The following is a 213,904-nucleotide window of genomic DNA, read 5'->3' as shown; positions in this document are numbered from 1 at the left end:
TGGTTCCTCAAACGGCAGTTTTCATATTTCAGTTTATTGCATGAATTAAGCTGTGAACGCTACGGCAAACAGAATTACTTGTGAATTTACGCTGGTATATAGAACTATCTATTTATGCTTTAACTCCTCATATAACAAGTATACGCAGAATAATTTCAGCAGATCAACAGCTGATAGCGACACTGCCATTCCCGGAAAGTGGTAGTCACAAAAATTTAGATTTTTCAACAACAATGCCCATACAAATATTAAGCGGAATTATAATTGACTTATGCGAAGCTATATAAACAGCCTTGAAGAAAAATTTCAGTAAGACAAGTGAAGTATCTCAGTTATGTAATATATGCTGGCTTCATCAATAACGCTGCTGCAACAGAACACAGTCATAAATATGGCATCCATAACACATTCCCACAAAATTGTGAAGATATGTAATTCCTGTCTTCAGATGCAAAGAGATAAAATAAAGCGCTATAGCAACTGCAATAGCAAAACTAAATTACCGTATTCAAAATCGGAAGAATATTACAGTCTCTCGAATTTTGTGATAAAAAAACTGTGGATATAATAATACATCCACTACGTTATCTTATTATGTGAATGTTCGTCACTTGCTGTTTGCCTTTATCCTTACAAATGACAGTCGTTACTCTTCTGCACAACAAAGTAACCAGTCTTGTCTTAATAATTGCAACAAAATCTCTCTTGTACCCATTCTTTCGAAAGTAGTGGAATATCGCAAACGGCTAGAAATCAGTGAACATCTGCATGTGAATAATATTCCTGTCTAGTCTGTCAATAGCAATATAAGTCGAAAATGTAGTTCCATTTATATTACCGTCGTCTAAATCGAGATTATCTGTTATTGCTATCCTTGTGGATCTCAGCAAGCCTATTGACTCTGTCAGCTATAGAATTCAGCCAGAAAAACTTTGCTGCTACGGTTTTAGAGGTTCAGAACTATCCCTAACCTGATCCTACCTGAGTGAGAGAAAACGTATTAGACACTTCAACAACACGTCACCAAATCTCTTCGATATTTATTTTTTATTTATTTATTTATCCACCTGTAGACAATAAATATTATATGGAGTACATGTAAATTTATGGGAAACTATCTGTGCAAAAGGATCATACGAAATTTTACATTAAGTAGTACAAAGAATAATATGTACAAAGTTGTACAAAAAATGTACTAAGAATAATACTTGATCATACAACACCCAGTAATACAACTTTTTATACATGTATACTAACAGTATTATAACTGCATAGAATGTTTGCCCTTATATTCACTACAATAATTCAGTAAAGATTTTACCACACTCAACAGCTGACCATCAGATTTTAAAAAATTAACAGAAACTTTAGGGGATGTAAGACAGTGTTTTCAGTTTTGCCTTAATATAAACATTACCAGAATTATTTATTGGCGTTAATACTCATCTACTGAGTAAAAACACTGTTCAAGTAGAAATTCTTTAAATTCCACTTTAAATCTGTTTTCATCTTCTAACTTTCTGATGTTGGCTGGCAGTATGTTGTACAGTTTTGTACCCATATGACTCACATGCCTTTGTGTGTGTGTTCTCTTTGTTCACTGAGTATGGAGTGCTGTGCTATTTCGAGTATTGTAGTTATGCAAATCGGCATTTGTCTGAAAATCTGCGAGGTGCATCCTAATATATACAACACATTTGTATATTTTGTATATGTATACTGTAACAGAAAGGTTCGTTTTAGATGGCAAGTGGTGGAACCCCAAAATGTTATTCCGTATGTTGCAAGAGACTGAAAATATCCTAAATATGCCCTCTGGCACTCTCTGAAGAACAATCATTTGCAATAATTCTAAGAGCAAAACAAGCTGAGTTAAGTTTCTGCCCAAGTTTCATTACATGATAATCAAAATTAAGACTTTCATCTATGTGAATCCCCAGCAATTTTGTTGATGCCACTCTGTCTATGGGCTTTTCAGAACAGATCAAGATTTACATTTTGACATATTTTCCCAAACTGCATATAATTTGTTTTATTTGCCTTTAATGTCAACTGGCTTGCGTTAAACCAAGTGTGGGCATTCTTTACTACTTGATCAGTAGGTGTTTGCAGCATTTGCTTTGGTTCACCTATTATCAAACTAGTGTTCTCTGTGAATAGTATAGCCTTTGCTGCTCCATCTGAGGTGTGAAAGTCATTTATGTAGACAAGGAACAATAAGGGACCTAGATTACTGCTGTGTGGCACTACTACTTCCACTTTTTTTGCATCTTATACTAAATTTATTTTGTGGCTGGAGTAATCTGGCATCAGTCCTACAATCTATGTTCTGTTTTGTAGTTATGACTCAAACCACTTTTTCCCTGTCACATGAATACCGACTGCTTCCAGTTTTTCTAAAAGAATGCCTTGATTGACAGTGTCAAATGCTTTGGAGAAATCTAAATATATTCCTACTACACTGTTGTCTTTTCCTAGCTTTTTGATTATTTGCTCAGTGTATCGCATTAGTGCTTTTTCTGTATTTTTGCCTGCATGGAAATCATGCTGATTTCTATTTAGTAACTTACGCTCATTTTGATATTTGTTGCTTCATTAATTTTTCTATTATTTTGAAAAATGGGGATATTGGCCGATAGTTTTCTACCTTATGCTTGTTGCTGTTTTTCAATAATGGCTTCACTTTTGACATTTTCATCCTTTCTGGAAACACTCCTTCACTAAATTATAAGTTGACTGTGTGTGCCAAGGGCCTTGCGATTTGCGCAGCCGTCATTGTTATGATATAAACAGTCACCTCATCTACTCTTGCTAACATTTTAGGTTTCAAGCTTTTTATTATTTTGAACACTTCATGTTCATCTGTTGGATCTATCCTCATGCCACAAGCAGCTTTTGGAAATTCAGGTTTCTCTTGCTATGTGAATTTTGAGCTTAATAAAGTTGTTGCATTTATGAAATAGTTGTTGATATAATTTGACAAATCTTGTTTTTTAATATTGACATTTTCAGTGTTTTTGAGAATGATGTCCTAGTCTTCACATCTCTTTCCTGTTTCAGTCTTAACAGTACCCCATACGGCTTTTGATTTGTTATCAGACTGTCTTACTAAGTTGTCATTACTCATAAATTTTGCCTTGGCAATTCCTTTTCGATATATCCTCTTGTAATTCTTAACATATTCCGTGAACTGTGGATTTGTAGATGTCTTCAATTTTGAATTTAGTCTCTTTAGAGTTCCACAAGAAGTTTTGATGCCAACTGTGATAATAGAACTTGTGATGTGATGTGATTCTTGACAGCTTCTTTGGAAAGCAAATTTCAAAATATCCCATGAAAATTGAAGAAAAAGTGTTATATGTATCATTCGTATTTGTTAGGGACAGCACTACTGTCCAGGACTCACTAGTTAGGATATTTGTAAATTCTACACAGTGTTCAGTGGAAAGTTTTCTTTTATACATTAAGTACACTTTTTTCTCTTGTAGTGGCATTGAAGGAATTTTGAGGACAAGAGCTTTATGGTCTGATAATCCCAAATCAGTATTTGTTACTCCTCCTTCTGTGGACTCTACATTTGAAAATATATAATTTATAAGACGGTTTGTATTATATGTTATTCTTGTGGGTTCATGTATTTGTGGAAACAGATTGAAAGTACATAATAGATTTAGGAATTGATTTTTTAGCCTACTTTCTTTCATAAGACAACTACAGTGGCTCTTTCAGTAAACTACAGATCACATAGGTTGTATCACAGTGTTCTGTGTTGGGACCTTTACTCTTTATAATACATGTAAATAAATTTCTTAGCATTATGTTGCGTAAGTTGTGTAAGTCCACCACAATGTAAATGATACCAGGTTTATTACAGCTGGGAAAAACTTAGGAGCATTAAAGCATGAATGTGGGGATCATATAGAGCAGTCAGTAAATGGTTCCAAGTCAATGAGTTGCATATTAATCATGATGCTGCATATTTGGTAGGTAAACTAATGTCATGTGCTATAACAAGCCATTAACCAAGGCATGCTATGTCTTTTTCCACATTAACTTGACATATGGCACTGCATTAAGGGGAATTCCTCTGGAGTCAAATAGGTCTTATCTGGTAAAAGAAGGCAATGTGGTTGATGTGTGGAGCCAAAAATAATGATTCTTGTAGACCATATATCAAATAATTAAAAGTACCAAGACTCATGTTTGTCTTTATATCAAGTTGTCTAATACACACAAATGAAATTCGACACAATCATAAACCATGACAATCTTTCCATCAACATAACATATACCTCAGAAATAGCAGATAGTTGTCGCAGTTACCAGACTTCAGAAAACGCAAGATAGCTACAGCTACATATACATAAAACTATTAATACATTGCCAATACAGGTAAACAACATCCAAATAAGTGTGTTTAAAAACGCCACACAGTACTGGCTTAGAGAAAAAGGATTTCATACAATAGAGGAGTTTTGCCATAAAGTTAGTTTCGTTCAGATTATACTTACATATGCGAATATATTGAATATATCATGTTAGTTTCGTTTAGATTGTACTTACATATGCGAATATATTTAATATATCACATGCACCATATTGAACGATTTTATATCTTGAGAGACAATAATGATCTAAAATAACTTCTACGCCATGTATATCATTTATGTGTATATGTAAGTGTGTATGTACACAAAAGACATCATTGCCTGGAATTTTAGTGCTTACAGATGGGTAGCAAATAAATGAATAATTAAATAAATAAACTGTGACAAGTTACAGGTATTCATTTATATTTCTAGACTTCCATCTGCATCTATAGGACTATTCTGCAATTCACACTTGGGTGTTTAGCGGAGAGTTCATCCAAATACGTTCAAACCATGTCCCTACTGCTCCACCATGGCTGCTTGTATTAGAAACTGGAACTTTAAAATGTGGAAAAATTACATTAAGACCTACTGTGTGGATGTGGCTGTGTGATAGTGAATTGAATTGTTTGTTTGTACTTTGGATCTTCTGTTGAACTCACTTTACAGTGTAACTGTGGGATACTGGACTCTGCTAAAATTATAACATATAGTCAAGACTACAGTCTAAGATAAAACATAAATGAAAATATGTTTTACATGTATATTTGTAGCTATACCATCTGAACGACTTTTGGCAGCAGAACTAAAACAAGACGATATACAGAGCCTGATAATAATGTTTTTATTCATAAATTTAGTATCTGAATTCTTTCTGAAGCGATTATGTGCTAATATTATGAATAATTTCGTACACTTTCCTCAGTTCATAGAAATCATTTTGTGATGCTCAAGTAGTACAGAGTCTACCTAAATTAGCATTTGTTCTTCGTACACAAAATGTTAGTAGTTTCTTACGTAAGATATTAACAATTAATGCAATATTCTATTTGTAGATGCTCAAAAAATATTGTGTTCCTGATTGGAAGGGCAATTACAAATCTAACAAGGAAAAGATTCCCTACTGAATAGGAAAACAGAAAGACCTAGATAAAAGCATTCCTAGAAATGACAGATCCATCCAACAAAAGTATTGTTTATATTGAACATGAGAAACATCTTTATCAAGAGTGGAAGTTACAAGACTCTGATTTGAAGAGTTCCCTCATCAGATGCCACTGCTTTTACTAGTTGTCATGAGACAATTATTTCTTGGTTACCGTCATATTTAAGCAAGGTACAGCATCCAACGAAGTGTGAGCCAGTAATTATAAAAAAACGTGCATGCAACAAAGACGAGGATACGAATTGTGTCTGGTTAAAGGAGGATATTATTCCAAATTTCCAATATTGTTGTCCTACTACCGGGAAAGAGTTAACAGTGTAAGAAAGTGGAGTGCTGAAGTCAAGGACAATAAAATGTTATTTTATATTGTAGATTTTTCTAAAGACATAGCTCAGGTCAAAGTGAGTGTAGATGACAAAATCTATTTAAAATGTATTGTTAACAATACATGTTTACTTCGTTACTGATATGTTACTGCAATAGTGATTAAAATTCTTCTGGGTATTATGCCACGTCATTGCTAAAAACTAACAAACATAATAAACTAAAACCGACGTTTCGGCCGAATTGCAACGGCTTTCCTCATTGCACGACTGGTTTTGCATGGGGATATGTGCTTCTGTTTATTACAGACTATCGATGTCTGATGTCACTGTTGTAAATCTTTTAATTGGCCCTGTAATACGACTGGCTAGTCATGACGTAAGGGAAGATGGAAGGAAAGAAGCTATTTGTAGATGTTCATGTCGTCAACGATTGGTACCTGTCCGCCAATCAGCGTTCGGTTTCTGATCGGAAAGTTTTCCTCCTGGTGTGCGCGGAAGTGGACTGACAGTTGCTCTACAGCTGTTTGTGCCGATATGATTGTGTCCCGTGTAGCTTCTGCCCCGCGACCACTCGCGGCCCGTTGGACTGGGATGGCCGGCAGCCAGGACGCTAGGAGTTTGTAGCCATCTTCTCTGTTGATGTTGTCAGGCTGCTTAATAATTTCGATCGCCTCTCGTATTTTGCGTTCTCGCATCCACGATTCTGTCGCTACAAGCTCCCAGCGTCCTGGCTGCCGGCCATCTCACTCCAACGGGCGGCGAGCGGTCTTGGGGCAGAAGCTACACGGGACACAGACGTATCTGCACAAACAGCTGTAGAGCAACTGTCAGTCCACTTCCGCGTACACCAGCAGAAAACTTGTCGACCAGAAGCCGAACGCTGATTGGCGAACAGCTACCAATCATTGACGACATGGATATCCACAAATAGCCTCTTTCGCTCCATCTTCCCTTACATCATGACTAGTCAATCATATTAGAGGGCCAATTAAAAGTTTTACTACAGTGACATGAGACATCGATAGTCTGTAATAAATAGAAGCACCTATCCCCATGCAAAACCATTCGTGCCCTGAGGAAGGCCGTTGCAATTTGGCCGAAACGTCAGTTATACTTTATTATTGTTGTTAGTTTTTAGCAATGATGCGGCATAATACCCAGAAGAATTTTAATCACTATGACGCCGGCCGCGGAAGCCTACGTACTTATATACATTACTGCAAATTTGAACTCGTGTTTTTCCTTCCGTATGTCACGAATCCCTCTTTTTAACTTTGTTCATCGTCATGAGTTAAGAAAATAATGTTGACACAATTATTATTGCTGAATATATCCAGCAGATATATACTAGTGCAGCATCCAGTCTTGCAATCAAATATCGAACTTATTCCACTGAGACTAGTATGCTCACAACACACAATAGCTGGTATACATTTACAGTGTACTGTTTGAACTTTCATATGCTCATGCTGAACACATAAAACATTGTGAAGTTCGTTTTTGGTCTATTACTGCTCCAAAATGTAGGCCTACACAACTTCTTTAAGCAAGAAGGACACCTTATCCAGTTGATAAATCGCTTTCATTGCATCAGTATTTCACATTATGTAATAGAGGTCAAAAGAGGTTAGTTCAACAGTATTCAATAGGCTAAACTTTGGTGTGCTTGCAGGATGTTCTATATTTGAAACTGTATTATAGACTAAAATTAATTGTTTCATATAGTGATACAGGCTAAAGATCCTATTTCTGTCATCTTTGGGTGACCCTGGGTTGTTGCAGAGCACAGGCAGGCTGCCTTTTTCTATCCATGACCTAAACTTTTCCTGTTGTGTTAAATAAGTGTAAGAGGTGACCATCATGAAATAATCTATAAAATATGGATAAAAGAACGAGTCGAAAACTAGTTAGTCGCCAGGTCTAGATGGAATCCCAATTCGGTTTTGCAAAGACTACTCTACATTATCACCCTCTTAATTAGTTTGTCTTTGCCGTGAATCTCTGGACCATAGCACAGTGCCAAGTGACTGGAAAAAGGTGCAGGTGACTCCTGTGTATAAGAAGTGTAAAAGAACGGATCTGCAAAATTACAGACCAATATCCTTACCATCACTTTGCTGCAAGATTCTAGAGCACATTCACGAATCACCACGGCTTTGGAAAGCATCACTTGTGCAAAACCCAGCTTACTCTTTTCTCACATGATATAGGCCTACTGTGAAGTATGGATGAAGAGCAACAGGCAGATTCCATGCTAGGATGTTAGGTTGGATGTTACTAAACCCAACGAAAAAGATTTTCAAATTAAATAGTTCGTTCGAAACACGTTGCACATCAATGTGAGGCTTCAGAGAGTTTGGAGCTGTTTTGTTTAATAAGTGAGTTGTTAAATTTTGGGTGATGTCCTCCATATTTTGTGTGTATTACAGACATATAATGCCTGTGACTTGTTTTAGAAACTGTTATATTTAATCCTGACATCTCCTGTGGCGAGTGTTAGCATATCAAATTTCATTTTAAAAATATATACTCGATTAACAAAATGCCCTAAACCTGACATGATTCATTTTTTAAGAATATTAGATTCAGTAAAGCAAGCGTTCTTTCGAATTCTCTGTTTCCAGTCTGTATTGCATTCTCAGTTAAACTTGTAGATTGAGCACCCAGCATATGTGATTTTTCCTTGCTCATTCCATAATTTGTCTACTCGACTGTCACTGTAACGGTTAATGAAATCATCAACAGCATCGTCTTCATCCTCTTCTTTAGGCTTGGAGACTTGTTCGAGAGATTATATGACAGGCCTAAATGTGTCTCTAAATGACTGGTCTCTTTCCAAGTACCCTAATTTCCGCAATCGAAGTTTCTCTCGAAAAGCCTTATACGTTTCAACTACTTTATCTTTAGTCGGCCTGCTGTTATATAGTAAACAGATTTTAGAGTGGTATAAAGCTTATATACACTCCGATTTGCTTTCTTTTCAATTACGTCAAGTTCTGCAATTAACTCGCTTGTGTTCTTTTCCGCGATACCAACCCTTGCAGTTAATTCATTGTTTAATGTCAGAATGGTTTGAGAATAGATTTTTAATTCCTTGATACTTTTGTTGAGTGTTTCAAGTCTAGCAGTCTGATGTTTAGTACTGTCTTTGAGCATTTGAATTTCGTATCAATGCACAGACGAATGCTCTGCTGCCTCATCTCAGAGTAATTATGGGTAGGTGACCCTCGTGAATTTGTCCATAAATCTGTAAATTCATCAGATGTCATATTAATTCCTATGTGTGCCTAGTAAATGTATTTTAAATTCATATTGTGCTGTTGCAAGACAATTATAAGTTGCTTTGGGATCACTGAATATGTTTGGCTTAAGTAAAAACTATCAAGACCCCTGTGGCGATCAGAACAGAAGTATTTGTGTATTTGACCCTGATTTTCCACTATGACATCATCAAATGCGAACTCAGTATTAGGTTTCACTTTTTCAGGTGATGGGACCTCGTCACTTTGGGTGGCAATCTTATACATAATACCATCAATACCTGAGAGTGTTTCCTCAAGTAGATTGTACTTGATCTGAAACAGTATTCTTGAAAATCTATACACACCCTCAAAGTGAACACCATCTGCTTGCATTGGCAGGAACATTAGCACATATGTTTCCCTTGAAGGTCAATGGATCAACGATAATAATCGATCTAATGCTACTTGGCAGTAGTGTCACATACTTGTTATTCTATGTTTCCTAAATATTCTCAGACCTTTCAGTTACAGCAAAGCCATTGTGTAGAGGATGCTTTGTCCATACTATATAACTAGACTAGCATACAGGGTGGAGGGTCTTATAGGAAAACAGAAGAAACAGACATCATACAAATGCTTCATTGATTTCTACATATAGCTAGGTACGAATAAATACTCAAATAAGATTGCAGTTCCATGCCTACATCAAGTGTTGTAAACGCACACATAGTTCTGTGTATTGACAGGCAACATGCATCGAAATATTGAACTACATATTTTTTTCCACATGATTAAGAGTTTGCTATAAAACTTTCTGTAACTTGGTCCATAATGTTTTGTAGAAGCTGTAAATCTAACCCTGTCAGATCAGTCTCTAGTCAAGTGTGTTCTCTGTGAAAAACTACTGCACATTAAATTCTTGAATGTTCCTGCATGTGAATCGATTCTGTACAGTTAAAAATTTGTTGTTTGTGGGAAGTCACCGGTAGTGATCTTGTGATCAACTAGTGTCACTAAAGGTGTTTGAATATTTCGAGTAAAATATCTGCAATGACCATTCGGTTGTCACACAGCCCACACCATTCTCTTGGGGTTAATATTACTTTCATATCATAATAACGAGGGAGTTCAGATATCACTGCTTGGTTGAATTCAAGATAAAAGAGCTTCCCAACGCTAAAACGTTTACACCAACTTGAATTTAAGGTAAAATATATAGTAAAATGGATAGGTAACCCTATGAGGAAGTTTTTGTTATGGAATACTCCACAACACCATCTGGATATAGGAAAATAAAGCGAGTTGAGCCATAGCCTCAGAGTACACTACATCTATGCATAAATGCAAGAACATTGATGATGTTTAGTATTTAGGAGGAGCCTGACGTTTCATGATGCCAATGTTACCTTGCCATTCACACACTGCTAATCGAAATCATTACTTATACTGTAGATGGTATATATATTTATTTTGCAACACAGTATTGGTAAATAGTGTGTGGTCAATGTATTGCTGCTGTGTGTGAGGGCAGGGACTTAATGTTAGTGCTAAGACAGAAGATTGTGTGTGTGTGTGTGTGTGTGTGTGTGTGTGTGTGTGTGTGTATGTGTGTGGAAGGGGGGGACTGTTTGAAAGCTCATGTTAACATAACTGTATGTGTAATCCATGATTAAACCAGCTGTGCACCAGCAATCACATGAGTTCCATCACTTTTTATGTGGGTGGTGATCTGACAGAAACGCTACTAATGTGCGATTATAGTCTTCAGGCTTATTTACTTGCAAGCTGAGTTCTGCAAGCTTCGAATCAATGTTTGTTTGTTTTTTAATATGTGGTGTCTGCTTTTTTGGACATGAGCAAAAAAAAAACAAATCCTGCAGCATTATGAATCGAAACACAAATTGATGAACGACATGTAGCAGCTGGAGGGCATTGATTTACATCAATGGGGAAGATGACATTTTTTGCTGGACCACATCCACGTCTCCTGCTTTCCAGGCAGATCTTCTGACGACAAGTCAGATCCAAATTCTCAACTTATCCACGCATTACTGACATAATTCCTCATTACTTGCCGTGTTTCGCCGATTACCATAAGAGTTCATGTGTGGTGTGCATGTGCACTGAAGGGATCATTGGGAAAACTTGCCTTAATTGTGCATGTGGTGTCTGTTCTTTTGGGCATCTCCAAAACAAAAGACACCACGCGGTTGTATCAGTGTTGGAGCAGAGAGCCTGTCCTCTTCCGTAAGTTGTGTATGTTTCGATAAAAATGCAAGTGGAGAGCTCTTAACTTGTAAAGGGTGTACATGAAGCCCTGGAACACTTTCAATTATTTATTACACAAGAACCAAACATTGTACCGATATCATGTATATGTATTTTGAAGAGAAAATCTGAAAGTTTTTTTTCATGTATGCCAGCACAGCAGAGTCTGGTAATTTGTCAATCGTCAACGCTAGTCGCAAACATGTCCAGTTCAGGTGCGGAGCGAGCTTTCTAGTGTTGGAGCTTGACAAAAACAAGTGTGCTACAGCTGTTCAACAGATGTTTAGAACCGAGTACGGTAAGAAGCCACGAACAAGGGAGGCCACTTACCACTGGCACAACAATTTCGTTACGACGGGTTATTTGTGCCCGGCAAAGAGAAGTGGACGTCCCAGAGTGAGTGAGGGAATGTGGAACGCGTATGAGTGATATTCATAAGGAGTCGAAAGAAATCGGTGCATCGTGCATCCCGTGAACCCGAAATGGCTCCAATGACAGTGTGGAAAGTCCTGCAACACAAGCTGTCTACGAAACCATTCGAATTGGAGCTGCCACAGTCGACGATGTCATGCTGGGACGGGTATGGCAAGAATTTGATCACCGTATTTACGTCTGCCCGGTCACTCATGGTTCGCATATTGAATGTTTGTAAAAAAAAAAAAAAAAAAAAAAAAACTTTCAGAATTTCTCTTCAAAATGCAATATGTATGACACCTGTACAATGTTTAGTCTTGTGCAATAAATAATTAAAAGTGTTTCCCTGTAACATGCAGTGACTATACACATACATATTATACAGTGAATAGTAGCTTGGAGGGAAAAACATATCAAGTAGGCCAGCAGACAGCCTGGACCTACATAAACATCTTTTCCCTCTGACATCGTAGAGCCTGGGCCAGTATTCAGGAACTTGGTTTATAGAAGTTGTCCCACCAAATAATGCATTTTTTTTAAATTTCCTTCCAAACTTTGAATTTCCCACCATTTTATACGTATGGCAATTGGTTTTTGTCAGAGGGGAGAGGGGTCAGGAAATCGCATGACTGATGTATGATATCACTGATGACATCAGTTGTGACATCATCAGTGACACATTCTGCACCAGGACTGGCACTACATATCTACTGTCGTGGTTCTGACCTCAGTCGCAAAAGCGTCAAAAAAAAAAAAAAAGAGGGTGAAATTTCGGTAAGATGGTGTGACCACCTCCCCATTGTGTGACACGTCAACGGGGGTGTTGGGCAGAATTGTGGTGAAATTTGGTGCTAAAGTGACAATATTAACCAACATTACACCTCACAAGAACTTGTAAGACTTGTTCTTTTTTTTGTTATATGGCGACATATTTGCTGTTTGAAGCGTCACTGAGTCCCGTGTGACGTCGCATCGCGCCACGCTTTTGCACCATTACATTGTAGGCACCTTTGAGCCAAATTTCAAACTTCTGCTTCACACTGGGGGACAGTTACGGAGTTTCGAAAAGTGATTCTTTAATCATGTTGGGCAGTGTATATTGTCATTCAAGTTGACATGGATGCACCTCTGTTACGTGTTCGTATTAAAGAGTGTTACTAAAGTGAACTAATATTCTTTGCATGTAGCTTCTAGACCTCCCCCAAAAGTAAATTACGAACTGTCATGAAGGCTTGCTACAACATATATAAAATGGTGACAATGATGTTCTCACATGTGTTCAAGCATGAAAAGACCTTCGTCCTCGCCTGCCTACGTGGATGTTCTTGGTGTTCCGCCAGTCACAGAGTCGAAAATAATACTTTTGTGTATTGTATCTAACGTAAAGTGTTTAACCATGCCTATGCCCCCAGGCGAACTATCACTAAATTAACCTGTTTATTCTTACTCACAGCAGATCGAACAACTGCTGCTCAGTATTCAAGAGATAACGAACTTACTGTCACAACAAGCAGCAGTACAGCCAGTTGCTGTACTCAAGTTTCGCTGGTTGAATTAAAAGGAAGACGATTGATCAGAATATCATACTCATGTAGAAGCACACTCCGCCACATACAGTATTAAAGATATGTCATGCCCTGCATTCTTTGTGCACGCTGTCAGAGCTGACATCTATTGTCTGTGCCTCAAGTCGTTCTCGATTCTCATAAGAAGGCTTAGACAAGCAGTGGCTGCTGCCCCCAACCTGCTTGTATGAGTAGACACTGGCTTTGTTGGATGTTCTCTCTCTCAGCGACCATTATGTAACTCTTCATTATTACAGCCAACTCATGCAGAGCTACTGGGTGTCTTGTCAGGGCACCACCTACAATGTCAACGAGAGTACCCTGGTCACCTGCTAGGCATTCTGCTAGCAATTGGGATCACACAGACAACATCTGCAGTTCATATGGTCAGGATGTTTCTATGCTGTAATTGCACGCTGTGAGTCCAGTCCCGTTGCTGTGGCAGCCAAGACTGCAAGACATGCTGGTAGTAGCACATACAGGCATTGTGTGAGCTTCAGCTACTTGCCTAGCTACTGGCCATTTTAAAGAAGACAACTCTGTATCCATAAGTTATAAGTGTGTATTCTTTTAACAATATCTTACTAGCTCCTTCAGGTGTAGGCAAATCCTTGTCCCTCCACTCCACACCACAATATCCTGACAATTCATTCTAGAGGCCACAATAACATGAATTCTCAAAATGTGAATTTTTTTTTATAAATTCGCAAAATAAAGTTTTCGCCACAATTAAATTACTACTCATCGTATTATCATATATGTAAGTGGTCACAAATATGGTTGTAGTTACTGTAATGGTCGCTCCTAGGGTCAGGAGGTCAGTGCACATTGAGGTTGGACGGGTGAGGTGGTGTCATTACTGTGTTGCTGAGGCCAAACTCCAAGGATTTGTGATTGTTTTCGTCTTACACCCACAGGCTCCAGAAAAATAGCGATTTCTAAAGTAATATGTTATTAACGTGTTTCGAACAGTGAATATTCCTTTCCCAATGCCCAGGAAAATGGCTGAGCTGCTCGCCCAGGCATCGGCGGGAAATGTTGAACACAGCATCCAAACAGTTTGCATTCTGTGGAGCAGGTCACGCACCCTGCCTGACAATGAAGCAGTGGGGGGCAAGGGGTGGAGGGGCAGCAGCAGAACTCCATATGGTGGGCCACAAACGCCCTGTAGTGAACTCATAGACCTCAATGGACACAAAAAGGGATGTATGCTCAGGCTGTACCCACAGCATATTTCGAATGGTGATTGCCATGAAGGTGGAAGCACAGGACTCCCTCAGGATGCACAACACACAGACAGGAAGAGTACATGCACTGCCTGCGAGGCAGCACTTAGGTGGCCATGCAGCAGGTAGAAGAAGGTAGCTTGCAGTCGCTAGACTAGGACCATCACCAGAGGATGCCCCATAGCTCTGTTTCTTCTATCAGTCATGACTGTGGCATATCATGAGTGATGGCATTGAGATGTAAAGCCCATCCATAGCTGGTAGGCTGTAGTCTCATAGTTGAAGTTTTCCGACAGGTGGCAAGCAGCATATAATGATTTGCCGGCAGCGTCGACCTGTAACTAGTAAAAGTGTCATTCCGTCGGAATCGGTGATGCAGGAGGGATGAACGGACACACTGAGGATGAGCTGTCCGAAACAGTGGTAGTTAAAGCCAGATATCATGTAATTGTAGCAGGTTAGGCGGCCATTTGCTCTCGCTTGAACAGAGGTCCAATACACCGTGGTGCCTCGAGTTCAGACGGCTTTCCTGGCCTCTGCATTTATCATCAGCACCAGCATGCCTTGGAGCAGTGAATCTCACTTGTTGCATTTTATTACTCCATATTGTAGAGTTTTCAGAGCGAAGGTCTGGGTGCCATCGTGCTGCACCATTTGCACTCATTGCTATAGCTCTGCTTGCTGTGCAGAAATGCGGTATAGGCATTGCACGGGTTTTGCAGGACTGACCCTTTTTGTGTGCTCTAGATTATGTTTGTGACACGTGGTCTTGGACTTGGTTCTTTTACCATCTATGTCGAGCAATATCTTCGAAAATTTAGTAGTGAACCCAGAAGCAGGGTTGCTGTGTAATAGTACTAAGAACCAGTGCAATAGTACTAAGAACCAGAAACCTCTCTTTATGTCGATATGTGAGAACATAAAGTGAATACCATTTGATTCTGAGGACACTTGTATCATGAATAATAATCTAGTGTGTTATTCTCTGCCTATGGATCTTATTGTTATTTGAGAGTAGAAAACTGTACTTAAGTATCTTATACAGAGCATTTTTTGTTGCTAATCCATCCCAAAAATTTTCGAGAAAGTACGTACCGTGTTGATCATAGTACTATTTCTGAAACTGAAATTAGGCAGAATAAGTGGTGTTGGGAAATTGGTTAAGCTCATACCTGCAGGACAGAAATAAAAAGCGGTGTATGTGATGACTCCACTCAATCTGAATAGAGTTCCATTAGTTACAAAGTGGCAAGAAACGCAGACGAATTGCTTTGTAACACCTTCCCCTGAATTAACAAACCAAAAAGGTCAAAGCTATCCATGCCAAAAATGTTAGTAGACTCTTGAGGACACAACACATGAAATAACACTGTTTGAGTAGTGCTATGGAACGTGGCTGGTAAACTGCACACTCCAAGCACTGGAAAAGGTTGTCCATTGTATGCTGACAACGAGTTACATGGTACACACGTGAACATGCGCAACTGCACATACAATTTCTTGGATTACAGACTGATTAGTCAAGAGTTTATGTCCTGGCAATCTGACGAAACAACAACATGATCGGTTAACCATTGTGCAGCAGACACAACATATACCTCATTAGAATCACTTTGTGGTATGGAACCTGAAAGCTGCCTAACACCATCTATTCTTGACCCTTCCAAACTTAAATTTCTTCTGGAAGAAGGAAACTTTTTCTCTGTGGAGATTTTTTAATGATTTGAGAAGCAAGATTGATACAAAAATATTTACCCATTTTCGAAACATAGTTTGTATACTTAGCTTCATTTTACTGACTAAAATAACTAATTATGAAATATTCTCTATTGTAAGAAGTAGTAAAATGATCATTCAATAATTACCATGCTGAATAACAACAATATTCAATTATACAGTGGAATATATCAAACCAACCACATGCGTGTATTCTGGTGGGCATGAGCTGCTACGCACTGCTACAATGACTCGCTGATATTTTCATAGTGATGCCCAAAAGTTGGCGGCACTTGCACATGATGAAATTGTTGAACATTCGCAAATGCATACCTCAGGTTTCCATTTGGAAAATGCTTTTGTTGCAGCTAAGACACAGCAAAAGTTAACATACACAGTTGCAACCAGATGGTCTGAAAAGGTTAAACATACCGACTACATGTGGCCTTGTTTTGGTACGGTCGCAGGTTCGAATACTGCCTCAGGCATGGATGTGTGTGGTTTCCTTAGGTTAGTTAGGTTTAAGCAGTTCTAAATTCTAGGGCACTGATGACCTCAAATGTTAAGTCCCATAGTGCTCAGAGCCATTTTTTAACTGGGCATTATAACCACCCCAGTCTTCGCTTTGCACCAGAAACACTCTACATTTAGACACTTGAACCGTTTGTTGAATTGTTCCAACTGAATAGGCTGTGATTCCAGTCATGGTGCAGCCACAATCCCTTGCGGGGCTTTTTGATAATGTTCTTCTGTTCCTGCAGGTTATTGCTTGCATTAAAGACACATCTACAAGAGACATTGTGAACATTCAATACAACGATAAATACAAACAGAAAAATAGCACTGTTGCAAGGAAGTGTTAGTTACACACTATGTCACAGTGGGCTGATCACAAGCTGCATCCTCGGCGTCGCTTGTTGTGTCTGACTTCTTGGACACACAGGTAGTTAGTAATATTATAGTTAATTGAAACACACTGAATAAGTAATACTTCATTAATTACAACAGAACTTATATTTGCTCGTCAGGCTGTAGGTATGAAACTGCACATGTGGACATGCGATTTAGAATGCCCTAAATGAGCCACAATTACTGAGTGGCGAATTGATACAGGATCAGAACTGCCATACTGTGGCTTCACTTCTAGAAAAAACATGTTTGTAGACACTTTTTGACATTGTTCAGATAGTGCTGACGCATAGGAACCGTTCACAGAAGTCCATGCAATGGCATTGTACACAAACGCAGAGATGGCAGATGCACATTTGATGTATGGATTAGGTGATGGCAATCGCACTCGTGCTCAACATTTGTCCCAGGAGAGATTTCCAGGATGAAGGTGTCTTTACAGGAATACGTTTGAAGCCCTTGATTGTCGATACAGGGAACACAGGGCATATAAGTCTGATACTCACGACTGGGGGAGGCCTACAAGAGTGAGGACACTGAAATGTGAGGCGACAATTCTTAATGTTAGTACAGGATATGTAGCTGCAACACGGAATGTTGCCCACATGACTCTCTGGACAGTGTTACACAAGGACCAGCTGTATCCATACCATTTACAGCGTTTGCAGACACTATAGGCAGCTGATTTTCCTGCATGAGTACTCTTCTGTAAACAGTTTATTCAGCAATGTGTCAATCCTAATTTTAGTGCAACAGTGCTGTTCACAGATGAGTCGCCGTTTCAACGAGATCCGACTGTACATTTTCAGAATCGGCATGTATGAGCAGAGGCCAATCCACACCCAACTGTTGAAGCAAGTCGTCAAAGATGATTTTCTGTCAATAACTGGGCCAGCATTGTTTGTGACTGTTTGGTAGGGCCTCACTTTCTTCCATCCAGGCTCAATTGATAAAGTTATCATAGTTTCGTAGAGGATGTTCTACCTGATCTGTTAGCAGATGTGGCTTTAGCTGTGCAACAAAACATGCACTTCATTCTCAACGGAGCACCTCCTCATTTTAGTGTTAATGTCCATCGTTTTCTATGTAATAGATTCGGTGACAGAGGGATAGATAGAGATGGATCAGTTGCCTGGCCTCCATGCTCTCTGGACCTGAACCCAGAGGACTTTTATTTGTGGGGGCCTTTGAAAGATCTTGTGTATGGAACCACATATGTTCAGTATCTCCTTGCATGTATTTGGAAGGCTGCAAAACCATACACAATACTCCAGGAATACATCAGCACATCTGAGTTTCATTACGATGGTGGGCTGATGCATGTATCAATGCCAATGGAGGGCATATTGAACACCTCCAGTGCGAAAGAGTTGTATGTGGTCTGCTCGTGTGTGTTTCCCATGAGTAATGAGTCTGAGAATACGAACTGTAATATGGAAACAAAAAGCTTCCAGACCAATGTATGTATACTGAAGAGCCAAAGAAACTGGTACACCTGCCTAATATCATATAGGGCCCCAGCAAGCACGCAGAAGTGCCACAACATGAAGTCGCATATAACTTGGCTAATGTGTGAAGTAGTGCTGGAGGAAATTGACACCATGAATCCTGCAGGGCTGCCCATAAATCCGTAAGAGTAGGAGGGAGTGAAGTGTCTTCCGAACTGCATGTTGTAAGGTATCCCCGATATGCTCAATAATGTTCATGTCTGGGAAATTTGGTGGAAAAGGAAGTGTTTAAACTCAGAAGTGTGCTCCTGCAGCCACGCTGTAGCAACTCTGGACATGTGAGGTGTCGCATTGACCTGCTGGAATTGTCCAAGGCCGTCAGAACTCACAATGGACATGAATGGATGCCCATGATAAGACAGAGTCTTATCTGGACATATTAAGAGTTCCATATCACTGCAGCAGCACATGCCCCACAGCATTACAAAGCCTCCACCAGCTTGAACAGTCCCCTGCTGACATACAGGGTCGATACATTCATGAGGTAGTCACCATACGTGTACAATTCCATCAATTCGATACTATTTGACACGAGACTCGCCTGATTAGGCAACACGTTTCCAGTCGTCAACAGTCCAATGTCGGTGTTGCCGGGCCCAGGCAAAGCATAAAGCTTTGTGTCATTTAGTCATCAAGGGTACACGAGTGGGTCTTAAGCTCTGAAAGCCCATATAGATAATGTTTCGTTCAACGGTTCACACTCTGACGCTTGTTGATGGCCCAGCATTGAAATCTGCAGCAATTTGCGGAAGGGTTGCACTTCTCTCGGGTTGTACCATTCTCTTCAGTCGTCATTGTCCCATTCTCTCTGTATCTTTTTCCAGTCGCAGAGATGTCTGAGATTTGATGTTGATGTTTTACCGGATTCCTGATATTCACAGTACACTCATGATATGGTCATATGGGGAAATCTCCACTTCATTGCTACATTGGAGATGCTTTGTCCCATCATTCATGTGTCGACTATAACCCCAAATTCCAGCTCCCTTAAATCTTGATAATCTGCCATTGTAGCAGCAGTGACTAATCTAACAACTGAGCCAGACACTTGTTGTCTTATATATGTGTTGTCGATTGCACACCATATTCTGACTGTTTATATATCCCTGTATTTGAATATGCATGCCTATATCAGTTTCTTTGGCACTTTAGTGTATAACATAATTTCTTTATACATGTCTACATCTACATCTATATATGTACTCCACTAGCCAACAAGCAGTGTGTGTGGCGGAGGGCACAATTCGCGCCAAAGACATATCCTCCCCCACCCCCCGCCCTGCCTGTTCCACTCGCTGTTAGCACGAGGGAAAAACGACTGTCTGAACGCCTCATTACGAGCTCTAATTTCCCTTTCTTTGAATGGTGGTCATTGTGCGATTTGAAAGTTGGTGGCAATAATATATGCTCTGCATCATTGGCGAAGGTCGGATTTTGGAATTTAGTGAGCACCCCTTTCCGTTTAGCGCATCGTCTATCTGCAAGTGTGTCCCACTTTAAACTTTCTATGAGATTTGTAATGCTCTCGCGATGGCTAAATGTACCAGTGACGAAACTTGCCACTTTCCTTTGGACCTTCTCAATCTCTTGAATCAGACTCAGCTGGTAAGGGTTCCATACAGACGAACAATACTCTAAGACTGGACGAACTAACGTATTTTAAGCAATTTTTTGTTGTTGAACGACCTCATCGCTTTAGGATTCTACCAATAAATCGCAAACTAGAGTTCGCCTTGCCCGTTACTTGTGTAATCTGACAATTCCATTTGAGATCATTTCGAATAGTCACACCCAGGTACTTGACGGATGTCACCGCTTCCAAAGACTGGGCAATTATTTTGTACTCGTACATTAATGGGAATTTTCGCCTTGTTATACGCAGAAGGTTACACTTACTAATGTAGAGACATAACTGTCCGTCATTACACCATACATTTATTTTCTGCAAATCCTCATTGATTTGTTCACAACTTTCGTGTAATACTACTTTCCTGTAGACTACAGCATCATCAGCAAACAGTCTAATGCCTCTGTCAATACCATCAACCAGATCTTTTATGTAAATCATAAAAAGCAGCGGACCTATTACGCTGCCCTTGGGCACACCTGAAGTTACGCTTGTTTCTGTTGGAGTCACCCCATTCAGGACGACATACTGCTCTCTGTTAGAAAACTTCCTATCCAACATCATACGTCATCAGATAGACTGTAAGTGCGCACTTAATGTATGTGAGGAATGTGTCATGCAATTTGTGCCGTACATTTTTGTTACACCCTGTGTAGGCTTAAAAATCCAACACCTAGCATACCCAGCACAAACACACTGTCAACTAGTGGGGATACCACAAACTTGAGGAGGAGACCGCTGCTGTGTGTGTCAGCTTTGGCACCCTTTCACTAGATACGAACCGTTCCCCTGAGGGCAATGCTGATCAGTCCTTATATGGACATTCCACCATTCTGAAACACAAAGAAAATTAATGTTATTAGGGCAATAATGGTCATTTTTCAGAGTGTCCACAATTCCCCCTGTGTTTCCTCTAGTCCCTCTTTGAACAGCCACCATTCCCATTGGGTGGCCTTCATCCCCCTGTTAGACATTATGCATTATTCATTATACATTAGGTGTACAGAAGAACTTATACAAATCATAAAGGTATCACTGAGCAATCCTGCTTTCAGTTAAGAGTTCATTCTAGTTACAAAGTCTGTGGGAAGCCCATTTCATACATACTAAGAAATGGCCTCACGAACCACACTGAAGACAGAATTTTTGCAGAAATAATAGAAACAAAGAAATCTACAATAATATACTAGTACAGATATGTAGATGATATCATGTCTCTCATAGATGGACCACAAGAATATATATTCAGTTTACACAGACAAATAAATAACATACACCAAAACATTAAATTCACGATGGAAACAGAAAGAGAAGAGGCAATATAACACCTCGACCTCAAAATCACAAAATGTAACAACAGAAACAGCTTCAATATTTTCAGAAAGGAAACAGCAACAGACATGCTTATTTGTCAGGAATCAGAACATTCACATACTCAAAAGATTGCTGTTATGAGACATTTGGTGTATGTAAGCAAAAAGAACTACCTAGCAGAACTAGACATTTTCATTAACATAGCACGAAACAATGGCTATAGCAGCAACACAGTATAGAAACTACATGACACCATGAAACAGAAAATACAGACAGCAGTCCAAATACACCAACAAATCACAATAACACACCATAACCAGTTCACACTCAAAATTAGTAAGTCTTCAAAAAAAAAAATAAAAGTAATATATCCTTCAAGACAAATAACATAATACAAATGTAATTTAAAACTGTGACAGAAGAGAAAGATAAATACAATAATTCAGATACATATGAATTCCCATATTACAGCTGCAACTGCAAATATATTTGAGTCACTGCAAGAAATTTTAACATCAGGTACAAAGAACACATAAGGGTAATGAGGAGTGAGTGTACCCACTGCACATGCAAACTAGCCTATGGTGACGGCAGTTCTGCGTATGCCAAACGACTTAAAAGTTGTAACCACCTCCCCCAAGAGGTGCCACATCATCAATAGCCAAGGAAATCTGACTTCCATAAACAGTGGCCCCTGTGTGGATCACCTAATAAGTTGACTAACTTCACATAATATTAATCTAATGCCTTCAAATCCGAACAAAATAAATGACATTGTAGGGATTAGAATGGGTGTCATTGAAAAATTAATAACAAGGACCTACAGTATCACAAAGAGATTTTTAACTAATATCAAGGTCAAGAGAGAACAAACATTTAAACAGAAATTTCAATAGTATAACATTTCATCAACATGAACTTAGGTTGGTTGGTAATAGACTTGGGGAACCTAACCGGATTTTCGAGTAGATGAGACAGACTATTGTGAAGTGAAGAATGCCAGTCTAGGCAAGCACAATATGCTGTATCGTTCCATTGATTGGTCTCTCACATCAAAATATAATGAACGATGCAATTGACACTGGGAGTGACACTACGAGTATGAGTATAAGAAAGATTGCAATGAAAACGATTGATAAGGTTCTGAACTTGCCAAGGCTGAGGAATATTACCGATATAACCTGTGAAAGACGAGATGCTGTCGTCTGCGTGCGGTCGCTGCCGAAGCTGCTAGGTTTGGTGGCGCATCGTAGTGTGGAAAAATATACAGTTTTGCCCGGGTGTCCAGACGTCTTTACAACTAAATGCTCTCTCAATAGAAACAGAAGAGCTCTAGTGATTGTATTCGGCGGCGGTCGAGAAGCAAGTATCCGCCTCTCCTGTTGCTCAAAACATTCCGAAAAAACCTCCCCCCCCCCCCATACCCTCCGATGTTCTTAAATAAACCTATCACGCTTCAGCACTGGTTACCATGACAATCATGTTTTCTAGCAAACGAGATCCAATCTTCCTCAACCAATCACTGTTGTGAGGTACACATTCTGTTCTCCAAAAAAACAGCGCACAGTGCCTCGAGGTCCTGCAGCCAAGCTCCAGCGCATTTCACAAGATGAGGGAAGGTTCTTAGTGAAAACAAGCTCCGTCTCGTCCACAAAACGATTTAGTGGGCGCCGGTTTGGCGAAGCGTGGCGGCATCTAAGAAATGCGACATCTGGAGAAATTCGTCGTCCTGTCTCACAAGGTACGCTGTTCTTGTAATAAACACATTAGCTCGGAGCCAGCCCGATGCCGCCTTACCTGGAACCGCACATGGGATAAGGAGAACAGACTCGCACACCATGCCCACTCGCTTATAAAGTAGTTAGGCCGTCGCCAGGATGCCCGGCGCCGCCAGTTTCTAAGGAATTGTCGTTTCGCATTCAGCCACGGCGTTCCCACCTTCTTGCTTCTGCCCCTAGCGGAATAAGCCCGACCGCCAGAATAGAGGCCCATAAACCACTCTCCTGCAGAGCCTACAGCCGGTTTCGGTGACAGGGAAACTAGCAATGATAAGGTTCCACGAACTCACTTACTGCTCGAGGAGGGAGACTAGTAATGAGAAGTTTCCACGAACTCACTTACTGGTCGAGGAAACTTCTAAAGGTGCCCCTAATGCAATGGTCACCGCCATTGTCCAAAACTCTGTCTCTATAGTCTGTAAACTGAAGAGCGAGCAACGCTTTTCCTGGAGAAAGTGGCCTTTCCCGGAAGAACGCTGCCACCGGCCTACAGGGGCACCCGAAATCTGTTGCCCGTTACCTGTCTAGCGGTGTAGATCGACGTGCGGTGATATACGTTGTTTCTGTTCGTGGGATCTTAGTTGCCAGTGTCAGTCAGTTAGCTTTGTATACTTACTGATACGACTCGATATCTGGAGGTGATGGATAATCGTCTAGCATTGCAAGAAAATGTGTAGAATACGAAGAAGAGGAGGTATTTTCGGAGTAACGAGCGTTCAATCGTCTCTAATGTTATTACAGCGTGTATTAAAGAGGAGACCCAAAAAGAAGTATAACTATAATAATATTACTAGTCCCAATGAAAGGGCGGCAATTTATGCTAACGTCAGCCTCGCTCAACAGGGCGCATAAGGAAAGAACGTGAAAATAAGCCGCATGGTTTACTGGAATCGCCACGAAGGAAAACTAATAATTTTGGGAGAAAACCCATCGTTATAGACAGTTTAAAAACCATGTAAAACCTTTGATGCTTATGGAACACTAAATCTCTATCTCGGTTACTATTCACCTGATTCTAAGACAAATTGCTTAAAACGTGTACCCAATAGCTATTCCAGACACTGCTGAAATTTTCTTCGAAACATGTACACCGATTCTGGACTTCTAAGCAAAAAGCTTGACCTACGAGGTGCGTTTATATAATAACGTTTATTTTTGGTAAGAACTTTATCTGTTAATCTACAGCAATGTTATCCTCTTCAAAATATTCCTCATTACATACTGTACACTTACGCCAGTGCTTTTTCCAATTTCCGAAACACTTTATGAACTGTTTCTTCGGGATAGTTTATAAGTCTCATAACTGCGCATTTTTATTCTCATCCGTGCTTGTAAAACCGCTGTCCTTTAAGGCGTGCTTTGAAATGTTTGTAACACTTGTATGCCCTTGGTTTACTCATAACATGTTCACCAATAGCAATATTTAACATTTCTAAAAAATTCATATACACTCCTGGAAATTGAAATAAGAACACCGTGAATTCATTGTCCCAGGAAGGGGAAACTTTATAGACACATTCCTGGGGTCAGATACATTACATGATCACACTGACAGAACCACAGGCACATAGACATAGGCAACAGAGCATGCACAATGTCGGCACTAGTACAGTGTATATTCACCTTTCGCAGCAATGCAGGCTGCTATTCTCCCATGGAGACGATCGTAGAGATGCTGGATGTAGTCCTGTGGAACGGCTTGCCATGTCATTTCCACCTGGCGCCTCAATTGGACCAGCGTTCGTGCTGGACGTGCAGACCGCATGAGACGACGGTTCATCCAGTCCCAAACATGCTCAATGGGGTACATATCCGGAGATCTTGCTGGCCAGGGTAGTTGACTTACACCTTCTAGAGCACGTTGGGTGGCACGGGATACATGCGGACGTGCATTGTCCTGTTGGAACAGCAAGTTCCTTTGCCGGTCTGGGAATGGTAGGTCGCTGGGTTCGATGACGGTTTGGATGTACCGTGCACTATTCAGTGTCCTCTCGACGGTCACCAGAGGTGTACGGCCAGTGTAGGAGATCGCTCCCCACACCATGATGCCTGGTGTTGGCCCTGTGTGCCTCGGTCGTATGCAGTCCTGATTGTGGCGCTCACCTGCACGGCGCCAAACACGCATACGACCATCATTGGCACCAAGGCAGAAGCGACTCTCATCGCTGAAGACGACACGTCTCCATTCGTCCCTCCATTCACGCCTGACGCGACACCACTGGAGGCGGGCTGCACGATGTTGGGGCGTGTGCGGAAGACGGCCTAACGGTGTGCGGGACCGTAGCCCAGCTTCATGCAGACGGTTGCGAATGGTCCTCGCCGATACCCCAGGAGCAACAGTGTCCCTAATTTGCTGGGAAGTGGCGGTGCGGTCCCCTACGGCACTGCGTAGGATCCTACGATCTTGGCGTGCCTCCGTGGGTCGCTGCGGTCCGGTCCCTAGTCGACGGGGGACGTGCTCCTTCCGCTGACCACTGGCGTCAACATCGATGTACTGTGGAGACCTCACGCCCCACGTGTTGAGCAATTCGGTGGTACGTCCACCCGGCCTCTCGCATGCCCACTATACGCCCTCGCTCAAAGTCCGTCAACTGCACATACGGTTCACGTCCACGCTGTCGCGGCATGCTACCAGTGTTAAAGACAGCGATGGAGCTCTGTATGCCACGGCAAACTGGCTGACACTGACGGCGGCGGTGCTCAAATGCTGCGCAGCTAGCGCCATTCGACGGCCAACACCGCGGTTCCTGGTGTGTCCGCTGTGCCGTGCGTGTGATCATTGCTTGTACAGCCCTCTCGCAGTGTCCGGAGCAAGTATGGTGGGTCTGACACACCGGTGTCAATGTGTTCTTTTTTCCATTTCCAGGATTGTACTTTATTCCATTCTTATAACAAAATTCACTGCAAATACTCTAATCTATTTTTATGAAATACAAATATTCGTTGCCCACTCGATTGGCCGTGCGGTCTAACACACGGCTTTCCGGGCGGGAAGGAGGGCCTAGTCCCTGGCACGAATCCTCCCAGCGGATTTGTGTCGAGGTCCGGTGAACCAGCCAGTCTGTGGATGGTTTTTAGGCGGTTTTCCATCTGCCTCAGAGAATACGGTCTGGTTCCCCTTATTCCGCCTCAGTTACACTACGTCAGCGATTGCTGCACAAACAAGTTCTCCACGTACACGTACACCACCATTACTCTACCACACAAACATAGGGGTTACACTCGTCTGGTGTGAGACGTTTCCTGGGGGGTCCTCGGGGGCCGAACCACACAATAACCCTGAGTTCGGTGTGGGGCGGCGGAGGGGTGAAGTGGACTGCAGTATTCGTCGTGGGGCTATGGACCACTGCGGCTGTGGTGGGGACGGAGCCTCTCCATCGTTTCTAGGTCCCGGGCTGACATACAATACAATATTCGTTGATGCTACCACAACACATGTAGCCTTTTTGACAGCTGAAAACAGAGTAAATACTCAATATGCATAACATTGTACTCATACTTTTGAGACATGTTTACAACGACAGTGATAAAGAAGTAGTGCAAATCGGACTAATACAACACACAAAATTATAAATTTCTGCATACTTTTTAAACACTCTTCGTGTTGCAAGAATTGTTAAGTTTCAATGCAATTGGGTTTTTTGGGGGAGGAGACCAGACAGCAAGGTCATCGGTCTCATCGGATTAGGGAAGGACGGGGAAGGAAGTCAGCCGTGCCTTTTCACAGGAACCATCTCGGCATTTCCCTGGAGCAATTTAGAGAAATCACGGAAAACCTAAATCAGGATGGCCGGACGCAGGATTGAACCATCGTCCTCCAGAATGTGAGTCCACTGTGCTCGCCACTGCGCCACCTCGCTCCGTTTTAATGCAGTCCTCCAAAGAAAACTTCTACCTTTTAGTAGAAACGCAAAGTAGGAACAAGCCATAAATTCAATTTTTTTTCCTTTTTTGTATTTCGATTCCCCCAGAAGGGGGAGGGCTGGCAGCAGCTTAGTACGCTGTTCTGCAGCCTACAGACTTTTAAAAACGTAAGAAGAAGTTAAGAAACAATAAAAGCAGGCGATAAAACGGGGACTTAAATCGTAAAATGGTGGAAAATTGTGGAAAGTTAAAACATAAAGCAAAGGGTTGGCAAAGCTAATAAAATACACATGATGCAGACAGGTAACAGTAGACACACAATTAAAAACATGGCGACAGTCTGGTTTCTGTTCACAAGAGATATAAAAGCACACCCAGCGACAGTACGATGGCTGTTCGCAACACTTCAGAAAACGCACACAACACTGAACACTCACTGCAAAAACTGCACTAAAATGTCGGCACAAAGAGGACACACCATAGCCTAGGGCAAGTGGGGGGGGGGGGGGTGGAGCTGGACAGATGAGGGGGAAAACAAGGAGGGAGAAGAGTAAAAACGAAAGGGGGGGGGGGAACCAAAGGAGGGAGTGGACTCATAAGGGGAGGGAGGGGGGGCAACGCGAGAGGGAATGGGGAAAGGCAGAGGAGGGAAATGCAAAAGGACTCGGGGGAGAGAAGGGGGGCAGAGGGAGGGTAGGTGTGGAAAAAAGAGAGGATGGAGGGGGGAGCATAAATTCTACATATTGATTGCATCATATGGGGTTCGTTTTACGAATAGCAATAGAGGAATATACATTCACACAAACAGCAATTCGGTCCTATGTTTGTAGTAGAATCCTGACTTCTGTTCTTATGTTAATAATATTTACTCTATAATGTTGTGTTTCGAAAGAAGCTATCGTTTTTTGTATTCCTTATAGTCTTAATGCATTTGTCTAAAAATATACGCAGCCGCGACGTATCTGTACACGGCGTCGCCACAGATTTAAAGCGCGCCGCGCGGCAGGACCAGCACTACGCTGTGGAACAGCCTGTAGAAGCGCCTTGTGACGTAGCTGGGTTGACAGAGTGGGGACTCGCTCGCTAGCTCTTCAGTTTACCGACAGAATATACTGCCGAATTTAATTCTGCTGGCGGTGCTCAAGGCATGCAAGTACTGTGAGATCAGTCAGTGGTTTACCCTAACCCTAACAGACCATCAGATTAATATCAATCAGGCAAAGTTTAGGTTCATAAAAAGCGAATGAAATCGTATGATAATTACCAAAACCAAAAATGAAAGGGGAAGTGCCTGACAGGTATTACCATAGCAGTGGGATTCAGAAGTCACCGCCATCTTTCACACATATGCTGAAAATCTAATAAAAGAAAATCTCCAGTACATGATACAGTAACACACGAGGCAATCATGCCATAACAACAAAACAAAGGGAATGCTCACTCTGCAGGAAGAATATTTCGAATATTTCATACAGGCAGCCACAAATAAAAATGCAAATATTCACAATTACCAAAAGAGCAGCAACATAAGACCAATATTCAAACTACTTCACAGCATAGCGTGAAAATATATTTCAAATAATTAAGAATGAAACAAATAAATAAATACGTTTACACACACACACACACAGAGAGAGAGAGAGAGGGAGAGAGAGAGAGAGAGAGAGAGAGAGAGAGACAGTTTTCCACCACCCAACCTGCCCCCATCCCCACCCCAACGTCCCACTCCACTCTCCCAGGATCTCTCAGTCAATTCCCGTGATCCCTTAGCAGTCAGCTCTTGTTGCTTGTTGGCGTTAGTCAGCCAGTCAGGCAGTAGTAGCCGACCGAGACAGGTGTAGCAACAGGGAAGTAACCACTTTTGTGGCATTTACGAGTTCCTAAACAAGAATGAATTTTATTATATCATCTGTGTGCTTTAATAGTTTAGTTTCTTGAGTTTCTGGGTGTAAATTTAATATCTAATAGCCACAGTTCTCGCGTTTTCGTTTGCATCCGAAAGTAAACCGATTTTGTGACATATTACAAGTTCCTAATCGGGGAAAATTATTTAATTTCACCCGAGTGCTTCGGTAGTTAGATTTTTGTATATCTGCACTTTACTAGACACAGTTCACGCGTTATCGTCGGGGTCTACAGTATATTTACCCAGCATGTGCCGATAGTCCATTTATCTGCATAGTTTAGTTTTCCACGGTCTTTAGTATAGACAGGAACTGCAATTGTTGCGTGCGGTTGCGAGCTGAGTTGGTGACACTCTCAGCTTCAGGCTGTGATGGCTTTGGTTACACAGCTTGAGGCTGTAGTGGATGGGCACCACTGTTGTGGGCTGGCCATGGTGATGCAACGGACGTCCAGCACATCAGAGTCCTCCAATCGGTCCTCACCAGTGGCCAACCCAGGTACTGCTAGCACTGAGGCTGACCCCTACCCTGTGGTCGAGTGGGAGATCGCCCCAGGGCGAAGCAGGCGGCGAAACACTTCCCAGGAGGTCGCACGTAAGGCCTCCCCAATTTGTCTAACAAGCAAGTTCCAGGTGCTGTCTGTGGCTGACACTGTCGCTGAGCCAGATGCTGTCACCTGTCCTGTTTCAGAGGAAACCACTCAGCCAGCAAGTTCCGGGCAATCACAGAGGATGGGATTATTGGTAGTTGGGAGCTCCAACGTTAGATGCATTATGGGGCCCCTTAGGGACTTGGCTGACTAGAAAGGTAAGAAAACCAATGTGCACTCCGTGTGCATACCGGGTGGAATCATTCCAGAAGTGGAGAGGGTCCGCCCAGATGCCATGAAGAGCACAGGGTGCAGCCAACTGCAGGTGGTTGCTCACGTCGGTAACAATGATGTGTGTCACTTTGGATCGGAAGAGATTCTCTCTGGTTTCGAGCGGCTAACAGAAGTGGTAAAGGCTGCCAGATTTGCTTGCAAGATGAAAGCAGAGCTGACCATTTTCAGCAGAGTCGACAGGACTGATTGTGGACCTCAGGTCCAGAGGGTCTGAATCAGATGCTCAGACGGTTCATCAACCCTGTAGGGGTTCCTCGACAAAGGGTGGTAGGGCTTCAGGTTCCGCTGCATACGTCAGGTGTCCACTATACGCAGGAGGCGGCTACATGGGTAGCAGAGGCTATGTGCCGTGGACTGCGCTGTTTTTTAAGTTAGAGGGTCTCGGGAAAACACAAGAAGGGCTTCAGTCACAAAAAGTTCAGGCTGAACACAGGAAGAACATAGATACAGGAACCATTGGTATAACAGTTGTAAATTGTCGTAACTGTGTTGGGAAAATACCAGAGCTTCAAGCGCTAATAGAAAGCACTGATGCTCAAATCGTTATAGGCACTGAAAGCTGGCGAAAGCCGGATATAAGCTCAGGCGAAATTTTTGCGAAGAACCTAACAATGATCAGATCATTATTGGCAGCCGGAATAATATAATAATTGGATCCTTTTACCGACCTCCCAATTCAGATGATAAAGTTGCTGAAAGGTTCAAACTAAACTTGAGTTTGATTTCATACAATAATAGTTGGTGGTGACTTTAATTTACCCTCCATATGTTGGCGAAAATACATGTTTAATTCCGGACGTACGCATAAAATATCATCCGAAATTGTGCTAAACGCATTCTCTGAAAATTATTTCGAGCTGTTAGTTCATGAGCCCACACGAATAGTAAACGGTTGTGAAAACAGAGTTAACCACTTAGCAAAAATAATCCTGAGTTAATAACGAGCATCAAAACCGATTCAGGGATTAGTGAACACAAGGTTGTCGTAGCGAGACTGAATACTGTAATCCCATTCAGGGATTAGTGAACACAAGGATCTCGTAGAGAGATTGAATACTGTAATCCCCAAATCCTCGAAAAATAAGCCAAAAATGTACCTATTCAAAAAAGAAGATAAAAATTAACTTGACGCCTTCCTGAGAGACAATCTCCACTCATTCCAAATTAATAATATAAGTGTAGACCAGATGTGGCTTAAATTCAAAGAAATAGTATCGGCAGCAATTGAGAGATTTATACCAAATAAACTAACAGACGAAGGAGCTGATCTTCGTTGCTACACAAAACGGGTCAGAACACTGTTGCAGCAACAACGAAACAAATATGCCAAATTTAAACAAAATCCTCAAGATTGGCGATTCTTTACAGAAACTCGAAATTTAGAGCAGACTTCGATACGAGTTGCCTATAACAGTTTCCAGAACGAAACTTTGTCTCGAAACCTGGCAGAAAATCCAAAGAGATTCTGGTCGTATGTGAAGTATGTTAGCGGCAAGAAACAATCTATGCCTTCTCTGCACGATAGCAATGGAGATACTATCAAAGACAGTGCTGCCAAAGCAGAGTAACTAAACACAGCCTAAACACAGCTGTCAACATGAGTAACGTATAAGTAAATATCCTCGGAGTAGTAAAGCAACTTAAATTACTCTATAATAGCAAGTCTTCTGGTCCAGACTATATACCAATAGGATGGACATTTTAAATAACATAGGGCAACAGTTTAGCCATAGTCACTGTCCAGAATGTCATTAGCAACATCTGTTAAATCTTCCCTGCCTGTTGTTACTTCCCTTGGCCGATCAACACATTCTTCTTCATCATGACGACGTTCTGACTTTCCATGTCGTCCTGCCTGTTCTCGTTGTCCTTGACATCCTGAGCTGCGTTTATTTCTAGACTGTTCCTCATACTTCAGATTATTAAAGAAACCGTGGTGAATAGGAGGAATGAAGCATTTCAGCTATTGCAGGTTCTCCCACTTTGCAAATGTTATGGGTAACTGAGTACTGTACAGTGTAGTTCTCGCTGCACTTCTTTTGCTTCATCACTATTAGGGTCACAGCTGAGTAAAAAATTGTTATACTAGTCACATTTATTGCATGTATCAGTACTAGGACGGTGAAAACCCAAATTAAAACAGGTACTGAAAACATGCCTATATGTCTATTCCTTCACAAGGTCCTAATTTCTTTCGACACACATATCTCAAAAGTTGGTACATTCCAGAAGTATTGAGGCTTCCAGGAAGGTATTTTTTGTTAGGGTTGGTCCTTCGCTGGTACTCCGCTGATGGATTTATTAGACATGACTCTAATCAAGCGAACATCTGATATATCAAATGTCTTTAGAAGAAACTCTTAACAAACGTATACACCTCTAAGTTTTATAACAATACTAAGTTTCCTTTTTGTTTCATTTCGCATCCTTCACTTTGGTTCTTTCAGTTCAACACAGAGCCTCCAAGAAAAGCAGTTTGTAAATTCCATGATCCAAGTGCCCAATATGCAGTAAATAGCTCTTCACGTTTTCGCTCTAAAAATTGCTGTTACATTGATATCGACACTTGTGATTGAATGGTCTTACACATTTCGTTTGATGTTCTATTCTTCTGTGTCCAACATAGGATTTCCCATCATTTCGCAGCCGTTTTGCGACTTCACGGCTATGGTTAGCTGGATTTTGTAAGCGTTCCGCTGACAAAATACTTCTATAATGCACAATATCTTAAGACTGAGATGATGCTGAGTTTTATTAGTGATTCATCATCATTATCACTACGATCACAATCCGATGGCCTGAAGTCGCTGCCACAAGCAGATAGATGCAAAGAATCGAACTCGATACAATAAAGCAAACACCACTGTGTTGCTTTCATCTGGTATTTAATTACACAATAACTCATGTAATATGACAATTTAGCGTACATCACAAGCTGATAAAACTATCACTACTTGCTAGGAAAAGTACGCTTATTCCATATAACTGCACACTATTTTAGGAGAAGTATGCGTTTCCTGCGTTGGAAACGAAGATGTATGCAGCACATCACAAAACAATGTTCAAAATCTAATCGTAACCTCAGGCCTAAGAACACAAAACAAACTTGCATCATTGTACCGATTTTCTTCCACACAATCTATTTACCAAATAAGTTCACTCTATAAGACACTAACTTTGTATAATTAAATCAGCAATAACTCAACTTGGTTCATTATGGCAAATAAATGCACGAACAGGAACAAGGAGCAACACAACAAACGTAAACAATGCACTTGTATTACTTTTCCTTGGAGCCATAACCTCAGAACTCTAGTAGTACACGTATTGGGACACCAGAGTGCAGCTCTGAATGGAGCATGACGTATATTACTTTTCCTCAGAACAGAATTAGTGTTCTAGAACATATGTGTGAACTTATCTCACTTTCTTAATAAATGTCACTTATATCGCTTTGCTTTTGACCCCCTCATATCTCACATGATCAAGGAAACATAAAATAACATTAACAAAATGAATGAAATCTGTAGCTGGAAAACAGTGGTGTGTAGCCCCTAATATTCTCTTGATTATGTACAGGGGTGTCATCCACTTAGTCGTCGATTATAAATGCTTCTTATATCACAAAATGCTACTAAATATGTGCTCATGGATCAGACAGGGTATAAAGATTCTTCGGTTTCTCACAGTGTATTTATTGATAAAACAGTCTATTGGTATCCTGCTGGTTCTTAGCGTGTAAGAGGCACAACATTTCGGCATTCAGCCATGTCACATCATCAGGCGTTCTGATGAATAGACCTCCTAGGGGAAATAGACGATATATCCCCTTTCTCTGCGTGCTGTACGCTATGAGATCTGTACCTGTGCATGAGTGTTGACAACACAGGAAGAGACTGTGTCCGCGACTGTGACCAGCAACGCCAAACTGGGAACCCCAGCTGTGGTAGTGTGGATATAGAATGTTGTGTTTGCTGAGTTCTTAATTAGACCCATTGCTGATTCTCAAGCCTTGCTGAGTTTAAAGCTGCAGTAGCGGTTGATGAGACTGTCCCTGGTACATACTTCAGTGGCATCTCTAACTACACTGTCCCAGCATTTATAAGTTTGAGATAAAATCCTGGTATGTTCATATTCCATCACATGAGTCTCAGACAAACAGTGCTCAGGGACCCAGAATTGTTGAGATACATCAGGCAGGTGTGTCGCTGGTTTTCTTGGAATCAATCTTTGATGATGCACACTGTTAGTCTTATGAGGTACCGGGCGAGTCGTGGCGCCCTGAAAATATAAAAGTTCACAGTTAGCTTGGCCGAGCCGGGGCCTCTCACCAGACCGTGGCCCGGCAGCAGCCATGTGGTGGCGAACGTTGGCTTAGCAAGTGCGTGATGCTGCACAACGGCTGGACCACGTAGCTGGGAATTCCATGATGATGCTGTGTCGATGAAGGAGACACGCTGGGAGTGCCGGAGATGGTGGGTTATGTGAAACCTTAATGGCAGACATTTCACAGTTCATATAGAAATTAATAGTAGCTGGATGAATCATAATAATACCAAAAAAATGTACATCACCATTATTTGCACGACGATTCTGATGGTGTAAATTATACAAGTAACACCCAGCAACGAATTTCCAAAATATAAACGCTTCATCCGATTTTGTCGATCTCCATGTCTTTAGAAAGCTATTAGTTTAAACCTAAATTGGTATGAATTACAGGCATGTAACTTGGATAGTACATGAGTTATTGGAGGTCAAAGTGGCCGATTACTATCGATCACGTCAGGCCGTAAGTACTCCACAGTTACACGAAAAAACGGTTGCAGCATGCTTATAAATATATTTATTGATCTATGTCTTTGTTAATATACAATATATGCTATTCATGAAGAAATTGGTCAAATATTTACTGTGTTTTAGAAAACACAGAGACATTAGGCCACTGGCCTACTTTTGCTTGCTTGATATATGTTTATTTAATTTGTTTATGTATTTAACAATGTATGTTAGAGCGTGTTTATGGTCCAGCTGTAGGAATATTTCAAGTTACTTAAACGTAAATCAGTATTTCGAAAGTGTTTTATGTTTGTGAGTGTGCATTGGCTTGAAGACATGGCGGGTGCGCTCTAGGCCAATTACAGCGCTCGTGAATTGGGAGACTTGATGGAAGTGGGAGAAGAGTACGGGACTGGACACTAGGTAGTTCGGGCAGTGTCGGAATTCTCTGTGCAGGGTGATGGCAGCTTTCTGTGTGCAAGTACTAGTCAGTGTGCATTTTTCTGATATTGTGACACAGAGTGCCATCATCTCATCTCTTGACCATGATGTCAAGAAATGGTAGTCATCCTTCTGCCTCAGTGTCCATAGTGAAATTCATGTTTGGATGAATGAGTTCAGATCTGCAAGAAATTTATGGAGTCTGATCCTTCCATGAAGTCAGGTGACGAATGTGTCATGAACGTAATGGATAAAGCAAGTGGATTTCCATTTGAGTGGCTTCAGAGCTTTTTTCTCGAAGTGCTCCATATACGAATTTGCAACCACGAGCAAGAGAGGACTGGCCATTGAGAATCACTCTGTTTGTTCGTAGTATTCTCCGTTAAGGTCCACAAGGTTGATACCCACAAGGTTGATACGTCAGCGCTCCTACGTGTTTACTGGCAAAATACCTGAAAGACATACTAACCCCTATGTGGGTAAATGCCAGCATCACCTCTGCAATTCTCTGAATTTTGTGTAACGCCTCAAAAAGTTCAGGCTGAAGGACTCAGATATTCTGATAAGCTTTGAAATCGTTTCTCTCTTCACTAGGGTGCCATTAGGAGAGTCACTTGAATTCACTGGTCAGAAATTTGACAGGAAGACCATCGATCTTTCCAGGCATGTCCAGACCCTAATGTATTTTTTGATTAACGCAAAACACTATGAACAAACAGAGAGATTAGCAATGGGCATCCCACCCTAGTCTGTCGTTGCATATTTATACATGGAGCACTTCGAGTGAAAAACTCTGAAGTCATCAAAAAGGAAACCCATTTGCTTTTCTGTTAAGTGGATGACACATTAGTCAACTGCCCCCATGGAAGGGACAGATTCCAAGACTTCCTCACACAGTTGAGCTCCATTCATTCCAACACCAATTCACTATGGAGACTGAGGCAAAAGAAAGATTATGCCATCGTAAAGAAAAGAGCTAATGGCGTTGTGGGCCACGATGTATATCAGAAGAAAACGAACACTGACCTATACTAGGCTGCAGACAGCTTCCACCACCCTCTGCAGAGCAGTGGTGTACTAAAACAAAGGATGTGCACCATCTGAGATGCAGAGACCCTTCCCCAGGAAATGGAACCCCTCAGAATTGCGTTCTGTAGAAGTTGTTACTCGGAATGACAGATGAGGAGCAGTCAGCACCCCTCCACTACTGTAAAACCTATGTTGACAGATGAGGTCATGGGGAGAGAGGCAGCCACTCTCTTTTTATGGTACACTCATTGCGACTGTTCCAGAGTAATTCAGAGGAAGCCTATGGCCAGTTTTGCATAAATACCCAGATCACGCAATACTTGTTGGTGGTGGCTTTGACCTACCGATTATAGACTGAGATGTGTATGGATTCATTGGAGGAAGTAAAGACAAACAGTCTTGCGAAATAATTTTGAACACTTTATCCGCAAACTGTCTTGAGCAGCTAGTTCGACACCCCTCATGCAATGGAAGTATCTTGGACCTTGTTGCTACAAGCAGGCCGGACCTTATCGATAGTGTTAGTGTAGAGATGAGGATTAGATAATCATGATGTCAACATAGAGACTACGGTTACGAAAGTTAATTAATTAGTCCAGAGGGCTAGGAGAGTGTTTCTGCTAGAAAAAGCAGATAAGTAGTTGATAGCATCTCACTTAGACAATGAACTGCAGTCATTTAGTTCCAGAATGAAGGACGTAGAGGAGTTATGGGCAAATTTGAAACAGACTGTAGATCGTGCTCTGGACAAGTGTGTTCCTATCATGCGGATTAAGGACGGAAAGGACCTACCGTTGTATAATTACGAAAATTCGGAAATTGCAGAGGAAGCAAAGGCTGTTGCACTCTCGGTTCAAGAGAGGACGAGCAAATAACGACAGACAAAGATTAGTAGAGATTCGCGCGTCTGTGATAAGATATATGCCGGAGACATACAACAGCTACCACCGACATACCTTGGCTAAAAATTAGGTGGGGAACCCGAAAAAATTCTGGTCCTATGTAAAATCGCTAAGCGAGTCTAAGGCTTCCATTAAGTCACTCGTTGACTAGTCTGGTTTGGCAACAGAAGACAGTAAAAGCAAGCCGTAGTTTTAAATTCCACTATTTAAAAATCGTTCATGCAGGAGAATCGTACAAACGTACTTGGTTCAAAGGCTCTGAGCACTATGGGACTGAACTGCTGTGGTCATCAGTACCCTAGAACTTAGAACTACTTAAACCTAACTAACACAAGGACATCACACACATCATTGCCTGAGGCAGGATTCGAACCTGAGACCGTAGTGGTCGCGCGGTTCCAGACTGTAGCGCCTAGAACCGCTCGGTCAAAGCGCCGGCACAAACGTACTTTCATTTGACTATCGCACAGAGTCCCGTATGGATGACACAGTAAAAAAACTTCCCTGGCGTAGAGAAACAACTGGAAGGGTCACAAGGTCCTGATGGAATCCGATTTCGGTTTACAAGGAGAACTGCACATCATTACCCCCTTACTTAGCTTAAATTTATCGCGAATATCTCTAGCAGCACAAAATCAAAAATGTTCAAATGTGTGTGAAATGCTATGGGACTTAACTGCTAAGGTCATCAGTCTCTAAGCTTACACACTACGTAACCTAAATTATCCTAAGGACAAACACACACACCCATGCCCGAGGGAGGACTCGAACCTCCGCTGGGACCAGCCGTACAGTGCATGACTGCAGCGCCCAAGACAGCTCGGCTAATCCCGCGCGGCGGCACAAAGTCCAAAGTGACTGGAAAAAAGCTCAGGTGACTGTTACATATAAGAAGGGTGAAAGAACAGACCAGCAAAATTACAGACCAATACAGTAATCTTAACCTCGGTTTGCTCTAGAAATCTAGAGCATATTCTGAGTTCAAATAAAATAAATTTGCTAGAGACTGGAAAGCTCATGTCCGCGAATTAGCACAGCTTTAGGAGGTATTGCTCGTGAAAAACCCAGATTACTCTATTCTCTCATGATATACTGCGAACTATGGATGAAGGGCTACATTTCCAAGCATTCGGTACAGTAACCAACTGCAGACTGTTGACGAAAGTACATGCATGCAGAATAGGCTTCCAGATATGTGGGTTAGAAGACTTCTTAAATAACAGAACCCAGTATATTATCCTCGACGGAGAGTGTTCGTCGGAGACAGGGGTAACACAGGAGTGTCTCAGGGAACTATGATAGAACGGTTGCTATTTTGTATACACGGCGATTTTTTCCACCGTGTTCAAACTCTAGTGATTGATCGATGAGACGATGCGGAACAAAAAAGCTCTAATGAACTTACTTCCGGAAATGCATATTTTTCATGCTAGAGATTATTTATTCAATCATACTTTGTTACAGAGCCTGAGGTCTAATACACACTGTATCATACAGCCTGTTACGGTATGCATGGTTTCCTCCTAGAGGATGGTACTGTTCCTCATACATCATGACCTAGCGCCCTCTTCCGCCATATTAATTGGTAATGTGGTGTCTGATTCACTTCTCTTGCTGACTCACCTTGTAGTGGATGTTATACAGCTCTGTACACAGTGGTTCCATATTCGAATCGAGAACTTGACTAGATGTTGTTTACTGACAGAAAGGGAGATGGCAACGTGCAGCGGGCAGCAAGGTTATATCAGGAGACCTGCCGCCAAGAACCACGGCATTCAATGTCCGCAACAGTGTTTCGCTGTTTGTCTAGGACAGGGTCGCTTCAGGAAGCAGGAAATCATGAACGACGTACCCGAAATACTCGGACACCAGGCTTGGAGGAAACTGTGATAAATACTGTGGAAGGCGACTGCTGTGTCAGTACCAGGCAGTTGGTCTGCCAGTACAGGGTAAACCAGACAACCATGTGGAACATTCTCCATTATAATTGTTACTACCTTCATCACTCACAGCGTGTGCAGGGCTTACTAGCGACAGACTTTGCACATAAGGGGCATTTTTGACACTGGTTTTTTCACCAGGCAACCATGATCCTGGTATCTGTGTCATCCATCCTATTCACAGTTGAGGCCACTTTTACATAGAGTGGTATCTTCAACTTTCATAACAGTCGTCTGTGGAATAGTATGTAGAACCCCCATGGATGATGACAGTGAAGCATCAGCATCCTTGCAGCCAGAATGTGTGGGCTGGGATAATTGGCGACCGTATTTTGGAACCACTCTTCGTGCCGCATCGCCTAACAGGCCGGAACTATCAGTGTTTCTTGTGGGTGACATTGCCTCTCCTGCTGGAAGAAATGTCATTGATAATTCGAAGGATTATGTGACTACTACATGATGGTGCTCCAGCCTACTATCGGCGTTAATGTACAGATGCATCTCAATCATGTCTTTCCTGGTCGATGTATTGTATGAGGGGGTCCAGATGCATGGTCTGTTCGTTTATTGATCTTAACTCGTGTGATTTCTGTTTATGGGGCCACCTCAAAAGTATCATGTAAGCAGAGCCCATTCCAGATGTGGAGACACTGGAGCAACGTATTCATGCTGCCTTTGACACTGTTCGGATGCAGCCTGGCTGATGTGAATGTGTGAGACAGAACACACATGCATTGAGACACATGGAAACCATTTCCAACAAATACTACACTCCTGGAAATTGAAATAAGAACACCGTGAATTCATTGTCCCAGGAAGGGGAAACTTTATTGACACATTCCTGGGGTCAGATACATCACATGATCACACTGACAGAACCACAGGCACATAGACACAGGCAACAGAGCATGCACAATGTCGGCACTAGTACAGTGTATATCCACCTTTCGCAGCAATGCAGGCTGCTATTCTCCCATGGAGACGATCGTAGAGATGCTGGATGTAGTCCTGTGGAACGGCTTGCCATGCCATTTCCACCTGGCGCCTCAGTTGGACCAGCGTTCGTGCTGGACATGCAGACGGCGTGAGACAACGCTTCATCCAGTCCCAAACATGCTCAATGGGTACATATCCGGAGATCTTGCTGGCCAGGGTAGTTGACTTACACCTTCTAGAGCACGTTGGGTGGCACGGGATACATGCGGACGTGCATTGTCCTATTGGAACAGCAAGTCCCCTTGCCGGTCTAGGAATGGTAGAACGATGGGTTCGATGACGGTTTGGATGTACCGTGCACTGTTCAGTGTCCCCTCGACGATCACCAGAGGTGTACGGCCAGTGTAGGAGATCGCTCCCCACACCATGATGCCGGGTGTTGGCCCTGTGTGCCTCGGTCGTATGCAGTCCTGACTGTGGCGCTCACCTGCACGGCGCCAAACACGCATACGACCATCATTGGCACCAAGGCAGAAGCGACTCTCATCGCTGAAGACGACACGTCTCCATTCGTCCCTCCATTCACGCCTGTCGCGACACCACTGGAGGCGGGCTGCACGATGTTGCGGCGTGAGCGGAAGACGGCCTAACGGTGTGCGGGACCGTAGCCCAGCTTCATGGAGACGGTTGCGAATGGTCCTCGCCGATACCCCAGGAGCAACAGTGTCCCTAATTTGCTGGGAAGTGGCGGTGCGGTCCCCTACGGCACTGCGTAGGATCCTACGGTCTTGGCGTGAATCCGTGCGTCGCTGCGGTCCGGTCCTAGGTCGACGGGCACGTGCACCTTCCGCCGACCACTGGCGACAACATCGATGTACTGTGGAGACCTCACGCCCCACGTGTTGAGCAATTCGGCGGTACGTCCACCCGGCCTCCCGCATGCCCACTATACGCCCTCGCTCAAAGTCCGTCAACTGCACATACGGTTCACGTCCACGCTGTCGCGGCATGCTACAAGTGTTAAAGACAGCGATGGAGCTCCGTATGCCACGGCAAACTGGCTGACACTGACGGCGGCGGTGCACAAATGCTGCGCAGCTAGCGCCATTCGACGGCCAACACGGCGGTTCCTGGTGTGTCCGCTGTGCTGTGCGTGTGATCATTGCTTGTACAGCCCTCTCGCAGTGTCTGGAGCAAGTGTGGTGGGTCTGACACACCGGTGTCAATGTGTTCTTTTTTTCCATTTCCAGGAGTGTATAACTGCGGCTGCATGGTACAGCGTGTATTAGACCGGACTCTCTGTAACAGTGCATGACTGAGTAAATGGCCTCTAGCTTAGAAACCATGTATTTCCAATTATAAGTTTATTAGACCTTTTTGTTCTGTAATTTTTTTGCGTTTGGTCTGCGCGGACGTCACAATACTTCTACTCACGTTGATCGTTCATTCCTTTACTCAGTTTTTTATTATAGAGGGTAAGTAGCGCTCTGACCGAACACGCTGAGCTACCGTGACAGTTTCACATTTTGTTCTATATTTGTCGTTGGATTTGTTCAGGTCGGACGTCCGCTGGCACCTGTTTAAGTTCTTTGTTGGTCCATTCACTCAGGTTTTTTGTTACAGAGGGTAGCCAGCCCTCTGACCAAACACGCTGAGCTACTATGCCGGCAGTTTTTTTTTGTTCATTATGGTTCATTATATTTCGTCGTAGCGGACGTCACATAACATCTGTCAAAGCTCATAGTTGATCTTTTAACTCAGTCCTTTTATTACAGAAAGCAGCCAGCTCTCTGATCGAACACACTGAACTACCATGCCGGCATCCATCTGAGTCACCGAGGATACAGATGAATTGCGCGACTGTAGGGATTTATCCCTTGCACGCCTCCTGTGAGACCCACATTCCCAGCTGTCTACAATCTAGATAAGTAATGTTTCTAATTGATATTTACTCATTCACTCATTACTGGTGCCCACTAAGGTAACGATTCCCGTAAGAGTATGCACAATGTCGGCACGTAGGTCAATGGCCGGGTAGCCTTTAACTACATATGAAGATAGTAACTGTTCTCGAAAGAACAGATACCATTGATGACCGTGGAGCTTCTCTAGAATAAATTATAATTAATTGAAACCCTCGGCTGCTGACAGGTTTTGTTGATATACCTTTTAAACTGAATTTTAGCAGTGGTTAAAATTTTAATTTATATTGGCAAGCTATGGGAAATGTGTTTTTGTGAATAATGGATACTTATAAGGACCAAAATAAGTAACATTAAATATCTGTAAAGATTATACTTATTTCTAGTATTGAATCAAAAAACTGAATTGTTGGTTTGAAAAAGAGATTTATTTTTAATGACCAACTTCATTAAGGAATATATATATTGAGAAGAACTAGTTAGTATACTCAGTTCCCAAAACAGGTCTATGCAGGATTTTTGCAGCTCGTAGTATGGTTCATTAAACCAAATGGGGAAAAAAAAATAGTTTCTTTTCATCGACATGCTGTGACAAAATGTTTTTGTCATGCAGGTTAGAATTAATTCTAACCTTCAGCCTCTCTTGTGGAAGAAAATTCAATATAAACGATTTCCCGCTCATCATTGGATATTTTCGATGTGGCAAAAAAACATACCAAAATAATAAAATAAAGACTAGGAACATGCATAATCCCAATATCCACTGCAATGACAAGTATGGGCATGGCGGAAATAGGGAAACTTTAATATGACAGTACCATTCCTCCAACACGACCCTCTCAGTGCCAAAACTTTCTTCATGAGGTACCTTGACCTTAATGTCCTGTTCCATTCCATTGAGATCCTGTGTAAATGCTGCCATTTGAAATGCACTGTGCAATGTTTTGATTTTAATCTAGGGATCATCTCACAAGAATATAGGATTTATCATAGAAACACAATGAAAATAAATAGATCAAAATATACCTACATTGCTCCATTCCATTAGGTATGAATCTACACAATAAGAAAACCTTCATTTCTCTGGAGTCTTGCCCTATCAACTATTTTTCAATTCACTTTCTTGTAATTCTTAAAATATTCTTTCGGTTCATGGTGTATGTAGACTTGGGTGTTAAAAATGTGGATCTATGGATGATTTCAAATCTTAGGTCTTTTAGAATCATACAAGAATTTTTAATACCAGTTTTATAACTGTGAGGTCTGATTCTTGATAGCTTCTCTGGAAAGCAAATGTGTGGTCAGCATGTAAATGGCATGTAATAAACTTATGGCAAATGTAGCGGCACCCCAGTTTAAGATATTCCGGAGCGCACAAGTTACAGCCAGGTGCGGGCCGGATTGCAGCAAATTATGCTGACCAGCAGTTGCGAAGTGGAATGGAGGCCACAGGGACCATCGAACCACTGAAAAGTGTAAGCGCAGCGGTTTGCATGTCGCAAGTTACAGGAAGAAGGGGCCCACTGGCACAAACGGGTTGCGGGTCGTATGTGACAAGGAGCGATGCGTTAGCAAAACAGAGGCGCATAGCCAAGTATAAATAGGTGTTGTTTTCTAACGAGATTCATTCAAGTGTGCCAGCTCTCCTGGACCGCAGGGCGTGTCACCCCGCCGGACTACACGCAGCAACAGATGGGGCGACAGCATCCCAGTCCATGGCGGGTCGTTGGTTCGACCCTCTGAGGCCGACGTGAGGTCCGCAGCTAGCCATGGTGGTCCACTCTTCGGCTATTGCGGCAGTCGTCTCGGCTCCCAACACACGGCGGAAACTTCCGAGGCGAGGGGCCCCAGGTTCGGACGCCGGATCGGGGGTGGTCGTTGCCGCCGCATTTCCACCTACGCTAGCCAAGGAGGAAGCAGCAGCGGGGCCAGCCTATGGCTCCTGGTGGAGCAGCGTGGAGTCAACGGCGACAGTGGCCGTCTCCTGGACGGCGGAGCATGTCACCCTGCCGGACTACACGCAGCAACAGATGGGGCGACAGCATCCCAGACTACGGCGGGTAGTTGGTTCGACACTCTGAGGCCGCCGCCAGGTCCGCAGCCAGCCAGGGTGGGCCACTCTTCGGCTGGATACCACGGGCAGTCGTCTCAGCTCCCAACACACGCCGGACACTTCCTGACGTAGTCGGAAATCAGCATTGCGGGGCCTGTGACACGGACCGAGCTGAACGAAGCACTGTAGCGGAAACGAATAAATAATTTGGAAAGTTTTTAGCGAGTTTTAATACAGCACCTCCTGGCACCCAACCACTACATTTGGTGTCAATATGCCGCATTTGTCGTCTGATACCATAACACTGATGAACAGACTTCTGAAAGAAAAGAGAGAGTTTTAGTATTGCAACCAATTTCTAAACTTCTAAGTGTCATACAACCCCTCCCCTCCTCTCCTCAAAATTAAAGTTGCGATTTTTGAAAACTTGTGGCAAAACTTTCAATTAGAAATCAGATTTTACAAAAACTGTTCTGATAGTCACGCTTTTAAAATATAAAATAGAGACTATCTTTTGCCCACATTGCACAGTCACTTTACTACCTAGCTTGCTCAATAAATATCAGCACAAGTCATCATAACTATTACTTTGGGAAAACTTATGATTAATTAAGGCGTGAGAACTTTATAATCAAGCTGCACCAAAGCACCACCACCAAAAAAATGCTGCATATAACTACTTCAAAAATGGTTCAAATGGCTCTAAGCACTATGGGACTTAACATCAGTCACTACACTTAGAACTACTTAAACTTAACTAACCTAAGGACATAGCACACATCCATGCCTGAGGCAGGATTCGAACCTGCGGCCATAGCAGCAGCATGGTTTCGGACTGAAGCGCCTAGAACCGCTCTGCCACAACGGCCGGCTGTAGAACTGCTTGATAACCTCCTTCAAGATAGGAAATTGTGCGTGTGCATCACCAATTCTGCCAGAAACCAGCCCATGCCGGTATCCCACCTGGATCTGTAATCTCACCAGCACTTTGCAGTGTCTACATCAACGACGTACCTACAGATACACATGTGTCAATTAGCCCTTATGCTGATGATACAGCGTTTTTAACAAGAAACAGAAAATTAGACAAAGGAATTGTGAGATAGCAGTGACAACTGAATCTGATGAAGCGATGGGTACAACTACACAAAAAAGTCAGGTTAGCTTATTTCATCAAAATATTAGAGGATTGAGTAATTAGGAAGAAGAGCTTCTTGTCTGTTTTGAAAATTTAAAGAGCTCTGGAAAGACAGACATCCTGTGCCTGGCTGGGCACCATATCACCACAGGGTTAGATAACTTACATATAAAAGATTATACTATTGCAGCTTACTCATTCAGAAATAACATAGGAAAAGAAGGAGTTGTTAAGTACAATAACTCAGAACACCAGTTCAAGAACAATGAGACAGATAGATTTTATATTGATCAGCAGATAGAATTGTGTGCTTGTGAATTAATGCTGCAAAATAGTTCTCTTTTAATTATAACTGTATATACATCCTCACTGGGAAATTTTGAACTATTTATGAAGAATCTGGATTCCTTACTGTGCTATCCATCAGACAGCAGCAAGCAGTTAATAGTCTGCAGTGACTTCAGTGTTGCTTTCCTAAGGGATTCTAACAGGAAAAGTGATCTGGAAATCTTATTTGGATCCTACAATTTGACCCCAGTAATTAACTCTCTACCATGGTGGATAAAGGGGGCCCTAATTGATAATGTTTTCTTTGATGAAGCTCAAAGGAAGAAAATGACCCACTAACATATGCCCTCTGATCATGATGCACAGTTAGTTAGGATAAATACATGCTGCCATACAGTACGGATATGCCTCAGTGGAAATCGATTAGAATAAATAACGACTCCAGGACAAAAGTTTTTAAGAATAGTATACAGGAGATGACATGGGACGTAATTTATAATGAGCCAAATGCTATCATAAAATTTAATCTGTTACATGATAAATTCATATCATCATTTGAAAACAGTTTTCCGTATAAGCTAATCAGGAAGGTAAGTAAAAAACCATGGATCACTAGCGCTTTATCTCAAAAAGCCAAGCTAAGTTGAGTTTCATTCCGAAACAGTGATCAGCACATGTCGCCTATTGTTTACGACTGCCAGCACCCTCAGCAATGTAGCCTGGCGACGATTCGTGTGTGTCAATAAAAAATAAACAACGCTCACCGAGCAGCCACAACGTATCTGTCCGAACTTTCTTGCTGGCAAAATATGTTCTCAGCGTTTTCGTTTTCGGGAAGAGAGTATAGATGAAACATCAGTTTCTTCATCCTGTATTAAGAAAATGCTGGTTTACGAAAGTTACCTTTTCCAGATCTCATACTTAGCTTCTTGATGAATCGAAAATACAACAAAAGGAAAGTTACGTTAACGAGGCCAAATCCCCAGTCAAATATGCGTTTAAGACCACAAAAAAGACTGAGAGTGCCTTTCTGCCACTGTATTATTCACGTAAGCACTGTAATATTTCTATTTAAAACAAATGCTGCGTGGGCCCGACCGAAATTTAGAATAAGAAGCAACTGTAAACAACAGACTGCTAATGGTTAAGGCTCACTAACATGGCGATGCTGGCTTGCAAGTAATATACAGCATAAGTCTGTAGCGCCACCTCTCCATATTATGGCTGCACTTACGGCTTAATTTCGACCGAGGGCAACGTGATATACACTCCTGGAAATGGAAAAAAGAACACATTGACATCGGTGTGTCAGACCCACCATACTTGCTCCGGACACTGCGGGTGGGCTGTACAAGCAATGATCACACGCACGTCACAGCGGACACACCAGGAACCACGGTGTTGGCCGTCGAATGGCGCTAGCTGCGCAGCATTTGTGCACCTCCACCGTCAGTGTCAGCCAGTTTGCCGTGGCATACGGAGTTCCATCGCAGTCTTTAACACTGGTAGCATGCCGCGACAGCGTGGACGTGAACCGTATGTGCAGTTGACGGACTTTGAGCGAGGACGTATAGTGGGCATGCAGAAGGCCGGGTGGACGTACCGCCGAATTGCTCAACACGTGGGGCGTGAGGTCTCCACAGTACATCGATGTTGTCGCCAGTGGTCGGCGGAAGGTGCACGTGCCCGTCGACCTGGGACCGGACCGCAGCGACGCACGGATTCACGCCAAGACCGTAGGATCCTACGCAGTGCCGTAGGGGACCGCACCGCCACTTCCCAGCAAATTAGGGACACTGTTGCTCCTGGGGTATCGGCGAGGACCATTCGCAACCGTCTCCATGAAGCTGGGCTACGGTCCCGCACACCGTTAGGCCGTCTTCCGCTCACGCCGCAACATCGTGCAGCCCGCCTCCAGTGGTGTCGCGACAGGCGTGAATGGAGGGACGAATCGAGACGTGTCGTCTTCAGCGATGAGAGTCGCTTCTGCCTTGGTGCCAATGATGGTCGTATGCGTGTTTGGCGCCGGGCAGGTGAGCGCCACAGTCAGGACTGCATACGACCGAGGCACACAGGGCCAACACCCGGCATCATGGTGTGGGGAGCGATCTCCTACACTGGCCGTACACCTCTGGTAATCGTCGAGGGGACACTGAATAGTGCACGGTACATCCAAACCGTCATCGAACCCATCGTTCTACCATTCCTTGACCGGCAAGGGAACTTGCTGTTCCAACAGGACAATGCACGTCCGCATGTATCCCGTGTCACTCAACGTGCTCTAGAAGGTGTAAGTCAACTACCCTGGCCAGCAAGATCTCCGGATATGTACCCATTGAGCATGTTTGGGACTGGATGAAGCGTTGTCTCACGCCGTCTGCATGTCCAGCACGAACGCTGGTCCAACTGAGGCGCCAGGTGGAAATGGCATGGCAAGCCGTTCCACAGGACTACATCCAGCATCTCTACGATCGTCTCCATGGGAGAATAGCAGCCTGCATTGCTGCGAAAGGTGGATATACACTGTACTAGTGCCGACATTGTGCATGCTCTGTTGCCTGTGTCTATGTGCCTGTGGTTCTGTCAGTGTGATCATGTGATGTATCTGACCCCAGGAATGTGTCAATAAAGTTTCCCCTTCCTGGGACAATGAATTCACGGTGTTCTTATTTCAATTTCCAGGAGTGTATATATCGGTCGAAATTAAGCCTTGGTTATCAACAGCACCTCTTCCATCTTACCCAGTGTTGCTTCTGACCCTCCTTCCCCGCCAAAGACCAACTCCTTAACCTCGCCAACCTTCTTTCCCTCCAACTTAACTCCTATCACTCCTCCACTTTCGTTTCCCTCGATCCCCAAAATGCCAAAGACCGCGTTTGGCGTCCTGGTCTCCTCTTTAAACTCCAAACCTACGCCCTGCCTATCAAATTTGTCTATTTGGTCGGTTCCTTCCTCTCATATCGTCTTTCCTATGTCACACTCTACGACACCAACTCCCGTCTCTTTTATCCCATTGCTGGCGTCCCACTGGGCTCCGTCCTCTCCCTCTCCTCTATCTCCTGTACACCACAGATATGCCCAAGCCACCCCCACCGCCCACCTCCTCCAATATGCTGATGACACCGCCTTTCTGTCTCTCTATCCTACCCTTCAATGGTCCCAGCACACCCTCCAAACCCACTTTGACCAGTTCATCACTTGGTGTAACCAGTGGATCCTTAGTATCAACCCCTCCAAAACCCAGGCAATCATCATAGGCCGCACCAACTGCTCCTTCCATCTCCATGATTTCTACCTCACCATTTATGGTCATCCCATCCAGCTCACCCCCACCCTGAGATACCTTGGCCTCACCCTTGACTGTCACCTCACCTGGACCCTTCATCTCCTGACCATCCAGCAGAAAGCCCATTCTTGCCTCCACCTCCTGAAACTGCTGTCTGGCCGGATATGGGGATTGTATTCTTCCACCATCATCCACACCTACATATCCCTCATCCGCCCTATCTTCTGTTATGCCAGATTTACATGGATCTCCAAATCCTCGAACACCACATGCTCCACCTTGCCTTTCGTATCTGCCTGCGAAGCGCAGCGAAGCCTATGGCGCTTCTTACGGAACTGTCGTCTCGTCACGGTGACCACATTTGCGCAGACTACTGCTGGTGTTTCTACAGCACGAGAGCTCTCTCCAAGTGACTGGCCTAAAATACGACGGACAAAAGGTTGCAACAGAGACCTAAGCGAGCAGTTATGTCTGTTCCAGCTCCCAGATCTTACAAAAATAAACCATTTACTCGCAGGCCATACAAGTGGGGTTATTCTGATATGTTATACCAATTTAAGGGTCCACAGAACTCAATACAAAACAATCCATACCCTCCTCTGGCAACATCTTATAGTGGTGGAGAAACTACTGTTAACAGCCGGCCTGTGTGGCCGAGCGGTTCTAGGCGCTTCACTCTGGAACCGCGTGACCGCTACGGTCGCAGGTTTGAATCCTGCTTTGGGCATGGATGTGTGTGATGTCCTTAGGTTAGTTAGGTTTAAGTAGTTCTAAGTTCTAGGGGACTGATGACCACAGATGTTAAGTCCCATAGTGCTCAGGGCCATTTGAACTATTTTTACTGTTAACAGCCTTTCTGCTTTAATAATGCAGATCTTTCTTTCTCTTAAAAATGAAACAGACATGGTAACCACACGGGCTCTTATATGTAATGCTGTTGAAGACTTCTGCAAATCTAGCAATGGCTTTTAAAGCACTCTAATAGAATGAAGGGTGAGCAATCTCGAACTCAGTCTTCATCAGGAGCTTAGCAGCAACCACGTACCGGTAGCTTGTATTTGCGAAACTTGGTTTCAGCCAACCCAACGAATACAATTCAAAGTATACGCTGTTCTCAGAAACGACAGAGACGATGGAAAAGGAGGAGGAGTAGCCATGTTGATTAGAGAGACGATTAAGGTTAACAAGTTGGACATCACTATTATAACAACAGAATGCCAATTAGTTTCTGCTGTAATTTACACTCCTGACGGCGCATTCACCATCGTCACCATTTGTAAAATACAAGATCTTTCACAAGAATCAGATTGTAGCCCAGCTTCAAACGCCATTTCTCCTTTGTGCAGACTTCAAAGCACGCCACTCACTATATGGTTGCGTAATAGATGACACGGATGGCAGAGAGTTAGTTACACTTTTTGAAAAGTTCACTTTGATTCTTCTAAATGATGGTTCTCCTACTATGATGCATAATCCAAATAGATGACCGTGGGCCATCGATTTGACATTGTGCTCTGTTCACTTCAACTGTGTAACGGAGTGGACGGTCATACGAGACCCTCTTGGCTCAGATCATTTCCCTCTGGAAATCACAATAGACTTACCCATAAATACAGTAGAAATTATCGACCCAATCTGCAGGTGGATAATAAAGGATACTGACTGGCCAAAGTATAATGCAACAGTCAAGGTGAAGTTTCAATCTTTTAAAAATTTGCTAGCTCCGAAAGAGGGCTACCAACAGCTAATTTCAACTATTGAAGACGATGCAACAGTTTCCATACCAAGGAAAAAGGGAGGTATGCTCTAGAGGAACAGCACAGCGCAAACTTGCGTACAGTTAACTTTAAATAATACAGAATCTTTAAATAACAATGTTAGTATCGCTGAGGTTGGAAGCAATTAAGATTTTTCAAAAACAAAAACTTCACTATGCGTCACCCATTCTACATCTACATCTACATTTATACTCCGCAAGCCAACCAACGGTGTGTGGCGGAGGGCACTTTACGTGCCACTGTCATTACCTCCCTTTTCTGTTCCAGTCGCGTATGGTTCGCGGGAAGAACGACTGTCTGAAAGCCTCCATGCACGCTCGAATCTCTCTAATTTTACATTCATTATCTCCTCGGGAGGTATAAGTAGGGGGAAGAAATACATTCGGTACCTCATCCACAAACGCACCCTCTCGAAACCTGGCGAGCAAGCTACACCGCGAAGCACAGCGCCTCTCTTGCAGAGTCTGCCACTTAAGTTTGCTAAACATCTCCGTTACGCTATCACGGTTACCAAATAACTCTGTGACGAAACGCGCCGCTCTTCTTTGGAACTTCTCTATCTCCTCCGTCAACCCGATCTGGTACGGATCCCACACTGATGAGCAATACTCAAGCATAGGTCAAACGAGTGTTTTGTAAGCCACCTCCTTTATTGATGGACTACATTTTCTAAGGACTCTCCCAATGAATCTCAACCTGGTACCCGCATTACCAACAATTAATTTTATATGATCATTCCACTTCAACTCGTTCCGCACGCATACTCCCAGATATGTTACAGAAGTAACTGCTACCAGTGTTTGTTCCGTTATCATATAATCATACAATAAAGGATACTTCTTTCTATGTATTCGTAATACATTAAATTTGTCTATGTTAAGGGTCAGTTGCCACTCCCTGCACCAAGTGCCTATCCGCTGCAGATCTTCCTGCATTTCGCTACAATTTTCAAAAGCTGCAACTTCTCTGTATACTACAGCATCATCCGCGAAAAGCCGCATGGAAGTCCCGACACTATCTACTAGGTCATTTATATATATTGTGAAAAGCAATGGTCCCATAACACTCCCCTGTGGCACGACAGAGGTTACTTTAACGTCTGTAGACGTCTCTCCATTGATAACAACATGCTGTGTTCTGTTTGCTAAAAGCTCTTCACTCCAGCCACACAGCTGGTCTGATATTCCGTAGGCTCTTACTTTGTTTATCAGGCGACAGTGCGGAACTGTATCGAACGCCTTCCGGAAGTCAAGGGAAATAGCATCTACCTGGGAGCCTGTATCTAATATTTTCTGGGTCTCATGAACAAATAAAGCGAGTTGGGTCACACACGATCGCTGTTCCCGGAATCCATGTTGATTCCTACATAGTAGATTCTGGGTTTCCAAAAACGACATGATACGCGAGCAAAAAACATATTCTAAAATTCTACAACAGATCGACGTCAGAGATATAGGTCTATAGTTTTGCGCATCTGCTCGACGACCCTTATTGAAGACTGGGACTACCTGTGCTCTTTTCTAATCATTTGGAACCTTCCGTTCCTCTAGAGACTTGCGGTACACGTCTGTTAGAAGGGGGCCAAGTTCTTTCGCGTACTCTGTGTAGAATCGAATTGGTATCCCGTCAGGACCAGTGGACTTTCCTCTTTTGAATGATTCCAGTTGCTTTTCTGTTCCGTGGACACCTGTTTCGATGTCAGCCATTTTTTCGTCTGTTCGAGGATTTAGAGAAGGAACTGTAGTGCGCTCTTCCTCTGTGAAACAGCTTTGGAAAAAGGTGTTTAGTATTTCAGCTTTACGCGTGTCATCCTCTGTTTCAATGCCATCATCATCCCGGAGTGTCTGGATATGCTGTTTCGAGCCACTTACTCATTTAACGTAAGACCAGAACTTCCGAGGATTTTCTGTCAAATCAGCACATAGAATTTCACTTTCGAATTCGCTGAACGCTTCACGCATAGCCCTCCTTACGCTAACTTTGACGTCGTTTAGCTTCTGCTTGTCTGAGAGGTTTTGACTGCGTTTGAACTTGGAGTGAAGCTCTCTTTGCTTTCGCAGTAGTTTCCTAACTTTATTGTTGAACCACGGTGGGTTTTTCCCGTCCTTCACGGTTTTACTCGGCACGTACCTGTCTAAAAAGCAATTTTACGATTGCCTTGAACTTTTTCCATAAACACTCAACATTGTCAGTGTCGGAACAGAAATTTTCGTTTTGATCTGTTAGGTAGTCTGAAATCTGCCTTCTATTACTCTTGCTAAACAGATAAACCTTCCTCTCTTTTTTTATATTTCTATTAACTTTCATATTCAGGGATGCTGCAACGGCCTTATGATCACTGATTCCCTGTTCTGCACTTACAGAGTCGAAAAGTTCGGGTCTGTTTGTTATCAGTAGGTCCAAGATGTTATCTCCACAAGTCGGTTCTCTTTTTAATTGCTCGAGGTAATTTTCGGATGGTGCACTCAGTATAATGTCACTTGTTGCCCTGTCCCTACCAGCCGTCCTAAACAACCTAGCTCGGTTGTTGAGTGTAACCTCCACCCATAATAATTCACAGGAACTATCCACTTCTACTTCACTACAGGATAAACTACTACTAACAGCGACAAACACACCCCCACCGGTTGCATGCAATCTATCCTTTCTAAACACCGTCTGTGCCTTTGTAAAAATTTCGGCAGAATTTATCTCTGGCTTCAGCCAACTATCTGTACCTATAACGATTTCAGCTTCTGCGCTTTCTATCAGCGCTTGAAGTTCCGCTACTTTACCAATGCAGCTTCGACAGTTTACAATTACAATACCGATTGCTGCTTGGTCCCCGCCAAGTCCTGACTTTGCCCCGCACCCTTTGAGGCTGTTGCCCTTTCTGTACTTGCCCGAGGCCATCTAATCTAAAAAACTGCCCAGTCCACGCCACACAAACCCTGCTACCCGTGTAGCCGTTTGCTGCGTGTAGTGGACTCCTGACCTATCCAGGGGATCCCCAAAACCACACCACCCTATGGCGCAAGTCGAGGAATCTGCAGCCCACACGGTCGCAGAACCGTCTCAGCCTCTGATTCAGACCCTCCACTCGGCTCTGTACCAAAGGTCTGCAGTCAGTCCTGTCGACGATGCTGCAGATGGTGAGCTCTGCTTTCATCCCACTAGCAGTCTTCACCAAATCAGATAGCCGCCGGAAGCCAGAGAGGATTCCCTCCGATCCATAGCGACACACATCATTGGTGCCGACATGAGCGACCACCTGCAGATGGGTGCGCCCTGTACCCTTCATGGCATCTGGAAGGACCCTTTCCACACCTGGAATGACTCATCCCGGTATGCACACGGAGTGCACATTGTTTTTCTTCCCATCTCTTGCTGCCATATCCCTAAAGGGCCCCTTTACGCGCCTGCCATTGGAGCTCCCAACTACCAGTAAGCCCACCCTCTGCGACCGCCCGGATCTTGCACACTGAGGGTAACCTCTGGAACAGGACAAGCAGCCATGTCCGGCCAAAGATCAGTATCAGCCTGAGGCAGAGCCTGAAACCGGTTTGTCAGACAAACTGGAGAGGCCTTCCGTTCAGCCCTCCAGAATGTCTCTCGCCCCCTGCCACACTTCGAGACGACCTCCCACTCTACCACAGGTGAGGGATCAGCCACAATGTGGGCAGTATCCCGGGCAGACACAGTCGATCGGGGGATGTGTGGGACGAGCTGGCCATCCCCGACAAACCCCCATCCGGACCCCCACAGTGTTGCCCATTGGCAACAGCCTTAAGCTGTGTGAACGAAGCCAACACTGACTGAAGCTGGGAGCGAAGGGCTGCCAACTCAGCCTGCATCCGAACACAGCAGTTGCAGTCCCTATCCATGCTAAAAACTGTTGTGCAAAGAACGTCTGAACTAATCTACAGAGAGCACAAACAAATCGACACAAAATTTAAACGGTTATTAAAATACAAGATTGCCTAGTAAATGCAGCAGTGCTGCTACTTGCGCATTGATAACACACTGCTCGGTGGCGGAAGGAGACTACGCGATTTTACACTATTCAGGTACTAAAACGCGATGCTACAACTCTCAAATACTATAATACGCCCGAAATTTATGAATTAAACATTGCAAGTACCAAATACACGCAAAGAAATTAAGAATTAAACTATGTAACAAATAAATGAGCTAGGAGTATACGACTTTCTGCTGGCGGCTGCTTATCCAACGGCGGCAGGGAGCACACTGGCTGTGACCAACCGACACTGGCCGTTCAAAACAAAAACAGAAGACAGACAACTACGCAAATTTACACTATTCAGGTACTAATACACGATGCTACAACTCTCAAATACCATAATACACCCGAAATTTATGAATTAAACAACGCAAGTACCAAAAACACACATAGAAATTAAGAATTAAACTATGTAACAAATAAGTGAGTTTGGAGTATACGACTTTCTGCGCGGCAGGCATGACTTGTAGACCTTGTGAATTTAATCCCACCAGCTTCTGCAACCAAGCAGCCATCTTGCACCCCAGAGCAACTGGATTACAATCACTCGCTCGTGGTACCGTTTTCGTATGAAGAACTGATGAATGGCATTAAAAAGAGCGTAGCTTCCACACCCAGTAAGGACGATATACACTATCAGATAATAAAAAATCTTCCAGATATAGCACTCAGAAAACTGTTACAGATGTTTAACCAAATATGGATGAATGACACGCTAATAGAAGATTGGACAACACAAGTAGTGGTACCCATACTGAAACCACATAAGGATGAAGAGCAGGCCAAATAATATAGACCTATTTCTCTTTCTTCCTGTACTGGTAAAACTTTAGAACGCCTGGTAAAAAATCGTTTGGAACGGTGGTTGGAATCAAATCAGGCCCTGTCATCGAGTCTGTACGGCTTTAGAAAAGGCAAGGAAGCAATAGCTAATTTAAATATCTTAACCTCAGAGATTTATGACGCATCAACAAGAAAAGAGGATGTAACAGCTATTTTCCTGGATATAGTAGGAGCATATTATAATGTTCTTATACCTGTGTTGCTACAGAAGTTGGAAACCATTTGAATCCCGCCACAACTTATTTATGGAATCAGCTCTTTCCTCACTGAAAGACAAATATGGGTTGAGTTCCAAAATAAATTAATTGAATCACGACATCTTACGACAAGTCTTCCACAAGGAGCTATTCTCAGCCCCCTACTCTTTGCACTATATACTAACGAGCTGGTGAGGATTATCCCTTTTCCTGTTCAAATCCTCCAGTATGCAGATGATATTTGTTTGTATGTGTCGACCAAAGGAATGTATCAGGCTGTGTGAGCTATCAGTGGCGATGGGCACACTGGATCAAATATTACGTAGCTTTGGGTTACAGATTTCGGCTGAAAAATTGGTACTTGCTCCTTTCACAAACTAAACTATGGCAGGCTGCTTGAATTGTGCAAGACTTTCTGGTCATAAAATACCACTAAAATCCCAGGCGAGGTTTCTTGGTGTTCTCTTCGATTCCAGAATGAGTTGGATACCTCATATTCAAACCGTCGTCGGTACGTGTGAATCAGCATTGAACCTTATTGGATCAGTGACAAGAGTATGGTGGGGGGTTCACCCCAACACTCTGCTCACCCTCTACCGCACGTTGATACGTTCCTGTATAGACTATGGTTCCACGGTCTATCACACTGCTGCCAACAAGTACCTAGCACTACTGGATAAACTGCAGAACAGACGCTTATGCATCTGCCTCTGAGCTATGCATTCTCCTCCCACTAACGCCCTTCTCCTGGAAGCATCAGAAATGCCTCTACATATTCGCAGAGCAATGATGTGTGATCGTTATATCTTACAGTGGATGGCAGATACTAAACATTCACTGACAAAAAAGTGCGAAACTCTGTCTCAAATCTGGATTAACATAAATGTTAGGAAACAACAGTTTTATATGTATTGGAAATATCTCCAAAAGAAAGTATATCGAAGTGAGGTTCTTCCACCTTTCAAGATGGCGGCTAGAGTAAAAGTTAAGCAAGTGTCCTTCCAGAAAAACACAAATTTTGCCGTGAAAAAGAAATCGTGTGAAAATTGGAAGGACGAAATTACGAAACTGTCTGAACGCATAACGAGCTTACAGTTCATAATCGGCAGTTTGGAAACGGATATTTCGAAAATACGACAAGAAAATACTGCGGTGAACACGCTAAAACATGCGCGAGATAGTTCGTCCGTTACGGAAAAGTGGTCAAATGTAAAGTGCAGTAATAGCAAGACCAAAATTGCAAATTCGGAAAACCTGTGAAAGTTACGCAAGCTTTGTACACGAACACATTTCAAGTACTTTCAACAGCCGATAGTGGAAATGCAACATACGGTTCGCATGAACGATGGGAAAAGCAAAAAGGCAGTGTAAATAAGGTAAGAGAGAAAAATTATTGACGCAAACAAGCGTGAATGAGGCCAATGTAAATGTTCCTATCAAAAATTGTGCCGAAGTGTTTCGTAAAACAATACATTGTGAACTCCAATAACAGCAGACTGTTTGTGTTTTCAGACAGCCATGGTCATGGACTTGCGAGTAAGCTAAAAAAAAAAAAAAACAGCTAAAAGATATTCGTATGGTATAGTGAAACTGGGAGCCCCGCTTAGCGCAATTTAAAAAAATGACTGCATCCGCAAAGGCAGAAATTCTGCACGATAAAGACTTTGTTGTAGTTCTGGGAGGCGCATATACAAAAATGAAAAAGCGAATCCAACGCGCGATCTTAAACAGTGTCTGAGGAACCTCACTCACGCTAACGTAATAATGGTCAATATTTAGCATTGTTATGATCTTGTAAGATGGTCATTCGTTAATATTGAAATGAAAGTGCCAATGTGAAATGCATTGATCTAAGCAATATTGGATGTAGATTCCATACGCAACACGGACTACACCTGAATGGCTTGGGGAAAGATTATCTGGCAAACCTGACAACCAAGGTAATAAAAAACTACCAAAATAAATTCAAAACAAAATGATAATTGCATCTTCATCGCCTGACTTCATAACGGAAACACTTAAAAAAATATAGAACCATCATCAGCACCCTCAAAGCATGTAAACAAAGACGAAATGTCAACAGAAAGAACAGTGGACAATGATTTCAACAACAAAAGAACTACATTTCCTGGTCATCCAAATATTATTTTAGGCGAAAACAAAAAAAAACGAGAAGACGCCAAGTTCACAAGAAAACACAGCAGTAGTGGTGAACCAACATTTGAAGTGTCAGAAAAAGCGTCACCATCATCTACAACAAATAGAAGTTTGTTATGCAGAAGAAATGGTGAGTCTCCTACTCATCTCAACGATTTTTATATGTTACCACTTTAGGGAGAGTAAAGATAAATATGGAGTAGCAATTTATGTTAAGGATAGTGTAGCATACAAAGCTATAGATATTAAGAAATATTGTGTGGAACAACAATTTGAGGCATGTGCAACAGAAATAATAATTAAATTCTACACAATAATAGTGTTGGCTGTCTACAGGGCTCCTTCAGGTGACATAAAAACTTTTCTACATATAATGGAACTCCTGCTGTCAGGGTTACTTTCAATAGGGATGGATGTTGTAGTTTTAGGTTATTTCAGTATAAAGTTTATGACAGAAAATAAGAATAAAATTGACTTTGAGATTGTGATGACCTTACATAATCTGAAATCAGTAATAAAGAACCCAACAAAAATTACATCTGAGTCTCAAACTATGATAGACAACTCTTTTTAGATGTAATTAGACATGAGAATTATACTGTGAGGCAGGTTATAAGTGCGCTTTCAGATCATGATGGACAAATTCTCACTCTTTATGCTGTTACTCTGTTCAAAAAACAATTTCCTCAATAGAAATTCATAAGAGTAATGAATGAAGAGAAAAAAAGACACTTTCAATCATCGGTTGCAACAAATGGGCTGCTCTTTAGTATATAGCCATGATAATGTTGTTGCTAAATTTAACTGTTTTATAAATGAATTTTGTGCTCTTTTTGAAGAAATATTTCTAAAGAAATGGGTCAGAAGCAGTGCTTCCAGTTCTGTAGGTAAGCACTGGATTTCAAAAGGTATAAAACAGTCATGTAAAACCGAAAGGGAAACTTATGCTACAATAAGATTGTGTAAAGATGTACAAAAAACGAAACACTTTAGATTATACCGTAAAATTTTAAAGAAACTAATACAGAAATCAAAAGCCCTTTATTACGAGAAGAAAATAGATAATTCTAATAATAAAATAAAAGCAATTTGGAGCATTGTAAAAAAAAGAAACAATAAGAGACATAACAAGCAAAGAAGATGTAAATAAAATCAGATATGAAGGTACCCTAGTAGATAACCCCAAAAGTGTGGCTGAGATTCTTAATAAACACTTCCTATCAGTAACTCAACAGATTGGTTGCAGGCCCAATGTTTATGAAGCTGTAACTCTTTGTCAAGCAGTATATTCAAATACAATTTCAATAATGCACCTTAATCCTGTTACTGTAGAAGAAATTCAAAAAATCATAGCGCCTCTAAAAGGTAAGAACTCTGCAGGGTTTGATAATATATCTAGTAATTTAATGAAATATTCTTGTGTGTGGATAAGTGACATTCTATGTCATATTTGCAATGCTTCCCTTCAGAAAGGTGTTGTTCCCAGTAGACTTAAGTATGCCATTGTGAAGCCCCTGTACAAAAAGAGCGATAAAGCTGAACTACCTAATTATGGAGCTATCTCTTTGCTGACAGCTTTCTCCAAAATTCTAGAAAAGCTAATGCATGTAAGAATTGCTGATGATCTCATGAAGAATTGAGTTCTCATCAAGAGCCAAGGGACGTTCCACAGAAGACCCAGTCTATGCACTTGCAAATGAAGTCCTAGAAAACGTTAATGAAAAAATGCTAGCACTTGATGTCTTCTGTGATTTATCCAAAGCGTTTGACTGTGTTGATCACCAGATTCTCTTGCAAAAAGCAGAATTAGTAGGAATAAGTGGTGTTGCAGGCAACTGGCTACATTCATATCTCCAAGACAGAAAACAAAAAGTTGTCTTGAATAGCTCAGGTGGCGTATGTGACGTTTCCTCACATTCTGAATGGAGTTCCATTACATGTGGAGTGCCTAGGGGCCTCAATTCCTGGGCCACTATTATTCCTGATTTTAATAAATGATCTACCACCATGTACAAGCCTGCTGTGTAAATTTACACAATTTGCTGATGATACAACAATTTTTATGAGCAGTAGAACAGATAGTAATCTTGGTAACTCATTAATCACATACTCTCAGATGTGGTTAATTGATTCAAGGTGAATAGTCTCTCATTAAATTCCAGTAAGACCAGCTTTATTCAGTTATGTCCAACAACAAAAAGAGAGAGAGAGATAAGTGTGACATGTGGTAATCAGCCAATAGAAAGAATGGAAACAACAAAATTACTTGGAGTACACATTGATTGATTAGACAATGAACTGGTCTTTACATATTATAGATCTCTGTAAGAGGCTTAACTCTGCTACATATGCTTTATGGGTTGTCACTACATGTGTTGAACCTAACACTGCAAAAGTGGCATACCATGGCTATTTTTACCCACTCGTTGAATACGGCATTATTTGGGGGGGGGGGGGGGCGGAGGGGGCAACCAGCCATTAGCAAGGAAAGTGTTCATTGCACAGAAGTGAGCTTTAAGAGTTATATGTGGATTGGGCCCAAGAGACTAGTGTAGAAATAACTTTCGAAAAGTTGAAATATACACAAGTACATGCCAATATATTTTTTCTCTCGTGTGTTTTGTTTGTAAAAATATAGAGATATTTCAGCCAAACAGTAATTGTTATGAGCATAACACACAGAGGAAGAATGACATACACAGCGAGCATAGAAATTTGAGCTTGGCGCAAAAGGATGTCCACTACACTGGAACAAAACTCTTCTTTGTAGGGAGCACATTGTGCCCATGTGGGAGCAGTCTAGATGATTGTAAAACAATAAACTGGTAGCCAAGATCGCAGGAATTCTTTTTATTCCATGATTACCGGTTTCGGCGAAACTAAAGCCGCCATCAACGGATCTTAGGACATATACGGTTGATGTTGTAACCTGCATGTTCCTAAGATCCGATGATGGCGGCTTTAGTTTCGCCGAAACCGGTAATCATGGAATAAACAGAATTCCTGCGATCTTGGCTACCAGTTTATTGTTTTACAAAACTTTTCAGTGCTCTTCTTCCTGAAATAAAGACAGAGAGTCATAACAAGAGTAAGTTTAGGAAAGCACTAAAAAGATATCTGCTAGAAAAAGTTTTTTACAGTCTAGTTGAGTTTTAGTTAAATAAATTGTAAAATTTTAATATTATATAATACAAGTTGACATAACGCCGCTAAGATTGTTATTGAACTTGAGCTCTGTATCTGTGTGTTATCTGTATCTGTTTTCCGTAGAGCTTTAATGATTCTAAGAAAATATGTATTTTCTTAGATCTGTATTGCTGAACAAAGAATTTACTGTATAAATTTTTATATAATTATGTACTCAAATGTCTGTATATGCTATAAGTTTATCATATTGTACTTGTAAAATACTGACTCGTTCCACGTCCTCGTGAACCCAACACACTAGGATCCCTGGAACACGAAATAAAATCAATTCAAATCAATCCAATGTTCCTATATGACTGTCACAGCTCTTATCACGATATTCCTGTAACACACGTCGACTATTCCAGCAAAGGAAAAGGATATGGGGAGTTTTCACCTACATCGCACCTGGCAGAAAAGTGGGCGGGATATCTTAAACTATGTACAGATGGCTCAAAAATGGGGACGGAAAATCATACTGGGTGTGCTTTCTTCTCTCCAGAATCTGAAGAAGAAAGAAAGATTCAACTACCAAGTGTTTCTTCCACAGTTCTTGCTGAAACTTTCGCAATTATAGAGGCAATCAAATATGCGACATCTGTCACACTCCCCAAGGCAGTAATAATCACTGACTCTCAAAGCGTTCTGATATCCATTAGTTACAGGAATTGGTACAAAAGAACTAGTAAATACACCATCTATATACTGGATCAATACCAGAAAGCTAAAAAGACTGGCCAAATTATAGAATTTGTATGGACCAAATGACATTCCGACATTCTATACAATGACAAAGCAGATCAACTAGCGAGAGATGCGATTAACAGCGGAAGACCTATGGACATTAAACTCCCATGCACAGAATACCTCCTAAAAGTAAAACAAAAAGCGATTCTCTCATGGCAGAAAGAATGGAATGAAAGCCAACAAACAAGAGGTAAAAGCTATACACGTATACAGACATTCATACCAAGACAGACATGGTTTGCGAACTTCAAACATTCAAGGAAAATTATAACGTCCATTGTGAGAATGCGTCTCAATCATGGATCTTTCCCTGCCTGCTTGCATAGAATCGGAGTCACCCTACTGTCAATGTGAACAGGAAACAATTGGTGACGTAAATCGCATCTTATTTCAGTGCAGACGCATTGAAAAAGACGGAATCGACTTTTTGAAGGAGCTCTTAAGACTTGGCCACTGCCAGCCGCTTTATACGATCCTAATTCACGGAGACTCAACCAGGAATACATATGATGCCATATCCCAGTTTCTAGCGAAAGCAGACTTAAAAATCTAAAATGAATTGAACTTAAGAACTTAATTACAAATGAATTTTTAGCAGCCAACTGTGTTTTGTAATCTGATTACAATAATTTTGATCTGAAAACATAAGGATTTATGCCCTAAGCAGTATGTATAACGAAGAAAAAAATTTATACCTTGTTATGTGTCACTACATTTATTTGTGATGGCGAAAAGTTTGTATGGTAGAAGCTAATAAAAAAATGTAGAGATTATCTTTGTGTTTGTTTGGGTGTTGACATGTGACGTAGTGTGTTTACATCACGTTACTGATAAATGTGTAATTATTTTACAATATGTGTAATTTTTACAAATAATTTAAATGTTTTATGAATGTGTGGTAAAAATGGGTTGTGCCTGTTCAAGAACGAAAATTGCCGTCGGTGGAAAGACGTACACTGTCCAAGAACATTTGGCAGACGGGTATGTTGCCGTAATAGGGTTATTTGTACAGTTGTCTGGTGCAGTAAATGAGAAAATGTAGATTTTATATGAGCATACAGACAACGACATGCCGCAGATAATCAACATGCGAGCACCTATGTAAACTTAGCAATGATATAGTTATTGCAGTTTCTTCTAGCGTACAAGTGTATAAAATCGCTTCCTCTAACGCACAACCAGTTATGTCCATTGTAAATTGGAAAATACCAGCAGTCTTTCTGTGTATTGCATTTTTCCAATGCCCATATTTTAAATCATGATTATACATCTATAATCGAAATGTACAAACTGTTGTAAAATACAGAAACATTAAAAAATTATACTGTTCGAAAGCACTAGTATTTAAAAAGATAAAAAAAATAATAAGCAACTCAAAACATACTCTGTTCTTCTCACAGATACGTTTATAACACAATGGATTGCTGCCATTTCTTTTCAATGTAGTATACTCTCCACATCAAGGTATTGTTATCAAAAAGTAATTGAAAAAGACCAAACCATAAATAATTTGCAGAAATATTGTCACATAAATTCAGCACAAATCATAAGTACCTTCCTCTGTGTTATGAATTCACAGTTTGAACAACCCAAGAGTTTGTTCTACAATTGTCGTCATTTCTTTATTTGTCTCCCACATTTGACTCATTGCTTGAAGCATATCTTCTTCCTTCTCAGCAACTGACGGGGAAGACTTAAGTGTCAAATCATAATATTATACCTCAACAACTGCCCAGGCTCCTCTGTGTTTTAGCTGAGTGTATGCTCGTAATTGCATGGAAAATTGCCGCTAAAGACTGCTTACTAGATTTGCCACAGTTATGCAAAGATCAGCTGACACAATTAATAATTTTGAAAGAATTTATTCATCCTCATGTGTGAGGAATCAATTTTGAATTCCTCTTCATTGCTTTGCAATCTTACACCGTGTTGGTGACTTGTCTCTTAATTGGTTCCATTCACTTTCAGAATTTGCAATCAAAGGTGCTGATGTACAAGTTACTTTCAGAACTGACAACTAACTATTCAGCCACAATCTTTTCACCATTACAAAAAAAGTTCCATGTCCTTTTTCAGCAGTTGTCTGAAAATCACTTCATATTTGCTGGTGTTCTGTTGAAATATGGCATGGGTAGTTGCCTCAAGGGAGTGCGATAGTGCCACGGGTTCTAAAACTACTTTGATGCAGCTGTTGCTGTTTAGTTTGCATACATTACACATAAGTTGATATCATATTTTATCACCCATTCTTTCATCAGACTGGACATTTGTTTGCTGTGCCACTCAGAAAAATGCAGGCTACAAGTTTATTCACCAGATCAGCACATAACATAAATTCTCTGCATCAAATATTAATTTCCCTCTTTGAACATGCACGCAGGTCACTTTGGATCACTGTAGATGGTGTAGATCTGGTAGCAGGCACTAATAAGGAACAACACTGCTGATAAATGTCATGGCAGTGAATTCGTGTGTATGTCGCAGCTGCCTCATTTGCTGGTGTACCAATGCAGACTATGGAACTTGCTACAATGATGCACCACTTGGAGCCATGTAAAATGGCTTGAGAACAGTGGTCATAAAATATGTTAACCGAAAAGTGGCAGGGACATGTTCGTGAACTAACAATGCCAGTTGATTTCCAGCTTGACAGGATTGCAGGTCCATCTCAACCAGTTTTTGGGCAAGCGTAGTGACCTGATGAAACACTTGGAGATAGGTACCTCGCAAATAGCCACTGTTCGCAGCTGGTGCATGAAGCCAAACAACACAGAAACTGTGCAGTAGCTCACAGGAGGCATATAGTGGGATCCAATGACTCGTAATTTTGCCTATTTTCTGATGATGCAAGGCACTGAGTTCATTGGCAGCCCTGTGTGGCATTTAACCCACAGTGTGTTGGCGGTATAGTTCAAGCTGGATGTGGTTCTGTGATGTTTTAGGGGTGTTTCTCATACCGTATTTTGTGTCCACTCAGTCAAGTTACTATGAATGTGAACCAAAATGTTTATTTCAGCATTCTTGATGCCTGGGTGTTTCCCTTACTACTACATCTCCATGATAAGTATGGGGTGGACACTGGCCATCTTCCAAGATGACAGCAGCTGTATTAAAAGGACTGCATGTGTACATTTCTGGTCTGATGAACATTTGAGAATCGCATCATGGATCTACTGACCTGTCCCGTAGAAAATTCCTGGGCCTCTGTAATAGTGGTAAAATACAGCCATCATTATATGCTAACTTTGGTAGCTCTGTGGGTTCTATTCATGTGTGAGCAGCTTCAGCTGGATAAAGCATGGCTCTACCTGAAGAAAATTTTGGACTGTATTTCTAGCCGAATGGAGGGCATTATGAGGCCTAAAAATGGTATTAGCATTTTCCCTGGGGACAACTACATTTTTTTTGTTTAAGTGATATGCAAATGCATGTTCTGCAAGTTGTAGGTGAAATGGTTCTTATGAATGTAGAATAAGTAAAGAAAACTGAAACATAGCCCATTTACTTATATTTATCACATTGTTGCCTGAAAATGCACGGAAGTCAAATTTCACGTAACACATAATTTGGTATTGTTAACAGTATTTACATAAACTCGTTCAGTTTAGGAATTCGTCAGTGGAGTAGAAAGAGTTGGTCATCTATAAGCCCCATAAGCTCCTTTGAAACTGATCTTTATTTATAGACTAATTTTTTATTACTCCTCGCAAGTGATTGAAAATGTGTACTCAAGAATAATGGAAAGCGTCCTGACCCAAAGTAAATTACCTAAAATCTTTAAGCAATATTCGTAGTATTGGTTCCATGAAGTGAGCTGTTGGCTTGATTAAGAAGTATATTATTTATGCCACATTTCATTAAGCAATAGGTATACTGGTAAGTTATAGTTAGTGTCCTCAATTGCGTGAACATGCCTCTGCGGGACATCACTGATTTCACACTGCAAATAGTTTGTACTGCATGCTTTTTGACTTGGAAAACTTTAGCTTGCATTTGTGAGTTACTCCAGAAAATGATCCCATAGTACATTATAAGCAGAACATGCTAGCATTTATTGTATCACCTATGACCCCCCCCCCCCCCCCTCCCCCAATGAATCATGGACCTCATCATTGGTGGGGAGGCTTGCATGCTTCAGTGATTCAGATAGCTGTACTGTAGGTGCAATCACAACAGAGGGATGTATGGTTCCTGAAAAGGGGCAGCAGTCTTTTCAAACGGTCTTGCTGTGCTGGTACTGCTAATGGCTGAGAGCAAGGGGAAACTACAGCAGTAATTTTTCCTGAGAGCATGCAGCTCTGCTATATGGTGAAATGATGATTTCATCCTCTTGGGTAAAATATTCTAATAAAATAGTCCCCCATTTGGAACTCCGGTTGAGGCTACTTAGGAGGATATCGTTATTAAAAAAACAAAATGGTATTTTACAGATCGAAGTGTGGAATGTCAGATCCCTTAATCGGGCAGGTAGGTTAGAAAATTTAAAAAGGGAAATTGATAGGTTAAAGTTATATATAGTGGGAATTAGTGAAGTTCATTGGCAGGAGGAACAAGACTTTTGGTCATATGAATACAGTGTTAAAATCACCGAATCAAATAGGGGTAGCTGAATGCCGGAATAGGTCTAATAATGAATAAGAAAATGGAATGCAGGTAAGCAATTATGAACAGTGTACTGAACACACAATCATACTCAAGATAGACACTAAGCCCGCACCCACCACAGTAGTACAAGTTTATATGCCAACTAGCTCCGCACATGATGAAGAGGTTGAAGAAATGTATCATGTGATAAACGAAATTATTCAGATAGTTAAGGGAGATGAAAATTTAAATGTCATGGGGTGACTGGAATTTGATAGTAGGAAAACGAAGAGAAGGAAAAGTAGCTGGTGAATGTGGGGGGGGGGGGGGGGGGGGGGTAAGGAATGAAAGAGGAAGCTGCCTGGTATAATGTTGCACAGAGAACAAGTTAATCATAGCTAACATGAAAGATGGTTGTACATGTGGAAGAGGCCTGGAGACACTTTAAGGTTTCAAATAGATTGTATGATGGCAAGACAGAGATTTAGGAACCAGATTTTAAATTGTAAGACATTTGCAATGGCAGATGTGGACTCTGACCATAATTTATTGGTTATGAACTGCAGATTAAAACTGAAGAAACTGCAAAAAGGTAGGCATTTAAGAAGGTGGGACCGGCGTAAACAGAAAGAACCCGAGGTTGTAAAGAGTTTCAGAGAGAGCACTAGGGAACGATAGACAAGAACAGGGGAAAGAAATACAATAGAAGAAGACTGGGTAACTGAGAGATGAGATAGTAAAGGCAGCAGAGGATCAAGTAGGTTAAAAGACAAGGGCTAGTAGAAATCTGTGGGCAACAGAAGAGATATTGAGTTTAATTGATGAAAGGAGAAAATATAAAAATGCTGTAAATGAAGCAGGTGAAAAGGAATACAAATGTCTCAAAAATGAGATTGACAGGAAATGCAAAATGGCTTAGCAGGGATGGCTAGAGGACAAATGTAAGCACGTAGAAGCATATATCACTAGGGGTAAGTTAGATACTGCGTACAGGAAAATTAAAGATAACTTTGGAGAAAAGAAAACAACCTGTATGAATATCAAGAGCAGATATGGAAAACCAGTTCTAATCAAAGAATGGAAAGCTTAAAGGTGGGAGTATTTCGAGTGCCTATACAAGGGTGATGTACTTGAGGGCATTATGGAAATGGAAGAGGTCGTAGAGGAAGATGAAATAGGTGATATGATACTGCGTGAAGTATTTGACAGAGCACTGAGAGACTTAAGTCACAACAAGGCCCCAGGTGTAGACAACATTTCATTAGAACTACTGATATCCTTGGAGAGCCAGTCATGACAAAACACTTCCATTTGGTGAGCAAAGTGTCTGAAACAGGCAAAATACTCTCCGACTTCAAGAAGAATATAATAAATGCAATCACAAAGAAGGCATGTGTTGACAGGTATGAAAATTAACAAACTATCAGTTTAATTAGTCGTGGTTGCAAAACACTAATATGAATTCTTTACAGAGTAATGGAAAAACTGGCAGAAGCCAATATCGCTGAAGATCAGTTTGGATTTCGTAGAAATGTAGGAATACTGACTCAATGACGTATCTTAGAAGATAGGTTAAGGAAAGGCAAACCTACATTTCTAGCATTTGTAGACTTAGAGAAAGCTTTTGGCAATGTTGATTGTAATACTCTCTTTCAAATTCTGAAGGTGGCAGGGGTAAAATACAGGGACCGAAAGGCTATTTACAATTTGTACAGAAACCAAATGGCAGTCGAGGGGCACAAAAGGAAAGCAGTAATTGAGAGGGGAGTGGAAGTGTATGTTGAGCAAGCAGTAAAGGAAAGAAAATAAAAATTTGGAGTAGCTATTAAAATACATGGAGAAGAAATAAAAACTTTGGGGTTTGCTAACAACTTGTAATTATATCAGACAGCAAAGGACCTGGAAGGCCAGTTGAATGGAGTGGACATTGTCTTGAAAGGAGGATGTAATATCAACAAAAGCAAAACAAGGATAATGGAATGTAGTCGAATGAGATCAGGTGATGCTGAGGGAATTAGATTAGGAAATGAGAAATTTACAGTAGTAGATGAGTTTTGCTATCTGGGAAACAAAATAGCTGATGTTGGTCAAAGTAGGGAAGATATAAAATGTTGACTGGCTGTGGCAAGGAAAACATTTCTGAAGAAGAGAAATTTGTTAACATCGAGTATAGATTTAAGTGTTAGGAATTTCGTTTTGAAAGCATTTGTATGGACTGTAGCTATGTATCGAAGTGCAATGTGGATGATAAATAGTTTAGACAAGAACAAAATAGAAGCTTTTGAAACATGGTGCTACAGAAGAATGTTGAAGATTAGACAGCTAGATCACGTAACTAATGAGGAGGTACTGAATAGATTGGGGAGAAGAGGAACTTGCGGCCCAACTTGACTAGAAGAAAGGATTGCTTGGTGAGACACATTCTGAGGCATCTAGGGATCACCAATTTACTATTAGTGAGAAGCATGGAGGGTAAAAATCATAGAGGGAGACCAAGAGGTGAAAACACTAATCAGATTCAGAAGGATGTAGGTTGCAAGAGCTGCATCAAACCAGTCTGTGGACAACAACAACAGCAACAACAACAACAACAATATGACTGCAAATAATGATTTATTTAGGCAGTTCAGCAGTTCTTTGATATGCTCCTCCCCATTGAATTTATTATCAAGTTGCAATCCAAAGAATTTAACACTGTCAACCTCTTATATCTGTTTCCAGTCATATCATAGACAGATATTGTGAACAAACCTCATACAAGCTAGTTTGCTCAAAGTTTAGTGACAAAGAATTGGCAACAAACGGTTTGTTAATGTAAAAGTAACTAACACCACTCATGCATTAGGCCTTAGGCCTTTTCCAGCTGGCCAATGCTGCCCACAAGGCAGTACAAGGAGTGATCAATGACCATGGGAAATATGATGAGCATGTCAATTGTCTCTCCAGCTGCTATTGCCAGTATATGAAGCCTGATGATACTGCTGCATCTTTATTTAAGCAGCTCCTTGTTTGGCCTCGAAGAGGCTGAATAGACTTAGTACCAGGCCCCCGTATCTTGGAAAAAGTTTGAGGAGCTACCAGGAATTGAACCTGGGTCCTTCTACACCAAAGGCAGTGACATTAACTTTTTTCTGAATTAATTTTCTTCTCATTGTAAGGAAATAAGAGAACAAAATTGTATTTTCCTTCTTGTCTCAGAAGTCTCTGTTTGGTCTTCTAGCTAAATTGAATCTCTAGTGCCTTTTAAATTTAAGGTTGTTCCTTCCATGTATGTTATAACAATCAAGGGTCTTCTTGATATGAAAATACAGATTTATGGAAAATGTAAATATATAAAAAACAAACACCACCCGAACAGGCTGTGAAGGCCCAATGGTACTGACTGACCACTGTGTCATCCTCAGCCCTCAGACATCACCAGATGCAGATACAGAGAGGCATGTGGTCAGCACACCACTCTCCCAGCTGTATTCAGTTTTCGTGACTGGTGTCACTACTTCTCAATCAAGTAGCTCCTCAATTGACCTCACAAGGGCTGAGTGCACTCCGCTTGCCAATAAAACTTGGCAGACCAGGACGATGACCCATTCAAGTGCTAGCCAAGCCCAACTTCAATGTTGATGGTTTATTGTGTCAAATGCTTTTGAAAAATCAAGTGAAACGAAAGCACACTTGATTTTTATGCCACTGTAGTAGTGATTTTCCATCTCTGTATTAACGTAAGAAGTGAAAGATCTTCCTGTCAATGTCTACACTTAACTGGTACTAACCAATTATTGCATTCATTAGCATTTTAAGTCTGTGGGAAATGATACATGCCATGATTTTATGGTCACTGTTCAGTAACATAATTGGTCTAAAATCAATTAATCTGCTTCCTTGATGTTTAGGGATGAATACAGTGATTCCTTCCATGAGCTCTTTAGGAAGATTAAAATTTAGTTCCAGTAATTCATTACACATACATAGTAGCTTAACTTCATTTGTTGAGATACATTGTAAAATTCCACACTCCGTCTGTTGGGTCCTGGAGATTTATTTTTTGGACTTCATGCACAGCATATTTCATTTCCTATTCATTGATTTCCTTCATAAGTGTTTCTGTTTCAGCTGTGTTTGATTTTCCTTGCAGGTTATGTATTACTTCTTGCTTTATTCCTTCATCGGCATGGTTCATTGTCAATAGCTCCTCCAGGTGTTCATAGACATTATATTTTATTTTGTTTTGCTGCTGGCCTGTGATGCCATAATGTAGCTTTAGATATGTTCTTATTTTCCTTTTTCATTCCTTTATTTTCATAGATGTCATGTAACATGGATTGTTCCTCTTCCTGTATTATGCTCTGTGACCTGGTCCTTATTTTATAGCCTTCTGACTGCTGTAGCTTAAGTTTTGTAAGTTTTGCTTTCATTTTTTTATGTGCACATAATTGTCTGTGGCAGGGTCTAATTTGTATAAGGCTCTGAAACAAGTAAAATAAAATTCAGTTGCTTTCTTTTGCTATGAATTCTTGTCTCTTGCACAAATTTTAAACATTTTCATTATTTTTAGATTGACATGTTTTAGCCACCATTCTGTTATCAAGTTATTGTATTCTAAATTCCTTTCACATTCCTTCTGTGTTGTGTTAAAGGTAAGCTGACATTTTTCATCTTGGCGATGAGCATTTCTGAGTTCCTTTGGGTTGAAATGTTTCTTGCTTACTCATGTTTACAGAACATATACATGCAGCATGGTCAAAGAAAATTGTTGTCCAAACTTTGGAGTGTAGGTCTTGGTCATTAAATATTCTGAAACATAAATTATGTGAAGCTGGCTTTCAGAGTGGCTCGTGATGTGTGTGAAACTAGGTGTTGTCCTTGCGTATTTTCCCAAGTCCCATGTATGAGTTAAACACATTTCATGAATGAAATGTTCTAGTTCTGCAGATTTGTTTAAGTTAGGCATCTGATCTCTTGGGCATAGCGTGCAATTGAAATCACTTGCTAATATTATGTGGTCTTGGTTCTTTCCAAAATCAGGGACTATTTCACTAATTAAAAAAAAAAAATCTGCCCTGCATTGCCTAATGCTACTTCCTGATGGAGCTTGCACATTGATTATCAGTGTACGGTTAACTGTACACTGCTGTCTAGTAGTTTTGTCACATCTTTTGTCATAATCCCTTCTTTCGTCAAAAAGGCTGTATGTAAATCTTCTCCACTTCCCAGATTAGTGATAGCATTGTATTCAGTTATTTGTATTCAGTTATATCCTGAGCTAACATAATATCTGAATGTGTATAATTGCAGATAAGGTCAGATCTTATTTATATTCAAAGCAGCAGTTTTACAGACTTAAGGCTGGTTCATGTTCTGAGGTGCATGTTGGGAGTTAATGGTCCTTGCTTGCAAGGCAGTCCAACACAAGCCAATGTTCAAAAATCAGTTCTTTGGGAGTATTCTGTTTTGTAGATGATTGATTCTCTTTTTGAGCTGACAGTGAATATTCAACAAATTCTGGGATTGCAGCCATGTCATTATTCATGACTGTTTCTTCCACTTCTACTGCTACCAGTTCCCTGTTTGTGTGGTCCAGTACAAAGTGTCTTCTGTTTTTTCAGCCTCACAGTGATCTGACACAGGATGTTGATACAGGCTTCCAATAGAGTCATAGGGCACCTCGTGGTATGTACTCATTGTGAGGGTGTCTGTCGCATCAGTGTCCATCGGTCCTGACATAAAGTGGCTTGAGTCAGGATTTTTCTGGGTCAACAGACTACTAATTTATTTTGCCTTTTCTTGAATTGGCAGTGTTACTTCATTAGCATCCTTGTGTACCAGTCTCCATTTCTTTTTTAGATGAGCTCATTTTGGAATTTTATTTCTTTTCAGCATTCAAATTTGACTGTTATGTCAGGGTTTGTTCCTCTGTTACTTCAGCATCAGATTCAACCTTGGTCCCAGAGGCGTGAATTTCATGGAGAACATGTCTTTTGTGGCCTTCCTCAGTTCAGCACTGTCAGCTCTGCATCATCACAAATTTCCATGAGAGTTTCCAAGTTAATATAATCACTTAAAGTGCTGCCTATAATTTGAGATGCAGGTTTGAGTCTAGTGGCTGCTGCTGTGTGCAGAGCCATTTTCACATGGGGAGTTGTGGCTACACCGGCGGGTATCTACACCACTCAATGTTGTATGCAGAGTGTGCAAATGTGGCCTAGCAAGCCACAGCCAGCAGACATGTGGTTGGCCGTCATATAAGGTTAATCCCAAAAGTAAAGTATCCTATTTTTTTTATAATTACGTAGACCTATTTATTTCCTCAAAGGTTTACGTCAGTTAACAGCTTGAACATTTAGCTATTTTTCGACTTAATCACCATCTCTGTCGATGCATTTTTGTAGATGCTGTGGCAGTTTTTGTATGCCCATGTCGTACCAGCTCGCCGTCGGCCCTGCTAGCTGAGTGGTCAGCGTGACAGACTGTCAATCTTAAGGTCCCGGGTTCGATTCCCGGCTGGGTTGGAGATTTTCTCCGCTGAGGGACGGGGTGTTGTGTTGTCCTAATCATCATCATTTCATCCCCATCGACATGCAGGTCGCCGAAGTGGCATCAACTCGAAAGACCTGCACCAGGCGAACGGTCTACCCGAAGGGAGGCCCTAGCCGCACGACATTTCATTTCATTTCATTACCAGCTCACCACCCTGCTGTTCAGAAAGTTATGAACCTCTTCTTTCACCTTGTCGTCAGAGCTGAATCGCTTTCTGGCCAAATGTTCTTTTAACCTAGGTAACAGGTGATAGTCACTGGGCACCAAGTCAGGACTATAGGGTGAGTGTGTGAGTATGTTCTACTGAAACTGTTGCAGGAGAGCAACGGTTTGCCGAGCAATGTGTGGGCGAGTGTTGTCATGGAGAATGTGCACACCCTTGCTCAACATTCCTCTTCTCTGGTTCTGAATTGCCCGTTTGAGTTTATTCAGAGTCTCACAGTACCTGTCAGCGTTAATTGTGATCCCAGCAATTCAGCTTCGATGATGAGGTGAAAGAAGAGGTTCATAACTTTCTGAACAGCATGGCGGCAAGCTAGTATGACATGGGCATACAAAACTGCCACTGCATCTACAAAAATGCATTGACAGTAATGGTGACTATGCCAAAAACTAGCTAAGTGTTCAAGCTGTAAACTGATGTCAACCATTGTAGAAATTAACATGTCTATGTACTTATAAAAAAATACGAGACCTTACTTTTGGGATTACCCTCGTATAGTACTACAGCATGATGGCCATATACTGGGATATACGAAGATATGTGCTTTAGGGGGTCCATCTTAACTGCCTAACTCTATTAAGCTCCAGGAATTTACGTACAGTTGACCACGTTTCTGTAAAATTATCGAGCACCTTGCCGTAGGACAATACTACATTTTTTATCTCCCATCTGTAAAAGCCTAAGTTCAGATTGGAGTATTTATCATAAGGATAGGTTATTTACCAATGGTGGCAGTGTATTTATTGCAAAAGCATTTGACAATATCTGGTGAGGTCATCACAGATTCGAAATGTGAACTAATCTGGTTGAAGTTAAAAATCATAGGTCAGCCAAAAATGGTAATTGGATGCTTTTATAGACTGCCTGGTCCAGGAACTGTACTGGTTGAGTTCTTTAGAGATAACTTGCACAGTATCATTAATTACATTCCTGATCATGCCATTGTAATAGGGGGCTGACCTCAACTTGCCAGGTATATACTGAGAGAGTCATGCAGTCAAAACTGGTGCCAGGGACAGATATTTGTATGACCTTATCCTAAATGTTTTGTGTGAAAATTACTTTCAGTGTAATATCTGAGAACAAGTAACAAACAGACCTGAACGTATTGAATCAGTTAACATAGAGGAAAGCATAAGTGATCATAAGGCTGTAATAGCAATTATGACTACGAGGCAAGGATTGTTAAGAAAGGTAGGAAAATATGTTTGCTTAGCAAGAGTGACAGGATACAAATTGCAGAGTATCTGAGTAGTTAACATCAAGTTTTCGGTGCTGGGGATGATGATGTGGACCACAAATGGGAAGAATTCAAAAGCATTGTTCAATATGCCTTAGACAAGTATGTCCTAAACAAGGTCTTAAGGAATGGGAAAGACCCACCATGATTTAATAGCGATGTTAGAAAACTGCTTCCTAAACAGAGAGAGCTTCAACACTGATCCAAATTAAGTCAAAATGTAGCCGACAAACAAAAGCTAAATAAAGCAAAAGTGAGCATAAGGAGAGCAATGAGATAAGCGATCAATGACTTAAAATAAAATTTTGTCAACTGATGTGATTAAAAATCCTAAGAGGTTTTGGTCTTATGTAAAATCAGTAACTCGGTGTTGGTTGATACCAAAAGAGAGTAGTGAGAAAAGAATATTGGTGCTAGGTAGTAGCCATGGGAGGGATGTAGGCCAGGTGGTGCAGGAAAAGCTAGGAGCAGGGTACCAGTCACAAGTATTGTGAAGCCTTAGCCAGGTGACAGAGGACATAGGAAAACTGTGCACAGATTTTGGCAAAGAGGATCAGGTTATTATAGTAGGTGGAGCAGGAAATAGCCTGTCTAAGAACAGCAATTACAGCATTAGGCATGACCTGGATAAAATAGGAGTAGCAACTACACACACAAATGAGAGTTTCATGGAGGTCCTGCAGCGCCCTGACCAGCCTGGGTTAATATTGCTGTGAGCCTTGTTAACTCTGAGTCGAGCAGGTTATTGCTGACTGAAATGGAGTCTCATATGAGTGCAGTGCCTGTTGCTACAATTGTGAGATGGGGTTATACTAGACATAGCCTGCACCTGAGTAGGAGAGGGAAAGATAGGTTGGCTGAACATCGTGCAGGAAATGTACGGGGAGGGGGGGGGGGGGGGGAGGGGACTCCATTACACAATACAAGATTACTGTGGTTACTGGTGTCGGAGGGACACCTTTTTTAGGTTAGAATCAAGTTTCAGACACCCTGTTTTGCAAGAAGGCACTATAACAGAAGAGCCCCACAAGAATACACAGAAAAGTAAGGTTAGCTTATTCCACCAAAGTATTAGAAGATTGAGTAATAAGATAGAAGAGCTTCTTGCCTGTGTGCAAAATTTAGAGGAAGAGATAGACATCCTGTGCCTGTCTGAGCACCACATTACCACAGGGTTACATAAGTTACATATAAAAGATTACAGTCTAGCAGCTTACTCACACAGAACTAATATGTGAAAGGGAGGATGTGTTGCATATATTAAGACAGAATACAAGTTCAAAAGTGTTGACACGTATTTGTAGTGATCAACACATAGAAGTGTGTGCTTGTGAATTAATATTAAAAAACAGTTCACTTTTAATTGTGACAATATAGATCCTCACTGGGAAATTTTGAATTATTTATGAGGAATCTGAATTCCTTACTGTGCTCTCTGTCAGAAATCAGCAAGCAGTTGTCTGTTGTGACTTCAATGTGGATATTCTAAAGGAATCTGATAGAAAAAATGATCTGGAAACCTTATTTGGATCCTACAATTTGATCTCAATAGTTAACTTTCTAACATGGGTGGATAAAGACAGTAGGTGCATAATTGATAAGGCTGTCTTTGATGAGGCACAAAGCAAGAAAATAACTGTTTACACAGTAAGAAATGCTCTCTCTGATCTTGATGCACAGTTGGTCAGGATAAATGACATAGTGCCCTACAATGTGGATACACCTCAGTGGAAGTAGTCAGAATCATTAATGACTACAGAGTAAATATTTTTAAGAATAGTTTACAAGAAACAACCTGAGATGAAATGTATACAGAATGAAATACGAATATAAAATTTAATCTGTTGTTGTTGTTGTCTTCAGTCCTGAGACTGGTTTGATGCAGCTCTCCATGCTACTCTATCCTGCGCAAGCTGCTTCATCTCCCAGTACCTACTGCAACCTACATCCTTCTGAATCTGCTTAGTGTACTCATCTCTCGGTCTCCCTCTACGATTTTTACCCTCCACGCTGCCCTCCAATGCTAAATTTGTGATCCCTTGATGCCTCAAAACATGTCCTACCAACCGATCCCTTCTTCTAGTCAAGTTGTGCCACAAACTTCTCTTCTCCCCAATCCTATTCAATACCTCCTCATTAGTTACGTGATCTATCCACCTTATCTTCAGTATTCTTCTGTAGCACCACATTTCGAAAGCTTCTATTCTCTTCTTGTCCAAACTAGTTATCGTCCATGTTTCACTTCCATACATGGCTACACTCCAAACAAATACTTTCAGAAACGACTTCCTGATACATAAATCTATATTCGATGTTAACAAATTTCTCTTCTTCAGAAACGCTTTCCTTGCCATTGCCAGTCTACATTTTATATCCTCTCTACTTCGACCATCATCAGTTATTTTACTTCCTAAATAGCAAAACTCCTTTACTACTTTAAGCGTCTGATTTCCTAATCTAATTCCCTCAGCATCACCCGATTTAATTTGACTACATTCCATTATCCTCGTTTTGCTTTTGTTAATGTTCATCTTATATCCTCCTTTCAAGACACTGTCCATTCCGTTCAACTGCTCTTCCAAGTCCTTTGCCGTCTCTGACAGAATTACAATGTCATCGGCGAACCTCAAAGTTTTTACTTCGTCTCCATGAATTTTAATACCTACTCCAAATTTTTCTTTTGTTTCCTTTACTGCTTGCTCAATATACAGATTGAATAACATCGGGGAGAGGCTACAACCCTGTCTCACTCCTTTCCCAACCACTGCTTCCCTTTCATGCCCCTCGACTCTTATTACTGCCATCTGGTTTCTGTACAAATTATAAATAGCCTTTCGCTCCCTGTATTTTACCCCTGCCACCTTTAGAATTTGAAAAAGAGTATTCCAGTCAACATTGTCAAAAGCTTTCTCTAAGTCTACAAATGCTAGAAACGTAGGTTTGCCTTTTCTTAATCTTTCTTCTAAGATAAGTCGTAAGGTCAGTATTGCCTCACGTGTTCCAACATTTCGACGGAATCCAAACTGATCCTCCCCGAGGTCTGCATCTACCAGTTTTTCCATTCGTCTGTAAAGAATTCGCGTTAGTATTTTGCAGCCGTGGCTTATTAAACTGATAGTTCGGTAATTTTCACATCTGTCAGCACCTGCTTTCTTTGGGATTGGAATTATTATATTCTTCTTGAAGTCTGAGGGTATTTGGCCTGTCTCATACATCTTGCTCACCAGCTGGTAGAGTCTTGTCATGACTGGCTCTCCCAAGGCCGTCAGTAGTTCTAATGGAATATTGTCTACTCCGGGGGCCTTGTTTCGACTCAGGTCTTTCAGGGCTCTGTCAAACTCTTCACGCAGTATCGTATCTCCCATTTCGTCTTCATCTACATCCTCTTCTATTTCCATAATATTGTCCTCAAGTACATCGCCCTTGTATAAACCTTCTATATACTCCTTCCACCTTTCTGCCTTCCCTTCTTTGCTTAGAACTGGGCTGCCATCTGAGCTCTTGATATTCATACACGTGGTTCTCTTCTCTCCAAAGGTCTCTTTAATTTTCCTGTAGGCAGTATCTATCTTACCCCTAGTGAGATAAGCTTCTACATCCTTACATTTGTCCTCTAGCCATCCCTGTTTAGCCATTTTGCACTTCCTGTCGATCTCATTTTTGAGACGTTTGTATTCCTTTTTGCCTGCTTCATTTACTGCATTTTTATATTTTCTCCTTTCATCAATTAAATTCAATAATCTATTCCATGATAAATTCATATCAGTATTTGAAAATAGCTTTCCACATAAGCTAATCAGAAGGGACATTAAACAGCCATGTAAAAAACCATGGATCACTAAGGAGGTTAAAGTATCTCGTGAAAGGAAAAGGGAAATATGTCTTTTGGCAAGAAGAAGTAGAGACCCTGTTGTGGTTGGTAGGAGAGCCAACACCGTGTTACTAAAAGGAGGCCGAAATGCACGCATTTTAGCTCACACAGGCTGGCGTGAGGTCTGGAACATGACAAGGGAATTAGAATTGATGTAGCTGGTGGAATACTTAACTTTAATCCATTAATGACAAACGTCACTCTTGACGGTACATGATTCACAATATCAATGGTAACTGAATATGGCGCCTTGCTAGGTCGTAGCAAATAACGTAGCTGAAGGCTATGCTAACTATCGTCTCGGCAAATGAGAGCGTAGGAGTCGATGAACCATCACTAGCAAAGTCGGCTGTACAACTCGGGCGAGTGCTAGGAAGTCTCTCTGGACCTGCCGTGTGGCGGCGCTCGGTCTGCAATCACTGATAGTGGCGACACGCGGGACCGACGTATACTAACGGACCGTGGCCGATTTAAAGGCTACCACCTAGCAAGTGTGGTGTCTGGCGGTGACACTACATTCCTCCCTCGAAAATCGGTGTACGGTTGCGGCATAAGGCTTCTGCCCGCTGTGGGGAGGACCCCATGTTGACGTATGCGACGAGGTGGGGAGCCTAACAACAGGTAAGGATGTGCCACCCGCACCCTGCCATTCAGACCGCGGGGAGCTAGGAAATGCCTGAAAACCTGCTCCAGGGTGCACGCCAACATGCGGTGTATGCCCCTGTAGAAAGACAGGAGGGGCCAAAGGGTTGACCTCCATTGGGCCGGGGCACCTGACAGGCGAAGACGACATATGGTCCGGAGCGGGCAAGAGTTCCATGTCGGAGGACAACTGGTCACGGGAAGTGATCAGCGGCGCGTGACCCAGGGAGGCGCCCGGCGGTTGCAGCGACGCGTCCACTGCGGGTGTCGCCGGTGGGAGAACAGGCGGTGGCGGTGGCGGTGGCGGCGGTGCGTTGCCATGGGGCAAAATGGAAGGCAGCATCGGTAACACCTGGGGCTGAGGCGAGCCAGTAGATCGGTCCCCAGGGCGCTGACTGGACGGCACCGTCACTGAAAGCAGACGGCGAGCGGCAAATCCCATGCGACGACAGAGGCACAGCTGATTGAGATGCTGGCGCACCTCACCAGAGGCCCCCAAAACCAGATACATAGAGCGTCCGAGGCAGGGAAGAATGAGGCCTTAGAGCCAACGCCGTGAACCTCGATAGTGGCGATAGTAGACAACGTCACCTGGAGCAAAAGCAGGTGTCTGCCGCTGCACAGGAACCTGATACGGCGGATGTAGCAAAGACATCAAGGTTCGATGAGGGCGACCGTGGAGCAACTCAGCCGGCGAGTGACCATCTCGGGGCTGAGAGCAATACGAGGACAAAAAGAGCAACAATGTGCCCTCCCAAGAATGCAATTCTTTCAACTTCAACATCTGTGTCTTGAAAGTCCTGACCAATTGTTCAGCGGCACCGTTTGACTGTGGCGAAAACGGCGCGGACATCAGATGTTGAATACCATTGTCTTTGCAGAATGACTGAAATTCTGCGGACATGAATTGTGGGCCATTGTCGGAAACAATAGTCTGTGGAAGACCTTTAGTGCAAAAGATAGCGGATAACGCTTGGATGGTGGCAGTTGACGTGGTGGAAGACCAAAGGAAAATTACTGAATGAATCTACCACAACCAACCATCGAGCATTCCAGAATGGACCAGCAAAATTGATGTCTAAGCGTTGCCAAGGGGAAGTGGCTTTTGGCCATGCAAAGGATTTCCACGGTGGTGCTGATTGTTGTTCAGCACACACCATGCAAGAAGAGCACATATTCGTAATCCTGGCATCAATCTCGAACCAAGTACAGTGCTGACAAGCAAGTTGTTTCGTTCTCACTATACCCCAATGGCCCTGGTGGAGAAGCTGTAAGACAGAGGAGTGTAACGAACGTGGTACTACGACCCTACGACCCTGGACTGATCGTTATCAGAACGCAACAGCAAAACACCATGTCGTACAAAAAGTCTCTCCTTGTGAGCAAAAAATCGGCGAACCAACGGGTCCTCGATCTGTGACTTTGATAAGGGCCATTGTGTAGCAACAAAACGCAGAACGGGAGCAAGGACAGGTCGGCAGCTGTGGCTGTAGCTACACGACGAAAATCAATCGGAAACGATTTGACCACGTCATCGGTTTCCGCATCAATGAACAAGTAAGCAAGTTTGGAGGAATCGAATGCCCTATCCCCAGCAACAGGCAAGCGGGACAACGCTTCGGCGTTTGCGTGCTTAACAGTGAACTGATACAAGATATCGTAGTGGTACTGAGAGAGGAAAATAGACCAGCGAATGAATTTCTGTGCTGTACGTGGAGGTACAGGCTTGGTCGAATGAAATAGCGATGTAAAAGGTTTGTGGTCTGTGATTATGGTAAAGTGACGACCATACAAGAAATCATGAAACTTTGTAACACGAAATACGAGAGCCAATGCTTCTTTCTCGATCTGTGAATAATTTCTTTGCGCAGACAAGAGCAATTTGGACGCAAAGGCAATAGGGCGATCATGCGATCCATCTTTGTGCGCAAGCACAGCACCGATCCCGAAATCCGATGCATTCACCATCAACAAAAGGGGCATCTGGGGATCAAATGGCGTAAGGCAAGTATTGGAAAGCAATGCCAATTTCAACAGACGAAAGGCGCGTTCACATTCCGTCGTCCAGATGAACGGAACACCCTTACGGCGTAAGCGATGAAGCGGAGCTGAAATGGAAGAGGCATGCGGAATATATGTGTTATGATACGTAATTTTTCCCAGCACACTCTGTAGCTGCTTCAAATTCTGCGGCGACAGCAAGTCTTGTATGGCACGGAGGTGCGTTGGACTGGGATGTATGCCTTGGGCATTGAGTACATGTCCCAAGTATGGCAAGTCCTGTTCAAAAAACACACATTTGTCCTTTCGCAGGCGAAGACCATTTTGTCGCAAGACCTGAAATAATGTTCTGAGATTGGCCAAATGTCCTTCTTCCGTCTTTCTAGAGATCACAGCATCGTCCAGATAATTTGCTGCAGTTGGGACCGACCCACAAACAGTTTGCAGATACTGCTGAAACAATGCAGGGGGGGATGCACACCCGAATGGCAGTCGTTTGAATTGATACAATCCAAGATGCGTGTTAACCACCAAAACGCGCTGGTATTCTTTGTCCACCGGTATTTGCAAGTACGCATCTGCTAGGTCCAACTTCGAAAAATATTTACCCGGGCACAGTTTGTCGAAAAGATCTTCCGGGCGGAAAAGTTGCAATCACTAGTTGTGGATTCACTGTTGCCTTGAAGTCCACACAAAGTCTCAATTTTCGGGAAGGTTTTGGCAAAATTACTAAGGGTGATGCCCAGAGAGAAGCCTGCACATGTTCAATTACACCTTGTGATTCCAAATCGTGTAATGTTTTTGCGACCTCACCACGCAATGCGTGGGGAACATTGTGCGCTCTGAAAAATTTCGGTTGCGTGTTTCCTTAAAGGAAAATGTGCTTTATAGTTCTTAGCGCAATCGAGGCCCGGTGCAAAAATGTCTGCAAATTCTTCACATAGACGAGAAACACTGTCTGATGGCACAGTCTGGTTCACTGATAGGACCTGATTTACGATAGACAAGTTAAACAACTGAAATAAATCGAAACCAAACAAGTTCACTGCAGAAGAAGAACGAAGGACTTAAAATGACACAAGTTTTGTTTGTCCTTTGTATGTTGCAAGAAGGCTGCACTGTCCTAACACAGGGACCTGTTGACCGGAATAGCTAGTTAACTTAACATTTGCGGCACGCAACGGAGGTGTGCCCAGCAGTTTGTAAGTGTCTTGATTGATCAGTGAAACTGCAGCTCCGGTATCGAGCTGGAATGGTATCACTTTGCCGTTAATGTCCAAGTCCACAAAAAGTTTATTGTCCTGCTGACAACAAGAACGACTGTCTCGTGCAATGTGAACTGACACTTATACATAACCACTTGCGACTTGCCGGGAATTCCGATGATGTCGACCCACACTATTTTTTGGGAAGAACACAGTCACTGTTAGCGAGAGTGGCACTGGGCGGAGTGGAATGAACTACATGAATTTCCATGGGCGAAGTTTCGCGAGCCTGAGTATCCTTGGTTCGATTCCGATTCCGGCGCGAAGCAAAGGGCCTGGAACGGTTTTGAGCTTCCGATCTGAGCTTTTTCTGGCAAACACTCTGAACATGTCCTTTTTTATTACAATAAAAGCAAATAGCTTGGCGTGACGGGCAATTCTCATGCGAATGTTTAGTAGCACACCGCGGGCATGATTTGATCTCTGCATTTGCTTGCTGGCGCGGCACACGTGGCTGAGAGCCTGGCGGCAGCGGCGCGGCTGGGCGCAAGGGCTGTTTACTGCTCCGTGCAGCTCGCCCGGCGGGCCGGTTAACCTGACATGCTGCTGGCGAAGTTTCACATGATACCTGAGCAAAGTCAAGTGTGTCTTGCCGATCCAATATGTCCATTACTTGTTGAAGGGAGGGATTTACTAGTTTCAAAATCTGTTCCCTTATACGAACATCAGAAACGTTTTGTGCAATTGCATCACATACCATAGTATCTGAATAAGGGAGTCCACATTGACACTCAAAAGCACAATCCTAGTAAGGCCTTGCAAGGTTGCAACCCACTCCTGATCAGTCTGACCTGCCGTACGTTTTGTATGAAAGAAGGTATACCGTTTGGCAACTACATTGACTGATTCTTTGAAATATGCATCTAATGCAGACAAAATTTCTTCGTAGGACAGAGTTGCTATGTCGCGTCGGGGAAATAATTTGACTATCACACGGTACGTGTTCACGCCGACAGAAGACAGCAAAAAAGGCTGCCGCTCGTTACCTTGAATTCTGTAGGCGGCGAGATGGAATCCAAATTGGCGTGACCACTCCGTCCAGCTTTCCAGTGCAGCATCAAAAGGTCGAAAAGTGGGTGGAACAGCGTGTTGTGGCTGCATAAGCAGTGAAGCGGCTGCTACCGCATCGTTTTGCATCGCACGTTGACCCTGGACGAGCTGTCCAAGGGCATCCAGTAAGGCCTGTGTCTGCTGATTCTGTAAGCGATAAAATTCGGACAGTACATCTGAAGATTGTGGCGAAGCCGTTACACAAGTAAATCAGGGCAATTTAGATAAGAACACTTTTACTCTCGTTGCCAATGTTGTGGTTGGCAGTAGAGCCAACACCGTGTTACTCAAGGAGTCCGAAATGCACACGTTTTAGCTCACGCAGTCTGGCGTGAGGTCTGGAACATGACAAAGGAATTAGAATTGAGAAAAACGGACATAGCTGGTGGAATACTTAACTTTAATCCATTAATGACGAACGTCGCTCATGACAGTACATGATTCACAATATCAATGGTAACTGAATATGGCGCCTTGCTAGGTCGTAGCAAATAACGTAGCTGAAGGCTATGCTAACTATCGTCTCGGCAAATGAGAGCGTAGGAGTCGGTGAACAATCGCTAGCAAAGTCGGCTGTACAACTCGGGTGAGTGCTAGGAAGTCTCTCTAGACCTGCCGTGTGGCGGTGCTCGGTCTGCAATCACTGATAGTGGCGACACGCGGGTCCGACGTATACTAACGGACCGCGGCCGATTTAAAGGCTACCACCTAGTAAGTGTGGTGTCTGGCGATGACCCCACAGACCCTGCTCACTACATAAACTATTCAAAATTACTAAGAAATATTATGAAAACATCAAGAAACATGCACATCATGCCAGAAATTGGTACATTTGACAATAGAGTTGAGAGAATATGGAATATAGTGAAGCAAGAGATAGGGTAACCAACTACAGAAGAGGATAACATTACTGTTGAATTGAATGGTACGGTCATAAATGACAAGTCAGAGGTAGCAAATGTATTTAATAATAATTTCTCAAACATAGCAGAAAACATAGGGACCAACAGTTCAAGAGAAAGATCGTAGCAATTTGTTGAAGAAGTAACTCTCATAAAATTATATTTTATGAATGTACCACCAACTTCTGCTTCTGAAATCAAAAGGTTCATACATTCTCTCAAGAATGAAAGCTCTTCTGGTTTTGATGGTGTTTCCAGTAGAGTACTAAAGATTTGTTCCCCTATAATAAGCCCAGTATTGTCCAAAATATGTAATGCATCACTAACTCAAGGCATTTTTCCAGAGAGACTAAAATATGCCATTGTTAAAAGCCTCTTTAAGAAAGGTGATAAGAGAGATGTCAGTTACTACTGACCTATTTCACTGCTAACATCATTTTCCAAAATTTTTGAGAAGGTGATGTATTCTAGGATAGTATCTCACCTTGCTATCAATAATATCCTCAGCAAATCACAGTTTGTGTTTCAGAAGGGTTGCTTTACAGAGAGTGCCATTTACATGTTCAAACACCAGATATTACAAGTATTAAATAACAAAATAGCACTGGTAGGTATTTTCTGTGATATATTCAAGGCATTTTATTGTGTGAATCATAGTATACTCCTAGATAAATTGAAATATTATGGGACTGATGGTGTAGCCGACCAATGGATCACGTCATACCCAACCAAAAGAATGCTGAAAGTTGTACTTAGTAGTAATTCAACCAATAGAATCCAGGGACATAATTCTGACTGGGGAGAAATCACTATGGCATTCCCCAAGGCTCATTCTTATGTAGGTCCCCTACTGTTTCTGATATACGGTATGTAAATGATCTACAATCTAGTGCACAACAAGCAGAATTAGTTCTTTTTGCAGATGACATCACTATTGTAATCACTCCCAGAATACATACAAAAATGGAAGAAATGGTGAAAAAGTTCTCAAAAATATAATTGACTGGTTTTCTGCAAATGGTCTCACCCTGAATTTCACAAAGAGACATCTTATTCAGTTCTGCACCTCTAGGGTTACTGTACCAGTGATAAATCTAACACATGGTGATGAAATAATACATAGGATGGAAACTTCAAAATTCTTAGGTGTCCATATTGATGAGAATGTAAAGTGGAAAAAACACATTTTGGTACTCCTACAATAACTTAGTTTAGGCACATTTGCACATAGAATCATAGGAAATTTTGGGGAGAGAGAAATCAGTAAGTTGACATATTTTGCTTATTTTCGTTCAGTAATGTCATATGGAATAATGTTGTGGGGTAAGAAAGGAGGTCTTCATTGCCGAAAAACGTGCTGTAGAATAATATATGGTGCTCACACGCGATCATCTTGGAGACATCTGTTTAAGGAGTTGGGCAGTCTGACTACTGATTCACAGTATATTTATTCCCTCATGAAGTTTGTTGGAAATAATCCACTTCAGTTCAAAAGGAACAATGAGGTCCATAATTACGATACTAGAAGGAAAAAATGACATTCATTACTCAACATTAAGGTTGTCTTTTGCACAGAAAGGGGTGCCCAACACTGCAACAAAAATTTTTGACCACTTACTCAGTGATATAAAATGTCTGACAGACAGCAAGGTAAAATTTGCAAATATATTGAAAAATTTTCTCCTTGACTACTCCTTCTATTCCATGTTTGTAAAGACTAAAAGGTGGTGGGTAGGAATTGCTAACTCAATCTGTATATCTTGTTTTCATTTCAGAGGGGAAATTAATAATAATTATATCGTAATGTTTAGAGTACAAATAGATGTACAAATTAATTTGCAATATGAATGTAAAATGACTTGTTCCACATCACGACGATTTATCATGCAAAATGATTGGTGGAACTTGAAAGTAACTAACTAACAAAATTGTTTCACTGTGGGAGATCATAATACATTCTTCCCTTTCAATCATTTTACGAACCTTGAAACGGAAGATATTGTGATAACCAATCGCGGAATAGAAAAGCAACAACAATTGCTTAGTAGTGGAATCAGTTGAGATAGCTGTAAGATTCCATAAAAATTGTTTGAAAGAACTTGCTCCCCTTCTAGCAGCAGTTTATTGTAGTTCTTTGGAGAAACAAAGGGTACCTAGCAAATGGAGAAAATTGTAGGCCATTCCCATTTTCAAGGAAGGTCATAGGACAGGCGCGCATAATTATAGGCGTATATTGTTCATGTCAAGGTGTCATAGAATTATGGGACATGTTTTATGCACAAGAATTGTGACATTTTTGGAGAACGAAAATCTCCTTTGTAAAAATTGACATGGATTCCACAAACAGAGATCCGGCAAAACACAGTTCGCGCTGTTCCTCCATGTGATCCGTAGCATGGTAGATAATGGCGCTCAGGTTGATGCCATGTTTCTTGACTTGAGGAAGGCATTTGACACCATCACACACTGCCATTTAGTGAAAAAATATGAGTTTACTGGGTATCAGACCAGATTTCCCTGCAGATAGAACTCAATATGTCACTGTTAACAAAACAAAACCAACAAATGTAAAATGAATTTCTGTAGTACCCCAAGGAAGTGTGATATTTAGTTACTGTTCACAATATATAAAAATGATGTAGAAGGCATCAGAAGTTCTTTAAGACCATTCACAGGTTATTCAAATGACAGTAAGAAAGTAGCAACACCAGAAGATAGTGTTGATTTACAGAATGACGAAGTGCTGGAAACAGTATCTTCTGGAAAACATTTAAGAGTAACTATCTAGAGGGGCCTGAAGTGGAATGACTGCATAAAATAAATAGTAGGAAAAGGAGATGTCTGGCTGAGATTCACGGAAAGAATCTTAAGGAGCTCATCCACGAAAGAAGTGGCTTACAAGGTGCTTGTGTGACCAATTCTTGAGTATTTTTGATAAATCTGGGGCTCTTACCAAGTAGGACTGGGAGAGAGAGAGTGTGTGTGAGAGAGATAGAGATAGAGACCCAATGAAAAGCAATACATTTTGTCAAAGGATCGATTGGATGGTGGGCGAGTGTTACAGAGGTGCTCAACAATCTTCAGTGGTAGATGCTACCAGAGAGACATTTTCCATCACAGAGATTGAAATTTTGAGAGATTTATTTCTGGGAAGAGTCGGACGACATATTACTTCCTCCCACATACATCTCATGGAATGACCATGACAAGAAAATTCAAGAAATTTGAGCTAATACCGAGGTATTCTTCTCGTGCACCATTCACAGGTTCATTATTCATATTTGTAGTATTGGTTCCATGAACTGAGCTGTCAGTTTAATTAACACATTCCATTAAGCAATAAATACTGTATATTAGTAGGTTACAGTTAGTGTCCTCGAGGTTGCTTTAACATGCCTCTGCAGGACATCACTGAGTTCATACTACAAATGCTTTGTACTGCAGGCTTTTTGCCTTGGAAAACCTTAGCTTGCTTGGGTGAGTTACTCCAAATAGTTTCCCATAGTACATTATAAGCAGAGCAAGCTAGCATTTCTGTATCACTTATGTCTGACAACATCCACATTGCAAATAATGATTTATTTAGGCAGCTCAGCAGTCCTGTGATATGCTCCTTCCCATTGAATCTATTATCAAGCTGTAATCCCAAGAATTTAACACTATCAACCTGTTATATCCGTTTGCCATCATATCATAGACAAATATTTCGAGCAAACCCTGTACAAGCTATGAGCTGTATATGATATACCCTTTCAAAGTGTAGTGACAATGAATTGGCAACAAACCATTTGTTAATGTAAAAGTAATAAAACACCACTCATGCAATAGGCCTTAGGCCTGTTCTGACTGGCTGACTGCTGCCTTCAAGGCAGTGATCAGTGACTATGGGAAATAGCATGTCACCATTCACTCCAGCTGTTATTGCCAGTAGATGAACCATGATTATGATGATGCTGCTGTATCTTTAATCAAGCAGCTCTTCATTTGGCCTCACAAGGGCTGAGCGGACCCGTGCCAGGCTGACCCAGCTCACTAAAAATCCGAGTAGGTACTGGGATTGAACTTGGGCCCTTGTGCACTGTGGGCAGCGACAGTCACCATTTGGTTATGGAGGCGGCCATGTCCTTGAAAATTTCATCAATTGTGCGCTGGTAACCTCATCTTTCAGTGCCCCTAACCCACAAACACACACCCATTTCATTAAACACCCTTTCTAAAACAGTCTTGATTTGCTATTTATCGCAATGTTTGTACCTTCTGCCAACAAAACATCTTGAAAATTTTGTTGACATGTGAATCCACAGCTTGGTATAGTTTTAAAAAGAAAACATTATGTGTTATGGGCTGTACAATTCTCATTTTATTTGATATTGTCTAGTTTCAGCATTTTTAGTTACTATCAAACAACCTATAAACATACTAAACACAGATACACAGATGGAATGAAATATTTCAGTTTATATATATATATATATATATATATATATATAAAACAGAAAGAAACTTCCACATGGGAAAAATATATTAAAAACAAAGATTCCAAGACTTACCAAGCGGGAAAGCGCCGGCAGACAGGCACATGAACAAAACACACAAACACACACACAGAATTACGAGCTTTCGCAACTGGCAGTTGCTTCGTCAGGATAGAGGGAAGGAGAGGGAAAAATGAAAGGATGTGGGTTTTAAGGGAGAGGGTAAGGAGTCATTCCAATCCCGGGAGCGGAAAGGATTTACTGTCCTACACTCGTAGTCTCTGCTGGAAATATCACTTTGCCACGAAGAAAAACAATCCTGATCCCACTCCTAATGATCCAACTCCCCAAGACACTATCCAAATTGAACCCTGCCTGCAACAGTTCCGTCCTCCATCACAGCGGGACCCACCTCCTCTTCCTCAAAATCACCCTCTCCAAACCTTCCAGGAATTGCTCACTTCCAGCCTTGCCTCTCAATCTTTCTTGAAAAACCTTAATCCTACTCCCAACATCACCACAGCCGAATCCCAGGCTATCCGTGATCTGAAAGCTGACCGATCCATCATCATTCTTCCGGCCGACAAGGGTTCCACGACTGTGGTACTTGATCGTCGGGAGTATGTGGCTGAGGGACTGCGTCAGCTTTCAGACAACTCTACATACAAAGTTTGCCGAAGTAATCCCATTCCTGATGTCCAGGCGGAGCTTCAAGGAATCCTCAGAACCTTAGGCCCCCTACAAAACCTTTCACCTGACTCCATCAAACTCCTCACCCCACCGTCACCTCGCACTCCTACCTTCTACCTACTTCCTAAAATTCACAAACCCAAACATCCTGGCCGCCCCATTGTAGCTGGTTACCAAGCCCCCACAGAACGTATCTCTGCCTACGTAGATCAACACCTTCAACCCATTACATGCAGTCTCCCATCCTTCATCAAAGACGCCAACCACTTTCTCGAACGCCTGGAATCCGTACCCAGTCTGTTACCCCCAGAAACCATCCTGGTAACCATTGATGCCACTTCCCTATACACAAATATCCCGCACGTCCAGGGCCTCGCTGCAATGGAGCACTTCCTTTCACGCCGATCACCTGCCACCCTACCTAAAACCTCTTTCCTCGTCACCTTAGCCAGCTTCATCCTGACCCACAACTTCTTCACTTTTGAAGGCCAGACATACCAACAATTAAAGGGAACAGCCATGGGTACCAGGATGGCCCCCTCGTATGCCAACCTATTTATGGGTCGCTTAGAGGAAGCCTTCTTGGTTACCCAAGCCTGCCAACCCAAAGTTTGGTACAGATTTATTGATGACATCTTCATGATCTGGACTCACAGTGAAGAACAACTCCAGAATTTCCTCTCCAACCTCAACTCCTTTGGTTCCATCAGATTCACCTGGTCCTACTCCAAATCCCATGCCACTTTCCTAGATGTTGACCTCCATCTGTCCAATGGCCAGCTGCACACATCCGTCCACATCAAACCCACCAACAAGCAACAGTACCTCCATTATGACAGCTGCCACCCATTCCATATCAAACGGTCCCTTCCCTACAGCCTAGGCCTTCGTGGCAAACGAATCTGCTCCAGTCCTGAATCCCTCGACCATTACACCAACAACCTGAAAACAGCTTTCACATCCCGCAACTACCCTCCCAACCTGGTACAAAAGCAGATAACCAGAGCCACTTCCTCATCCCCTCAAACCCAGAACCTCTCACAGAAGAACCCCAAAAGTGCCCCACTTGTAACAGAATACTTCCCGGGACTGGATCAGACCTTGAATGTGGCTCTCCAGCAGGGATACGACTTCCTAAAATCCTGCCCCGAAATGAGATCCATCCTTCATGAAATCCTCCCCACTCCACCAAGAGTGTCTTTCCGCCGTCCACCTAACCTTCGTAACCTCTTGGTTCATCCCTATGAAATCCCCAAACCACCTCCCCTACCCTCTGGCTCCTACCCTTGCAACCGCCCCCGGTGTAAAACCTGTCCTATGCACCCTCCCACCACCACCTACTCCAGTCCTGTAACCCGGAAGGTGTACACGATCAAAGGGAGAGCCACATGTGAAAGCACCCACGTGATTTACCAACTGACCTGCCTGCACTGTGATGCTTTCTATATGGGAATGACCAGCAACAAACTGTCCATTCGCATGAATGGACACAGGCAGACAGTGTTTGTTGGTAATGAGGATCACCCTGTGGCTAAACATGCCTTGATGCACGGCCAGCACATCTTGGCACAGTGTTACACCGTCCGAGTTATCTGGATACTTCCCACCAACACCAACCTATCCGAACTCCGGAGATGGGAACTCGCCCTTCAGTATATCCTCTCTTCTCGATATCCGCCAGGCCTCAACCTCCGCTAATTTCAAGTTGCCGCCGCTCATACCTCACCTGTCTTTCAACAACTTCTTTGCCTCTGTACTTCCGCCTCGACTGACATCTCTGCCCTTAACTCTTTGCCTTTAAATATGTCTGCTTGTGTCTGTGTATGTGCGGATGGATATGTGTGTGTGTGTGTGTGCGAGTGTACACCTGTCCTTTTTTTTCCCCTAAGGGAAGTCTTTCCGCTCCCGGGATTGGAATGACTCCTTACCCTCTCCCTTAAAACCCACATCCTTTCATTTTTCCCTCTCCTTCCCTCTTTCCTGACGAAGCAACTGCCAGTTGCGAAAGCTCGTAATTCTGTGTGTGTGTTTGTGTGTTTTGTTCATGTGCCTGTCTGCCGGCGCTTTCCCGCTTGGTAAGTCTTGGAATCTTTGTTTTTAATATATATATATATATATATATATATATGAAAACGCACCAAATTGCAAAATTTTTGGTTAAACATATAATACAGTCTAGTGCTTATGACTACATTGAGGTAACCTCAGTGCGGCACACCATAACAGATATAACAGATTTCACATAAAAACCAATTCATCATCTCACATACAGAATTAATTTTTTGAGAAATATAAGGGTACAGCTGATGTGGTGATAAACACATTGACGATAGGTTGGTTCTGTTTAATGAGACCACTAATCAGATTGACTGCAATACTAATGCAACTGCATGTATTGTTGTTGTTGTAGTCTATAGTCCAAAGACCGGTTTGATGTAGGTCTCCATGTGACTATCCTGTGCAAGCCTCTACATCTCCAAATAGCTACTGCAACCTACATCCTTTTCTATCTGCATTCTGTATTCATCTCTTGGTCTCCTATGATTTTTACCCTCCACACTGCCCTCCTATACTACATTGGTGGTGCATTGATGCCTCAGGATGTGTCCTATCAACCAATCCTGTTTTTTACTCAAGTTGTGCCCCAAATTTCTTGTCTCCCCAATTGCATTCAGTACTCCATCATTAGTTATGTAAACTACCCATCTAATCTTCAGAGTTCTTCTGTAGCACCACAAAAAAGCACTCCACAAGTTGTACGTAGGCTTTTGTTCCATGTAGTTTATCCCTGCTTCCTTCATAATTTCAAGTAGTGTATTACAGTCAAACTTCCTGGCAGATTAAAACTGTGTGCCGGACTGAGACTTGAACTCGGGACCTTTGCCTTTCGCGGACAAGTGCTCTACCATCTGAGCTACCCAAGCACAACTCACGCCCCGTCCTCACAGCTTTACTTCTGCCAGTACCTCGTCTCCTACCTTTTAATCTGCCAGGAAGTTTCATATCAGCACACACTCCGCTGCAGAGTGAAAATCTCATTCTGGAAACATCCCCCAGGCTGTGGCTAAGCCATGTCTCCGCAATATCCTTTCTTTCAGGATTGCTGGTTCTGCAAGGTTTGCAGGAGATCTTTTGTAAAGTTTGGAAGGTAGGAGATGAGGTACTGGCAGAAGTAAAGCTGTGAGGATGTGGCGTGTTTCATGCTTGGGTAGCTCTGTTGGTAGAGCACTTGCCCGCGAAAGGCAAAGGTCCCGAGTTCGAGTCTCTGTCTGGCACACAGTTTTAATCTGCCAGGAAGGTTCATATCAGCGCACACTCCACTGCAGAGTGAAAATCTCATTCTGGCTCTATTCCAGTCAACATTGTCAAAAACTTTCTCCAAGTCTACAAATGCTAGAAACGTAGTTTTGTCTCTCCTTGACCTATCTTTTGGGAGAAGTTGGAGGGAGAGTATTGCCTTGTTTGTTTCTACATTTTTCCAGAATCCAAACTAATCTTTCTCGTGGTTGGCTTCTACTGGTTGTTCCATTCTTCCATTCTACTTACTGAACAAATACCGTAGTTGGATAATATTCACACCTATCAGCTCCTGAATTCTTTGGAATAGGAATTATTACGGTCACCCTGTAGTCTGAGGGTATTTTGCATGTGACATACATCTTGCACAGAGGATGGAATAATTTTGTCATGGCTGGTTGTCCCAAGGCTATCAATAGCTCTGATGGAATATCACCTACTTCATGGGCCTTGTTTCAACTTAGGTCTTTTAGTCCGATGTGAAATTCTTTGTGTTGTATCATACCTCCCACTTCATCTTCATCTACATCCCCTTCCCTTTGTATATCATTACCTCCAAGTTCATTCCCCTTGTATAGACTCTTTACATAATCCTTCCTTCCGCCTTTCATCTTCCCCTTTTTTGCTTAGTACTGGTTTTCCATCTGACTCTTAATGTTCATACAACTGCTTCGCTTTTCTCTAAAGATCTCTTTGATTTTTCTGTTGATGGTATCTATCTTTCCCCTACTGAAATATGCTTCTAAATCCATGCAGTTGTCCTCTAGCCATTCCTGGATAGCCATTTTGCACTTCCTGTCAGCCTCATTTTTAGATGTCTGTATTCCCTTCCCCCTGCTTCATTTGGCTGCATTTTTATATTTTCTCTATTCTTCAGTTAACTTCAATATATTTTGTGTTATCCAAGGATTTCTACTAGGCCTTGTCTCCTTACATATTTCATCCTCTGTCGTCTTCACTATTTCACCTCTCAAAGCTACCCATTCATCTTCCACTGCATTCCTTTCCCTGTTGTAGTCAATCATTGCCTAATGCTGTTATCAGGCTGAAACTTTTCGGTGTCTCCAAGTCTCTTCCACATATAAAACCGCCATTCATGATTTTTAAACCAAGTTTTATTGATTAAATTATGCCCAGTGCGAAATTCTACCACGCAGCTTCTTCTTTCCTTTCTTTCCTCCCAGTCCATATTCACCTACAATTTTTCCTTCCCTTCCATTTCCTGCCATAGAATTCCAGTCCCCCATCACAACTAAATTTTTATCTCCCACAACTATCAGAATAATGTCTTATCTCATCATACATTTCTTCAATCTCTTCATCATGTGTGGAGCTAGTTGGCATATAAACTTGTACTATAGTGGTGGATGTGGGCTTAGTGTCTATCTTGACTATGATTATGTTTTCAGTATGCTGTTCATGGTTGCTTACCTACATTCCTGTTTTCTTGTTCGTTATTAGAGCTACTCCTGTATTAAGCTACCTCTATTTGATTTAGTATTTTTAACCATGTATTCACCTGACCAGAAGTCCTGTTCTTCCTGCCACCGAACTTCACTAATTTCCACTGTATCTAACATTGACCTACCCATTTCCCTTTTTAAATTTTCTGATCTACCTGCCCAGTTAAGGTCTCTAACATTCCACACTTCAACCTGCAGAATGCTTGTTTCTCCCCCCCCCCCCCCCCCCCTCTCTCTGATGATGACGTCCTCCTGAGTAGTCCCCATCTGGAGATCCAAATGGGGGACTATTTTATCTATGGAATATTTCACCCTAGAGGATGCCATCATAATTTAACCATACAGTAGAGCTGTATGTCCTTGGGAAAAAAACTTCACAAAGGAACTAGAAAACCAACATATGAAAGTTACTAATTTTGGACAGTTCTTTTCCTTTAGTCTGGAAGTTAGAGCTTCAATGACTTGCTTTGACAGACTAATGTCTCATACTGGATCATTCAGTCCTTGCTGGCAGACTTTTGACTTGTTGCACATCCATCATACTTGCTTCCACTGCTCTCATCTGTGTACTGCATTTCTTCTCTGTCTGACAAATGTACATCAGGCAGTGCAGTAAACAATGGTATCGGGACATCTTCACTGTGTGGCATAGATCATCTTCCAAATCTGGGTATTCCCTCGCATGTTTGTTGTACCTATTGAACCCTTTCACATTCACCGAACAAATGTAACAGTCTTCATGGTGGTTTTTGGTTTCTCTCCACACTGTTGGCACATCAGATTGTTAACTTTTTTTTGCTCCATTTTTCCGTTCAAACATTCCACACAAAGTCATTGATATTTTTTATTTGTTTTTGCAGCATATGTTCACTGCATATGTAATAAAAGGCATCTGGCTGGTTCACCCAGACTGCAGGATTAAATATTTTTTTTTACTTGCACAAAGAAAAACACAAATTTATGTTTATGTGTATGGGTCTATTTTGTGATAACCAATTACATACGCTTTACACGACAAAAATATCAGTGCTATGCTGTCATATGTTTGCGCCTACAAGAAAACACTGAAGGATTGATCAACATATAAACTGGAGCTAATTAGATAAACCTAATGTCGTATTCGGATTCAGCAGCCACAATATATCCTAAAAGTGTTGAAACATTGCATGCAATGAAAAAAAAATTCATTTGTTGACGAGTGTAATTTATGTAAATATGTTTGGACTGTGGCTTATGTAAATGCTCTCCCTATGTATGTGGTGATTTTACACCCTATTTTACAGTAAAGTATGAATGATTTTATGTCAGTCAGTACCATGTCCTCATCTTTATTGTATTGTATCTCCCTTGAAATGTTTTAAATCTGTTGTTAAACATTATATGAATGTGAGCAGTCCTACCCTCCCTCCCCTTTTCTGTCTCCTGTTTCCTGTAACTTTTGTTCCAATCATCTGTAGACTCTTTTGTTTTATTCTCAACAAAGAAAGAGTTAATGCAGAATAAGTTGTTATAAATTAATGTCTTAGCTGCATTATGTAATTGGTAGTCCTTGCTTATGTACACTTTGGCAAGGTCCTAGAAGTCTTTTTGTTTTACTTGTGGTAATAGCCCTCCTCTCCTATTCCAGCCACGTTGAGTGGCCGCGTGGTTTGAGGCACCATGTCACGGATTGCGCGGTCTCTCCCACGAGATGTTCAAGTCCTCCCTCGGGCATGGGTGTATGTGGCTTTCTTAGCATAAGTTAGTATAAGAAGTGTGTAAGTCTAGGAACTGATGACCTCAGCAGTTTGGTCCATTAGGAATTCACACACCTCTCCTATCCCTTTATATTCCCTCCTTAACTGGATTGGTCCACTTTGATCTGTTGTAACACTGATGTGCCCTCAATGGTGTATTTAGATAGTCCTGTATTCAATTCATTTAATTGTACAACATTATTGATCTAATTGAAGTTTTATATGTGGGTGCTATGCTTTTCGTTATAGTGCTGATAGCCTCAGTGTTGAGCCCCTGTAATCTCAAAACATATTCTTCTCATTGTACTGGGAATCTCAAACCTTTTGGATCGAATTTGAACAGGTGACAGTGAGTCCACAACCGATTATGTTAAGATAGGGACCCAATGGTCAGAAATACATATTTATTGTATTATAGACATATACATGTACAGAACATAATGGCAATACAACTTACAGTGGTTGCTGAATGTGATGACCACTACTCTCAGTGTATGCTTAGCTATGACACATCACATTCTGCTACATCTTTAAGATCCCTGTTTTCTGTTGTACCAGGAGACAGGCAGCTTGAACCATAGCAAGCAGGCCTTCATTCATTTCTATGAAGATTTCATACACCAACATCTTGACGTAATCCCATAGGAAGAAATCCAGTCGCACTGGCCATGGGACAGGACTTCCCCTTCCAGTCCAACAATGAGGGTATGTGTTGTTCAGGTGCTCACGGATATAACGTTGAGGTGGGCTGGTGCACCATCATGTTGAAACAGGATCATTTCATGGACAACAAGGAGTATAGTCTCCAAGAACTGTGGCAGCACATCTTGTAGGAACACCAGGTAATGTGAACCAATCAAATGGGGAGGCAGCAGACAATGTCTTATTGACTGATCTTGGACAATGTCCACCCTTATGTTGACAGAGAATTGTTGCTGGTGGCCACCAATTTCGGTGGTGTGGGGATTGTTCCAACTCCAGACGCAGGTGTTGCGGCTGTTGAAAACACCTTCACAGGTGAATGAGCCATCATTCTGGAACAGTACACACTGTACAAAGTTCAACACTATAGCACTGCAGTAGATAACCCTCTGACTGCAGCCAACTGCTACAGCAGTCCGAGCATGCTGTGCCCTGGGTGCGGATGACTGTCACAGCAGTAGAGTGCTGCCATGCCCCAGGTGCTGCCAACTGCTATAGAAGTTCTGAGATATTTGCTCGCCTATTGTTTAGCTGCACTTGAATAAGACATCTGTTTGTTTACAGTGCTACTGGCAAACTCTCGCCACACCTTATTGTTTGTTCTAACTGCAACAGAGAGTGTTTCAATATGTGGAACAGGACTATATTTGAAGTCGATGTCATTGCTTTTATCGGGCCCTTACGGCATTTGTATGAGTAATTTGCTTTAGACACAACAGATAATGCTACTGAGATTACTGTCGACCTGGAGTTTCATGCCTTTCTGCGAGACTCTATTCTTGGTTCAGACATCAATCACCTATTATTCGCTTGTGTTTGCATAATGAATCTACGTATTGTGATGGTATGTAAAAAGCTCCTCACCTCCAAAGAGATAATACAGAAGTTGATGGAGAGTGACTCTGAAGCATCACTGTGCTCATCAATAGACAGCAATTCAGATGAAGAAGATTTTCTTACAAATAGTGTACAGTCTACATACGTTTGTGATTCTCATTCATCTTCATCTGTAATTACTAGTGCAAAGACTACAATATCAAGAGAATTCCACTGCTGGGTACTTCTATTCAACGTTCATCATCTTCAAATGAAGATGCACAGCGACCCACTAGGACGACGGAAAACAAATGGAGATGTGAAAACATAAATCCAAAGAAGCATCAGTGAAAATGAGAGCTGCCTCTGTTTCTTTAGACTTTTTGTAAATACAGGCTTTGTTGAAATGATTTGCTAGGAAATAAATAAGTATTATACATATCGATCAGCCAGTTGCAAATCAACAACAAATTCTAGGATAAACAAGTCGAGTGACACAGATGTCTCAGAAATGTATGTTTTTACAGTGTCTTCCTTTTTGGAGGTTAGAGTGAAAAAGTTAAAACTGAGTTAGTATTGGTCAACAGATCCTTTGCTGGAAACACAAATTTTTTCCAAACTAACCTCCAGAGACCAATATTTTTTGCTGTTGAATTTACTGCATTTCCACAACAACACTTTGCCCCTAAATGGGGATTACTTGTCAAAAATTCGGCCTGTTGTAGAACATTTTTGGAAAATGTTCAAGGAAACTTTCTGTCCTTATGAGGAACTCTGTATAGATGAATCTCTGAGGCTGTTCAAAGGCTGTCAGAAAGTAAAGTAATAGATTCCAGCAAAGAGAAGTGGGTTTGGAATTAAAATTCTTGTAATTTGCGATTGCAAGACAAATTATATACTGGATTTTGTCATTTATGTTGGTGCACAGACAGACATTGATAATCATGGTATGGCAGTGTCTGGAAATACAGAAGCCACATTACTCCAACCTTACTTGGAGAAAGGACATACACTGTTTGTCGACAACTGGTATACCAGTCCAGATCTATTTTGTTGGTTGAATGACAAATGCATGTGGTAAAGTTAGGTGAACATGGAAGGAAATGTCAGTAATGGAAGAGAAACTGACGAAAGGAGAAATAACTTTTCGATCTTCAGAATCAGGAACGCTAGTTGCTCTGAAGTGGCATGACCAGAATAAAGTCTGGATGCTATCAACGTGCCACAAAGGTGAAATGCATCTGACTTCAAAAAGAGACCGGAAGAGTGGTGATCTGAAAATGAAACCGTGTGTGGTAATAGATTACAATAAATCAATGGGACTAGTCAACCGAAGTGACAAGCTAATAAAAACAGTGAAAAATACACAGAAGTCATCTAAGTGGTACAGGAAATTGTTTTTCCATATTTTGGACCTGGCAATGTTCACTGCCTTTTGCTTATACCTGAAATTAAAGTATGAAAAGTTTCATCTCAATGTAATTAGAGAAAGTTTTGCAACTTTTTATGTCGATCGCAAGAGAGCAAGTGGTGCTAAATGTCAAGAGTACACTGTGCATTTACTAGAGCAGTGGGAAAAGTACAAGGCATGCATAGTCTGTGCTCAAAATGGTGTTAGGAAACAAACTAAGTTGTGCTGTAATTAATGCAATGTAACTCTTTGTGCTTATCCATGCTTCAAAACTTATCACAAACAATTTCAGAAATAAAAATCTGTTAAACCTTGTTTTAAGAGAATGTAGAAGTATATCACCATTGTAAATGACATTATTTGTATATACATTATAATAAAAAAGCACCTCACACAAAAATGAAGTGTAAATATTGTAAATAAGTTTCCCCAATTCTTCCAAAGCCAGTCCAAATACCAGAACAAAATATATAAAAAATCAGTTAGCGTGTTGTAAGCATTGCACATGACGAGCGCGCCAGAAGCATTGAGCACCCAATGCACGGCAAGCGGCGCAACAATGCAGCACATGAGGGGCGACTGCCAGTGTTGCACATAGCTGTCATATGGTTAAATGCATATCTGCCAACTCTCATGACAAGTAACGTTCCATCTTTGACTGTGCCTCATGCATTGTACACAGCAACACACCTCACTATGAACACATCACAAGCTGTCCGAATCAGTGGACAACTGACACCAGGGATAGTGGAGTGCATGTGGTACAGGTTAATGTGCCAGTGTGATTCATGCTTGTTGACACATGACAAATGTGCTGTGAGCTAAATTGTGTACAATATTTCTGTTCATTGTCAGGGGTGTATGCTATTTATCACCCGCTGCCTGTTCTAGTGTACAACAGACACCCAACATCTTTGCGAGAGTGTGGCAGAATTGCATGGACCAGTATGCCTGTCTGGTGGTCAAGGGTGTACTCTGTTTATCATCTGCTGCCTGCTCCAGTTTTCAACAGACACCCGGCATCGTTGTGAGAGTGCAGCAGAATTGCATGTGCCATTGCAATTCATGCATTAAGACTGGTAGTTGACACTTTGAATAATTAGTATGAGCTAAGTTGTTGTTATGCGGCACATGCTGTGCATGTCTGTAACACAATAAATATTCATTTCCAGACATTGGCTCCCTATCTCAAAATAATCAGTTGTAGACCTATTATCACCTGTTTCAGTTTGACCCAAAAGATTTTAAAAAACCACGTATATAATACACAGTTGACAGATTTCTTTAGTTACGGTTTTATAAATAGTATTGTGTGTATTGTAATTCAGAAATGCAGCTGTGATAACATTCACACTTTTCCTTTATCCTTAATTTCCCGTCCTTAGTTGGATTGGTGCTCTTTCATGTTTTGTAAACACTGATGTGCATAAATGATGTTTCTAGATACATTTGCAGCTCATGCAGCTGAACAATGTTGATTATGGAAATTAGATCTTATACTCCTCTCTGTATGTAATGCACAGTTGAAGTGCCTGTTATTAGGTTTATTTAGGACATTGTAACCAATATTACATGTATTGTATTTTGGAAATGAAGCATGTAATTATTCCCAATCCTTACACAGTGAACAGAGAATACGTAAAGCATAGATATATGTTACTGGTATAGACCTGTAATGTCTTTGGCAACATTTTTGCTGTATGTTGCAACAGTTGTTTTTGACTATAGTTCACATGTGGACATATCAAGAGAATAAGTTGATGATTATCAATGGAATGATGGGGGTTCTCAGTGATTTGATGTTGAATATGTCCTTAAGTGATATTGCAAGTGCTTCTCTCACTTGTCTTATAAACAATCTACTCCTGTTTAATACAGGTCCTGTTAATGTTTATAACTTGTTCCGCATGTGGGCTAATGAATTGATTTGTATAGCACACCTGTTGCTATATGTTGGTTAGAGGTTATCCCAGTGCATGTACTGGGACTTGGCCTATGTTAAATTGACAACCCTGCCATTTGGCGTATTTTTATATAGTTTGTTTTAATATAAGTTACATGTTTCATTATATCTGTGTTTGGTACATGTATAGGCTGCTTTATAATGATTAAAAAGTAGAAATTGGCCAATATCAAATAAAGTAAAAATTGTGCAGTCCATAATGGACAATATTTTCTTTTGAAAAACAAATGTGGCAAGGTTCGATGTTACTGAAGCAACATCTTTAATATACACAAAATCTAATCTGGGCTTTAAGATGGGACATTGTGCTACATCACACGTAGTTAGTTCACTGTCTGAGGACTTATAGCTTATGTAGTACTGCTTCCTATTGACACCCTTCACTTCCTGTCATAGAGATACAATTTGAATCATTTTACTGCACTTCTTATTACACTTTAATATTCTAATTTACTTAAAAATCTGTTATGATTTACAGTCAGACAGCTTTGACAGCACACAGAATGTACCAGTAGCCTGTAATATGTTGTCTAAAAAAATTAATTCATTCTCACTGTATATGTAAGTAGCCTTCTTGGTATTGAAACCCTTCAGAAATCCAAACTGTGACTCTGACAGTATATTATTTGTAGTTAGATGGTTAAATTGCCAGTCATATAGTACCTTTCCTAATACAATAATGATAATTCTGTCTTCTTTTGTATATAGAGGCTTAACTTCAGAATATTTGAGCCAATTGGGGGAAATGTTCCAGTGATAAATTCCTGTTTACACAAATAACTTCATGTGTTACTGGACCCAAAAGAACACTTTAATTAATGTCATTATTATTTTATCATAACCACTAGTTTTTTATTTTATTTTAAAGATTTTATGGTGGACATTACTCCTTTTGGTTTAGTGATGATCATATTCACATTAATACAATCATTTGTAATGGCTGGTATGAGATACTCTATAGCAGTATGTACTGAACCTGACAACTCCCATCTTTTCAAGAACAGTTGCAAAATGCATGTTAAAAAGTTTTGCCATTCTGTGAACATCTGTTACCAATGTGTCATTTACTCTTAAAGAAGTGGTGGCTCATGGCCCTATATTCTGGGGAGGCCAGGAAACATGTTGGGAAATCCACCTTCCTTCCCTTTTAATGTACACATATGTAGTGTCCCTAACAACAACTACGACATCAACAACAACAACCACGACCATCACCAAGACGACAACGATAACAACAACAACAACAACAACAACAACAACAACAACTACTACTACTACTACTACTAATAATAATAATAATAATAATCACTTTTATTTTATGAATGAACTAGTATATTGGTCATTTGAACATGTTACTTGTAAAACAAAGTTAACTAGGTGGTCTTTCTCCTTCCTGAATCTTTCAACAATGTTGTCATACCAAGTGTCTCGGCTTTCAGGTATTCACAGTAGTGGTTTCTCACTTGAGGTACAAGCAAGAGCTGATAAGTAATCCTGGCTCATACTGTTCCCCAAATATGTTTCTACATATTTGGCAAGAAAAACTGCTTTCAACTGAAATATTCACTGCAGGAATGGCAGCAGTCAGACAACATAGTCTTGAAACTTCTCAAAGAATTTGAGCCATTTCATTCTCAATCATCCTTTTGATAGCATATTCCAAACTAACAGAATGATATGTTATTTTATGCTGGGAAGAAAGTACAGTCTCCAGTTCTACACACAACGTGAGTGACTGCAGGATGCACCATACGTTTGAAATAATGAATCCATACTGTCTACAGGAAAATGCCATCCATAACTGGCAAACTGAGTGGTATCGCCTAATTTAAGGAAGAGCAGTTTATCAGTTGTGTTTCAGTATTATCCAATGCTTTGAAGTACACCTGTTTGTATTTTGACATCAGTAGATTGTCAATGTATTCATTCATCATTTCAGCTCTATTCATGGAAGCTTCAGCTTGCAAATGAGTTGCGAGTCTAATGGAATTTAAAAAGTTGATCTCCTTATCTTCATTTCTTAAGTTTTTTATGCAAGCGATGCATTCTTAGACAGTATTGTTGCAAAACTACCCATCATTGGTTTTTTGTGAAGAATGTTGAAAACAAGTTCAGTCTTTAAAAATATTCCTTCAAAAGCAGAGAGAAAAAGAAAAAAACAAAGTGTAGGAGTGTATATTTGAAACCAGAGGCTTCTCTTGTAGCCGTTGCACTAGGCTGTGGACTATCAGTTATTTCATTTAAAACCTCAGGTATCCCCAAATGGTTTTCGTGACTGGTAGATATTATTCAGGCATTACAGTTGTATTTCATTTGACTGCTGGAAGGAATGCATTTACCAACACTACTGTTGGGAATTGCTGTGTGCTTGAAGGAATGGTGGAAGAAAGCAGGAAAAAAATTCTTAATGGTTTTATACAAGAGCAGCTCTGTTGCAAAACTGGATTTAAATGTTGTGCAAAACATTGAGTAAAAAGAGCTTGGGGTACAATTTCATGGATCTTAGCATGCAGGCAATTTAATTTTGCTGCCAGAACTGAAGTACGATCAAAAATAAGGTTCTATCCAAACTTGAATGTGTATACCACAAATCTACTCATTTGTACTTTCAATTAGTTCAGTCTGTATAACTTGAAAATCCCCGTAAATAGTCCATTTCCTTCCTGTGTGCTTTGAAATCTCTGTTTCTGTTTAGCACAAGTTTAAAAATGACTCTGAAATTTCTGGAATTCAGGGAATCTTCGGTCTCATAATGACCTCTGAAATCTATCTCCCACTTACACACAAGATTTGTGACATGAATTAAAATTTTCATGATGTGTGTGTTGGCTTTCACTTCTTCGTTGTGCCTGATTTTCATCAGTTTGTGATGTTCATTAAGTAGCTTCAAAATACTGAACACTTGTTTGGGTAGTTCTTTATATGAAGTAAGACTACATAGATGATCTTTAGAAGAAGCATACATACTAATCCTCTGTACAGATTGTTCAAACAGTCAAAACCCTCAGTGGACTATACAGTTTTTCTTGTGCTTATTAGTTAATATGGCCAGAAGAATAATTTTCCTTTTGTAAGGCTAGCACATAAACACTTATGCTGCTCATGCAATGAGCCTTGGAATACAAGTGTTTTGAACTTATCTTTCTAAAATGTAATGCCTGTGTTTAATGTCTTTTCTTCAAAATTTAGTTTCTTTCAGTTTCACGTCTCCTTGAAAATGAAAACTCCTGAAAGGAAGTAATGATGCCCTCACTCGAAAGCGTTACATCAGTGCTTGTATTAGGCTGGGCTTCATCCATATTCACTGCACATGGGACAGCTAACTTAAGAGAAATCTGGAGAGGCATTACTATAGCTGCTGGCCTCCTGTGCTGTATAAGTGCACTGCAACACAGCTGTGATAGCCTGTACCCCCTCTTCTGTTCCCGTGATGTTGTGGTTACCATGAAAACTGAGCGTTTGCAGGCAGCCTGGCACTACTACTACCACTACCACCACCACCACCACCACCACCACAACCACAACAACAGAAAAGTGAGGAGGTCTGGCCTCCCTTGCTGCTTCTGATCAGCCACCACTGTCTTATAAAGTTGTTTGCTGCTCCTCACATCTGGGTTGTGTTTATTAGTTACTGTAACACCAAGCAACTGACTTTGTAGAATAGTGTTGTAAGTCTGCTTCTTGTGGTCCGTACCATATTCTGAATGTATTTCAAATAACTTCACTCATCCACGCCATAGAACACTGTAGGTTTGTCTGATAAACTCTAATTTGAACCACGCTCTCAGTTTACCCATATGCTATAAGTTCATTCTTGGAAAACACAATGTTTGGTTGAGCGCAGATCTAATACAGTCATGTCTTTGGACTGGTTTCGTGCAGCCCACCATGAATTCCTCTCCTGCACTAACCTCTTCTTATTTTGCTTCAAGGGTAGCAGAATTCTCTAACTTCATCATCATCAATTTTGATGTTAAGTTTCTCGCTATTCTCAGTTCTACTTCATCTCATTGCCTTTGTCTTTCTCCAGTTTACCATCAATCCATATTCTGTACTCATTAGACTTTTCATACCATCCAAAAAATACTGTAATTCTTCCACACTTTCACAGAGGATTGCAATGTAATCAGCAAATCTCATCATGGATATCCTTTCCCCTTGAATTTTGATCCCACTCTTGAGTCTTTCTTTCATTTCTGTCATTGTTTTCTCAGTGTATAGATGGAACAGTGGGGCAAGAGACTGCATCATGCAGTTGCTTTTTTTTTTTTTTTTTTTTTTTCCCCCCCCCCCCCCCCCCCCCCCCGGAAGCTCTTCATTCGTGGTCTTCAAGTCTTAGTGTTGCCTCTTGGTTCTTGTACATAACATATTGTATATTACCCATCTTTCCCTATATCATACTCCTATTTTCCTCAGAATTTCCAACATTTTGCGCTCTTTTACAGTTGAACACTTTTTCTAGGTTAAAAACTCCTATGAGTGTGTGTTGATTTTTCTCTGGCCTTGCTTCAGTTTTCTAGCACAAGATCAGAACTGCTTCTCTGGTGACCTTACCTTTTACCTTTTGTAAGGCCAGACTGATTGTCATCTAACTGATCCTCAATTTTCTTTATTAGTATGTAACAACAAAATCCAAATCACAGTCCAGGAGAAAAGCACATAGTGCAGGGCTGTAGTCACAAGATACAATGGAGAGCTTGCTGCATACATCAGATGGATGACAAGTGAGACCATGGCAGTCTGTGGCAGCCCTTAAATCTGCCACATGGGTGTTCCCTGTGACTTGCTGCCTGTAGATGTATCTTTTGGTGCTGCACTTAGCAGCCTCACCAGACATGTTCATTATTATATCAAATGATTCATCAATACTTCTGGTGAGATTGGGAGATCCCCCCTCCCTTAGATGTGGCCTTTGGGCTAACTGTCTTGGCTGGTGTAGGGGAGGATGATGTAGGCTTGGTCTGTTGTCAAGACTGGGGTGTAACTTCTGATGCTGTCAGTGCTAGAAGAGATGTGCCTGGGTCTGTTGTCCGAGATTTATTTATTTATTTACACATCAAGTTCCATAGGACCAAATTGAGGAGCAAATCTCCAAGGTCATGGAATGTGTCAGTATGTGGAATTACAATATAAAAGTAATAACAGATAAAAATAAATGTTTATGAACCCGAAAAAAGTCAGTCCATAAGTTTAAGTAAAAGCAATCGACAATACAACAAGAATCATCTTAGTTTTTCAACGAACTCCTCAACAGAATAGGAGTGAACCTTGAGGAAACTCTTCAGATTCAGTTTGAAAGTGCGTGCATTGCTGCAAAGACTTTTGAATTCGAGTGGTAGCTTATTGAAAATGGATTCAGCAGTATACTGCATACCTTTCTGCACAAGAGGTAAGGAAGTCGGATCCAAATGCAGGTTTGATTTCTGCCGAGTATTAACTCAGTGAAAGCTGCTTATTCTTAGGAATAAGCTAATATTGTTAACAAGAAATGACAGTAAGGAATATTATATTGAGAGGCCAATGTCAAAATACCCAGACTCGTGAACAGGGGCTGACAAGAGGTTCATGAACTTACACCATTTATTGCCCAAACTGCCCGTTTCAGAACCAAAAATATCCGTTTAGAATGAGAAGAGTTACCCCAAAATATAATACCATACGACATAAGTGAATGAAAATAAGCAAAGTAGACTAATTTTCGTGTTGAACGATCACTCGCTTAAGATACCGTTCGAATAGTAAAAATGGCAGCATTAAGTCTTTATACAAGATCCTGAATGTGGGCTTTCCACAACAGCGTAGTATCTACTTCAACACCAAGAAATTTGAACTGTTCGGTTTCACTAATCATATGCTCATTCTGTGAAATTAAAATGTCAGGTTTTGTTGAATTGTATGTTAGAAACTGTAAAAACTGAGTCTTACTGTGATTTAGTGTTAGTTTATTTTCTACAAGCCATGAAGTTAGGTCATGAACTGCACTATTTGCAACTGAGCCAATGTTGCATACAACATCCTTTGCTACCAAGGTAGTGTCATCAGAAAACCGAAATACAGGGTGTTTATAAATGAATATCGTGGTTTTTATGCTTTATAATATTAATTATATTAAACTTACAGTTATAAATGACATGTCAAATGAAAGAGCAACTCAAACAGTTTTTCCAAGAACGTTATAAATGTTCAGTGTGAGCACCATTTGTCACACAGCAACTCAAACAGTTTTTCCAAGAACGTTATAAATGTTCAGTGTGAGCACCATTTGTCACACAGCACACATCAAGTCTATAGCTGAGCGCTGGATAGGCCGCAATGGGCTCAATGACAGGGCTTACTTTGAATGGCCTCCATGCTCACCCAACCTAACGCCATGCGATTTTTTCCTTTGGGGGCTTCACCAAGGATCATGTGTACATGCCTCCGCTACCAGCAGACCTCCCTCAATTAAGAAACCAGATTGAAGTAGCTGTTGTTACAATCACTGAAGAGACACTTATCAACATTTGGGAAGAACTCGGCTATAGTCTTGATGTGTGCCATGTGACAAATGGTGCTCACATTGAACATTAATAAGGTTCTTGGTAAAACTGTTTGAGTTTCTCTTTCATTTGACATACCATTTATAACTGTAAGTTTAATGTAATAAATATTATAAAGCGTTAAAACCCTGATATTCATTTATAAGCACCCTGTATTTTGAATTACCTGTAATACCTGAGGGCATATCATTTATATAAGTAACGAACAGAAGTGGCCCCAACACTGATCTCTGGGGCACCACCCACTTGACTGTACCCCACTCAGACCCCACGTCACAGCCATTCTCAACACTGTGAATAATGACCTTTTGCTGTCTGTTACTAAAGTAAGAGGTGAACCAATTGTGAGCTACTCCTCGTATTCTGTAATGGTCCAACTTCTGTAGCAATATTTTGTGATCAACTCAATCAAATGCCTTAGTTAAATCAAAAAATATGCCAAGTGTTCAAAACCTTTTGTTTAACCCATCCAGTCCCTCACAGAGAAAAGAAAATATAGCATTTTCAGTTGTTAAACGGCTTCTAAAGCTGAACTGTACATTTGATTGCAGATCACGTGATATGAAATGATCAATTATCCTTACATACACAGCCTTTTCAATAACGTTAGCAAACACTGATGGCATAGAAATAGGTCTAACATTGTCTACATTGTTCCTTTCTCCCTTTTTATAAAGCGCTGAGCACTTTAATCGCTCAGGAAACTGACCATTCCTAAAGGAAAAATTACAAATATGGCTAAATACAGGGCTAACATGTGCAGTACTGTTCTTTAATATTCTGCTAGGTACTCCATGAGAGTCCAAAGTCTTCAGTGTTTTAATTATTGACTCAATCTCCCTCTTGTCTGTATCACAGAGGAGTATTTCAGACAACAATCTCAGAAAGGCATTTGCCAAGAAAGTTATTTGATTCCTCGTACAAACTAAATTTTTATTTAATTCACCAGCAATGCTCAGAAAATGATTGTTAAATACTGTACATATATCTGATGTATCAGTAACAGAAATATTTTTACTGTGAACTGACTTTATATCATCGACCTTGTGCTGCTGACCAGACACTTCCTTCTCAACTGACCATGTGGTTTTAATTGTATCCTATGAATTACTTATTCTGTTTGCTTTCCTCTTTGCCTTCCTAATAACACTTTTAAGCACCTTACAGTACTCTTTGTAATGAGCGGCTGTAGCTTGATTGTGACTACTTCTAACATTTTGATATTAATTCCCACATTGTTATACATGATATCCTTATCCCACTAGTCAACGACCTGAGTTGCCTATTACTGCTAGTACCATGTTTAGAATGTTCTAATGGAAAAAAACTCTCAAAGAGCATGAGAAATGTGTTAAGGAAAGCATTATATTTATCATCTATGTTATCGGCACTATAAACATCCTGCCACTCTTGTTCCTTGACAAGGTTTAAAAAACTCTCTATTGCTGTTGGATTAACTTTACTACATAGTTTGTAATTAAATGTGACATTTGTTTGAGTACTAAAGGCTTTTAGTGTTAAACGTTGTGCATCATGGTCTGAAAGGCCATTCACCCTTTTACTAACAGAATGCCCATCTAGTAATGAAGAATGAATAAAAATATTGTCTGTGGCTGTGCTACTGTTCCCCTGCACCCTAGTTGGAAGAAACGCTGTCTGCATCAGATCATATGAATTTATGAGATCTACCAACATCCTTTTTCTTGCACCATCATATACAAAATTTATATTGAAGTCACCAGATATAACTAATTTCTGGTACTTCCTACAAAGAGAATCAAGAACCCTCTTTAACTTGAACAGAAATGCTCTGAAGTCGGAGTTAGGAGACCTATAAATAACAACAATTAGAAGTTTAGTTTCACTAAATTCAACTGCCCCTGCACAACATCTGTTCAGTGCAGTGCCGTGATACGTCTATGGGCTCAAATGGAATACTGTTTTTTACGTACATAGCCCCCAACCCCACAAGGAACTCTGAAAAACAGCCAGTTAATCTGTATGCTGGTAAAGGAAGCCTCTGAATTGTCAAATTATTTAAATGGTGCTCTGATATACCAATAATTTCAGAGTCAACATCTATAAGCAGTTCACTAACTTTATCTCTGATACCTCTTATATTTTGATGAAATATGCTAATTCCTTCTGTACTTGGAAACGTTACATCCTTTGAAGGTGAACCCTTAGTTAGAGCGACTTCTTTTAAGCAGGTATACCTTTCAGCTGACTTCAATCTAAAAAGGTGCAGCTCTAACACCAACTACTACAGCAATTTTTCCATGAGTGATCCCACCACCACCACCCACTGCACTGTCACCTATATGCTTTTCAGCCTCCCCTTCCCATACCTATTTAGGTGCAGGCCATGCCAGGTGAAACCCAATCTACTGATAGACCCAACTGGCACCACTGAAATGTCACCTATGCTTTCTGCCATCAGTGCCCTCGCCAGGCCCATGTTAACATGCCTAACAGCTGCATTACAATGAGACTGATCATGGTGCTGAAACAGCTGCACGAAATGCACACTAATGCCACCAGCTTGAATAGCTATCTTTACCAGGCCACCACCTACATCATATTCCCCGTCCCTCTCAAGACTGTTCCCTGCTCCCCCCACTATCACTACCTGATCCTCCTTTGTAAAATTCCTACATAACTCCCCTATACTGTCAGTCACTTGAGCCAACCTTCACAATGCTGGTATCCTGATACCCCCCTACTGGTCTGGGGCTAAGAATAGGCCCACCGTATTGCTGCCTGTCGTAAGAGATGACTAAAAGGAGTCTCACACATTTTGGCCTTTATGTGTTGGTCCCCTGTAGGGTTTGACCTCCATTCTTCAAAATATTTCCAAAGAGCAAGCCAATTGGGGAAGGACGCTTTACATGGTGCATCATGTTCTCTTATTGTTGCATTGCAGTCCCACTCATTCTCCACCTCGTGGGCGAGGATACCTTCCTGGGTACGGTTTCCACCATGCACTATGCAGTGTTGCTTTCTGGGCCGCTGACGACCATGGACTTCTTTGCACCTGATATCCAGCATGGTAGGCCAGTATGTTATGGTGGGGCCCCCAGACAACACAGGGATCGCTCTGCTGATGCTTGCGCCGTAAACTCCCCACGTATGCCAAGGAGTAGATGCTCATTACTCTGGGGCATTGGGACTCCCGGCGATGGCCTTCCTGCCAGGTGGCCCTTGCTGCGGCTGGGTGGCACCCATGGTGAGGGCCCTTGGACGGAGTGGGTGGCATCAGGGAAGATGACACGCAATGAAGCATGGCACATCTTCTCTTGCTGGTGGCCAACCACCAGTGGTCTCTAAGCGTTCAAGGTCTCAATTCAGTGCGCAGACGTATGACCCCAAATTGTACCCCTCCCTGGCCACACCATGGGAGGAGCGAAAGGCTAAGGCTGGCACCGATACTTATTCGCCCCAGTACCTAGGATGTACGAGAGCTGATGGGGAGTCTTTCATGACGATGAAGCCTCAGTTCTTCGTAGAGCATTTAGAGGACAAGCTTGGGGAGGTGGAGGGCTTGTCCAAAATGCGCTCTGGGTCAATTTTGATTAAAACAGCATCCTCTGGCATTACTAGCTTATGACAAGTTGGGGGATGTTTCTGTCACCATCAAGCCCCATAAGAGCTTAAATGTGGTCCAGGGTATTATATTCCACGGGGACCTTCTTTTGTAGTCTGATGACGAGCTGCGCACCAATTTAGAGTGGCTAGGTGTTCATTTCATCCAGCCCATTCATCGGGATCCGAGGGATAATCAGATTGCCACCGGTGCCTTCATCTTGGTCTTCGAGGGTGATACATTGCCTGAGAAGGTCAAGGTGATGGTCTGCCGTTGTGACATCAAGCCCTATATCCCTCGCCCGATGCGGTGCTTTCAGTGCTGGAAGTTCGGCCATATGTCTTCCCACTGTACTTCCAGCCTCACATGTCGAGATTGTGGACACCCATCACATCCCAATACTCAATGTGCGCCACCTCTCATCTGTGTCAACTGCAGAGAGCATCATTCACCTTACTTGCCAGACTGCAGGATTTTACAGAAAGAGACGAAAACCTTGGAATAAAAGACCCTGGACCAACTGATTTACACTGAGGCTAAGCAGAAGTTTGAACGCCTCCATCCTGTTCGTATGACCTCCTCTTACGCCGCCACTACAGCTGTTCTAGCCTTGTCAGCCCCACCTACCCCAGTCACCTCTCAGAACCACTTGGAAGGGGTCCCTTGGGTCCCTCCCTTCCCAGGTTGCCACCAGTGGGAAAGGTGACACCTGCCAGTGGCTGAAGTGCTCAGAAGCAGCTGGTTGTAGGGCTTCACGATCCTCCTCTGTTCTGGAGACTGACTCAGTGGAGCCCTCTCAGCTGGGGAAACCCAAGGAGCAGTGAGACAAGTCCAAGAAGAAGACCTCTAAGACCAAGGAACTTGTGGTGGCACCCACCCAACCACTACCTACAAGCTCTGCATCTGAGGATGAGATGGAGATTCTGTTGTCCGCTGAGGACCTGGATCTTGCTGAACTCTCAGACACAATGGATATCACCTCCTCAGGAAATCAGTCAATGGCAGCAGGTGACCCTGAGGTGTAAATCGCCTCATTGAATGTTGAATACCTTCCCAGCCTCACGATCATATTATCCTCCAGTGGAATTGTAGTGATTTCTTCCATCACCTTGCTTAGCTCCGACAACTTATCAGCCTTCACCCTTTCTTCTGCATTGCTCTCCAGGAAACTTGGCTGCCGGCGATGCAAACCCCCGCCCTCCATGGCTATCGGGCTTACTATAAGAATCGGGCAGCTTATGCGAGGATATCTGGTGGAGTCTTTGGCTATGTCCTTAACTCTCTTTACAGCGAGTGTGTACCTCTTCAAACACCTTTAGAGGCTATCGCTGTTACTGTCTGCAGTATCTATCTTCTACCGGATGGTGATGTCCCACAGCATGTATTGGCTGCGCTGATAGCCCAACTGCCACCTCCCTTTTTGTTACTGAGTGAATTTGTATTTATTTATTTACACGTCTAGTTCCATAGGACCAAATTGAGGAGCAAATCTCCAAGGTCATGGAATGTCTCAGTACATGACTTTACGACATAAAGGTAATAACAGATAAAAATAAATGTTTATGAACCCAAAAAAAGTAAGGCCATAAGTTTAAGTAAACACAATCAATAATACAATAAGAAGGTGAACACCCATAACCCTTTATGTGGTGGATTGTTGGCAACAGGCCAAAGCACTGTCGTTGAGCAAGTGTTGGCACAGCTTGACCTTTCTCTCTTAAATAAAGATGCCTCCACACATTTCAGTGTGGCACATTGTATGTACTCAGCCATCGACCTTTCGGTCTGCAGCCCTGGACTTCTACTGTCTGTGGAAGTGTGCTTGACGACTTATGCAGTAGTGACCACTTTTCGGTCTTTCTGTCACTGCCCCAGCATCACTCACCTGGGCGCCTCCTCAGATGGGCTTTGAATAGCACTGACTGGGACTCATTCGCCTCCATTGCCACTGTTGAGCCTCTTTCTCATGATGCCATTGATGTGGTGGCTCACACGGTCATCACTGGCATCGTTTCTGGTAGTGGAATCTGCAATTCCCTATTCTTCTGGGTCCCCTCGGTGGAGGACTGTGCCTTGGTGGTCACTGGAGATTGCTGAGGTGATTTGCGATCACAGGCGGGCCCTCCAATATCATAAGCGGCACCAGTCACTGGACCACATCATTGAATATAAGCAGTTCTGTGCCCGAGCCTGACGCCTTATTCGCCGACGGATGCAGGAGTGCTGGGAAAGGTATGTCTCCACCATTGGCATCCGTACCTCTCCATCGCAGGTTTGGGCCAAGATTAGTCGATTCTATGGCTATTGGACTCCTGTCAGCAGACCTGGGCTTTCCCTGAATGGAGCAGCCTGTACTGACTCCAACATGATTGCAGAAGTCTTAACAGAGCATTGTGTTCAGAGTTCCACTTTTATGAATTACCCATTGGCCTTCCACTTCCTGAAAGAGTGGTTGGAGCGTCGGAGTCAGAGCCTTTCATTCCATACACGCCACCCCAAATCGTACAATGCTCCATTCAGTGAGTCGGAATTCCAAAGTGCCCTAGCCGCTTACCCTGATATGGCTCCCGGGACTAATCGCATCCACTATCAGATACTCAAACACCTCTCGGTGAACTGCCAGCAACACCTCCTCGACCTTTTCAACCGTATCTGGGTTGAGGGTGAGTTCCCGTCACAATGGTGGGGAAGCATCATCATCCCCGTGTTGGAACCTGCTAAGAACCCACTGGAGGTGGACTGCTACCACCCCATGCTCGAACGCATGGTGAGCCGGAGGTTGAGTTGGCTACTTGAGTCTCGGGGCCTTCAGGCTCCGTTCCAGGGTGGGTTCCGCAAGGGCCGCTGTTCCACCGATAATCTGGTCTTCCTGGAGTCTGCAATCTGCACAGCATTTGCTTGCTGACAGCATCTGCTTGCCACCTTTTTTGACATGCGGAAGACATACGATACAACATGGAGACATCACATCCTTACCACTCTTCATGCGTGGGGTCTTAGGGGCCCGCTCCCAATTTTTATTCAAAATTTTCTGTTGCTTTGCTCCTCTCACATGCAAATTGGTCCCTCCCCTAGTTTCTCCCGAGTCCAGGAGAATGTCTGCTTCTTTTTAGTTGCTATCAATGGGCTTGCTGCAGCTGTGAGAACGTCCGTATTGGCTTCTTTGTACGCTGATGACTTTTGCCTGTACTATAGCTCCACTGGCATTGTGGTTGCTGAACAGCAGCTGCAGGGTGCAATCTGCAAGGCGCAGTCTTGGGCCGTATCGTGCGGCTTCCAGTTTTTGGCCACCAAGACTTGCGTCATGCATTCCTGCCGGCATCACACTGTTCACCCTGGTCCACGGCTTTGTATTGATGGTGAACCTCTTGCTGTGGTGGAGACACATTGGTTTTTGGGATTGCTTTTTGATGCCCAGTTGACTTGGCTCCCTCATATTTGGCATCTTAAACAAACATGCTGGCACCATGTTAACGCTCTTCGTTGTTTGAGTCACACCAGCTGGGGTGCCGATCGGTCTACCCTTCTATGACTGTATCAGGTATTGATTCAGTCCCGTCTCGATTATGGAAGCCTGGCTTACAGTTCGGCATCGCTTTCTGTGTTGTGGTTGCTTGACCCCATACTTTACTGCGGGATCCGACTCGCAACTGGAGCTTTCCTCACAAGCCCTGTAAACAGCATACTTGTGGAGGCTGGTGTCCCTCCATTGCAGATGCGGTGCCAACGACTACTGGCTGCTTATGCTGCACATGTTTATAGCTTGCCCAGGCATACAAATTACCGTCTCCTGTTCGCCAACTCAGTCGTCCATGTTCCAGAACAGCGGCCCAAGTCAGGGTGTACAATCGTGGTTCGTGCCCGGGCTCTTCTCTCTGGGATTGAGTTTTTCCCTGTTCTACCTCTTTTCCAGACCCATATATGATTATTCCTGTGATGTGTGCCCCACCCATGCCTTTGGCTGGATTTGGCACAGGACCCGAAGGACTCAGTCCCTCCTAAGGCCCTCCGCCGCCACTTTCTTTCCGTCCTTGACACGTTTCACGGCTCTGACATGGTCTATACTGATGGTTCGGTGGTTACTGGTCAAGTTGGTTAAGCTATTACTCATGGGGATCATTCTGAACAACACTCAGTGCTGGCTGGCTGCAGTGTTTTCACTGCAGAGCTGGTAGCCATCTCTCGTGCCACAGAGTATATCCTCTCCTGCTCAGGTGGGTCCTTTGTCATGTGTAGTGACTCCCAGAGTTATTTACAAGCTATTGACCAGTGTTTTCCTCGCTCTTGTCTGATGATGGCTATCCAGGAGTCCATCTATACCCTTGCCCGTTGCGGCTGCATCATGGTTTTTGTGTGGACCCTGGGTCACGTCAGCAGGATGCTGAATGTGTTGACAGGCTGGCCAAACAGGCTATCAGTGCCCCAGCCCTGGCGATTGGCCTTCCGGAATGTGATTTCCAGTCGGTATTGCGGCAAAAAGCCCTTGGTGCTTAGGATTGTGAATGGCGCACCATGCCTTCCTGCAACAAACTTCAGTTCATCAAGGAGACTACAGGTGTGTGGCGCTCCTCCATGCGAGAGTGCCCAAAAAACAAGCCATAATGCAAGCTACATACTGGTCTAACTCAAGGACACATCATTCATGCTCAACTGCTCTTTATATACGCTCAGAGAGCTAGAGAGAGAGAGTGAGAGTGAGAGTGAGAGTGAGAGAGATGATGCATCACAAAGGAGTTATCCAAATAGGACTGAAATCAGTAAATGTGATGTACATGTATAGAGAAACAAATGAGTACAGTTAAAAAAAAAATCGATCATTTATTCAAGAGAAAAAGCTTTACAAACTGGGAAAATCAATAACACATTGGTCCACCTCTGGCCCTTATGCAAACTGCTTTTTATCTTGGCTTTGGTTGATAGAGTTTCTGGATGTCCTCTTGAGGGATATCATGCCAAATTGGTTTGGCAAGCATGAAGACAAGCAACAGAAGCCCTTTCCATGTGTGGGCAGGCAGTATGCTGCTGAAATGTAAGCCCCAAGATGGCGCTCTATGAAGGGCAACAATAAAAGGTGTGGAATGTCATCACAAAGCACTGTGCTGTAAGGGTTACACAGATGACAACCAAAGGGGTCCAGCTCTGAAAAGAAATGGTACCTCAGACCATTACTCTTGATTTTCGGACCGTATGGTGAGTGACTGTAAGGTTGGTGTTCCATCACTGTCCAGAGTGTCTCCAGACAGGTCTTCACTGGTCATCTGGGCTCGGTTCCAAGCTGGACTCATCACTGAAGACAATTCCACTCCAGTCAGTGAGATTCCAGGCGTACTCTAATCAATGTGATTCCAAGATGAAGACATGTCTGGAGACATCGTGGGCAGCGGTGGGGTACCAACATGACTGTCACCTACCATGCGAACTGACAGCCAAGAGTTATGGTCTGGGATGCCATTTCTTTTCATAACAGGTCCCATTCAGTTGTAATCCGCAGCGCTTTCACAACAGTAAGTCAGTGATATTCTATGTCCTGTTTTGTTGCCCTCCATGGCAAGTCATCCAGGACTTACATTTCAGCAAGATAATGCCTACTCGCACACAGCGAGGTTTCTACTGATTGCCTTCGTGCTTGCCAAACAATCACTAGGCCAGAAAGGTTGCCAGATCTCTCCTCAGTTGAGAACATTTTGAGCATTATGGGCGGGACCCTCCAGCAAGCTCAGGGTTTTGATGATCTAACCCACCAGTTACCGAGCGAGGTGGCGCAGTGGCTAGAACACTGGACTCGCATCCGGGAGGATGACGGTTCAATCCTGCATCCGGCCATACTGATTTAGGTTTTCCGTGATTTCCCTAAGTCACTCCAGGGAAATGCCGGGATGGTTCCTTTGAAAGGGCACAGCCGACTTCCTTCTCCGTCCTTCCCTAATCCGATGAGACTGATGACCTTGCTGTCTGGTCTTCCCCAAACAACCCAACCCAACCCACCAGTTGGACAGAATTTGGCACGATATCACTCAGGAGGACATCCAAAAACTATACGTGTCATTGTCAGTCTGAATAACTGTTTGCATAAGGACCAGAGGTGGACCAGTGCATTACTGACTTGCTCAATTTGTGAAGCTCTTTCTCTTGAATAAATCATCCAATTTTCAGAAATTGTAGTCATTTGTTTGTCCATAAATTTAAATCACCTTTACCAATTTACATCCCATTCAGATAATTCCTTTGTGGTGCGTTGGATTTTTTTTTTGTGTGTATGTATTACCTTCTGGACCTGTTCAGCTGCAAATTTGAGTATGTAAATGACTGAATCCAAGATACAAAAAATCAATCTATTTCTGCCACTGAACAGGCACTGGTGTATGACCAAGCTGGTCTAGGTCACTACTACATAAGAATGGAGACTTTGTCCTAACATGACAAAAACTGAAGTGTACTGATTCCACCAGTGCAGTAACCTTGCAAATGTCCAGTTGGACTGTAAAACTTTATGCCCCAGAATACTTTATAAACATACTTAAATATTTTAGAGGACTGATTGAATCTACAAACATGTTCGATCTGAAAAGTAAGTGAAATGAAATAAGTTTAAAAGAGTGTGGTACCTCTGGGATGTGACCTATCTCATCCACTGTGAGTTGTACTTGGAGAGCCTAAAAACTGCATGTTGTGCTGCCTCATCAGTAAAATGGGGTATCCCGCAATCAGCTACCAGTGTTTGGAATTAAAAATGAGAATGTTGGTGTCCCACCAGGAGGTATCTGGTTGAGAAAGAATATTTATTTCATCCATGTCACACCTGATGTTTTTGATTTCTTAAAGAACCTGGACTGCTAACTGTAATAAACTTTTTAATTTTAGTTGCCATTAGCTAAGTAATAAATAAACCATTCATTGAACAGTAACAGAATCTTATGGTTCTGGAACTATCATTAGTTCCTTTTTGTTTATGATTTGGTGTGACTACCAGAATTGTTGGTGTACCATTGGTTTTTTTCTTTCATAACCTGCTGATGTTCTCCATATCTTTTGTGTTGGTCTGGTAGTTGGTGCCTTTTAAGCAAGTGCAACCTTGAAAGTGCTTTCTTCTGCTGCCGTTATTTGGTTATGCCTTACTGGAAACATTGTGCTAATGAACACAGAATCCATTATTTGATCTGCTATCTTACCACACTTTCCAGAAATTCCCTGTCCTTTCTACGTGTGTATATTGTAAATATAATGTAACTGTTGATTGCACCACATGGAATATGACCTTAGTTTACGGTACAGGAGCGAATGAAATATTTTTACAGAGATTGTCATTTTCCTCATCATACTGTTCACCTATTTCACCTCAGGCCATTCCTTTTGTCACTGCCGTTGGATAAGCAGCTGCAGCAGCAAGTCGTATAACCCTAGCTTACTTATTTGTTAGATAGTTTAATTAATTTCTTTGCGTGTTTTTGGGTACTTGCATTGTTTAATTCATATATTTCGGGCGTATTATAGTATTTGAGGGTTGTAGCATCGCGCCTTAGTACCTGAATAGTGTAAATTCGCGTAGTCGTCTGTCTTCTGTTTTTGTTTTGAACGGCCAGTGTCGGTTGGTCACAGCCATTGTGCTCCCTGCCGCCGTTGGATAAGCAGCTGCAGCAGCAAGTCGTATAACCCTAGCTTACTTATTTGTTAGATAGTTTAATTAATTTCTTTGTATGTTTTTGGGTACTTGCATTGTTTAATTCATGTTTCGAGCGTATTATAGTATTTGACAGTTGTAGCATCGCGCTTTAGTGTTTACTTGGTAGATTCATAGTTAAATTGCGTGTGAGTTTCGTATAGGAGGTGCAATTTCGAGTTTTAGTTACTGTAATCGTAAATTCAGCAGATTGTAGCGCAGTCGTTAGGCATTTGTACAGGTTAGTTGATACATTCTTTGTGTGTTTCGCTTGCGTTATCTAGGCACGGACTCGTGTTTCAGTAACTGTTGTTCAACATCGATTAGAATGGACAGGGACTGCGATTGCTGTGTTCGGATGAGGGCTGACTTGGCATCCCTTCGCTCACAGCTGCAATCGGCGCTGACTTCGGTCGCGCAGCTTGAGGCTGTTGCCAATGGGCACCACTGTGGGGAGCCGGACTTGGGTATCACGGGGATGTCAACCTCGTCCCGTCTGTCCCCAGATTGGTCTGCCACTGTGGTTGGCCCGGTTGCTGCCTGCAGTGGGGCTGAGCCCTCACCTGTGGTTGATTTGGAGGTCGTTCCAAGGCGTGGCAGGCAGCGAAAGGCGTCCCCGGAGGCTGATCAGAAAGCCTCCCCGGTGCGTCTGACAAACCGGTTTCAGGCACTGTCTCTGGCTGAGCCAGATGCAGCTGCCTGCCCAGTTTCAGAGGATCATTCTCAGCCTTCAAGGTCCGGGCAATCGCAGAGGGTGGGCTTACTGGTAGTTGGGAGCTCCAATGTTAGGTGCATAATGGGGCCCCTTAGGGATACGGCGGCTAAGGAGGGGAAGAAATCCAATGTGCACTCCGTGTGCATTCCGGGAGGAGTCATTCCTGATGTGGAAAGGGTCCTTCCGGATGCCATGAAGAGCACAGGGTGCAGCCAGCTGCAGATGGTGGCACATGTCGGCACTAATGACGTGTGTCGCTTTGGATCTGAGGAAATTCTCTCTGGATTCCAGCGGCTATCTGATTTGGTGAAGGCTGCCGGTCTTGCTTACGAGATGAAGGCAGAGCTCACCATCTGCAGCATCGTTGACAGAAACAACTGCGGACCTTTGGTGCAGAGCCGGGTGGAGGGTCTGAATCAGAGGCTCAGACGGTTTTGCGACCGTGTTGGCTGCAGATTCCTTGACTTGCGCCATAGGGTGGTGGGGTTTCGGGTTCCACTGAATAGGTCAGGAGTTCACTACACTCAGCTGGTGGCTACACGGGTAGCGGAGGCTGTGTGGCGTGGACTGGGCAGTTTTTTAGGTTAGAAGGCCTCGGGAAAGTACGGGGTGGGCTGCAATGTCAAAGGGTGCATGGCAATTACAGGACGTGCTTGGATCAAGGAACAGTCGGAATTATAGTTGTAAATTGTTGTAGTTGCGCTGGAAAAGTCCCTGAGCTTCAAGTGCTAATAGAAAGCACAGAAGCTGATATCGTTATAGGTACAGAAAGCTGGCTAAAGCCTGAAATAAGTTCTGCAGAAATTTTTACGAAGTCTCAGACGGTGTTCAGGAAAGATAGATTAGGCAGAATTGGTGGTGGAGTGTTTGTGTCTGTCAGTAGTGGTTTATCTTGTAGTGAAGTCGAAGTAGATACTCTGTGCGAATTGGTATGGGTGGAGGTTATACTTAACACTCGAATTAAGTTAATAATTGGCTCCTTCTACCGACCCCCAGACTCCGATGATACAGTTGCGGAACAGTTCAGAGAAAGTTTGAGTCTCTCAACAAATAAATACCCCACTCATACGGTTATAGTTGGTGGGGAATTCAACCTACCCTCGGTATGTTGGCAAAAATACTTGTTCAAAACCGGTGGTAGGCAGAAAACGTCTTCCGAGATTGTCCTAAATGCTTTCTCCAAAAATTATTTCGAGCAGTTAGTCCACGAACCCACGCGAATTGTAAATGGTTGCGAAAACACACTTGACCTCTTAGCCACAAACAATCCAGAGCTGATAGAGAGCATCATGACTGATACAGGGATTAGTGATCACAAGGTTGTTGTAGCTAGGTTCAATACAGTTTCTTCCAAATCCATCAGAAACAAACGCAAAATAATTTTATTTAAAAAAGCGGATAAAGTGTCACTAGAAGCCTTCCTAAAAGACAATTTCCATTCCTTCCGAACTGACTATGCGAATGTAGACGAGATGTGGCTCAAATTCAAAGATATAGTAGCAACAGCAATTGAGAGATTCATACCTCATAAATTGGTAAGAGATGGAACGGATCCCCTGTGGTACACAAAAAAGGTCCGAACGCTGTTGCAGAGGCAACGGAAAAAGCATGCGAAGTTCAGAAGAACACGGAATCCCGAAGCTGGGCTAAAATTTACAGACGCGCGAAATTTGTCACGTACTTCGATGCGAGATGCCTTTAATAGGTTCCACAACGAAACATTGTCTCGAAATTTGGTAGAAAATCCAAAGAAATTCTGGTCGTATTTAAAGTACACAAGCGGCAAGACGCAGTCAATACCTTCGCTGCGCAGTGCCGATGGTACTGTTACCGACGACTGTGCCGTTAAAGCGGAGTTATTGAACGCAGTTTTCCAAAATTCCTTCACCAGGGAAGACGAATGGAATATTCCAGAATTTGAAACAGGAACATCTGCTAGCATGAGTTTCTTAGAAGTAGATACCTTAGGGGTTGCGAAGCAACTCAAATCGCTTGATACGGGCAAGTCTTCAGGTCCAGATTGTATACCGATTAGGTTCCTTTCAGATTACGCTGATACTATAGCTCCCTACTTAGCACTCATATACAACCGCTTGCTCACCGATAGATCTGTACCTACAGATTGGAAAATTGCGCAGGTCGCACCAGTGTTCAAGAAGGGTAGTAGGAGTAATCCATTTAACTACAGACCTATATCATTGAGGTCGGTTTGCAGTAGGGTTTTGGAGCATATACTGTATTCAGACATTATGAATCACCTCGAAGGGAACGATCTATTGACACGTAATCAGCATGGCTTCAGAAAACATCGCTCTTGTGCAACGCAGCTAGCTCTTTATTCGCACGAAGTAATGGCCGCTATCGACAGGGGATCTCGAGTTGATTCCTTATTTCTAGATTTCCGGAAAGCTTTTGACATCGTTCCTCACAAGCGACTTCTAATCAAGCTACGGGCCTATGGGGTATCGTCTCAGTTGTGCGACTCGATTCGTGATTTCCTGTCAGGAAGGTCGCAATTCGTAGTAATAGACGGCAAATCATCGAGTAAAACTGAAGTGATATCAGGTGTTCCCCAGGGAAGCGTCCTGGGACCTCTGCTGTTCCTAATCTATATAAATGACCTGGGTGACAATCTGAGCAGTTGTCTTAGATTGTTCACAGATGATGCTGTAATTTACCGTCTAGTAAGGTCATCCGTGTCAGGTGGCAGTTGACGCTAAGTAACGAAAAATGTGAGATGATCCACATGATCTAGTAAGGTCATCCGAAGACCAGTGTCAGTTGCAAAGCGATTTAGAAAAGATTGCTGTATGGTGTGTCAGGTGGCAGTTGACACTAAGTAACGAAAAGTGTGAGATGATCCACATGAGTTCCAAAAGAAATCCGTTGGAATTCGATTACTCGATAAATAGTACAATTCTCAAGGCTGTCAATTCAACTAAGTACCTGGGTGTAAAAATTACGAACAACTTTAGTTGGAAGGACCACATAGATAATATTGTCGGGAAGGCGAGCCAAAGGTTGCGTTTCTTTGGCAGGACACTTAGAAGATGCAACAAGTCCACTAAAGAGACAGCTTACACTACACTCGTTCGTCCTCTGTTAGAATATTGCTGTGCGGTGTGGGATCCTTACCAGTTGCGATTGACGGAGGACATCGAAAGGGTGCAAAAAAGGCAGCTCGTTTTGTATTATCACGTTATAGGCGAGAGAGTGTGGCAGATATGATACACGAGTTGGGATGGAAGTCATTACAGCAAAGACGTTTTTCGTCGCGGCGAGACCTTTTTACGAAATTTCAGTCACCAACTTTCTCTTCCAAATGCGAAAATATTTTGTTGAGCCCAACCTACATAGGTAGGAATGATGATCAAAATAAAATAAGAGAAATCAGAGCTCGAACAGAAAGGTTTAGGTGTTCGTTTTTCCCGCTCGCTCTTCAGGAGTGGAATGGTAGAGAGATAGTATGATTGTGGTTCGATGAACCCTCTGCCAAGCACTTAAATGTGAATTGCAGAGTAGTCATGTAGATGTAGATGAAAGGTATTTATAGAGGTTTGTACCATTCTTACTATCCAAGAAGTTAAATCTCATTTCCTGTATTACGACACTCTGTCAGTTCAACAAACCTTGGTTGCTAAAGTGTACCTAGAGACCACAGAACAAGGGGCTGGCAGTGCTGACCAGCACTCACCTCTGGGAACTAAAAGTTTGTCAAGTCCAAACTCATTCGTTCTTTACTGAGCTCCCTGAGAGGCTTGGCACTTGGAATAACACAGGAGCCATGTGTAGCATATCAAATGCAATTAACATGATTAGTGGAGCCCATTTTAAGATAAAAAAGCATTTTAAACTGTATTTTAGTGAAATACAAAAGAAGGCAAGAAGCTCTTTAGGCCTTCACTTCTATAAGAAAATAGCAGTACCAGAAGATGCTTCTGATTTGAAAATTACCTACAGAAGATTGATGAATGGTGAAATCTCTGACAGTTGACCCTAAATGTAAATAAATGTAACATACTGTGTATATATAGGAAAAGAAACTCAGTGCTGTACAACTACACTATTAATGACAAACTGCAGGAAACAGTGTATATCAGAAAATATGTAGTAGTAACTATTCAGAATAGGCTTAAGTGGAATGACCACATAAAACAAATAGTGGGGAAAGCAGATGCCAGACTGAGAATCACAGGAAGAATCTTAAGAAAATGTAACTCACACGCAAAAGAAGTGGCTTCAAGGCACTTGTTAGGCCAATTATTGAGTATCATTCATTAGTCTTGGACACTTGTGAGATAGGACTGATAGAGAAGATCCAACAAAGAGCGGTGTGTTTTGTCACGGGATCTCTTAGTTTTGCGAGAATATTACAGAGATGCTCAACAAACTCCATTGACAGATGCTACAACAGAGGTGTTGTGCATCACAGAGGGGTTTGTTATTGAAATTTCAAGAGACTACATTCCGCAAAGTGTCAGACAGCATGTCTCGCGAAATGACCATGTTGAAAAAATTCAAGAAATTATAGCCAGTACAGAGACTTATTGACAATTATTCTTCCCACATGCCATTTGTGAGTGGAACGGGGAAGTGGGAATCAGTTAGTGGTATCAGAAGTACCCTCTACCAGAAACCCTCAGATATCTTATGGAGTATTGAAGTAGATGTAGATGTTTATTATAGTGTGTCTAAACAGATCTAAGAATAGTGCTCTTTTGGTGTGACTATTTGTGTATCAAAATAATTCTTGATCTGTTACTTAGAGTTACTTCTCATTCTGAAAACAGTGGGATGAATACAACTTCATAATGAAATTCACGTGTGCTCTTATTTCATCAGCTGTTGACATGTCTTTTCAGGGGTAAAATAATCTACACTTACATTCTTCTACTTGTTCAAAGCAGAGGGGATATTATTTCTGCTGCCAGACCATGCAGAAAATGAAACTGAGTTAACTAAAGCAGTAGAAAGTGTGGTTTGCAGTTCTCCCTGTGATGCATATTGCCGACCTTCTATAAGCTGCCACATTTTCATCTTGGCATTTGGTCATGGGTTGGTTGGAGAAAATGTGACTGAAAGTGAGGCTCAATTAAAACTGAAATCAATGAAATGAGACAATAGTTAATTGCACATCTAGTTCGAGCCTCACAGTCAGTACATCAAGCACCCATTATGGTCTTCATGTAGTACTCTGTGCAAGTAATAAGTCTAGGTAGAATTTGTTATGATGGATGAACTATGAGTAGTGCATCAAATTTTCACACTTTCCCCCTTCAGCTCAGTGAAGAGGCCAACCCTCCATGTAACTTGAAGGCAATTTATTGTTTGTGTTAACAGAGCAAGGTAGCAAACTAGGCTAACATTTTCGTTTTTTAAGTATGGAGGAGAGACTTACCATACATGTAACCTAAGGGCTCTGTGACCCACCTAGCATATGTGTACCATCTAGTGCACGCTAGTGTAACAGTGCCCAAGCCGGAGGTTATGGGTTAAAATCTTGGTAGTGGTAGCCATGTTCACCCCCTTGTTTTGTGGTTTAAGCTTTTGACCACTAGAGTGTTGTCCAGTGATTGGAATTGAACTCCTAGTGTCTATGAAGTGCCTCATTCATTGTATGTTTGTTACAGTGTCGATGTGCTGCCCACTTTGGTGCTGTTTAACAGGAATGAATTATGTATTTTCATTGGATTTCGTCCTATTTCTCACTTTCATTTCATCAAGCAAGGTGGCACAGTGGCTACTACACTGGACTAGCATTCAAGAGGATGACAGTTCATATCCACGTCTGGCCATTCAGATTTAAGTTTTCCATTATTTCCCTAAGTTGCTGATGGAACACACTGGGATGATCTCTTTGAAAGGCCACAGCTGATTTCCCTCCCAATCTTTTAAACAGCTGTGATTGTGTTCTGTCTCTAATAACCTTGATCTCTGCAGGACATCCACTGTATGTTTCTTTCCTTCCTTCATTGCTTTCATTTTGATAGTCTTAGATAAAAAAGCAAACATAATGATACACTTCTGAAGATCTAATCAGAATGATGCATATGAACATTTGGGACACCACACTGGGATACAAAAGAGACCACACCTAAGTAAAATGCAGTCACATGCAAATCGGTTAAAAGATAATCAAATACAACATCAGTAGATAACAGTTCTCTGTATTATTTGGAGGAGAAGGTAAAGCTTTCTGTGTCTGACATTTGATAGCCACACATAACTCCTGGGTCATGCCAAATAGTGGGAACCATTCCAGTTTTGGCTAGGTACTGATTTGGTAAACCTGAAGTTCCTGACGTAGGGATAGCGAGAACTGTCAGTGCTCTCTATCTGTAAGCACTGTGCATGCTTCAGTAACTTTCATGTGGTGCAGTGGTGGAACACTGTATCATGGGGATTGGGGTTGTTGGCTCAGCTGCTTGGATTTTGAGGATGGTGACTACCACAAATTGTGCTGTATGCTAATGAGACTATAATAATGGCTGTTGATACAAAATGCTCTGGGGCATCTGCCACACATCAGTTGTGTAATGAATCAGTTTGTGTTCTCTCAGGTATTTTCAGCATAGTTCATTAATGATGTACTTCCAGGTTTTCAACCAATTTTGTGTTTCCATTTTTGTACAATATTTCGGTGATTGAGACAGTCTTCTTATTCAGGTGCTACAAGTTTTGCTGTTATGTGAAAATGGAAATATAAAATTGCATGTACACAAAAAAAATACATCATTGATGGATTAGTTTGTACTTCTCAGCTCCATGTAGTATCTTAATAGTTCCGATCTTACAAGCTAACAAAACCTCCAATGGTATGGGAGTGCCATCTGGGAGAATGGGAGAATAAAACCAAAGCAACCAAGAACTCAAAAGATGTTTGAAAGGTGCCCTCCGAGAATGACACTGGTTGAGAAGTAAATGAATGGTAACAGAATGTTTACTGTATCACTAAGTGTTTTTTCTGATATTACAACATGATGAGAGGTCTTACCTTTTTATATTCAAATTGCTTTCCATTGTGTGATAGAAATCCTTAAATCAGTTAAAAGGCTTGGAAATGGAACATGCCTTGCAGAAGCATGTATGTCTCTGCAAGTCACAAAATTAAAAAAGGGGAGGGAGGACATTGTTTGGTGAATACCCTGTAGCTATAGAGTTTCACAACTCTCTTAACCTCAGCAATTGTGTTTTGTCATGAAGAGACATAATGAGGATGGGTATCAAAAGAGTTAAAAGATAATTAGAAAGAAGTGTTATAGCTGTAAGAAACATAATACAGTTACAACTTTAACACACCAATGTTACCAGAATATGTCAAATCTGGTTTTATACATCTTGAGGTGTGACTATGTATCTAACCTAATGAGGCATCTTTAAATGTCAACTATATGGCCACAACACTGCAAACTGTAAGCATCAGGCAACATAGTATGAATCTAGAACTCTTGCTCATTGACACTTTTGTGTGTAAATGTCAGTAGGTACCATCTGATCTGGTTTCACAAGTCTTCAGCATTCAGTGAAGAAAGGAAACCCTAGGAAATCAAGCTCACAAAGTGAATCCATTTTGTCCTATACTGTGAAGTACTGCTGCAAACTGACCCTTCCCATAAAGTTAACAGTGTTAGCAAAAGAATTCTATGTGTACCAGAACTGAAGCATAGTGTAAACTTAAATTGTAATTGGGATAAGTACTAGAAGCATATTCTGGAGTCCAGTGGTGACAGAATGTTTATTATAATAAACAACTCCATCATATTTTGTGATAGTGGTACAGGTTGCAAATGAAGAGTGAAAAAAACGTTCTGAGTGCCAGTTTTTCACAAAACATGTTGTCAGTGCTGTTGTGTTCTTGGTATTCTGTTACATATCTTTAGACTTATTCCAAGTGCAAAATTATAGAGAAAATGTTATAAACATTCATTACCAGATGGCACACGGTCTTTGTGCCAAGCAGTGCATCCCTCTGGAATTCCAAGTGTAATGCATCGAGGTCTCTTCCATTTAGTTGATGCACAGTTTGTGTAGTAAGCAGACTCCATTAAGCTTTTATTTGTGTCAGTAAAACACCTTTATAACAGAAGGAGAGAATTTGGGTTTCTAAAATAGTAAAGAAAGTAAAAAGCAGTATGATCAACACATCTCATCCATCTCAAATATCTGTTAACAATTGTTATTTTATAGCAGAAGAACTGAAAAATGTAAATGTATACAATAGAGAAAGGATGATGGCAGATGTATGCATGCTATACTTTATTTGAAAGACCACCCATGTTTACCAGTTCCAAAACAGTAGACCTCTTGAAGATGTTGCGTTTTCTTCCTCAACAGCACTGGAAGTTTTACAGTAAACTTTGCAACAGCTGATCCCATTAATGGAGTTGTGTAAGAAATATATGCCAATACTGAAAGGTTTTTTTAATTTAATTTTATTATTCTTAGGAAAAAATTTGAAATCTGTGAGAAATGGTTTTTGTTGACAACAGTTCTAATTGTTAAAATATTATTGCTGTATTTCTGTTCTTGTATCACACATAAAATGTAGTGCCTCGATATTAGTGGCACTTGAAACATAAACTTTCTTATTGGCACTTATAAGCAGTCAGTTCTCTGGTATGGCATCTGGAATGTTCTTAATAAATTATTTATTTTCTAATTTGTCTCATTATTTTACAGTGATGAGGTGAGCAGCATAATTCTATGGTATCAGAATACGTTCTCAATTTTTTTGGATATGAATGAATTTTGCACAAAAAGAGGTACATTGATTTTTTTTATTCTACTGACAAATATGAGATTTGGCACTTAGAACATTTGGCTTTCTACTGTTCAAATGTAGAATAATTTAGGTGAAGGTAAGTGTCAAAAGTTGAGTCAAAACTGACAATTGTATGCTAGACCACTAACTTGCAGAATGATCCAGGGAAAACTTGGAGAATGTAAGGTGTTAATTTCATGCTCACGCTGTGGTAGTAAGGGCAGATTTCAGGTTATCAGCTATAGACTCATATTATCAAAGCAGGTAGTAGGGATGGGGATTTGCATTATATTATACTAAACATCATATCTGAAAATTACCTTGAGCAGCTATAAAAGTAGCTTTTGAGTAGCAGCATCATAGATCATCATTTGGCAAACAGACGTAAACTATCTGATTCATTTAATGTTTAGGAGGCAATCAGTAACCATATATCTCTTAAAACGTCAATGACTACAGGTATTAAAATAAACATTAAGAATGGTGGGAAAATATTTGTGTCAAGCAGATGTATGACAAAACAGCATACACTAGGTTACATGAGTAGTCAACATCAAACATTTATATTGTACAACATAGTTCAATTGCCAAGAGCTGCTAATAAATACTTCTTTATCCACTACTGGTTTCAAATTTCACATCATAGTCAGGTATCCCAAAGTCATTAATAATACCCTACGTGGCAATATTAAAACTTTGGTATCAAATAATATAAGGTGCATTCTGTGTTAATGCTGTCAAACAGTACATTACATTGTCAATAATAAAATGTACCACAAATCTTTATGTATATATTATAATCAGCTTAAGAAATTCTGTGTGTGTTTAATTTGCAAGTAAAACAGGGAACTGAGAAAAGGACAATGATACAGAGGTACTTGCAGCTGCACAGTGTAAGGTGTCTTGTGGTATCTACACATAGACATACAGGATGAGCCAGAACTCTACTGGCAAACTTTCAGCTGGTGTTCAGGGACATTTTCTGAGTATTTTGTTTTAAGGAACCTTTGGACTCCAGTGGGTCTTTACAGAGTAATTGTTTCATCAAATTTCTTATCCCCATTTATCTTTGCACAAGTATTGCACTGAAAATCTCTGCACAGCAGTACAAAATTTTAGTGGTATGCCCTGTGTGTCTTGAAAACAAAGTTGTTCCATTTACTCATGATACTAGCTTTTGATAACAGTATGGCACACTTTACTCTTTGCCCTTTTCACTTTTCACTTTTATTCAGATCTGTTGTGGAATAGTTTTTATTGAACTGTTATTTGTCCAGTAACAGTGATACACAGCGATACAGATAGGCTTACTGATGAAGTGGTGGCTGATGTGCACCTCGTGTATGGGTTTGTTGAATGCAATGCAAGAGTGACACAATGATAGCATGCTGAGCTGATGTTGCAGCAGTGACAACCACATCGCAGACTTTTTGCAGGTGATGGTTGTTGTATTATGATGTATATGTGTTTTATATTTTGGCGACTGCATATTTCAGTGTTTTTCAGTATTGAGAAGATATTTTCACGTAACTGACGGTAACTTGGATGGCAAAATGAATGAATCGTAATCGTATTCTTACTCTGTACAAGCTGTCAGAGACCATGGTTCCCTTATACCAAAATACTCGGAACGTATCCCTGAACAACCTCTGAAAGTTTGTATCCAAGTATTTTAATTCTCCGCTTAACATTTCTCATTTCTGAATTTAATCCACATGTTCACAGAACACATTACAGCTTCCCTTTCCAATGTGTATATGCATATATATTTATCCATGACTTTTTTTTTTTGTTTGTTTCAGTGGGTTTAGTTCAATTTATCTTGTCCAAGACAGTAAATCACACAGATTGTGTGTTTTGAAGAAAATTGTCTGCCATGCAAAAGAAGATCAAATGAAAGCTTTGCAGGAGGTTGCATATTATGGACTCATTAAGCATCCAAATGTTATTGAATGTTTAGATTCTGGTGTGTCTGGTGAAGCTGATGCTTTTTCTAATTATACCAGTGAAGTTTACATTTTACTACCATATTATAAGGTAAGCAAAATTTTAAGTAACCCAAAATAAATCATAACTTGTAGAATTGTATTGAACACATGATGCCATTTTATTTATGGTGCAGTTTGTTATCAGCCGCACACTAGAAAACTATATAATGGTAATACCATTAAGTGCACTAATGTGGTGATGAACTTATTTATGCTATTGAGCTTCAGAAACTAATTTACACTAGTTACACACTGTGCTGAAATACAGCATTTTCAGTTTATATCAAATTATATGCGTCAACTTGTAATGTACCCTCTTTCGTCCGGGGTGAAAATCAAATATCAAGCGACAGACTTTCAATTCATTTAAATGCTATTTCAAATCCTGAGATTATGATGATCAATTGATGACACCCCGCCAGCTTGGGTGGTCTGTATCTACAACAGACGATGTTAAGCTTAATATTTAGACAAAAGAATGATACATCACAGAATACTAAAACTAATTAAAATACCTTACCTTTAGATGCTGAATTTGGTCTCATTGTCTTGATTCTCGCCATGGTGTGTTCCCTCCATTTAACATTGTTAATATTAGGTCCGGGTCTTTGTGTGCTAATGAAAACTGGTACTCGCTTTTTGTTTTACTATTGATTCTTCGTTTTTATTAATTTAACTTTTTCACAATAATTTCCATCTTCATATCACATACTATTTATAGATACTCTCTATATAAGACAACAGACTTCCTTCCGTACTCCCATCAACAGTCCACCTCACAAAACCACGCTCTCCCCACAACCGTCCAACTAACTCACTTCAACAGTCACCTTAACAATGTCCGACTCTCTACCTTTCACACACGAATGTCTTTGGCTCACACTGGTGCCAACATATTCTCCAGAAATAAACAAATAAAGTTCACATTATAGAATAATGTAATAAAAAAGATTTGGGCAAAATTAAATACTACATACAATAATATTAAATAAAAAAATCATAGAAATGAAATTGGAGCACTGGCCCTGCAAGGGCAGATGCGACTATAAGGGTGGTATCGCACTCTTCAGTAGTCCGTTACATTGCAAGCTGCATGAGCATAATTAGAATGCACCTATTTTTTTTCTTTTTTTCTCCTTCCCCTTCCACAAAAGGCCTGTTTTGGGCCATGACTGAATTGACTGTTATTACTCTGTACAAAGTTACTTAATAGATCAATCTGAAAAAATTAACATAATTCCATCTCCTCACCACCAACATATTAAGTGACCTTCCAGCAGAAGTTCAAGTGCATTTATTAAGCTCAACAGCCAAATAGCTCACTATATTGTGTGTGTACCAATGTCTCCACTCTCCCCTAGTATTCCTCAAAATTCATCCTGGGTATGTCCTTGTGTTACAGAGGTCAGTTTGAGTTCTTTGTCTTGTTCATCAAATTATTTGTTAGTGACTTTGATTATTCAATGTGACACACACTTTTTTCACATTGAAAGAAATACACCAGTACTAAAAACTCTCCATTCTGAAAACATTCCTGAATAATGCTTAGTTTACCAATATCTCACAGAATCTGCAAATTCCAATTCCTGTTTGACTATAAATCATCTTGTCCTCAGGTGCAGCCATTGTGTATTATTACTATTGACCTACAAACCACCAAGAAATTGATGTGTGACCAGTAACTACCACCACTAACATAGTTTAGGAAGGCCTATCTTGCACATCATCATCAGCTGAGCTGCTTGCTTTCCTGTCTTAAGGCCTTCCCACATATTGATTCAAGAATAGGCTTCCAGTAGGTTCTGCCAGTCGTAAAAGGCAATGAAAAGAACAAACCACTAATAGGGCTAAGCCCTCTTTTAGTGTGATTAGTTGGTTCAGGACAGAACTAATGAAGCCCCTGACAAGCGCTGTCATGGTCGGGGATGACGCTTGAACCCTATGCCCGTCCGCAATGGTAACGACACTACTAGCCACACGGAAAATGATTTAAATCCAAATAGAGGTCTTTTGCAGGATATCTTTCCTGCAACCACTCTAGAAGGAAAACTAAGACAGAGGATGAGATGGTTAGATGAAGTTAACCGACACCTCATGTTTTGTTATTACCAAGCAACATACTTAGGAACTAACACAACTGGATACAGATCACAAGTATACACAACATTTATTACCAGATACCCAGAATTAAAATTTTTAACAGAACAATGACTAGCTGATCAGATCCGTGTAATAATCAAAAATAACAGGATGCGTCAGTCAGAATTAGAAAACATCAAACAACAAGTACAACAAATACGGGAACAAAATAATGTGCAATCAGAAGAAGAAGCAAATACAGTAATGGACTCAAACATCCCAGAGCAAACAAACAAAAAACAACATGCATCAATTAAACAATCAGAGGAAAACGAAATCTTAAGACAGCCTCCAGAACAAGGACAAATAGAACACAAAGTGACACATGTGTTAGATATAGAAGAAAAATTTCAGCTGACATATATAGAATCCAAAGACACAAATACAGACATTAGACCATTCTTGCATAGACCCCCAAATAATCCACAAGTCGAAACAACAATAACAACTATCAACACAATCATACACAACAAAATAAATGAAAATATACCTATGGAAGATTTACAACTACTGATTGATATAGGAGTACTTACTACACTAAATATACACACTAGGCAGAAATCAGAACCAACCAACACACAGAAGAAACCCAGAAAACCAGCATGGCAACACAGGATACAGATCAGAATAGAAAAACTGAGAAAAGACATGGGACAGCTAACACAATTTATAAGAAATGAAATATCAGACAAAAAATGAAAAAGTTTAGGTAAAATCTCACAACGAGAAGCGATAGAGCAATTCAATGAAAAGAAGCAGAAATTACAAGCATTGGCCAAACAGCTTAGAAGATACAAAAAAAAGTGAAAATAGAAGGAAACAAAACTAAACATTCAACACAAACCAAAAGAAATTTTACCAGACAATAGATAACACTCACATTAAAATAGACAATCCACCAAACATAACAGACATGGAACACTTCTGGAGCAACATATGGTCAAACCCGGTACAACATAACTCCGCCACACACCGTCAGGTGGCTTGCGGAGTATGGATGTAGATGTAGATGTAGACATGCACAGTGGATACAAGCAGAAACAGACACATACAAGATGATACCACAAATGCCTGAAGTGATAATTTTGCAACATGAAGTTACCTGAGCAGTTAATTCTACGCACAAATGGAAAGCCCCTGGAAAAGATAAAATAGCAAATTTCTGGCTAAAGAAGTTCATCTCAACACATTCACATCTAACTAAATTATTTAGCAGTTACATTGCAGACCCATACACAGTCCCTGATACACTTACACAAGGAATAACTTATCTGAAACCTAAAGATCAAGCTGACACAGCAAGCCCAGCAAAATATCGCCCCATAACATGCCTACCAACAATATACAAAATATTAACTTCAGTCATTACACAGAAATTAATGACACATACAACACAGAACAAAATTATAAATGAAGACCAAAAAGGCTGCTGCAAAGGAGCACAAGGATGTAAAGGGCAACTGATAATAGATGCTGAGGTGACATATCAAGCTAAAACTAAACAAAGGCCGCTACACTACGCATACATTGATTACCAAAAAGCTTTTGATAGTGTACCCCACTCATGGTTACTACAGATATTGGAAATATACAAAGTAGATCCTAAATTGATACAGTTCCTAAACATAGTAATGAAAAAATCGAAAAACCACACTTAATATCCAAACAAATTCAAATAATATCACATCACAGCCAATACAGATTAAGTGTGGAATATACCAAGGATACTCATTAAGTCCTTTTTGGTTCTGCCTTACTCTGAACCCACTGTCCAACATGTTAAATAATACAAATTATGGATATAATATTACTGGAACATACCAACACAATATCACACATTTGCTATACATGGATGATCTAAAACTACTGGCAGCAACAAATCAACACTACTACTAAAGATAACAGAAGTATTCAGCAACGATATAAATATGGCTTTTGGAACAGACAAATGTTAGAAAAATAGCATAGTTAAGGGAAAACACACTAAACAAAAAGATTACTTATTGGATAACCACAGTGACTGCATAGAAGTGATGGAAAAAACAGATGCCTGTAAATATCTAGGACACAGGCAAAAAATAGGAATAGATAATACAAATATTAAAGAAGAACTAAAAGAAAAATATAGACAAAGACTAAAAAAAATACTGAAAACAGAATTGACAGCAAGAAACAAGACAAAAGCTATAAATACTTATGCTATACCAATATTGACCTATTCATTTGGAGCAGTGAAATGGAGTAACACAGAACTAGAAGCACTCAATACACTTACACGATCAGAGTGCCACAAATATAGAATACATCTCATACATTCAGCAACAGAAAGATTCACATTAAGCAGAAAGTAAGGAGGAAGGGGATTTATCGACATAAAAAGCCTACATTATGGACAGGTAGACAATTTAAGAAATTCTTTATAGAACGAGCAGAAACTAGCAAAATACACAAAGCAATCACTCATATACATACATTGGCTACACCATTGCAATTTCATAACCACTTCTACAACCCTTTAGATCACATAACATCAACAGATACGAAGAAAGTAAATTGGAAAAAGAAAACACAACATGGCAAGCACCCACATCATCTAACTCAGCCACACATCAATCAACATGCATCCAACACATGGCTAAGAAAAGGCAATATATACAGTGAGATGGAAGGATTCATGATTGCAATACAGGATCAAACAATAAACACCAGATATTACAGCAAGCATATTATTAAAGATCCCAATACCACAACAGATAAATACAGACTTTGCAAACAATAAATAGAAACAGTAGATCACATCACAAGCAGATGTACAATACTAGCAAATGCAGAATACACCAGAAGACATGACAATGTAACAAAAATAATACATCAACAACTTGCCATACAACATAAACTAATAAAACAACACGTTCCCACATACAAGTATGCACCACAAAATGTACTGGAGAATGATGAATACAAATTATACTGGAACAGAACCATTATAACAAATAAAACAACACCACATAACAAACCTGACATCATACTCACCAATAAAAAGAAGAAATTAACACAACTAATCAAAATATCCATACCCAATACAACAAATATACAGAAGAAAACAGGAGAAAAAATTGAAAAATACATCCAACAGTCAAGGACATGTGGCATCAGGATAAAGTTGACATACCAATTATACTATCAACTACAGGAGTCATACCATGCAATATCCACCAGTGCATCAACGCAATACAGCTACACCCAAACCTATATATACAACTACAGAGATCTGTAATTATTGATACATGTTCAATTACCCGAAAGTTCCTAAATGTAATGTAACATATACCGAACAGTTAAAAGGAAGTCACGCTTGATCAAGGTCCGCTACACTTTCCATTTTTAACCAGACATAACGTCTGAGAAAGTAAAGATAATAATAATAATAATAATAATAATAATAATAATAATGACTTATCTTCAGCTATCATGTGAAAGGATAAAGAATGCATTTCTGTCATATTTATTTCTAAAAAAAACTGCAAAAACTACTGATATGAAGTAAAATAATGGCATGTGATTAATCACACAAATCCACTAGTCTTACTCACAAATTACAAAACAGATGTCCATATATTTATATGTACTAACATGTTTATACGTACTAACATAATTGTGTAAATGTCTCTGACGAGACCGCAAACATCTCAGTTCATTACCAGGGGAACAATGCCTGGCATGACAGGCTTTATATAAAGGGAACGAAGCACTGGGAATGTCAGAAAACTGCCTCCTCATCATATATGTATCCTTTTGTTATTTACTGTATTATAATTAGTATTATACCAGGAGACAGTATAGATCTACTGGCTGCTGTTAGGGTATTTTTGACCATTGTATGTCATTGGGTGTTACCTGGCTGATGCTTGTAATTATTATTTTGATTAGTAGGTGAAACTATTACCAACGAAAGTGCACAAAAACTCGATTTGTTGATATCTTCTGCATTTCAGCCCAAAATTTACTCACCGCCCCTATTTGAGTATCCTAGAAAGCTGCCTAGTTCACCAATATCGTAGTGTAATCCCAGGCTGTTTATTGCCTGAACTTCAATGAACACTTTTATATATGACTGCTCCATCTTTGACGAATATTATTATGAGGATCCTAGCTAGTTATTTTCATATTAAATTTATTGGAAAAATAAAATTTCTTAATGAATATATAACAGTTATAACGGAAATTCTGTAATCTCAAATTTTTTAAATATTGAATGGTGAAGTTTAATAAGCAAGTGAGTCAGCTTCTGATCTTGAGGTTTGAATGATCTGTCGATCTTTCCTATCTGAGGAAGGAATCTAGACTACTTTCTTGAATATCTATAAGCAGTGCTAGAAATTCATGTCCTGAAGGAAAGTTCTGGTAGCCATTCTGGCTCCTTGTAATTTTATAGTTTGCTAAAGTGATACTTTCAGTTATGAAAAGCATAATTGTTGTGGTTGGCAGGAGAGCCAACCGTATGGTTAAAGTAGGCCGAAATGCACGCGTTTTAGCTCACGCAGGCTGGCGTGAGGTCTGGAACATGACAAGGGAATTAGAATTGAGAAAAACGGACGCAGCTGGTGGAATACTTAACTTTAATCCATTAATGACGAACGTCGCTCTTTATGGTACATGATTCACAATATCAATAGTACGGATACTGGCACCTTGCTAGGTCGTAGCAAATAACGTAGCTGAAGGCTATGCTAACTATCATCTCAGCAAATGAGAGCGTAGAAGTCAGTGAACCATCGCTAGCAAAGTCGGCTGTACAACTGGGGCAAGTGCTAGGAAATCTCACTAGACCTGCCGTGTGGCAGCGCTCGATCTGAAATCATTGATAGTGGCGACACACGGGTCCGACGTATACTAACGGACTGCAGCCAATTTAAAGGCTACCACCTAGCAAGTGTGGTGTCTGGCGGTGGCACCACAATAATCATGTCCACAGCTGCAACAGTAGTAGTAGGAACTACCTCAGTCACGCACAACTGAAGATGTTAGTGTCTCAGAAAAGTTTCCAATATGCATGTACAAAATCTTTAACCTCTTATCTAATAATATAACAGGTTATAAAGTGGAATTTGAATATAAATTGAAATATTTCTTCTGAACAATTCATTTTATTGTGTATGTGTATTTTTAATTAAAAACTTGTAACACCTTTTCTATAGAATTTTGTGGTAACACGACCAGTGTCTGGGACTGGTACATCCATTTTTGTTTTTCAGTTTAAGCCATCATGGTGTTTAACAATCTGTAATTGGCCAGAATATAGTCAACACAGAAAATTTTTGATATATAAATAACTTACAAATTGAGTCCTTCCCCATAATTTGATAGAAATCATGCAAATGATAATTCAAACATGAAATTAACTAAGAGACTTCTGTACTCATTGTGATATGGGGAATTATTTGAAAACCATGTATATTCAAGTAGTGCATCCTTTGCCTCACAGTTTTTTATACTGTTCCATTCCACAGCATGTGAAGCTGAAGCTGCTGTCTCAGCACTTTAATACATGATACACAAATACAGAGACTAGACTACAGTATTTTACTATAGGCCCATGCTTTACAATAAACAAATAAACCGTCAACATTGAATCAAACTAAATGTGAAGTTAGTAGTAACCCTTTCAGGTATTATTTTCATGTGTGTGAAAATGTGACTCACACAACGTTAAAGTTTTAACTGGAAAGTGCACCTTGGGAGAGAGAGTATTTGCGTATTGTAGATGAAAAACATTCATTGTATAGAATGGACCCTTAGATTCAAGTGAAAAGTGGAGCAAAATTTATGAAACTTTTTTCTAATGTTGTTGTGGTCTTCAGTCCAGAGACTGGTTCGATGCAGCTCTCCATGCTACTCTATCCTGTGCAATCCTCTTCATCTCCGAGTAACTACCGCAACCCACATCCTTCAGGATCTACTTGGTGTATTCATCTCTTGGTCTCCCTCTATGATTTTTACCCTCTACGCTTCCCTCCAATACTAAATTGGTGATCCCTTGTTGCCTCAGAACGTGTCCTACCATCCGATCCCTTCTTCTAGTCAAGTTATGCCACAAATTCCTCTTCTCCCCAATTCTATTCAGTACCTCCTCATTAGTTACGTAATCTAGCCATCTAATCTTCAGCATTCCTCTGTAGCACCACATTTTGAAAGCTTCTATTCCTTTCTTGTCTAAACTAGTTATTGTCCATGTTTCACTTCCTTTTATTCATTATTAAACCTACTCCTGTATTACTGTTATTTGATTATGTATCTATAACCCTGTATTCACCTGAAGTCTTGTTCCTCCTGCCACCGAACTTCACTAATTACCCCTATATCTTACTTTAACCTATCCATTTCCATTTTTAAATTTTCTAACCTACCTGCCCGATTAAGGGATCTGACATTCCACGCTCCGATCTGTAGAATGCCAGTTTTGTTTCTGCTGATAACGATGTCCTCCTGAGCAATCCTCACCCAGAGATCTGAATGGGGGACTATTTTACCTCCTGAATACTTTACTCAAGAGAATGCCATCATACTGTAAAGCTTCATGTCCTTGGGAACAATTACAGCTGTAGTTTCCCCTTGCTTTCAGCCTTTCACAATACCAGATCAGTCAATCATCCAGACTGTTGCCCCTGAAACTACTGAAAAGGTTGCTGCTTCTCTTCTCTCTGGCCTTTCAACAGTCACCCCTCTGTTGGAGTTGCACCTCCACTATGGCTGTCTGTATTGCTGAGGCACACAAGCCTCCTCACCAATGGCAAGGTCCATGGTCCATGGCGAGAGGTTTTCTGATACAAAACTAAGTAATGCAAACTGATAGCATTTGAAAAAGCAACATGGTGTTGTTAAAGTTATTTGTATGAGTGTCGTACTGTAACATTCACTGATTCCTTGTATCTAGTTTTAAAGGAGATAGGCACCTTGTAATCTGTGCCCAGTATTTCAATTCTGACACAGCCGTTCACCGTCACAAAAGTTGTGTGTTACACTCGAAAACTGAAGGTGGCTCTTTAATGGCCAGTACCACTCCCAATTACTTCTTGCAGTTGTGACTGAAATAAGTTATTAGTTATATTAAGATAATAGATGTGCAGCAATTGCCCATACTTTAACAGTTGTAGCCCTGTAGTCAGGTGGAGAGAAATATAGCTGAAACATAAACAGTCCAGTCACTGAGGGAAATCCCTTGTGAGCTGTAACACCATTGCAACATGCTGGCAGATAAGATATCAGATAATGTAACCATTTAGTTGCTGTGATTGTTGATGTGTTGCCTCTTGAATTTGTTAAGCACATCTTGCTTGCATGGGATTAAAAAAAAAACATTGTCTTACATGCAGGCAATAGGCATCTGCCTATTCCATATTAGCAAAGTCTATTTCTGTTGTGTCATTGGCTGACCTATGTATGTCCTCCTTTTCGTATTGCAGTTCAGGACTTTCTTGACTAGTCTTTTATCTCTCTCTCTCTCTCTCTCTCTCTCTCTCTCTCTCTCTCTCTCTCTCTCTCTCTCTCTTATATATTGTTTCCATCTCTCTTTGTATTCATTAATTGCAGGTACAATTCAAGTCTTTCATGCATTTTTAATTAAATTTCTTCTTGTTCAGCTCTTCATTCTCCTAATAAAAAAATAAAAAATAAAATAAAAATTAAATAAAAGAAGTCACCTCTGTTGCTCGTTTTTTGCTTTTATCTTTTTGTTGCAGTGATATGACACTCACTTCCACCCAGTAGTAATGGTATTACCATAGTTGTATAAAATTTAATTTTTGTATCTTCTTAGGTTTTATACTTAAATATTTATGTTTATTGTTTCACATTTTACTTTAAACTTTTGGGAGTTTTTGTCTGTGGCAGGACTTCAAGAAGTAAATTACACTTATTAAAGCAGGCCAAGTAACTTTTATTGAATGATGATTTACATTCCATAGTGCCACAGATACATGACATTATTTTTCAACATAATCACCAAGTCTCTGTTATCAATGATCAGAAATTTCTACCAATCATTGAATTCCTCATTGATAGAAATCCACATCTTGGTAACAGAACCCGCTATGAGAATGTCCTCATTGTTGGAAAATCTGCTGCAAATCCTGCGAATCATTTCCTTGATTGCCAGGCCATTGTTGTCTGTGGTGAGTGCTAATGATCTTAATTCCCAACAAGCATCAATCACAGCTGTGCAGCTGAGGTCATATTGTTGGTCCCATTTGATTATGCATTTGAAATTGCATTTGGTCCGTATTCATGGTGAATATGTGTGCAATGTAGACGTAGTGCCCAGAAAATTGTACTGGCCAGTTTACTTCAGCTTTGGAGTAATTTTTCAGCTGTCACATCATTTCACTCCCGCTCTGTGATGCACCTGTTACCTATACCACAACAGAACTGTGTCTGCAGGAAACCCAGAACATGTACTCTCTTCTGACAATGTACTACTTCTGTTGTGCAGTTGTCTTAGTGAGGGCTGACATGTGTAACTTACTTTTTGAAGTCCTCTTATGTGCAGTTATCATAGTCATTACTCAAGTCAAAGCCCAGCTGTTTAAAATGTGCCTCCTGTTTTCAATTAATATGTTGTTATTTCTGTCTTCGATCATCTTATATGTGAAATTTTAAGATTATATTTCGTATATAGTTGATTTAACTCATGTACTGCTAACTGTAGGTAATGTTTACCCTCTCATATTATTACTTAAGCATATGCGGATCACAATGCCTGTAGATTAGTATTTTTATTTGATTTAATTCCTAGGTTTGATTTCCGATATTTATGGACATTGTTAGTATAAATAAAAACTGTGTGAAATGCACACCCCCATCTCATACCGTGATTGATTATTATCTCAGCTATGCCTTTCTCTCTTGCACTTATTACTAGTTTTGTTTCACAGTATAAGGTACTGATTGCCCTTCTGAGGTGTGGTAGGTAACTACTGTTGTTCATTATTGCCCCTAGTTTAATTCTGATCAACTAAATTGAAAGCTTTTACAAAAACTATAAGACTTATAAACATATTATCTCTACAGGATAGCCTTCTCTTAATCCACTTTGATCTTCTAGAAGACATATTTTATATAATTCTCGAGCTATTGGTGTTTTGTTAATTTTTTGCTTTTTCCACCTGGCCAGGGCCGGTACAAGGCCAAGTGCCGCTCCGTGCGAGCTGCTAAATTGCTCCCCCCCCCCCCCCATTTTTTTTTTCTTTTTTACAAAACGTTTGTGGAATTTTATTTAAACAAAGCTGTAGGAAATGTCAGCAATCATTCGCAATCTTTGTTTTTACTTTTTAGATCTACCTAGGTTTCGGCCACTGAGTGGCCAGTCTCAAGGCTTTTAATATGTGCTTACATGTAAATCTTCATGTTGACAGTTACATTCAGCATGACGGTATAGATCTAAACATAACTTAAAGCATTGAGTATAGCCACACTGTGCCCGAAATCTATGTAGATTTGGAAAATAAGGACAAAAATTGCGACTGATTGGTGACATTCTCTACAGATTTGTTCAAATCAGTCTCTGGGCATCAGCTCAAAAATGGAGTCAAACCTGATCGAAGAAATCTAGCTAATTTTAATAAGCCATATGAATTTACAAAAATGTTCAAATGTGTGTGAAATCTTATGGGACTTAACTGCTAATGTCATCAGTCCCAAGCTTACACACTACTTAACTTAAATTATCCTAAGGACAAGCACACACTGCCATGCCCGAGGGAGGACTCAAACCTCTGCCGAGACCAGCTGCACAGTCCATGACTGCAGTGCCTTAGACCGCTTGGCTAATCCCGCGCAGCATGAACTTACAGTTAACATAAATACACATTTTTCAGTGGTTGTGAACAGATAATGTATTGAACGGAAAACAAAATGTATTTACAATTTAACGATAATTTGGTTTGAACAATAATATTTACAATAACTATTTAATGTTGAACAAAAAGAGAAACAACACAGTAAATAACCAAGACACTGACCATAATATAAACATTTTAAAAAATACTAGACAAATCAAATCTTCCTGGCTTTTGCTTGTGCAAACTCTTTCACATGATCTGTGTAATTTAAGTAATCTGCAAGTTCGTGCTCAATCGATATTGTTGCAAGATCATTCAAACGAGTTTGGCTCATTGTTGATTGGAGGTATGTCTTTATCAATTTCAGTTGTGAGAAACTCCTCTCTCCACTCGCAACTGTCACTGGGAGTGTTAGGAGGACTCACAGAGCAATGTTAACATTAGGGCGAAAATTATGTCTTCCTATAAACTTCATAGTCTCTTTCGGACCTATTCCAGGTTTCAACAATGTTGAAAGTACTTTTAGTTCTTCCCTCAACTCCAGTGCATCAGTATCGCTTGACTCATGATCCTGCAAAATTGCTGCGAAGTTCTACACTTTGTGTCCAGGCTGTCAGTAGGTGCGTTCTTCAGCTGGCCTATGTCACAGAGAGAACCAAAATAATCACAATGAGATTTTTGTTGTTTGAATCTCTCATGCAAAGATGTGGTTACTGCATCTAAAGGATAATAGTAGAATTCAATCTTGTAACATTTTGTTGGGTCGTCAATTGTCTCATCCCTTCCTTCGTAGGTAAAATGTATTGGCTCCTTACTTCGTTGCCGGGAAACACTTATCCATCTTCTAGCTCTAATTCTGTAACCAATTCTTTGGAACTCGTCAAGAAAGACAAAAACTTTTCTTTTGTTCTGCAGGTCTCAAAATATGATTTCGTTTTTCAAGCATTTCCACAGCCTCAGAAACATTTATGTCAATGGTCTTGGAGGGTCTTACTGACTACACTGATGTGAAGCAGAACATTGTACCAGATTACCAGATAAGTGAGAAAGGTGTAATTTTTTATTTGATTCGCAAGTGACGTTGCTTCGTGAGCAGTCATGCCATCGAATTCTTCTGATATCTGAACCAGTGCATCATAAACGCCTCCAATTTGAAACCTCAGGGGAGTAAGTGCATTGATGCGACTTTCCCACCTAGTATCGCTCAGTGGCTTCAGCAACAGGTTAGCCAGATACTTCTTCAAGACATCCCAACGTCGAATGGAGGACGAGAAGGAGTCATACAAGCTTTTCACTGTCGAAAACATGGAAACAGCATATTTAGAAGACATAGCGGCATCGTTTACAACCAGATTCAATGAGTGACTGCTACATGGTACATAAAATGCTCTCTTGTTCATATCTGAAATTCTTTCCTGTAGACCAGACTTCTTTCCTTTCATGTTTGCTCCATTGTCGTAGCTTTGCCCTCTCATATTACATAATAGGATTTTTTTATCTTCCAAGAACTTGAGTATGACCTGCGTCAAAGTGGAGCTTGAAGAATTGGGCACTGGAAGAAATCCCAGGAAATGCTCCCAAATTTGGACATCGTATACCCAGTCGAGTCTTGTCTCCTGGACAAAACGTAACACAACTGTCATCTGCTCAACTTTTGAATTATCTGGTGTGCAATACAGAATTATACTGTAATACTTTGCAGATTTCATCATTAATAGAATGTTGTTGGTTATAGCTGATCCAGTAAGATGAATTATTTCATTCTGTGTTTCTTTTCCAAGATAATGATGACCCTTGTTCTCACCTTGCTTTGTTCTGTGCAGGTGCTCCATCATCACAGTGACGAACTCTATGAATAATTCAATGAGTTTCAAGGAGTTTCCGTTGCCAGGCTGAAAGAGTGTATCTGTACTTCCTCTCAAAGACAGACATTGCCGACCCAGGAAATGAATTATTGCCATTAAGCGCTCAAGAACATTTTTCCAATGTCTGCTTTCAGTATTCAGAAGCCTTCGATGATGGGCATCGACAGTTTGTGACTTTTTCGGTCCCTTGGATAACACGATCCACCTTTTATGTAAATTCAAATGGTCGGTAGACTTCCGGTGACTTCTGAGATACGAAGCAAGGTGCCACCAGTCGCTTATACTGTTCTTTGCAATTTTTACTGTAAATGACGAAAAAAGTTTGCAACAAAAACAGTAAACAGCATCCTTGCTCTTTGAGTACACCAACCAATGTCTATCTGCTTCTTCTAAATTCTTCAAAGAATAGGTGTATTGCACAGGGCTCAAACGCCAGTTGTCCACGTTTTTAGGACATTCTTCAGCTTCCTTATTACGGTCGGGAGGACTTCGCATGACCAAAGTCGTTCGAATGCAGTTGATAATAATTTCCGGCTATCTTCCAGGATCAGAGTCAATTGTGTCTTCCAGTTTAGACTCGTCTTCAATCCCTTCTCTAGTGGTGAGTACCTCAGCTGATTTTCCTCCAGTATTTTCCGAATCTAGTCACTTAATTCCAGTTCTGCCTGATGTTTCGATCTCGGAGCTTTCGTCACAAAGCAGGTCTTGAGTCTAGACGAGGTCTGTTGAACATGTGGGTGGCCCACCATCAGCATTGCTACTGTATGCGATGGTGGCAGTACTGTGTTCGTCAACTTTCTGGTCATGTTCTGAGGATAAAGATGTAGCTGGAGTAGTTCCACTAGTTTCTGTAATTTCAGGATCTGTTTTTCCACCCTCGCCCCTCCTAGGTCGTTCTCTCTTTGGCTTGAAATATCGTTGTAGTGCATCCTTTTGCTTCTTATTGTCATCTTCCTTCAGCACCCGTCTTTTCCTATATTCACTGCCAGACAGTCTTTTTCTACCGTCGGACATGTTTCAATCCAGCCTGTGAAGAACGATTACGCGAAACTAACTGTTGATGTCAGTGTGCTAATTTTATTTACTACACACTTCACAGACAATTTCCTGATATTCCGTGCATGTATACGGAAAATTGTATTACTGTAGGATACATCGTTCAGGGGATAGAGCCATAAGAATTGAGCCGCGTGAAATTGAATTTCGGGCAAAATTTCACTACAGACACAGGTGAAACGGTCAAAGAGTGGGGCGGAAGACAATGGAGAGAGGAAGAATAAGGAGATGGAGTAACATAATAATGCAATAAATACACACCAGGGAATCAACGGATACTAATGCTAGTTGAAATATATTAACTCACTGCACTGCAGTTGTTCATTTCAAAGAACTGACACTCGACATCTGTCGTAATTTCCATGTGTCACTTCTTTCGTATCTGACTGTGGAATAAGGGGTAACAAATTAGTCATCACCGTATCACTTCACTTTTCTTCGCTTTATTTTCATTCTAGCTATTGGGACGATGTGTGCTTATTTTCCGACTTGCCAATTTTTGAAGTAAAAGATCATAAGAAAAATAAATTTTCCTATTCTGCAATCTTGAAGGAGAAAAATTCTAACTTATGAGTAACGTGCATGAGCAATACTAATTGTACGTTATATGAAAAGCACTTACCTGTTACATCCCTAGTTGCAAGAAATTCGGATGCACCAATTCTTCTGATCTTAAGCAATGAAAGTGCTTCTAACCAATCTTGATTCCCTCGGCCAACTACCGAAACGAATTCTGTAGTTTTCGTTGTAGAGGACGCAACAATACCTATTGCCTGGAAAGGCAAAGTGGTGACGCGGCAGTGCCAGGAACTAGGTAACATGACGAGGTACAGCGAGGCTACGGTTAAACTAGTGCCCAAGAAGAAGAAACAAGAAGCTCACACTAAGTATGGGGCCGATGATGTGGATAAATGTATTATCAGGCAGCAATTTCTATGGCAATGCGAACAATAGAAAGAAATACCGAACTTTGCGAAAAGCGCACGACTTTTGTCAAACAGAAATGAGTTTCAAAGCTAGCAAGGAAACCCGTAGAAGCAATGTTCTGTCTATGGGTTTTTGTTTTAGAAGGCGTCAAAATTAACGTTTTGTTTTGTGCGGTCGAGAGGACATTTTTGCTAAAAAGCATACTTTCTCAGGTTTTCATCAGAATCAAAGCGACCAGTAGTTTACTAAGATGAAACATGGATTCACTTGCATTATAAAGTAAATACATGTTGGCAAAGTGATAGTGTGCGAGTAGTATTGTCAAACAAAAGTGCCAGTCAGAGTTTAATTGTGGTTCATGCAGGCGGAGACAGGTGTTTCATGGCTCAAAAACCAAAACGTCCGACCATCACTCAGAAATGGATAGCAAAAATGATCAAAAATACGTCGAAACCCAACTTATGCCAGGCTTATTAGTAATGTCTTCATCCCTTGTAATTAGTCATATTTACCCGTTCGGAATACTTCTAGCCACTGTAGGTGTTGGACATTTTATTCCATAATGCGGGAAGAATAAAACACTCGGAAACTGCCATTGAAGGGCTTAGCAAAATTGCTTCAGGCTTAACATGTAACAGTAGTATCGAATATTGGATTCGAATTCTCATATTAGATATTCGTCTTCTGCAAAATTAGTTGTTAGGCTGGCAGCGCTCCACTCATAAGAATACTGGCATGTACACCAGACTGCTTCCCCATCTTTGTTCCTCTGGTGTAAACATGACGGTGCTGCCACAGTGGTGAGGAAGAAATTAGTCCTCCTCCCTCCCGTTGTTCATCAGGGGCGGCCGGCAGGTAGTCGAGGCGCCATGCCACAGTTTCCAAAGCCGCTCCCTCCGAGGTTTGGTTTCGAATCCCTTCCTGGGCATGAATGTTGAGTTTGTGCTTAAAAAAAGTGGGGGGAACGGGGGGGGGGGGGGGGGAGGCGTCAGATCTGCCGCCCCCTTGGAAAGTGCCACCCCATGTGGCCGCACGTTTTGCACGTGCCTTGTGCCGGCCCTGCACCTGGCTAGTAATATAACTTTATACGCTAGCAGGAAGGGCTCTGAATATGTGTATCATCCTCTATAATCCCATGTGTCTTGAACAAGATTTTTCCCTTTTTCATTTGTGATGATGATATCTATAAGTAATCTCTGCCCCCCTGCAAATGTGTGTTTCCGGTCTTCATTTTTCTGAAAGAAAGTATTAGTTAGTTTGTTTTATTTTAACATATAAACTCTGCAAGCCACTGACAGCACATAATGGAGGGTGCTTTGTGCCAATATTATCTATTCTCTTTTTTTATTCCATTCTCATATTGAGTGAGAGAAAAAGTAAATGACCATATGCCTCTGTAAATGAACTAATCCCTTTCATCTTGTTCTCTGATACCTAGATGAGGTATACGGTGGTTGCAGCATAACGGTCACAAAGTCTCCTTTGAATACAGGTTATCCAAATTTACCCAATAGGATTTCACAAGAACTATGTTGTCCTTCTGCCATGGATTTCCATTTAATTTCCCTGAGAAAATCTGTTACATTTTCCTATGGCTCTACTGACTTGTTACGATCCTAGCGGTAAATCTCTGGATTTGTTTGGTGTTTGTTGTCATGCCTATTTGACAAGGACTCCAGACACTCTGACAATACTGTGGAATTGTTCACTCTAGTGTGTTTTATATGAGTTCGATTGTTGCAAACTGTTAGCTCTTCTCCATTGTTATTCAGTTGAGTTTACCCAAAGGTTCCCCCTACTCATGGTGTTGACAGATTTCGAACAAGGGCTTTCAGATCCACACAAATTAAAAAATGGTCTTGCTTATTGATTTTGTTGGTTGTTCCTTGCAGTTTGTCATAGAACACAGCTGTATCTTCTTTTCTTTCCTCTTTTGATACATATTCACCTATGACACTTAAATGGTCCCAGTCAATTTTAAGTCTCATAGTTTTTATTGTTTTGTTAATGTATGCATAGCTTGTAATTTTGTTTTTCTGTTTGTTATTTATTAGTACAATTAGTCTACAACATAACAAGGCAAACAGCTCAATAAAACTAGTTTATAAACTCCTCAAAAAACTTCTTTACAATCTACATATCTATGAATGTGCATGAGCTAAGATTCTAGGGAAGCAAGGAATGACAGAATAAACCTCATGAAACTAAGAAAATACTTCACTGTGGAATAAAAATGAAAGAATAATAAACTCTTCTTCAATGAACACATCTGTGAAATCAAAGTCTGCTGCTGGGTAACATTCAGTACATGTGCATCTGCATGTCCACAAACCATCTTGCAATATTTGGTAGAAGGTAGTTTTTGTACTACTGTTGCTTTCCCTGTTTCCTCTTCCAGTCACAAATGGTGTTCAGGAGGAATGGCTGTTCTTAACCTTCCATATGAGCTTCACTCTCTCCAGTTTTACCTTGATTCTCTTTTTGAAAGCCTTATTTAGGGTGAAGCATAATGTTGGTTGATTGTTGTAAGAATGTACACTTGATAGGAAACGGCAACATGATGTGCAGCTCTGTGGCCAAATCAGAATGGTTCTCTATCAACTTTACCTGCTAAGGATCCCACATCGAGGAGCAACATTCAAGTATTGGTTGAATGGTTTGTGGCTGGATTACACTTCTGGAGAATTATTCCAGTGAATCTCAGTTTAGCATCTGCTTTTCCTGTGATTAATTCTATGCAGGTGTTCCACTTTAAATTTTTATATACACAGTTTCCCAAATATGTAATGAGTGTGATGGTTTCTTGTAATTGTTTGGCAACCATGTAATCAACCAATAACAGGCATTTCCACCTGTTTATGTACAGTAAACTACATTTGCTGATGAGGGTCAACCACCAATTCCTGAACCAAGTTCAAAACTTCTGCATGTCTTACAGCATTTTGCTACTATTTTCTAGCATTGCAACTCATATGTACACAGGAGCATCAACTATGAGCAACCTCATGGAGCTGTGGACATTGTACACACAGCCATTAATATATCTTTGAACAGTAATGGTCTTATAACACTCACACATGATATTCCCAAATCTACTTCTGTATCTGAAGATTTCCCTCAGTTAAAATAGCATCTTGTGTTCTTTGTACAACCGAACGTTTCTGTCAAATCGCAAGGTTAGCTGATATTACACACACACACACACACACACACACACACACACACACACACAGAGAGATATGACAGAGTGGATCTCCATAGAAAGCCTTTCAGATATCCTGAATATTTTTGGCCTCCAGAAAGGTCATAATAAACAAGCACAAAACATATTCCAAAATTCTAGAACAGATTGGCATCAGCAAAATAGGTATATAGCTGTGCCCATCTGTTCAATGACCTATGCATTTTTTTAAAAGGCTTCATTCCTCCGTCTGCGTACAGTAGACTGCTGTTAAAAGAGTAGCAAGTTCCTTCTTATACTCTACGTAGAATACTAGAGGTATCCCTTCGGGCCCAGTCACCTCTGTCCAGTTGACTGATTTTAGTTGATTTTCTATCCTGCAGCCAATAATCTTGATATGTGTAATTTTGGTGTTCATTTGATGATTGGAAGGAGGAACAGTAATCCGATTGGCCTCCTGTCTGTCATCATCTATTTCAGGGCTAGTATGGTCACTGAGTTACTAAATGGAAGGATCTGATCTGTTTATTAAATTAATGCAAGACCAAAACTTCGTAGGATTTTTTGTCAGACCAATAGATAGAGTATTACTTTCATATTCAGTTAATGTTCCACACATGGCTTTCCTTACACTCATTTAAACTTTCTATGTCCATGCCTATGTGATTACTCTGCTATTCACAATAAAGTATCTGGCAGGGGTTCAATGAACCACCTTCAAGCTGTCTCTCTACCGTTCCACTGTTGAACAGTGCGTGGGAAAAACAACCACTTAAATTTTTCTGCCCAAGCCCTGATTTCTCTTGTTTTATGATGATGCCCATTTCTCCCTTTGTAGGTGGGTGCCAACAGAATGTTTTCGCGATCAGAGGAGAAAACTTGTGATTGAAATTTCAAGAGAAGATCCCATCACATCAAAAAATGCCTTTGTTTTAATGATTGCTACTCCAATCCACGTATCATGTCTGTGACACTATCTCCCCAATTTCACGATAATACAAACCAAGCTGCTCCTCTTTGTACTTTTTCGATATCATCTGTCAGTCCCACCTGATGCAGATCCCACACTGCACAGCAGTACTCCAGTGCAGGGCGGACAAGTGTGGTGTAAGCAGTCTCTTTAGTAGACCTGTTGCACCCTCTAAGTGTTCTGCCAGTGAATCACAGTCTTTGGTTTGCTCTGCCCACGACATTATCTATGTGATCGTTCCCATTTAGGGTGTTTCTAATTGTAATCCCTAAGTATTTTGTTGAATTTACAGCCTTCAGATTTGTGTGACTTATCATGTAATTGAAATTTAGTGGATTTCTTTTAGTACTCATGTGAATAACTTCACACTTTTCTTTATTTAGGGCCAATTGAAACTTTTTGTACCATGCAGATATCTTATCTAAATCATTTTGCAATTCGTTTTGATCATCTGACGACTTTACAAGAAGGTAAATAACAGCATCATCTGCTAACAATCTAAGACGGCTACTGAGATTGTCTCCTATGTCATTAATATAGATCAGGAACAACAGAGCGCCTATAACACTTCCTTGGGGAACATAGGATATTACTTCTGTTTTACTCGATGACTTTCTGTCTGTTACTACAAACTGTGATCTTTCTGACAGGAAACCATGAATCCAGTCACACAACTGAGGCGATATTCCATAGGCACACTGTTTGGTTAGATGACGCTTGTGAGGAACAGTGTTGAAAGCCTTCTGGAAATCTAAAAATATGGAATCAATTTGACATCCCCTGTCGATAGCACTCATTACTTCATTAGTATAAAAAGTTAGTTGTGTTTCACAGGAATGATATTTTCTAAATCTTTGCTGTCTATGTGCCAATAAATCGTTTTCTTTGAGGTACATTATAAAGTCCGAATACAGTATATGTTCCAGAATGCTACTGCAAATTGACGTTAGTGATATGGGCCTGTAATTCAACGGATTACTCTTAATTCCCTTTTTGGATATTAGTGCGACTTGAGCAAGTTTCCAGTCTTTAGGTATGGATATTTCTGTGAGCGAGCGATTGTATATAATTGCTAAATATGGAGCTATTGTATCAGCATACTCTCAAAGGAACCTGACTGGTATACACTCTGGACCAGAAGCCTTGCCTTTATTAAGCAATTTAGACTGCTTTGCGACACCAAGAATATCTACTTCTATGTTTCTCATTTTGGCAGTTGTTCTTGAGTGAAATTGAGGAATATTTACTTCGTCTTCTTAGGTGAAGGAGTTTTGAAAACCGTGTTTAATAATTCTGCTTTAGTGGCACTGTTATCAGTGACTTCACCTTTCTTATCGTGGAGTGAAGGTATTGATTGCGTGCCACTGGTGTGCTTTATGTATGACCAGAATCTCTTTGGGTTTTCTGCCAGATTTTGAGACAGAGTTTCATTGTGGAAATTATTAAAAGCATCTCACATTGAAGTATGCGCTATATTTCGAACTTCTGCAAAACTTTGCCAGTCTTGGGGATTTTGTGTTCTTTTAAATTTGGCATGCTTTTATCGTTGCTTTTGCACCAGCAATCTGACCCGTTTTGTGTACTGTGGGGGGATCAGTACCATCATTAATTTATGTGAAATATATCTCTCAATTGCTATCAATACTATCTCTTTGAAATCATTCCACAACTTTTCTATGTTTACATGATTGAATCGGAAGGAGTAAAGACTGCCTCTTAAAAAGGCGTTAAGTGCAGTTTTATCTGCTTTTTTAAATAGCTATACTTTACATTCCTTTTTGATGGTTGCGGGTGTTACAGTATTCAGCCCAGCAGCAACTGCCTTGTGGTCGCCAATCCCTGTATTCGTCACGATACTCACTATTTGTCAAGGATTAGTTGTTACTAAGAGGTCAAGTATGTTTTCGCAAATATTTATGCTTCGAGTGGGCTCATGAACTAATTGTTCGAAATAATTTTCTGATAATGCATTCATTATAATTTTGGATTTCGTTTTATGCCTGCTGATAACGTTAAACGTATAATTTTTCCAGCATATCGAGGCTAGATTGAAGTCACCACCTATTGTAATTGTATGAGTGGGGTGCCTATTTGAAATGAGACTCAAGTTTTCTTGAAGTGTTCAGCAACTGTATCTTCTGAGTTGGCGGGTTGGTAAAACAATCCAAATAATAATTTAGTCTGATTGTCAAGTATAAACTCTACCCATAGTATTTCGCAGGAACTATCTACTTGAATTTCACTACAAGACAAACTACTTCTGACAGCAATAAGTACTCCACCACCAACTGTATTTAATCTACCCTTTCTGAACACTGATAGATTGTTTGAAAAAATTTTGGCTTAACTTATTTCCGGCTTTAGCCAGCTTTCTGTACCTATAACTATTTGAGCTTCAGTGCTCTCTATTAGTGTTCGGTTTTTGTTCCACAACAAGGCTTTGGCTATGTTTTAATATGTGTGAAATTGTATTTGGTTTTTCTTGCAATTTCGTAATGTATTTGTTGAACCATGGTGGATAGTCCTCATGATTAACCAGTGTATACCTGTCTAAAGTGTACTGTACAGTTATCTTAAATTTTGTCCATTTATACTCAACATTTTCAGTCTCAGAGTTGGGTGTTTGATGTTGACTTTTCAGGTAATTTGAAATCTGTTTATGGACACACTAAGCACAAATTATTCCTACCATTATTCTTCACTGACTAAAGAGCCTGTTTGAAACCATGAGATCTATGTTACACTCACGATTTGGTTCTGTGATTAATAGCTCAGGATAAGTCTTGGATAAAGTGTTTAGAACAATACCACATGAACCGTTGTTCCTAGCAGGCAAGTAGAAATTTCTTCCTAATAATGTAACTTGATCAGAAAATTTACTCACTATCTTCCCCCAGTTAACCCTGAAATGTTCTGCCACAATGACCCCTAAAGAAGGGGATGGAGGGGTCTATAAAGCAATCAGACTACCATGTTTGATTTACTTTTAATACTTATCTTCACCCAAATGGTTTTGCATTCAGAATCTGCATTAATCTCACTAAATGTTATTCTAGTCTACAGCTATAAATGTGCATCATCCACTGACGTCTGTGCAATCTTTGGATATACATTCCAGTCAGAATTTAAAATATTTTTGCTGGTTGCTTCCGACTCCAGCCAGCATTCTATTTCTAGTGTTTATGGACAATGTTACCATTTATAAGCAAGATTATTTCCATTTCATGATATGCAGTGACAAATGCTGTCCTCTGTAGTTAATAGAGATAGTAATATCACCTTTCAAAAATCAGAATGTAATTTGTCAGGCTAGTGGAATGACTTCTCTGGGTTGAGGATGGGGTGGGGGGAGGGACAAAATATATTGGAAGGAGCTGCAACATCAGATATTCCTGAGTGACAATAGAGGCACTGGTTATGTCACAGCTTTCACTGCAGGAACCACAAATCCATCATAGCCTAGATCAGTATTCTGAAATCTGGCAATTGTTGCCAGTGCAGTTTCCAACTATATCCAGACAGTGACTAATTTCCCTTTCATAGACTACAGATACTGTACCTATCCATCATTACCTGCTTTCAGCAGTACAAAAAGCAATATATTACTAACCCAAGCACCCATATTGCTACAACCTGTGCATTGTTACATGTTTTGATTGATATCCACAAGTTGGTTAAGCCAATGCTGCTGAAGCACATCCCAACCTCTGACAGCGGCTATCTTGAGGTCATCCCAAGTATGGCAACAATTCCTGCAATGACACACTACAAGTTTCAGCTGGTCCAAAGCTTACTCAATCAGTTCTTGTCTGCAGATACCACAAGCCATTCCATTTCTTTGATTCCTGCCGTCTGGAGGAAAGGGTTCATGAAGTACAGCATGCTCTTTAAATGATGATCCCACCAATGAAATAGTGCCTGTAGAGCTGGACAATAGGTCACAGGATTCTGTCTTGATGCTGCACAGCTCTCAAATTACCATCACTGGCAATGAATGCATGCAATATTCGTACATGATACTGGCCCAAACATGACGGACCTTTCTTCCTATTGAACATGTGGGTTTGCAGGTGTGAGATGTTCACTGATACCTGCCCACCTCCACAGTCTTCCATGACAGTCTTCAAATGTTAGATAGATCAAATCTGTACCTTTCATCAGGTGTCAAATCCTGCATTTGATGAAGGGAACTCTGTGCCACAGGTCCATGTCTTTCAACAGATACTGCATCTGGTCTACATGGATTTCTTAAGCACCTTATAGACTTATTTGTTTATTTTTTAATCCCTTTCCCCAAGTTTAAAATAAATTAGTTTTTCAGTATTTGGAGGTGTTAATTTTTGTGTCCTCCAGAACTTGAATCAGTCCTGTAACAGTATTCTTTTTTTTTTTTATTTTTCCTATTGTTACAACATGCAATTACAACAAAGGAAATCACTGTTATTTTTCAGAGAGGAACTCTGGCAGATGAACTTTTGCGGCGAAGTAGAAATTGTGATTATCTTCCAGCCATGGATGTTCTAACAATGTTCCTGCAAATTTGTGAAGGTGTCAAGGCATTCCACGAAGCATTGCCAGAGCCTTTAGCTCATCGGGACCTGAAGACTGCCAACATACTTATTGGAGAAGGCAACAGACCAATTATTATGGATCTAGGTAAGGCAAAAGTTCAGTCTTACATATTATTCTCTTCATTCAGTCTCATAGTATTTGTTTGTATATGTAATTATTTGTGAATCGAGGTGTCCTGCAGGGTCATTATTTGAATACTCTACATATACTACTTTCAGTAAACCGTTTTTTCCTGAAGAGGGGTGGGGTGATTTAGAGGTAATGTTTTTACAACTGTTTTCAGGAAATCTACTATATAGAGTTCGTTGAGGAATATGTTGTCTCCAGTAAATTATAGCATTCTAGTTTGCTTTGTTATGTGAAGATGTAGCTCGATAAGACATCTTTCTTAAACTCCTTGTAACTTGAATACCAGCCCGGGGGAAAAATAATCTTCAAATATATTTACAAGCAATAGTATTGTTTACATAACATGTAAATGCAGTCTTCCTTGTCAAATTTCAATTATGACATCTTTTGAGTTTATCAGCAAATAACAGCATTGTACCAATGCAATATTTTGATGGTATTATTTGTCTGATAATCTCAGAAAATTTCATCCCTGCACTAAAAACAACATCAGTATCGAGATACTTGGAAATGAAGTTTTCTGCAAGCTAGTAAGGAACAGTAGTATGATGAAGTAAAATATTTGTTAGCTTTCAGGATGATAGGCTGTAATTGTGAAGAATGAACAAACTAAATAAATAAAAGTGTCCAGCATTGGGATGACATCTAGAGTGCTGCACTGTGGTCCATTTATCTACTGTTACAGTCAGTGACAGTTGATGGCATCACATATTATCAACACATTTGCCCACATCAGTTACCCGTTTGTGGTGATGGTTTCTTGGAATTGTGTATAAAATGAGGGGTGTTGCCGGCCACGATGGCCAAGTGGTTCTAAGCGCTTCAGTCCGGAACCACGCAACTGCCATGGTCACAGGTTCGAATCCTGCCTTGGGCATGGATGTGTGTGATGGCCTTAGGTTAGTTAGGTTTAAATAGTTCTAAGTTCTAGGGGACTGATGACCTCCAATGTTAAGTCCCATAGTGCTCAGAGCCATTTGAACCATTTTTGAGGGTGGATGTTAGCAGAGTAACTAAATTACGCACACCTAATTTAGTGGCATTTAGCATCCTGTTTCACTCAGATGACACCAGTGACACACTAGTGGCAGATGAAAAGCCCAGGGCTTGGACAACCTCTGGCACCCACAATCTGGTTGCAAACAAATGAACTTATACACAAAATGTTGCTGAGCCTGCTCTTCATTGTAGTCTGATGGCCATTACCTAGTTTTAGGAGTACTCTCTCTCCAACACAGCATCTATCTCTGATTCGGTTGTGCATTAATGGACATCCTTGCAAGCATAGTTTTTTTACAATGACAAATTATGCATTTGAAGTAAATATATGCTCTATTCATCATTAAATTATGAGCAACGTTTCAGTAACTTTGAAAAATTTGCTGGAAATAAAAATAAAAATGATGAAAGAACTTAATTTGTCATAAGTCAGTCCTTTCTAGTTGTCCAAATAAGTTTTTTTGACAATAATAAAAAGAAAAGTTGAATATAATGAATTTCCTTGAGACAGAAAAGCTTCTGCCCTCTAGTAAGCACAGATTTAGAAAATATCACTCATGTGAAAGTCAGCTTGTCCTCTTCCCACATAATATCCTGCAAACTACAGATGAAGGGCAATAGGCATATTCCGTATTCCTAGATTTCTGGAAAGCGTTTGACATGGTGCTCTGCTGCAGACTGTTACTGAAAATCTGAGCATACCGACTAGATTCCCAGATATGCAAGTGACTTGAAGTGTAGTAACACGTTTCACATTTTCCGTCGCACTTCAGAGTAGACCGGGAACTGTCTCATAGGCATGCCCGATGTGAACTGACTGGGCACGGCCCGTGCTGCCTGAGTTGTTGTTGTTGTTCCGCTGGCAGAGATCGCGGCCAAATTCTTGCTTGCCCACTGGTGGACAGGACTCTATTTGCGGCAACTACCGTTCGTGACGCGCCGTGCCGATGTGCGCCCCCTGTGATCTTCCTGGTGGCTACTGCACTCCTCCTCCTTCGGGGAGTGAAGCCACTGTGATCCACTGCATCGGAAGGTGGAGTGTCGTGCAGGAGTGATGACCTCCATGTCCATCGGAAGGCTGGAGTCGAGGGGATCTGCCAACCCTCGAGCCGGAACCTTCGAATACAGCTGGAAGTGACCCACATGAAGAGGCCCCTGTTGTCCCGCCACCGGAACCCGGGACAGAACGGGAGACAGGCCGTCGAACTCTGGATCCCGGTCCATCCCGGGAGGGGCAAGACCCAGTGGTGGGGACGATGGGGAAGGGACGACCACAGGTGACCCAGTCTGCTGAGAAACCGGGCCTACGAGGGGGGCCGGCTCTCACTGGGGCAACGCTAACGATGGCGATGCCAGTGCTGGAGCTACTGGAGGCTTCCAAGGCTGAGAGCCAACACAGTGCGGCGCAATCACAGGGGGGAGGGGTGGTAGCTTCCCCTGAGAAAGCAACACGGATGCCGGCAATGGGGAAGCTGGTGCCCGAGGGGTCGGAGGGTGGGTGCCTAAACGTGGACGTAGCTAATTTTGGTGACAACGTACCTCCCGGTCCCCCGTTTGCAAGGTATAGAGCTAGCTGCCATTTCGGCGCAGGACCACCGCCGGTATCCAATGTGGATTGCGACCAAACCCACGTGCCCGGACCGACATACCCGGTGGAAAGCCGGGTACTCCGTTTTGCGAAGACTGGTGAGGACCGGGCCGAAGGAGGTGCAGCAGAGTTGGCGCCCATGGAGGAGCTCTGTGGGGCTCCGTTCTCACATAGGTGTGGTCCGGTATGCCGTCAGGAAAGACGTCAACGCCTCCTCCACAGGAAATTCGTGCATATACTTTTTCATCTGTGTCTTAAATGTGCGCATGATGCACTCAGCTTCCCCATTCGATTGTGGGTGAAAAGGGAGAGAGCAAACATGCCGAATACCGAAGTGCCTACAAAAATCCTGGAAGGTCTGTGACCGAAACTGAGGTCCATTGTCTGAGACCAGGGTGACTGGCAGACCTTCCACAGAAAAGATTTTTGCTAGTGCCTGGATTACAACCTCTGAAGTGGTTGAGGAGCAGCGAACCACATATGGAAATCGTGAATAAGCATCAATGACAATGAGCCAAAAGCCATTGAGAAACGGGCCCACAAAATCAATGTGAACATGTTCCCTTGCCTGGGTTGCAGGCGGCCATGAAGAGAACGCTGACCTTGGAGATGCCTGTTGGCTCGCACACTGGGAACAGGTGGCCACCAAGTGCTCAATTTCTCCGTCAATACGGGGCCAGTACACATGTGTGCGAGCCAAGGTTTTAGTACGGGAAACACCCCAGTGCCCTTCATGTAATAACGTGAGGCCTTCCCTTCGCAAACTTGCAGGAACAACCACGTGAGAAGCTGTTTCATCGGTAGCCAGAAGGAGAACTCCTTCCAAGACGGAGAGGCGGTCTCATAGAACAAAATAATTACGAAGAGGGTCTGAGGCCCGGCCTGGAGGTCGAGATGACCACCCCTACTGAATGAGGCCAACTACTTGCTGGAGAACCGGGTCAGCTGCCGTTACCCTGGCGACTCTAGAACTAGTGATCGGGAAGCCATCAACCGCTTGGCGGGACGCCACATCCAAATGAAAACACATAATCTCCTACATCTACATCTACATCTACATCCATACTCTGCAAGCCACCTGACGGTGTGTGACGGAGGGTATCCTGAGTACCTCTATCGGTTCTCCCTTCTATTCCAGTCTCGTATTGTTTGTGGAAAGAAGGATTGTCAGTATGCTTCTGTGTGGGCTCTAATCTCTGTGATTTTATCCTCATGGCCTCTTCGCGAGATATACGTAGGAGGGAGCAATATACTGCTTGACTCCTCGGTGGAGGTATGTTCTCGAAACTTTAACAAAAGCCCGTACCGAGCTACTGAGTCTCTCTCCTGCAGAGTCTTCCACTGGAGTTATCTATAATCTCCGTAATGCTTTCGCGATTACTAAATGATCCTGTAACGAAGCGCGCTGCTCTCCGTTGGATCTTCTCTATCTCTTCTATCAACCCTATCTGGTACGGATCCGACATTGCTGAGCAGTATTCAAGCAGTGGGCGAACAAGCGTGCTGTAACCTACTTCCTTTGTTTTCAGATTGCATTTCCTTAGGCTTCTTCCAATAAATCTCAGTCTGGCATCTGCTTTACCGACGATCAACTTTATATGATCATTCCATTTTAAATCACTTCTAATGCGTAGTCCCAGATAATTTATGGAATTAACTGCTTCCAGTTTGCTGACGTGCTATTTTGTAGCTAAGTGATAAGGGATCTATCTTTCTATGTATTCGCAGCACATTACACTCGTCTACATTGAAATTCAATTGCCATTCCCTGCACCAAGCGTCAATTCGCTGCAGATCCTCCTGCATTTCAGTACAATTTTTCATTCTTGCAACATCTCGATACACCACAGCGTCATCTGAAAAAAGCCTCAGTGAACTTCCGATGTCATCCACCAGGTCATTTATGTATATTGTGAATAGCAACGGTCCTATGACACTCCCCTGCGGCACACCTGACATCACTCTTACTTCGGAAGACTTCTCTCCATTGAGAAAGACATGCTGCGTTCTGTTATCTAGGAACTCTTCAATCCAATTACACAATTGGTCTGATAGTCCGTATGCTCTTACTTTGTTCATTAAATGACTGTGGGGAACTGTGTCAAACGCCTTGCGGAAGTCAAGAAACATGGCGTCTACCTGTGAACCTGTGTCTATGGCCCTCTGAGTCTCGTGGACGAATAGCGCGAGCTGGGTTTCACACGACCGTCTTTTTCGAAACCCATGCTGATTCCTACAGAGTAGATTTCTAGTCTCCAGAAAAGTCATTGTACTCAAACATAATACGCGTTCCAAAATTCTACAACTGATCAACGTTAGACTGCTTGACTCCTCGGTGGAGTTCTGCACATCTGTTCGACGTCCCTTCTTGGAAACGGGGATGACCTGTGCCCTTTTCCAATCCTTTGGAACGCTTCACTCTTCTAGACACCTACGGTACACCACTGGAAGAAGGGGGGCAAGTTCCTTCGCTTACTCTGTGTAAAATCGAACTGGTGTCCCATCAGGTCCAGCGGCCTTTCCTCTTTTGAGCGTTTTTAATTGTTTCTCTATCCCTCTGTCGTCTATTTCGATATCTACCATTTTGTCAACTGTGCGACAATCTAGAGAAGGAACTACAGTGCAGTCTTCCTCTGTGAAACACGTTTGGAAACAGACATTTAGTATTTCGGCCTTTAGTCTGTCATCCTCTGCTTCAGTACCATTTTGGTCACAGAGTGTCTGGACATTTTGTTTTGATCCACCTACCGCTTTGACATAGGACCAAAATTTCTTAGGATTTTCTGCCAAGTCAGTACATAGAACTTTGCTTTCGAATTCATTGAACACCTCTCACATAGCACTCCTCACACTACATTTCGCTTCGCGTAATTGTTGTTTGTCTGCAAGGCTTCAGCTATGTTTATGTTTGCTGTGAAGTTCCCTTTGCTTCCGCAGCAGTTTTCTAACTCGGTTGTTGTACCACGGTGCCTCTTTTCCATCTCTTACGATCTTGCTTGGCATATACTCATCTAACGCATATTGTATGATGGTTTTGAACTTTGTCCACTGATCCTCAACACTATCTGTACTTTAGACAAAACTTTTGTGTTGAGCCATCAAGTACTCTGAAATCTGCTTTTTGTCACTTTTGCTAAACAGAGAAATCTTCCTACCTTCTTTAATATTTCTATTTACGGCTGAAATCATCGATGCAGTAACGGCTTTATGATTGCTGATTCCCTGTTCTGCATTAACCTATTCAAATAGTTCGGGTCTGTTTGTCACCAGAAGGTCTAATATGTTATCGCCACGAGCCGGTTCTCTGTTTAACTGCTCAAGGTAGTTTTCAGATAAAGCACTTAAAAAAAATTCACTGGATTCTTTTTCCCTGCCACCCGTTATGAACGTTTGAGTCTCCCAGTCTATATCCGGCAAATTAAAATCTCCACCCAGAACTATAACATGGTGGGGAAATCTACTCGAAATATTTTCCAAATTATTCTTCAGGCGCTCAGCCACAACAGCTGCTGACCCCGGGGGTCCCATAGAGACATCCAATTACCATGTCTGAGCCTGTTTTAACCGTGACCTTCACCCAAATCATTTCACAATTCGGATCTCTGTGAATTTCCTTCGATACTATTGCACTTCTTATCGCTATAAACACGCCTCCCCCTTCACTGTCCAGCCTGTCTCTGCAGTATACATTCCAATATGAGTTTAGGATTTCATTACTGTTTACGTCTGGTTTCAGCCAACTTTCTGTACCCAGTACTATATGGGCGTTGTGACCTCTCGATCGAACCTAGGATCCGGGCCCACCGGAAGATGGGAAAGAGTGTCTGTGTTGGTATGCTGTCCGGTAGGGCGAAAATGAATGTCATAATGGTACTTAGAGAGGAACAAGGCCCAGCACTGTAGTCTGTGGGCCGCCCTATCCGGAATCTGAGAGGTGGGGCCAAATAACGATATTAACGGCTTATGGTCAGTGATTAACTGAAACTTTGTGCCATACAAGAAAGGGTGAAACTTGGTAACAGCGTAGACAATGACCAAAGCCTCTTTTTCCACTTGAGAGTAATTGGCCTGTGCGGGACTAAGAGTTGTAGATGCAAATGCCAGTGGCTGCTCGGAACCATCTGCATTGCGATGGGCCAGGACCGCCCCCACCCCATACTGCAAAGCATCTGTAGCCAGGACCAACGGCTTATGGGGGTCAAAAGTAGCCAAACACAGCGCTAACGTGAGGAGGCCTTTCAACGAGGTGAACGCTCGCTCGCACACAGGCGACCAATCAAAAGGAACACCCTTGCGCAGAAGGCAGTACAGGGGGCGGGCGATGGTGGAAGCCCTTGGAATGAACCGGTGGTAATAGGCAATCTTGCCTAAAGAAGCTTGTAACTCCTTCAGCGAAGCGGGCCGCGGAGGTCGACTATACCTTGGACCAAACTTCCTAGCGGCTGGACGCCGTGCCGAGAGATTGTGTAGCCCACATACTCAATGGACGATTGGAAGAAGTTTGACTTACACAGGTTGCAACACAAGCCCACGGACCTAAATTTGAGAAAGAGGGTGCGAAGGTTGTGCAGTTGTTCCTTCGTGGTGTGGCCCGTGACAATTATGTCGTCCAGGTAATTAATACAATGAGGGATTGTCAACGTGACATGCTCAAGATAATGCTGGAATATTGCCGAGGCACTGGATATTCCGAAGGTCAACTGCTGGTAATAGTAAAGGCCAAATGGGGTGTTTACAACCGCCAGCCATTTGGAGTCCTCATCAAGAGGTATCTGATGGTAAGCTTCCGAAAGATCGATTTTCGAAAAATATTGGCCTCCCGCTATGGCGGAGAACAATTCATCAGCACGAGGCAAAGGATAGGTGTCCACCACCAATTGGGAATTAATGGTGACCTTGAAATTGCCACAAAGATGTAATTTTCCCGAGGGTTTCCTGACATTTGCGACAAATGGCCCAAACGCTGGGGGCACTCCGATCGATCGTGATGTATATAGCACGATGCACAGGACGGTAACAGGGGCCGGCGGCCGGAACTCTGTTTACGTGCCGTGCAGGAATGGCCGTAACAGCCGGATTGTACCGCTTTCACGTCGTCCATCCCGGACGCAGTGGACGCGGCCGCGCCGCCCTGAACCGCCGCGACGTCGCACCATGCTTCCAACTGTTGACCGGCGGCATGAGAGACTTCATACGATTGAGCAATGGACAGGACTTCCTCGAGGGAAGGGTCTTCTAACTGCAGGGCCCGTTGCCCGACCTCCCTATCAGGGGCCGAACGAACAATGACGTCGCGCACCATAACGTGTGCGTACGACTCTCGCGACTGCTCCGTGACAAAATGACACTTGCGACTAAGACCGTGCAGGGTAGCGGCCCACGCCTGGTGAGACTGATGGGGCTGCTTCTTGCATTGATAGAACTCGACCCTAGCCGCCACAACATGCGTGTCGTGGCGATAATATGAAGAGAGCAGTGAACACAATGCGTCAAAAGACAAGGACAAGGGTTCCTGCAACGGTGCTAGCTGCCGCAAAACTTGATACAGAGAGGGAGATATCCAAGACAAGAAAAGATCATGACATACCTCCGCATGGGAAACATGAAACGCCTGGAAATTCTGCCGAAGGCGATGTTCATACGTGTCCCAATCCTCCGCCGTCTCATCATACGGGGGAAAGGGAGGAGGGAATGGCGCTGGAGCAGACGGTGTGGAGAGCAACGCCGGAAGCACTTGTTTCATGGTGGCCACGAGCTCCTTCTGCTGTTCAACCAAAACCAGCACTAAATCCTCCATGCCGCGGGTAAGCTGGGAAACCGGAACAATGACGCAACACGTGAAAGAACGACCCTACTCGTCGCCAACTGTGTAGTAACACGTTTCACGTTTTTCGTCGCACTTCGGAGTAGACCGGGAAGTGTCTCATAGGCATGCCCAATGTGAACTGACTGGGCACGGCCTGTGCTGCCTGAGTTGTTGTTGTTGTTGTTGTTGTTGTTGTTGTTGTTCAGCTGACAGAGGTTGCGGCCGAATTCTCTTGTGCCCTCTGGTGGACGGGACTCTATTTGCAGCAACTACCGCCCATGACGCACCGTGCCGATGTGCGCCTCCCGCAATCTTTCTGGTGGCTACTGCAAGAAGACTTATTATTATTAAGTAACAAAACCCAGTACATTCTCCTCGATGACGAGTGTACATCAGAGACAAGGGCCTCACCATGAATGCCTCAGGGAAGTGTGATAGGATTACTCTTGTTCTCTATATACAAGGGGCAGTAAAATGAAAATAAGATAGATGGAAAAAATTAATTATACTGTTTATTATTTCAAAAGTAAGCACCATGGCTGTTAATACGTTTACCTCACTGTGGGACAAGATGGTCTGTAGCAAATTGACGGCCACAAATGTCTTTCTTCAGGACTGCAAAAATAGGAAATCTCGTGGGAGGAGATCGTGAGTATAAGGAGGATGTGTGACAGCTTCCCAGCAAAACTTCTGCAGTGTAATCAAAACAGCTTTGGCAAGATGTGGACAGGCATTTTATTGGCAGGTTGTCCTGAATACTTTCCATATGTTTTCCATATTTTTGGAGCCCTGAAGAAAGACATTCATGGCCGTTGATATGCTTCAGACAAAGAGTTTCACACCTGGGTACAATAATGGTTCTGTTAGCCACTGCAGATATTTTTCCAGGAATGCATTGAACATTTTATCTCAGTGTGATAAGTGTATTAACAGCTGTGACAGTTACTATTGAAATAATAAATAATTTACTTAGTTTTTTCCGTCTGTCTCTTTTTTTTTTTTTTTTTGTTTGACTGTCCCTTATAGGTAAATGATCTGATGGATAGCATAAGCAACAGTCTGCTACTGTTTGCTGGTGCCGCTGTAGTATACAGGAAAATATCATTGTTGAGTGTTTGTAGAAGAATGCAGGATGACATAGTGTAGAAGAATACAGGATGACTTGAACAGAATTCCTTTTTAGGGTTCCTGTAAAGGTAGACAAATGTAAGTTAATGCAGATGAGTAGGGAAAAACCCTGTTATGTTTGCCTACAGTATTAGTAGTGTGCTGCTTGACACAGTTGCATCAATTAAATGTCTGGTCATAATGTTGCAAAGCGATATGAAATGGAACAAGCATGTAAGGACAGTAGTAGTTGACTTCAGTTTATTGGGAGGTTTTAGGAAAGTACAGCTCATTTGTGAAGGAGACGATGTATAGAACACTAGTGTGACCAATTCTTGAGTACTGTTTGAGTGTTTGGGACCCCCACCAGGTCAGACTAACGGTTGACATCCAGCCAATTCAGAGACAGGCTGCTAGATTTGTTGCCATTAGTTTGATCAACATGTGAATATTATGGAGCTGCTTTATGAACTCAAATGAGAATCTGTGGAGGTAAGACAATGTTATTTTGATGAAATACTACTGAGAAAATTTAGAGAACTGTCATATGCAGCTGACTGCAGAACAATGCTATTGATGCCAATGTACATTTTGTGTAGGGACTGGGAAGACAAGATAAGAGAATTATGGCTTGTATTGAGGCATATAGATGGTTATTTTTCCCGTACTCTTTTGCAAGTAGAACAGGAGAAGAAATGGCTTTAGTGGTAAAAAAGTACACCCTGCCATGCACCATATGGTGGCTTTCAGTGTACTATATCTGGATGTAGATGTAGAAGCTGGAGAATGTAGCAAAGCATGTTTGTATAGTTAGCTACACGTACAATCACTCATCAGTAAGCTAAATTCTGGAAGACAATTTCTGTAAGGTAATGTAATGAGCCACACCAGTAGTTTTGTTTATATTTGCACCCTGCATACTACTAATAAAACCTGGATGGAACTTATGAGTACAGACAGCCATTCACAATTTATCACAGCACACAAATGTGCCATGTATGTGCTCTCTCTCTCTCTCTCTCTCTCTCTCTCTCACTCACACACACACACACACACACACACACACACACACACACACACACACACACACTCACAGACAGATGCAGAGAAAGAGAGAGTGTGGGGGGGGGGGGGGGGGGGGCTATAGTACTTTTGGCACTGCAGCCTTACTGAGTATTGAGAGGTAAGTAGTTATCTCAGACATAACTGTTAGGATGAATGAAGAAGGGGTAAGATCTAGAGAGAGTGTGAAGTTAAAGATGGCTAGCAGTAAAATAGACGTTTACTTGTCTACAAACTCAGAACTTTGAAAATTATCTGTTTTGGTAAGAAAGCATGAAAAATCATGTCCACACAGTTACGACAGTGAAGATAACTTGGATGCTTTCACAGGAATATATGGTTGTATATGTGGTAGCCTTCACAGGTAGGCTAGTATATATGGTGTATCAAAGCCAGGACTGGAATCTAATGTTCTGGAGGGGTGCATGGGCCAGATCTAGCACATAGGAGTTTAACACACATGATCCATTTATCAGGCAACTGTGAGTGGGAGTTTCAAAATATGGATCAGGATTTTAGGTAGGCTGCACCATGTGATGGAATACAAGATTGGGAGGGGTGGGAAGGGATTTTGGGAGGACACTATTAATTTCAGGGCAAACTTAATGGTAGTGTGATCCCTTCAAGAGGGTCTGGTTCAGCTGTTTCTGTCCTGGAACATGTATAATAAAGGCAGAGGTGCTTGTAAGAACTGTATCACATCTGCTGCAGTGGCTTCAACGATTTTTAATTGTACCCCAGAAATAAGAAATATCCTTCCCAAAATTCTATCTATCCACCCCCTCCCCCCTCCCCTGCACAGAAAAAGAAATCTGGTCCTGGTAAATGTTTCCACCTTCTACTAATACGAATTTCAGAGTCAAAAACATCAGTTCTCTGACATATTAAATCAGCAATATGCCAAAACCTACACTTTCCACCTTGTCCTTCTTATCATGATGGGATGACCATGAGTTGAGGAAATGTTTTATTCAGATACCTGTGATACTTCAGTTGATAATAAATACTGTTTGAATATATCAAAGAGCAAATTTTAATCAATGGGTTGGTTAATTAGTTACTTTGAAGTTTCTGTGTTAATTGATGGCAGTATTTGTCACCACGTCCACCGTATGGATCCTGACAGATTACCACGTGAGGTGATGCTTGGAGAGATCTCTATAGCCAAAAGACCTGTAGGACATCCTGTATTGAGGTTCAAGGACCCCTGTAAATGAGATATGGAGAGCTTTGGAATCGACACAAACAGATGGGAGGCACAGGCTAGCATGAGACCAGAGTGATGTGATGATATATCATCTGGAATGTCGAAGCATGATGAAGGCTTGTTAGACAGATTAAGGCAGAAAAAGGTTCGCAATGCTACCACTGCTCCTGCCTTAGCAGCCAGATACACTTGAGACAACTGTGGCAAGAGATACCATGCTGCCATTGGCTTGACAGGTCATGTGAAAAAATGCAACCCATAAACACACAGACACTGCAACACTCATCTACCAAGATGTTGTGGCCAATTTATATTTGTCACCTCCCCACTTACCAGTAAATTGAAGACTCAAAACTGCAAGATAAGCTAATTATAACCACATGACGTGTGTATTTTGTTTGTTAGACTATTCTATGTATCTTCAAGTTCATTTTTTATTTCACTTTGTCACGAGTGTAAACATATTTCCCTTGAAATGAACACTTATATGCAGTTAGAGCAAGTTGGTGGTACAACAGAGCAGACTACAGCTGATTACTCATGGTCAAGACAAACAGCTGGGGATTTAAGGTAAAAGGGAAATATTGAGAGGTTGCTGCTACCCAATCACCAGAGGGCGAGTATACAATCTGTTTATATCTCATTTGCTGACATAGAGATTCGGTTGTGCACTATTGAATTGTGGCCCTTAAAGAAACATCAATCAATTACATAGCCATCCTAAAGAACTGTCACTGAATGATACACTCCTGGAAATTGAAATAAGAACACCGTGAATTCATTGTCCCAGGAAGGGGAAACTTTATTGACACATTCCTGGGGTCAGATACATCACATGATCACACTGACAGAACCACAGGCACATAGACACAGGCAACAGAGCATGCACAATGTCGGCACTAGTACAGTGTATATCCACCTTTCGCAGCAATGCAGGCTGCTATTCTCCCATGGAGACGATCGTAGAGATGCTGGATGTAGTCCTGTGGAAAGGCTTGCCATGCCATTTCCACCTGGCGCCACAGTTGGACCAGCGTTCGTGCTGGACGTGCAGACCGCGTGAGACGACGCTTCATCCAGTCCCAAACATGCTCAATGGGGAACAGATCCGGAGATCTTGCTGGCAAGGGTAGTTGACTTACACCTTCTAGAGCAAGTTGGGTGGCACGGGATACATGCGGACGTGCATTGTCCTGTTGGAACAGCAAGTTCCCTTGCCGGTCTAGGAATAGTAGAACGATGGGTTCGATGACGGTTTGGATGTACCGTGCACTATTCAGTGTCCCCTCGACGATCACCAGAGGTGTACGGCCAGTGTAGGAGATCGCTCCCCACACCATGATGCCGGGTGTTGGCCCTGTGTGCCTCGGTCGTATGCAGTCCTGACTGTGGCGCTCACCTGCACGGCGCCAAACACGCATACGACCATCATTGGCACCAAGGCAGAAGCGACTCTCATCGCGACTCCATTCGTCCCTCCATTCACGCCTGCCGCGTCACCACTGGAGGCGGGCTGCACGATGTTGGGGCGTGAGCGGAAGACGGCCTAACGGTGTGCGGGACCGTAGCCCAGCTTCATGGAGACGGTTGCAAATGGTTCTCGCCGATACCCCAGGAGCAACAGTGTCCCTAATTTGCTGGGAAGTGGCGGTGCGGTCCCCTACGTCACTGCGTAGGATCCTATGGTCTTGGCGTGCATCCGTGCGTCGCTACGGTCCGGTCCCAGGTCGACGGGCACGTGTACCTACCGCCGACCACTGGCGACAACATCGATGTACTGTGGAGACCTCACGCCCCACGTGTTGAGCAATTCGGCGGTACGTCCACCCGGCCTCCCGCATGGCCACTATACGCCCTCGCTCAAAGTCCGTCAACTGCACATACGGTTCACGTCCACGCTGTCGCGGCATGCTACCAGTGTTAAAGACTGCGATGGAGCTCCGTATGCCACGGCAAACTGGCTGACACTGACGGCAGAGGTGCACAAATGCTGCGCAGCTAGCGCCATTCGACGGCCAACACCGTGGTTCCTGGTGTGTCCGCTGTGCCGTGCGTGTGATAATTGCTTGTACAGCCCTCTCGCAGTGTCCGGAGCAAGTATGGTGGGTCCTACACACCGGTGTCAGTGTGTTCTTTTTTCCATTTCCAGGAATGTATATAAAAGCACATAAATGAAGATGTTAATATTTATCTAAATGAAATATGAAATAGTGACCTAGCAGAGCAAGCAGAATGTTTGCATGCAATGACTAACATAAGACAAATGGATTGTGCATTGCACCAGAATCAACTAAACTGAATAAATTCCTAATGCTCAAGAAATTCATCAAAGCCTATACAGGGTGATTCTTATTAACATTTAAAAAATCCTGAAACAACAAAGAAGCCGCTGCAACAAGTAATTTAATATAAGACACTTGGGGCCCCAAATATCGGAAAATACCACAAAAGTAGATGACAGATGTTGAAAATTTGATGTCCCCAGATGACATACCTTGCCGCACATGCAGTGGGATTGTTGATCCTATACTTGCTGGTAGGGTGCACTGCTACATTCTGTCATACAATGGTGCAAATTTCAAATGCCTTTTGTAAATGTGATCTGTTGTAAATGTAGAAGTTACAAAATTACTGTCCTCCTTGTAATCAAGGAAAAGATGTTCTTATTTTGTCTTTGTTTTCTTTTGTCGCTCCTTTTTTATTACAGATATTATTTAGTAAAGAAAATGTAGGTCGTAAACTGGTAACCATGAAATTCGGAATCTTACACTCATTTACTTGTGATGCAATACATTTGGTTTTTGATCTACAGTACTTTGCAGTGAACCAGTGGAGACCAGTAAACAAAATAATAAATCTTATCTCAATGTAAACACACAGTTGTCTATCGCAATGAAAAAAAAAAAAAAAACTGCCTGCCAGATTCAAGACTTGAACTCTTGAGTCCCATGTGCTATAGTTGTGCATGTTAGGTATATTAGCACTCACTGTTCAAATATTCTGTAAATCACAAGCTGATATACAACAAAATGATCAAGTATCAAATTGGTACACTTCAAAATATTTTTAAAACTGAACATATTTGACTGCATGTGGCTCTCTGGCTAATCAACCTTAGCAAGAACTTTACCCAGCCAGCTACAAAGATCAGAAGACCATAAAGCACACTCTGCTTTCCTCTTTCTCACTTTCGTCATCTGAGTGACTACTGCTGTCATGTGTTTGTCTGGAAGCTTGACCACCATTCCATTGGATATAAGCTTTTTGCAATTTTGAATATTTCAAATACACATAATATACATGTTTAAACAATTTTCAGATAGATATTACTTCATTAAAATTAAATATTATAGGATGATCAACTTTAAGTTATATTTTAAATTTCGCATGAAACAGAATGGCAAGGAGTAGTCAAATGTACTATTTTATTCAGCTCGCTGGTTTCTCACTACATTACTCAAACTGATATCCTATAAACATTGTCTTACAAATTTTCTTATTAAACAAACATAAACAAATTGAAACAGTAGTATCAATTTTTCATTTTAAAGCTAATCTTTTGTGTTTTTGTGCAGAACACTTCATCACTCAGAAATTATTTACTATGTTGATCTGTCTGTCCTGCACTGTAATAAATATACTTATTTTATAACTGACTTCAAGCCCTATCAGATGATTTGTAGTGTGTGTGTGTAGTGTATGTTGCTGTTGTTATAAAAATTTTGCACATAAATGTTAATAGCTTTAATAATATTTGTTGTATAAATATGGTAATAATTTTATTAAACTTGTCCCTGTTTGCAGTTTCAGTGCTGTCTTAAGATTTGCTGTGTCTTGTTTGGAAGTGATTTTAGCGTTTGTGATGAAAATCTCACCATACTGCTTGATGTCCACAACCACGCAGTGACAGAGTTCCTTTTTCCCGCTGCAGGATTTTCAGGCAGCTTCCACCCAGCAGTTCGCTGCTCTTCATCCCGTCTCTTCTCCTGCTTTCCACATAAACTTCAAGCTCACCCCAGCATTTGCGTACCTACCTTACCTTACTGCATCGCAGCAATTTCTCAGCCATATCATGCTGAAATAAACCACCTGTTCTTTTATTAATTTATATATGTAGTGAACAGACTGCTTATAATGCTACAGTGTCAATCATAATACATTTACAGATGTGGTAGCAAAGTTACAAGACCTAATGAACCTGTTACTAGCTTCAAACCATTACTATTCCTGACATCTGACAGGCCATTTTACTATGGAAAATTTGAATACCATTTAGTTCTAAGTTGATCAAAAGTGTCCCACCTCAGAAAAGTACCTGTTGATATAATGTTGTATTGCACACAACCTAAATGTTGCCAAACATTCTTAAAAAAACTAGACTACCCCTCCAATTTCTATATGATGCATGCTGATGAATTTTCCTTACAGTAGGTCCCCTCATTTGAAGGTACTTAATGTTGATTAAATTTCCTAATTATGATATAATTTTGCACTAGAGTGTGACATTTGTAATTGCTAACAAATGAAATGATAAGATATTTCATTTGCATGAATATAAACATAGTATACAACTATGGCTTTTATATATCATACTATTATATCTGTTAGGACAGTAGGTAGATGGAATGCAGTTACCCTTCTGCAAAATTTGTTCTGACCAAATTGATATCTTTCCATCATACAATACACTTAAAAATAAAACAATAGTGTTACCATCATATTAACAAAAATAGCAGTGTTCTTTTTCCTGAAAAGACTGGAAAACTGTGGCCTGGTGTAAATCCCAGTTTCAGTTGGTAAGAGCTGATGGCAGTGTTGGAGTGTGACTCAGACCTTGCAAAGCTGTAGACCCAAGCTGTCAACAAGGCACTGTGCAAGCTAGTGGTGGCTCTATAATGATATGGGCTGTGTTTAAATGGAATGGAGCAAGTTCTCTGGTCTAGCTGAACAGATCGTTGACTGGAGATGGTTATGTTTGGCTACTTGGAGACCATTTGCAGTCATTTGTGATGGAATTTTTATGACTGTCAATGCACTATGTCACCAAGCCACAATTGTTTGTGATTGGTATGAAGAACATTCAGGACAGTTTGAGTGAATGGTTTGGCCACCTACATCGCCCAACATGTATTACATCAAACATTTATGGGACGTAACTGAGAAGCCTGCTCTTGCACAAACTTCTGCACTGGCAACATTTTCGCAATTATGGATGGCTGTAGAGGCAGCATGGTTCAGTATTTTTGTAGGGGCTTCCAGTGGTTTGTTGAATCCATTCCACATTGAGCTGCTGCACTATGCCAGACAAAAGAAGGTCTGACATGATATTGAGAGGTATCTCATGAGTTTTGTCACCTCAGTGTATTTCACACAAGGAGTGGTACTCCCCTAGCATTCTGCAGAAATTGATATTTTTGTGAACAATCAGGCCACATCCAAACTGACCATAATTTCATCTGAATTCATTCTGGTTTATTTATGCCCACAAACATTTCAGCATTTGTAATATGATGATCCCAGAATCAGGTATTGCTTTTAGTAACATGATTAGATATTTCACTAGTGTGTATGTTGGAGAATCTGTAGCATTAACCACAGGTTGCCATGGAATGCCTTCTTTGTGGATTTTAGGGACAGCCTTGGTAGTGTAGGATGTTGTGTTTGCCAGTTCTTATCACATTTTCTCGTAGACCAGAATTGTTGAGTAGCATCCTCAGTTTTCTGTTAAGTGATAAAGTAGTATTGTGTTTAATAGTTTTGTACATACCATCTTCCAAAAGTAAAGAAACCTCATCATTATACCCTGTGGAATTAAGGACAACTGTAGCTTTTCCCCAAGTCAGTGTGCAGCACAACTAGATCTCTCTCCACAAATCACAGATTCCTTCTGCCTCTTAATTATGACTTGGGAGACTTGACTAATATATGATTTGTAGGGGACCTTATCTTATTCACGTGTCATGTGAAAGATGCTGCACTGCCTATTGCACTCTGCTGATATCCTTTCTTCAGAGCCACAACAAACAAAATAGACAGTCCTGTGCAGACACATTATTCAATCAATTTTCTGAGCATCCAAGAAAATTAAGGCGATGCCAACCCCTGTAAAAGGCAGCTTTGATTTCAGTGTTCCTAGAATTGATAAAATGTGATGTGATTGTGGTAGCAGCTACATTGGTCAGTCAGTACAAACAGTTTCAGAATGCTAGACAGAGCAATGATGCCACATTAAATATGACTATTTTGGCAAATCTACTGTTGCTGAACACAGCCTCATAAACAAACATAGGATTACATTTGAAGAAATATACCATGCACCTACCTGCTGGGATTCTGTCATCAAAGAAACCATTGTGGTCAGACTGTACAGGAACAGCTTTAACTGGGACATTGGCTGTAACCTTAGGGGTGCACGGAAATGGACACTTGATACTGAAAGGCAATAGAGAAATAAACTGAGTTATCCACCATCTAACAAAACCATCATATTATATATATATGGTGGCATATGGAAGTTCTGTGGCTGTTATATCTCCATGATGTAATTCGCCCAACTGAATAAAGCACAGCCTGACAATGGCAACAGAGGAAATCATCGAAAGCTTGAGATTACATACAAATCTGACATGGCAGGAAATATGTGAAACATTTAAAAGGAAATACATTCTCAAGTTAATGTCAATGTTTTTTTTTAATTGCCTTTTGCTGTAATGTTTATGAAAGAAGCCTAAAAAATCATGCAAGTCAGTTGATTTGTGATGTCATATTGACTGCACGTTATAGTGTTTCATCAGTCTGTAGTTACAATTAAGAGTTTAAAATTGGTACCAGTGAGAACCAATGCCTACCTACTTAGAAAAACTGACTGAAGTAGCACACTGGTAAGACACTGTATTTGCAGTCAGGAGAAAGGCAATTAAAGTCCTGTGTAGGTTTCCTGTGGATTCCCTAATGACATAATGGTTTCTTTGAAAATAGCCAGTTTCCTTTCTTGTCCTTCCCCAACCCGTGCTGGAGCTCCATCTCTAATGACCTCATTGTTGTCAGCATATTACACCCTAATCTTCTGCCCTTTGTTTACTTGGAACACAGAAGGTCAACCCATAATACATCCAGTGTCTGGCTCATGGCTATAGGTCTTTTAATTAGTGTGGCTATAAAGTTTTTGCAGTAATAACATGTAATTCTCATTTTTTGTTGTTTTGCTTGAAGAACTCGGTTGTTGTTGTTGTTGTTGTTGTTGTGGCCTTCAGTCCTGAGACTGGTTTGATGCAGCTCTCCATGCTACTCTATCCTGTGCAAGCCACTTCATCTCCCAGCACGCACTGCAGCCTACATCCTCCTGAATCTGCTTAGTGTATTCATCTCTTGGTCTCCCTCTACTATTTTCTCCGTCCACACTGCCCCCCCCCCCCCCCCCCCAAAATACTAAATTGGTGACCCCTTGATGCCTCAGTTCTAACTTGGTATGTTCACTTATTTTATTCTTTTGTTTGTTCCATTGATAAAGTAATAAAAGTTTTCTTGTTACTATTAGCAGAGTTGTGTTGAGAGCAGTAATTTGATTGTGTGATGTCCAGAAATTCGACATGCATGTTTATCTCTTTACTTTTATGTGTATGCAAAATAGCAGTACTGTTATTAAAAGTTTCTGATGTACGCAAAAAGTGCATCAGACTAAGATAGGAATCGACATCTGAACCTTGGAAATATGTGCTCTGTCAGATAGTTTCATTTCAGTGCATACTCTACTATAGGGCATATTTTTCATTATAGAACCTGTCGGCCTCAGTCATTCTTTTCCTCCTCAGATTGTTAGTCCAGCAAAGTATGCAGGAGAGCATTTGTAGAGTTTGAAAAGGTTAGCAACAACTGGTGACAGAAGGAAACTTTGGACTGCCCATTAGTCATTCTCTAATATCTTAGTGAGGGAGAGCATTTTAGTTGAAATTTAAGTGTAGTACATCTTTTTAATTTCTGAGGAAACAGCATTTCTGAACACACTCCACTAGGAAGTTGATGTATGATTCTGAGATAATATTACCATTTGTGTCAGTCGCAATAACTGTGCATATGTTTATTTTTATTAAGTTATTTGTGATTGTGTTCCAGGTTCCATGAGCACAGCCCGAATTAAAATATGTGGAAGTTCAGAAGCCCAGAAACTTCAGGACACTGCCGGGGAAATGTGCTCCATGCCTTATCGGGCACCAGAACTTTTCAATGTTGAGAGCTATTGTATGGTGGATGAGCGCACAGATATATGGGTATGTTCAGACACTAAATGGGTATGATTTTTATTGACTTAGGAAATACTTTAATGATAAATTCTCAGTATATATTGATGCTTGAATATATGACAAGAAGAAAAACCTGAAGTACTTCAACTAATTGTATAAATTTTAAATGTATTCTTTCTGTAGATCCTTACTAGATTGGTAAAATAAAATCAGACTATAATATTTTTCCAAACATCGACTCACTTATTTGATTATATGAACTTCATCACAAGTGTTATAGTCAATAATAAATTGTACAAATGTCATTATGAGCATATCAGTATGCGTTTTTGGGGGTACTTCAGATTGTTCTGGCTTTTTGTTTGTCGATAAGAAACTCATTCCAGCTACAGTCTTAATTTTCTAGCTGTAATTAAAGAAATCTTTTCTTCTGATGAATGCTCTGGACACAGTGAGGTCCCTGTGTGGGGTGATGGTGTAAATACCTGGCTTCTGTTTTGTTCCATTTAAATATACCTTATATGACAGTATAACCACTGGTCTGAACTATATCCACCAGCACAAAAGATCAATTACCCCATATTCATTTTGATGACTTGCCATCTGCCTAACATCACAAGGGATCAACTGTTTCATGGTCATTTGATGACTTGCGATCAGTGTGTGCTAACATGTACCACTTCTTATCAATCCAAGAGACCTTTCTTGTCCTTTGAACACACAACAGCATTAGTCCTGCTTTCATGTTAGTGATTGTGCCCTGCAGCTTGTAGTGATACTGGATTTAGCATTCTCATATGTTGTTGCCAGGCATTTCGCTGAATGCTACTTTGTGCCGTGGCCTGACGAAATGCTTGTTCATGGTGTGTGTAATTGTCACTCAGATGGGTGGTAGATTTGACCAGAGAATATAATATGAACAGCATTCCTGGTGTAATCCATGTTTTAACTTGTGTATCACACTCACTATAAATCTGTTGTTACTATATAAACTGCTAAAAAACACTTTTTAGCCACTAGCATATCAGTGAATGTGTTCAGCTTTAGGTTTGTGGGGAGCAGATAGCATAGCTAGAGGCCTTAAGAAACGAAATTAAAAAGTAACCGCCAGATAAAAATAAAACTTTAACTAAAATAAGGCAGTTTGTCCAAAGGTGCACATTTTTTGTCATTTGTAAAATCCAAATCACTACTGGGTAACATTCAATACCATGTTGCTCCTCCTATATGGTCTCACATTCTTGCGCTCTTTCTGGTATGCTTACCGGAGAGTGGGTGAGGCAATGATGCATGAGCCTGTTTCACTATTCGGCAGTGAATGTCCCGAGGATATCCATTATGTGAGGTCAGTTCCTGCAATAATGCACTGCAAGTTTCAGCTGCTCCCAAGCATGATCAGTTTGGGTTCATGCCATCAGATACTGCAGGCCATTCCATTTAGTGGATCCCTGTCTCTTGGAGGAATGCGTTTTTGAGTTATGGCATTGTGCATTCGTAATATAATCTTGAAAGACACACGGCATGGCATGCCCAGATTGAATGTCATGTAAAATATGAATGATCTGGTTTTAACTCTTAGTTTTGTAGAATGATACTGTCAAAATGTGTGTACACAAATGCTGTGAACCTTCATTGTAGTTTATCACATGACTGACAATGAGCTATTGGTAAGATTACCATAATGATTTATAATAATGATCTGTAGCTTCTAAATAAGATGTAGTTTCAAAAGTGTTTAGAGCCTCGAGGTATGTTACCCAGATGTTTTTTTTTTTTTTAATTTTTGGTTTATTTTAAATATTTGAGTGCCTATGTCCTAAGTTAATGTAATCTCTTAAGATAGGACAACCTCCAGTAGTTTTCTTCATTAATGATAGCTGCCATTCCTTGCCTCTTTCACTCACTACTAATCCTTACACAATTATGGAGATACTGAATTTATTTAAAATAATTTTTATTGTCTCCCCTAGTTGTTCCGAACATGCCCACTCCCACATAAAAACTTCCTCTGCAGTTTTCGATGGATTATAATTTTTAGCTTTATGTGTCCATGTTGCTCATGCGTTTCTAAGGTCATCTACCCATCTTCTTGTCTCATCTAATTATTCCTAACATACCTCATTGCTTGCCAAGAAACCCTGAGATTTGGAATGGTGTTTCTCATTAAAAGTCTGTTCCTTATTGTAATTCAAAACTGATTACACACACTGACCATAATCTTTACTTTTTAGAAAATTGGAAGCTTAGTTTTGAAAACCCAGTATATTTTACCAGAAGCACTTCATACTATTTTTACTCTTCTCTTTATTTCTTTTGCTATCCATCTTGCTAAATACAAAACTAATCAGATGTTCCAGTGACTTCATTGTGAATCTGAAGTTTTTCTATGATATATAATCTGTGTCTGTGAAAAAGAAAGAGAGGCAATGATTTGCCCCAGGGATTAAGTTCTTGAGAGCCTCATTATCTGAATTGGACTTCAACCTTGCTGGGTTTTGTTCTGGTCTCCTGGCTTTGTAGTCACTGTACATTAAGGCCTATACAAGCCACTATTCTGAGTGGCCACTTCCAAACCTTGCTTCATTTTTTAGGCAGAGCAGTTTCCAAAATGAAAGGCCCCTCAACAAGTGATATTGGTTGGTGTGCAGCCAAATGCTTATCTTTGGGTACTGACCGAACATGCAGGTGATTCATCCATGTCAATGTCATCAACACAGTTCATATAATTGAGAAGTGTGGCTTTGTAATTGACACTATGGAGGTTTAAGAACTAATCAACTGTAGAGAGCCTCTCAATAGTGGGATCAAAATTCCTTTGTAATAATAAGAAGAGCAAGACAAATTTCTGGCAGAAATTCCTGAACTCAATAAACTTTCCATCAAATCTTCTGTTACATGGGAGACTGATGAGTAGATTTCAGGGGAAATTTAAGTTTCTGAATTTTAACTGCAGTAAAAAGTGGTAGTCTCCAGGTGGGATCAAGAAGATATTGTCTAGGCAGTTGTACAGTGTTTTGCTGGAATTGTCACTACAGACAGCTAATATGCCATTCCATTGCAATTAACTGAGAACAGAGAAAGAGGCTTTAGACTTCTTTTCTTGTCATGATGATTCTACAGCAATTCATTTTCCACATGGTCTCTTGATTCTACATAGTCCATAGCATATGGCAATGTATGGTTTTAATAAGATCTACACTATGTGATCAAAAGTATCTGGACACCCCCAAAAACATACTTTTTACATATTAGGTGCATTTTGATGACACCTAACTGCCAGGTACTCCATATCACTGACCTCAGTAGTTGTTAGACATTGTGAGAGAGCAGAATGGGGCACACCACGGAATTCACGGACTTCGAACGTGGTCAGGCGATTGGGTGTCACTTGTGTCATATGTCTGTACGTGAGATTTCCACATTTTTGAACATCTGAACATCCCTAGGTCCACTGTTTCTGATGTGATAGTGAAGTGGAAATGTAAAGGGACACATACTGCACAAAAGCGTGCAGGCTGACTTTGTCTGTTGACTGGCAGAGGCCACCAACAGTTGGAGAGGATTGTAATGTGTAGTAGGTAGACATCTATCCAGACCATCACACAGAAATTCCGAACTGCATCAGGATACACTGAAAGTACTATGACAGTCAGGCGGGAGGTGAGAAAACTTAGATTTCATGGTCAAGCGGCTGCTCATAAGCCACACATCACACCGATAAATGTCAGACGACACCTCGCTTGGTGTAAGGAGCATAAACATTGGACGATTGAGGAGCAGAAAAATGTTGTGTGGAGTGATGAATCACGGTACACTGTATTGCGATCCGATGTCAGGGAGTGGGTATGGCGAATGCCCTGTGAACATCATCTGACAGCGTGTGTAGCGCCAGCAGTAAAATTCAGAGGTGGTTGTGTTATGGTATGGTCGTGTTTTTCATGTTGTTTTGCATGGCACTATCACATCACTGGCCTACATTGATGTTTTAAGCACCTTCTTGCTTCCCACTGTTGAAGAGCAATTCGGGGAGGATGCTTGCATCTTTCAACATGATCGAGCACCTGTTCATAATGCACAGCCTGTGACACAGTGGTTACAAGACAATAAGAGCCCTGTAATTGACTGGCCTGCACAGAGTCCTGACCCAAATCCTATAGAATACCTTTAGGATGTTTTGGAATGCTGACTTCATGCCAGGCCTCACCGACCGACAGTGCAGCACTCCGTGAAGAATGGGCTGACATTCCCTAAGAAACCTTCCAGCGCCTGATTGAACTTATGCCTGAGAGAGTGGAAGCTATCATGAGGGCTAAGGGTGGGCTAGTACCATATTGAATTCCAGCATTACCAATGGAGGGCGCCACAAACTTGTAAGTCATTTTCAGCCAAGTGTCCAGAAACTTTTGATAATATAGTGTTTTATAATGTTTTGTGGTACTTTACAGGGAATGCTAAGGTATCTCCCATTGATATTTTTAAGTTAATGTAGAGATAGTGTAATTTTCATAGTCATGGCTAAGAAGCAGTTTTAATTCTGCCACTGAAACATGGCAAAGCTATATGTATGCAAGGCTTCTGTAGTGATGTGCTAAAAGCTGCGAAGGAAACACCTTGAGTGGACCATCATGTTCCACTTTGACTGTGATATAGATTCCAAACAGTTTCTTAGTTGCAGTTATTATTCCAAAGATAAGAAAAGACATTTTGTAGTCCAACTATGCTGTAAGTGGTGATCCAGCAGACTTCTGTACTCAGTATTGTCTCTCAGTGTTTAGAGGCACAAAACACCTGGGTGTTTTCAGCTCGTTACTAAATGCAAATAAGTAGGAGGCCGAATTGATAGGAGCTGAAGGAGTCCAGGTTGCAATAATATGTGGTATGGCACACTGTTAGAGAGAAGGATTATTATTCAAGAAACACATAGTACAATGAAAATTACTTATCTTCAGTAGTTTGTAGGACTGCAGCTACAGCTATAACTAATACAACATATTCTCAGGGACTAATAGTGATGGACCCTCCTCAGAGAATCAATGCAAACAGAACTGGCTGAGGGCCGATTATGAAAGTGCGTCTGCCTAGGTTGAAATCTAGCTAAGAAGTGAGCAAGGCACATTCAAGTTCCGTTGAGCTGCAGAGCTTGCTAGAGTGCGCGGTGCTCAGCAGACGACGGGCTGTCAACCTTGAATTTGTGTGGCATTGTAGTAGTATCTGTGGCATTGATACTCCACCCCTCCCCCCAGTACGTTACGGCGTCGTGGAATAAGGCATGTGACGTCGGGAGGATGGACCCGGGGGCGGCAGAACTGAGGGGGCGGACAGAGGGACTGCCCGGGATGACTACCCGCCTGCGCTCCCTCATTCACACGAGGGAGCGAGGGAAAAACTTGGTACAAAAACCTCCTCAGACCGCACGCCATCCCTAGGTAGGCCCAAAGGGGACGGAGAGAGCTCGACGTCCATTGGCAACGGGGGCAATGCCATGCAGTGGAGTGACCAGCGAGGCAGAAGCCTCAGCCCACGGCGGACCCAGCGGCCTTGGCGGAGGCGGTTGGCCGGCATGGAGGCTGTGGTGGCTGCTGGCAGCAACAGCGGCTGAGGTGCATGCGCAGCAGGGGCGCACTGGCCATGCATCGAAAGTGATGGCGCATGTGCAGTGGGTGCGCCAGGGGATTGTGCCAGCTGCAGCAGTGGCGCAGGCTCCGAGGGAAACCGCGAGAAGTCAGCATCTGCTGACAAAGAGGGGGCAGCAGAAACTGGAAGGCAGCACGACTGTAGCTGGTTCCTGTGTCACTTGACCAAGCCAGACAGACCAGAAACATTTCCCGTTCGGAGTAATAGAACACCGTGGTGAACTGACAAACTATGGCGTTGTGCAAAATAACGCTGAGCCAGGGGTCCAGGAATTTGTGAAGCAGATGGCGGCCATTGCGTACGGATGTACTGCAAAACTAGGCGTAGAGAAGCATCGGCGGCCGTCGTGGAAGCAATACAACGGAAGTTGACCAGAAAACCATTGGCAAACTCTGTGCCTTGCGACTCAATGTAGAGGCACGACACTTCGGAGGAGTCAAAGGCATGGTGCGGATCAATAGGAAGATGAGACAACACGTCGGCATTGCTATGATGAGCTGTAGGCCGGTACAAAATTTCATAATTGAAGTCGGACAGAAACACTGCCCAACGTTGCAATTTCTGCACCGTATGGGCTGGAACAGGCTTGTGGTTGGTAACCAGATAGAACTTCCGACTGTACAAAAAATTGTGGAACTTGGGGACTCTATAGGCAATAGCTAGAGCTTCCTTTTCTATCTGCGAGTGGTTTTGTTGCTCTGAATTGAGCAATTTGGAGGCAAATGCGATCAGGTGATCCACCGAATGTACACGGTGCGAGAGAACCACGCCAATGCTGTGCGAAGATGCATCAGCAGCCAAAACCACAGGCCAGGAGGGATCAAAAGGAACCAAACATTGCAGATTTGAGCTGGTGGAAAGCAGCATCACATTCCAGAGACCACACATAAGGCACATTCTTAAGCCGGAGGCAATGCAAATGCACTGCTATCTGAGTGGCGTTAGGAATGAAGCGAATATAATAAGTAATTTTTCCCAACACAGATTGGAGTTACTTCAAGTTCGTAGGTGCAGGCAAGTCTCTGATCACATGGATATGCGACGGTGAGGGGTGGATACCCTGTCCATTAATCACATGGTGTAAGTATTCTATCTCATTCCGAAAAAACTTGCACTTGCTCTTGTTACATTTGAGACCAGCCTAGGACACTAATCAAAGTTTTCAAGTTCTGCAAATGTTCTACAGGGGTGCGACCTAACACTAAAATATCATCTAGATAATTAGAGCACCCTGAAACCGTAGCACACAATTGCTGCAAATACGACAGAAAAATAGCTGGCGCCGAAGCACAACCAAAAGGAAGTCGGCGAAACTTGAACAGTCCCAAGTGAGTGTTTATGACAAAGTAATGATGCGACGAGTCGTCGAGCAGAATCTGGAAGTACGCGTCTCTCAAATCAATTGTAGAAAATACTTTCCTGCACCCAACTTATCAAATATGTCCTCAGGGCACGGCAAGGAAAAGTAGCAATAACAGTCTGGGGACTCACTGTGGACATAAAATCTGCACAAATGTGGAGTTGACCATTAGATTTCTTAACACACATTATTGGTGACACCCAGGGTGAGGCAGACACGGGTTCTAGGACCCCAACGTCTTTCACATGCTCGAGTTCCGCAGCTAGTGCATCGCGTTGAGCATGCGGGACCGGGCGAGCGCACTGGACCACAGGTCTAGCATTGTCTTTAACTACAACATGCGCAGCGAAATTAAAGGTACAGCTCAAGCCGTCGGAGAAAAGTTCACTAACCGACGCACAAAGAGAGTGAACACAGTCATTATGGTCACTAGCTGAGATGGACAGAACATTGTTTTGCACTGAGAGACCAAAAAGTTCAAATGCATCCAGTCTGGAAATGTTTGTACCATCACGCGATTGAACGACGCAGAAAGTCCCTTTTCTGGTGGTGGCACCGTACGTGGCCTGTACACTACACACACCAAGCACCGAAATTTCTTGTTTTGTGAAAGCAGTCAGCTTGGAAAGCGAGCGGTGGAGCAGCGGTGAGCCAAGCAATGCATATGTCTTGTGATTCAATAAAGAAACTGAAGCACCAGTATCTAACTGCAAACGTCCAGCACGTCCAGCAATGCAGAGAGTCACAAACAATTTGCATGCACCGCACTCAGTGCGATTGAGAGTGTCTGAGGAAGTGCGGCTAGGCACCTGACTTGTGGGAGACGCACTTGACGTAGAAGCCCATTCAAAAATAGCATTGACGTCCATAGGTTGCTCAAAGTAAGTTCCACGGCGAGAGCCATTGTGGCGATGCCGCTGCGAATTACGGGAACCTGACATGTGAGTGGGGTGAGAGTTCCATTTAGAACACACAGCTTGAACGTGACCTGTTTTGTTACAGAGAAAACACTGAGCCCGACGGGACGGGCACTTGTCCCAGGGATGAGCACTAAAACACTTAGGGCAAGATTTGAGGCTAGGCGTGGAAGCGTGGTTAACAAATTGTTTATACACCTGCTTGCGGAGCTGGCCGCGGCGAAGTGGAGTGCGGGGGCCTGTTGTAGGAAGTACTAAATGTGCACACGCCTGGCATTGCATCGAATGCGGAATTTGCCCTGGCCAACGTGTCCTGGCGATCCAGCAAATCTAACACTTCTTGCAAAGTAGGGTTCTTAAATTTGAGGATCTGTTCCCAGAGACGATGATCGTCACATTTTGCAAGGTAGTGTCTCTGACCATTACATCTGCATAGGACAGTTCACAGGCACACGGAAAGTCAGTCCGATGTAAGCCCTTGCAAGTCTGCAGTCCACGAGCGGTTAGTCTGACCGGGTTCATGCCGCAGGCAAAAAAACTTATAACGCCCAGCGACGACATTGACACTGTCCTTATAATGTGTGTCCAACTTGCTGAGCATGTCGTCATACATCTGTTCTTCTGGGTGGGAGGCAGGGACGAGTTTCACTAACATGCGAAATAGTTCCACACCAGCATGGGAAATAAGGAAAGGCAGCCACGCATTACCTGCAGTTTTGTAGGCCTCGTAGTGTGCTTTAAGCTGCACCCGGTACTTGTCCCAACGTTCCGTGTCAGGGTTGAAGCGGTGGAACGGCGGTGCTGGTGTTGGTGGTGGAGGCGCCGGGGCTGCCGGCGGCAGCATCATGTTTGCTTGCGCCGCTGTAGTCTGCGTGGCCACTAGTCCTTGCATTGCTGTGAGCAACTGCATCATCTCCTGCATCTGAAATTGTAAAAGCTTGGGCAGCGAAGGTTGTTCTCTCTGCGAAGCCATGGTGCAACAATCAGGAAGCAAGCAAATTCGTGAAGCAGATAGCAACTACCGTACCGCAGACGAGGGCAAACCAGAAAGGTGAGCAAGGAAGTGTCCGCAGGGCAAAAGCATGTTGCCAACCTAGGCGAAACTAAGTGGACAAACACGGAAGCAAAGAACCAGAATCGCAGCTAGTTTAGTGAACTCAGAAATAAGGGACCAGACTCGTCACCATTTTATTTATTGTGTGTCACTGTTTCGAGGCACAAAACACGTGGGTGTTTTCAGCTCGTTGCTAAATGCAAATAAGTAGGAGGCTGAGTTAATAGGAGCTGAAGGAGTCCAGGTTGCAATAATGTGTGGTACGGGACGCTGTTAGAGAGAAGTATTATTATTCAAGAAACACATAGTACAATGAAAATTACTTATCTTCAGTAGTTTGTAGGACCGCAGCTATGGCTATAACTAATACAACATATTCTCAGGGATAAGACTGATGGGCCCTCCTCATCGAATCAATGCAAACAGAACTGGCTGAGGGCCGATTGTGAAAGTCTGCCTAGGTTGAAATCTAGCTAAGAAGTGAACGAGGCACACTCCAGTTCCGTCGAGCTGCACAGCACGCTAGAGTGCGCTGTACTCAGCAAACGATGGGCTGCCAACCTTGCGTTGGCGCCGCATTGTAGTAGTATCTGTGGCAGTGATACTACACTCAGGAACCAGGAAACGTCTATTACAAGTATTATTTGATCTTGAAAAGTATTATTGTACAATGTAGAGGAGCTAACCTACACTCTGACCATTACTTCTCCCTTGTACAGACCACTGTACAATTCTTAAAGAGATCACTCAACATTACCAAGAGCTCTGAGATACCAAAGTTCAACATCCTATGACTGTACAATGAGGACTGCACCTTCCAGATCACCCAAAGAAAAAAATCTACAAAAACAAGGGTGGCCCAGCATACAAAAAGCTCTGCTGGGTGTCACAAAAGAAGCTATCCCTGCCTCATCCAACAAAGTTAACCATCCTTGGTGGACCATAGAGTGTGACTAGGCCACAGGTGAAAGGTGCAGAGCATGGATCGAGTGGAACCAGTACAAAGATGAGCACAACTACCAGGCTTTTTTAACATAAAGAAAAATAACCATGGGCATTTTCTGCAATACCAAGAGAAACTACATCAGGTCAGTGAGACAACAGGCAGGAGAAGACTTCAGGAAGAACAATTCAAGAGACCTGTATAGGGAACTCAAGAAGCAGAGCATGCCATACACAGTGCCACTCTTCAGCTTCCTGGACCTGATGGGAAGCTTCATTTAAACTATAAAGGCTTCACCAGTACTCTTACAAGGTAGTTACAAAAGCTCTACAGTACAGAGGAACCTAAAAGGAGTCTTAACTTCCATGTGCCCCAGTCTATGAATCCAAACTCCATACCACCAACTGGGGAAGAAATAGAGGAAATTATCAAGAGCATCAAGAAAAATGCCTCAGGTGAAGATGGCATAGTATCAGAGATGTGGACACATACAGGTGAACAATTTGTACAGAGCATCCACCAGATAATACAGGAGATATAGGTAATAGAGACTTTACCAAAAGGATGGACCTCAACTGTGATTCATCCTCTTTACAAGAAGGGTAATGAGACTGACTGCAGTTCCTTCTCTAAATCCTCGCACAAATGAAAAAATGGCTGACATCGAAATAAGTGTCCAAGGAATAGAAAAGCAACTGAAATCACTCAACAGAGGAAAGTCCACTGGACCTGATTGAATACCAATTCGATTCTACACAGAGTACGTGAAAGAACTTGCCCCCCTTCTAACAGCCACGTACCGCAAGTCTCTAGAGGAACGGAAGGTTCCAAATGATTGGAAAAGAGCACAGGTAGTCCCAGTCTTCAAAAATGGTCGTCGAGCAGATGCGCAAAACTATAGACCTATATCTCTGACGACGATCTGTTGTAGAATTTTAGAACATGTTTTTTGCTCGAGTATCATGTCGTTTTTGGAAACCCAGAATCTACTCTGTAGGAATCAACATGGATTCCGGAAAGAGCGATCGTGTGAAACGCCAACTCGCTTTATTTGTTCATGAAACCCAGAAATTATTAGATACAGGCTCCCAGGTAGATGCTATTTTCCTTGACTTCCGGAAGGCGTTCGATACAGTTCCGCACTGTCACCTGATAAACAAAGTAAGAGCCTACGGAATATCAGACCAGCTGTGTGGCTGGATTGAAGAGTTTTTAGCAAACAGAACACAGCATGTTGTTATCAATGGGGAGACGTCTACAGACGTTAAAGTAACCTCTGGCGTGCCACAGGGGAGTGTTATGGGACCATTGCTTTTCACAATATATATAAATGACCTAGTAGATAGTGTCGGAAGTTCCATGCGGCTTTTTGCGGATGATGCTGTAGTATACAGAGAAGTTTCAGCATTAGAAAATTGTAGCGAAATGCAGGAAGCTCTGCAGCGGATAGGCACTTGGTGTAGGGAGTGGCAACTGACACTTAACATAGACAAATGTAATGTATTGCGAATACATAGAAAGAAGGATTCTTTATTGTGTGATTATATGATAGCGGAACAAACGCTGGTAGCAGTTACTTCTGTTAAATATCTGGGAGTAAGCGTGCGGAACGATTTGAAATGGAATGATCATATAAAATTAATTGTTGGTAAGGCGGCTACCAGGTTGAGATTCATTGGGAGAGTCCTTAGAAAAGGAAGTGGCTTACAAAACACTCGTTCGACCTATTCTTGAGTATTGCTCATCAGTGTGGGATCCGTACCAGATCGAGTTGACGGAGGAGATAGAGAAGATCCAAAGAAGAGTGGCGCATTTCGTCACAGGGTTATTTGGTAACCGTGATAGCATTACGGAGATGTTTAGCAAACTCAATTGGCAGACTCTGCTACTCGCCAGGTTTCGAGAGGGTGCGTTTCTGGATGAGGTATCGAATATACTGCTTCCCCCTACTTGTACCTCTCATGGAGATCACGAATGTAAAATTAGAGAGATTCGAGCGCACACGCAGGCTTTCTGACAGTCGTTCTTCCCGCGAACCATACGCGACTGGAACAGAAAAGGGAGGTAATGACAGTGGCATGTAAAGTGCCCTCCGCCACACACCGTTGGGTGGCTTGCGGAGTATGAATGTAGATGTAGACCATGACAATTACAGAAGCATATGTCTTATATCTGTTACATACAAGATTTTTGTAGAGTCCTGCTAACTAGTCACAAACCAACTTGACTCCCAACTTGGTGAGTATCAGACTGGCTTTCAAGCTAGTAGGCTAATAGATCATACACACAGCATATACAAAACCTAATGTCCATCCTTACATACAAGAATTGCAGTGGATATCCCTGCTTAGTCATCTTAGTGGACTTTCAAAAGTCATATGATTCGATACACACACACACACACACACACACACACACACAACACACACACACACACACACACACACACACACACACACTGATCTCCACCCTGTGAGAACTGGGCTAGATGAGAAGACCACTGTAGGTTGACTTGTGGAGTATGTATGTAGATATAGATGTAGTTCAAGAACACTGTCTCCAAAGTCAAATTTAGAGGTGAACTTTCTGAGAGTTGCACCATTCAAATGGGAGTTAGACGAGGAGATGGCCTCTCCTACATACTTTTCAGTTGCATACCAGAGAAGATTGTCAGTGAGTGGACTTGCACACTACCACTGGGAAGTGGAATGAAGACTGGATACAGGAAAGATAACCTCAGTGTACCCTGCCTAGCCTTTTCAGAAGAGCTTATGATGTTAGCCAACAAGATGGAGGAGGCTACTCACCAACTACAGAGCCTCTACAGCATAGCAGCTAAGACCAGTTTGAGGATCAGTATACAAAAAACAGTTCATGACTAACATAAAGGGAGCCCCATCTACAATGCCATTAGAAGGCACCGCCATTTGTGAAGTCCCTGCAGTCAAGTATTTAGGAGAAAGGATTTCAACAAATGAGTGAGAATTTGCCAGTAGATACCAGATGTTTCAGTATGGAGAGAGTCTACCACACCTGCAACAGCATTTACATCTCCAAGTACCTCTCCAATAACCTTAAACTCAAACATTACCACTCACTAGTAAGGCACTCCATATTATACTCCTCTGAATACCTCTTAATGAACAGGAAAGATCCACTGAGAAAACTAGAGCTTAAGAAGTGAAAAATCCAAAGAGAATACTAGGGCCAATAAGAGAAGTGGATGGTACCTACAGGATCAAACACAACAGTGAGCTTTATCATCTCCAAGAAAACAATAATCACTTCTGTGAGGAAAAGGTGACCAGCTTTCTGTGGACACTTTATCCAAATGAACCCTAGGAGTCTCACCAACAGGTTCTTCACCACAAAAGGTAGAAGGACAGCCTCCAATAACAAATGGCCCCAATGAAATCAGACCTAGAGAAACTTGAAATCCACTAGAAACCATGTTGTTGTTGTTGTGGTCTTCACTCCTGAGACTGGTTTCATGCAGCTCTCCATGCTACTCTATCCTGTGCAAGATTCTTCATCTCCCAGAACCCACTGCAATCCACATCCTTCTGACTCTGCTTAGTGTAGTCATCTCTTGGTCTCCCTCTACGATTTTTACTGTCTATACTGCCCTCCAATACTAAATTGGTGATCCCTTGATGCCTCAGAACATGTCCTACCAACCGATCCCTTCTTCTGGTCAAGTTGTGCCACAAACTTCTCTTCTCCCCAATCCTATTCTATACTTCCTCATTAGTTACGTGATCTACCCATCAAATCTTCAGCATTCTTCTGTAGCACCACATTTCGAAAGCTTCTATTCTCTTCTTGTCCAAACTATTTATCGTCCATGTTTCACTTCCATACATGGCTACACTCCATACAAATACTTTCAGAAATGACTTCCTGACACTTAAATCTATGCTCGATGTTAACAAATTTCACTTCTTCAGAAACGCTTTCCTTGCCATTGCCAGTCTCCATTTTATATCCTTTCTACTTCGACCATTATCAGTTATTTTGCTCCCCAAATAGCAAAACTCATTTACTTCTTTAAGTGTCTCATTTCCTAATCTAATTCCCTCAGCATCACCCGACTTAATTCGACTACATTCGATTATTCTCGTTTTGCTTTTGTTGATCTTCATCTTATATCCTCCTTTCAAGACACTATCCATTCCATTCAACTGCTCTTCCAAGTCCTTTGCTGTCTCTGACAGAATTACAATGTCATCGGTGAACCGCAAAGTTTATATTTCTTCTCCATGGATTTTAATACCTACTCCAAATTTTTCTTTTGTGTCCTTTACTGCTTGCTCAATATACAGAGTGAATAACATCGGGGATAGACTACAACCCTGTCTCACTCCCTTCCCAACCACTGCTTCCCTTTCATGTCCCTCGACTCTTATAACTGCCATCTGGTTTCTGTACAAATTGTAAATAGCCTTTCGCTCCCTGTATTTTACCCCTGCCACCTTCAGAATTTGGAAGAGAGTATTCCAGTCAACATTGTCAAAAGCTTTCTCTAAGTCTACAAATGCTAGAAACGTAGGTTTGCCCTTCCTTAATCTAGCTTCTAAGATAAGTCGTAGGGTCAGTATTGCCTCGCGTGTTCCAACATTTCTACGGAATCCAAACTAATCTTCCCCGAGGTCGGCTTCTACTAGTTTTTCCATTCGTCTGTAAAGAATTCGTGTTTGTATTTTGCAGCTGTGACTTATTAAACTGATAGTTCGGTAATTTTCACATCTGTCAACACCTGCTTTCTTTGGGATTGTAATTATTATATTCTTCTTGAAGTCTGAGGGTATTTCACCTGTCTCATACATCTTGCTCACCAGATTGTAGAGTTTTGTCAGGACTGGTTCTCCCAAGGCCGTCAGTAGTTCCAATGGAATGTTGTCTACTCCGGGGGCCTTGTTTCGGGTCTTTCAGTGCGCTTTGTCAAACTCTTCACGCAGTATCGTATCTCCCATTTCGTCTTCATCTACATCCTCTTCCATTTCCGTAATATTGTCCTCAAGTACATCGCCCTTGTATAGACCCTCTATATACTCCTTCCACCTTTCTGCTTTCCCTTCTTTGCTTAGAACTGGGTTTCCATCTGAAGTCTGGATGTTCATACAAGTGGTTCTCTTATCTCCAAAGGTCTCTCTAATTTTCCTGTAGGCAGTATCTATCTTACCCCCAGTGAGATAAGCCTCTACATCCTTACATTTGTCCTCTAGCCATCCGTGCTTAGCCATTTTGCACTTCCTGTCGATCTCATTTTTGAGACTTCTGTATTCCTTTTTGCCTGCTTCATTTACTGCATTTTTATATTTTCTCCTTTCATCAGTTAAATTCAATATTTCTTCTGTTACCGAAGGATTTCTACTGGCCCTCGTCTTTTTACCTACTTGATCCTCTGCTGCCTTCGCTACTTCATACCTAAAAGCTACCCATTCTTCTTCTACTGTATTTCTTTCCCCCATTCCTGTCAATTGCTCCCTTATGCTCTCCCTGAAACTCTGTACAACCTCTGGTTCTTTTAGTTTATCCATGTCCCATCTCCTTAAATTCCCACCTTTTTGCAGTTTCTTCAGTTTTAATCTACAGGTCATAACCAATAGATTGTGGTCAGAGTCCCCATCTACCCCTGGAAATGTCTTACAATTTAAAACCTGGTTCCTAAATCTCTGTCTTACCATTATATAATCTATCTGATACCTTTTAGTATCTCCAGGCTTCTTCCATGTATACAGCCTTCTTTTATGATTCTTGAACCAAGTGTTACCTATGATTAAGTTGTGCTCTGTGCAAAATTCTACCAGGCGGCTTCCTCTTTCATTTCTTTGCCCCAGTCCATATTCACCTACTACGTTTCCTTCTCTCCCTTTTCCTACTACCGAATTCCAGTCACCCATGACTATTAAATTTTCATCTCCCTTCACTATCTGAATAATTCCTTTTATTTGACCATACATTTCTTCAATTTCTTCGTCATCTGCAGAGCTAGTTGGCATATAAACTTGTACTACTGTAGTAGGTGTGGGCTTCGTATCTATCTTGGCCACAATAATGCGTTCACTATGCTGTTTGTAGTAGCTTACCCGCATTCCTATTTTCCTATTCATTATTAAACCTACTCCTGCATTACCCCTATTTGATTTTGTGTTTATAACCCTGTAGTCACCTGACCAGAAGTCTTGTTCCTCCTGCCACCGAACTTCACTAATTCCCACTATATCTAACTTTAACATATCCATTTCCCTTTTTAAATTTTCTAACCTACCTGCCCGATTAAGGGATCTGACATTCCACGCTCCGATCCGTAGAACGCCAGTTTTCTTTCTCCTGATAACGACATCCTCTTGAGTAGTCCCCGCCCGGAGATCCGAATGGGGGACTATTTTACCTCCGGAATATTTTACCCAAGGGGACGCCATCATCATTTAACCATACAGTAAAGCTGCATGCCCTCGGGAAAAATTATGGCCGTAGTTTCCTCTTGCTTTCAGCCATTCGCAGTACCAGCACAGCTAGGCCGTTTTGGTTATTGTCACAAGGCCAGATCAGTCAATCATCCAGACTGTTGCCCCTGCAACTACTGAAAAGGCTGCTGCCCCTCTTCAGGAACCACACGTTTGTCTGGCCTCTCAACAGATACCCCTCCATTGTGGTTGCACCTATGGTACGGCTATCTGTATCGCTGAGGCACGCAAGCCTCCCCACCAACGGCAAGGTCCATGGTTCATAGGGGGAGGTAGAAACCATAGAGGTCCAGATTCCAGATCATCACTCTTCAAGGGATATTCCCAGTCTCTCTTACCAGATAAAAGATAACAGACCAAAGTGGACAAAGGAAAGGAAGCTTGCTCACTGCCAGAAAATGAAAGCTTTCTGGGCTAAGAAGAAACGGAAGATCCTTGTAAAAGAGCCAAAATGAGCCCCATGATCCTAAGTAGGCTCAAACTAGAGAGAAAGAAAGAGAGAGAGAGAGAGAGAGAGAGAGAGAGAGAGAGAGAGAGAGAGAGAGAGAGAGAGAGGGGGGGGGGGGGGGGGGGGAGAGACTTGTATCCTCATACAGAACTACATGAATAGGACTTTCTGAGTGTACTATCATACTTATATTGCCAATAGTTGTTTTAGATATCAAGTTTGTAGTGTCCTGTGAAACTGCTTGAACATTATGCTTGTGCCATGTGGGTACTGTTTTAAGTGTGACAGTTTTGCAACCAAATCCAAGAGGTGGCCCAGTTCAGCTCTAATTTATAATGGCTTTGTTCAGTTACTGCCGCCTCTCAGTCTTGCAGTGACTCAGCTACAGCGGAGTGCTGACTGGAGAAATTTTTTTGAGCTAGAAATCTGCATTTCCTTTTATATCATTCCTTTTGTTTCATATATTCAAGATCTTCGAGTGAGGATCACTGTCCTAAATTTCAAGTTTAAGATTGTACTTAGATAATGGCTTTGTGTTAATGGAATATGCTGAAATTTTACTGTTTTTTGCAGACTTTCCTTCTTTCTTTGTGATAAGTTTCAGAAATGTATTATCAGGTAGAAACTACAATCAGTCCTAATCTGAAGGCAAGGTAGTCAGTGAAGTACAACACGTAGAACTTAAAGCACATTTATTATTGACACCGACGTACAGGCAGAACACAACTGAACTCCTGCATAGGGAGTGCCGCTTTTTATGCAAACATCAAGTATTTCAGAATATACAATCATTACAAACAAAATATTTCAAGAACATTCCAGAAACAATAAATGTTAAATAAAAAATAAATTGCTGGTGTTTGTGTTTGAACTGGTGACCTGCAGCGTGCCCACCAGTGACCCTAACCATTACAACACACTTCTTGCACCATAGCTTGTGATATTGCTCCTTCTGGAGAAACAGCAACTTGCTGTTTCAGAAATTCTCATTGGCATGTAGTACAGCACCCAAGATCTAGATCTTGTCAGTTGTCCTCTGTATGGAATCACTAGCTGATCCTCACATTCTGTTCATGTTTTAATATCCTCTTCACTGTGATGAGCATCAATGGTAGCCCCTGCCACTGAAGCTTCACAATAGTCGAATGTGTCTTCAGTTTCCTGGAACCTCCCATCACTGATCTGCACTTCTGGACTCTAGTAGGGTTTCACATGGAGGACATGGATGATGTCTCTCCTGCTTTTGTCATCTTGATCATGGGTCGTAATGCTCAAATTCATACGTGGTATCCAACAAGCAAAGAAGGATACATTATGGACTAAAATACCATTTAGTAACTTTTCCCATGGGCCTACTTTCCGCAGAGGTGTAAAAATCCATAACGAGTCTGCTGGGCTGTATCTCATATGCCGTTTGCTTGGCGTTATGGTACCCTTGGTCTTTCCCCTGGTTGTCCAAGAACCGTAAGCAAGCCAGCTGTCTTGTTCTTCAGTCCCAGTGATGAAATTTTTCACTTAGTCATACCAAGTATTGTCTGGTTGAAACATGATACCATTTGTATGTGGGTGGTAGCAGTTTTCATCCTGCGGGTGGTGTCTCAAAGTGAGATTACTTCTGATACTAATATCGAGTGGAAAATTTTTGATAGTCAGTGATCAGAGATCATCAAACAGGATGCTCCGTGCTTCAGAATGATGTGTTCTACATGGAGCTTTGCAATTTTCAGAGCACAACTTTAGTGACAGCATAACTGGCTAGGTAGTCACTGCATATCCATTGATTCCCATTTGTTGATTTTGAGAACCTCCCCAAGAGGTTGAGTCCATTTCAGTGGAGTGGTGCAGCTGAAGGTGGGATTGGTTCCAGATGCCCTGGAGGTAATTGAGGCATGTGCTTCCATTCTTGGTATTCCTTACACACGGTCACATAGTGTCTAATGGATTGGTAGATACCTGGTCAGGTATATATGATCTATTTGAAAACCATGTGAGTCACTGTAATATCTGTGTCTGATTCTGTCTAGGATCTTCACGAATTCCAGGTGACCAGATGTTGGAGCATCACAGAAATACTTCAGTATAGTGGCCCATAGATGAGCGGAGACAGAGAACAACAATTTCTGCTCTACTGGATCATAGTACCTCTTATACAATGCTTTGTTAATTAATTGGAATTCTTCTTTCATCAGTCCCTACTCCTTCAAGGCTTCTGTGGTCTACAGCAGTGTTGGATCTTCCTTCTGTTCAGCATCAGTGACTGACATTTTTCCAACATTTCTGTGTTCCAATATAGGATTCCTTGAATGGCAGTTGGTGTCCTTGTTTTTGCACCTGCTTTTGTGTACCACTCTGACGTACTCCTGAAGCCTCAGTGCCGATCTCACCAGATGACACGATGGATGCTTCAGCCTAATCAATCAGCTGAGAGACTGGTGATCTGTCACAATGGTGAATGTTTTGTCAAAGAAATACAGCCAGAACTTGTTGATGACTCAAACAACTGCAAGGCGTCATGTCTTGGTTGTAGAGTTGTTCACCTTGGCCTGCTCCTATTCCAAAACTGCTTGTGTTGGTGTGAATTTCTGATGCCACATTCTTATCTCACAATGCTAGAATGGAGAAGATGTTAGCACCTCCTTAAGCACAAGGAAATATCTTTCTTGCACCTCCTTCAGGAAAATTAGGCTTCTCCCAGCAGTAGTTCTTGCAAAGTACATGCCTTGGTAATTTATGAATCATGTTAATAAGAGCACATTCTGAGACAATGTCTCACACCACAAAAGTGCCAAAGGGTCAAAAGATCTGTATAACAGCTCTTATTTTGTCTGAATCAGGATGGAATCCATCACCATTAACTAGGTGCCCCAAGATTTTTATTTCTTGGGTGACAAAGAGGCAGTTTTTTCAGATTCAGGTGGAGACCTGCAGTCTGAACACACTTCAATGTGATTGTTAGGTGGCTTAGGATGTTCTTCAAAAATCTTTGAAAAGTGGCAATGTCATTCATGTGGCAAAAACATGTCATCCATTTAAGGAGTTGAAGCAGATTGTCTGTCCATCATACATCTGAAAGTGACTGAAGCAGTACGCAGTTCAAACAGCATAAATTTAAACTCATGGAGGCCATCATGGGGTACGAAGCAGTCTTCTACCTCTCAGTCTCATCAACCTCGATTTGCCAGTAGCCTGTCAGCATGTACCTGGTTGAGAAATGCTTTACTCCTTTCAAGCATTCTAGGGTGTCATCAAGGCACAGCAATAGATACGCAATTTGTGATTTTGTTCAGTTATCAGTAGCCAATGCAGGAACACCATGTGCAGTCCTTTTTCACAAGGACCATGGTAGTGGACCAAGGACGCTCTGAAGGTTCAGTGATCTTGCATCTTCTTCTCCACTTCCTCCCAAATTACCCATCACTCAGTCACTGACACCCTATATGTGTAATGGCCAATTGGTGGATGATCCCCAGTGTTGATACAGTGTTTTACCATGGGATCTGTGGTCTGTCTCTTCTCCACCTTATTTGAAAGCACCCAAAAATAAATACAGAACGGCTATCACTCAAGGCCGTGTTTCCTCAGTCAGGCCAGGTCCTACTGGGTGTTTCATAGTAGCTACCTCTCCTGCATTATCCGCAGGGGTATCAGAGCATAATTCTTCATCGATGACATGAAGCTGCCCTTCGTGAACTGGTTTAGCTCTCCCTATGCCCATGCCTTGAGAGATGAGTTGTGGCTGCTCATGACAATTAGTGGTGCAAAGTTCTCCTCGACCACCTACAATGCTTATGGTCGTCACTGGCAAGTACATTTATTTTGTGAACCTAAATAGCTTTTCGCATTTGACAAAAGTTTCACAGGTTAACTGACCATTTCAATTGACAACTGGAACTGATGTTATTGATGACTGCGTGATAACATCATCTTCAACAGCAAACAATTGCTCAGAGAAGTCTTTCTTATGTGTGGTTGCGGGAAAAGCTTCATTGGTCTGGACCTCTGATCTTCCACAGTTGGTGACCGCTTGTGATGCCTACAAGAAGTCCCATCTGAGAATAACGTAACGACTACTTTCTGCTAAAATGACAAGTTTGAAAGGTTACATTCTGTAGTTGATAGTTATTTTTGCGATACATGTTCCTTTCAGCTGGACATATTTTCCATTTGCGACCTTCAGCACACTCACTTTTGTATCACAGAACATAGCCTTCTTTAGCTGATGACAATAAGCATCCAGTGTTACAGAATAAGAAGCCCCTGAATTGACTATTGCTCAGATAGGTTGGCCGTTGATGAAACATCACTGACATTTCCTGACACCTCGGTGACTGGTGTCCGTGTAGGATTTTCATCCATGGCAGCCACACTTCCATAGATGGTCACCTCACTTAGATTTCCTGATTTTGGTGGCAAGGCGAGCAGCTGGTACCTCTGTACAGTGATGGAAAACAGCAGTGGCATGTTGGGGACCGTAATCATCTGCAGTCAACTGATGTGAACAGGTCTGTTGTGGTGGTTGATGTCTTACAGCATAATCATCATAGGGGTCTGTTGTGGTGGTTGATGTCTCACAGCATAATCATCATAGAACCTTTGTCTTCTCACTGCTGTAGTATGCAACATGCAGAGGGTGACCACAGTGAAAACATGCCAGCGTGTTGTTCTCCGTCCTCTAAATGTCAGTTTTTCAGCAGTTCATTGTACTTGTTAGAGGAGTGGGTTGTACCTGTATTGGTTGGCTGCTGACGTGTCATTTGTTGGTTGCGACAAAAGTTAGAGTTGGCCATGTCCAGTCTTTGATACAAATCTTCGGTAGTCTTTGTTACCTCCTGATGTACGAGTTGACATTTGTGGCTGCTCTCTCTTGTGTACTTGATCTGATGTTTCTGGCTGCCATACACTGCTGTATCTCTTACCTTACTATCTGAAATATGAGAAAGACGAGCCCATGGTGGCCTTCCACAACAGATGTAAGGGCCACATTCAGCGGTCTGTCATACCTCTTTTGTTCAATTCTTTTCTTTCATATTTCCTCTATTTGCAGGCACCACTTGATGAGTTCCTTTGATGTTGTAACATCCTTCACCAGAACAGCTTGGTACCTTTCTTCTGTGGCTTCTTTAATTAAGTGTGAGATTTTGTCAGCTTCTGTCATATTGAAATTTATGATATGGCATAAGGGCAAAACATTCCACATGTCATAGGTCCCTGTCCTTCAGTTATTCTTCCACTAAGCAAACTTGCTGCTGGTTGTCATTGTACATTTTCTTCAGGTTGGTCTAGAATTTGTCCCAGCTATGGAGAATACCTTCATAGTTTTTGAATCACTACTGGGCTGTGCCATCCAAGTAAAAGTGTACATTTGCCAAACATATCATGTAACTCCACCTGTTGTATTTGGTGACTTGGTCAAATCCTTTCAACCATTGGTCAGGTTCCTGACCAGTATCTCTTGAAAACACTGATAGATGCGTAATATGCAGCTGACGTACTGTTGTTTTGGAATACATCTGTGTCCTGAATATATGCATCTTAGGAACCATGTACTGTTTGTATACCATTTCCTGTCTTGTGTAGGAATGGCTTTTATGTTGCCTAACTGGAGCCACAGTGATGTAGATCTTTCGAATTTCTTTGTGCCTCCACCAAACAAATATATGCAGATACAAGGATCGAGTCCTAATCCAGAGGCAGTGTTGTCAGTGAAGTACAATACATATGACTGAACGCAGATTCATTACTGACACCAACATACAGCCAGGCAAACATAGAATATTCCAGAATCCTGATGATTATACAAACATTGAATATTCAAGGCTATACAAACATAATGTATGTCAAGAACACCCCAGAAATAAAAACAAAAAAATAATAAATAATTTCTGGTGGTTGTTTTTGTACTGATGACCTGCAGCATGCCAACCAGTGATGCTAGCCACTATGCCTTACTGTATGTGCAACAGCTTGCAGCAATATCATATGAGATAGAGGAGAAATGTTGGAACACGTTAGGCCATACTGACCTTACGACTCACCTTAGAAGCTAGATTAAGGAAGGGCAAACCTATGTTTCTAGCATTTGTAGACTTAGAGAAAGCTTTTGACAATGTTGACTGGAATACTCTCTTTCAAATTCTAAAGGTGGCAGGGGTAAAATACAGGGAGCGAAAGGCTATTTACAATTTGTATAGAAACCAGATGGCAGTTATAAGAGTCGAGGGGCATAAAAGGGAAGCAGTGGTTGGGAAGGGAGTGAAACAGGGTTGTAGCCTCTCCCTGATGTTATTCAATCTATACATTGAGCAAGCGGTAAAGGAAACAAAAGAAAAATTTGGAGTAGGTATTAAAATCCAGGGAGAAGAAATAAAAACTTTGAGGCTCGCAGATGGCATTGTAATTCTGTCAGAGACAGCAAAGGACTTGGAAGAGCAGTTGAATGGAATGGACAGTGTCTTGAAACGAGGATATAAGATGAACATCAACAAAAGCAAAACGAGGATAATGGAATGTAATCGAATTAAGTCGGGTGATGCTGAGGGAATTAGGTTAGAAAATGAGACACTTAAAGTAGTAAAGGAGTTTTCCTATTTGGGGAGCAAAATAACTGATGATGGTCGAAGTAGAGAGGATATAAAATGGAGACTGGCAATGGCAAGGAAAGCGTTTCTGACGAAGAGAAATTTGTTAACATCGAGTATAGATTTAAGTGTCAGGAAGTTGTTTCTGAAAGTATTTGTATGGAGTGTAGCCATGAGTGTATGGGAGTGAAACATGGACAATAAATAGTTTGGACAAGAAGAGAATAGAAGCTTTCGAAATGTGGTGCTACAGAAGAATGTTGAAGATTAGGTGGGTAGATCACGTAACCAATGAGGAGATATTGAATAGGATTGGGGAGAAGAGAAGTTTGTGGCACAACTTGCCTAGAAGAAGGGATTGGTTGGTAGGACATGTCCTGAGGCATCAAGGGATCACAAATTTAGCATTGGAGGGCAGCGTGGAGGGTAAAAATCGTAGAGGGAGACCAAGAGATAAATACACTAAGCAGATTCATAAGGCTGTAGGTTGCAGTAGGTACTGGCAGATGAAGGAGCTTGCACAGGATAAATTAGCATGGAGAGCTGCATGAAACCAGTCTCAGGACTGAAGACCACAACAACAACAAAGGAGAAATTTAGCCAATTAAAGTTTGTTACAGAAAGCAACTCATGTAGCACAACATTATCTGTGTATGCACAAATGTTACCTTTGGTTCTTTGTTTAAAGGTAGTCATGGTGAGGGTGCATCACCATTGGCCCAAAATATGAAAGCTCTTGTTGTGAGGTCATCGCCAGTGGTTCATCACATGGAGAGGTTCATGTTTATAGTACAGGGTGTTTCAAAAATGACCAGTATATTTGAAACGGCAATAAAAACTAAACGAGCAGCGATAGAAATACACTGTTTGATGCAATATGCTTGGGACAACGGTACATTTTCAGGCGGACAAACTTTCAAAATTACAGTAGTTACAATTTTCAACAACAGATGGCACTGCACGTGATGTGAAAGATATAGAAGACAACGCAGTCTGTGGGTGCGCCATTCTGTACGTCGTCTTTCTGCTGTAAGCGTGTGCTGTTCACAACGTGCAAGTGTGCTGTGGACAACATGGTTTATTCCTTAGAACAGAGGATTTTTCTGGTGTTGGAATTCCACCGCCTAGAACACAGTGTTGTTGCAACAAGATGAGTTTTCAATGGAGGTTTAATGTAACCAAAGGACCGAAAAGCGATACAATAAAGGATTTGTTTGAAAAATTTCAACGGACTGGGAACATGACGGATGAACGTGCTGGAAAGGTAGGGCGACCGCGTACGGCAACCACAGAGAGCAACGCGCAGCTAGTGCAGCAGGTGATCCAACAGCGGTCTCGGGTCTCCGTTCGCCGTGTTGCAGCTGTGGTCCAAATGACGCCAACGTCCACGTATCGTCTCATGCGCCAGAGTTTACACCCCTATCCATACAAAATTCAAACGCGGCAACCCCTCAGCGCCGCTACCATTGCTGCACGAGAGACATTCGCTAACGATATAGTGCACAGGATTGATGACGGCGATATGCATGTGGGCAGCATTTGGTTTACTGACGAAGCTTATTTTTACCTGGACGGCTTCATCAATAAACAGAACTGGCGCATATGGGGAACCGAAAAGCCCTATGTTGCAGTCCCATCGTCCCTGCACCCTCAAAAAGTACTGGTCTGGGCCACCATTTCTTCCAAAGGAATCATTGGCCCATTTTTCAGATCCGAAACGATTACTGCATCACGCTATCTGGACATTCTTCGTGAATTTGTGGCGGTACAAACTGCCTTAGACGACACTGCGAACACCTCGTGGTTTATGCAAGATGGTGCCCGGCCACATCGCACGGCCGACATCTTTAATTTCCTGAATGAATATTTCGATGATCGTGTGATTGCTTTGGGCTATCCGAAACATACAGGAGGCGGCGTGGATTGGCCTCCCTATTCGCCAGACATGAACCCCTGTGACTTCTTTCTGTGGGGACACTTGAAAGACCAGGTGTACCGCCAGAATCCAGAAACAATTGAACAGCTGAAGCAGTACATCTCATGTGCCTGTGAAGCCATTCCGCCTGACACGTTGTCAAAGGTTTCGGGTAATTTCATTCAGAGACTACGCTATATTATTGCTACGCATGGTGGATATGTGGAAAATATCGTACTATAGAGTTTCCCAGACCGCAGCGCCATCTGTTGTTGACAATTGTAACTACTGTAATTTCGAAAGTTTGTCTGCCTGAAAATGTACTGTTGTCCCAAGCATATTGCAACAAACGGTGTATTTCTATCACTGCTCGTTTAGTTTTTATTGCCGTTTTAAATATACCGGTCATTTTTGAAACACCCTGTATTAACTCTACATAGTCATACAAGGGTTCAAAAATTTCATGCTTGACTTCATAGATGCGGAACTATTTTAGACTTGGCTAAGTTAAAGAAATAATACACTTTTTAATGTAACTTAATTTCCTGTTTTATAGAATTATGGGTAAGGAAAGCAACTTTTACATTACCTATCTTGGGTAAACACATTGGCTGCACATTTATTTACTCAAGCATTCGTGATCCATTACTCAGAGGAATTTACTGTATGTGACTGGTGAGGGGGGGGGGGAGGATCGGGGGGGGGGGGGGGGGGGTCCAGAAGTAGTTAGGATTCTTTCCTGCAGGCGGAAGTACAGCAGTGGTGGTTTCTCTTTCTGGGCACCTCAGTTTCTGACCTTCATTTCAGAATGTATTTGTTGTAATGAAGAGAGTTGAATGTACTTTAAAAAAGCTTGTCCCCTTTTATGTTAAAAAAACTGTTGAAGGTATAGCATATACATTGAAATCTGTTAAATGGCTTCAAAATGTTACTCTACAAGTTTGACAGCAACAGTACATCGGTCATCAGAACAACAGAGTACATGTACCCTTGTGTGACACAGCATACAATTCAGTGGATGAAGCACAACATACCAAATTATGATAAAAGTGCTATCACATGTTGTGATGTAATGTCAGGCAAAGTGGCAAGAGTCTAGATCCGTGCCTGTGTCATTACCTGCATGGTTTAGCAGAGTAACGTTGCCAACGATTGCCATAAGGTGTGATGAGAACACGAGGAGGAATACGAGCAGTTTGATCTAAGTAGCTAGCAAGGAGCAGTGGGTATATGATGTCTTGGGTCACAATGAATAGGAGGAGTCATCATCACAAAAGTTAACAAGATAATTTACATAACAAAGAAAAGTGAAGTCTGTGGCACTCAACTCATGAACAGGTTTCTGGCCTGGCTGCAGGTGGAGTGCAGCCATTCATCCATCGTTACACTAGGAGACAGAAGGTGGCAAGCCCATTGCCCTGGCTGCCTTTTACAACTGGGAAAGATACTTGGTACTCAATTTGGTAACAGACTAAGTTACCTGGAGCCATCCTGTAGGGACCAGAAGGAGAAAAAAGTCTCTGTCCTGACCCAGGATCTCCAGGGCTGGAGTCTAATGCTCTACCCACTAGACCAGCATGGCCACACTAATTGCCATAACAGTAAATATAAATTTGTGGCACATCGTAAAATGTACGTGCTGTAATGACAGTGCAGAGTAATGTGAGCTGTACTTAACCTTTGATCACAGACATTCTATTGAATTGTTTGATAGGTGTAGCCAGACTTCTTGTCATCATAGCACCTGTGTTGGCATCACAAATTCATGGCTCAAACCATCACCTTCGTCCTAACCTAGATCTTGGACTATGGAACGGATAAATCTGTGACCACCACCTTAATTCCAACAAATAACTTTTTGTGATATGACATTTATTGGCTTCACCAAATCGCAACCAAATTGTTCACTGTCATTCTTGCCTAGACTTCAAGCTAACTATAAAAAGTCTAACATCACAGACTTCATTCCAAACAAGTAGTAAAAAATTCTCACCTCAGTGGTTCCCTAAAACTATCTCCCATTGGTTATGTAAAACTAACATGTTGCCAATATATATGTTGTAATAGGACACTGCCCTTGTTTTGCACTTTAGCTGTCAGCATTAATGAATTGGGAAAATGCAATAGCAATTGATGTTAGGAATGTAATGAAGTGAGTTAATGGTGAACTGCAAAGAGCACATTTACGTTTCAAGGCAGAATTTCTTTACATGAAAGTACATTCCAATATTCTTAAATTGTTATAAATCAAGAAAAATTCAGAAACACAGCAGGGTCAGCAGAGTAGGACTCTACATGGCACATCACTAAAGGCTTCATAAACAGGAATCTGACAATGGCTTGCTGTACCACCTGATTTATTGTGCTTAGCATGTCAGATGTCCTGTCCGTTGAATTCGCATGTAGTAGCAGCTTGTGCCAGTATGAGACTTCCCAACCAAGCACCTCACCTGCTAACACACTCTAGTGCCAGCTTGCATTATTCTATTTCTCCATCATTGTCCGGTGATGATAACAAACTTCCATTGATTAATGCTCCCATCCTTTACTAATCTTGAGAGACATCAACACTGTCTGTCTGAAATGAGTAATTATTGAGAGTCTCATTCATGTCCTCAGTATCAGAAGTATAGCTGATTCCAACACATCTTCAAAGTGATTCTCCAATTTCTTCTATATGATGCTCAATATGGTAGCCACTTACCTAATTAGATACACTTGCAAAGCAAAGGAATCTACAAAATCATGTCTCCTGAATGTTTACTTGATATTAGAGCTAGACACTATTGCCAGCTTCCTGTGTGTGAATGTCAACACAGCCTGCAGGCTGCTGCTGTTGCATCCATACTGAAGTCTCCATACTGACTAGGAAGGCAGCCTGTCCATTGGTGTAATTATGATTGCCACAGTGAAATTATGAACAGGTAGGCCACACTGAAAATGTTCAATCCAGATCATCAATTGCATTTTAGTGATGAGTCCTCGATTTCAATTAAATGAACAATGAGTTACACTAAAATACCTAAATATGCCATGAGGATTTCCAATGAAGAATCCAGGTTACTAATTCAGCTGTACATGTGCATCTACATATATATCTACATACACACTCTGCAAGCCACTGTACTTCTAGTATTTGCCTTCCTGTTCCACTCATAAATAGAGCAAGGGAAAAATGACTATCTATATGCCTCCGTATGAGCCCTGAGTTTGTTATTTTATATTCATAGTCCTTACATTAAATTTATGATGGTGGCAGTAGGATCGTTCTACAGTCAGCTTCACATGCTGTTTCTTTAAATTTTCTCTATAGCAATCCTCAAAAAGAACATCACTTTCCCTCTGGGGCTTTCCATTTGAGCTCCCAAACCATCTCTGTAATAATTGCTTGTTGATCGAACCTAACAGTGACAAATCCAACAGCCCACCTTCCTTTAATCCTACCTGTTGGTGATCCCAGACACTCAAGCAGTACACAAGGATGGGTCACAGTAGTGGTGCCCTAAATGTGTTCTCGAAGAGATGAACCACACTTTACTAAAACTCTCCCAGTAAATTGAAGTCAACCATTCACCTTCCCTCTCTATGATCCTTACATGCTTGTTCCATTTCATATCACTTTGCAACTTATGCAGTAGTTTATATGATGATAAGTTGCTGGTGTCGTCAAATAGTTCATACAAATTCATATGAGTCAATTGTTTACTGGTGCTACATGACTAATGTTACTCTTTTAGATGTTTTACACCAGCACATTTTATTTGTGGTGAGTACAGTCCAAATTATTAGTTCCAAATTTGTTAAAATATATTCTTGCTGTAGGTTGATATTAGCGACATGTATACAATATATTTTTATGTAAAATTGCAGTGATTTTTTTTGCCATTTGAATATTCTTTTCTGTTTTTCAGTCCTTGGGATGTGTGCTGTATGCCATGTGCTTTTTCAAATCACCATTTGATGTTGTTTATGAACGTGGAGATAGTGTGGCATTAGCAGTTATAAGTGGTACAGTGTCATTTCCAGACAATTCTCCTTATGATCAGGTAATATTACATTGCAGTTAACTCAGTTTTTTCTACAGATAGCAGATGAGGAAAAAGTTAGAACATTGCACATACACATACATCATTGAAAGACTAGAACTCATGATAAGTATCAAATACAATACAGGGCCATATTGCTTCCTGAGAGTGGCATTGTAAACCTCATGAGAAATACTACGCCATTTTTCTTTTTTTTTTTCTGTAACTGCTTGAGACAACATTCCAGCATTTACAGATGTGAGATCTTAAATAAGAATGAATATTTGTTCACCTTAATACAAATGCTGACTTGATTAAATATTGGGCATATGAGGCGTTGTTTGAGATTTTACCGACTATCTCAAACCAGATTTGAAAATTCATTTTCTGTGAATGGATGCATTATCTTAATGTAATATACCACTGTTTTAGAGCATTTAAACTTTAAGAAAGGGTGCAAATAACCTCCAGGTATTCATTCATAGAAGTCATTATTAACTGACCTGTGAAGGCAAATTGAGCGATCGCTGCCACCCCCAGTTAAAATGCACCATATAACTTGTAAACCCCTGGCACCAGTGATTGAAGCAGGACATTGTGCAGTGATTAAGACCAGGCATGCATACAGGCTCTATGGACCACTCGGCTGAACTTGTGCGGGCTGTACCAAGGAAAACGTTTTGATAAATAACCAGCAAAAAACAGCATTTTAGAGCAGTTTTCAAGCTTATATTGTAGCATTTATGATATATTGTTTAATCATGTGAAATTTTATTATATGAGCTATGATTTAATGGCTTGATGAAATAACAAACATAAAAGAAATTTCTTTTTGACCTCCATTTTTACATTTTTCTTTCCTTTGAAGAGACGTCATTTTTATTTCTGGCAATCTATAATAATAGATTACACGAAAGATATAAAAATAATCTTATCACAATGTTAGTTTTACATTTGCTTTTATATTATTGTTTTTCACCTACAGTAACTGATACAGCTGCCGCAGAAGCTGTATGTATCATGTTATGGTGACAGGTGTTGACAAATTTTTGGAGGTGTTTCAATTGGTGGTGGTAGAGTTATTACAATGAAAAAATCACAAAAATAGACTCACATTTGTTTGAGTTCTGTATTTCCTACTAAAATTCTCACAGTACTCAAGTGACCTAGCTATGACACCACGAGTCAGTACATTGTCTGTCGCATGCAATGGATTTTAATATATTGTGTACATTTCCCCCAATATCTTGTTAATGAATACAGAAAATAATTTTCCCTGGTTTTGTCAGCTCAACAGTCTGCCTCTGGCAATAATAAATAAAACACAATGTTAGTTTTACATTTGCTTTTACATTATTGTTTTTCACCTACAGTAACTGATACAGCTGCCGCAGAAGCTGTATGTATCATGTTATGGTGACAGGTGTTGACAAATTTTTGGAGGTGTTTCAATTGGTGGTGGTAGAGTTATTACAATGAAAAAATCACAAAAATAGACTCACATTTGTTTGAGTTCTGTATTTCCTACTAAAATTCTCACAGTACTCAAGTGACCTAGCTATGACACCACGAGTCAGTACATTGTCTGTCGCATGCAATGGATTTTAATATATTGTGTACATTTCCCCCAATATCTTGTTAATGAATACAGAAAATAATTTTCCCTGGTTTTGTCAGCTCAACAGTCTGCCTCTGGCAATAATAAATAAAACACAATGTTAGTTTTACATTTGCTTTTACATTATTGTTTTTCACCTACAGTAACTGATACAGCTGCCGCAGAAGCTGTATGTATCATGTTATGGTGACAGGTGTTGACAAATTTTTGGAGGTGTTTCAATTGGTGGTGGTAGAGTTATTACAATGAAAAAATCACAAAAATAGACTCACATTTGTTTGAGTTCTGTATTTCCTACTAAAATTCTCACAGTACTCAAGTGACCTAGCTATGACACCACGAGTCAGTACATTGTCTGTCGCATGCAATGGATTTTAATATATTGTGTACATTTCCCCCAATATCTTGTTAATGAATACTGAAAATAATTTTCCCTAGTTTTGTCAGCTCAACAGTCTGCCTCTGGCAATAATAAATAAAACGAAAAGAAAAAGATTACTGGTCTTGGCAACAGCTCAACAATCTGCCTCTAGTGTGTGTGTGTGTTTGTAGGGGGGGGGGGGGGGGGGGGGATTACTAGCCTTGGCTTGAATGAAATGAGGTATGGAAGAAATATGCTTTCCACAAAAATTAAAAACTCATTTCAAACTACCAAAATTTTGCTAACCATTCCTTTAAGCTTCATTTTCCAAATATTCCATATAATGATCAATACAATTACCAATGCCTCAATTTTACTTTAAACAATTCTCCAAACCTATTCGAGGTGTAATTTACCTCATGATCAACTGATTATCACTGTTTATTCCCTAATGTAGTATTTCATTGTCTGGGATTAAATCTTAAGTATAACTCAGCTATTGGAAACAGCAAGATACACCCAATTTATCCCAAAGGTAATTACTTTCCTGTTACCATTTAAAATATCACACACTGCCAACCAGTTCATTCAGTGGTCTACAAACACAAACTCGACAGACCTAAAGAATGTTTCTGATTATCAGCATTAACTATTTAATAAAAAAAAAACCACACACACACACACACACACACAGAGTTATTCATGCTTTTTAACAATGGTTGATTGTGTTTTGCGGCTGTCACTTAGGTATGTAGCGATCAGCCTCGATGCTGTGGGCATTCTTTAGCATCTTCAATGTGTACATCAGCATTTCACAGTTTAGACAAGTTGGGAGGTCCTTCCTCCCCTCTAAACTTCAACAACATTACAATAAAATTTTCACATTAATTCACAATATACAGACATCAAATTTTACATCATTTCAACAACAGAATTTTCATTAGTATTCAGTCTAATGTTTATCTGTACATAAATTTGTGTGACACTGTACTTATATGTTGGGCTATTCACATTTTGGTCTGTCACAATCTCTACTCAGCAAGCCATTGTGCAGTGCATGCTAGAGAATAATTAGTACAAATGTTAGTGATGTGTTATTCTAACCCACTTGTTTGTTGGACAAGGGAAAAATTACTGTCTATAAGTCTCTGTGCATGCCCTGATCTCTGTTATTTTCATGTTCCCTACCTGAGATATACAGTCATGGGAGCAGAATGGCCATACAGTCTTTTGGTTTTACAGTAACTATATCTTCTTTCCTCCAAGGACTGCCATTTAAGTTCTCAGAGCAGTTCTGATACACAGGATGGGGTATACCACACTGTTGTCCTAGCTGTACAGCTGTAAATTTTGGAATTATCAGGAATTCCATTACACTAGTTTTATCTTATTTTTACGCATTGGAGATCCTTTTCTATATTTTGTTGATGGTGGGTAGTTTCAGAAGGTTTCTGTATTCCACTATACAATAATTGTATAATTATTATCTTCTGTTTTGTAAAATGAGAGAGTAATTGTGGATAAAAAAGTGCTTAAATATTCCAGTTGTTGGTTACTTTTACTAATGCTTCTTTGCAGAAGAATTTACAATATGTAACTGTGACCATGGGTTTGATTCAGTGTCACTATGATGATTAGTCTTAATATCTGTTTCATTGCAATTCTTTGTAACTCAGTGAATTGTAATTTACAGGATCTGCATGACCTGATTCTGTACATGCTGAAAGTGAATCCTATGGAACGCCCATATATCTATAGCGTTATTGAAAAAACACATGATGTCATTTCAAAACTGCAGTGTGTCGCATAAGAGCTTGTCCAGTATGTGCATGGAAGCACATATAAAACTGCAATGCATTTACTGTGATACTTATTTGTGCAAAAGATGTACATATGAGAATGTGATGATAAAACCACACTCATTGAGTGTGTGAGTTGACATACTACAAGCAACAACTCACTCTGAGTTATTGTTTTTATATTTGGTGTAATTTGTTCAGAGAGTGAAGACTACTGTTTTAGATATTTTAATATTATAGAATTCAATTTAAGTATTTCATATGAAGTATAGCTCTTTGTTCAAATTGTTGTGACAGTAAAGTTTTATTATGTAATAAAGTTCCTGTGGAAAATTTGGATGCTTCATCTTATTGTACAAAATTATGGATACCAATAAATTATGGCTATCAAACGTTAAAAAAAAAGCTACTAGATGAAAACACTTTGCTGCATTTTGTAGATTAGATTAGATTAGATTAATACTTGTTCCATAGATCATGAATACGACACTTCGTAATGATGTGGAACGTGTCAGGTTAATAAAAGATGTCTGTACAAGAAATTACATTACACAAAATGTTGCATGACACTAATGATTAAGTGCTTTTTTTTTTTTTTTTTTTTTTTTTTCTTTTTTACTTACTTTATATCTAAAAATTCAGCCAATGAGTAGAAGGAGTTGTCATCTAGAAATTCTTTTAATTTATTTTTAAATGTTAGTTGGCTATCTGTCAGGCTTTTGATGCTGTTTGGTAGGTGCCCAAAGACTTTTGTGGCAGCATAATTTACCCCTTTCTGTGCCAAAGTCAGATTTAACCCTGCATAGTGAAGATCATCCTTTCTCCTGGTGTTATAGGTATGCACACTGCTATTACTTTTGAATTGGGTTGGATTATTATCAACAAATTTCATAAGGGAATATATATACTGTGAGGTTACTGTGAGGATCCCTAGATCCTTAAATAGATGTCTGCAGGATGACCGTGGGTGGGCTCCAGCAATTATTCTGATTACACGTTTTTGTGCAATGAATACTTTTCTACTCAACGATGAATTACCCCAGAATATGATGCCATACGAAAGCAGTGAATGAAAGTAGGCATAGTAAGCTAATTTACTGAGATTCTTATCACCAAAATTTGCAATAACCCTAATAGCATACGTAGCTGAACTCAGACGTTTCAGCAGACCATCAATGTGTTGCTTCCAGTTTAACCTCTCATCAATGGACACACCTAAAAATTTTGAAAATTCTACCTTAGCTACAGACTTCTGTTCAAATTCTATATTTATTACTGGAGTTGTGCCATTTACTGTACGGAACTGTATATACTGTGTTTTATCAAAATTTAAAGAGAGTCCGTTTGCTGAGAACCACTTAATAATTTTGTGAAAAACATCATTTACAATTACATCACTTAGTTCTTGGTTTTTGGATGTTATTACTATACTTGTATCATCAGCAAAAAGAACTAACTTTGCATCTTCATCAATGTGGAATGGTAAGTCATTAATGTATATCAAGAACAGTAAAGGACCTAAGACCGAACCCTGTGGGACCCCGTGCTTGATAGCACCCCAGTTTGAGGAATCAGCTGTTTTAACATTACACGAACCACTTATTTCAACTTTCTGCATTCTTCCAGTTAAGTATGAATTAAACCATTTGTGCACTGCCCCACTCAAACCATAATGATTTAGCTTATCTAAAAGAATTCCATGATTTACACAATCAAAGGCCTTTGAGAGATCACAAAAAATACCAATGGGTGATGTCCGGTTATTCAGAGCATTTAATATTTGATCAGTGAAAGCATATATAGCATTTTCTGTTGAAAAGCCTTTCTGAAAACCAAACTGACATTTTGTTAGTACTTTATTTTTACAAATATGGGAGGCTACTCTTGAATACATTACTTTCTCAAAAATTTTTGATAGAGCTGTCAGAAGAGAGATTGGGCGGTAGTTGTTGACATCCGACATATCCCCCTTTTTATGCAATGGTTTTACAATGGCATATTTCAGTCTATCAGGGAAAACACCCTGCTCCAAAGAGCTATTACATACGTGGCTGAGAATTCTACTTATCTGTGGGGAACAAGCTTTAAGTACTTTGCTGGAAATGCCATCAATTCCGTAAGAGCTTTTACTTTTCAGTGAGTTTATTATTTTACTGATTTCAGAGGGAGAGGTTGGTGGAATTACAGCTGTTTCAAACTGTGCAGGTATGGCCTCTTCTATTAATAGCCTTGCCTCTTCTAGTGAAGATCTAGATCCTATTTTCTCCACAACATTTAAAAAATGATTATTCAAAATATTTTCAATTTCTGATTGTTTGTTAGTGCACTTGTCATTCAATTTTATTGCACTAAAGTCTTCCTGTGCTCTTGGTTGCCCTGTTTCCCTTTCAATAATATTCCAAATTGCTTTAATTTTATTATCAGAGTTACTGATCTCAGACATGATACACATGCTTCTGGACTTTTTAATAACTTTTCTTAGTACCGCACAATAGTTTTTATCCATCTTGCTGTTAGATACAGTTCTCTTTTGCAGTTGCAAGATATTCTTATTCCTTTAGTTAGCCAAGGTTTTTTATATGTTTTCTTGGAATTATGTTTAACTATTTTCTTGGGAAAACAATTTTCAAATACCCTTAAAAATGTATTGTGAAATAAGTTATATTTCAAGTTTGCATCGGGTTCCTTATACACTTCATCCCAGTCTAGCTGCTGTAGGCTTTCCCTAAAGTTTGCAATATTTATATTGTTAATTGAACGCACTGCTTTGAAAGTCTGATTTATTATACTGCATGGAGCTATGTCATGTACTGTAACAAGCTGTGCACTATGATCTGAAAGACCATTCTCAACAGGATAAGCATTTATGTCCTTAAACTTATCTTGGTCTATAAAAAAGTTATCTATCAATGTACTGCTGTTCTTTGTTATCCGAGTAGGAAAATCAATGACGGAGCTCAAATTGAAAGAACTGAGTAATACTAAAAGGTCATTCTTCCTATTACACTCTTTCAGGGAATCAACATTGAAATCCCCACAAATGATAATTTGCTTCCCCCTGTCTGACAGATAGCACAACAAAGCATCAAAGTTTTCCAGAAATAGCTGGAAATTCCCTGAGGGGGACCTATACACTGTTACAATTATGAAAGTGCCATCCTTTAGTTTAAGTTCAGTAGCACATGCTTCCATATGTTGCTCTACACAAAATTTTTTAGTTTCTAAATTTTTTGCACTGTGGAAGCTTTTGACATATATGGCAACTCCTCCTCTCATCATATTATCTCTACTTACATGTGCAGCTAATTTGTACCCATTGATGCTAACCTTTTGCATATCAGTGACAATGTGATGCTCAGACAGGCATAGTATATCTATTACATTCTTGGTTTCTATATCTTCTAAACAAAGCAGAAGCTCATCAATTTTATTCTTCAAGCCCCCAATATTTTGATGAAATATACTAACAGTATTTTTCACTTTACTTTTGTGAGTATCTTGAACTTTTTTAACATCTTTAGTACTTTTATTCTTCAATCCCCCAATATTTTGATGAAATATACTAACATTATTTTTCACTTTACTTTTGTGAGTATCATGAACTTTTTTAACATCTTTAGTACTTGCCTGGCTGAGTTTCCCACTGGACACTGATCTTACACTAAAAAAGAGTTTCCACCATGAGATGTAGTTCCTCCCCCCTTTAAATTTCCTGCTATCAGCCCAGCCAGTTTACCCTTCCCTTTCCTGTTGAGGTGTAGGCCATGTCTAGTATAGTCCCACCTACAGAGTGAATCAACAGGAACCACACCAATGTGTGACCCTGCACCAGATCCAAGTAGCCGTTCCAACTCCAAATTAACTCTCCTGACAGAAGAGGTCAAATGAGGTCGGTCGTGGCGCTCCAGAACCGACACAAACCCAACACTGGTATGATTCGATGCCGATGCAATCTTTGCCAGGTCACACTTTATGCTGTACCCCGGATCTCTGTCAATACTGTTGCCCGGCCCACCCACAATAACCACGGTGTCTTCCTTAGTAAAACCTTTACATAGTGAACCTAAATCCTCTGTAACCTGCCCAAGTTCAGCACTAGGTTTGAAAAAACTTGTGACCTGGTAATCCAACCCTAATTCATCCTGCAGAAGTTGGCCCACACCCCTAGCATGCGAACTACCTAGCAACAAGACTTTCTTTCTCTTTGCAGACTTCCCTACATTCTTAATCAATTTGCTGCTGAAAGCTTGTTGAGCCCTGTGTACATCTACTTCTGTGAGAGGCTCATCAGTTTCTGACTGAGGCAACAGGTCAAACCTATTTTGTACATTAATAACAAAGCGGTCAGAAGAATTTCTTGGCCTGTTCCTCATGCCTGTTGCCACTTCCCACCCCTGTTTACCCTTCTCCCCCCTTAACCTGCCCAGTTCTCGCCTAGCCTCATCTAACTCAGCCTGAAGGGCAACAATTTTCCCCTCCTGTTCCACAATCTTCCTATCTCTACTGCATAGCCTACAGAACCACTGATGAGTCTCGCTCATTTTCCCAATTCCCACGCCACTACAATCGCCCCAATGAAAAAAGTTACTACATCCATCACACCAGACCCCGGAGCTAACGATCCTACGGCACGTCAGGCACTTTACACTCATGGTACAAATCTATTTTAGTGACAGAAAGACAATTAAGTTACCGGAAAACAATGAAAATACGTGTACGAAAAATTAGGCCTACTCGCGACTATGTAAACAGTGGTTCAGAAGTTTTTTACTGGAAATTACTTAAGAGATGACGATACTCTACAGATATAAAGGGGCAGCAAACGTATTTAGCACACTAAACTATCAGTAAATGCACTTAAGATTGCGGTATGAAGTTTAATCTGAAAACTCAAAAGTTCGGCCTGGCCGCGATATGTAAACAAAATGAACTTTACGTGATTACTGTGAAAATACGCTAGTAAGACAAAAACCTTTAATGGTATGCTTGCAGGGCACTATAATTAACGTAATAAATTAGTTTAAAGTGTTAAAAAACAGTTTATTACTACTTAAATTACTTATCTTGTACAAGAGCTGTGACTCAGACGTCCGTGTAGCAGGCGCAGGGCTACCAACTTATTAAATGGCTTTAAAAAAGACTATTCCTGTCTATGTGAATATGTTGTTTCATAACTGATGCAGGAGAAAATCTACTTCAATTTTTCTAAATCAATCCATAAGTTAATTTTGTGTGGTCTAGCTGATTCAGCAGAGTATAAAAGTAATGAACACATTCCTCAGTTCTATACTAAATTACTATGGATGAGTCTGTTGGCATACTGTGGCCTTGAAAGTGTGCATTTTAATTAGAAAACCAGACCATACACTCAATCACCTGAAATTGTGTAGTTATTATCACTGAGAGCAGTAAAAAGATAATCAAAATGTTATAATAGCCCTCAGAAGACATACAAATGTAAAATTTACTTGCAAGGCTCAAATCACAGGATGAAATAGTCCAAAAGGTCCCTGTGTTAGACAGAAGTAATAGAAGGACAATATTAAAACTGATCCAGAACTATGTTGATAGTTAATACCAGGTTATTAGTATTTTTAAGCCTTTAGGAGGATTTAGTGAATCACTCTTTGTAGTGGGTTCAGGTAACAACCTCATTACTCTAATGAAGGTATCAGGTGTATAACTGAGAATACTTCTCACACAAGTATGGATATCTACACCTATAATCTACATGCAGGGTGACTGAAATAAATTTAGCCCATAAAGTGTGTTTAGCATTTCAAAGAATACCATGCTACAGTTGGAGCAACAGGCAGAAGATGAAAATGTTTTTTCAGCAAGATGGGGCAATATTCGAACACTGTAACTGCGATGGAGTTGAGCGAGCAGCAATCATTCCTCATCACTCGCTGCCCACATGGTTCGAACTCACATGCTTTCAATCTTACAATTGGTTGACTGGAAACAATGACCACTTTCATCTTAAAACTCATTGCATTCGAAACTAACCACAATGATTAACAGGTCTCAGAAATATATATTGTTGGTCATATATTAGATGAGACTTCATTCCTTCACATCTAGGTCAACAGCAGAATAAAATTCAATCTCAGTAGACTGTTAAACTGATCAAAAAGGGCAGGGTGACAAGTTTTGGGTCTAACAGAGAAATGGCATCAATGAAGTTTTTCTTCTTGTCATGTCAATACATGTTATAGTATAAAGTTAAAGGCACATGTCAACTTTTTATGCCAAATAATTTCCCGTGTATGACTTTACAGTTGTTTTG

The 213,904-nt window shown here is 41.3% G+C and overlaps 1 protein-coding gene across 1 annotated transcript; it reads left to right on the top strand.

The window, feature by feature from the left end:
- Positions 1-62,030: 62,030 nt before the first annotated feature.
- LOC126298834 (serine/threonine-protein kinase 16) lies at positions 62,031-208,038 on the top strand. Its single transcript, XM_049990311.1, has 6 exons — positions 62,031-62,682; positions 129,624-129,858; positions 154,235-154,439; positions 174,366-174,520; positions 203,724-203,858; positions 207,510-208,038. Exons 1-6 carry the CDS (start codon positions 62,582-62,584, stop codon positions 207,624-207,626), a joined length of 948 nt encoding a protein of 315 aa, XP_049846268.1. The 5' UTR covers positions 62,031-62,581; the 3' UTR covers positions 207,627-208,038.
- Positions 208,039-213,904: the final 5,866 nt, after the last annotated feature.

Source organism: Schistocerca gregaria, chromosome X, assembly GCF_023897955.1.
Source record: "Schistocerca gregaria isolate iqSchGreg1 chromosome X, iqSchGreg1.2, whole genome shotgun sequence".
NCBI lineage: Eukaryota > Metazoa > Arthropoda > Insecta > Orthoptera > Acrididae > Schistocerca > Schistocerca gregaria.
This window is presented reverse-complemented; position numbering and strand designations above follow the sequence as displayed.

What these genes read in the sequence shown, in the direction of transcription:
- LOC126298834 (XM_049990311.1), top strand. Translation starts at nt 62,582, where the DNA reads ATGTTTTATGAATGTGTGGTAAAAATGGGTTGTGCCTGTTCAAGAACG. An exon ending in ACCAATTATTATGGATCTAG is followed by an intron (nt 154,440 to 174,365) that starts GTAAGGCAAAAG and finishes ATTGTGTTCCAG; the next exon opens with GTTCCATGAGCACAGCCCGA. An exon ending in ACAATTCTCCTTATGATCAG is followed by an intron (nt 203,859 to 207,509) that starts GTAATATTACAT and finishes TGTAATTTACAG; the next exon opens with GATCTGCATGACCTGATTCT.